The sequence below is a fragment of the Oncorhynchus nerka genome, linkage group LG13 (genome assembly GCF_034236695.1).
Source record: "Oncorhynchus nerka isolate Pitt River linkage group LG13, Oner_Uvic_2.0, whole genome shotgun sequence".
Lineage (NCBI taxonomy): Eukaryota > Metazoa > Chordata > Actinopteri > Salmoniformes > Salmonidae > Oncorhynchus > Oncorhynchus nerka.
The window spans coordinates 74,288,196-74,504,549 of record NC_088408.1 but is presented as its reverse complement, the minus strand read 5'-3'; the positions used below and the strand labels follow the sequence as shown (position 1 = coordinate 74,504,549).

At 44.2% G+C, this 216,354-nt stretch overlaps 3 protein-coding genes across 3 annotated transcripts; 2 read left to right on the top strand and 1 right to left on the bottom strand.

Annotated features, from left to right (window-relative positions):
• Positions 1-3,554: 3,554 nt before the first annotated feature.
• Positions 3,555-7,348, top strand: LOC115121836 (C3a anaphylatoxin chemotactic receptor-like). The gene is made up of 2 exons (XM_029650968.2): positions 3,555-3,639; positions 4,587-7,348. Exon 2 carries the CDS (start codon positions 4,599-4,601, stop codon positions 5,637-5,639), a length of 1,041 nt encoding a protein of 346 aa, XP_029506828.1. The 5' UTR covers positions 3,555-3,639; positions 4,587-4,598; the 3' UTR covers positions 5,640-7,348.
• Positions 7,349-11,901: 4,553 nt separating this feature from the next.
• Positions 11,902-174,049, bottom strand: wscd2 (WSC domain containing 2). Its single transcript, XM_065026674.1, is given in 11 exon segments — positions 11,902-15,309; positions 15,312-15,383; positions 18,954-19,154; positions 19,298-19,462; positions 30,471-30,645; positions 35,567-35,688; positions 50,380-50,564; positions 53,490-53,604; positions 64,022-64,994; positions 173,147-173,265; positions 173,503-174,049. Coding segments are annotated over 9 exon segments (1,716 nt in total). The 5' UTR covers positions 64,419-64,994; positions 173,147-173,265; positions 173,503-174,049; the 3' UTR covers positions 11,902-15,025.
• LOC135574801 (uncharacterized) lies at positions 158,888-159,595 on the top strand. The gene has a single exon (XM_065027001.1). It carries the CDS (start codon positions 158,888-158,890, stop codon positions 159,593-159,595), a length of 708 nt encoding a protein of 235 aa, XP_064883073.1.
• Positions 174,050-216,354: the final 42,305 nt, after the last annotated feature.

Below are 216,354 nucleotides of genomic sequence, written 5' to 3'. Positions count from 1 at the left end.
CACCCTGTTTGCTTACATAGACCACAGAGTATGTGCCGTGGTAAAGAACCCGCCTCTGAAGCTGCTCCATGAGGGTGTACAGTTCAAGTCGGCCATAGGCAGTGGTAAATGCGTCAAGAAACACATTTACATTACCCGGGGGTAGAACCCACTTCTTGTTACGCCTCCATTGCACCAGGGCAATGTCTTGACTCAAGAATGAAAAATGTGAAATTTCGTATTGATCCGAAAAAACAAATTCCTAAAATTCTTCAGGGTCTTTAATGATCGACGTTGTTAGCATATTGCATCTCTGCCGAAAGCTTGCCCCAAAGCGAGTTCAAGTACAATTTCGACACATTTCTTTTGGTTTTGTTGACCTCTATTCTGTCAGGGTCAAGAAGTATGCCTTCTCTGTCGTGATAGTCTTGAATGTACTTGTCTTTGCTCTCTTGATCTGTGACCGAAACAGGATAGCCTGAAGCCATTTGCTTGCATCTCAAGAAGGTCTTGATGTACTCATTAAAAAGAGTGTCTGATTTCCAGGAAAAGTTCCACACTTCAAAGATTTTGGCCACACGATACCCCATCTCTAGAGCCTTAGAGAATTCAATTGTGACCCATACACCTGTCAGGGCTCTTTCTTGATCTGAGTGATCACAAGGGTTTTCCTGGTTGTTGTTTTCACTGCAGGTGCGACAAAGGGGAAAGAAAAGTTTTCATTGAGGTCCCTTGTAAGGCAACACTGGTATAAACAAAACCCTAGGAGGGTAGACAGTTGCTTTGACCAGACCAAAATAGTTTTGGGGTAAGTCAAAGTCGCGGTGAATAATTTCAGGATGCCCCATAGGATAGCATGAGGAACTCATTACATGAGGATAAAGGGATGTAAAATCTACATATCCAATTGTCTCGACGGGTTGCGCTCCATACTGCAATGTCAAAGCATTGGTACGGCCTCCATACAAGGCCTGTCGTGGTTCCAAGGGTTCTGGTGTGTCAAAGCTGGAAAGGAAGGCTCGAACATGAGGATCAGACTTTTTGAGTGTAATCCATTCACGATCCCACAACACATCCACTTTTAACCCGCAAGTAGCCTGTAAAGAATACAATTTGTCTTGAAACTCTTGGTACATTTCCCCAAAAGTATTTTGGGTTAGGACACACATGGCCTGGGGCACAAAGCAAGATTTACAACCGTGGAAGAAACAACCGTTGGTCTCAACCCCAACAACATGGTCTCAACCCCGTCAATCTGTGTGTATCCATCTACACTGTAGGGTCCAATATTATTTTCTCCTTTATTCAAAGCATGTTGAATAAAAACGTCTTTATCCTCGGCCAAGTACTCCAACCATTGAATGGACCCACTAGAGTATGACTTGAATTGGCGTCGGTAGTTGTCAGGCGAGGGGATGGCTATAGATGCTGTAGGTAGAAAGTGTGTACGATAGGTTTTCATGCATGCCGATGCAATAGTTGTACAACTCCAGGGGTCAATGCCTGCATCTTTGATTACCTCTTTTCTGAATCTGAGGCATCCTTCACGAAGTATAACCTCATCATTGTTACAGTATGATTCCATCTCTTCATGGAAATCAAAGTTGCTCTGTCTTACTGTCTCGTACCACGTCATGAATCTCTCACGCTCTTTGGGAGACATTTGATCACTCCCGTACATTTCGGGGCTGGGATAAGATCCAATATAATGTAGATTCTCCTCAGATGTGAAGAAGTGGGGAAACCATCCTTTCACAGAGTTTTCTCATGGGTAAGAAGCTTAAACTGTCAATGTATCGGGGGGAGTTGGCTCAGGTCTGCTTCCTGACTCTGCCACACTCCCCGGGGCTGCCTCTCGGGCTTCCTTGCCAGCAGTGTTCCCACATACCGCTGGTTCCTTTCTCCGGCTGCCTCTGCTCTCCTAGCTGCCTCCACCTGTTCCCATGGAAGGCGATCCCTTCCCGATCTCTTGATGTCACAAAGTTGTCCAGTACTTTAAAAATATCCTCTCATGTTGTCCTGGTTTCCAGTGGATTGCAGAAGAGGATGTCTTCCTTAATTGACCCCCTCATAAATGTAATGGACATATACCAGGAGCTGTGCCAGGCCCGCCACGTCTGTTGACTCATCCAGCTGTAACGCATATAATTCATTGGCTTGTATGCGAAGCAGTAATTTTTTTTAAACATCTCCTGCCATGTCACTGATGCGTCGTGAAACAGTGTTGTTTGATGAAGACATTGTCTGTATAGTTTTGTTGTCCTTTTACCCCAGTATTGTCCCAGCCATATACGCGGCAGCAGGAAGAATGAAGTCCTCCACAATAGTATGGGGCTTGCCTGTCTTAGCCACTCGGTAGCTCACCATATAAGACGCTTCTAGCCCCTTCTTATTAACTGTATCTGTTGCTTTTATACATGTCTTACTACTCAAAAGTCTTCTTTATTCTCGCTCAAACTCCTGTGGCTTATTTTTCAAATTGTCATGTATTGTGCGTACTCCTTGGGAATACCTGCTATAGAGGATCTGAGAATTCAGCCTGGTCTTATAGACTAGACGTAACATATTAATCGTGAATCCGGTACACTCAAATTAGTATGATATATGTTACGTTTGGTATGGTTATATAGGCAAACGTCTAGCAAACCAAATGTTTGCGAGCTCAAATCTCATCATGGACATCTTTAGCAAATTAGCAACTTTTCAACTACTTACTACTTTGCATGTTAGCTAACCTTTGCCCTAATGCAAACGTCTAGCAAACCAAAGGTTGTGAGTTCAAATTTCATCACAGACAACTTTAGCATTTTTAGCAAATTAGCTACTTTGCAACTACTTAGCATGTTAGCTAACTCTTACCCTAATGCAAACTTCTAGCAAACCAAATGTTGCGAGTTCGAATCTCATCACAGACAACTTTAGCATTTTACATAATTAGCATATTTTATACTACTTACTTATTTTTGCTACTTTGCAACTACTTAGAATGTTAGCTAATTTAGCTAACCATAACCCTAATTCTGACCGTAACCATTTAACCTAACTCCTAAACTTAACCCTAACCCCTAGCCAAGCTAACGTTAGCCACCTAGCTAAAATCCATAACATATCATATGTTTTGCAAATTCACAACATATAATAGAATAATATATAATTGTCATTCGTAACATATCATACGAAATGGGTGATGGACATCCACAAATGAATACATACCATACGAAACGTAACATATCATACGAAATGGAGTATCTTAGATTAACATACAGAATTATACAATATGCTCTGAGACCAGGATGGAGAAAATAATTGGAGACTCCTGTGTTGATATTCAGGTTGAACAATACATGGAAAACACATTTCACACAACCGCTGTGAACTCATTGGAAGTTGGAATTGTTCATGTATTTGTAAAAACACAAGCATTGTTCTGTTCAATCTGCCTGTTTAATTTGTTTCTCTGAAGAAGCTGACTAAGCAACGATCTTGTTTTGTATTGCACAATGTTTGTGGTTATTTATGTAAATATTTAGTGTAAACCACAGAAAGAGAAGCTGCTTGTTAAAAGGAAATGAGTACAACAAGCAGAACAAATATTGTCCCCTACTAAACTGCATTTATGATTCTGCAGCAGGCTGTTTCTGTTGTGTGTGTGTGTGTGTGGTGAGTGTCTTTTTCTGATTAAATCCAATGTTTTGAGGGACGGAATGTCAATTGATATACACTTATTAGGCTTTATGTTAACTTGGTTACAATATTGTTTATGTTTCATGCATTTTTTATTTATTTATATAATTAAAAGTCATAAATACCTGTAGTTGTGACAGAAACTAATTGTGTCCAACCATCTTTGTGTTGGACACACCAAAGTAAAAAAAAAAGAAAATCAAATCAAATCCGATAACTAAAAAGTTATTTTCAAAACATGAACAAACATTTGAAAAGTATTATTTCAAGCTGTGTGAATCCAGGGTGAACAGTGTTTTTGAAAAGTGAGTGTAATTACATTAGTTTATCAAGAGTTACAAAACGAGATTCAGAATATATGAAGCTGCAGCCTCTGCAATATCCAAAGGGCCAAAGTCAGTGTTATATTATGGATGCTGTGCCTGACCAGGTTTAGGTGGAAGCTGCAATTCAAGTTGAGGTTTATTTTCGCTTCATTCAAGTTTTGAAATTGCATGTCAATTCCAGTTCCTGAATTTAAATAAATTATAAAGGAACTCCTAAAATAGGTAATTATAAAAGCATAGCTTAAAACAAAGTGCAGATAACTTGTATCTTCAAGTAAATCATGCATTTGTGTCAATGAGAGATTTTCATGACATAGTGTGCTATTTAATGGCACTGTGTTTTTTGATTTGTTTTACCTCACGGACATAAAATGGTATGAATATATTACAATGCAACTAATATTTTATCACTTAGTTAACTTAACAAAATGTTCTGAGTTGACAGCATAAGCTTTTCAATAACATTCTAAATACTGACATTTCAAACTCAAATTTTTAATTAATTAATTAAATTAATGTATTGAATGAAATGATTTTCAATGGTCCTGCTGTTTGTTTTCTCTGATGTAGCTGATTTTTATACTTGTGTTTGGACAGAACGAGAGAGCCATGGCAGCAGTGACATTAGAACCAATTTCAACGATTGATGATTATAATTATGATGATAGCAAAGCCCCTCCAACTCAGTCCTCATTTGGCCAACCACCGGATACATCACCCAGTTCACCATCGGACTACATACTTCTTGTGGTCAATGTGGTCATCTTACTGCTGGGGGTTTGTGGGAATGGGGTGGTCATCTGGATAGCTGGTCTCAAGGTGAAAAAGACGGTCAACACCACCTGGTACCTCAGCCTGGCCATCTCCGACTTCATATTCTGTGCCTGTCTCCCCTTCAACATAATCCACATGGTAACAAAGGAGTGGATCTTTGGGCTCTTCATGTGCAAGTTCACCTCTTTTGTGATGTTCCTCAACATGTTCAGTAGCATCTTCCTCCTGGTCGTCATCAGTGTTGACCGTTATCTACTTGTCGTATTCCCAGTTTGGGCCCAGAACCAGCGAACTGTGAGGAGGGCCTCTGCAGTTGTGGTTTTTGCCTGGGCCGTCTCTGTTGCACTGAGCATTCCCTCCACAGTGTTTCGTCAGGTATCCCCAGATGGCATAAAGTGCTTTAATCAATACCCACACCTTAACAGTCACATAACTGTAGCTGTCAGTCGATTTATCAGTGGCTTTGTGCTCCCGGTCCTCATCATCATCTTCTGCTACTCTGTCCTCATTCTGCGACTGAAGACCAACAGGATGACAAGGTCCTCCAAAGCCTTCAAGGTCCTGACTGCACTGATAGCCATGTTTTTCATCAGCTGGCTTCCATACCATGTCTTCATCCTTCTGGAACTTAAAGCCGGTGATCAAACTTCTCTAACTGTTATTCATGAAGGGCTAAGTATATCTGCAACTCTGGCTAGTGCAAACAGTTGCCTGAACCCATTTCTGTATGCATTCATGGGCAAAGACTTCAAGCAGAAATTCTTTAACTCTTTCCTTTCTAAGATTGAAAATGCTTTTGATGAGGAGGAACGCTCTTCAAGGAGTAGAGGAACCTCTTTCTCCCAGGCTGATTCAAAAGTTTATACAAATGTCTGATTGCCTTTCAACAAATATTGTAAAACAGGGCAAACTTATGCCCCTTTTAAGTATATTTTATATACAATAACCCATTAAGTTCACATATTAAGGTCCATAGTTGTGACAATATAAGATTTGCTCTGTCTTAGCCAACTGTTATGCAAACTATGCAAATGTTTTAACCCTGAGGAAATAACTCATTTAAAGTTATTTCCTGTAACACACACACAATTGCTGTAACGGTATTGTTTAAATGTAGTTGAATGTCATTTTCATCACCACTCAAGTAACATAAGCAACAATATTGTACTGTATTGTTCTGCATTTCCTGCCATGCATCACCAATCTTTTGGTTGACAGGTTTTTGTGTAATCAGATTTGTACCATGAAATGTAATTCAGCCCACCGTGCCAACATTCATCTGTCAGGTCATCTGCTGTGACACTGAAAGGTCAAGTGTAATTACATATCCTATAGAGGAGCTGAGAATCTTATTGAAGAGCCCTGTGTTTATACTTCACAAAACCACTTTTGGAAAAACTAACTAAAACTATTTTGGATGAACATGAAGCCTTTGGAACTTCATACTGTACTAATGTCTCTTACCAATTGTGAAATAGCTTTTTTCACATGTTAAGCTGAAACTTTCTCATGTGAATCTATATGTTCACATGCATTAAATTTAGAGTTAACAAGATAACACCACCTTTCACATGTGAGGAGAATAACGTGTTTTCTCCTCCCATGAGTTGCAAGTTTACATGTAAAAAACATTCACATTTGCAGTTTCCCATGTAAGAATCCTTCACATTGTGTAATTGCAAGGTCACATATGGGTCTGAAATAGCGTTATTCTCCTCCCATGTGAAAAAGTGGTGTTAACATGTTGCAGTAGCAATTTTTCCACATGGGGAATTGCAAATTATGTAATGCCATTCTACTTTAATTAAGTAATAATTCAAGTGCATAAAAATTAATTATGGTGTCATCCACTTCATTTTTTCCCTTCCATAGTGTTGCATTGATACACGTATATTTAGTGCTACCACGAGGAGGAGGCATTCGGAGTGTTTCTGCTGCAGGCGCATGCTCTCTTCATACGTTGGTCCGTGGCTGTTGAAAGTAGCCCGGTGAAAAGAACCGTGAAGCTAGTTAGCTAGCGGTGTCTCCTTATTTTTAATATTCTGTGTTCCGGTTTGTATGCATGGTTACGTTTTCAATATCTAGAGAGACATTTTTTAACTGAACTGTAATGACTTTTTGGGTCATTTTGATGATTTAATTGTTTTGACCAAGTGAAAAACAAATTAGATTTTTTTCCATGAACATGAGCATAGCGAGGCTAAGTAACTAGCTAGCTAATTCACTTTTGAATGAAAGTCAATGGTAACATGTTGGCATCTCAGATGATTTAAAACAAATATTTGATACTTTTCGGGTCTCTTAAATGGTAAAGATTTTTACAAACAAGGGCTCATATTGAGTGTATTTGCATGTGTACATATGAACCACGTTAATATGTATTTTAGAATGTAATTTTTTATTTAATCTATATCTAATAGCTGCATGCTAATTTCTAACTGCTAGCTTGCTAGCTAGCTTAGTGCTAGGTGCTAGCTAGCCTGCCATTTCATCCCAGCTAGCTAGTTTTAGCTTCCATTACTGTTTGATGTCCATTTGGATTTTGTTAATTTTTATGCCGGTGTATTAAATGTATTTGAAAAAGAGCTGTTAGAGAGCTGTTTTATTTCTCTATTTGGTTAGGTCAGGGTGTGATGTGGGGTGGGCATTCTATGTTTTGTTTTCTATGTTTCTTTATTTTTATGTTTTGGCCGGGTATGGTTCTCAATAAGGGACAGCTGCCTATCATTGGGAATCATACTTAGGTAGCCCTTTTTTTTCCCCTCCTTTCAGTGTGGGTAGTTAACTTTGTTAGAGGCATTATAGCCGAAGTTAAGCTTCACGGTCGTTTCCTTGGCTGTATTTCTATAAACAAAAGGGATATGTATGCTCACCACGCTGCACTTTGGTCCACTTGTTACGACGCCTGTGACAGGGGGTTTAATCTTTGTCCTTGTCGATTTTGTACTTTTACTGTCATATTATATATTTTTTCAGATGTTTATTTGGAATCACTGTCCATTACTTCCATTGTATTACCTTATTTTTGGGGGGTGTAATCACATTACATTAATTCCATACAAAATGCATTCAAATGTGACACCCCCTTTCAGATAGTGCCAGCCTATTAATGAAAGTCATAGCCACTTAAAGTTAAAGTCTGTCCAAAAATTGAAGTAATCATCTGTCCCCATAATACTTGTTTGATTTTGTTGCACGTACTATAAAAATATGTGTATATGTATGTATGTATGTGTGTGTGTGTGTATATATGTATATGTGTATATATAATATATATATATATATATAGCAAGTAATCTTGTCTTTCATTGCTCTACAGTATGTCTACAATAGAGACATATGCACATTGATCATCAGTTAACATAAAGTGGTGGGTGTATAAAATTGAACCAGAATGCTTCACTTACAGATTATTTTGATTTATTTTTGTTTTTCTATGCTCTTGATGCACAGTACCTACAGTATGGGTGGGACTATTGTATAGCTTGTTATTCGATACCAAAGCAATCTACAATAGAAAATGGGGTGTGTCACTCAGTATTACTCATAACAATAATCAAGGATCGTATATCAAGTAAAATTAAGTATAGTAGATAACTCTAATCTAAACTAATCTAAGAAAATGCCTTTTCATCCTTTGGAGTAGTAAGCTTTCAGTTATATAATTTACGGTGAAAGGCTTTTTGGGTCATATTCAAATTAAACATGTGAACAAAAATATTTAATCCTTAAGAGTATATTGATGCACCCAATCTAAGAAACATAACCCAAAATATTTCCTGAGCTTTCTTATATCTCCTAGATATAGGCAGTCGTGTGTATTCATGGATGCCAAGGGAAGCCAGGCTTCCCACAAAAAATGTACCAAGAACGTTTAGCAAAAACATATCAAATGTAGCTTTCACCTCTCTGTGTTTCATCATTTTCCTTCAATTCGAAAGAGGCTGAATGCATCTCACCGGAGAAAGCATCAGAGTGAGCAAAACAGCACCCCGCTCTCTCTCTGTGTGTAGGCCATCTATCTAATGCTGTCTGGTCCAAACGAGTATGACATTGATACAGGCTATTGCATTGAATAGAGCATTCGTCATTGACAGAAACAACTTCAATTGTTGCATCTCATTGTGTTGTCCGCTGGTGGCTAGCTAGCTAAAATTGTCACTTTCCTAAATTAGCCATGGATGGAGATAGCGATTTTGACTTGTGATTTTACTTATTTCTCCGTACTGGCCAATGATTATAAGGGTGTTTCTGATCCAACCATTAATTCATACATTTTGTGCCCCTGACCTAAGAGGATGGAAGTTCAATATGTAGCTGTAGATGTAGATATAGATTTATTTTTTATTTTTATTTAAATGAATATTAAACTCCTTGCACACAGAACACCCAGCTGGTGATGGTGATAACTGAGTATACCAATCCTTGAATGGAAGTTCAGCTAGCTAGCAAGCATTTTAGACAGGTAGCCTTGGACAACAAAAAATAAAAGTGTGTACTTTATGACAGAGTGATAAACCGTTTCATCAACATGAAAGAGAGGAGGATGGCATCAGCATATTTCTCTACTTGCACAAACGCGCACACACAGAAATCAGAACCATGGACAGCCACATCATATTTAGTTTACGTAGATTGGACTTAATTGTTTTTGGTATCTTTTAGTTGTCACTGTGTTAGACTAAGCAGAGGTGATTTGATGTTTGATTTGAAGTTGAAATGGTGTTGGAATAGTGGAGACAGTTCTTGTTTCCTTTGTAACTTGCTGTAACTCTGTGGTTCGAAATCAATAGTTGTTTAGTGGTCCGAAAATGGCGGAAACATGAACTTTCTTGACCATGCTGTCAAGAAGACCATGCTGTAGGTCATGTACTGTTTGTTACATGCAATATGCTTTGTTGACTAAACCGGACAGAGGTTGCTATCCGCTTTTGTGATAAAACAAAGGTGTGATTGAATTTATTCTGCCACTGTGTCTTCTTATTGTCTTAGCCTTTAGGCCTTTAGGCACGCCTCCAACTCAATCATCAAGTTTGCGGACGACACAACAGTGGTAGGCTTGATTACCAACAACGACGAGACGGCCTACAGGGAGGAGGTGAGGGCCCTCGGAGTGTGGTGTCAGGAAAATAACCTCACACTCAACGTCAACAAAACTAAGGAGATGATTGTGGACTTCAGGAAACAGCAGAGGGAACACCCCCCTATCCACATCGATGGAACAGTAGTGGAGAGGGTAGCAAGTTTTAAGTTCCTCGGCATACACATCACAGACAAACTGAACTGGTCCACTCACACAGACAGCATCGTGAAGAAGGCGCAGCAGCGCCTCTTCAACCTCAGGAGGCTGAAGAAATTCGGCTTGTCACCAAAAGCATTCACAAACTTCTACAGATGCACAATCGAGAGCATCCTGGCGGGCTGTATCACCGCCTGGTACGGCAACTGCTCCGCCCTCAACCGTAAGGCTCTCCAGAGGGTAGTGAGGTCTGCACAACGCATCACAGGGGGCAAACTACCTGCCCTTCAGGACACCTACACCACCCGATGTTACAGGAAGGCCATAAAGATCATCAAGGACATCAACCACCCGAGCCACTGCCTGTTCACCCCGCTATCATCCAGAAGGCAAGGTCAGTACAGGTGCATCAAAGCTGGGACCGAGAGACTGAAAAACAGCTTCTATCTCAAGGCCATCAGACTGTTAAACAGCCACCACTAACATTGAGTGGCTGCTGCCAACACACTGACACTGACACTGACTCAACTCCAGCCACTTTAATAATGGGAATTGATGGGAAATTATGTAAATATATCACTAGCCACTTTAAACAATGCTACCTTATATAATGTTACTTACCCTACATTATTCATCTCATATGCATACGTATATACTGTACTCTAGATCATCGACTGCATCCTTATGTAATACATGTATCACTAGCCACTTTAACTATGCCACTTTGTTTACATACTCATCTCATATGTATATACTGTACTCGATACCATCTACTGTATCTTGCCTATGCTGCTCTGTACCATCACTCATTCATATATCCTTATGTACATATTCTTCATCCCCTTACACTGTGTATAAGACAGTAGTTTTGGAATTGTTAGTTAGATTACTTGTTGGTTACTACTGCATTGTCAGAACTAGAAGCACAAGCATTTCGCTACACTCGCATTAACATCTGCTAACCATGTGTATGTGACAAATACCATTTGATTTGATTTGATTTGATTTATATACTGTATCACAGTCGCAAGGCAAATTAATGAACAGGTTATAGAGCAAACAATGCAATTATCACATAACATTGGTTGTAATATGACTTTTTCTGGCTTCCACAGTGATTTTACCCACACACCGCTTCTGGATATGGGACAGATACTTCAAAACGTTATTCCTTTTTAAAACCAATAGCTAAATCATCCATGGTATGACCATCTTAAAACAATGCCATATGTTACAGTAGCTTAGTAGAACCCCTCCCCCCAACACCTTAGACTTTCAGTGAAATAATCAACCTACATTATCTCTTCATTATGAAGTCAATCATACAGACACAACATCTAAAAATACAGTTACAGTATACTATGTGGGTATGCTTGAGAACTCAACGGCGTTGAATGACATTCCTCGGCAACAAAGTGAGGTGGCATACTATCATTGATTGTAAACCCCAGCCTGTATTGAAATCTACAGTTCTTTCAAAAAGGGTTAGGGTTAGTATTCAACCCATTTCTAATGGCAAGCCAAAATAAGTTCAGGGGTAAAAATGAGCTTAAGTCACTCTGTGTGCAATAATAGGGTTTAACATGATTTTTGAATGACTACATCATCTCTGTACCCCACACATACAATTGTCTGTAACTTAGTTGAGCAGTGAATTTCAAACAGATTCAACCACAAATACCAGGGAGGTGTTCCAATGCCTCGCTAAGGAAGGCACCTATTGGTAGATGGGTACAAAAAAGCAGACAATAGTTCTAAATTTGAGCATTGTGACATTATTAATTACACTTTGGATGATGCATCAATACACCCAGTCTCTACGAAGATACAGGAGTCCTTCCTAACTCAGTCGCCGGAGAGGAAGGAAACCGCTCAGGGATTTCACCATGAGGCCAATGGTGACTTTAAAACAGTTAGAGTTTAATGGCTGTGATAGGAGAAAACTGAGGATGGATCAAGAACATTGCAGTTGCTCCACAATACTAACCAAATTGACATAGTGAAAATAAGGAAGCCTGTACAGAATACAAATATTCCAAAACATCCATCATGTTTGTAACAAGGCACTAAAGTAATACTGCAAAACAATTGGCAAAGCAATTAACTTTTTGTCCAGAATAGAAAGTGTTATTATTGTGGAAAATCAATACTACACATTACTGAGTACCACTCTCCATATCTTCAAGCATAGTGGTGGCTGCATCATGTTAAGTGTATGCTTGTAATCATTAAGGACTGGGGAGCTTTTCAGGATAAAAATAAATGGAATGGAACTGAGCACATGCAAAATCCTAGAGGAAAACCTGGTTCAGTCTGGTTTCCACCCGACAATGGGAGATTAACTCTCCTTTCACCAGGACAATAACCTAAAACTCAAGGCCAAATCTACAATGGAGTTGCTTTACCAAGAAAATAGTTCATGTTCCTGAGTGGCTGAGTTACAGTTTTGATTTAAATCTACTTAGAATCTATGGCAAGCCCTGAAAATGGTTGTCAAACTATGATCTACAACCAATTTGACAGAGATTGAAGAATTTAAAAAAGAATAATGGGCAAATGTTGCACAATCCAGGTGTGGAAAGCACTTAGAGACTTAACCAGGTGTAATTGCCACCAAAGGTGCAATCTACAAAGTGTGAATACTTATGTAAATGAGATATTTCTGTATTTAATTTTCAATAAATTTGCAAAAATTTCTAAAAGCATATTTTCAGTTTGTCATTATGGTGTATTGTGTGTAGATGGGTGAGAAATTAATGTAATCCATTTTGAATTCAGGCAGTAACACAACAAAATGTGGAACAAGTATTAATACTTTCTGAAGGCACTGTATTAGTCCAATGGAAATCTGTTTGAGTTCTCAAGCATTCTATCATTTCAGACACAGCAGTTGCATTAATTGCATAACTAGAACCTTGGTATTTTGTTTTCAGAAGTTAGAACACTCTCAACACTAGTGCGTCTGGTGATGCATTAAGTGACCAGTTTATTAAGCAATAAGGCCACCATTTTGAGAAAAAACTACTGGTTCTGCAGAGTCATTTAGCAGAAGTGGTAGATACGAAATAGAGCTGTTTACAGAAAATAACGTTCAATGAATCCACAATAAATTCATTGTGCACAGTGTGGTTAGCTGACCACCTCTGACAAGATGGATGAACAAGCAGTCGATGAGTTGATCAGTAGAATCGAGGCTCGTTATTGAAAGGGCTGTCTTGACAAGAGGCAGGAATGTTCCATTGAGCCTGTTGGTCAAAACAAACTATAGAGGGTTTAATATTCAGTGTTCCAGAGCTGTTGTCAGTAACCGGCAGGGTAGCCTAGTGGTTAGAGCGTTGGACTAGTAACTGAAAGGTTGCAAGTTCAAATCCCCGAGCTGACAAGGTACAAATCTGTCGTTCTGCCCCTGAACAGGCAGTTAACCCACTGTTCCTAGGCCGTCATTGAAAATAAGAATTTGTTCTTAACTGACTTGCCTAGTAAAATAAAGGTTAAAAAAAAAAAAAAAAAAAAAAAGCACTTCTGTATAATACATCAGTAGGACTGATACAGCACAGTTTTATGTGAGGCCAATGCTCCAGAAAACTAGAGATGCTGTATCACCTCAGGCTCTCCTCATAGGAATACTTCTGAAGAATGAGGAGAAGAGTGGGTGTGTCCGCAGGGATGGATGGAGAGACGAGTGTTCAGTCCCATTCACTGCCTCTTCTAGGTGGACTTGGCTCTATTCAATCAGATCCGCTTTAGCCAATATCCGATAGCGGTTAGAGCTGTCAAATCCACTCAGCCAACACAGCCACAAGTGGCTCCTGGCATTATACCTAACACAGACATTGCCATTGGACCGCACTGAGTCGCATTATCAGAAACCCTATGCAGCATTGTTCAAAAAATTAGAACACTGGAATGTGAGATGTAATCTACACCTTCATTAGGATGACAGAAACCCTCATTATTTTATTTAAGGATTTTTTACATTTGAACGTAATTATTTCTTATATAGCCTACACTTTCTCATTCTGAACTTCTAACTTGAGTGGGGCGGGTGTTGCTTCATGACAATGATCGCAAGAGCAGCTGCTCACCGATTTGAAGGCTCCAATGCAGTTCCACCTCTGACTTGCCAAATCATCCTCTATTTGGGTGTCTGCTATCACCAGTTAATTCTTTATCTGATTCAATCTAGGCCTTGTTTGCTTTCGCAAACTTGGTTGGTTGCTTTCTCCAACCAAGTCACGGATCGGATCCTGAGTTTTGCAGCCATCTAAGGCACTGGTTTGGACCACATCCTCATTTTAAGTCCAGTAGCTTTCAAATATACAGTATTCAGCAAACGGAAGTATACATATAGTATATTTCAGCTCTAACAAAACAAAACATTTAGTCGGAAAATGACACACCATTAAAAGGTTTTGTGACCATTTTTAAACCATTTCATAAAAGAGTATTTGTTATTCTAATCTGTGATAGCAGCAGATCCTATTCAATAACATACATTATGCATACACATAGACTTCTTACAGTTCTTTTTAATCATCACTTTCAGATTAACAGGAATTTGCTCCTTTTGGTCAGCTAACAGTAATCCAACCATTATGTACTTGGATGTGCTTCCAACACAGCTACTGTACCTTAATGTTAAGTCATAGTGCACAACACATACATGTGCATAGAGGGGGAAGTGCTTCTCATTGGTCCTTATTTGAGTTCCCCAATGAATCCATGTTCATCAGCCAAGTAGCTAAATGTCATTTCTAAAGCAGTATACATCATGATGCTGTTGTCATAATCAGCCAGTTAAACTAATAAAGAAAAAGGGATGTGAGAAATAAGGAGACAAATAAAGAGGTGGAGGGGAATAGGGAAGTACTTTAAATACAAATGTATTTCCTCACATAGATTTTCAGTTCATGTGAATTTTTGGACATTGATGCCATTGATGCCAGAACAATATGTGCAAAGGAAAGAGATATAATAACAGAGTGAGAAAGAGAGAGAGAGAGGGAAAGGAAAGGAGATCATATCATCTCGAAGTTGGTCGGTACTCCTTGGGCACCCCGGCCATGTTCCTCTTCTTAAGGGCAGCGTCTACAGTCATGACCAGTTCGTCAATGCTAGCACGCATCTCGGGTGTGTACGGGTCGTACTCCAGCTTACGCAGGCCAGAGCGCTTGAAGTTGCCATCCTTCTGTCCCTCTACACAGAGCAGGCGGTCCTCGGCCACCTCCAGGCCCAGAAACAGGACCATGTCCTTGAGCTTGGAGAACAGCTCCCTCTTCAGCTCTTCAAAGTGGACCACGTGGACGTTTTCCCATAACGAAGCCAGTCCAGTGTGTGGGATGCCCACCAAGGAGCATAGTTCTTCACAAACTCAGGCCACTCTGCAAAACAACACAGGACACCAATTTATTTTTAAAAATGTAAGGGTACACAATTGAGCCCCGGATACATCAAAGTGTAAATTATTCTAATAAAAAAATTGAACACCCATAAATGGGGAACTATTGGTTGAATGAACAGCAGTAAATAATACAATTTGAGAGAAGCAGGTCATTTCTGCAGCTCTAAACATCCCCAGGGATTCCTGGGTAGTGAATTCAACAGAGGAGGCCTCTCTTCTAGCAGGCGCATCCTTTTTTTCTAGCAGGAAATTAAGCTGTGAAGAAAGGTACACAACCCCTTCCCCATCCCCTTTCCCTGCAGAATAATCTTCAAACACTGATGTTATTTTATTTTGAGATGTCTGGTGCAATTCAACTAGTGTAATCACAGCACATAATGCATTCTCTGAGACACAGGCTTCCTTAAGGGGATTCAATTAATGACATGTAGCAAAGCAAGTTTTAGTCCTTTTAGCAGACAGACAGACCTGCTGCAGTCTGGGAGGCTCAGGATTTACCACCAGGGTCAATGGAGAGCTTCATGGGAGAACATACTGTTGAGCAGGTAACAGCTAGGACAGAGATCTCCTGTTGTGGCACCAGTAGGTCTACCAGCACCCCACAGTCTACACTGTTGTTCAATTGGCTGTTAAGACAGTTCACTTCACCATACAATTTTGGAATACTTTACTGGAGAAACTTTTCAATCATTTATAATCTACAGTTCATATTGGAATTGGCAGGCAAAGCCAGGACTGCATTATCATGTACTGTATCTTTACTAGGAGGAGAGGGATACTTGTTAAAGTGTAATCCCTGCTGCGTTAGCAGTGCAGGCTTGGGGATTCAGATGATATGGGAGTGGAAGCTACACTGTCATAGTGAACTACAGAAGGACATTGCATGTTAAAGTGAAACAGAGTCTGCCACAGTTCTCTTCTCAGATAGCAGCACAAAATCTGGAGGCCCAAAACACCACAGCTATTAAATCCCCCTTGAACAAACCTCATGTTTTGTATGCCAAGCCCAGGAAGGTTTGGTTAATTAACTACAGTAGACTGTCCTAATCAGAGCAGGATATTACAATTCAACCATTTGAATGTAGTATGTGAATGGATAGACGTTTGTTTGCTTGTCAGCTAGTTGGGATTCAGTTAGAAATCAGAATGTGCAGTTAATTTCTGGCCATGGACCAAGGTTGTTGAGCTCCTCTGGAAATCAGGAAGTACAGAATGTTAGCCTCTAAGCACAATATGAAAATGTGAAAGTAGTTGGGGCCCAGGGGGCCAAAAAGCTAATACAGTAAAGTGAAAGGAGCTGAGCGAATAACTGAATTATGTAGCCAAGGGACAATTGTTGGTTTAGAGAATGTCGGATAATCTTTTTGACAATTTCAATCATCCACATAATCATTCAGAGACCACTTCCGAATATGACACATAGCCTACTGATACTTATGCATATGTAGCATTCAAACTCTGGCCAAAATAAGTTATGCCCCCAAGGTAATTGTATAAGGCTACAGTGCGTTGAAAGGCAACAGTAACTCTAACGTTCTTACACAATGTCCTGCTGACTCAGATATTCCATCCCAAACTGCACCCTATTCCCTATTTAGTTCAATACCCCTATGGGCTCTGGTATTGAACTTTATAGGTATTATGGTGTCAATTGGAGCATGACAGGGACTCTTCTTCCCTCCAGATCACAACTGGCAGCTGTCAGAAAGCCTTTTCTCTCTCTAACGCTCCCATCGCTACACCTACAAATAAAAGAGAAACAATCATGGCAGACAGCAGTCTGAATCTGCTGATGGTTTTGAATGCTGGGGTCTGCAAGTCTTCATCTCTCTCCCAGGAAAATCTCACTGGAGATTTCAGATAGGAGCCGGTTGCCATGGTTACTGACACACTCGAGTGTGTCGAGGGAAAAATACATAATGCGACAACACAACATAAAAAAAATCTGCCTGTTGGAGAAGCTGAAATGGAGAACATTTTATAACACGATAATCTGTTAAAAAAATAAAATAAAAAAATATCAGAAGACAATTCAAATTGAAAAAGGGATTGTAGAGTCTAGAAAGTGTGCAGAGAAACTGATTACTCAAATTTGTATTTTGGAGAAAACATGCAAAGAGAAGTCTTCCCTCTGAAAGGCTCTTATCGTAAGCCTATTAACTTATCCCTTACTCTTATCTTACCAGCATATACCAATGTTCATTTCTCAACATGCATACTGAAATAGTATTTAACCTGTCTCCTCCCCTTCATCTACACTGATTGAAATGGATTTAACAAATGACATCAATAAGGGATCATAGCTTTCACCTGGTCAGTCTATGTCATGGAAAGAGCAGGTGTCTTTAATGTTCTGTACACTCACACATGCATTGCACATCTGCTGTACTCGTCTCACAAAACCAAGCACAGTTTCTCAAATTGCCTAGGCTAAGGTTCACACAAGCCAAAACTACATAGTGACAACATACTGGCACTTCCTCAAGATCCTATCTGACTCTCTCTTAGTGTTAATGCAGAAGGCGAAGTCCAAAACGCCATTCTATCATTTAAATATATATATTTTTCATTTTACTAGGCAAGTCAGTTAAGAACAAATTCTTATTTTCAATGACGGCCTAGGAACCTGCTTGTTCTAGGGCAGAAACATCGATTTGTACCTTGTCAGCTTGGGGACTTGAACTTGCAACCTTTCGGTTACTAGTCCAACGCTCTAAGCACTAGGCTACCCTGCCGCCCCATTACCAGTCAAAAGTTTGGACACACCTACTCATTCAAGGGTATTTCTTTATTTTTACTTTTTTCTACATTTTAGAATAATAGTGAAGACATCAAAACTATGAAATAACACATGGAATAATGTAGTAACCAAAAAAGTGTTAAACAAATCAAAATAGATTTGAGATTTTAGGCAAAGGGTGGCTACTTTGAAGAATCTCAAATATAAAATATGTTTTGATTTGTTTAATACTTTTTTGGTTACTACATGATTCCATATGTGTTATTTCATAGTCTTGATGTCTTCACTATTATTCTATGTAGAAAATAGTAAAAATAAAGAAATACCCTTGAATGAGTAGACGTGTCCAAACTTTTTCTGGTACTCTAAATTGAAATCCTCTGTGGTTTATCACATTAGTTGATAAGGAAAGAGCCACTGAACATTGGCACACAGTAGCATAATGGAGGAAGGGCACATCTACATTATACCAACCCTGTTCATATCCGTTGAGTTCACCTAGTCATGACTCATCAATAATGCAGACAATTGGGTAAAACTTTACATTATCCTTATTACTGTAAAACTATACTCACGCAATTACTGTGTAACAGTATTGTAACTACACATTGTACTTACACTGTACTTACAGCAGTAACCCTATTAACCTTAGCCCATACCCTAGCCTCTTGTCCACATCCTGGCTCAACCCCTACCCTAAGTACAGTGTAAATAAAGTGATATAAAGAGCAATGACAATAGTTGTTACACTGTAATTACAGCAATAATTACATAGCAATAAGGGCACTGTATCATTGGCTGAAGTCTCACCTTTCCCTCTCCAGTGGGCCTGTGAGGCAAATCCAATATGGCCGCCGTACTTGCGGTTGAACTCAGCCATGAGGGCTTTATAAGGGTTGCGGATCATGACGATGCTGGCGTCAAAGGCTTCAATCTCCTTCTTGCCGCTCTCATGTGTTTTAATGCAGACGTTCCTACCACTCCGCCAATGGTCTCGCTCACCTTTGAAGCCTTTTAAAAGAAGAAACAACAACAACAAAACGTGAACATGCTTAATAGTGTAATTTTGGCTGTTTAAGTGACTGCATGACTTCCCAATGTATAACTATCCAGTACCCATGTCACCTGTTACCTCCAGGTTAGGCCTACAGTACCTTTGTTGTAGAGGGAGCCATCAAAGTAGTAGCTGCCTGTGTAGAAGCCAGTGGCCAGCTCTATGAGATGGCGGGCCCAGGTGTTGCCAGCCCCGGGGAAGCTGGCAAGGGCCATCAGCTGCTTGGAGCGCGTGGGCAGGAAGTGCCGGTCCATACAACGGTTATCTGAGGAAACACAGGAAAGAACACAGGTCACACATGTGATACACAATAATACATGATACACAATAATACATGATAATACATGAAATACTCAGAATTATTTGCGTTCCTTCCAAAAAATGTATTATGAACCAGACACAAACTTTAAATACAATACTAGCTGGAGAGTGAGTGAGAATGTCAAAGGGCCTATGTACTTTAGCATGACAGGTGAACATAGAAAGCTATTTCAGGGTCATACATCCTACATTTAAATTTTTTTAGAAGGGGGATTATTTAAGATGTTCTTTGAGGAGGAAGGGTTTCAGGTGCTTTTGGAAGATGGACAGGGACTCTGCTGTCTTAGCTTCAGGAGGCTGGTTCTACCATTGGGGTGCCAGGACAGAGAAGAGCTTGGGCTGAGCTGAGTGGGAGTTGCTCTCCCCTCCCGTAAGGGTGGGAGGGCAAATAGACCAGAGGTGGCAGAATGGAGTGCTTGGGTTGGTGTGTAGGGTTTGATCATAGCCTGAAGGTAGGGAGGGTAGTTCCTCTTGCTGCTTCGTAGGCAAGCACCATGGTCTTATAGTGGATGCGAGCTTCGATTGGAAGCCAGTGGAGTGTGCGGAGGAGCAGGTTGACATGGGAGAACTTGTGAAGTTTGAAAACCAGGCGGGCTGCAGCGTTCTGGATAAGTTGCAGGGGTTTAATGGCATAAGCGGGGAGCCCAGCCAACAGCGAGTCGCAGTAGTCCAGGCGGGAGATGACAAGTGCCTAGACCTTGAGCAGACAGGTGCTTCTACTACAGAGAAAGAACTGGGCAAAGGTAATGTATATCGCCATTGAAATCCAGTCATTGCTTCAAATGTCCACAATGACCCTCATGACCTAGAGACTGACTCAGTAGACGTGTAAGCTTTGTGAGTAATGTGGTTGGTGTGAGTGGGGCTCTGTATAGATTATGATGTTGTAATTCTGGAGGCTGTTTAACTTCTTGGTGACAGGGGGGCAGTATTGAGTAGCTTGGATGAATAAGTTGCCCAGAGTAAACTGCCTGCTAATCTGTCCCAGATGCTAATATATGCATATTATTAGTAGTATTGGATAGAAAACACTCTGAAGTTTCTAAAACTGTTTGAATGATGTCTGTGAGTATAACAGAACTCATATGGCAGGCGAAAACCTGAGACAAATCCAACCAGGAAGTGGGAAATCTGAGGTTTGTAGTTTCATTTAAGTGATTGCCTATCCAATATGCTGTGTCTATGGGGCCAGATTGCACTTCCCAAGGCTTCCAGCAGATGTCAACAGTCTTTAGAAAGTTGTTTGAGGCTTCTATTGTGGAAGGGTGTCGAATAAGAGCTGTTTCAACAAGTGGACTAGGCTGAGGCCAATCAGTTGTTTACTGCGCGGTCACGCGGGAGCGCCGTTCCTTCTTTTTCCTCTGTAATGAATACGCTATTGTCCTGTTGGAATATTATTGAAGATTTATTATAAAAAGACCCTAAGGATTGATTGTAAACATCGTTTCAGATGTTTCTACAAACTGTAATGGAACTCTTTTGACTTTTTGGATTTTGTGCTCGCGCATTGTGCCTTTGGAATAGTGAACTAAATAGCCATTGCCTCTCCCTCTCCTACTGATAGACAGTTGCAGTTTATATATTATCGATTATATATTTTAAAAACAACCTGAGGATTGATTATAAAAAACGTTTGACATGTTTCTGTGGACATTGCGGACATTATTTGGAATTTTCGTCTGCGTTGTCGTGACCGCTCTTTCCTGTGGATTTCTGAACATAACGCGCCAAACAAACAGAGGTATTTTGGATATAAAATAATCTTTATGAAACAAAAGGAACATTTATTGTGTAACTGGGAGTCTCGTGAGTGAAAACATCCGAAGATCATCAAACGATTAAACGATTAATTTGATTGCTTTTCTGATTTTCGTGACCAAGCTACTTGATGCTAAGTGTACATAATGTTTTGTCGAGCGATCGATAAACTTACACAAACGCTTGGATTGCTTTCGCTGTAAAGCATATTTTCAAAATCTGAGACGACAGGTGGATTAACAAAAGTTGTTTTGCAATATTGCACTTGTGATTTCATGAATATAAATATTTTTAGTAATATTATTTGAATGTGGCGCTGTGCAATTCAGTGGTTGTTGATGACAATTATCCCGCTAAAGGGATGGGTAGCGTCAAGAAGTTGCGTTTGAGCTAATCAGTTGTGTTGTGACAAGGTTGGGGGGTATACAGAAGATAGCCCTATTTGATAAAAGACCACGTCTATATTATGGTAAGAACAGCTCAAATAAGCAAAGAGAAACGATCCATCACTAGGTCAGTCAATCTGGAAAAGGTCAAGAACTTTGAAAGTTTCTTCAAGTGCAGTCGCAAAAACCATCAAGCGCTTTGATGAAACTGGATCTCATGAGGACTGTCAGAAAAGGAAGACCCAGAGTTATCTCTGCTGCAGAGAATAAGTTCATTAGAGTTGACTGCACCTCAGATTGCATTCCAAATAAATATTTCACAGAGTTCAAGTAACAGACACCTTTCAACATCAACTGTTCAGAGGAGACTGCCTGAATCAGGCCTTCATGGTCAAATTGCTGCAAAGAAACCACTACTAAAGGACACCAATATAAAGAAGAGACTTGCTTGGGCCAAGAACCATGAGCAATGGACATTAGACCAGTGGAAATCTATCCTTTGGTCTGATGAGTCCAAACTTTAGATTTTTGGCTCCAACCGCTGTGTCTTTGTGAGACGCAGAGTAGGTGAACAGATGATCTCCACATGTGTGGTTTCCACCGTGAATCATGGAGGAGGAGGTATGATGGTGTGGAGGTGCATTGCTGGTGACACTGTCCGTCATTTATTTAGAATTCAAGGCACACTTAACCAGCATGGCTACCACAATATTCTGCAGAGATACGTCATCCCATCTGGTTTGCGCTTAGTGGGACTACGTCTACTGAATAGAACTTTCGCATTCCGGTCGCATTCCGCTTCGCTCCACAGGTAGTATCACATTTTCATTTCATTTCATTACAGTCCCAACGGTGTGATTTGTTTGATCGTAGCTAGCTACATAGCTAGCTACATAGCCGTCTTTGTTTCAAAGATAATTGTGTAGTCTAGAGCGATTTTCTAGGTTAGCTAGCCAGCTATTGTCGTTCTCCTAACGCAGGGGTGTCAAAGTCAAATGGACGGAGGGCCAAATAAAAAAATCAGCTACAAGACGAGGGCCGGACTGTTCGAATGTTCATTGAAAAATGTTTAAATGACGCATATAGTCTAGTGAACCTAATTGAACCTACTGAAAACCTAACAAATATATTACAATATGATCAGATAAATAAAGCAATATTTTCTTATGGCTCTGTCAGTAATCTTTAATTTTCAACAGACACAAAAGACAAATTTCCTTTATATAAATATCCCCATAACATGAACATTAAATGAAAGAAACCGGTATTCAAGGCACCATCAGTAGACTATATTTTCTATTTTAGCAAAAGTGGGCTAAATTTACTTCAAAGAAAAAACAATAATAGCAATTTTCTATCATCCACTCAACTGAAATATTTTTAAAATATAATTGGATTGAAATACAAAAAAATAAAGTGCAAAAATCTATTAATCAAAAACAACACTTTGTTTAAGGAGAAGTAACATGCAGTGAAAACAAATATTAAATTTTAACTTTTAAACTTGAACTGAGTAAAAACTCTAAATATGTGATTGCACAGTAATGTTCACTTGTTTGAGGTTGAGGGTGATACTTGGTGGTGTCCCATCTTTTCCACAAGTTCATCAATGTTCGGGGTAAGGCTCTGAGCTGAAGAAATCCTCAGAATTGAGTGGAGGTGTTCAGCAGTAAGTCGACTTCTGTGTGATGTTTTGTTCAGGTTCATCAAAGAAAACAGTTGTTCACACAGGTATGTGCTGCCAAACATAGACAACGTTTGAGCAGCCTGGATGCGCAGCTGGGGCATTGTGCCGGGGAGGAAACGGGCGAACTCCGCAGCACCCACTGCCGCATATTTTGCCCTCAGTGCATCATTGCATTGGAGGTCAATCAACTCCATTTGGAGGTTTGGTGGTGAGCTTTCCACGTCAACAGCAAATGGGTTACCGAGCAGTTCCAACCTGCTTTTTGTGCTTCAAAGTCAGCAAATCGGCGTCGAAAGTCAGCGGCAAGCATACCTATTTTATCAGCCAACTGTGTGCTCGGGAACGCACTGGTAGAGAGCTTCTCTTTCATGGTCTGGCAGCTGGGAAAGTGGCTCAAATTTTCTTTCCGCATCTGCGTCTCCCACAGAGTCAGTTTGGTTTTAAATGCCTTCACTGTACTGTACATATCAGAGATGACACGATCCCGACCCTGCAGCTGCAAGTTTATTGCATTCAGATGACTCGTAATGTCACACAGAAAAGCCATTTCACACAGAAACATTTCGTCTCGGAGTTGTGTTGTGTCTTTCCCTTTGCTGTCCAAGAACAGACAAATCTCCTCACGAAGCTCGAAACATCTTTGAAGCACCTTTCCCTGGCTTAGCCATCGCACCTCTGTGTGATAAGGCAAATCACCATGCTCCGTTTCTAACTCCGTCAGAAATGTCTTGAACTGGCGGTGATTCAAACCTTTGGCTCTGATAAAGTTAACTGTGCGCGTGATGATGCTCATTACATGCTCCATTTTCAAGGCTTTACCGCACAACGCTTCCTGGTGTATGATACAATGATAAGCTGTCAGCTCACCTGTCGCGTTTTCCTCTTGCATCTTTTCCCGTATCTTCGCCACCAGTCCGCTCCTGTGTCCACACATCGCAGGTGCTCCGTTGGTTGTCAAACCCACGAGTTTTTCCCAAGGCAGCTCCATCTCATTTACACATCTTGACACCTCTTCATACAAATCATGCCCCGTAGTTGTGCCATGCATAGGACGTAAAGCCAAAAACTCCTCTGTCACGCTTAGGTTGGAGTCCACTCCGCGGATGAAAATTGACAACTGGGCAATGTCAGAAATGTCGGTGCTCTCATCCACAGCCAAGGAATATGCAATAAAATCTTTTCCCTTTTTCACAAGCTGCTCTTTTAGATTGATGGACAACTGGTCTACTCTCTCGGCAATGGTGTTTCTGCTCAGACTCACATTTAAAAAGAGTTGCCTTTTTCTGGGCAAACTTCGTCACAAACTTTAATCATGCAGTTTTTGATGAAATCCCCTCCGTAAATGGCCGGGCTGATTTAGCGATCTCTTCTGCCAAAATAAAACTGGCCTTGACAGCAGCCTGGCCTTGTGATTTGGCTTTTTTGAACAGAGCCTGTCGAGATTTGAGGCCTCGTTTTAATTCCTCTGCCTTTTGTAGCCTTTGTTCCATGTCCATATTCTTGTTTTTGTCCGCGTGTTTCGTTTCATAATGTCGTCTCAGATTATACTCTTTCAGTACCGCCACACTTTCTCCACACAGAAGACACACAGGTTTTCCAGCTACCTTCGTGAACATATACTCCGACTCCCACCTTGTTTGAAACCCCCGGTTCTCAGTATCCACCTTCCGTTTTGCCATTTTTGATGGGTATCTGAAAGTTAATTTTACTGTGATGCTGACGACTGCTGTGCCAATAAATATTGAAATGAAGCAGCCTACTGCTCGGTGCGTCACCTTTGCATTGTGGGAAATGTAGTATTGGTGCGTGTAAAAGATCTGCGGGCTGCCGGCTTGCTGCGGGCCGGTTCTAATAATAAATCAAGATCATCCCAGGGGCCGTAAAAACCTTCTTGCGGGCCGGATGTGGCCCGCGGGCCTTGACTCTGACATATGTGTCCTAACGCAACGTAACGTAACCAACACTGCTAGCTAGCCAGCTAGCTCCCGAAAAGCAGCATTGTAGAAACTTCACACTCAACGGTACGACTTGATTAGGGTAGTGTCAACAACGCAGCTAGCCTACCCCAGCAGTACTGTATCATTTTAATCATTTTAGTCAATTAGATTCTTGCTACGTAAGCTTAACTTTCTGAACATTTGAGACGTGTAGTCCACTTGTCATTCCAATCTCCTCTGCATTAGCGTAGCCTCTTCTCTAGCCTGTCAACTATGTGTCTGTCTATCCCTGTTCTCTCCTCTCTGCACAGACCATACAAACGCTCCACACCGCATGGCCGCGGCCACCCTAATCTGGTGGTCCCAGCGCGCACGACCCACGTGGAGTTCCAGGTCTCCGGTAGCCTCTGGAACTGCCGATCTGCGGCCAACAAGGCAGAGTTCATCTCAGCCTATGCCCCCCTCCAGTCCCTCGACTTCTTGGCTCTGACGGAAACATGGATCACCACAGACAACACCGCTACTCCTACTGCTCTCTCTTCGTCCGCCCACGTGCTCTCGCACACCCCGAGAGCTTCTGGTCAGCGGGGTGGTGGCACCGGGATCCTCATCTCTCCCAAGTGGTCATTCTCTCTTTCTCCCCTTACCCATCTGTCTATCGCCTCCTTTGAATTCCATGCTGTCACAGTTACCAGCCCTTTCAAGCTTAACATCCTTATCATTTATCGCCCTCCAGGTTCCCTCGGAGAGTTCATCAATGAGCTTGATGCCTTGATAAGCTCCTTTCCTGAGGACGGCTCACCTCTCACAGTTCTGGGCGACTTTAACCTCCCCACGTCTACCTTTGACTCATTCCTCTCTGCCTCCTTCTTTCCTCGACTCTCATCCCCCTAACACTTCCCTGTTCCTCCACAACCTCATTGCCTCCTCCAAGTCTCCGATGGTATCCAACACTTCCCACACTGCCCCTACCCATGGTATCCTTTCGCTCTCTCTCCCCCGCTACTCTCTCCTCTTCCATCCTATCATCTCTTCCCTCTGCTCAAACCTTCTCCAACCTATCTCCTGATTCTGCCTCCTCAACCCTCCTCTCCTCCCTTTCTGCATCCTTTGACTCTCTATGTCCCCTATCCTCCAGGCCGGCTCGGTCCTCCCCTCCCGCTCCGTGGCTCGACGACTCATTGCGAGCTCACAGAACAGGGCTCCGGGCAGCCGAGCGGAAATGGAGGAAAACTCGCCTCCCGGACCTGGCATCCTTTCACTCCCTCCTCTCTACATTTTCCTCCTCTGTCTCTGCTGCTAAAGCCACTTTCTACCACTCTAAATTCCAAGCATCTGCCTCTAACCCTAGGAAGCTCTTTGCCACCTTCTCCTCCCTCTTGCATCCTCCTCCCCCTCCCCCTCCTCCCTCTCTGCAGATGACTTCGTCAACCATTTTGAAAAGAAGGTCGACGACATCCGATCCTCGTTTGCTAAGTCAAACGACACCGCTGGTTCTGCTCACACTGCCCTACCCTGTGCTCTGACCTCTTTCTCCCCTCTCTCTCCAGATGACATCTCGCGTCTTGTGACGGCCGGCCGCCCAAAAACCTGCCCGCTTGACCCTATCCCCTCCTCTCTTCTCCAGACCATCTCCGGTGACCTTCTCCCTTACCTCACCTCGCTCATCAACTCATCCCTGACCGCTGGCTACGTCCCTCCCGTCTTCAAGAGAGCGAGAGTTGCACCCCTTCTGAAAAAACCTATACTCGATCCCTCCGATGTCAACAACTACAGACCAGTATCCCTTCTTTCTTTTCTCTCCAAAACTCTTGAACGTGCCGTCCTTGGCCAGCTCTCCCGCTATCTCTCTCAGAATGACCTTCTTGATCCAAATCAGTCAGGTTTCAAGACTAGTCATTCAACTGAGACTGCTCTTCTCTGTATCACGGAGGCGCTCCGCACTGCTAAAGCTAACTCTCTCTCCTCTGCTCTCATCCTTCTAGACCTATCGGCTGCCTTCGATACTGTGAACCATCAGATCCTCCTCTCCACCCTCTCCAAGTTGGGCATCTCCGGCGCGGCCCACGCTTGGATTGCGTCCTACCTGACAGGTCGCTCCTACCAGGTGGCGTGGCGAGAATCCGTCTCCTCACCACGTGCTCTCACCACTGGTGTCCCCCAGGGCTCTGTTCTAGGCCCTCTCCTATTCTCGCTATACACCAAGTCACTTGGCTCTGTCATAACCTCACATGGTCTCTCTTATCATTGCTATGCAGACGACACACAATTAATCTTCTCCTTTCCCCCTTCTGACGACCAGGTGGCGAATCGCATCTCTGCATGTCTGGCAGACATATCAGTGTGGATGACGGATCATCACCTCAAGCTGAACCTCGGCAAGACGGAGCTGCTCTTCCTCCCGGGAAGGACTGCCCGTTCCATGATCTCGCCATCACGGTTGACAACTCCATTGTGTCCTCCTCCCAGAGCGCTAAGAACCTTGGCGTGATCCTGGACAACACCCTGTCGTTCTCAAATAACATCAAGGCGGTGGCCCGTTCCTGTAGGTTCATGCTCTACAACATCCGCAGAGTACGACCCTGCCTCACACAGGAAGCGGCGCAGGTCCTAATCCAGGTACTTGTCATCTCCCGTCTGGATTACTGCAACTCGCTGTTGGCTGGGCTCCCTGCCTGTGCCATTAAACCCCTACAACTCATCCAGAACGCCGCAGCCCGTCTGGTGCTCAACCTTCCCAAGTTCTCTCACGTCACCCCGCTCCTCCGCTCTCTCCACTGGCTTCCAGTTGAAGCTCGCATCCGCTACAAGACCATGGTGCTTGCCTACGGAGCTGTGAGGGGAACGGCACCTCAGTACCTCCAGGCTTTGATCAGGCCCTACACCCAAACAAGGGCACTGCGTTCATCCACCTCTGGCCTGCTCGCCTCCCTACCACTGAGGAAGTACAGTTCCCGCTCAGCCCAGTCAAAACTGTTCGCTGCTCTGGCCCCCCAATGGTGGAACAAACTCCCTCACGACGCCAGGACAGCGGAGTCAATCACCACCTTCCGGAGACACCTGAAACCCCACCTCTTTAAGGAATACCTAGGATAGGATAAAGTAATCCTTCTCACCCCCCTCTCCCCCTTAAAAGACCTAGATGCACTATTGTAAAGTGGCTGTTCCACTGGATGTCATAAGGTGAAAGCACCAATTTGTAAGTCGCTCTGGATAAGAGCGTCTGCTAAATGACTTAAATGTAAATGTAAATGTACTATCATTTGATTTTCAACAGGACAATGACCCAAAACACCTCCAGGCTGTGTAAGGGCTATTTGACCAAGAAGGAGAGTGATGCGGTGCTGCATCAGATGACCTGGCCTCCACAATCACCCGACCTCAACCCAATTGAGATGGTTTGGGATGAGTTGGACCGCAGAGTGAAGGAAACGCAGCCAACAAGTGCTCAGCATATGTGGGAACTCCTTCAAGACGGTTGGAAAAGCATTCCAGGTGAAGCTGGTTGAGAGAGTGCCAAGAGTGTGCAACGCTGTCATCAAGGCAAAGAGTGGCTACTTTGAAGAATATAAAATATAAAATATAATTCAACTTTTTGGGTTACTACATGTTCCATATGTGCTTTTTCATAGTTTTGATGTCTTCACTATTATTCTACAATCTATAAAATAGTAAAAATAAAGAAAAACCCTTGAATGAGTAGGTGTGTCCAAACTTTTGACTGGTACTGTATATCTGAAATGCAGCCATATACACAACAATTGTCATTTTGCACGCAAGAAATCACGCTACAGTATGTTGAAGAGAAACACCACAATGATTGATAGGCCAAGACGTGCTCATTAAAACAGCACAAACCGTAACCATCGATTTAGGACCCTAGCCAGTCAAGGCCATGAAAGCATAACGCTAGATGCACTGCCAATTCCGACACCACCTGAGTGGACAGCCTGAGAACAGGAGCACTGTGCAAGTGCTCACCTCAGAGCACAACCAACTGGCTACATTGGCCATTGTCCCTATACCCATCAATAACACAAACCTGTATATCTATCAATAGCAATTAGACCTGCAAAAGCAAGGAATAACATTAAAAATCACAGTAAAAAGCAAAGGCCTAAATTGTACATTACATTCAGAAATCAACCGAACAACCAGTAGGGTTACATGAGGGAAAACAAATTAATTAACAATTATGTTGTTGTTTACGCAGTAATAAAAACAGACAGCAAAGTCCCTGCACCCCTTCTCACCATTAGCTTTGACTTTGTACTTACTGTGATATGTGGTTGTCCCACTTAGCTATCTTAACTGTAAATCTGTAACTGTACGTCAGTCTGGATAAAAGCATCTGCTAAATGACTAAAATGTTTTTTTTTAAATAATGTAAAAACCAATATAGCACTGTGAAGCGCAGAGCCTGAGCTCAGACATTATTAATAGCATGTTACTTACAGCCACTAGGCCAAATTTAGGTGCTTAACAGAGCCCAAATCTGCCATGTTCAACCTGTTTAACGGGCACGTGTGTAAAGGGCTATGGAAGCAAGAGATGCTACAAGTCAGTAATGTGTGCTGAGACAGCTGGGGATGCACAGACCTTCCTCATACTGGAGCAGAAAATAAAGGTCACATAAAACATGGCCAGTGAATAATATTAAATATATAATTTTTTAAACAACTACACAGTAGGCTTCCTTTTTTGAGTTGCATTGACTGTTGTTTTTAATGGTATCCTTATAGTATGACTGGTCCAGACCAGTATGTTGTTGTACACAGTTTATTTGAGCCTCTATTTCTGCTTCTGAATGTAATTAGAGTTGCTACAGCACCAAAGGCAGCATCGCTCACAGCCTATCTGAGCAGCCATCTGCAGAAGTGTGATAAAACAGCCACGTGGGGGAAGGGGGGTGATGGTGTGATGGTGTGAAATAAGTGAGCTAGCCATTTCACAAGAACACCCTCCCAACACAAGCTCATGGTCAGAAATACTGCCACTCCTGTACCACTTTCAGCACTCTGCCAATCTGTTCTACTCAAAGAGCATCAATACAAATCTATGGAAATCCATCCTTTAATATGAATGACATTGGTAATAGTAATTGATAATGATTGGTATATCCAGTCATTACAACTAGAGAGGGCTTAGAATGATGAGGTCAGTGGCACATAGTGACTCGTTTACCTTGGACCTGTGTCTGGTACACCACAAAGTACTTGTCATTCCCACAGCTCTCAAACTCTTCACCATGGCAGCGGTGCAGGCACATTTCCTCATCCTCCATCTCATGGAGGGAGAAGTGGGGGGTGGGGAACCCACAGAGACACCTGTCTCCAGCTAGAACCGCTAGAGACAGCTCCTTGAGGGCAGGAAGGAGGGAGGAGTGGGATGTCAGAGGGAGAAAGATATATGCATATGATACACATGCACACAACACTATAGCTGTGCTTAATACTCATACTAACCGCACTAACCATACTATTTTTGACGTAAATTGAGTATATAGTATGCTTATTGATCATAGTATGGATATAGTTAGTATGCCAAAAGTTCCCGGATGACATAATAAATTCGCCAAAATACGAAGTATAGATGCAGTGGACACTATTTCAGTGCTTTTAGGGTCCATAATGCAATTTTTCAGGAAATGGGCATGGCTTCATACATTTTCAGATTTTAAGAAAATTTTGGAAAATATGCAGCCGAAGTCCGATGAGAGCGGATATGTCACGACTTCCACCGAAGTCGGCTCGTCTCCTTGTTCGGGCGGCGTTCGGCGGCCGACATCACCGACCTTCTAGCCATTCCCGCTCCATTTTTTCAATTTGTTTTGTCATTTGTTCCCCGCACACCTGGTTTACATTCCCTAATCACATTGCGTATATATATTCCTCTGTTCCCCCATGTCCTTGTGTGGAATTGTTTTGTGTTACGTGTTTTATGTGATGCACCAGGCTGGTTTTCCATGTTCCGTGTTTATTTGGTAACTATAGCTTTTGTGACTGTTTTCGCGCTTTTGATTTTGACGCAGTTGCGTCCGTCTGCTGTTTGCTCCTGCCTAAATAAAGTGTACGCCTCTTTGCTCTCCTGCACCTGACTTCGCTACCAGTACGCACACCCGTGACAGAATACCACACCACCCATGGAGTCAGCAGGAGCTGGAATCCCGGTTAGAGGAGTCGAGGAACGTGTCCGAGGACACTCGGCGATGCTGCAACATCTTGGCGCCATGATGAATCGCGTTGTCCAGACCATGGACCACTGGGAGAGACAGGGAGTCTCTCCAGGGCCTCGACCAGCACAACCAGGGGTATCTCTACCCTCCCCTCCTGGATCCGATCCCAGTAGGATGCTTCTCTCCCTTCCCAGGGAGTATGATGGGACGGCAGCACGGTGCCAGGGGTTCCTATTACAGCTGGACCTATACCTGGCCACCGTTCACCCAGCTCCATCTGGAAGGGAGAGGGTGTCCCCCCTCGTCTCATGCCTCTCAGGGAGAGCTCTGGAGTGGGCAAATGCCATGTGGGGAGAAGGAGATGCGGCGTTGGACCACTTCGACGAGTTCACCCAGTCTTTGACAATCCGCCCGAGGGTAGAGCGGCGGGGGAGCCGCTCTTCCACCTGAGGCAGGAGACGAGGAGCGCCCAGGAGTTCTCCCTCGAATTCCGGTCTTTGGCCGCCGGAACAGGATGGAACGACAAGGCCCTTAACGACCACTATCGATGCAGCCTGCCCGAGGACGTCCGGCGGGAGCTGGCCTGCAGGGATGCCACCATCACCTTTGACCAACTGGTGGATCTGTCCATCCGGTTGGATAACCTGCTGGTCACCAGCGGACGTCCAGAGAGGGCTCTGTCGGTTCCATCTTCCAGCACCCCCGCTCCGGTGCCCATGGAGCTGGGAGAGGATGCGCTTAGGGAGGCTGGAGGAGGGGCCTTCACGTGCACCATCTGTGGCCGCAGAGGGCACACTGCCGGTCGGTGCTGGGTTGGTCCCTCTGGGAGTCGAGGCAGCAGGCAGGGCTCTCTGGCGTCACCCCAGGTGAGTAGGCACCACTCTCATCCAGAGTCCTCTGTTAACCACCTGTTTTCCCCGCATAAGGGACTCGTCGATTCAGGCGCGGCTGGGAATTTTATCGACAGAGTATTCGCCCTTAGTTTAGGAATTCCCATGGTTCCTGTTAGACCTTTCCCGGTACACGCACTGGATAGTCGACCATTAGGGTCCGGGTTAATTAGGGAAGCCACCATCTCCCTGGCAATGGTGATGCGGGGGAGTCACGAGGAGAGAATCAGTCTCTTCCTCATTGACTCTCCTGCGTTTCTCGTGGTACTAGGCCTTCCCTGGTTGGCTCGTCATGACCCCACCATTTCATGGCAACAGAGGGCTCTAACGGGGTGGTCGCGAGAGTGCTCGGGGAGGTGTGTAGGGGTTTCTGTTGGTGCTACCACGGTGGAAAGTCCAGACCAGGTCTCCACCGTGTGCATCCCCCAGAATATGCAGATTTGGCTCTCGCCTTCTCCAAAAAGAAGGCGACTCAATTACCTCCCCATCGACAGGGGGATTGTGCGTTAAATCTCCTGGTAGACGCTGCACTTCTCAGGAGTCACGTGTATCCCCTGTCGCAAGCAGAGACGGTGGTTATGGAGACATATGTCTCTGAATCACTGCGTCAGGGGTACATTCGGTCCTCCACTTCACCCGCCTCCTTGAGTTTATTTTTCGTGAAGAAGAACGAGGGAGGTCTGCGCCCGTGCATTGACTATTGAGGTCTCAATCAAATCATGGTGAGGTACAGTAACCCGCTACCTTTCATCGCCAAGGTGATTGAGTCAATGCACGGGGCGCGCTTCTTCACAAAACTGGATCTCAGGAGAGCTTACAACCTGGTGCGTATCCGGGAGGGAGACGAGTGGAAGACGGCGTTCAGTACCACCTCAGGGCATTATGAGTACCTCTTCATGCCGTACGGGTTAATGAATGCTCCATCAGTGTTCTAATTCTTTGTAGAAGAGATTTTCAGGGACCTGCACGGGCAGGGTGTGGTGATGTATATCGATGACATTCAGATATACTCCGCTACATGCGCCGAGCATGTGTCCTTGGTGCGCAGGGTACTTGGATGACTGTTGGAGCATGACCTGTACGTCAAGGCTGAGAAATGCCTGTTCTTCCAGCAGGCCGACTCCTTCCTAGGGTATCGCATTTACACATCAGGGGTGGAGATGGAGAGTGACCGCATTTCAGCCGTGCGTAATTGGTCGACTCCCACCACGGTAAAGGAAGTGCAGCGGCTTTTAAGGTTTGCCAATTACTACCAGAGATTTATCTGGGGTTTTGGCCAGGTGGCTGCTCCCATTACCTCACTGCTGAAGGGGAGGTCCTGTTTGTTTGCAGTGGTCGGCTGAGGCAGACAGGGCTTTTGGGTACCTAAGGGCTCTGTTTACTTCGGCTCTCGTGCTGGCCCATCCGGATCCCTCTTTGGCGTTCATAGTGGAGGTGGACGTGTCCGAGGCTGGGATAGGAGCCGTGCTCTCTCAGCGCTCGGGCACGCCACTGAAGCTCCGCACCTGTGCCTTCTTCTCGAAGAAGCTCAGCCTGGAGGAGCGGAACTATGATGTGGGGGACCAGGAGTTGTTGGCTGTGGTTAAAGCATTGAAGGCGTGGAGACATTGGCTTGAGGGGGCTAAACACCCTTTCCTCATCTGGACTGACCACCGCAACCTGGAGTATATCCGGGCAGCGAGGAGCCTGAATCCTCGTCAGGCAAGGTGGACCATGTTTTTTACCCGTTTTGTGTTTACACTGTCCTACAGACCAGGTTCCCAAAATGTGAAGGCAGACGCACTGTCCAGGCCTCCTGCCTAGTAGCGCCGGTCGTGTGGGAGCTGGCGTTACGTACAGAACCCGCTCCCCTCCAGTGTCCACCTGCCCAGAGGTAAGTTACAACCCTTACCTGTTCCACAACGGTCGTGGTCGCACCTGTCGGTAGATTTCCTGACCGATCTTCCTCCCTCCCATTGTAACACCGCGATCCTGGTCGTTGTTTACACACGTCTTCCGGCACTACGGGGTACCTGAGGATATAGTGTCTGATCAGGGTCCCCAGGTCGCGTCGAGGGCCTGGAAGGCGTTCATGGAACGTCTGGGGGTCTAGGTCAGCCTTACCTCAGGTTTTCACCCTGAGAGTAACGGGAAGGTGGAGAGAATAAACCAGGATGTGGGTACATTTCTGAGGTCCTATTGCCAGGACCGGCCGGGGCAGTGGGCAGCGTTCGTGCCCTGGGCAGAAATGGCCTAGAACTCACTCCGCCACTCCTACACTATCCTCACCCCCTTCCAGTGTGTATTGGGGTATCAGCCGGTTCTGGCTCCTTGGCATCAGAGTCAGACCGAGGCTCCTGCGGTGGACGACTGGTTCAGGCGCGCGGAGGAAACATGGGATGCGTCCACCTTCACTTTCTGGTCTGCGAAATACCAGCAACAGTGTGTGAAATGCTTGTGAAGACTTACAGAAAACGTTTGACCTCTGTCATTGCCAACAAAAGGTATATAACAAAGTATTGAGATAAACTTTTTTTTCTGGATTTTTTCCCCTCATTTTGTCGCTCATAGTTGAAGTGTACCTATGATGAAAATTGCAGGCCTCTCTCATTTCTTAAGTGGGAGAACTTGCTCAATTGGTGGCTGACTAAATACTTTTTTGCCCCACTGTATGTTACATGTTTGAGTCGTCATGTGCATTAGTATCACAATTTCTAACTTATTTGCATTCATTTTTACTTACACTTGTGTGTTGACTCCATATTAATGTTGGTTTTAAGTTTTGGCTGACTTTTCTTAGCGGATGTACAATCATCGCGAATTGAATTACGGGGCGTTTCAGGCCCGGAGTGAACATAATTGTACACTCGCAAACTCACTCAAAAACGAGGGCTGAGGGGATTATGTTGCCAACTTCCCTTGCTTGGCTTAACATCTGGACCAACGACAAAGATGGCCATGGGGATTCCCCCAAGGGCAAAAGGCGAGGGTAAGTGGAGGAGGGTGTGTCTTATGAGTTTGAAACGCAGCCCTAGTATCTCATTTGAAAGGATAATGTTCGTTTACAGTATAATAAAATTAAGTAATAGTATATACTATGTAGTATATACTCATTAAGTATGTAGTATACAGTATGTTAGTATGGGTATTCGAACACAGCTAATCTCTTTCTCTTCCTCAGCAAACAAGGAAACACACATCAAAATCTAACATCACAACATGTACATTTTCCTCACCTTCTCTGTGCAAAAGTCCACACACTTCTCCACTGACATGTTCTGGATGACAGCGCTGATGGGCAGGGCGAGGGTGACGTTGTCAGGTCTGTGGAAGCACCCCTTAAAGATGGCACTCCCATCTGAACCAAGGATAAACACAACCAAAACAACATACTAGATTAGTATTGATCACTAACCCATTTCCATGTGTGTTCTGACTGAACAAAGCTTTCAGTTTGACCCCTATAGTATCCATCGACCCCTCCCTTGGCCTTGCTAGGAACCTAACACAGAGCAGCCTGCCCTGACCCAGCAGCAGCCTGCCCTGACACAGCAGCGGCATGCCCTGAGTCGTTGCCATCACACCAGGGACTGCCTGAATCTCCTGCATTGGCTGTCTCAACAACCTTCCTCCCCAGACTGTCCCTATGGGCAACCACAGTGCATACAGGCCGAGCCATACAGTAAAACAGCCAATAACAGGCTCAGCCATACTGTAAAACAGCAAATAACAGGCCCAGCCATACTGTAAAACAGCAAATAAAAGGCCCAGCCCTACAGTAAAACAGCAAATAAAAGACCCAGCCCTACAGTAAAACAGCAAATAACAGGCCTAGCCATACAGTAAAACAGCAAATAACAGGCCCAGCCCTACAGCAAAACAGCAAATAACAGGCCCAGCCCTACAGTAAAACAGCAAATAACAGGCCCAGCCATGATGAAGAACAACAAATAACAGGCCCAAGCATACTGTAGAACAGCAAATAACAGGCCCAGCCATACTGTAGAACAGCAAAAAATAGGCCCAGCCATACAGTAAAACAGCAAAAAAACAGGACCAGCCATACTGTAAAACAGCAAATAACAGGCCCAGCCCTACAGTAAAACAGCAAATAAAAGGCCCAGCCCTACAGTAAAACAGCAAATAACAGGCCCAGCCCTACAGTAAAACAGCAAATAACAGGCCCAGCCCTACAGTAAAACAGCAAATAAAAGGCCCAGCCCTACAGTAAAACAGCAAATAACAGGCAAAGCACTACAGTAAAACAGCAAATAACAGGCCCAGCCCTACAGTAAAACAGCAAATAACAGGCCCAGCCCTACAGTAAAAAAGAAAATCACATGCCCAGCCCTACAGTAAAACAGCCAATAACAGGCCCAGCCATACAGTAAAATGTTTTAAAAAAAGGCCCAGCCAAACTGTAAAACAGCAAATAACAGGCCCAGCCATACAGTAAAACAGCAAATAACAGGCCCAGCTCTACAGTAAAACAGCAAATAAAAGGCCCAGCCATACTGTAGAACAACAAATTACAGGCCCAGCCCTACAGTAAAACAGCAAATAACAGGCCCAGCCATACAGTAAAACAGCAAATAACAGGCCCAGCCCTACTGTAAAACAGCAAATAACAGGCCCAGCCATACTGTAAAACAGCAAATAACAGTCCCAGCCCAGTAAAACAGCAAAAAAACAATAAACTAAAACAGGCAAATAACAGACCCAGCACTACAGTAAAACAGAAAATAACATGCCCAGCCATACTGTAAAACAGCAAATAACAGACCCAGCCCTACAGTAAAACAGCAAATAACATGCCCAGCCATACTGTAAAACAGCAAATAACAGGCCCAGCCCTACAGTAAAACAGAAAATAACAGACCCAGCCATACAGTAAAACAGCAAATAACAGGCCCAGCCCTACAGTAAAACAGCAAATAACATGCCCAGCCATACTGTAAAACAGCAAATAACAGGCCCAGCCCTACTGTAAAACAGCTAAAACAGGCCCAAACTGTAAAACAGCAAATAACAGTCCCAGCATACTGTAAAACAGCCCAGCCAACAGTAAAACAGCCCAGCCAGCTACTGTAAAACAGCAAATAACAGACCCAGCCCTACAGTAAAACAGCAAATAACAGGCCCAGCCCTACAGTAAAACAGCAAATAACAGGCCTAGCCATACAGTAAAACAGCAAATAACAGTCCCAGCCATACTGTAAAACAGTAAATAACAGGCCCAGCCAGACAGTAAAACAGCAAAAAACATGCCCAGCCATACTGTAAAACAGCAAATAACAGACCCAGCCCTACAGTAAAACAGCAAATAAAATGCCCAGACATACTGTAAAACAGCTAATAACAGGCCCAGACATACTGTAAAACAGCTAATAACAGGCCCAGCCATACTGTAAAACAGCAAATAACAGTCCCAGCCATACTGTAAAACAGTAAATAACAGGCCCAGCCAGACAGTAAAACAGCAAAAAACATGCCCAGCTATACTGTAAAACAGCAAATAACAGACCCAGCCCTACAGTAAAACAGCAAATAACAGGCCCAGCCCTACAGTAAAACAGCAAATAACAGGCCTAGCCATACAGTAAAACAGCAAATAACAGTCCCAGCCATACTGTAAAACAGTAAATAACAGGCCCAGCCAGACAGTAAAACAGCAAAAAACATGCCCAGCCATACTGTAAAACAGCAAATAACAGACCCAGCCCTACAGTAAAACAGCAAATAAAATGCCCAGACATACTGTAAAACAGCTAATAACAGGCCCAGACATACTGTAAAACAGCTAATAACAGGCCCAGCCATACTGTAAAACAGCAAATAACAGTCCCAGCCATACTGTAAAACAGTAAAAGGCCCAGCCAGACAGTAAAACAGCAAAAAACATGCCCAGCCATACTGTAAAACAGCAAATAACAGACCCAGCCCTATAAAACAGAAATAACATGCCCAGCCATACTAAAACAGTAAAGACCCAGCCCTACAGTAAAACAGCAAATAACATGCCCAGCCCCTGTAAAACAGCCATACAGGCCTGCCATACAAAAACAGCAAATAACAGACCCAGCCCTACAGTAAAACAGTAAATAACAGGCCCAGCCCTACAGTAAAACAGCAAAAAAATGCCCAGCCATACTGTAAAACAGCAAATAACAGACCCAGCCCTACAGTAAAACAGCAAATAACAGGCCCAGACCTACTGTAAAACAGCTAATAACAGGCCCAGCCATACAGTAAAACAGCAAATAAAAGGCCCAGCCCTACAGTAAAACAGCAAATAACAGCAAATAACACGCCCAGCCATACTGTAAAACAGTAAATAACAGGCCCAGCCATACAGTAAAACAGCAAAAAACAGGCCCAGCCATACTGTAAAACAGCAAATAACAGACCCAGCCCTACAGTAAAACAGCAAATAACAGGCCCAGCCCTACAGTAAAACAGCAAATAACAGGCCTAGCCATACAGTAAAACAGCAAATAACAGTCCCAGCCATACTGTAAAACAGTAAATAACAGGCCCAGCCAGACAGTAAAACAGCAAAAAACATGCCCAGCCATACTGTAAAACAGCAAATAACAGGCCCAGCCCTACAGTAAAACAGCAAATAACAGGCCCAGCCCTACAGTAAAACAGCAAATAACAGGCCCAGCCCTAAGTAAAATGCAAATAAAAGGCCCAGACATACTGTAAAACAGCTAATAACAGGCCCAGCACTACAGTAAAACAGCAAATAACAGGCCCAGCCCTACAGTAAAACAGCAAATAACAGGCCCAGCCCTACAGTAAAAAGAAAATAACATGCCCAGCCCTACAGTAAAACAGCAAATAACAGGCCCAGCCATAAAGTTTAAAAAAGGCCCAGCAAATAACAGGCCCAGCCCTACAGTAAAACAGCAAATAACAGGCCCAGCTCTACAGTAAAACAGCAAATAAAAGGCCCAGCCCTACAGTAAAACAAAACCCAGCCCTACAGTAAAACAGCAAAGAACAGGCCCAGCCATACTGTAAAACAGCAAATAACAGGCCCACCCATACAGTAAAACAGCAAATAACAGTCCCAGCCATACTGTAAAACAGCAAATAACAGACCCAGCCCTACAGTAAAACAGTAAATAAAAGGCCCAGCCAGACAGTAAAACAGCAAATAAAGGCCCAGACATACTGTAAAACAGCTAATAACAGGCCCAGCCATACAGTAAAACAGCAAATAACAGGCCCAGCCCTACAGTAAAACAAATCAAAGCCCTATACTGTAAAACAGTAAATAACAGGCCCAGCCAGACAGTAAAACAAAAAAATGCAGCCAAACTGTAAAACAGCAAATAACAGACCTAGCCATACAGTAAAACAGCAAATAACAGACCCAGCTACAGTAAAACAGCAAATAAAATGCCCAGCCATACTGTAAAACAACAAATTACAGACCCAGCCCTACAGTAAAACAGCAAAAAGCCATACTGTAAAACAGCAAATAACAGACCCAGCCCTACAGTAAAACAGCAAATAACAGGCCCAGCCCTACAGTAAAACAGCAAATAACAGGCCCAGCCATACTGTAAAACAGCAAATAACAGTCCCAGCCATACAGTAAAACAGTAAATAAAGGCCCAGCCAGAAAAAACAGCAAAAAACATGCCCAGACATACTGTAAAACAGCTGTAAAAACAGCAAATAAAAGCCCAGACATACTGTAAAACAGCTAATAACAGGCCCAGCCATACTGTAAAACAGCAAATAACAACCTAGCCATACAGTAAAACAGCAAATAACAGTCCCAGCCATACTGTAAAACAGTAAATAACAGGCCCAGCCAGACAGTAAAACAGCAAAAAACATGCCCAGCCATACTGTAAAACAGCAAATAACAGACCCAGCCCTAAGTAAAACAGCAAATAACATGCCCAGCCCTACAGTAAAACAGCAAATAACAGGCCCAGACATACTGTAAAACAGCTAATAACAGGCCCAGCCATACTGTAAAACAGCAAATAACAAGCCATACTGTAAAACAGCAAATAACAGGCCCAGCCAGACAGTAAAACAGCAAAAAACATGCCCAGCCATACTGTAAAACAGCAAATAACAGGCCCAGCCCTACAGTAAAACAGCAAATAACAGGCCTAGCCATACAGTAAAACAGCAAATAACAGTCCCAGCCATACTGTAAAACAGTAAATAACAGGCCCAGCCAGACAGTAAAACAGCAAAAAACATGCCCAGCCATACTGTAAAACAGCAAATAAAACCCAGCCCTAAGTAAAACAGCAAATAACATGCCCAGCCATACTGTAAAACAGCAAATAACAGACCCAGCCCTACAGTAAAACAGCAAATAACATGCCCAGACATACTGTAAAACAGTAACAGGCCCAGCCCTACAGTAAAACAGCAAATAAAATGCCCAGACATACTGTAAAACAGCAAATAACAGGCCCAGACATACTGTAAAACAGCTAATAACAGGCCCAGCCATACTGTAAAACAGCAAATAACAGTCCCAGCCATACTGTAAAACAGTAAATAACAGGCCCAGCCAGACAGTAAAACAGCAAAAAAACATGCCCAGCCATACTGTAAAACAGCAAATAACAGACCCAGACCTACAAAAACAGAAAATAACAGGCCCAGCCATACTGTAAAACAGCAAATAACAGTCCCAGCCCTACAGTAAAACAGCAAATAACAGCCCAGCCAGACAGTAAAACAGCAAAAACATGCCCAGCCATACTGTAAAACAGCAAATAACAGACCCAGCCCTACAGTAAAACAGCAAATAACAGGCCCAGCCCTACAGTAAAACAGCAAATAACAGGCCTAGCCATACAGTAAAACAGCAAATAACAGTCCCAGCCATACTGTAAAACAGTAAATAACAGGCCCAGCCCTACAGTAAAACAGCAAAAAAATGCCCAGCCATACTGTAAAACAGCAAATAACAGACCCAGCCCTACAGTAAAACAGCAAATAACACGCCCAGCCATACTGTAAAACAGCAAATAACAGGCCCAGCAATACAGTAAAACAGCTAAAACAGGCCCAGCCATACTGTAAAAGCAAATAACAGGCCCAGCCATACTGTAAAACAGCAAATAACAGGCCCAGCCAGACAGTAAAACAGCAAATAACATGCCCAGCTATACTGTAAAACAGCAAATAACAGACTGCCCTAGAAAACAGCAAATAACAGGCCCAGCCCTACAGTAAAACAGCAAATAACAGGCCTAGCCATACAGTAAAACAGCAAATAAAGTCCCAGCCATACTGTAAAACAGTAAATAGCAGGCCCAGCCAGACTGTAAAACAGTAAAAACATGCCCAGCCATACTGTAAAACAGCAAATAACAGACCCAGCCATACTGTAAAACAGCAAATAAAGGCCCAGCCATACTGTAAAACAGCAAATAACAGGCCCAGCCATACTGTAAAACAGCTAATAAAAGGCCCAGCCAACTGTAAAACAGCAAATAACAGTCCCAGCCCTGTAAAACAGTAAATAACAGGCCCAGCCAAAGTAAAACAGGCCCAGCCATACTGTAAAACAGCAAATAACAGACCCAGCCCTACAGTAAAACAGAAAATAACAGGCCCAGCCCTACAGTAAAAATAAAAGCCCAGCCCTAATAAAACAGGCCCAGCCCTACAGTAAAACAGCAAATAACAGGCCCAGCCCTACAGCAAAACAGCGAATAACAGGCCCAGCCCTACCAGCCCTACAGTAAAACAGCAGATAACAGGCCCAGCCCTACAGTAAAACAGCAAATAACACGCCCAGCCATACTGTAAAACAGCAAATAACAGGCCCAGCAATACAGTAAAAAAAAAAAACAGGCCCAGCCATACTGTAAAACAGCAAATAACAGGCCCAGCCCAGCCCTACAGTAAAACAGCAAATAACAGGCCCAGCCCTACAGTAAAACAGCAAATAACAGGCCCAGCCCTACAGTAAAACAGCAAATAAAAGGCCCAGCCCTACAGTAAAACAGCTAATAACAGGCCCAGCCATACAGTAAAACAGCAAATAACAGGCCCAGCCCTACAGTAAAACAGCAAATAACAGGCCCAGCCCTACAGTAAAACAGCAAATAAAAGGCCCAGCCCTACAGTAAAACCCAGCCACTACAGTAAAACAGCAAATAACAGGCCCAGCCCTACAGTAAAACAGCAAATAACAGGCCCAGCCCTACAGTAAAAAATCACATGCCCAGCCCTGTAAAACAGCAAATAACAGGCCCAGCCATACAGTAAAATGTTTAAAAAAAGGCCCAGCCAAACTGTAAAACAGCAAATAACAGGCCCAGCCATACAGTAAAACAGCAAATAACAGGCCCAGCTCTACAGTAAAACAGCAAATAAAATGCCCAGCCATACTGTAGAACATACTGTAAAACAGCAAATAACAGGCCCAGCCATACTGTAAAACAGCATATAAAACAGTAAAACAGCAAATAACAGTCCCAGCCATACTGTAAAACAAATAACAGACAAATAAAGTAAATAACAGCCCAGCCATACAGTAAAACAGCAAATAACAGGCCCAGACATACTGTAAAACAGCAAGACATAAAAACAGCTAATAACAGGCCCAGCCATACTGTAAAACAGCAAATAACAGTCCCAGCCATACTGTAAAACAGTAAATAACAGGCCCAGCCAGACAGTAAAACAGCAAAAAACATGCCCAGCCATACTGTAAAACAGCAAATAACAGACCCAGCCCTACAGTAAAACAGCAAATAACAGACCCAGCCCTACAGTAAAACAGCAAATAACATGCCCAGCCATACTGTAAAACAGCAAATAACAGACCCAGCCCTACAGTAAAACAGCAAATAACATGCCCAGACATACTGTAAAACAGCTAATAACAGGCCCAGCCATACTGTAAAACAGCAAATAACAGACCCAGCCCTACAGTAAAACAGCAAATAACAGGCCCAGCCCTACAGTAAAACAGCAAATAACAGGCCTAGCCATACAGTAAAACAGCAAATAACAGTCCCAGCCATACTGTAAAACAGTAAATAACAGGCCCAGCCAGACAGTAAAACAGCAAAAAACATGCCCAGACATACTGTAAAACAGCAAATAACAGACCCAGCCCTACAGTAAAACAGCAAATAAAATGCCCAGACATACTGTAAAACAGCTAATAACAGGCCCAGACATACTGTAAAACAGCTAATAACAGGCCCAGCCATACTGTAAAACAGCAAATAACAGTCCCAGCCATACTGTAAAACAGTAAATAACAGGCCCAGCCAGACAGTAAAACAGCAAAAAACATGCCCAGCTATACTGTAAAACAGCAAATAACAGACCCAGCCCTACAGTAAAACAGCAAATAACAGGCCCAGCCCTACAGTAAAACAGCAAATAACAGGCCTAGCCATACAGTAAAACAGCAAATAACAGTCCCAGCCATACTGTAAAACAGTAAATAACAGGCCCAGCCAGACAGTAAAACAGCAAAAAACATGCCCAGCCATACTGTAAAACAGCAAATAACAGACCCAGCCCTACAGTAAAACAGCAAATAAAATGCCCAGACATACTGTAAAACAGCTAATAACAGGCCCAGACATACTGTAAAACAGCTAATAACAGGCCCAGCCATACTGTAAAACAGCAAATAACAGTCCCAGCCATACTGTAAAACAGTAAATAACAGGCCCAGCCAGACAGTAAAACAGCAAAAAACATGCCCAGCCATACTGTAAAACAGCAAATAACAGACCCAGCCCTACAGTAAAACAGCAAATAACATGCCCAGACATACTGTAAAACAGCTAATAACAGGCCCAGCCATACTGTAAAACAGCAAATAACAGACCCAGCCCTACAGTAAAACAGCAAATAACAGGCCCAGCCCTACAGTAAAACAGCAAATAACAGGCCTAGCCATACAGTAAAACAGCAAATAACAGTCCCAGCCATACTGTAAAACAGTAAATAACAGGCCCAGCCAGACAGTAAAACAGCAAAAAACATGCCCAGCCATACTGTAAAACAGCAAATAACAGACCCAGCCCTACAGTAAAACAGCAAATAAAATGCCCAGACATACTGTAAAACAGCTAATAACAGGCCCAGACATACTGTAAAACAGCTAATAACAGGCCCAGCCATACTGTAAAACAGCAAATAACAGTCCCAGCCATACTGTAAAACAGTAAATAACAGGCCCAGCCAGACAGTAAAACAGCAAAAAACATGCCCAGCTATACTGTAAAACAGCAAATAACAGACCCAGCCCTACAGTAAAACAGCAAATAACAGGCCCAGCCCTACAGTAAAACAGCAAATAACAGGCCTAGCCATACAGTAAAACAGCAAATAACAGTCCCAGCCATACTGTAAAACAGTAAATAACAGGCCCAGCCAGACAGTAAAACAGCAAAAACATGCCCAGCCATACTGTAAAACAGCAAATAACAGACCCAGCCCTACAGTAAAACAGCAAATAAAATGCCCAGACATACTGTAAAACAGCTAATAACAGGCCCAGACATACTGTAAAACAGCTAATAACAGGCCCAGCCATACTGTAAAACAGCAAATAACAGTCCCAGCCATACTGTAAAACAGTAAATAACAGGCCCAGCCAGACAGTAAAACAGCAAAAAACATGCCCAGCTATACTGTAAAACAGCAAATAACAGACCCAGCCCTACAGTAAAACAGCAAATAACAGGCCCAGCCCTACAGTAAAACAGCAAATAACAGGCCTAGCCATACAGTAAAACAGCAAATAACAGTCCCAGCCATACTGTAAAACAGTAAATAACAGGCCCAGCCAGACAGTAAAACAGCAAAAAACATGCCCAGCCATACTGTAAAACAGCAAATAACAGACCCAGCCCTACAGTAAAACAGCAAATAAAATGCCCAGACATACTGTAAAACAGCTAATAACAGGCCCAGACATACTGTAAAACAGCTAATAACAGGCCCAGCCATACTGTAAAACAGCAAATAACAGTCCCAGCCATACTGTAAAACAGTAAATAACAGGCCCAGCCAGACAGTAAAACAGCAAAAAACATGCCCAGCCATACTGTAAAACAGCAAATAACAGACCCAGCCCTACAGTAAAACAGAAAATAACATGCCCAGCCATACTGTAAAACAGCAAATAACAGACCCAGCCCTACAGTAAAACAGCAAATAACATGCCCAGACATACTGTAAAACAGCTAATTACAGGCCCAGCCATACTGTAAAACAGCAAATAACAGACCCAGCCCTACAGTAAAACAGCAAATAACAGGCCCAGCCCTACAGTAACACAGCAAATAAAAGGCCCAGCCCTACAGTAAAACAGCAAATAACAGGCCTAGCCATACAGTAAAACAGCAAATAACAGGCCCAGCCCTACAGCAAAACAGCGAATAACAGGCCCAGCCCTACAGTAAAACAGCAAATAAAAGGCCCAGCCCTACAGTAAAACAGCAGATAACAGGCCCAGCCCTACAGTAAAACAGCAAATAACACGCCCAGCCATACTGTAAAACAGCAAATAACAGGCCCAGCAATACAGTAAAAAAGCAAAAAACAGGCCCAGCCATACTGTAAAACAGCAAATAACAGGCCCAGCCCTACAGTAAAACAGCAAATAAAAGGCCCAGCCCTACAGTAAAACAGCAAATAACAGGCCCAGCCCTACAGTAAAACAGCAAATAACAGGCCCAGCCCTACAGTAAAACAGCAAATAAAAGGCCCAGCCCTACAGTAAAACAGCTAATAACAGGCCTAGCCATACAGTAAAACAGCAAATAACAGGCCCAGCCCTACAGTAAAACAGCAAATAACAGGCCCAGCCCTACAGTAAAACAGCAAATAAAAGGCCCAGCCCTACAGTAAAACAGCAAATAACAGGCAAAGCACTACAGTAAAACAGCAAATAACAGGCCCAGCCCTACAGTAAAACAGCAAATAACAGGCCCAGCCCTACAGTAAAAAAGAAAATCACATGCCCAGCCCTACAGTAAAACAGCCAATAACAGGCCCAGCCATACAGTAAAATGTTTAAAAAAAAGGCCCAGCCAAACTGTAAAACAGCAAATAACAGGCCCAGCCATACAGTAAAACAGCAAATAACAGGCCCAGCTCTACAGTAAAACAGCAAATAAAAGGCCCAGCCATACTGTAGAACAACAAATTACAGGCCCAGCCCTACAGTAAAACAGCAAAGAACATGCCCAGCCATACTGTAAAACAGCAAATAACAGTCCCAGCCATACTGTAAAACAGTAAATAACAGGCCCAGCCAGACAGTAAAACAGCAAAAAACATGCCCAGCCATACTGTAAAACAGCAAATAACAGACCCAGCCCTACAGTAAAACAGAAAATAACATGCCCAGCCATACTGTAAAACAGCAAATAACAGACCCAGCCCTACAGTAAAACAGCAAATAACATGCCCAGACATACTGTAAAACAGCTAATAACAGGCCCAGCCATACTGTAAAACAGCAAATAACAGACCCAGCCCTACAGTAAAACAGCAAATAACAGGCCCAGCCCTACAGTAAAACAGCAAATAACAGGCCTAGCCATACAGTAAAACAGCAAATAACAGTCCCAGCCATACTGTAAAACAGTAAATAACAGGCCCAGCCAGACAGTAAAACAGCAAAAAACATGCCCAGCCATACTGTAAAACAGCAAATAACAGACCCAGCCCTACAGTAAAACAGCAAATAAAATGCCCAGACATACTGTAAAACAGCTAATAACAGGCCCAGACATACTGTAAAACAGCTAATAACAGGCCCAGCCATACTGTAAAACAGCAAATAACAGTCCCAGCCATACTGTAAAACAGTAAATAACAGGCCCAGCCAGACAGTAAAACAGCAAAAAACATGCCCAGCCATACTGTAAAACAGCAAATAACAGACCCAGCCCTACAGTAAAACAGAAAATAACATGCCCAGCCATACTGTAAAACAGCAAATAACAGACCCAGCCCTACAGTAAAACAGCAAATAACATGCCCAGACATACTGTAAAACAGCTAATTACAGGCCCAGCCATACTGTAAAACAGCAAATAACAGACCCAGCCCTACAGTAAAACAGCAAATAACAGGCCCAGCCCTACAGTAACACAGCAAATAAAAGGCCCAGCCCTACAGTAAAACAGCAAATAACAGGCCTAGCCATACAGTAAAACAGCAAATAACAGGCCCAGCCCTACAGCAAAACAGCGAATAACAGGCCCAGCCCTACAGTAAAACAGCAAATAAAAGGCCCAGCCCTACAGTAAAACAGCAGATAACAGGCCCAGCCCTACAGTAAAACAGCAAATAACACGCCCAGCCATACTGTAAAACAGCAAATAACAGGCCCAGCAATACAGTAAAAAAGCAAAAAACAGGCCCAGCCATACTGTATAACAGCAAATAACAGGCCCAGCCCTACAGTAAAACAGCAAATAACAGGCCCAGCTCTACAGTAAAACAGCAAATAACAGGCCCAGCCATACTGTAGAACAGCAAATAACAGGCCCAGCCCTACAGTAAAACAGCAAATAACAGGCCCAGCCATACTGTAAAACACCTAATAACAGGCCCAGCCATACTGTAAAACAGCAAATAACAGTCCCAGCCATACTGTAAAACAGTAAATAACAGGCCCAGCCATACTGTAAAACAGTAAATAACAGACCCAGCCATACTGTAAAACAGCAAATAACAGGCCCAGCCATACTGTAAAACAGCAAATAACAGGCCCACCCATACTGTAAAACAATAAATAACAGGACCAGTCGTACTGTAAAACAATAAATAACAGGACCAGTCATACTGTACAACAGGAAATAACAGGGAAGTGAGCAGTCTGTGTAGGTTATGCACCAAGAGATGTGAGAACACTCATTGGTATGTACAGACAGCAGGGCATTACAGCCAATATATTTTCCATGGTAGGTGGTCCGTGTGTTGGAGACCTTGAGGAGTTAGTCATAGTGTGTGAGGGACTAAATGTATTTTAGATGTGACTCCTGCCTCCAGATCTCTCACAGCTGCATACAGGGGAGGAGAGACAACCCAGCACCAGCACCCACTCTTTTTCTTACTTTCTCTCTCACTTTTTATCTTTTGTCTTATGCTTTCAATCTCTCTTTCTCCCTCTCTCCACATCTCTCAGTTTCTCACTCCCTCCTCCCACCTTCTTTAGGTCTTCCTCTATCCCCTCTATCCCCTTCACTCACATTAGAAACTATTTCCTTATTTGGTAATGAAATGCTTCATTGGAACTTCCTGTGCTAGTTTGTCACGCAACTACAGTATACAGGAAAAAATACAAACACAACATGTGAGGTGTTGGTCCCATGTTTCCTGAGCTGAAATAAAAGATCTCAGAAATGTTCCATATGCTACACAATGTTTATTTGTCTTACATTTTGTTGAAAAATGTGTTTACATCCCTGTTAGTGAGCATTTCTCCTTTGCCAAGGTAATCCAGCCACCTGACAGGTGTGGCATATCAATAATCTAATTAAACAGCATGATCATTACACAGTTGCAACTTGTGCTAGGGACAATAAAAGGCCACTCTAAAATGTGCAACTTTGTCACACAACACAATGACACAGATGTCTCAAGTGTTGAGAAAATGTGCAATTGGCATGCTGACCACAGAAATGTCCACCAGAGCTGTTGCCGGGGAATTACTTAATTTTAGAGAATTTGTCAGAACCTCCAACCAGCCTCACAACCTCATAGCACGTGTAACCATGGCAAGTAGCCTTGTGGTTAGAGCATTGGGCCAGTAACCAAAAGGTTGCTAGATCAAATCCCTGAGCTGACAATGTAAAGATCTGTCGTTCTGCCCCTGAACACGGCAGTTAACCCATTGTTCCTAGGCCGTCATTGTGAATAAGAATTTTTCTTAACTGACTTGCCTAGTTAAATAAAAAATATCCAGCAACTTTGCACAGTCTGATCAACTATGTGTTGTGCTGCATGAGACAAATGGTGGTCACACCAGATACTGACTGGTTTTCTGATCCACACCTCTACTTTTTTAAAGGTATCTGTGACCAACAGATGCATATCTGTATTCCCAGTCATGTGAAATCCATAGATTAGGGCCTGAGGTAATTGATTTCCTTCTTTGAACTGAAACTCAGTCAAAAGTTTGAAGTTGTTGCATGTTGTGTTTATATTTTTGTTCAGTATATATATTAGCCCAAGGCCATGAGAACCAGAGCACCTTTCTGACATGCACATGGAAATATTTCGCTGCATGAAGTGCAAGTATGTTTGCTTGGGTTTAATGTGTGGGGAGACCTCACATTATGTTTCTGCTTCAGTAACACAGAGGTGTATATTATAGACATGACAATTGTCACGTCTATATTAGGTTTTGAGCTAGCAATGCATGTTAAAGGGAGTTTTTCCCCTTGTCATTTCTCTGGAAATAGAGATTCGGGAAAGGAACATGATAAGTGGAAAAGAAAGGCGGAAAGAGGTGGGAGTTTTTACTCATGTCTCTCCGGTTCTTTAGTATTCTACATCCATTCTGAGGGGAAAATGGGTGGCTGCACTGTTTCCCAGGCAATCTGACGATAACAGTCTGCAGTGCAGAGGGCAAAACATCCTCCTTTTCATTTACTATTTTGAAATATGCTGCAGGTACTGAAATCAGTGTTGGATGTGTCAGGGCATGCATACACACATTGAAAAAGAGAATTGCTCAGCAATCTGCAATCTGCTTTAGCAGACAGGTAAAAAGAGAAATAACAATAACAATGTTGTTATCGTAACTCTGAATATAAACAAGCTTGGAGCCTCTTCCCTGAGCAATAGATATACTGCCAAAGATTGCACACTGGTGGCTATGATCTTGGGAGTCGAAGAAGCGGTGGAGAGGGAGGAGGAGCACCCTCCCCTGTGGCCTCTGAACATCCCTTCACACTCAGCGCCCCGTCCCACCGCAGCTCACGGCATATCCATTTACCCTCAGAGGGTTACATGGATAAACAGACAACAGCGTTCATTGTGGTGATGGGTGGTTGAGACTCACAACGGCGCGCTGACTCCTGGCTCAGCTCCAGTCTGTAGATTGACAGGCGGTTGGCCCCTCCACACAGGTTGCCCTTCTCGCCCTTACACTCCATGTTGCATTCACTCTCAGATGCATTGGGGGCCTGGATCTTGTGGCCACAGTAGCACTCCGCCCCAAACTCTAGGCCTGAATACAGGTATCCCCTAGTGAAAAGGAAATAGAGGGGGTAATGTTAATATCATCATTAATAACAGAGAGGCTCAGGCTTGCACACAAATGTTCAGCATTGGTTGCAACTAATGCAGAGAGACTCTCAGGGCTTCTAGTGGGGGGTGGGGGTGGTGGTTACTGCCCACAGTGCTGGTGGCATAAGCAACAAAAGCTTAAATATAATATATATATATATATAGAGAGATATATTTATTTTGGAACTTACAATTGAGAGTAAGTATATAAGAATACACCAGTTGCAATTTCTAAATTTGGGTGTGCATCAGCTGTTTTCTCTTGTTATGTCAGTCAATGACAGTCACGCAATTAGCCATGTCAGATACCGACTGGGCATGCAAGTCACATGATTTTGTTAGTCATTTTCACTCCGATATCATCTTAACATGGCATAAATTATTACAAAATGTGTAGAATTGCAGGAAACTAGCTTTAATACTGCATAAAATATCTCTCCATCCCATTGCAAAATGGATAGAATTGCATGAAATTTGTTATAAAATAGAAGTTCTCTCTCCGCCCCATGGCAAAATGTGTAGAATTTGCAGGAAATGTATGTTTCTCTCCACTGTCAAAAGGGGGGCACTAAAATATTTTGCAGTGAGGTGTGGGGGCCCCCCAACCAAATCTTGCTTCAAGCCTCCAAAAGTCTATACCTGGCCCTGACCGCCTGACAACCTGCCAACATCTTGTCTCTGCAATGTCTTGTCTTAGCACTCGATTATTCATGCAACTGCAAGACGCCCACGACCCTCTCTCTCAGCAGCTCTCTCCACAGAGTCAGTCCACTAATAGGGTTGAATGACTCATAGACAGTCAGTTGGGTAACCGGCAGTAACCTCCCTCACCCTCTCCAAGATGAAGAGAGCTCTCTGGGTAGACAAGGTCAGTATCAGAGAGAGAGAGAGTGCATGCATTAATACTGCACCAAGACACCAGAGCTTTTTTTTTAGGGTGACGCTGATTATGAGTCCATGCACAATACAGTATACTGGAAGGCTCTATCCATCAAACACACAAGGCCTGTACACTCCCTAGGGAACAGTAACCTGGCAGTGGCACATGAGGGATGCACACTTGACTCCTGAGAGGCCTTTATAGTGCCAATAGATTGCCAGCACAACACATTCTTTACCCTGAAGAAATCACACAGACTGCCAATCAAGGAAAGCCCTAGCTAGCTAGTCACAATGGAGCACTTCTCTGCTTCATTGGTGTCTGTACAGTGCCTTCAGAAACTGTTCATACCCCTTGACTTATTCCACATTTTGTTGTGTTACAGCCTGAATTCAAAATGGATTAAATATATTGGATGAAATATACACACAGTACACCATAATGACAAAGAGAAAACATGTTTTTAGAAATGTTAGCTAATTTATTGAAAATTAAATACAGGACATGACACAGTCAACACCATACTTGAAAATATGAAGAGTGGTACTCAGTGATGTGTTGTGTTGGATTTGCTCCAAACATAATGCTTTGTATTCAGGACATAAAGTTCATTTCTTGGCCACATTTTTTGCAGTTTTACTTTAGTGCATTATTGCAAACAGGATGCATATTTTAAAATATGTTTATTCTGTACAGGCTTCCTTCTTTTCACTCTGTAATTTAGGTTAGTATTGTTGAGTAACTACAATGTTGTTGATCCATCCTCAGTTTTCTCCTATCACAGCCATTAAACTCTGCAACTGTTTTAGAGTCACCATTGGCCTCATGGTGAACTCCCCGAGTGGCTTCCTTCCTCTGAGTTAGGAAGGACGCCTGTATCTTTGTAGTGACTGGGTGTATTGAGACACCATACAAAGTGTAATTAATAACTTCACCATGCTCAAACGGAAATTCAATGTCTGTTTTTTTTACCCATCTACCAATAGGTGCCCTTCTTTGCAAGGCATTGGAAAACGTCCCTGATCTTTTTGGTTGAATATGTGGTTGAAATTCACTGCTTGACTGAGGGACCTTACAGATAATTGTATGTGTGGGGTACAGAGATGAGGTAGATATTAAAAAATAATGCTAAATACTATTATTGCACAAAGAGTGAGTCAATCCAACTTATTATCAATTGGTAGAGCATGGCGCAGGCAACGCCAGGGTTGTGGGTTCGATTCCCAAGGGGGACCAGTACAAAAATGTATGCACTCACTACTGTAATTCGCTCTGGATAAGAGCAAATTCTTACTGCTGAACTTATTTAGGCTTGCCATAGCAAAGGGGTTAAATACTTATTGAGTAAAGACATTTCAGCATTCCATTTTTAATTAAACATTTCTAAAAAGATAATTCCACTTCGACATTATGAGGTATTGTGTGTCGGCCAGTGACACAAAATCTTAATTTAATCCATAAATTATTCAGGCTGTAACACAACAAAATGTGGAAAAAGTCAAGGGGTGTGAATACTTCCTGAAGGCACTGTATATCAGCAGCCTGCTCTGGGAGAGGAGTGGACAGAGAGAGAGAGAGAGCGAGGAGCAGAGGAGAAAATGAAAATGTGCTCTCTACTGTACTTCTCCTCACTCTCGCATATATATATCTTCTCTTTATATACTGTTTATATATATAGAGTATATCGCCTCCTCTCTTTCTCTCCTCTCCTGTGAGTCAGTGGTGAGTGTTGGGCTGGGCCATTTGGCTGAGCCATCCATAGGGTGCGAGAGGGAGAGGAGGAGGCCAGGGGAAACTGGAAAAACAGACGATGTGAAGAAAATATGGTATGAGGAGGAAAGAGGCAGGAAAAGAGAGAAACAGAAATAGAGAAAGAGAGAAAGAGAGAGAGAAAGAGATACAGTGAGAGAGAGAGAGTGAAAGAGTTCATCTCCACTCTGGTACACAACCTTTTTTCCTCACTCCGATCCTGTGTTTGTGACTTTTTATATTCCCAGGCCTACCTTTCAGCACAGTTGTCCTGGCAACGGAAGACCGTCATTTTCTTGTAGTCAAAAAAGGACACTCCCCTGAGTGCTCTTTTCGCCGTGTTGTCTATATAGCAGCCGATGTAATTCGCTTTAAGAGAGAAGAACAAAACATTTCTCATAACACATTTTTAAAAATGCACAATTTAAGCAGAGCAATATTATGGGAGATAAGGGGGAGAGGCAATAATACAGTTTTGGGTAGAACACAAAGAAAATTGCTTATCAATAAAAAGTTATTCCAAGTTATGTGAGTATAACATGCACATTTACAGTAGTACATTTTCAATGGTAATTGCTTATAAATAGTCATGGTAAATTATAGTTTTAACAGAAAAAAATTGTATAAACAATTCTGTTGATACATTCTGTATATTAGTAGAAGAACTTTAAAGTCAAATCCAACATCATCATCCATCTGCTCCATTCAATGCAGACATATTGAGGGCAACGTTGCTGCTCAAGGAATCAACACCAGACGGGCATGTTTATTTATTTATATAGACACACAACCCCTTCTAGTGGCCTATTACTGCAACGGCACTCAATACACTTCCTGACTTATTCAAAGTGAGTAGATAGGGAGGAGGTAAGGCGGGGGGAGGGAGGAAAGGCTGGTAATGTCCTTCTGCAATGGGACTGGCTGATCCTCACCCTTCCTTCCTGCTCAAATAAAATACAATTTTATTGGCCACATACACATATTTAGCATGTTATTGTGAGTGTAGTGAAATGCTTGCATTCCTAGATCCAACAGTGCAGTAGTATCTAACAATTCACAACAATACACGCATATCGAAAGTAAAATAATGGAATTTAAAAAATATATATATTAGATTGAGCAATGTCGGAATGGCAATGACTAAAATACAGTAGAATAGAATACAGTATATACATATGAGATGAGTAAAGCAGTATGTAAACATTATTAAAGTGACTAGCGTTCCATTATTAAAGTGACCAGTGATTCCAAGTCTATGTATATAGAGCAGCAGCCTCTAAGGTGCAAGGTTAAATAACCGGGTGGTAGCCGGCTAGTGATGGTTATTTAACAATCTGATGGGCTTGAGATAGAAGCTGTTTTTCAGTCTCTCGGTCCCAGCTTTGATGCACCTGTATTGACTTCGCCTTCTGGATGATAGCGGGGTGAACAGGCCATGGCTCGGGTGGTTGCTGTCCTTGATGATCTTTATGGCCTTCCTGTGACATCGGATGCTGGAGAGCAGATAGTTTGCCCCCGATGATGCGTTGGACAGAACACACCACCCTCTGGAGAGCTCTGCCTTGGTACAGTTGCCATACCAGGCAGTAATACAATCCAACAGGATGCTCTCAATTGTGCATCTGTAAAAGTTTGTGAGGGTTTTAGGGGACAAGACACATTTCTTCATACTCCTGAGGTTGAAGAAATGTAGAGGTGCTGTTGTGTTTTCTTCACCACACTGTCTGTGGGGGGGGGGGGGGGGGTCCCCTTTCAGGTCGTCAGTGATGTGTACGCCGAGGAACTTAAAGCTTTCCACCTTCTCCTTCACCTTTTCCCGTCGATGTGGAAAGGGGTGTGCTCCCTCTGCTGTTTCCTGAAGTCCACGTTCAGCTCCTTGGTTTTGTTGACGTTGAGTGAGAGGGTATTTTCCTGGCACCACACTTCTAGGCCCCTCCCTGTAGGCTGTCTCGTTGTTGTTGGTAATCAAGCCTACCACTGTGGTGTCGTCTGCAAACTTGATGATTGAGTTGGCGGTGTGCAGGGCCACGCACTCATGGGTGAACAGGGAATACAGGAGGGGCTGAGCACATACCCTTGTGGGGCCCCTGTGTTGAGGATCAGCGAAGTGGAGGTGTTGTTTCCTACCTTCACCACCTGGGTGCGGCCCGTCAGGAAGTCCAGGACCCAGTTTCACAGGGTTCAGACCCGGGCGGTAAGCAAAGTGAAGTGGGTCTAGGGTAAGGTAGAAGTGATAGAAGAAGGCGTTTAGCTTGTCCGGACACATCGGTGTCCGGGGCGTGGTTGGTTTTTGCCTTTGTTGTCCGCGTTTGTCTGTAGACCCTGCCACATACCTGAGCCGTTGAATTGCAACTTTGTCTCTGTACTGACGTTTTGCCTGTTTTATTGCCTTACGCAGGGAATAACTACACCGTTTGTATTCGGCCATATTCCCAGTCACAATGGTTAAAAAACATTTGAATGATGAACTCAGTCACCATATCCGTATATTTGTTGATGTTAATCTCAGAGGCTGCCTGGAACAAATTCCAGTCTGCGTGATCAAAACATGAAGCATGGATTCCGATTGGTCAGACCAGCGTTGAATAGACCTTAGTACCGGTACTTCCTGTTTTAGTTTCTGCCTATAGGAAGGGAGGAGCAAAATAGAGTCGTGATCAGATTTGCCAAAGGGGGGGGGGGCCTTGTAGGCATTTCGAAAAGTTGAGTAGCAGTGGTCCAATGTTTTTCCAAAGTGAGTACTACAGTCAATGTGTTTGTAGAACTTCGGTAATGTTTTCTTCAAATGTGCTTTGTTAAAATCACCAGCTACAATAAATACAGCCTCAGGATATGTGGTTTCCAGTTTGCAGTAATCTTCCTCCCAGACATGGTAATGGAGCGGACTGAGCATGATCACTAATCTGCTTTAGGACAAAGGGAAGCGGTGATTTAGCTCAACTGAACTACGCTTCAATGGGGCTGCCCTTCCGCCTTCCTTTTTTGTGCTTAGTTTATGAAATGAAAGAATCAGATCAGAAGCCAGTCGTTCAGGGAAGCAGAAATACACTCCCCTAGGTATTTATTTGGACAGCAAAGCTAAACATTTACATTTGTCTCTATACTCCAGCATTTTGGATATGAGAACATGTTTCATATGATGCAACAGTACAAAAGGTCACCTTCTATTTGAAAGTATTTTCATACAATACATATCTGTCTTACCATTTAGAAATTAAAGCACGCTATGTATCTAGTCCCTCCATTTGAATGTGTCATAAGTATTTGGACAAATTCACTTACAGTCTATTAAAGTAGTCAAAAGTTTAGTATATTCCTAGCACACAATGACTACATCAAGCTTGTGACTCTACAAACTTGGAGTTTGTTTTGGTTGTGTTTCGGATTATGTTGTGCCCAATAGAAATGAGGGATAAATATTATGTCATTTTGGAGTCCCCTTTATAGTAAATCAAATAGAATATATTTCAGAAAACGTTTACATAAATGTGGATGCTGCCATAATTACGGATAATCATGAATGAATCGTGAATAATGAGTGAGAAAGTTACAAAGGCATAAATATCACACCTCCAAAAAAATGCCAACCTCGCCTGTTATTGTAATGGTGAGAGGTTAGCATGTCTTGGGGGTATAATATGTGTGCCTCTGTAACTTTCTCATCAGCCAGTCCCAATCATTATTTATCATTATCCATAATCATGTTAGCATCCACAGATGACGCAATCTCAATCACAATCCAGACTGCCCTTTCCCACCTGCACAAAAGGAACACCTATGTGAGAATGCTGTTCATTGACTACAGCTCAGCGTTCAACAACATTGTTTTTACACTGCTGCTACTCACTGTTTATTATCTATGGATAGTCACATTACCCCTACCTACACTAACGTTCAAAGCTTTGGGGTCACTTAGAAATGTCCTCGTCTTTGAAAGAAAATAACATTTTTTGTCCATTAAAATAACTTCAAATTGATCAGAAATACAGTGTAGACATTGTTAATGTTGTAAATTACTATTGTAGCTGGAAAAGGCAGATTTTTTTATGGAACATCTACATATGCATTCAGAGGCCCATTATCAGCATCACTCCTGTGTTCCAATGGAACGTTGTGTTAGCTAATTAAAAGGCGAATTGATCATTAGAAAACCATTTTGCAATTATGTTAGCACAGATGAAAACTGTTGTTCTGATTAAAGAAGCAATACAACTGGCCTTCTTTAGACTATTTTTATTTATTAAATTTTTATTTCACCTTTATTTAACCAGGTAGGTCAGTTGAGAACAAGTTCTCATTTACAACTGCGACTTGGCCAAGATAAAGCATAGCAGTGAGACCAAAACAACAACACAGAGTTACACATAACCAAACGTACAGTCAATAACACAAAAGAAAAATAGAAAAATCTATGTACAGTGTGTGCAAATGTAGAAGAGTAGGGAGGTAGGCACTAAATATGCCCTAGAGGCGAAAATAATTACAATTTAGCATTAATACTGGAGTGATAGATGTGCAGATGATGATGTGCAAGTAGAGATAATGGGGTACAAAAGAGCAAGAGGGTAAGTAATAACATGGAGGTAGTCGGGTGTGCTATTTACAGATTGCCTGTGTACAGGTACAATGATCGGTAAGCTGCTCAGACAGCTGATGCTTAAAGTTAGAAAGGGAGATATAAGACTCCAGCTTCAGAGTCCTTTTTTGCAATTCGTTCCAGTCATTGTCAGCAGAGAACTGGAAGGAAAGACGGCCAAAGGAAGTGTTTTGCTTTAGGGATGACCCGTCCAATATACCTGCTGGAGCGTGTGCTAAGTGTGGGTGTTGCTATGGTGACCAGTGAGCTGAGATTAGGTGGGGCTTTACCTAGCAAAGATTTATAGATGACCTGGAGCCAGTGGGTTTGGCGGATAGGTAGTGAAAGCCAGCCAACGAGAGCGTACAGGTCTCGTTGGGGCTTTGGTGATAAAACGGATGGCACTGTGATAGACTACATCTAGTTTGCTGAGTAGAGTGTTGGGGGCTATTTTGTCAATTACAATGGCGGTTATGATATCGTTTAGGACCTTGAGCGTGGCTGAGGTGCACCCATGACCAGCTCAGAAACCAGATTGCATAGTGGAGAAGGTACGGTGGGATTCGAAATGGTCGGTGATCTGTTTGTTAACTTGGCTTTAGAAGATTTTAGAAGGGCAGGGCAGGATGGATATAGGTCTGTAACAGTTTGGGTCTAAAGTGTCTCCCTCTTTGAAGAGGGGGATGATCGCGGCAGCTTTCCAATCTTTGGGGATCTCAGATGATACAAAAGAGAAGTTGAATAGGCTAGTAACAGTTTCAGTGGACAATTTTAGAAAGAGAGGGTCCAGATTGTCTAGCCCAGCTGATTTGTAGGGATCCAGATTTTGCAGTCCTGTCAGAACATCAGCTGTCTGGATTTGGGTGAAGGAGAGGGGGGGGGGGGGGGGTTGGGCAAGCTACTGCAGGGGTGCTGAGATGTTGACTGGGGTAGGGGTAGCCAGATGGAAAGCATGGCGAGCCGTGGAAAAATGCTTATTGAAATTATCGATTATTGTAGATTTATCATTAGTGACAGTGTTTCCTATGCTTTTATTCTCCATGGACTTTACAGTGTCCCAAAACTTTTTGGAATTAGTGCTACAGGAAAAAAACTTCTGTTTGAAAAAGCTAGCCTTAGCTTTCATAACTGACTGAGTATATTGGTTCCTGACTTCCCTGAAAAGTTGCATATCGTGGGGGCTATTCGATGCTAATGCAGAATGCCACAGGATGTTTTTGTGCTGGTCAAGGGCAGCCAAGTCTGGAGTGAACCAAGGGCTATATCTGTTCTTAGTTCTTCTTGAATGGGGCATGCTTATTTAAGATGGAGAGGAAAGCCCTTTTGACGAGCATCCAGGCATCCTCTACTGACGGGATGAGGTCAATATCCTTCCAGGATACCCAGGCCAGGTCGAGTGGAAAGGCCTGCTTGCTGAAGTGTTTTAGGGAGCGTTTGACAGTTTGACAGTGATGAGAGCTGTGATCGCTGAGATCTTGGTTGAAGACAGCAGAGGTGCATTTAGAGGGCAGGTTGATCAGGATGATATCTAAGAGGGTGCCCATGGTTACGGATTTAGGGTTGTACCTGGTAGGTTCCTTGACCATTTGTGTGAGATTGAGGGCATCCAGCTTAGATTGTAGAACGGCCGGGGTGTTAAGCATATCCCAGTTTAGGTCACCTAACAGTACGAGCTCTGAAGATAGATGGGGGGCGATCAATTCACATATGGTGTCCAGGGCACAACCGGGGGCTCTATAACAAGCAGCAACGGTGAGAGACTTGTTTCTAGAAAGGTGGATTTTTTTAAAGTAGAAGCTAGAATTGTTTGGGCACAGACATGGATAGTATGACTGAACTCTGCAGGCTATCGCAGCAGTAGATTGCAACTCCACCCCTTTTGGCAGTTCTACCTTGTCGGAAAAAGTTATAGTTAGGGGTGGAAATTTCCTAAGCCAGGATTCAGAGTGGAGTATACTAAATCAGTGAATAAAACAAACTTAGGGAGGAGGCTTCTAATGTTAACATGCATGAAACCAATGCTTTTATGGTTACAGAAGTCAACAAATGAGAGTGCCTCGAGAATGGGAGTGATGCTGGGGGTTGCAGGGCCTGGGTTAACCTCTACATCACCAGAGGAACTAAGGAGGAATAGGATAAGAGTACGGTTAAAGGCTAAAAGAACTGGTTGTCTAGTGTGTTCGGGGCAGAGAGTAAAAGAAGCAGGTTTCTGGGCGCGGAAGAATAGATTCAAGGCATGATGTACAAACAAGGGTATGTTAGGATGTGAGTACAGTGGAGGTAAGCCTAGGCATTGAGTAATGATGAGAGAGGTTTTGTCTCTAGAGGCACCATTTAAGCCAGGTGCGGTCACCACATGTGTGGTGGGTGGAACATAAGGGCATATTGAGCTTGGCTGGAGGCTCTACAGAGAAAGAAGACAAAAATTACTAAGCATATTGATATTAGGGAGAGGCATGTGTAGCCGAGTGATCATAGGGTCCAGTGAGTAGCTAGGCGAGCTGGAGGCACGGCGATTCAGAGAGCTAGCAGGCCGGGGCTAGCAGCAGGCTAGCAGATGGGCCTCAGGGGGACGTCGCAACTGGAGAGCCTGTTGAAACACCCTGGGACGGTTACGTCGGCAGACCAGTCGTGATGGATCGGTGGGGCTCCATGTCGGCAGCAAAGGGTCCAGGCCAATTTGCAGAAGAGGTATTGAAGCCCAGGAATTATCTGATGGATCTCTTCAGTTGGGAGATGGGAGATGGGCCTAGTTCGAGGCTAGCTCCAGGCTAACTGCTGCTTGCGTCGGGACAGAGACGTTAGACAGGTGTAGCCACCCGGATAGCAGCTAGCTAGCTGTGGTGATCCGGAGTAAAGGTTCAGAGCTTGCAGTAGGAATCCGGAGATGTGGTAGAGAAAAGCAGTCCGATATGCTCTGGGTAGATATCGCGCTGTGCAGGCTGGCAGGAGTTGCCCGGGCTGAGGCTGGCAGTCCAAGATAAAGGTGATGACCGCTAGCAGTGGCTAACTGACTACTAGCTAGTAGCTAGTTAGCTGGCTAGCTGCTGAAGGGGATTCCGGTTCAAAAGTGTAAAAATAGCAGATCCATACGACATTGGATGAGGCGGGTTGCAGGAGAGTATGTTCAGCCGTAGATAAGAAAATGAGATTAAAAATAATAAAAATATATACGAAGAAAAACAATATTTACAAGGGACGGGACAAGACAATCAAGACAGACAATCCACTGCTACGCCATCTTGGACTAGTGGAGTATCTGGAGCATCAGCATTTGTGGGTTCGATTACAGGCTCAAAATGGCCAGAAACAAAGTACTTTCTTCTGAAACTTGTCAGTCTATTCTTGTTCTGAGAAATGAAGGCTATTCCATGCGAAAAATTGCCAAGAAACTGAAAATCTCGTACAACGCTGTGTGAGCCAATCCGTTGTGTTGTGACAAGGTAGGGTGGTATACTGAATGTAGGGGTGGTATACCTATTTGATAAAAGACCAAGTCCATATTATGGCAAGAACATCCGACCTTGATTGGGAGTCCCATAGAGTGGCGCACAATTGTCCCAGCGTCATCCAGGTTTGACCGGGGTAGGCCGTCATTGTAAATAAGAATTTGTACTTAACTGACTTGTCTAGGTCAAATAAAGGTTCAATTTAAAAAAAAATACAAATAAAAAAACAGCTCAAATAAGCAGAGAGAAATGACAGTCCATCGTTACTTTAAGACATGAAGGTCAATCAATTTGGATTTTTATTTTATTTTTAAACCTCAAATTGCAGCCCAAATAAATGCTAAGTAAAGGACACATCTCAACATCAACATCAACTGCTCAGAGGAGACTACGTGAATCAGGCCTTCATTTAATGTAAAAAATAAATAATTGATCCTTTATTTTACCAGGTAAGTTGACTGAGAACACGTTCTCATTTGCAGCAACGACCTGGGGAATAGTTACAGGGGAGATGAGGGGGATGAATGAGCCAATTGTAAACGGGGGATTATTAGGTGACATGGTGGATTTGCTGCAAAGAAACCACTACTAAAGGACACCAATAAGAAGACGAGACTTGCTTGGGTCAAGAAACACAAGCAATGGACAATAGAACAGTTGAAATGTGTCCTTTGGTCTGAAATCTGTGCTTTAGATTATCTGTTTCTCTGAGTTTGACGCCACAGTATGAGCTTTCTGTCTCCACTCTCGTATCATGTTATTATCTGATCATATAATCTTGTTATATGTACAGTAATGCTCTGGCCTCATGAGGGATGTTAACACATAGCATTCATCTGTACTGGATAACAACAATACACTTGCTGGATTATTCCTTAAAACAGGGTAGATGAGGAGGTTGGATACAGGGGACGACAGTATTTGCTTCAAGTTTATTTCAGACAGTGTGTGTGTTTTCTCTGTGTGTGTGCATGTGTGCGCATGCATGCATGTGTCTATAGTGGGGAGCAGGCTGGGTGTGGATGCTCTTGAAGAGAACATGACAAGGGCCTGGCACTGAGGGACAGAACAGTCATGGATGAAAGGGAGCTGCGCTGCCTTGAAACCACTAATCACGACGGCAGGTAGCCTAGCTCTTAGAGGGTTGTGCCAGTAACAGAAAGGCCACTAGTTCTAATCCAATGTGAATAATCTGTCAATGTGCCATTGAGCAAGACATTTAAAGCTAATTGCTCCAGGGTCGCCATTGATAATGGCTGAGCTTGTTTGTGACCCCACTCTCCGAGTGTGTCTCAGGGGGAGTTGCAATATGCTAAAAAGCACATTTCCAATTCACACATGCGTGTAATACACACTTGTACATGAGTGAAATAGGACAAATATAAGCACCCACCAAATGAGTATTATTATTATACATACTACGTAGAGATCTTTTAATCCGTAGCTCTATTACATGTACTACATAAAGCATGTTTGTGCTTCTCTCCATCCGAATGCCACAAAAACAATCCCTGTGCAAATCAATTCCAATCAGGAAGTGCTTGTGCTTGTAATACATATTTCTCTAATGCATATTCTTACTATAAGTAGCTAGTTATCCTCGTACTACGAAGGATAATATTATATTTCTATGACTATACAGTTAACTGCTGTCCTCTGGTATAAATTCTACTATATACTTTATTGTCCAGTATGGGAAGTGTAAAGATCAATGTGGAGGATAACATGATTAGATGTGAGTGAATCAGGGCACTGTGCTGTGCTGTGCACTCCTGACACTGCCAGCTGTTCAAAGCAGCCAGCCATGCGGAGTCCCAGGCTAAATGAATCCTCATCACTTTACTGGAGCTCAAGCCAGTTCTTTTTGGGAAAGGTTAATTGCCATGGACATGCAATATAAGGCCAATGAAAACAAGCTGTGCAGGATTTGACCAAAGATCTATACTTAGAAACCTTCTGTTGGGAGTTGGAACCCTTCAAACATCAGACCGGATTAGCCTAGTGGGCAGGTATGGAGACAATCCTCAAATCATTTTAATTTTTCATTTTAATTTTATTTTTAGATTTTGTGGTTTGGTTCCAAGTCACTTGTCTGTGGCATCTGGGTACCTAGTAAATGTATACAATGTCACACAAGGTGTTGCTAGGGATAGCTCTATGATATGGGTAAACGTATTTGGGGAAAACCTGCTATCACTGTGAGATGAATCTGTACGTTCTGAATATCCCCCCAAATAACCATGTTTATGGCCTGCTGGTGGGTATTGCCTGACTGTGGCTAAGGAGGACCAGGTTGGGAGGGACCACTGAACTAACTAAGCCTCTGGTTCCAGATCTCCCTGGGAGAGAGAGAGGAGTCACTCTGTTCACACAGGCTCTTCTCCTCTCTGGAGAGGCATCACCTGAAGTGCCAATTGCCTCTTAAATATACAATCACAATATCGAAGCACATTAACCTTGAGCAACACTGAGTGTGAATGTGTATGTGCCTATCCACACGTGTCTGTGTGTATAATGGAATATCTTTCATAATGAACAGCGAATACTCAAGGTGAAACTTAGGTATGATAGTCACTAAAATTGACAGTTTATTTCTTCAGGCTGTTTATTTCTTCAGGCTATCTATAAAACAAATTAACTGTAGTCAGTAGTGTTTTTAAGAGATACTGATTGTTATGTGTAAAATCAAGTTAAGAGTCCCAACAGTACAAACCATCTAGGTACTATCCAACTAGTACATCTCGACAAACTCTTAACTCACCCCGTCCGTCGTCCAGATCTTTGGCGTTGCGTCCTTTGAGGGCGCGGTTCCAGCTGCTTGTGTAGTCTCCTCCCCGGGCCCTCCAATCATGGCTGTCCTTCCCAGCAGCTCCTTTCATCCATGGAGGGCCGTACCTCCTCGGGGTGGGTCTGCGGTTCTCCTTGAACACCCTTCCCATCATCCCTACCCGCCGGCCATCTGAGGAGGCCACCCTGTTCCCCATCTCAGACGCTACCAGGGGGTCCCGGCCCCCATTGGCCCCTGTGGAGTTGTCCCCTACGAAGCCAGAGTGCAGGAACACCAGGCTCCCAGCTGTCAAGTAGAGGAGGATGAAGGAGAAGAAGCGCACAGGTTTCCTCCGGAAGTAGCGCTGAATCTTCAGCAAAGGCCTAGCCATGCTGGCTCTACCTGCCACTCAGTCACAACGTCCCAGAGAGACACAACCATAAAGCAGCAGGACAACAACCCTAAAGTTTCTGAGAGGTCCAATCAAACAGCAGAGAGTGTCACAATATAAAATCTTAATCCAATTCTGGGAAGGGACAAATAATGACCTATCAGGCAAAAACATACAACAAAGGTGTGTTGTGCTCCTGAGTGTGTGTGTGTATGAGATCTCTGCATGTGGTCTGTCCACACTCCTCGTGGAGGTGTGTGGGTGTGTGTGGAGCTGGAGAGTGTGTCTCCAGTGTGTGTCTCTCTACGTTCCCACTGAGAGAGCATCAGGAGGACAGAGAGCTGACCGTAGCGCCATGGCAGGAAAGGTGAGTGGCTCAGACCGAAAGACAATCACCGAAGCAGCATTACTTCTCTCTCGCTATCGACCTCTGGCTTGTGCCTTCCCGGCTCCACAGAGGCCCTTTCCCCTGCTGTGCAGATGGAAGAGGCTTTAATTCACTCTCTGAGCTGAGATCCTTGTGCCTTTGTGTGTCCATCCATTCACCTGTCTGTGAAGGAGGTCGAGGCTCGCCATCTGAAAGTATAATAAGACACATTAATCCTCTCTGTGGGCTCCTACAACACACACACCACCTCCCCCCCTCCTCGGCAACACTCAACCATCATGCACCCGAAGGTAAAGAAAAAAACCAAATCTTAACACAATCAAGGCAGAAGCAGTAGCAAACAGCACATTAGGGTGAATGAAAATCCTTGGGCTGTGGTTGTTGTTTTCCTCAGTTCATAAACCCAATGTGGGTGGTCCTCTGTTCCAACCAGCTCTGAGCTCTACAGGCTTCTTTATCTCTGCTAAATGAAGCTGGAATGGGAACATTGGAAGGGGAAGGGAAACAAGAGTTCTACCCTGTAGCATCTCCACTGGTTCTATTTCTGTTAATCAAGGTGTTTCAGTAGGTAATAAAAAACGGCCAACAATAGAGTCTAGCAGTATAGGTAACATCCTCTTCGTTATGGATGGTATGAGTTGCTGAATTGGAGAAAATATTTGATTGTCATTATTCTTTCTGTTTCAGTGGTCTCAGATCAGGATCTGGCTACATTCTTTGTCTTAAATTAAAATAACTTGGCGTTGATTTCCTGGTGTGTTTATTTATTTATTTAATTTATTATTATTTTTCCCAGAAAACTTGGGGGGCCAAATAAAACCATGCGAGGGACAAATTTGGCCCACGGTCCGCCTGTTGGGGAACCCTGCTGTAGCGGCTGAGTGCCCACTCCCCAGGTCCCATATCCCTGTGAAAGGCCTCTCTGTTCTGTTCTGTCCAGGGCCACAGCGGCACTTGACTGGGAGGGGATTCACACCGAGGTGGTAACAGAACACCGTCCAGAGGCCCATGGAATTTTTCAGAACCCCCATGGTGACACTCGCCCCTGTGCCTTGCTGTCTGGTTCAAGACAAATCAACAAAGCACCTGTGTCACCTGAAACCCCCAATCTCCCTGTCTGCATTACCCCCGTGGTGGTCTGGGTACGATCCAGGACCATCCTGGGGGAGTGGAACACATCCAGGTGTGGATAGAAACCACAAGATTAATACCAGCAATGTGTCCTATTACCTTTTTTGTGCATAACCTTCGACCAGGGCCCATTAGGTTCAAAAGTAGTGCAGTATAGGGAATAGGGTGCTATTTGGGATGCACACCAGGCATCCTGGGTTACTATGAGTGGGACTCTTCTGAGCTCTGTCTTTCTGTAAGCTAATGAGGACTGAGAGGAACCAGGAACAGTCCATATGTTAGTTTGTTGACATGGACTTTATTTAGCTTACAGCTATCACTTACTCAGATATTAAGCTCTGGTATCAAGATAGATCATGAATCAGCTCAGGTCAAATTAAGTTTAGACACACACACTCTCTCCACACAGTATGAATGATAGTTCCTCAGTGACAAGGCAGGGCATGGTTGTGTTTGACTGAAACATTTGGGTGATGATGTGAGTACATGGTCGAAGTGAAGTGCAGGCAATTTTTTATTTTTTTATTTTACCTTTATTTAACCAGGCAAGTCAGTTAAGAACACATTCTTATTTTCAATGACGGCCTGGGAACAGTGGGTTAACTGCCTGTTCAGGGGCAGAACGACAGATTTGTACCTTGTCAGCTCGGGGGTTTGAACTCGCAACCTTCCGGTTACTAGTCCAACGCACTAACCACTAGGCTACCCTGTCATGCTATTGTCCTTATAAGGCATGTGTTTACACCCGATGGTTTGGGGAATTAAGGTGTAGAGGTCCGAGCAGGTTTTCGGGGGGGGGGGGGGGGTATCTTAAAACTGGGAGTACGTCTGCTCAGATAACGAAGCCAGAGTGCAGGAACACCAGGCTCCCGGCTGTCAGGTAGAGGAGGATGAAGGAGAAGAAGCGCACAGGTTTCCTCCGGAAGTAGCGCTGAATCTTCAGCAAAGGCCTAGCCATGCTGGCTCTACCTGCCGCTCAGTCACAACGTCCCAGAGAGACACAACCATAAAGCAGCAGGACAACAACCCTAAAGCTTCCATTTGAAAGAGCCGGATCTGGGCTCTATCTACTAGAAGGAGCAGGAGTAAAATAAGGATTGGAGTGGTCTGGGTAGGCTGCCTGATTTTACCCACAATTTAAAGCATGAGAAACTAGTTTTCCCTTTTGTGGAATTGATTTCACCCTAACCCCTTTATATGGGTGGCCTACAGAATTTTTTTAACATTTTCCAAACTACCTACTTTTTTATTAAATCTTGCCTCCTTGTGTTTCATGGTTACTCTGGTTCCCAACTGGTCACTACAACTTTTACATTTGACTTTACTGTGATTGTTTTCTATTAAAATGGTCCAAAAGAAACAAAAATAGATTCTTAGCAAAGAGAAATTTCTCAAGCAATAATTTACTTTAGTTTAGTATATACTTTAGTTTAGTATATTAGGATCCCCATCAGCTACTGCACATGCAGCAGCTACTCTTCCTGGGGTCAACATAAAACATACAATACATGACAAAGTACAGAACATGAATAAAATAAATACACATTTAAATAAAATAAGACAACAAAAATACTATTTACACACTATTCATATATACATATTCATTCTTATATACAGTACAGTTAAAGTAGATATTTAGAAAGAGGAGAGATGCTGTGATATTACGTAATTTATCGCCTTGTGATGTCACCAGGCAGTCCAAAACTCCATCCCACCAAAACAGCCTGAAATTTCAGGGGTTCTTTTCAAACCGCTCTTACACTAAAAGGGCATTATCATAATTTTCACAATTACACAGTATTAATCCAACTTCTTAGTGTGGAAGTACAGTATATATAAAACACATAGCAAATCATGTTTTTGATCGCACTGGGGCTTTAAGGGTACTGGTGCTCCAAACCTCCACCAGGTGCCGTAGTCGCGTACTTTATGGCACACACACAGACACACAGACAATCACCCTATTAATCATTTATAAGCACGTAATGGATTTTTTTTTATTGAACTTCAAACTTCACTTGATAAGAGCATTTCTACATTTGCAAGGTCAAATGATTTTATTAAGGGTGGTCACTGACTTCAAAAGTAGACATTGAAACAGATGTTGGACGGCTTCGACAGTAGGCTCTATTTGAACAAACCTAACACAATGTTAAATCTTAGTGCTGGCAGTAGTGTTATATGTTCGGGGGTGTGTTAGAAATATATTTGCTATTTTCAGAAATGTAATTATTGGCACAGTAGCCGGCGGTGGTGCAAAAGGGAAGGGTTTTTATGAATAAACATGTTATGGTTTGTAGAAGCTTGGCCCTTCACTGGCCAATCAGAACGTGCTCCATAGCTAAATATGTGTTTTGTGTATTTATGGCCTTTTATGTATTGCACTGTCATCAACTTCAATTAGAATGTTAGTCCATTATAGCCTAGTTCGTTAAATAGCCTGCCACATATTTGCTAAATATGTTGAACATTTTTACAGTCCACATTGTTCTAATTGTATTGCTTCAATATGAAAATACATTGTTAAATGTAGGCTATAACATTCGCACTGATGTAGGGGTTAGGCCTGTAAATTGCAGTCTGTCTAATACAGTTACAGGCACCACAATTGCTGGATAAAGATCCAATATAAAGGAAAGGGGGAATGTCCACTCACCATTGTACTGCTCACAGATGTAAACATCATGGAACCATCTTACAGATCATACTTGACCTTCTCCAGAAATAGCAGACGAAAATGCAATGCATTCGAGCAATGTACTTTCTCACCATAAACCCATGGATGTTGAGTCTTTCTAATAAGTTTGATTTTTTTATTAAATTAAATGAAAAACAACCAATCTGCTTTACTAACAACAATATTTCTAAATCGGATTGGGTCAGAAGCATTATATCATAAATCCAGTGGAGGCTGTTGAGGGGAGGACGGCTCATAATAATGTCTGGAATAGAGCAAATGGAATGGCATCAAAACATGTTTGATGTATTTGATACCCTTCCATGAATTCCGCCCCAGCCATTACCACGAGCCGGTCTCCCCAATTACCTTCTGTGCCTAAATCGCTTCTCTTGTTCCATGGTACTGTGTGCACATGTACTGCAGGCCTCAATGTCTTTATGTATACAAAATACTAGACTCCTGTCAATTGTATCGCTGCCGATGTGCGAGGCGAATAAAACAATGAATCTGCTGTTGATGTGGCATTAAACGATGGGATAGTTTGGAGGAACACACTTTTCTATTAATTGGATGAGGGGCGCTCTTTGAAAATGATTGTTTTCTATTAAAATGGTCCAAAAGAAACAAAAATAGATTCTTAGCAAAGAGAAATTGGACAATTGGCCCAGCATCGTCCGGGTTTGGCAGGGGTAGGCCGTCATTGTAAATAAGAATTTGTTCTTAACCGACTTGCCTAGTTAAATAAAATAAAATACATTTTAAAAAGCATGAGGGCAAAAAACCCAAACAAATATTGTTTAGGGCCCGCTAAAGGCTTCTCCTCTCAAAATCCATTCCATTATCAACTACGTTACCTTTTTCTGGGTCTTAAAACTTCCCATTAGCGCTGCATGAAATTGTTACTTTTGGACTTGTTTTTAAGGACACACCAAAAATATTGCAACACCTCCCACCTCAGGGAAAGTGATCTGATGTTAGACAGATATATTGTCGGGCCTGGCATTAGGGCTGGAAAATGCCACTGCAAACTAAGGTGCGTTTGACACTTGCGCCTCCTTAGCGCCAGCCGGAAGTAGAGCCCAGTGAGCCAGAGGAGATAGGAGGGGGTAGAGAGCGACAGGTGTCCTCATTCTGTTTACAATTACAATGGTTATATGAGCTACAAGAGGCCCTTGTTGCTGCACTCTCTGAACCTCCTCCAGTATTATCCAGAAATGATTGAGAAAAATGGAAGCATGACTTTTTGTGGAGAGCAGTTGAGGAGGTTAAGGGAGGAGAGAGGGGAGGGTGGTAGTGGTGAGAGTGGCGAATCAGTCAGCCAAGTCATTGGTGAGCCATCAGTCATACAGGACAGGCGCTAGCCCTCTGATTGGCCATTAATTCACATTCATATTAAATGAGCCAGCAAATATTTAATCAGAGCGGATTCTTGGAGGAGAAATGTCAGAGTTAATCGTTGAGCTCAGCGCGTGCAGTGGACCATGGCGCTGCAGGACACTCCCTAAATATATTTAATATCTGCCCTGGGACTCATTGAGCACTAGGCACAGAGCCATCCTGCAGTGTGGCGGTAGTCCCCTCCCTCTGTGACACCTCACTCAGGGAACAAATCTACTGGGACCACCTGCCCTGAACACTGGCCTGTCTGTCCTACCCAGTCCAACCCAGTCCTACTTTGCCGGCTTTCTGACAGCTCTGTCACAACCTATTATATATCTTCCCCATATGACACTCAGTTATCAATTTCATATAGCTTCCCCACTGTGCAGATACAACATGGATTGGAATGACTGGATGGATACAGTTTTCTTCCACTAGGTTTTAGAGACAGGATTGGGTTTTAGAGACAGGATTGGGTTTTAGAGAAAGTACATTAGCTTTTAGAGACAGTATTGGGTTTTAGATACATTGTATTGGGTTTTAGAGACAGGATTGGGTTTTAGGGACATTGTATTGGGATTTAGAGACATTGTATTGGGTTTTAGAGACAGGATTGGGTTTTAGAGACATTGTATTGGGTTTTAGAGACATGATTGGGTTTTAGAGAAAGTGCATTGGGTTTTAGAGACAGTATTGGGTTTTAGAGACATTGTATTGGGTTTTAGAGACATGATTGGGTTTTAGAGAAAGTGCATTGGGTTTTATAGACAGGATTGGTTTTAGAGACAGGATTGGGTTTTAGAGACATTGTATTGGGTTTAAGAGACAGGATTGGGTTTTAGAGACATTGTATTGGGTTTTAGAGACAGGATTGGGGTTTAGAGACAGGATTGGGTTTTAAAGACATTGTATTGGGTTTTAGAGACATTGTATTGGGTTTTAGAGACAGGATTGGGTTTTAGAGACATTGTATTGGGTTTTAGAGACAGGATTGGGGTTTAGAGACATTGTATTGGGTTTTAGAGACATTGTATTGGGTTTTAGAGACAGGATTGGGTTTTAGAGACAGGATTGGGTTTTAGAGACATTGTATTGGGTTTTAGAGACAGGATTGGGTTTTAGAGACATTGTATTGGGTTTTAGAGACAGGATTGGGTTTTAGAGACATTGTATTGGGTTTTAGAGACAGGATTGGGTTTTAGAGACATTGTATTGGGTTTTAGAGACAGGATTGGGGTTTTAGAGATAGTAGCTCGAGTGGCAGTGTGAGCATTGTTTGTAGAGGAGTGGAGTGGTTAAAGCTGTTAAAGAAGGCGAGGGAGAGAGAAAGGCAGTAGCAGCCTGAAGAGTGTTTGTCTTTTGGAGAGGTGGCTGAGTTAGTCCTGTTTAAATGCCATGTATTTGGCCCCAGATGAGGATAATACAGACCACTTATATATAATTCAATTGGAACTACTTATTAAATCTGTTTTCATTCATTATCCTTACTTGTCTATGTAAGGTTATTGGATTATCTTTCGTTTAAATCACGTACAGAGTGTTAAGGCTGTGTAAGGGAGGCAAAGTCAGGTGCAGGAGAGCAGAGTAAACAGGCACACTTTTATTCCGTTCAACAATAGGCAAAAAAAATGACATAAGTGCCCAAAAACACGGAACATAAACTATAAAAGTATTGAGCGTGAACATACACCGTTAACAATGAACAATTACACACAAAGACATGATGGGGAACAGAGGACTAAATACATGTAGATTGATTGGGGAATGAAAACTAGGTGTGTATGGAACAAGACAACACAAATGGACATATGAAAAATGGTTCGGCGATGGCTAGAAAGCCGGTGGCGTCGATCGCCAAACGCCACACGAACAAGGAAAGGAGCCGACTTTGGCGGAAGTTGTGACAAAGAGATACCTTTCTCTAGATATTATTTTAATGATTTCATGCATCATGAAGGGACAGTCCAGCATTATTCCCATAAATGTCTTTAAAGATTTATCATGTTCCAATGCCAAGAAAAAAAATATGTGGAAATATTCCTAGTAAGGAATGACATTTTGATGAGAGGGAATTGGAGAACTGTGTTGTGCAGTACATCAATAAAATAAAACAAATCAGTCCCAGAAAATAACATTCTCCCATGGTCAAACAACTACGACATGAAACGTGGTTTGGCTTGGACCTTACAGTACATATGTGTCCAATTTCCGATATTTTGTATTTTCTTTGCCAAGAACCCTATTCCACTCCTGAATTCTTGGGAAACATGGAGAGGCTCTTAAACAGTTAGACCAAGGCTTGCATCTCAAATGGCACCCTAAAGGCAACTCACTCCTATGGGCCCTTGTCAAAAGCAGTGAACAATATACTGTAGGGAGGGAATAGGGTGCATTTTTGGAAACAGTTGACAACAGCTGAGTTGTATTTATTTTAATCGATCCTCTCCCTTGTTTGTGTTGGGCTTGGCTGTGACTGCTTTCCTCTCTCATGAGATTGTGGTCTACAGCAGAGATAACAGCATAATAACATGGCTGAGCAGGGGCTGATGAGAGAACTGTGTGGGCTTGACGAGAGGACTGACGAGAGGACTGTGTGGGGCTGACGTGAGGACTGTGTGGGGCTGGCGAGAGGACTGTGTGGGGCTGACGAAAGAACTGTGTGGGACTGACGAGAAGACTGTGTGGGGTTGACAGGAGGACTGTGCGGACCTGACGAGAGGACTATGCGGGCCTGACGAAAGGACTGTGCGGGCCTGACGAGAGGACTGTGCGGGCCTGACAAGAGGACTGTGCGAGCCTGACGAGAGGACTGTGGGGGCCTGACGAGGGGACTGTGTGGGGCTGACGAGAAGACTGTGTGGGGCTGGCGAGAGGACTGTTTGGGGCTGGTGAGAGGACTGTGTGGGGCTGGCGAGAAGCCTGTGTGGGCCTAACGAGAGGACTGTGTGGGCCTAACGAGAGGACTGTGTGGGGCTGACGAGAGGACTGGGTGGGACTGACGAAAGGACTGTGTGGGACTGACGAGAGGACTGTGTGGGGCTGACGGGGGGACTGTGTGGGGCTGACGGGAGGACTGTGTGGGGCTGACAAGAGAACTGTGCGAGCTTGACGAGAGGACTGTGGGGGCCTGACGAGAGGACTGTGCGGGCCTGACGAGAGGATTGTGTGCCTGACAAGAGGACTGTGTCAGGCTGGCGAGAGAACTGTGTGGGGCTGACGAGAGAACTGTGTGGTGCTGACGAGAGGACTGTGTTGGCCAAACGAGTGTACTATGTCGGGCTGACAATGGGCAGTGTGACGAGAGGACTGTGTCGGCCTAATGAGTGTACTATGTCGGGCTGACAATGGGCAGTGTGACGAGAGGACTGTGTCGGCCTAATGAGTGTACTATGTGGGGCTGACAAGGGGCAGTGTGACGAGAGGACTGTGTCGGCCTAATGAGTGTACTATGTCGGGCTGACAATGGGCAGTGTGACGAGAGGACTGTGTCGGCCTAATGAGTGTACTATGTGGGGCTGACAAGGGGCAGTGTGACGAGAGGACTGTGTCGGCCTAATGAGTGTACTATGTCGGGCTGACAAGGGGCAGTGTGACGAGAGGACTGTGTCGGCCTAATGAGTGTACTATGTCGGGCTGACAATGGGCAGTGTGACGAGAGGACTGTGTCGGCCTAATGAGTGTACTATGTCGGGCTGACAAGGGGCAGTGTGACGAGAAAACTGACGAGAGGACTGTGTGGGGCTGACGAGAGGACTGTGTGTGGTTGACAAGAAAACTGTATGGGGCTGGCGAGAGGACTGTGTGGGGCTGGCGAGAGGCCTGTGTGGGCCTAACGAGAGGACTGTGTGGGGCTGACGAGAGGACTGTGTGGGGCTGACCAGAGGACTGTGTGGGGCTGACTAGAGGACTGTGTGGGACTGACGAGAGGACGGTGCGGGGCTGACGGGAGGAGTGTGTGGACCTGACGAGAGGACTGTGCGGGCCTGACGAGAGGACTGTGCGGGCCTGAAGAGAGGACTGTGCGGGCCTGACGAGAGGACTGTGCGAGCCTGACGAGAGGACTGTGGGGGCCTGACGAGAGGACTGTGCGGACCTGACGAGAGGCCTGTGGGGGCCTGACGAGAGGACTGTGTGGGCCTGACGAGAGGACTGTGCGGGCCTGACGAGAGGACTGTGTTGGCCAAACGAGTGTGCTATGTGGGGCTGACAACGGGCAGTGTGAAGAGAGAACTGACGTGAGGACTGTGTGGGGCTGACGAGAGCACTGGGTGGGACTGACGAAAGGACTGTGTGGGACTGACGAGAGGACTGTGTGGGGCTGACGGGGGGACTGTGTGGGGCTGACGGGAGGACTGTGTGGGGCTGACAAGAGAACTGTGCGAGCTTGACGAGAGGACTGTGGGGGCCTGACGAGAGGACTGTGCGGGCCTGACGAGAGGATTGTGTGCCTGACAAGAGGACTGTGTCAGGCTGGCGAGAGAACTGTGTGGGGCTGACGAGAGAACTGTGTGGTGCTGACGAGAGGACTGTGTTGGCCAAACGAGTGTACTATGTCGGGCTGACAATGGGCAGTGTGACGAGAGGACTGTGTCGGCCTAATGAGTGTACTATGTCGGGCTGACAATGGGCAGTGTGACGAGAGGACTGTGTCGGCCTAATGAGTGTACTATGTGGGGCTGACAAGGGGCAGTGTGACGAGAGGACTGTGTCGGCCTAATGAGTGTACTATGTCGGGCTGACAATGGGCAGTGTGACGAGAGGACTGTGTCGGCCTAATGAGTGTACTATGTGGGGCTGACAAGGGGCAGTGTGACGAGAGGACTGTGTCGGCCTAATGAGTGTACTATGTCGGGCTGACAAGGGGCAGTGTGACGAGAGGACTGTGTCGGCCTAATGAGTGTACTATGTCGGGCTGACAATGGGCAGTGTGACGAGAGGACTGTGTCGGCCTAATGAGTGTACTATGTCGGGCTGACAAGGGGCAGTGTGACGAGAAAACTGACGAGAGGACTGTGTGGGGCTGACGAGAGGACTGTGTGTGGTTGACAAGAAAACTGTATGGGGCTGGCGAGAGGACTGTGTGGGGCTGGCGAGAGGCCTGTGTGGGCCTAACGAGAGGACTGTGTGGGGCTGACGAGAGGACTGTGTGGGGCTGACCAGAGGACTGTGTGGGGCTGACTAGAGGACTGTGTGGGACTGACGAGAGGACGGTGCGGGGCTGACGGGAGGAGTGTGTGGACCTGACGAGAGGACTGTGCGGGCCTGACGAGAGGACTGTGCGGGCCTGAAGAGAGGACTGTGCGGGCCTGACGAGAGGACTGTGCGAGCCTGACGAGAGGACTGTGGGGGCCTGACGAGAGGACTGTGCGGACCTGACGAGAGGCCTGTGGGGGCCTGACGAGAGGACTGTGTGGGCCTGACGAGAGGACTGTGCGGGCCTGACGAGAGGACTGTGTTGGCCAAACGAGTGTGCTATGTGGGGCTGACAACGGGCAGTGTGAAGAGAGAACTGACGTGAGGACTGTGTGGGGCTGACGAGAGGACTGTGTGGGGCTGACGAGAGGACTGTGCAAGCCTGATGAGAGGACTGTGGGGTTCTTGACGAGAGGACTGTGTGGGCTTGACGAGAGGACTGTGTGGGGTTGACGAGGGGCCAGTGTGGGGTTGACGAGAGGACTGTATGGAGCTGACGAGAGAACTGTGTGGGGTTGACGAGAGAACTGTGTGGGGTTGACGAGAGAACTGTGTGGGGTTGACGAGGGGCCAGTGTGGGGCTAACGAGAGGACTGTATGGGGCTGACAAGAGGACTGTATGGGGCTGACGAGAGAACTGTGTGGGGTTGACGAGGGGCCAGTGTGGGGTTGACGAGAGGACTGTATGGGGCTGACGCGAGAACTGTGTGGGGTTGACGAGAGAACTATGTGGGGTTGACGAGAGAACTGTGTGGGGTTGACGAGGGGCCAGTGTGGGGCGAACGAGAGGGCTGTATGGGGCTGACGAGAGGACTGTATGGGGCTGACGAGAGAACTGTGTGGGGTTGACGAGGGGCCAGTGTGGGGCTGACGAGAGGACTGTATGGGGCTGACGAGAGAACTGTGTGGGGTTGACGTGGGGCCAGTGTGGGGTTGACGAGAGGACTGTATGGGGCTGACGAGAGAACTGTGTGGGGTTGACGAGAGAACTGTGTGGGGTTGACGAGGGGCCAGTGTGGGGCTAACGAGAGGACTGTATGGGGCTGACGAGAGAACTTTGTGGGGTTGACGAAGGGCCAGTGTGGGGTTGACGAGAGGACTGTATGGAGCTGACGAGAGAACTGTGTGGGGCTGACGAGAGGACTGTGTGGGGTTGACGAGGGGCCAGTGTGGGGTTGACGAGAGGACTGTATGGAGCTGACGAGAGAACTGTGTGGGGTTGACGAGAGAACTGTGTGGGGTTGACGAGGGGCCAGTGTGGGGCTGACGAGAGGACTGTATGGGGCTGACGAGAGAACTGTGTGGGGTTGATGAGAGAACTGTGTGGGGCTGACGGGAGAACTGTGTGGGGTTGACGAGGGGCCAGTGTGGGGCTGACGAGAGGGCTGTATGGGGCTGACGAGAGGACTGTATGGGGCTGACGAGAGAACTGTGTGGGGTTGACGAGGGGCCAGTGTGGGGCTGACGAGAGGACTGTATGGGCCTGACGAGAGAATTGTATGGGGCTGACGAGAGAACTGTGTGGGGTTGACGAGAGAACTCTGTTGGGTTGACGAGGGGCCAGTGTGGGGCTGACGAGAGGACTGTATGCGGCTGACGAGAGGACTGTATGGGCCTGACGAGAGAACTGTATGGGGCTGACGAGAGAACTGTGTGGGGTTGACGAGGGGCCAGTGTGGGGCTGACGAGAGGACTGTATGGGGCTGACGAGAGAACTGTGTGGGGTTGACGAGGGGCCAGTGTGGGGTTGACGAGAGGACTGTATGGGGCTGACGAGAGAACTGTGTGGGGTTGACGAGGGGCCAGTGTGGGGTTGACGAGAGGACTGTATGGGGCTGACGAGAGAACTGTGTGGGGTTGACGAGAGAACTGTGTGGGGTTGACGAGGGGCCAGTGTGGGGCTGACGAGAGGACTGTATGGGGCTGACGAGAGAACTGTGTGGGGTTGACGAGGGGCCAGTGTGGGGCTGACGAGAGGACTGTATGGGGCTGACGAGAGAACTGTGTGGGGTTGACGAGGGGCCAGTGTGGGGTTGACGAGAGGACTGTATGGGGCTGACGAGAGAACTGTGTGGGGTTGACGAGAGAACTATGTGGGGTTGACGAGGGGCCAGTGTGGGGCTGACGAGAGGACTGTATGGGGCTGACGAGAGGACTGTATGGGGCTGACGAGAGAACTGTGTGGGGTTGACGAGAGAACTGTGTGGGGTTGACGAGGGGCCAGTGTGGGGCTGACGAGAGGACTGTGTGGGGTTGACAAGGGGCCAATGTGGGGCTGACGAGAGGACTGTATGGGGCTGACGAGGGGCCAGTGTGGGGCTGGAGAGGGGCTAGTGTGGGGCTGGAGAGGGGCTAGTAGGGGCCATAGAAAGGACTGTCTGGGGCCATAGAGAGAATTTTGAGACCAACCCTCCTTAAGGCCCCTTCTTGTCCAAGGAGACTGCTAGCAGAACTGATAGCTGTCATTGACAATAATAGAGAATAGACACAGACATATTACTACAGGACTCTAGTATTCAGCACTACCATCACCAAAAACAACGGGGTGTCATGTGCACTGGCACCACTATGCAACAGAGGAATTTGTTTGTGAGTGCCTCTGTGTATACGTGTGAGCCTGTGTGTGCCTGTGTGTATACGTGTGAGCCTGTGTGTATACGTGTGAGCCTGTGTGTGCCTGTGTGTTTGTGTGCATGTGAAGAAAATATGCATGTGAACAAAGCCCACCTCCATCTATCCCTACATTGCATAATTGTCCATCAGGCACTAAATTGGTTAAAAGCATTATCTCCTGTTAAACAGGCACAACCAACCCCTTTACTCAGGGGCCCCTCTCTCCTCTCCCGATATATTTACCCTGCTAGCTGCCAGTATGCATCAGTCATGGCTCTCAAACCAAATCACACTAAAGACCTCAACCCTCCCCCAGTGATAACAATGACCATGTTTACTTTAGAACCTAGTGCAGTGATTGCACGTCCCCTGCCTCCCACTCTCATAGTGGATTCAATCACTTTGGGTGCATGGCTGATGGGGGGCCTGCTTCATAGTAATGCTAGCACAGACACCTGTGGAAATCATGTTCTAAAGAGCACTGCACTGATTGAGTGTTAAAACAACACTTTTTTTAAAGCTACCATTTTTTGGTCAATGCATTGGATTTAATTTGGGATTGTTAAAGCATCGTCATTTGGTGAGCAGAAGATCATAAAAGTACCATCGAAGGAGGAGTAAACGCTTATATATATACTCACTCAGCAAAAAAAAACGTCCTCTCACTGCCAACTGCGTTAATCTTCAGCAAACTTAACATGTGTAAATATTTGTATGAACATAACAAGATTCAACAACTGAGACATAAACTGATCAAGTTCCACAGACTTGTGACTAACAGAAATGGAATAATGTGTCCCTGAACAAAGGGGGGTGGGTCAAAATAAAAAGTTACAGTATCTGGTGAGGCCACCAGCTGCATTAAGTACTGCAGTGCATCTCCTCCTCATGGACTGCACCAGATTTTCCAGTTCTTGCTGTGAGATGTTACCCCACTCTTCCACCAAGGCACCTGCAAGTTCACGGACATTTCTGGGGGGAATGGCCCTAGCCCTCAACCTCCGATCCAACAGGTCCCAAACGTGCTCAATGGGATTGAGATCTGGGCTCTTTGCTGGCCATGGCAGAACACTGACATTCCTGTCTTGCAGGATATCATGCACAGAACAAGCAGTATGGCTGGTGGCATTGTCATGCTGGAGGGTCATGTCAGGATGAGCCTGCAGGAAGGGTACCACATGAGGGAGGAGGATGGCTTCCCTGTAACGCACAGCGTTGAGATTGCCTGCAATGACAACAAGCTCAGTCCGATTACGCTGTGACACACCGCCCCCCCAGACCATGATGGACCCTCCACCTCCAAATCGATCCCGCTCCAGAGCACAGGCCTCGGTGTAACGCTCATTCCTTCGACGAAAAACGAGAATCCGACCATCACCCCATGTGAGATAAAACCGCGACTCGTCAGTGAAGAGCACTTTTGCCAGTCCTGTCTGGTCCAGCAACGGTGGGTTTGTGCCCATAGGCAACAATGTTTCCGGTGATGTCTGGTGAGGACCTGCCTTACAACAGGCCTACAAGCCCTCAGTCCAGCCTCTCTCAGCCAATTGCGGACAGTCTGAGCACTGATGGAGGGATTTTGCGTTCCTGGTGTAACTCAGGCAGTTGTTGTTGCCATCCTGTACCTGTCCCGCAGGTGTGATGTCTGGATGTACCGATCCTGTGCAGGGGTTGTTACACGTGGTCTTGGGCATCTCACAATACGAACATTGCATTTTATTGCAATGGCCACATCTACAGTCCTCATGCCTACTTGCGGCATGCCTGCAGATGAGCAGGGACCGTCGGCATCTTTCTTTGGTGTTTTTCAGAGTCAGTAGAGGCCTCTTTAGTGTCCTAAGTTTTCATAACTGTGACCTTAATTGCCTACCGTCGTAAGCTGTTCGTGTCTAAACGACTGTTCCACAGGTGCATGTTCATTCGTTGTTTATGGTTCATTGAACAAGCATGGGAAACAGTGTTTAAACCCTTTACAATGAAGATCTGTGAAGTTATTTTGATTTTTTACGAATTTTCTTTGAAAGACAGGGTCCTGAAAAAGGGACGTTTCTTTTTTTGCTGAGTTTATATATATATATATCAAAAATGAAATAAAACACCTAAACCAAGCACTTCGTGAATCTGTTGATACAGTATCCCAAGACAATGCTTTAACTGAGGTTTGAACATGAAGACCCATTCGAGGCTTAGTTCCTCAGTGACACAGCTCTTTCTACATATTACCACAAATGGTGCCTTTTCAGTGTTACTGGAGCCTTGAAAACTGCTGTGCCCAGGATGTCCCTGCAATATAAGTATTGAGGGGCAGTGTGGCCAGAGCACGGGAGCCGCTCTGTTTGCTCTGTGTCTCTGGCAGTGGTGCAGTGGTATCCAGCCACACAGTTTCACATCTTCGTGCCAACCATTTTAATTAGACCCCATGTTTGATCCTAGAGTGTGCCGCCCGGCCTCAGTGATTGGCTCAATTCCAAATACAATTAATTAATGGTAGCCACTCAAAGGCTGTGGAAGCTCATCAGTGAGGCTGTGTGGGAGAATCCCCAGACATTTCCTGTGTCGTTCGATGGTCCTCTGAAGCTAACAAAAAGAGGTTGACACCACTAGTGCTCCTTTATTATCTATCCGTCTCTCATAAAGTAGCACAAGGAAATATGTTGTCCCTGGCAACTGGTGAAACACTGTTTACTAAGGTTAGTGACATGACAGAAGTTGTACAGATGTGTCGCACACCAGCTATATTTTGGTACAGTGTCTAACACTAGCTGTAGTAGGGTACAGTCTAACACTAGCTGTAGTAGGGTACAGTGTCTAACACTAGCTGTAGTAGGGTACAGTCTAACACTAGCTGTAGTAGGGTACAGTCTAACACTAGCTGTAGTAGGGTACAGTGTCTAACACTAGCTGTAGTAGGGTACAGTCTAACACTAGCTGTAGTAGGGTACAGTGTCTAACACTAGCTGTAGTAGGGTACAGTCTAACACTAGCTGTAGTAGGGTACAGTGTCTAACACTAGCTGTAGTAGGGTACAGTGTCTAACACTAGCTGTAGTAGGGTACAGTGTCTAACACTAGCTGTAGTAGGGTACAGTGTCTAACACTAGCTGTAGTAGGGTACAGTGTCTAACACTAGCTGTAGTAGGGTACAGTGTATAACACTAGCTGTAGTAGGGTACAGTGTCTAACACTAGCTGTAGTAGGGTACAGTGTCTAACACTAGCTGTAGTAGGGTACAGTGTCTAACACTAGCTGTAGTAGGGTACAGTGTCTAACACTAGCTGTAGTAGGGTACAGTGTCTAACACTAGCTGTAGTAGGGTACAGTGTCTAACACTAGCTGTAGTAGGGTACAGTGTCTAACACTAGCTGAAGTAGGGTACAGTGTCTAACACTAGCTGTAGTAGGGTACAGTGTCTAACACTCGCTGTAGTAGGGTACAGTGTCTAACACTAGCTGTAGTAGGGTACAGTGTCTAACACTAGCTGTAGTAGGGTACAGTCTAACAGTAGCTGTATTTGAGTACAGTGTCTAACACTAGCTGTAGTAGGGTACAGTCTAACACTAGCTGTAGTAGGGTACAGTCTAACACTAGCTGTAGTAGGGTACAGTGTCTAACACTAGCTGTAGTAGGGTACAGTGTCTAACACTAGCTGTAGTAGGGTACAGTGTCTAACACTAGCTGTAGTAGGGTACAGTGTCTAACACTAGCTGTAGTAGGGTACAGTGTCTAACACTAGCTGTAGTAGGGTACAGTGTCTAACACTAGCTGAAGTAGGGTACAGTGTCTAACACTAGCTGTAGTAGGGTACAGTGTCTAACACTCGCTGTAGTAGGGTACAGTGTCTAACACTAGCTGTAGTAGGGTACAGTGTCTAACACTAGCTGTAGTAGGGTACAGTGTCTAACACTAGCTGTAGTAGGGTACAGTCTAACAGTAGCTGTATTTGAGTACAGTGTCTAACACTAGCTGTAGTAGGGTACAGTCTAACACTAGCTGTAGTAGGGTACAGTCTAACACTAGCTGTAGTAGGGTACAGTGTCTAACACTAGCTGTAGTAGGGTACAGTGTCTAACACTAGCTGTAGTAGGGTACAGTGTCTAACACTAGCTGTAGTAGGGTACAGTCTAACACTAGCTGTAGTAGGGTACAGTGTCTAACACTAGCTGTAGTAGGGTACAGTCTAACACTATCTGTAGTAGGGTACAGTGTCTAACACTAGCTGTAGTAGGGTACAGTGTCTAACACTAGCTGTAGTAGGGTACAGTGTCTAACACTAGCTGTAGTAGGGTACAGTGTCTAACACTAGCTGTAGTAGGGTACAGTGTCTAACACTAGCTGTAGTAGGGTACAGTCTAACAGTAGCTGTATTTGAGTACAGTGTCTAACACTAGCTGTAGTAGGGTACAGTCTAACACTAGCTGTAGTAGGGTACAGTCTAACACTAGCTGTAGTAGGGTACAGTGTCTAACACTAGCTGTAGTAGGGTACAGTGTCTAACACTAGCTGTAGTAGGGTACAGTGTCTAACACTAGCTGTAGTAGGGTACAGTCTAACACTAGCTGTAGTAGGGTACAGTGTCTAACACTAGCTGTAGTAGGGTACAGTCTAACACTATCTGTAGTAGGGTACAGTGTCTAACACTAGCTGTAGTAGGGTACAGTGTCTAACACTAGCTGTAGTAGGGTACAGTGTCTAACACTAGCTGTAGTAGGGTACAGTGTCTAACACTAGCTGTAGTAGGGTACAGTGTCTAACACTAGCTGTAGTAGGGTACAGTGTCTAACACTAGCTGTAGTAGGGTACAGTGTCTAACACTAGCTGTAGTAGGGTACAGTGTCTAACACTAGCTGTAGTAGGGTACAGTGTCTAACACTAGCTGTAGTAGGGTACAGTGTCTAACACTAGCTGTAGTAGGGTACAGTGTCTAACACTAGCTGTAGTAGGGTACAGTGTCTAACACTAGCTGTAGTAGGGTACAGTGTCTAACACTAGCTGTGGTAGGGTACAGTGTCTAACACTAGCTGTAGTAGGGTACAGTGTCTAACACTAGCTGTAGTAGGGTACAGTGTCTAACACTAGCTGTAGTAGGGTACAGTGTCTAACACTAGCTGTAGTAGGGTACAGTGTCTAACACTAGCTGTAGTAGGGTACAGTGTCTAACACTCGCTGTAGTAGGGTACAGAGTCTAACACTAGCTGTAGTAGGGTACAGTGTCTAACACTAGCTGTAGTAGGGTACAGTGTCTAACACTAGCTGTAGTAGGGTACAGTCTAACAGTAGCTGTATTTGAGTACAGTGTCTAACACTAGCTGTAGTAGGGTACAGTCTAACACTAGCTGTAGTAGGGTACAGTCTAACACTAGCTGTAGTAGGGTACAGTGTCTAACACTAGCTGTAGTAGGGTACAGTGTCTAACACTAGCTGTAGTAGGGTACAGTGTCTAACACTAGCTGTAGTAGGGTACAGTGTCTAACACTAGCTGTAGTAGGGTACAGTGTCTAACACTAGCTGTAGTAGGGTACAGTCTAACACTAGCTGTAGTAGGGTACAGTGTCTAACACTAGCTGTAGTAGGGTACAGTCTAACACTATCTGTAGTAGGGTACAGTGTCTAACACTAGCTGTAGTAGGGTACAGTGTCTAACACTAGCTGTAGTAGGGTACAGTGTCTAACACTAGCTGTAGTAGGGTACAGTGTCTAACACTAGCTGTATTAGGGTACAGTGTCTAACACTAGCTGTAGTAGGGTACAGTCTAACACTAGCTGTAGTAGGGTACAGTGTCTAACACTAGCTGTAGTAGGGTACAGTGTCTAACACTAGCTGTAGTAGGGTACAGTCTAACACTAGCTGTAGTAGGGTACAGTGTCTAACACTAGCTGTAGTAGGGTACAGTCTAACACTAGCTGTAGTAGGGTACAATGTCTAACACTAGCTGTAGTAGGGTACAGTGTCTAACACTAGCTGTAGTAGGGTACAGTGTCTAACACTAGCTGTAGTAGGGTACAGTGTCTAACACTAGCTGTAGTAGGGTACAGTGTCTAACACTAGCTGTAGTAGGGTACAGTGTCTAACACTAGCTGTAGTAGGGTACAGTGTATAACACTAGCTGTAGTAGGGTACAGTGTCTAACACTAGCTGTAGTAGAGTACAGTGTCTAACACTAGCTGTAGTAGGGTACAGTGTCTAACACTAGCTGTAGTAGGGTACAGTGTCTAACACTAGCTGTAGTAGGGTACAGTGTCTAACACTAGCTGTAGTAGGGTACAGTGTCTAACACTAGCTGTAGTAGGGTACAGTGTCTAACACTAGCTGAAGTAGGGTACAGTGTCTAACACTAGCTGTAGTAGGGTACAGTGTCTAACACTCGCTGTAGTAGGGTACAGTGTCTAACACTAGCTGTAGTAGGGTACAGTGTCTAACACTAGCTGTAGTAGGGTACAGTCTAACAGTAGCTGTATTTGAGTACAGTGTCTAACACTAGCTGTAGTAGGGTACAGTCTAACACTAGCTGTAGTAGGGTACAGTCTAACACTAGCTGTAGTAGGGTACAGTGTCTAACACTAGCTGTAGTAGGGTACAGTGTCTAACACTAGCTGTAGTAGGGTACAGTGTCTAACACTAGCTGTAGTAGGGTACAGTCTAACACTAGCTGTAGTAGGGTACAGTGTCTAACACTAGCTGTAGTAGGGTACAGTCTAACACTATCTGTAGTAGGGTACAGTGTCTAACACTAGCTGTAGTAGGGTACAGTGTCTAACACTAGCTGTAGTAGGGTACAGTCTAACACTAGCTGTAGTAGGGTACAGTGTCTAACACTAGCTGTAGTAGGGTACAGTGTCTAACACTAGCTGTAGTAGGGTACAGTGTCTAACACTAGCTGTAGTAGGGTACAGTGTCTAACACTAGCTGTAGTAGGGTACAGTGTCTAACACTAGCTGTAGTAGGGTACAGTGTCTAACACTAGCTGTAGTAGGGTACAGTGTATAACACTAGCTGTAGTAGGGTACAGTGTCTAACACTAGCTGTAGTAGAGTACAGTGTCTAACACTAGCTGTAGTAGGGTACAGTGTCTAACACTAGCTGTAGTAGGGTACAGTGTCTAACACTAGCTGTAGTAGGGTACAGTGTCTAACACTAGCTGTAGTAGGGTACAGTGTCTAACACTAGCTGTAGTAGGGTACAGTGTCTAACACTAGCTGAAGTAGGGTACAGTGTCTAACACTAGCTGTAGTAGGGTACAGTGTCTAACACTCGCTGTAGTAGGGTACAGTGTCTAACACTAGCTGTAGTAGGGTACAGTGTCTAACACTAGCTGTAGTAGGGTACAGTGTCTAACACTAGCTGTAGTAGGGTACAGTCTAACAGTAGCTGTATTTGAGTACAGTGTCTAACACTAGCTGTAGTAGGGTACAGTCTAACACTAGCTGTAGTAGGGTACAGTCTAACACTAGCTGTAGTAGGGTACAGTGTCTAACACTAGCTGTAGTAGGGTACAGTGTCTAACACTAGCTGTAGTAGGGTACAGTGTCTAACACTAGCTGTAGTAGGGTACAGTCTAACACTAGCTGTAGTAGGGTACAGTGTCTAACACTAGCTGTAGTAGGGTACAGTCTAACACTATCTGTAGTAGGGTACAGTGTCTAACACTAGCTGTAGTAGGGTACAGTGTCTAACACTAGCTGTAGTAGGGTACAGTGTCTAACACTAGCTGTAGTACGGTACAGTGTCTAACACTAGCTGTAGTAGGGTACAGTGTCTAACACTAGCTGTAGTAGGGTACAGTGTCTAACACTAGCTGTAGTAGGGTACAGTGTCTAACACTAGCTGTAGTAGGGTACAGTGTCTAACACTAGCTGTAGTAGGGTACAGTGTCTAACACTAGCTGTAGTAGGGTACAGTGTCTAACACTAGCTGTAGTAGGGTACAGTGTCTAACACTAGCTGTAGTAGGGTACAGTGTCTAACACTAGCTGTAGTAGGGTACAGTGTCTAACACTAGCTGTAGTAGGGTACAGTGTCTAACACTAGCTGTAGTAGGGTACAGTGTCTAACACTAGCTGTAGTAGGGTACAGTGTCTAACACTAGCTGTAGTAGGGTACAGTGTCTAACACTCGCTGTAGTAGGGTACAGAGTCTAACACTAGCTGTAGTAGGGTACAGTGTCTAACACTAGCTGTAGTAGGGTACAGTGTCTAACACTAGCTGTAGTAGGGTACAGTCTAACAGTAGCTGTATTTGAGTACAGTGTCTAACACTAGCTGTAGTAGGGTACAGTCTAACACTAGCTGTAGTAGGGTACAGTCTAACACTAGCTGTAGTAGGGTACAGTGTCTAACACTAGCTGTAGTAGGGTACAGTGTCTAACACTAGCTGTAGTAGGGTACAGTGTCTAACACTAGCTGTAGTAGGGTACAGTGTCTAACACTAGCTGTAGTAGGGTACAGTGTCTAACACTATCTGTAGTAGGGTACAGTCTAACACTAGCTGTAGTAGGGTACAGTGTCTAACACTAGCTGTAGTAGGGTACAGTCTAACACTATCTGTAGTAGGGTACAGTGTCTAACACTAGCTGTAGTAGGGTACAGTGTCTAACACTAGCTGTAGTAGGGTACAGTGTCTAACACTAGCTGTAGTAGGGTACAGTGTCTAACACTAGCTGTAGTAGGGTACAGTGTCTAACACTAGCTGTATTAGGGTACAGTGTCTAACACTAGCTGTAGTAGGGTACAGTGTCTAACACTAACTGTAGTAGGGTACAGTGTCTAACACTAGCTGTAGTAGGGTACAGTGTCTAACACTAGCTGTAGTAGGGTACAGTGTCTAACACTAGCTGTAGTAGGGTACAGTGTCTAACACTAGCTGTAGTAGGGTACAGTGTCTAACACTAGCTGTAGTAGGGTACAGTGTCTAACACTAGCTGTAGTAGGGTACAGTGTCTAACACTAGCTGTAGTAGGGTACAGTGTCTAACACTAGCTGTAGTAGGGTACAGTGTCTATCACTGGCTGTAGTAGGGTACAGTGTCTATCACTAGCTGTAGTAGGGTACAGTGTCTAACACTTGCTGTGTCTAACACTAGCTGTAGTAGGGTACAGTGTATAACACTAGCTGTAGTAGGGTACAGTGTCTAACACTAGCTGTAGTAGGGTACAGTCTAACACTAGCTGTAGTAGGGTACAGTGTCTAACACTAGCTGTAGTAGGGTACAGTGTCTAACACTAGCTATAGTAGGGTACAGTGTCTAACACTAGCTGTAGTAGGGTACAGTGTCTAACACTAACTGTAGTAGGGTACAGTGTCTAACACTAGCTGTAGTAGGGTACAGTGTCTATCACTAGCTGTAGTAGGGTACAGTGTCTAACACTTGCTGTGTCTAACACTAGCTGTAGTAGGGTACAGTGTATAACACTAGCTGTAGTAGGGTACAGTGTCTAACACTAGCTGTAGTAGGGTACAGTCTAACACTAGCTGTAGTAGGGTACAGTGTCTAACACTAGCTGTAGTAGGGTACAGTGTCTAACACTAGCTGTAGTAGGGTACAGTGTCTAACACTAGCTGTAGTAGGGTACAGTGTCTAACACTAGCTGTAGTAGGTACAGTCTAACACTAGCTGTAGTAGGGTACAGTGTCTAACACTAGCTGTAGTAGGGTACAGTGTCTAACACTAGCTGTAGTAGGGTACAGTGTCTAACACTAGCTGTAGTAGGGTACAGTGTCTAACACTAGCTGTAGTAGGGTACAGTGTCTAACACTAGCTGTAGTAGGGTACAGTGTCTAACACTAACTGTAGTAGGGTACAGTGTCTAACACTAGCTGTAGTAGGGTACACTGTCTAACACTAGCTGTAGTAGGGTACAGTGTCTAACACTAGCTGTAGTAGGGTACAGTGTCTAACACTAGCTGTAGTAGGGTACAGTGTCTAACACTAGCTGTAGTAGGGTACAGTGTCTATCACTGGCTGTAGTAGGGTACAGTGTCTATCACTAGCTGTAGTAGGGTACAGTGTCTAACACTAGCTGTGTCTAACACTAGCTGTAGTAGGGTACAGTGTATAACACTAGCTGTAGTAGGGTACAGTGTCTAACACTAGCTGTAGTAGGGTACAGTCTAACACTAGCTGTAGTAGGGTACAGTGTCTAACACTAGCTGTAGTAGGGTACAGTGTCTAACACTAGCTGTAGTAGGGTACAGTGTCTAACACTAGCTGTAGTAGGGTACAGTGTCTAACACTAGCTGTAGTAGGGTACAGTGTCTAACACTAGCTGTAGTAGGGTACAGTGTCTAACACTAGCTGTAGTAGGGTACAGTGTCTAACACTAGCTGTAGTAGGGTACAGTGTCTAACACTATCTGTAGTAGGGTACAGTCTAACACTAGCTGTAGTAGGGTACAGTGTCTAACACTAGCTGTAGTAGGGTACAGTCTAACACTATCTGTAGTAGGGTACAGTGTCTAACACTAGCTGTAGTAGGGTACAGTGTCTAACACTAGCTGTAGTAGGGTACAGTGTCTAACACTAGCTGTAGTAGGGTACAGTGTCTAACACTAGCTGTAGTAGGGTACAGTGTCTAACACTAGCTGTATTAGGGTACAGTGTCTAACACTAGCTGTAGTAGGGTACAGTGTCTAACACTAACTGTAGTAGGGTACAGTGTCTAACACTAGCTGTAGTAGGGTACAGTGTCTAACACTAGCTGTAGTAGGGTACAGTGTCTAACACTAGCTGTAGTAGGGTACAGTGTCTAACACTAGCTGTAGTAGGGTACAGTGTCTAACACTAGCTGTAGTAGGGTACAGTGTCTAACACTAGCTGTAGTAGGGTACAGTGTCTAACACTAGCTGTAGTAGGGTACAGTGTCTAACACTAGCTGTAGTAGGGTACAGTGTCTATCACTGGCTGTAGTAGGGTACAGTGTCTATCACTAGCTGTAGTAGGGTACAGTGTCTAACACTTGCTGTGTCTAACACTAGCTGTAGTAGGGTACAGTGTATAACACTAGCTGTAGTAGGGTACAGTGTCTAACACTAGCTGTAGTAGGGTACAGTCTAACACTAGCTGTAGTAGGGTACAGTGTCTAACACTAGCTGTAGTAGGGTACAGTGTCTAACACTAGCTGTAGTAGGGTACAGTGTCTAACACTAGCTGTAGTAGGGTACAGTGTCTAACACTAACTGTAGTAGGGTACAGTGTCTAACACTAGCTGTAGTAGGGTACAGTGTCTATCACTAGCTGTAGTAGGGTACAGTGTCTAACACTTGCTGTGTCTAACACTAGCTGTAGTAGGGTACAGTGTATAACACTAGCTGTAGTAGGGTACAGTGTCTAACACTAGCTGTAGTAGGGTACAGTCTAACACTAGCTGTAGTAGGGTACAGTGTCTAACACTAGCTGTAGTAGGGTACAGTGTCTAACACTAGCTGTAGTAGGGTACAGTGTCTAACACTAGCTGTAGTAGGGTACAGTGTCTAACACTAGCTGTAGTAGGGTACAGTCTAACACTAGCTGTAGTAGGGTACAGTGTCTAACACTAGCTGTAGTAGGGTACAGTGTCTAACACTAGCTGTAGTAGGGTACAGTGTCTAACACTAGCTGTAGTAGGGTACAGTGTCTAACACTAGCTGTAGTAGGGTACAGTGTCTAACACTAGCTGTAGTAGGGTACAGTGTCTAACACTAACTGTAGTAGGGTACAGTGTCTAACACTAGCTGTAGTAGGGTACACTGTCTAACACTAGCTGTAGTAGGGTACAGTGTCTAACACTAGCTGTAGTAGGGTACAGTGTCTAACACTAGCTGTAGTAGGGTACAGTGTCTAACACTAGCTGTAGTAGGGTACAGTGTCTATCACTGGCTGTAGTAGGGTACAGTGTCTATCACTAGCTGTAGTAGGGTACAGTGTCTAACACTAGCTGTGTCTAACACTAGCTGTAGTAGGGTACAGTGTATAACACTAGCTGTAGTAGGGTACAGTGTCTAACACTAGCTGTAGTAGGGTACAGTCTAACACTAGCTGTAGTAGGGTACAGTGTCTAACACTAGCTGTAGTAGGGTACAGTGTCTAACACTAGCTGTAGTAGGGTACAGTGTCTAACACTAGCTGTAGTAGGGTACAGTGTCTAACACTAGCTGTAGTAGGGTACAGTGTCTAACACTAGCTATAGTAGGGTACAGTGTCTATCACTAGCTGTAGTAGGGTACAGTGTCTAACACTTGCTGTGTCTAACACTAGCTGTAGTAGGGTACAGTGTATAACACTAGCTGTAGTAGGGTACAGTGTCTAACACTAGCTGTAGTAGGGTACAGTCTAACAATAGCTGTAGTAGGGTACAGTGTCTAACACTAGCTGTAGTAGGGTACAGTGTCTAACACTAGCTGTAGTAGGGTACAGTGTCTAACACTAGCTGTAGTAGGGTACAGTGTCTAACACTAGCTGTAGTAGGGTACAGTGTCTAACACTAGCTGTAGTAGGGTACAGTGTCTAACACTAACTGTAGTAGGGTACAGTGTCTAACACTAGCTGTAGTAGGGTACAGTGTCTAACACTAGCTGTAGTAGGGTACAGTGTCTAACACTAGCTGTAGTAGGGTACAGTGTCTAACACTAGCTGTAGTAGGGTACAGTGTCTAACACTAGCTGTAGTAGGGTACAGTGTCTAACACTAGCTGTAGTAGGGTACAGTGTCTAACACTAGCTGTAGTAGGGTACAGTGTCTAACACTAGCTGTAGTAGGGTACAGAGTCTAACACTAGCTGTAGTAGGGTACAGTGTCTAACACTAGCTGTAGTAGGGTACAGTCTAACAGTAGCTGTATTTGAGTACAGTGTCTAACACTAGCTGTAGTAGGGTACAGTCTAACACTAGCTGTAGTAGGGTACAGTCTAACACTAGCTGTAGTAGGGTACAGTGTCTAACACTAGCTGTAGTAGGGTACAGTGTCTAACACTAGCTGTAGTAGGGTACAGTGTCTAACACTAGCTGTAGTAGGGTACAGTGTCTAACACTAGCTGTAGTAGGGTACAGTGTCTAACACTAGCTGTAGTAGGGTACAGTGTCTAACACTAGCTGTAGTAGGGTACAGTGTATAACACTAGCTGTAGTAGGGTACAGTGTCTAACACTAGCTGTAGTAGGGTACACTGTCTAACACTAGCTGTAGTAGGGTACAGTGTCTAACACTAGCTGTAGTAGGGTACAGTGTCTAACACTAGCTGTAGTAGGGTACAGTGTCTAACACTAGCTGTAGTAGGGTACAGTGTCTATCACTGGCTGTAGTAGGGTACAGTGTCTATCACTAGCTGTAGTAGGGTACAGTGTCTAACACTAGCTGTGTCTAACACTAGCTGTAGTAGGGTACAGTGTATAACACTAGCTGTAGTAGGGTACAGTGTCTAACACTAGCTGTAGTAGGGTACAGTCTAACACTAGCTGTAGTAGGGTACAGTGTCTAACACTAGCTGTAGTAGGGTACAGTGTCTAACACTAGCTGTAGTAGGGTACAGTGTCTAACACTAGCTGTAGTAGGGTACAGTGTCTAACACTAGCTGTAGTAGGGTACAGTGTCTAACACTAGCTATAGTAGGGTACAGTGTCTATCACTAGCTGTAGTAGGGTACAGTGTCTAACACTTGCTGTGTCTAACACTAGCTGTAGTAGGGTACAGTGTATAACACTAGCTGTAGTAGGGTACAGTGTCTAACACTAGCTGTAGTAGGGTACAGTCTAACACTAGCTGTAGTAGGGTACAGTGTCTAACACTAGCTGTAGTAGGGTACAGTGTCTAACACTAGCTGTAGTAGGGTACAGTGTCTAACACTAGCTGTAGTAGGGTACAGTGTCTAACACTAGCTGTAGTAGGGTACAGTGTCTAACACTAGCTGTAGTAGGGTACAGTGTCTAACACTAACTGTAGTAGGGTACAGTGTCTAACACTAGCTGTAGTAGGGTACAGTGTCTAACACTAGCTGTAGTAGGGTACAGTGTCTAACACTAGCTGTAGTAGGGTACAGTGTCTAACACTAGCTGTAGTAGGGTACAGTGTCTAACACTAGCTGTAGTAGGGTACAGTGTCTAACACTAGCTGTAGTAGGGTACAGTGTCTAACACTAGCTGTAGTAGGGTACAGTGTCTAACACTAGCTGTAGTAGGGTACAGAGTCTAACACTAGCTGTAGTAGGGTACAGTGTCTAACACTAGCTGTAGTAGGGTACAGTCTAACAGTAGCTGTATTTGAGTACAGTGTCTAACACTAGCTGTAGTAGGGTACAGTCTAACACTAGCTGTAGTAGGGTACAGTCTAACACTAGCTGTAGTAGGGTACAGTGTCTAACACTAGCTGTAGTAGGGTACAGTGTCTAACACTAGCTGTAGTAGGGTACAGTGTATAACACTAGCTGTAGTAGGGTACAGTGTCTAACACTAGCTGTAGTAGGGTACAGTCTAACACTAGCTGTAGTAGGGTACAGTGTCTAACACTAGCTGTAGTAGGGTACAGTCTAACACTAGCTGTAGTAGGGTACAGTGTCTAACACTAGCTGTAGTAGGGTACAGTGTCTAACACTAGCTGTAGTAGGGTACAGTGTCTAACACTAACTGTAGTAGGGTACAGTGTCTAACACTAGCTGTAGTAGGGTACAGTGTCTAACACTAGCTGTAGTAGGGTACAGTGTCTAACACTAGCTGTAGTAGGGTACAGTCTAACACTAGCTGTAGTAGGGTACAGTGTCTAACACTAGCTGTAGTAGGGTACAGTGTCTAACACTAGCTGTAGTAGGGTACAGTGTCTAACACTAGCTGTAGTAGGGTACAGTGTCTAACACTAGCTGTAGTAGGGTACAGTGTCTAACACTAGCTGTAGTAGGGTACAGTGTCTAACACTAACTGTAGTAGGGTACAGTGTCTAACACTAGCTGTAGTAGGGTACACTGTCTAACACTAGCTGTAGTAGGGTACAGTGTCTAACACTAGCTGTAGTAGGGTACAGTGTCTAACACTAGCTGTAGTAGGGTACAGTGTCTAACACTAGCTGTAGTAGGGTACAGTGTCTATCACTGGCTGTAGTAGGGTACAGTGTCTATCACTAGCTGTAGTAGGGTACAGTGTCTAACACTAGCTGTGTCTAACACTAGCTGTAGTAGGGTACAGTGTATAACACTAGCTGTAGTAGGGTACAGTGTCTAACACTAGCTGTAGTAGGGTACAGTCTAACACTAGCTGTAGTAGGGTACAGTGTCTAACACTAGCTGTAGTAGGGTACAGTGTCTAACACTAGCTGTAGTAGGGTACAGTGTCTAACACTAGCTGTAGTAGGGTACAGTGTCTAACACTAGCTGTAGTAGGGTACAGTGTCTAACACTAGCTATAGTAGGGTACAGTGTCTATCACTAGCTGTAGTAGGGTACAGTGTCTAACACTTGCTGTGTCTAACACTAGCTGTAGTAGGGTACAGTGTATAACACTAGCTGTAGTAGGGTACAGTGTCTAACACTAGCTGTAGTAGGGTACAGTCTAACAATAGCTGTAGTAGGGTACAGTGTCTAACACTAGCTGTAGTAGGGTACAGTGTCTAACACTAGCTGTAGTAGGGTACAGTGTCTAACACTAGCTGTAGTAGGGTACAGTGTCTAACACTAGCTGTAGTAGGGTACAGTGTCTAACACTAGCTGTAGTAGGGTACAGTGTCTAACACTAACTGTAGTAGGGTACAGTGTCTAACACTAGCTGTAGTAGGGTACAGTGTCTAACACTAGCTGTAGTAGGGTACAGTGTCTAACACTAGCTGTAGTAGGGTACAGTGTCTAACACTAGCTGTAGTAGGGTACAGTGTCTAACACTAGCTGTAGTAGGGTACAGTGTCTAACACTAGCTGTAGTAGGGTACAGTGTCTAACACTAGCTGTAGTAGGGTACAGTGTCTAACACTAGCTGTAGTAGGGTACAGAGTCTAACACTAGCTGTAGTAGGGTACAGTGTCTAACACTAGCTGTAGTAGGGTACAGTCTAACAGTAGCTGTATTTGAGTACAGTGTCTAACACTAGCTGTAGTAGGGTACAGTCTAACACTAGCTGTAGTAGGGTACAGTCTAACACTAGCTGTAGTAGGGTACAGTGTCTAACACTAGCTGTAGTAGGGTACAGTGTCTAACACTAGCTGTAGTAGGGTACAGTGTATAACACTAGCTGTAGTAGGGTACAGTGTCTAACACTAGCTGTAGTAGGGTACAGTCTAACACTAGCTGTAGTAGGGTACAGTGTCTAACACTAGCTGTAGTAGGGTACAGTCTAACACTAGCTGTAGTAGGGTACAGTGTCTAACACTAGCTGTAGTAGGGTACAGTGTCTAACACTAGCTGTAGTAGGGTACAGTGTCTAACACTAGCTGTAGTAGGGTACAGTGTCTAACACTAGCTGTAGTAGGGTACAGTGTCTAACACTAGCTGTAGTAGGGTACAGTCTAACACTAGCTGTAGTAGGGTACAGTGTCTAACACTAGCTGTAGTAGGGTACAGTCTAACACTAGCTGTAGTAGGGTACAGTGTCTAACACTAGCTGTAGTAGGGTACAGTGTCTAACACTAGCTGTAGTAGGGTACAGTGTCTAACACTAGCTGTAGTAGGGTACAGTGTCTAACACTAGCTGTAGTAGGGTACAGTGTCTAACACTAGCTGTAGTAGGGTACAGTGTCTAACACTAACTGTAGTAGGGTACAGTGTCTAACACTAGCTGTAGTAGGGTACAGTGTCTAACACTAGCTGTAGTAGGGTACAGTGTCTAACACTAGCTGTAGTAGGGTACAGTGTCTAACACTAGCTGTAGTAGGGTACAGTGTATAACACTAGCTGTAGTAGGGTACAGTGTCTAACACTAGCTGTAGTAGGGTACACTGTCTAACACTAGCTGTAGTAGGGTACAGTGTCTAACACTAGCTGTAGTAGGGTACAGTGTCTAACACTAGCTGTAGTAGGGTACAGTGTCTAACACTAGCTGTAGTAGGGTACAGTGTCTATCACTGGCTGTAGTAGGGTACAGTGTCTATCACTAGCTGTAGTAGGGTACAGTGTCTAACACTAGCTGTGTCTAACACTAGCTGTAGTAGGGTACAGTGTATAACACTAGCTGTAGTAGGGTACAGTGTCTAACACTAGCTGTAGTAGGGTACAGTCTAACACTAGCTGTAGTAGGGTACAGTGTCTAACACTAGCTGTAGTAGGGTACAGTGTCTAACACTAGCTGTAGTAGGGTACAGTGTCTAACACTAGCTGTAGTAGGGTACAGTGTCTAACACTAGCTATAGTAGGGTACAGTGTCTAACACTAGCTGTAGTAGGGTACAGTGTCTAACACTAGCTGTAGTAGGGTACAGTGTCTAACACTAGCTGTAGTAGGGTACAGTCTAACACTAGCTGTAGTAGGGTACAGTGTCTAACACTAGCTGTAGTAGGGTACAGTCTAACACTAGCTGTAGTAGGGTACAGTGTCTAACACTAGCTGTAGTAGGGTACAGTGTCTAACACTAGCTGTAGTAGGGTACAGTGTCTAACACTAGCTGTAGTAGGGTACAGTGTCTAACACTAGCTGTAGTAGGGTACAGTGTCTAACACTAGCTGTAGTAGGGTACAGTGTCTAACACTAGCTGTAGTAGGGTACAGTGTCTAACACTAACTGTAGTAGGGTACAGTGTCTAACACTAGCTGTAGTAGGGTACAGTGTCTAACACTAGCTGTAGTAGGGTACAGTGTCTAACACTAGCTGTAGTAGGGTACAGTCTAACACTAGCTGTAGTAGGGTACAGTGTCTAACACTAGCTGTAGTAGGGTACAGTGTCTAACACTAGCTGTAGTAGGGTACAGTGTCTAACACTAGCTGTAGTAGGGTACAGTGTCTAACACTAGCTGTAGTAGGGTACAGTGTCTAACACTAGCTGTAGTAGGGTACAGTGTCTAACACTAGCTGTAGTAGGGTACAGTGTCTAACACTAACTGTAGTAGGGTACAGTGTCTAACACTAGCTGTAGTAGGGTACAGTGTCTAACACTAGCTGTAGTAGGGTACAGTGTCTAACACTAGCTGTAGTAGGGTACAGTGTCTAACACTAGCTGTAGTAGGGTACAGTGTATAACACTAGCTGTAGTAGGGTACAGTGTCTAACACTAGCTGTAGTAGGGTACAGTCTAACAATAGCTGTAGTAGGGTACAGTGTCTAACACTAGCTGTAGTAGGGTACAGTGTCTAACACTAGCTGTAGTAGGGTACAGTGTCTAACACTAGCTGTAGTAGGGTACAGTGTCTAACACTAGCTGTAGTAGGGTACAGTGTCTAACACTAGCTGTAGTAGGGTACAGTGTCTAACACTAGCTGTAGTAGGGTACAGTGTCTATCACTAGCTGTAGTAGGGTACAGTGTCTAACACTTGCTGTGTCTAACACTAGCTGTAGTAGGGTACAGTGTATAACACTAGCTGTAGTAGGGTACAGTGTCTAACACTAGCTGTAGTAGGGTACAGTCTAACAATAGCTGTAGTAGGGTACAGTGTCTAACACTAGCTGTAGTAGGGTACAGTGTCTAACACTAGCTGTAGTAGGGTACAGTCTAACAATAGCTGTAGTAGGGTACAGTGTCTAACACTAGCTGTAGTAGGGTACAGTGTCTAACACTAGCTGTAGTAGGGTACAGTCTAACAATAGCTGTAGTAGGGTACAGTGTATAACACTAGCTGTAGTAGGGTACAGTGTCTAACACTAGCTGTAGTAGGGTACAGTCTAACAATAGCTGTAGTAGGGTACAGTGTCTAACACTAGCTGTAGTAGGGTACAGTGTCTAACACTAGCTGTAGTAGGGTACAGTGTCTAACACTAGCTGTAGTAGGGTACAGTGTCTAACACTAGCTGTAGTAGGGTACAGTGTCTAACACTAGCTGTAGTAGGGTACAGTGTCTAACACTAACTGTAGTAGGGTACAGTGTCTAACACTAGCTGTAGTAGGGTACAGTGTCTAACACTAGCTGTAGTAGGGTACAGTGTCTAACACTAGCTGTAGTAGGGTACAGTGTCTAACACTAGCTGTAGTAGGGTACAGTGTCTAACACTAGCTGTAGTAGGGTACAGTGTCTAACACTAGCTGTAGTAGGGTACAGTGTCTAACACTAGCTGTAGTAGGGTACAGTGTCTAACACTAGCTGTAGTAGGGTACAGAGTCTAACACTAGCTGTAGTAGGGTACAGTGTCTAACACTAGCTGTAGTAGGGTACAGTCTAACAGTAGCTGTATTTGAGTACAGTGTCTAACACTAGCTGTAGTAGGGTACAGTCTAACACTAGCTGTAGTAGGGTACAGTCTAACACTAGCTGTAGTAGGGTACAGTGTCTAACACTAGCTGTAGTAGGGTACAGTGTCTAACACTAGCTGTAGTAGGGTACAGTGTATAACACTAGCTGTAGTAGGGTACAGTGTCTAACACTAGCTGTAGTAGGGTACAGTCTAACACTAGCTGTAGTAGGGTACAGTGTCTAACACTAGCTGTAGTAGGGTACAGTCTAACACTAGCTGTAGTAGGGTACAGTGTCTAACACTAGCTGTAGTAGGGTACAGTGTCTAACACTAGCTGTAGTAGGGTACAGTGTCTAACACTAGCTGTAGTAGGGTACAGTGTCTAACACTAGCTGTAGTAGGGTACAGTGTCTAACACTAGCTGTAGTAGGGTACAGTCTAACACTAGCTGTAGTAGGGTACAGTGTCTAACACTAGCTGTAGTAGGGTACAGTCTAACACTAGCTGTAGTAGGGTACAGTGTCTAACACTAGCTGTAGTAGGGTACAGTGTCTAACACTAGCTGTAGTAGGGTACAGTGTCTAACACTAGCTGTAGTAGGGTACAGTGTCTAACACTAGCTGTAGTAGGGTACAGTGTCTAACACTAGCTGTAGTAGGGTACAGTGTCTAACACTAACTGTAGTAGGGTACAGTGTCTAACACTAGCTGTAGTAGGGTACAGTGTCTAACACTAGCTGTAGTAGGGTACAGTGTCTAACACTAGCTGTAGTAGGGTACAGTGTCTAACACTAGCTGTAGTAGGGTACAGTGTATAACACTAGCTGTAGTAGGGTACAGTGTCTAACACTAGCTGTAGTAGGGTACACTGTCTAACACTAGCTGTAGTAGGGTACAGTGTCTAACACTAGCTGTAGTAGGGTACAGTGTCTAACACTAGCTGTAGTAGGGTACAGTGTCTAACACTAGCTGTAGTAGGGTACAGTGTCTATCACTGGCTGTAGTAGGGTACAGTGTCTATCACTAGCTGTAGTAGGGTACAGTGTCTAACACTAGCTGTGTCTAACACTAGCTGTAGTAGGGTACAGTGTATAACACTAGCTGTAGTAGGGTACAGTGTCTAACACTAGCTGTAGTAGGGTACAGTCTAACACTAGCTGTAGTAGGGTACAGTGTCTAACACTAGCTGTAGTAGGGTACAGTGTCTAACACTAGCTGTAGTAGGGTACAGTGTCTAACACTAGCTGTAGTAGGGTACAGTGTCTAACACTAGCTATAGTAGGGTACAGTGTCTAACACTAGCTGTAGTAGGGTACAGTGTCTAACACTAGCTGTAGTAGGGTACAGTGTCTAACACTAGCTGTAGTAGGGTACAGTCTAACACTAGCTGTAGTAGGGTACAGTGTCTAACACTAGCTGTAGTAGGGTACAGTCTAACACTAGCTGTAGTAGGGTACAGTGTCTAACACTAGCTGTAGTAGGGTACAGTGTCTAACACTAGCTGTAGTAGGGTACAGTGTCTAACACTAGCTGTAGTAGGGTACAGTGTCTAACACTAGCTGTAGTAGGGTGTCTAACAGTGTCTGTCTAACACTAGCTGTAGTAGGGTACAGTGTCTAACACTAGCTGTAGTAGGGTACAGTGTCTAACACTAACTGTAGTAGGGTACAGTGTCTAACACTAGCTGTAGTAGGGTACAGTGTCTAACACTAGCTGTAGTAGGGTACAGTGTCTAACACTAGCTGTAGTAGGGTACAGTCTAACACTAGCTGTAGTAGGGTACAGTGTCTAACACTAGCTGTAGTAGGGTACAGTGTCTAACACTAGCTGTAGTAGGGTACAGTGTCTAACACTAGCTGTAGTAGGGTACAGTGTCTAACACTAGCTGTAGTAGGGTACAGTGTCTAACACTAGCTGTAGTAGGGTACAGTGTCTAACACTAGCTGTAGTAGGGTACAGTGTCTAACACTAACTGTAGTAGGGTACAGTGTCTAACACTAGTCTGTAGTAGGGTACAGTGTCTAACACTAGCTGTAGTAGGGTGTCTACAGTGTCTAACACTAGCTGTAGTAGGGTACAGTGTCTAACACTAGCTGTAGTAGGGTACAGTGTCTAACACTAGCTGTAGTAGGGTACAGTGTCTAACACTAGCTGTAGTAGGGTACAGTGTCTAACACTAGCTGTAGTAGGGTACAGTGTCTAACACTAGCTGTAGTAGGGTACAGTGTCTAACACTAGCTGTAGTAGGGTACAGTGTCTAACACTAGCTGTAGTAGGGTACAGTGTCTATCACTGGCTGTAGTAGGGTACAGTGTCTAACACTAGCTGTAGTAGGGTACAGTGTCTAACACTAGCTGTGTCTAAGTGTCACTAGCTGTAGTAGGGTACAGTGTCTAACACTAGCTGTAGTAGGGTACAGTGTCTAACACTAACTGTAGTAGGGTACAGTGTCTAACACTAGCTGTAGTAGGGTACAGTGTCTAACACTAGCTGTAGTAGGGTACAGTGTCTAACACTAGCTGTAGTAGGGTACAGTGTCTAACACTAGCTGTAGTAGGGTACAGTGTCTAACACTAGCTGTAGTAGGGTACAGTGTCTAACACTAGCTGTAGTAGGGTACAGTGTCTAACACTAGCTGTAGTAGGGTACAGTGTCTAACACTAGCTGTAGTAGGGTACAGTGTCTAACACTAGCTGTAGTAGGGTACAGTGTCTAACACTAGCTGTAGTAGGGTACAGTGTCTAACACTAGCTGTAGTAGGGTACAGTGTCTAACACTAGCTGTAGTAGGGTACAGTGTCTAACACTAGCTGTAGTAGGGTACAGTGTCTAACACTAGCTGTAGTAGGGTACAGTGTCTAACACTAGCTGTAGTAGGGTACAGTGTCTAACACTAGCTGTAGTAGGGTACAGTGTCTAACACTAGCTGTAGTAGGGTACAGTGTCTAACACTAGCTGTAGTAGGGTACAGTGTCTAACACTAGCTGTAGTAGGGTACAGTGTCTAACACTAGCTGTAGTAGGGTACAGTGTCTAACACTAGCTGTAGTAGGGTACAGTGTCTAACACTAGCTGTAGTAGGGTACAGTGTCTAACACTAGCTGTAGTAGGGTACAGTGTCTAACACTAGTGTGTCTAACACTAGCTGTAGTAGGGTACAGTGTCTAACACTAGCTGTAGTAGGGTACAGTGTCTAACACTAGCTGTAGTAGGGTACAGTGTCTAACACTAGCTGTAGTAGGGCACAGTGTCTAACACTAGCTGTAGTAGGGTACAGTGTCTAACACTAGCTGTAGTAGGGTACAGTGTCTAACACTAGCTGTAGTAGTAGGTACAGTGTCTAACACTAGCTGTAGTAGGGTACAGTGTCTAACACTAGCTGTAGTAGGGTACAGTGTCTAACACTAGCTGTAGTAGGGTACAGTGTCTAACACTAGCTGTAGTAGGGTACAGTGTCTAACACTAGCTGTAGTAGGGTACAGTGTCTAACACTAGCTGTAGTAGGGTACAGTGTCTAACACTAGCTGTAGTAGGGTACAGTGTCTAACACTAGCTGTAGTAGGGTACAGTGTCTAACACTAGCTGTAGTAGGGTACAGTGTCTAACACTAGCTGTAGTAGGGTACAGTGTCTATCACTGGCTGTAGTAGGGTACAGTGTCTATCACTAGCTGTAGTAGGGTACAGTGTCTAACACTAGCTGTGTCTAACACTAGCTGTAGTAGGGTACAGTGTCTAACACTAGCTGTAGTAGGGTACAGTGTCTAACACTAGCTGTAGTAGGGTACAGTCTAACACTAGCTGTAGTAGGGTACAGTGTCTAACACTAGCTGTAGTAGGGTACAGTGTCTAACACTAGCTGTAGTAGGGTACAGTGTCTAACACTAGCTGTAGTAGGGTACAGTGTCTAACACTAGCTGTAGTAGGGTACAGTCTAACAGTAGCTGTATTTGAGTACAGTGTCTAACACTAGCTGTAGTAGGGTACAGTCTAACACTAGCTGTAGTAGGGTACAGTCTAACACTAGCTGTAGTAGGGTACAGTGTCTAACACTAGCTGTAGTAGGGTACAGTGTCTAACACTAGCTGTAGTAGGGTACAGTGTCTAACACTAGCTGTAGTAGGGTACAGTGTATAACACTAGCTGTAGTAGGGTACAGTGTCTAACACTAGCTGTAGTAGGGTACAGTCTAACACTAGCTGTAGTAGGGTACAGTGTCTAACACTAGCTGTAGTAGGGTACAGTGTCTAACACTAGCTGTAGTAGGGTACAGTGTCTAACACTAGCTGTAGTAGGGTACAGTGTCTAACACTAGCTGTAGTAGGGTACAGTGTCTAACACTAGCTGTAGTAGGGTACAGTCTAACACTAGCTGTAGTAGGGTACAGTGTCTAACACTAGCTGTAGTAGGGTACAGTGTCTAACACTAGCTGTAGTAGGGTACAGTGTCTAACACTAGCTGTAGTAGGGTACAGTGTCTAACACTAGCTGTAGTAGGGTACAGTGTCTAACACTAGCTGTAGTAGGGTACAGTGTCTAACACTAACTGTAGTAGGGTACAGTGTCTAACACTAGCTGTAGTAGGGTACAGTGTCTAACACTAGCTGTAGTAGGGTACAGTGTCTAACACTAGCTGTAGTAGGGTACAGTGTCTAACACTAGCTGTAGTAGGGTACAGTGTCTAACACTAGCTGTAGTAGGGTACAGTGTCTAACACTAGCTGTAGTAGGGTACAGTGTCTAACACTAGCTGTAGTAGGGTACAGTGTATAACACTAGCTGTAGTAGGGTACAGTGTCTAACACTAGCTGTAGTAGGGTACAGTGTCTAACACTAGCTGTAGTAGGGTACAGTGTCTAACACTAGCTGTAGTAGGGTACAGTGTCTAACACTAGCTGTAGTAGGGTACAGTGTCTAACACTAGCTGTAGTAGGGTGCAGTGTCTATCACTAACACTAGCTGTAGTAGGGTACAGTGTCTATCACTAGCTGTAGTAGGGTACAGTGTCTAACACTAGCTGTAGTAGGGTACAACACTAGCTGTAGTAGGGTACAGTGTATAACACTAGCTGTAGTAGGGTACAGTGTCTAACACTAGCTGTAGTAGGGTACAGTGTAACACTAGCTGTAGTAGGGTACAGTGTCTAACACTAGCTGTAGTAGGGTACAGTGTCTAACACTAGCTGTAGTAGGGTACAGTGTCTAACACTAGCTGTAGTAGGGTACAGTGTCTAACACTAGCTGTGTAGGGTACAGTGTCTAACACTAGCTATAGTAGGGTACAGTGTCTAACACTAGCTGTAGTAGGGTACAGTGTCTAACACTAGCTGTAGTAGGGTACAGTGTCTAACACTAGCTGTAGTAGGGTACAGTGTAACACTAGCTGTAGTAGGGTACAGTGTCTAACACTAGCTGTAGTAGGGTACAGTCTAACACTAGCTGTAGTAGGGTACAGTGTCTAACACTAGCTGTAGTAGGGTACAGTGTCTAACACTAGCTGTAGTAGGGTACAGTGTCTAACACTAGCTGTAGTAGGGTACAGTGTCTAACACTAGCTGTAGTAGGGTACAGTGTCTAACACTAGCTGTAGTAGGGTACAGTGTCTAACACTAGCTGTAGTAGGGTACAGTGTCTAACACTAGCTGTAGTAGGGTACAGTGTCTAACACTAGCTGTAGTAGGGTACAGTGTCTAACACTAGCTGTAGTAGGGTACAGTCTAACACTAGCTGTAGTAGGGTACAGTGTCTAACACTAGCTGTAGTAGGGTACAGTGTCTAACACTAGCTGTAGTAGGGTACAGTGTCTAACACTAGCTGTAGTAGGGTACAGTGTCTAACACTAGCTGTAGTAGGGTACAGTGTCTAACACTAGCTGTAGTAGGGTACAGTGTCTAACACTAGCTGTAGTAGGGTACAGTGTCTAACACTAACTGTAGTAGGGTACAGTGTCTAACACTAGCTGTAGTAGGGTACAGTGTCTAACACTAGCTGTAGTAGGGTACAGTGTCTAACACTAGCTGTAGTAGGGTACAGTGTCTAACACTAGCTGTAGTAGGGTACAGTGTCTAACACTAGCTGTAGTAGGGTACAGTGTCTAACACTAGCTGTAGTAGGGTACAGTGTCTAACACTAGCTGTAGTAGGGTACAGTGTCTAACACTAGCTGTAGTAGGGTACAGTGTCTAACACTAGCTGTAGTAGGGTACAGTGTCTAACACTAGCTGTAGTAGGGTACAGTGTCTAACACTAGCTGTAGTAGGGTACAATGTCTATCACTGGCTGTAGTAGGGTACAGTGTCTATCACTAGCTGTAGTAGGGTACAGTGTCTAACACTAGCTGTGTCTAACACTAGATGTAGTAGGGTACAGTGTCTAACACTAGCTGTAGTAGGGTACAGTGTCTAACACTAACTGTAGTAGGGTACAGTGTCTAACACTAGCTGTAGTAGGGTACAGTGTCTAACACTAGCTGTAGTAGGGTACAGTGTCTAACACTAGCTGTAGTAGGGTACAGTGTCTAACACTAGCTGTAGTAGGTTACAGTGTCTAACACTAGCTGTAGTAGGGTACAGTGTCTAACACTAGCTGTAGTAGGGTACAGTGTCTAACACTAGCTGTAGTAGGGTACAGTGTCTAACACTAGCTGTAGTAGGGTACAGTGTCTAACACTAGCTGTAGTAGGGTACAGTGTCTAACACTAGCTGTACAGTGTCTAACACTAGTAGTAGGGTACAGTGTCTAACACTAGCTGTAGTAGGGTACAGTGTCTAACACTAGCTGTAGTAGGGTACAGTGTCTAACACTAGCTGTAGTAGGGTACAGTGTCTAACACTAGCTGTAGTAGGGTACAGTGTCTAACACTAGCTGTAGTAGGGTACAGTGTCTAACACTAGCTGTAGTAGGGTACAGTGTCTAACACTAGCTGTAGTAGGGTACAGTCTAACACTAGCTGTAGTAGGGTACAGTGTCTAACACTAGCTGTAGTAGGGTACAGTGTCTAACACTAGCTGTAGTAGGGTACAGTGTCTAACACTAGCTGTAGTAGGGTACAGTGTCTAACACTAGCTGTAGTAGGGTACAGTGTCTAACACTAACTGTAGTAGGGTACAGTGTCTAACACTAGCTGTAGTAGGGTACAGTGTCTAACACTAGCTGTAGTAGGGTACAGTGTCTAACACTAGCTGTAGTAGGGTACAGTGTCTAACACTAGCTGTAGTAGGGTACAGTGTCTAACACTAGCTGTAGTAGGGTACAGTGTCTAACACTAGCTGTAGTAGGGTACAGTGTCTAACACTAGCTGTAGTAGGGTACAGTGTCTAACACTAGCTGTAGTAGGGTACAGTGTCTAACACTAGCTGTAGTAGGGTACAGTGTCTATCACTGGCTGTAGTAGGGTACAGTGTCTATCACTAGCTGTAGTAGGGTACAGTGTCTAACACTAGCTGTGTCTAACACTAGCTGTAGTAGGGTACAGTGTATAACACTAGCTGTAGTAGGGTACAGTGTCTAACACTAGCTGTAGTAGGGTACAGTGTCTAACACTAACTGTAGTAGGGTACAGTGTCTAACACTAGCTGTAGTAGGGTACAGTGTCTAACACTAGCTGTAGTAGGGTACAGTGTCTAACACTAGCTGTAGTAGGGTACAGTGTCTAACACTAGCTGTAGTAGGGTACAGTGTCTAACACTAGCTGTAGTAGGGTACAGTGTCTAACACTAGCTGTAGTAGGGTACAGTGTCTAACACTAGCTGTAGTAGGGTACAGTGTCTAACACTAGCTGTAGTAGGGTACAGTGTCTAACACTAGCTGTAGTAGGGTACAGTGTCTAACACTAGCTGTAGTAGGGTACAGTGTCTAACACTAGCTGTAGTAGGGTACAGTGTCTAACACTAGCTGTAGTAGGGTACAGTGTCTATCACTGGCTGTAGTAGGGTACAGTGTCTATCACTAGCTGTAGTAGGGTACAGTGTCTAACACTAGCTGTGTCTAACACTAGCTGTAGTAGGGTACAGTGTATAACACTAGCTGTAGTAGGGTACAGTGTCTAACACTAGCTGTAGTAGGGTACAGTCTAACACTAGCTGTAGTAGGGTACAGTGTCTAACACTAGCTGTAGTAGGGTACAGTGTCTAACACTAGCTGTAGTAGGGTACAGTGTCTAACACTAGCTGTAGTAGGGTACAGTGTCTAACACTAGCTGTAGTAGGGTACAGTCTAACAGTAGCTGTATTTGAGTACAGTGTCTAACACTAGCTGTAGTAGGGTACAGTCTAACACTAGCTGTAGTAGGGTACAGTCTAACACTAGCTGTAGTAGGGTACAGTGTCTAACACTAGCTGTAGTAGGGTACAGTGTCTAACACTAGCTGTAGTAGGGTACAGTGTCTAACACTAGCTGTAGTAGGGTACAGTGTATAACACTAGCTGTAGTAGGGTACAGTGTCTAACACTAGCTGTAGTAGGGTACAGTCTAACACTAGCTGTAGTAGGGTACAGTGTCTAACACTAGCTGTAGTAGGGTACAGTGTCTAACACTAGCTGTAGTAGGGTACAGTGTCTAACACTAGCTGTAGTAGGGTACAGTGTCTAACACTAGCTGTAGTAGGGTACAGTGTCTAACACTAGCTGTAGTAGGGTACAGTCTAACACTAGCTGTAGTAGGGTACAGTGTCTAACACTAGCTGTAGTAGGGTACAGTGTCTAACACTAGCTGTAGTAGGGTACAGTGTCTAACACTAGCTGTAGTAGGGTACAGTGTCTAACACTAGCTGTAGTAGGGTACAGTGTCTAACACTAGCTGTAGTAGGGTACAGTGTCTAACACTAACTGTAGTAGGGTACAGTGTCTAACACTAGCTGTAGTAGGGTACAGTGTCTAACACTAGCTGTAGTAGGGTACAGTGTCTAACACTAGCTGTAGTAGGGTACAGTGTCTAACACTAGCTGTAGTAGGGTACAGTGTCTAACACTAGCTGTAGTAGGGTACAGTGTCTAACACTAGCTGTAGTAGGGTACAGTGTCTAACAGTAGCTGTATTTGAGTACAGTGTCTAACACTAGCTGTAGTAGGGTACAGTCTAACACTAGCTGTAGTAGGGTACAGTGTCTAACACTAGCTGTAGTAGGGTACAGTGTCTAACACTAGCTGTAGTAGGGTACAGTGTATAACACTAGCTGTAGTAGGGTACAGTGTCTAACACTAGCTGTAGTAGGGTACAGTGTCTAACACTAGCTGTAGTAGGGTACAGTGTCTAACACTAGCTGTAGTAGGGTACAGTGTCTAACACTAGCTGTAGTAGGGTACAGTGTCTAACACTAGCTGTAGTAGGGTACAGTGTCTAACACTAGCTGTAGTAGGGTACAGTGTCTAACACTAGCTGTAGTAGGGTACAGTGTCTAACACTAGCTGTAGTAGGGTACAGTGTCTAACACTAGCTGTAGTAGGGTACAGTGTCTAACACTAGCTGTAGTAGGGTACAGTGTATAACACTAGCTGTAGTATGGTACAGTGTCTAACACTAGCTGTAGTAGGGTACAGTGTCTAACACTAGCTGTAGTAGGGTACAGTGTCTAACACTAGCTGTAGTAGGGTACAGTGTCTAACACTAGCTGTAGTAGGGTACAGTGTCTAACACTAGCTGTAGTAGGGTACAGTGTCTAACACTAGCTGTAGTAGGGTACAGAGTCTAACACTAGCTGTAGTAGGGTACAGTGTCTAACACTAGCTGTAGTAGGGTACAGTGTCTAACACTAGCTGTAGTAGGGTACAGTGTCTAACACTAGCTGTAGTAGGGTACAGTGTCTAACACTAGCTGTGTCTAACACTAGCTGTAGTAGTGTACAGTCTAACAGTAGCTGTATTTGAGTACAGTGTCTAACACTAGCTATAGTAGGGTACAGTCTAACACTAGCTGTAGTAGGGTACAGTCTAACACTAGCTGTAGTAGGGTACAGTGTCTAACACTAGCTGTAGTAGGGTACAGTGTCTAACACTAGCTGTAGTAGGGTACAGTGTCTAACACTAGCTGTAGTAGGGTACAGTGTATAACACTAGCTGTAGTAGGGTACAGTGTCTAACACTAGCTGTAGTAGGGTACAGTGTCTAACACTAGCTGTAGTAGGGTACAGTGTATAACACTAGCTGTTGTAGGGTACAGTGTCTGACACTAGCTGTAGTAGGGTACAGTGTCTAACACTAGCTGTAGTAGGGTACAGTGTCTAACACTAGCTGTAGTAAGGTACAGTGTCTAACACTAGCTGTAGTAGGGTACAGTGTCTAACACTAGCTGTAGTAGGGTACAGTGTCTAACACTAGCTGTAGTAGGGTACAGTGTCTAACACTAGCTGTAGTAGGGTACAGAGTCTAACACTAGCTGTAGTAGGGTACAGTGTCTAACACTAGCTGTAGTAGGGTACAGTGTCTAACACTAGCTGTAGTAGGGTACAGTGTCTAACACTAGCTGTAGTAGGGTACAGTGTCTAACACTAGCTGTGTCTAACACTAGCTGTAGTAGGGTACAGTCTAACAGTAGCTGTATTTGAGTACAGTGTCTAACACTAGCTGTAGTAGGGTACAGTCTAACACTAGCTGTAGTAGGGTACAGTCTAACACTAGCTGTAGTAGGGTACAGTGTCTAACACTAGCTGTAGTAGGGTACAGTGTCTAACACTAGCTGTAGTAGGGTACAGTGTCTAACACTAGCTGTAGTAGGGTACAGTGTATAACACTAGCTGTAGTAGGGTACAGTGTCTAACACTAGCTGTAGTAGGGTACAGTGTCTAACACTAGCTGTAGTAGGGTACAGTGTCTAACACTAGCTGTAGTAGGGTACAGTCTAACACTAGCTGTAGTAGGGTACAGTGTCTAACACTAGCTGTAGTAGGGTACAGTGTCTAACACTAGCTGTAGTAGGGTACAGTGTCTAACACTAGCTGTAGTAGGGTACAGTGTCTAACACTAGCTGTAGTAGGGTACAGTGTCTAACACTAGCTGTAGTAGGGTACAGTGTCTAACACTAACTGTAGTAGGGTACAGTGTATAACACTAGCTGTAGTAGGGTACAGTGTCTAACACTAGCTGTAGTAGGGTACAGTCTAACACTAGCTGTAGTAGGGTACAGTGTCTAACACTAGCTGTAGTAGGGTACAGTGTCTAACACTAGCTGTAGTAGGGTACAGTGTCTAACACTAGCTGTAGTAGGGTACAGTGTCTAACACTAGCTGTAGTAGGGTACAGTGTCTAACACTAGCTGTAGTAGGGTACAGTGTCTAACACTAACTGTAGTAGGGTACAGTGTCTAACACTAGCTGTAGTAGGGTACAGTGTCTAACACTAGCTGTAGTAGGGTACAGTGTCTAACACTAGCTGTAGTAGGGTACAGTGTCTAACACTAGCTGTAGTAGGGTACAGTGTCTAACACTAGCTGTAGTAGGGTACAGTGTCTAACACTAGCTGTAGTAGGGTACAGTGTCTAACACTAGCTGTAGTAGGGTACAGTGTCTAACACTAGCTGTAGTAGGGTACAGTGTCTAACACTAGCTGTAGTAGGGTACAGTGTCTAACACTAGCTGTAGTAGGGTACAGTGTCTAACACTAGCTGTAGTAGGGTACAGTGTATAACACTAGCTGTAGTAGGGTACAGTGTCTAACACTAGCTGTAGTAGGGTACAGTGTCTAACACTAGCTGTAGTAGGGTACAGTGTCTAACACTAGCTGTAGTAGGGTACAGTGTCTAACACTAGCTGTAGTAGGGTACAGTGTCTAACACTAGCTGTAGTAGGGTACAGTGTCTAACACTAGCTGTAGTAGGGTACAGAGTCTAACACTAGCTGTAGTAGGGTACAGTGTCTAATACTAGCTGTAGTAGGGTACAGTGTCTAACACTAGCTGTAGTAGGGTACAGTGTCTAACACTAGCTGTGTCTAACACTAGCTGTAGTAGGGTACAGTCTAACAGTAGCTGTATTTGAGTACAGTGTCTAACACTAGCTGTAGTAGGGTACAGTCTAACACTAGCTGTAGTAGGGTACAGTCTAACACTAGCTGTAGTAGGGTACAGTGTCTAACACTAGCTGTAGTAGGGTACAGTGTCTAACACTAGCTGTAGTAGGGTACAGTGTATAACACTAGCTGTTGTAGGGTACAGTGTCTAACACTAGCTGTAGTAGGGTACAGTGTCTAACACTAGCTGTAGTAGGGTACAGTGTCTAACACTAGCTGTAGTAGGGTACAGTGTCTAACACTAGCTGTAGTAGGGTACAGTGTCTAACACTAGCTGTAGTAGGGTACAGTGTCTAACACTAGCTGTAGTAGGGTACAGTGTCTAACACTAACTGTAGTAGGGTACAGTGTATAACACTAGCTGTAGTAGGGTACAGTGTCTAACACTAGCTGTAGTAGGGTACAGTCTAACACTAGCTGTAGTAGGGTACAGTGTCTAACACTAGCTGTAGTAGGGTACAGTCTAACACTAGCTGTAGTAGGGTACAGTGTCTAACACTAGCTGTAGTAGGGTACAGTGTCTAACACTAGCTGTAGTAGGGTACAGTGTCTAACACTAGCTGTAGTAGGGTACAGTGTCTAACACTAACTGTAGTAGGGTACAGTGTCTAACACTAGCTGTAGTAGGGTACAGTGTCTAACACTAGCTGTAGTAGGGTACAGTGTCTAACACTAGCTGTAGTAGGGTACAGTGTCTAACACTAGCTGTAGTAGGGTACAGTGTCTAACACTAGCTGTAGTAGGGTACAGTGTCTAACACTAGCTGTAGTAGGGTACAGTGTCTAACACTAGCTGTAGTAGGGTACAGTGTCTAACACTAGCTGTAGTAGGGTACAGTGTCTAACACTAGCTGTAGTAGGGTACAGTGTCTAACACTAGCTGTAGTAGGATACAGTGTCTAACACTAGCTGTAGTAGGGTACAGTGTCTAACACTAGCTGTAGTAGGGTACAGTGTCTAACACTAGCTGTAGTAGGGTACAGTGTCTAACACTAGCTGTAGTAGGGTACAGTGTCTAACACTAGCTGTAGTAGGGTACAGAGTCTAACACTAGCTGTAGTAGGGTACAGTGTCTAACACTAGCTGTAGTAGGGTACAGTCTAACACTAGCTGTAGTAGGGTACAGTGTCTAACACTAGCTGTAGTAGGGTACAGTGTCTAACACTAGCTGTAGTAGGGTACAGTGTCTAACACTAGCTGTAGTAGGGTACAGTGTCTAACACTAACTGTAGTAGGGTACAGTGTCTAACACTAGCTGTAGTAGGGTACAGTGTCTAACACTAGCTGTAGTAGGGTACAGTGTCTAACACTAGCTGTAGTAGGGTACAGTGTCTAACACTAGCTGTAGTAGGGTACAGTGTCTAACACTAGCTGTAGTAGGGTACAGTGTCTAACACTAGCTGTAGTAGGGTACAGTGTCTAACACTAGCTGTAGTAGGGTACAGTGTCTAACACTAGCTGTAGTAGGTACAGTGTCTAACACTAGCTGTAGTAGGATACAGTGTCTAACACTAGCTGTAGTAGGGTACAGTGTCTAACACTAGCTGTAGTAGGGTACAGTGTCTAACACTAGCTGTAGTAGGGTACAGTGTCTAACACTAGCTGTAGTAGGGTACAGTGTCTAACACTAGCTGTAGTAGGGTACAGTGTCTAACACTAGCTGTAGTAGGGTACAGTGTCTAACACTAGCTGTAGTAGGGTACAGAGTCTAACACTAGCTGTAGTAGGGTACAGTGTCTAACACTAGCTGTAGTAGGGTACAGTGTCTAACACTAGCTGTAGTAGGGTACAGTGTCTAACACTAGCTGTAGTAGGGTACAGTGTCTAACACTAGCTGTAGTAGGGTACAGTGTCTAACACTAGCTGTAGGGGTACAGTGTCTAACACTAGCTGTAGTAGGGTACAGTGTCTAACACTAGCTGTAGTAGGGTACAGTGTCTAACACTAGCTGTAGTAGGGTACAGTGTCTAACACTAGCTGTAGTAGGGTACAGTCTAACACTAGCTGTAGTAGGGTACAGTGTCTAACACTAGCTGTAGTAGGGGCACAGTGTATAACACTAGCTGTAGTAGGGTACAGTGTCTAACACTAGCTGTAGTAGGGTACAGTGTCTAACACTAGCTGTAGTAGGGTACAGTGTTTAACACTAGCTGTAGTAGGGTACAGTCTAACACTAGCTGTAGTAGGGTACAGTGTCTAACACTAGCTGTAGTAGGGTACAGTGTCTAACACTAGCTGTAGTAGGGTACAGTGTCTAACACTAGCTGTAGTAGGGTACAGTGTCTAACACTAGCTGTAGTAGGGTACAGTGTCTAACACTAGCTGTAGTAGGGTACAGTGTCTAACACTAACTGTAGTAGGGTACAGTGTATAACACTAGCTGTAGTAGGGTACAGTGTCTAACACTAGCTGTAGTAGGGTACAGTCTAACACTAGCTGTAGTAGGGTACAGTGTCTAACACTAGCTGTAGTAGGGTACAGTGTCTAACACTAGCTGTAGTAGGGTACAGTGTCTAACACTAGCTGTAGTAGGGTACAGTGTCTAACACTAGCTGTAGTAGGGTACAGTGTCTAACACTAGCTGTAGTAGGGTACAGTGTCTAACACTAGCTGTAGTAGGGTACAGTGTCTAACACTAGCTGTAGTAGGGTACAGTGTCTAACACTAGCTGTAGTAGGGTACAGTGTCTAACACTAGCTGTAGTAGGGTACAGTGTCTAACACTAGCTGTAGTAGGGTACAGTGTCTAACACTAGCTGTAGTAGGGTACAGTGTCTAACACTAGCTGTAGTAGGGTACAGTGTCTAACACTAGCTGTAGTAGGGTACAGTGTCTAACACTAGCTGTAGTAGGGTACAGTGTCTAACACTAGCTGTAGTAGGGTACAGTGTCTAACACTAGCTGTAGTAGGGTACAGAGTCTAACACTAGCTGTAGTAGGGTACAGTGTCTAACACTAGCTGTAGTAGGGTACAGTGTCTAACACTAGCTGTAGTAGGGTACAGTGTCTAACACTAGCTGTAGTAACACTAGCTGTGTAGGGTACAGTCTAACACTAGCTGTAGTTGGGTACAGTGTCTAACACTAGCTGTAGTAGGGGTACAGTGTCTAACACTAGCTGTAGTAGGGTACAGTCTAACACTAGCTGTAGTAGGGTACAGTGTCTAACACTAGCTGTAGTAGGGTACAGTGTCTAACACTAGCTGTAGTAGGGTACAGTGTCTAACACTAGCTGTTGTAGGGTACAGTGTCTAACACTAGCTGTAGTAGGGTACAGTGTCTAACACTAGCTGTAGTAGGGTACAGTGTCTAACACTAGCTGTAGTAGGGTACAGTGTCTAACACTAGCTGTAGTAGGGTACAGTGTCTAACACTAGCTGTAGTAGGGTACAGTGTCTAACACTAGCTGTAGTAGGGTACAGTGTATAACACTAGCTGTAGTAGGGTACAGTGTCTAACACTAGCTGTAGTAGGGTACAGTCTAACACTAGCTGTAGTAGGGTACAGTGTCTAACACTAGCTGTAGTAGGGTACAGTCTAACACTAGCTGTAGTAGGGTACAGTGTCTAACACTAGCTGTAGTAGGGTACAGTGTCTAACACTAGCTGTAGTAGGGCACAGTGTCTAACACTAGCTGTAGTAGGGTACAGTGTCTAACACTAGCTGTAGTAGGGCACAGTGTCTAACACTAGCTGTAGTAGGGTACAGTGTCTAACACTAGCTGTAGTAGGGTACAGTGTCTAACACTAGCTGTAGCTGTAGTAGGGTACAGTGTCTAACACTAGCTGTAGTAGGGTACAGTGTCTAACACTAGCTGTAGTAGGGTACAGTGTCTAACACTAGCTGTAGTAGGGTACAGTGTCTAACACTAGCTGTAGTAGGGTACAGTGTCTAACACTAGCTGTAGTAGGGCACAGTGTCTAACACTAGCTGTAGTAGGGTACAGTGTCTAACACTAGCTGTAGTAGGGTACAGTGTCTAACACTAGCTGTAGTAGGGTACAGTGTATAACACTAGCTGTAGTAGGGTACAGTGTCTAACACTAGCTGTAGTAGGGTACAGTGTCTAACACTAGCTGTAGTAGGGCAGTGTCTAACACTAGCTGTAGTAGGGTACAGTGTCTAACACTAGCTGTAGTAGGGTACAGTGTCTAACACTAGCTGTAGTAGGGCACAGTGTCTAACACTAGCTGTAGTAGGGTACAGTGTCTAACACTAGCTGTAGTAGGGTACAGTGTCTAACACTAGCTGTAGTAGGGTACAGTGTCTAACACTAGCTGTAGTAGGGTACAGTGTCTAACACTAGCTGTAGTAGGGTACAGTGTCTAACACTAGCTGTAGTAGGGTACAGTGTCTAACACTAGCTGTAGTAGGGTACAGTGTCTAACACTAGCTGTAGTAGGGTACAGTGTCTAACACTAGCTGTAGTAGGGTACAGTGTCTAACACTAGCTGTAGTAGGGTACAGTGTCTAACACTAGCTGTAGTACAGTGTCTAACACTAGCTGTAGTAGGGGTACAGTGTCTAACACTAGCTGTAGTAGGGTACAGTGTCTAACACTAGCTGTAGTAGGGTACAGTGTCTAACACTAGCTGTAGTAGGGTACAGTTTCTAACACTAGCTGTAGTAGGGTACAGTGTCTAACACTAGCTGTGTCTAACACTAGGGTAGTAGTGTCTAACACTAGCTGTATTAGGGTACAGTGTCTAACACTAGCTGTAGTAGGGTACAGTCTAACACTAGCTGTAGTAGGGTACAGTGTCTAACACTAGCTGTAGTAGGGTACAGTGTCTAACACTAGCTGTAGTAGGGTACAGTGTCTAACACTAGCTGTAGTAGGGTACGCAGTGTCTAACACTAGCTGTAGTAGGGTACAGTGTCTAACACTAGCTGTAGTAGGGTACAGTGTCTAACACTAGCTGTAGTAGGGTACAGTGTCTAACACTAGCTGTAGTAGGGTACAGTGTCTAACACTAGCTGTAGTAGGGGTACAGTCTAACACTAGCTGTAGTAGGGTACAGTGTCTAACACTAGCTGTAGTAGGGTACAGTGTCTAACACTAGCTGTAGTAGGGTACAGTGTCTAACACTAGCTGTAGTAGGGTACAGTGTCTAACACTAGCTGTAGTAGGGTACAGTGTCTAACACTAGCTGTAGTAGGGTACAGTGTCTAACACTAGCTGTAGTAGGGTACAGTGTATAACACTAGCTGTAGTAGGGTACAGTGTCTAACACTAGCTGTAGTAGGGTACAGTGTCTAACACTAGCTGTAGTAGGGTACAGTGTCTAACACTAGCTGTAGTAGGGTACAGTGTCTAACACTAGCTGTAGTAGGGTACAGTGTCTAACACTAGCTGTAGTAGGGTACAGTGTATAACACTAGCTGTAGTAGGGTACAGTGTCTAACACTAGCTGTAGTAGGGTACAGTGTCTAACACTAGCTGTAGTAGGGTACAGTGTCTAACACTAGCTGTAGTAGGGTACAGTGTCTAACACTAGCTGTAGTAGGGTACAGTGTCTAACACTAGCTGTAGTAGGGTACAGTGTCTAACACTAGCTGTAGTAGGGTACAGTGTCTAACACTAGCTGTAGTAGGGTACAGTGTCTAACACTAGCTGTAGTAGGGTACAGTGTCTAACACTAGCTGTAGTAGGGTACAGTGTCTAACACTAGCTGTAGTAGGGTACAATGTCTAACACTAGCTGTAGTAGGGTACAGTGTCTAACACTAGCTGTAGTAGGGTACAGTGTCTAACACTAGCTGTAGTAGGGTACAGTGTCTAACACTAGCTGTAGTAGGGTACAGTGTCTAACACTAGCTGTAGTAGGGTACAGTGTCTAACACTAGCTGTAGTAGGGTACAGTGTCTAACACTAGCTGTAGTAGGGTACAGTGTCTAACACTAGCTGTAGTAGGGTACAGTGTCTAACACTAGCTGTAGTAGGGTACAGTGTCTAACACTAGCTGTAGTAGGGTACAGTGTCTAACATTAGCTGTAGTAGGGTACAGTGTCTAACACTAGCTGTAGTAGGGTACAGTGTCTAACATTAGCTGTAGTAGGGTACAGTGTCTAACACTAGCTGTAGTAGGGTACAGTGTATAACACTAGCTGTAGTAGGGTACAGTGTCTAACACTAGCTGTAGTAGGGTACAGTGTCTAACACTAGCTGTAGTAGGGTACAGTGTCTAACACTAGCTGTAGTAGGGTACAGTCTAACACTAGCTGTAGTAGGGTACAGTGTCTAACACTAGCTGTAGTAGGGTACAGTGTCTAACACTAGCTGTAGTAGGGTACAGTGTCTAACACTAGCTGTAGTAGGGTACAGTGTCTAACACTAGCTGTAGTAGGGTACAGTGTCTAACACTAGCTGTAGTAGGGTACAGTGTCTAACACTAACTGTAGTAGGGTACAGTGTCTAACACTAGCTGTAGTAGGGTACAGTGTCTAACACTAGCTGTAGTAGGGTACAGTGTCTAACACTAGCTGTAGTAGGGTACAGTGTCTAACACTAACTGTAGTAGGGTACAGTGTCTAACACTAGCTGTAGTAGGGTACAGTGTCTAACACTAGCTGTAGTAGGGTACAGTGTCTAACACTAGCTGTAGTAGGGTACAGTGTCTAACACTAACTGTAGTAGGGTACAGTGTCTAACACTAGCTGTAGTAGGGTACAGTGTCTAACACTAGCTGTAGTAGGGTACAGTGTCTAACACTAGCTGTAGTAGGGTACAGTGTCTAACACTAGCTGTAGTAGGGTACAGTGTCTAACACTAGCTGTAGTAGGGTACAGTGTCTAACACTAGCTGTAGTAGGGTACAGTGTCTAACACTAGCTGTAGTAGGGTACAGTGTCTAACACTAGCTGTAGTAGGGTACAGTGTCTAACACTAGCTGTAGTAGGGTACAGTGTCTAACACTAGCTGTAGTAGGGTACAGTGTCTAACACTAGCTGTAGTAGGGTACAGTGTCTAACACTAGCTGTAGTAGGGTACAGTGTCTAACACTAGCTGTAGTAGGGTACAGTGTCTAACACTAGCTGTAGTAGGGTACAGTGTCTAACACTAGCTGTAGTAGGGTACAGAGTCTAACACTAGCTGTAGTAGGGTACAGTGTCTAACACTAGCTGTAGTAGGGTACAGTGTCTAACACTAGCTGTAGTAGGGTACAGTGCTCTAACACTAGCTCTAACACTAGCTGTAGTAGGGTACAGTGTCTAACACTAGCTGTATTTGGGTACAGTGTCTAACACTAGCTGTAGTAGGGTACAGTCTAACACTAGCTGTTGTAGGGTACAGTCTAACACTAGCTGTAGTAGGGTACAGTGTCTAAACACTAGCTGTGTAGGGTACAGTGTCTAACACTAGCTGTAGTAGGGCACAGTGTCAACACTAGCTGTAGTAGGGTACAGTGTCTAACACTAGCTGTAGTAGGGTACAGTGTTTAACACTAGCTGTAGTAGGGTACAGTGTCTAACACTAGCTGTAGTAGGGTACAGTGTCTAACACTAGCTGTAGTAGGGTACAGTGTCTAACACTAGCTGTAGTAGGGTACAGTGTCTAACACTAGCTGTAGTAGGGTACAGTGTCTAACACTAGCTGTAGTAGGGTACAGTGTCTAACACTAACTGTAGTAGGGTACAGTGTCTAACACTAGCTGTAGTAGGGTACAGTGTCTAACACTAGCTGTAGGGGTACAGTGTCAACACTAGCTGTAGTAGGGTACAGTGTCTAACACTAGCTGTAGTAGGGTACAGTGTCTAACACTAGCTGTAGTAGGGTACAGTGTCTAACACTAGCTGTAGTAGGGTACAGTTCAACACTAGCTGTAGTAGGGCACAGTGTCTAACACTAGCTGTAGTAGGGTACAGTGTCTAACACTAGCTGTAGTAGGGTACAGTGTCTAACACTAGCTGTAGTAGGGTACAGTGTCTAACACTAGCTGTAGGGCAGGGTAGGCAGTGTCTAACACTAGCTGTAGTAGGGTACAGTGTCTAACACTAGCTGTAGTAGGGTACAGTGTCTAACACTAGCTGTAGTAGGGTACAGTGTCTAACACTAGCTGTAGTAGGGTACAGTGTCTAACACTAGCTGTAGTAGGGTACAGTGTCTAACACTAGCTGTAGTAGGGCACAGTGTCTAACACTAGCTGTAGTAGGGTACAGTGTCTAACACTAGCTGTAGTAGGGTACAGTGTCTAACACTAGCTGTAGTAGGGTACAGTGTCTAACACTAGCTGTAGTAGGGTACAGTGTCTAACACTAGCTGTAGTAGGGTACAGTGTCTAACACTAGCTGTAGTAGGGCACAGTGTCTAACACTAGCTGTAGTAGGGTACAGTGTCTAACACTAGCTGTAGTAGGGTACAGTGTCTAACACTAGCTGTAACACTAGTAGGGTACAGTGTCTAACACTAGCTGTAGTAGGGTACAGTGTCTAACACTAGCTGTAGTAGGGTACAGTGTCTAACACTAGCTGTAGTAGGGTACAGTGTCTAACACTAGCTGTAGTAGGGTACAGTGTCTAACACTAGCTGTAGTAGGGTACAGTGTCTAACACTAGCTGTAGTAGGGTACAGTGTCTAACACTAGCTGTAGTAGGGTACAGTGTCTAACACTAGCTGTAGTAGGGTACAGTGTCTAACACTAGCTGTAGTAGGGTACAGTGTCTAACACTAGCTGTAGTAGGGTACAGTGTCTAACACTAGCTGTAGTAGGGCACAGTGTCTAACACTAGCTGTAGTAGGGTACAGTGTCTAACACTAGCTGTAGTAGGGTACAGTGTCTAACACTAGCTGTAGTAGGGTACAGTGTCTAACACTAGCTGTAGTAGGGTACAGTGTCTAACACTAGCTGTAGTAGGGTACAGTGTCTAACACTAGCTGTAGTAGGGTACAGTGTCTAACACTAGCTGTAGTAGGGTACAGTGTCTAACACTAGCTGTAGTAGGGTACAGTGTCTAACACTAGCTGTAGTAGGGTACAGTGTCTAACACTAGCTGTAGTAGGGTACAGTGTCTAACACTAGCTGTAGTAGGGTACAGTGTCTAACACTAGCTGTAGTAGGGTACAGTGTCTAACACTAGCTGTAGTAGGGTACAGTGTCTAACACTAGCTGTAGTAGGGTACAGTGTCTAACACTAGCTGTAGTAGGGTACAGTGTCTAACACTAGCTGTAGTAGGGCACAGTGTCTAACACTAGCTGTAGTAGGGTACAGTGTCTAACACTAGCTGTAGTAGGGTACAGTGTCTAACACTAGCTGTAGTAGGGTACAGTGTCAACACTAGCTGTAGTAGGGTACAGTGTCTAACACTAGCTGTAGTAGGGTACAGTGTCTAACACTAGCTGTAGTAGGGCACAGTGTCTAACACTAGCTGTAGTAGGGTACAGTGTCTAACACTAGCTGTAGTAGGGTACAGTGTCCAACACTAGCTGTAGTAGGGTACAGTGTCTAACACTAGCTGTAGTAGGGCACAGTGTCTAACACTAGCTGTAGTAGGGCACAGTGTCTAACACTAGCTGTAGTAGGGTACAGTGTCTAACACTAGCTGTAGTAGGGCACAGTGTCTAACACTAGCTGTAGTAGGGTACAGTGTCTAACACTAGCTGTAGTAGGGTACAGTGTCTAACACTAGCTGTAGTAGGGTACAGTGTCTAACACTAGCTGTAGTAGGGCACAGTGTCCAACACTAGCTGTAGTAGGGCACAGTGTCTAACACTAGCTGTAGTAGGGTACAGTGTCTAACACTAGCTGTAGTAGGGTACAGTGTCTAACACTAGCTGTAGTAGGGCACAGTGTCTAACACTAGCTGTAGTAGGGTACAGTGTCTAACACTAGCTGTAGTAGGGCACAGTGTCTAACACTAGCTGTAGTAGGGTACAGTGTCTAACACTAGCTGTAGTAGGGTACAGTGTCTAACACTAGCTGTAGTAGGGTACAGTGTCTAACACTAGCTGTAGTAGGGTACAGTGTCTAACACTAGCTGTAGTAGGGTACAGTGTCTAACACTAGCTGTAGTAGGGTACAGTGTCCAACACTAGCTGTAGTAGGGTACAGTGTCTAACACTAGCTGTAGTAGGGTACAGTGTCCAACACTAGCTGTAGTAGGGTACAGTGTCTAACACTAGCTGTAGTAGGGTACAGTGTCTAACACTAGCTGTAGTAGGGTACAGTGTCTAACACTAGCTGTAGTAGGGCACAGTGTCTAACACTAGCTGTAGTAGGGTACAGTGTCTAACACTAGCTGTAGTAGGGCACAGTGTCTAACACTAGCTGTAGTAGGGTACAGTGTCTAACACTAGCTGTAGTAGGGCACAGTGTCTAACACTAGCTGTAGTAGGGCACAGTGTCTAACACTAGCTGTAGTAGGGCACAGTGTCCAACACTAGCTGTAGTAGGGTACAGTGTCTAACACTAGCTGTAGTAGGGCACAGTGTCTAACACTAGCTGTAGTAGGGCACAGTGTCTAACACTAGCTGTAGTAGGGTACAGTGTCTAACACTAGCTGTAGTAGGGCACAGTGTCTAACACTAGCTGTAGTAGGGCACAGTGTCTAACACTAGCTGTAGTAGGGTACAGTGTCTAACACTAGCTGTAGTAGGGCACAGTGTCTAACACTAGCTGTAGTAGGGCACAGTGTCTAACACTAGCTGTAGTAGGGCACAGTGTCTAACACTAGCTGTAGTAGGGTACAGTGTCTAACACTAGCTGTAGTAGGGCAGTGTCTAACACTAGCTGTAGTAGGGTACAGTGTCTAACACTAGCTGTAGTAGGGCACAGTGTCTAACACTAGCTGTAGTAGGGTACAGTGTCTAACACTAGCTGTAGTAGGGTACAGTGTCTAACACCAGCTGTAGTAGGGTACAGTGTCTAACACTAGCTGTAGTAGGGTACAGTGTCTAACACTAGCTGTAGTAGGGTACAGTGTCTAACACTAGCTGTAGTAGGGCACAGTGTCTAACACTAGCTGTAGTAGGGTACAGTGTCTAACACTAGCTGTAGTAGGGTACAGTGTCCAACACTAGCTGTAGTAGGGTACAGTGTCTAACACTAGCTGTAGTAGGGCACAGTGTCTAACACTAGCTGTAGTAGGGTACAGTGTCTAACACTAGCTGTAGTAGGGTACAGTGTCTAACACTAGCTGTAGTAGGGTACAGTGTCTAACACTAGCTGTAGTAGGGTACAGTCTAACAGTGTCTAACACTAGCTGTAGTAGGGTACAGTGTCTAACACTAGCTGTAGTAGGGCACAGTGTCTAACACTAGCTGTAGTAGGGTACAGTGTCTAACACTAGCTGTAGTAGGGCACAGTGTCCAACACTAGCTGTAGTAGGGCACAGTGTCTAACACTAGCTGTAGTAGGGCACAGTGTCTAACACTAGCTGTAGTAGGGCACAGTGTCTAACACTAGCTGTAGTAGGGTACAGTGTCTAACACTAGCTGTAGTAGGGTACAGTGTCTAACACTAGCTGTAGTAGGGTACAGTGTCCAACACTAGCTGTAGTAGGGTACAGTGTCTAACACTAGCTGTAGTAGGGCACAGTGTCCAACACTAGCTGTAGTAGGGCACAGTGTCTAACACTAGCTGTAGTAGGGCACAGTGTCTAACACTAGCTGTAGTAGGGTACAGTGTCTAACACTAGCTGTAGTAGGGTACAGTGTCTAACACTAGCTGTAGTAGGGCACAGTGTCTAACACTAGCTGTAGTAGGGTACAGTGTCTAACACTAGCTGTAGTAGGGTACAGTGTCTAACACTAGCTGTAGTAGGGCACAGTGTCTAACACTAGCTGTAGTAGGGCACAGTGTCTAACACTAGCTGTAGTAGGGCACAGTGTCCAACACTAGCTGTAGTAGGGTACAGTGTCAACACTAGCTGTAGTAGGGTACAGTGTCAACACTAGCTGTAGTAGGGCACAGTGTCTAACACTAGCTGTAGTAGGGTACAGTGTCTAACACTAGCTGTAGTAGGGCACAGTGTCTAACACTAGCTGTAGTAGGGTACAGTGTCTAACACTAGCTGTAGTAGGGCACAGTGTCTAACACTAGCTGTAGTAGGGTACAGTGTCTAACACTAGCTGTAGTAGGGTACAGTGTCAACACTAGCTGTAGTAGGGTCCAGTGTCACTAGCTGTAGTAGGGCACAGTGTCTAACACTAGCTGTAGTAGGGCACAGTGTCTAACACTAGCTGTAGTAGGGTACAGTGTCTAACACTAGCTGTAGTAGGGCACAGTGTCTAACACTAGCTGTAGTAGGGTACAGTGTCTAACACTAGCTGTAGTAGGGTACAGTGTCTAACACTAGCTGTAGTAGGGTACAGTGTCTAACACTAGCTGTAGTAGGGTACAGTGTCTAACACTAGCTGTAGTAGGGTACAGTGTCTAACACTAGCTGTAGTAGGGTACAGTGTCTAACACTAGCTGTAGTAGGGTACAGTGTCTAACACTAGCTGTAGTAGGGCACAGTGTCTAACACTAGCTGTAGTAGGGCACAGTGTCTAACACTAGCTGTAGTAGGGCACAGTGTCTAACACTAGCTGTAGTAGGGCACAGTGTCTAACACTAGCTGTAGTAGGGCACAGTGTCTAACACTAGCTGTAGTAGGGTACAGTGTCTAACACTAGCTGTAGTAGGGCACAGTGTCTAACACTAGCTGTAGTAGGGCACAGTGTCTAACACTAGCTGTAGTAGGGTACAGTGTCAACACTAGCTGTAGTAGGGCACAGTGTCCAACACTAGCTGTAGTAGGGCACAGTGTCCAACACTAGCTGTAGTAGGGTGTCCAACACTAGCAGTGTCTAACACTAGCTGTAGTAGGGCACAGTCTAACACTAGCTGTAGTAGGGCACAGTGTCTAACACTAGCTGTAGTAGGGCACAGTGTCTAACACTAGCTGTAGTAGGGCACAGTGTCTAACACTAGCTGTAGTAGGGCACAGTGTCTAACACTAGCTGTAGTAGGGTACAGTGTCTAACACTAGCTGTAGTAGGGCACAGTGTCTAACACTAGCTGTAGTAGGGTACAGTGTCTAACACTAGCTGTAGTAGGGCACAGTGTCTAACACTAGCTGTAGTAGGGTACAGTGTCTAACACTAGCTGTAGTAGGGTACAGTGTCTAACACTAGCTGTAGTAGGGTACAGTGTCTAACACTAGCTGTAGTAGGGTACAGTGTCTAACACTAGCTGTAGTAGGGTACAGTGTCTAACACTAGCTGTAGTAGGGTACAGTGTCTAACACTAGCTGTAGTAGGGTACAGTGTCTAACACTAGCTGTAGTAGGGCACAGTGTCTAACACTAGCTGTAGTAGGGCACAGTGTCTAACACTAGCTGTAGTAGGGCACAGTGTCCAACACTAGCTGTAGTAGGGTACAGTGTCTAACACTAGCTGTAGTAGGGTACAGTGTCTAACACTAGCTGTAGTAGGGTACAGTGTCTAACACTAGCTGTAGTAGGGTACAGTGTCTAACACTAGCTGTAGTAGGGTACAGTGTCTAACACTAGCTGTAGTAGGGTACAGTGTCTAACACTAGCTGTAGTAGGGCACAGTGTCTAACACTAGCTGTAGTAGGGCACAGTGTCTAACACTAGCTGTAGTAGGGTACAGTGTCTAACACTAGCTGTAGTAGGGTACAGTGTCTAACACTAGCTGTAGTAGGGTACAGTGTCTAACACTAGCTGTAGTAGGGCACAGTGTCTAACACTAGCTGTAGTAGGGTACAGTGTCCAACACTAGCTGTAGTAGGGCACAGTGTCTAACACTAGCTGTAGTAGGGCACAGTGTCTAACACTAGCTGTAGTAGGGTACAGTGTCTAACACCAGCTGTAGTAGGGCACAGTGTCTAACACCAGCTGTAGTAGGGTACAGTGTCCAACACTAGCTGTAGTAGGGTACAGTGTCCAACACTAGCTGTAGTAGGGCACAGTGTCTAACACTAGCTGTAGTAGGGCACAGTGTCTAACACTAGCTGTAGTAGGGCACAGTGTCCAACACTAGCTGTAGTAGGGTACAGTGTCTAACACTAGCTGTAGTAGGGCACAGTGTCTAACACTAGCTGTAGTAGGCACAGTGTCCAACACTAGCTGTAGTAGGGCACAGTGTCTAACACTAGCTGTAGTAGGGCACAGTGTCCAACACTAGCTGTAGTAGGGCACAGTGTCCAACACCAGCTGTAGTAGGGCACAGTGTCCAACACTAGCTGTAGTAGGGCACAGTGTCTAACACTAGCTGTAGTAGGGCACAGTGTCTAACACTAGCTGTAGTAGGGCACAGTGTCCAACACTAGCTGTAGTAGGGCACAGTGTCTAACACTAGCTGTAGTAGGGCACAGTGTCTAACACTAGCTGTAGTAGGGTACAGTGTCTAACACTAGCTGTAGTAGGGTACAGTGTCTAACACTAGCTGTAGTAGGGCACAGTGTCTAACACTAGCTGTAGTAGGGTACAGTGTCTAACACTAGCTGTAGTAGGGCACAGTGTCTAACACTAGCTGTAGTAGGGTACAGTGTCTAACACTAGCTGTAGTAGGGTACAGTGTCTAACACTAGCTGTAGTAGGGTACAGTGTCTAACACTAGCTGTAGTAGGGTACAGTGTCTAACACTAGCTGTAGTAGGGCACAGTGTCTAACACTAGCTGTAGTAGGGTACAGTGTCTAACACTAGCTGTAGTAGGGTACAGTGTCTAACACTAGCTGTAGTAGGGCACAGTGTCTAACACTAGCTGTAGTAGGGTACAGTGTCTAACACTAGCTGTAGTAGGGCACAGTGTCTAACACTAGCTGTAGTAGGGTACAGTGTCCAACACTAGCTGTAGTAGGGCACAGTGTCCAACACTAGCTGTAGTAGGGCACAGTGTCCAACACTAGCTGTAGTAGGGCACAGTGTCTAACACTAGCTGTAGTAGGGCACAGTGTCCAACACTAGCTGTAGTAGGGCACAGTGTCCAACACTAGCTGCAGTAGGGTACAGTGTCTAACACTAGCTGTAGTAGGGTACAGTGTCTAACACTAGCTGTAGTAGGGCACAGTGTCTAACACTAGCTGTAGTAGGGCACAGTGTCTAACACTGCTGTAGTAGGGTACAGTGTCTAACACTAGCTGTAGTAGGGTACAGTGTCTAACACTAGCTGTAGTAGGGCACAGTGTCTAACACTAGCTGTAGTAGGGCACAGTGTCTAACACTAGCTGTAGTAGGGCACAGTGTCTAACACTAGCTGTAGTAGGGTACAGTGTCTAACACTAGCTGTAGTAGGGCACAGTGTCTAACACTAGCTGTAGTAGGGTACAGTGTCTAACACTAGCTGTGTCAGTGTCCAACACTAGCTGTAGTAGGGTACAGTCTAACACTAGCTGTAGTAGGGTACAGTGTCTAACACTAGCTGTAGTAGGGTACAGTCTAACACTAGCTGTAGTAGGGCACAGTGTCTAACACTAGCTGCAGTAGGGTACAGTGTCTAACACTAGCTGTAGTAGGGCACAGTGTCTAACACTAGCTGTAGTAGGGTGCAGTGTCTAACACTAGCTGTTGTAGGGTACAGTGTCTAACACTAGCTGTAGTAGGGTACAGTGTCTAACACTAGCTGTAGTAGGGTACAGTGTCTAACACTAGCTGTAGTAGGGTACAGTGTCTAACACTAGCTGTAGTAGGGTACAGTGTCTAACACTAGCTGTAGTAGGGTACAGTGTCTAACACTAGCTGTAGTAGGGTACAGTGTCTAACACTAGCTGTAGTAGGGTACAGTGTCTAACACTAACTGTAGTAGGGTACAGTGTCTAACACTAGCTGTAGTAGGGTACAGTGTCTAACACTAGCTGTAGTAGGGTACAGTGTCTAACACTAGCTGTAGTAGGGTACAGTGTCTAACACTAGCTGTAGTAGGGTACAGTGTCTAACACTAGCTGTAGTAGGGTACAGTGTCTAACACTAGCTGTAGTAGGGTACAGTGTCTAACACTAGCTGTAGTAGGGCACAGTGTCTAACACTAGCTGTAGTAGGGTACAGTGTCTAACACTAGCTGTAGTAGGGTACAGTGTCTAACACTAGCTGTAGTAGGGTACAGTGTCTAACACTAGCTGTAGTAGGGTACAGTGTCTAACACTAGCTGTAGTAGGGTACAGTGTCTAACACTAGCTGTAGTAGGGCACAGTGTCTAACACTAGCTGTAGTAGGGCACAGTGTCTAACACTAGCTGTAGTAGGGTACAGTGTCTAACACTAGCTGTAGTAGGGTACAGTGTCTAACACTAGCTGTAGTAGGGCACAGTGTCTAACACTAGCTGTAGTAGGGTACAGTGTCTAACACTAGCTGTAGTAGGGCACAGTGTCTAACACTAGCTGTAGTAGGGTACAGTGTCTAACACTAGCTGTAGTAGGGTACAGTGTCTAACACTAGCTGTAGTAGGGTACAGTGTCTAACACTAGCTGTAGTAGGGCACAGTGTCTAACACTAGCTGTAGTAGGGTACAGTGTCTAACACTAGCTGTAGTAGGGTACAGTGTCTAACACTAGCTGTAGTAGGGTACAGTGTCTAACACTAGCTGTAGTAGGGCACAGTGTCTAACACTAGCTGTAGTAGGCACAGTGTCTAACACTAGCTGTAGTAGGGTACAGTGTCTAACACTAGCTGTAGTAGGGCACAGTGTCTAACACTAGCTGTAGTAGGGCACAGTGTCTAACACTAGCTGTAGTAGGGCACAGTGTTTAACACTAGCTGTAGTAGGGTACAGTGTCTAACACTAGCTGTAGTAGGGTACAGTGTCTAACACTAGCTGTAGTAGGGTACAGTGTCTAACACTAGCTGTAGTAGGGTACAGTGTCTAACACTAGCTGTAGTAGGGTACAGTGTCTAACACTAGCTGTAGTAGGGTACAGTGTCTAACACTAACTGTAGTAGGGTACAGTGTATAACACTAGCTGTAGTAGGGCACAGTGTCTAACACTAGCTGTAGTAGGGTACAGTCTAACACTAGCTGTAGTAGGGTACAGTGTCTAACACTAGCTGTAGTAGGGTACAGTCTAACACTAGCTGTAGTAGGGTACAGTGTCTAACACTAGCTGTAGTAGGGTACAGTGTCTAACACTAGCTGTAGTAGGGTACAGTCTAACACTAGCTGTAGTAGGGTACAGTGTCTAACACTAGCTGTAGTAGGGTACAGTGTCTAACACTAGCTGTAGTAGGGTACAGTGTCTAACACTAACTGTAGTAGGGTACAGTGTCTAACACTAGCTGTAGTAGGGTACAGTGTCTAACACTAGCTGTAGTAGGGTACAGTGTCTAACACTAGCTGTAGTAGGGTACAGTGTCTAACACTAGCTGTAGTAGGGTACAGTGTCTAACACTAGCTGTAGTAGGGTACAGTGTCTAACACTAGCTGTAGTAGGGTACAGTGTCTAATACTAGCTGTAGTAGGGTACAGTGTCTAACACTAGCTGTAGTAGGGTACAGTGTCTAACACTAGCTGTGTCTAACACTAGCTGTAGTAGGGCACAGTCTAACAGTAGCTGTATTTGAGTACAGTGTCTAACACTAGCTGTAGTAGGGTACAGTCTAACACTAGCTGTAGTAGGGTACAGTCTAACACTAGCTGTAGTAGGGTACAGTGTCTAACACTAGCTGTAGTAGGGTACAGTGTCTAACACTAGCTGTAGTAGGGTACAGTGTATAACACTAGCTGTTGTAGGGTACAGTGTCTAACACTAGCTGTAGTAGGGTACAGTGTCTAACACTAGCTGTAGTAGGGTACAGTGTCTAACACTAGCTGTAGTAGGGTACAGTGTCTAACACTAGCTGTAGTAGGGTACAGTGTCTAACACTAGCTGTAGTAGGGTACAGTGTCTAACACTAGCTGTAGTAGGGTACAGTGTCTAACACTAGCTGTAGTAGGGTACAGTGTCTAACACTAACTGTAGTAGGGTACAGTGTATAACACTAGCTGTAGTAGGGTACAGTGTCTAACACTAGCTGTAGTAGGGTACAGTCTAACACTAGCTGTAGTAGGGTACAGTGTCTAACACTAGCTGTAGTAGGGTACAGTGTCTAACACTAGCTGTAGTAGGGTACAGTGTCTAACACTAGCTGTAGTAGGATACAGTGTCTAACACTAGCTGTAGTAGGGTACAGTGTCTAACACTAGCTGTAGTAGGGTACAGTGTATAACACTAGCTGTAGTAGGGTACAGTGTCTAACACTAGCTGTAGTAGGGTACAGTGTCTAACACTAGCTGTAGTAGGGTACAGTGTCTAACACTAGCTGTAGTAGCGTACAGTGTCTAACACTAGCTGTAGTAGGGTACAGTGTCTAACACTAGCTGTAGTAGGGTACAGTGTCTAACACTAGCTGTAGTAGGGTACAGTGTCTAACACTAGCTGTAGTAGGGTACAGTGTCTAACACTAGCTGTAGTAGGGTACAGTGTCTAACACTAGCTGTAGTAGGGCACAGTGTCTAACACTAGCTGTAGTAGGGTACAGTGTATAACACTAGCTGTAGTAGGGTACAGTGTCTAACACTAGCTGTAGTAGGGTACAGTGTCTAACACTAGCTGTAGTAGGGTACAGTGTCTAACACTAGCTGTAGTAGGGTACAGTGTCTAACACTAGCTGTAGTAGGGTACAGTGTCTAACACTAGCTGTAGTAGGGTACAGTGTCTAACACTAACTGTAGTAGGGTACAGTGTCTAACACTAGCTGTAGTAGGGTACAGTGTCTAACACTAGCTGTAGTAGGGTACAGTGTCTAACACTAGCTGTAGTAGGGTACAGTGTCTAACACTAGCTGTAGTAGGGTACAGTGTCTAACACTAGCTGTAGTAGGGCACAGTGTCTAACACTAGCTGTAGTAGGGTACAGTGTCTAACACTAGCTGTAGTAGGGTACAGTGTCTAACACTAGCTGTAGTAGGGTACAGTGTCTAACACTAGCTGTAGTAGGGCACAGTGTCTAACACTAGCTGTAGTAGGATACAGTGTCTAACACTAGCTGTAGTAGGGTACAGTGTCTAACACTAGCTGTAGTAGGGTACAGTGTATAACACTAGCTGTAGTAGGGTACAGTGTCTAACACTAGCTGTAGTAGGGCACAGTGTCTAACACTAGCTGTAGTAGGGTACAGTGTCTAACACTAGCTGTAGTAGCGTACAGTGTCTAACACTAGCTGTAGTAGGGCACAGTGTCTAACACTAGCTGTAGTAGGGTACAGTGTCTAACACTAGCTGTAGTAGGTTACAGTGTCTAACACTAGCTGTAGTAGGGTACAGTGTCTAACACTAGCTGTAGTAGGGTACAGTGTCTAACACTGGCTGTAGTAGGGTACAGTGTCTAACACTAGCTGTAGTAGGGTACAGTGTATAACACTAGCTGTAGTAGGGTACAGTGTCTAACACTAGCTGTAGTAGGGTACAGTGTCTAACACTAGCTGTAGTAGGGTACAGTGTCTAACACTAGCTGTAGTAGGGTACAGTGTCTAACACTAGCTGTAGTAGGGTACAGTGTCTAACACTAGCTGTAGTAGGGTACAGTCTAACACTAGCTGTAGTAGGGTACAGTGTCTAACACTAGCTGTAGTAGGGTACAGTGTCTAACACTAGCTGTAGTAGGGTACAGTGTCTAACACTAGCTGTAGTAGGGTACAGTGTCTAACACTAGCTGTGTCTAACACTAGCTGTAGTAGGGTACAGTCTAACAGTAGCTGTATTTGAGTACAGTGTCTAACACTAGCTGTAGTAGGGTACAGTCTAACACTAGCTGTAGTAGGGTACAGTCTAACACTAGCTGTAGTAGGGTACAGTGTCTAACACTAGCTGTAGTAGGGTACAGTGTCTAACACTAGCTGTAGTAGGGTACAGTGTCTAACACTAGCTGTAGTAGGGTACAGTGTATAACACTAGCTGTAGTAGGGTACAGTGTCTAACACTAGCTGTAGTAGGGTACAGTGTCTAACACTAGCTGTAGTAGGGTACAGTGTCTAACACTAGCTGTAGTAGGGTACAGTCTAACACTAGCTGTAGTAGGGTACAGTGTCTAACACTAGCTGTAGTAGGGTACAGTGTCTAACACTAGCTGTAGTAGGGTACAGTGTCTAACACTAGCTGTAGTAGGGTACAGTGTCTAACACTAGCTGTAGTAGGGTACAGTGTCTAACACTAGCTGTAGTAGGGTACAGTGTCTAACACTAACTGTAGTAGGGTACAGTGTATAACACTAGCTGTAGTAGGGTACAGTGCCTAACACTAGCTGTAGTAGGGTACAGTGTCTAACACTAGCTGTAGTAGGGTACAGTGTATAACACTAGCTGTAGTAGGGTACAGTGTCTAACACTAGCTGTAGTAGGGTACAGTGTCTAACACTAGCTGTAGTAGGGTACAGTGTATAACACTAGCTGTAGTAGGGTACAGTGTCTAACACTAGCTGTAGTAGGGTACAGTGTCTAACACTAGCTGTAGTAGGGTACAGTGTCTAACACTAGCTGTAGTAGGGTACAGTGTCTAACACTAGCTGTAGTAGGGTACAGTGTCTAACACTAGCTGTAGTAGGGTACAGTGTCTAACACTAGCTGTAGTAGGGTACAGTGTCTAACACTAGCTGTAGTAGGGTACAGTGTCTAACACTAGCTGTAGTAGGGTACAGTCTAACACTAGCTGTAGTAGGGTACAGTGTCTAACACTAGCTGTAGTAGGGTACAGTGTCTAACACTAGCTGTAGTAGGGTACAGTGTCTAACACTAACTGTAGTAGGGTACAGTGTCTAACACTAGCTGTAGTAGGGTACAGTGTCTAACACTAGCTGTAGTAGGGTACAGTGTCTAACACTAGCTGTAGTAGGGTACAGTGTCTAACACTAGCTGTAGTAGGGTACAGTGTCTAACACTAACTGTAGTAGGGTACAGTGTCTAACACTAGCTGTAGTAGGGTACAGTGTCTAACACTAGCTGTAGTAGGGTACAGTGTCTAACACTAGCTGTAGTAGGGCACAGTGTCTAACACTAGCTGTAGTAGGGTACAGTGTCTAACACTAGCTGTAGTAGGGTACAGTGTCTAACATTAGCTGTAGTAGGGTACAGTGTCTAACACTAGCTGTAGTAGGGTACAGTGTCTAACATTAGCTGTAGTAGGGTACAGTGTCTAACACTAGCTGTAGTAGGGTACAGTGTCTAACACTAGCTGTAGTAGGGTACAGTCTAACACTAGCTGTAGTAGGGTACAGTGTCTAACACTAGCTGTAGTAGGGTACAGTGTCTAACACTAGCTGTAGTAGGGTACAGTGTCTAACACTAGCTGTAGTAGGGTACAGTGTCTAACACTAGCTGTAGTAGGGTACAGTGTCTAACACTAGCTGTAGTAGGGTACAGTGTCTAACACTAGCTGTAGTAGGGTACAGAGTCTAACACTAGCTGTAGTAGGGTACAGTGTCTAACACTAGCTGTAGTAGGGTACAGTGTCTAACACTAGCTGTAGTAGGGTACAGTGTCTAACACTAGCTGTAGTAGGGTACAGTGTCTAACACTAGCTGTGTCTAACACTAGCTGTAGTAGGGTACAGTCTAACAGTAGCTGTATTTGAGTACAGTGTCTAACACTAGCTGTAGTAGGGTACAGTCTAACACTAGCTGTAGTAGGGTACAGTCTAACATTAGCTGTAGTAGGGTACAGTGTCTAACACTAGCTGTAGTAGGGTACAGTGTCTAACACTAGCTGTAGTAGGGTACAGTCTAACACTAGCTGTAGTAGGGTACAGTGTCTAACACTAGCTGTAGTAGGGTACAGTGTCTAACACTAGCTGTAGTAGGGTACAGTGTCTAACACTAGCTGTAGTAGGGTACAGTGTCTAACACTAGCTGTAGTAGGGTACAGTGTCTAACACTAACTGTAGTAGGGTACAGTGTATAACACTAGCTGTAGTAGGGTATAGTGTCTAACACTAGCTGTAGTAGGGTACAGTCTAACACTAGCTGTAGTAGGGTACAGTGTCTAACACTAGCTGTAGTAGGGTACAGTCTAACACTAGCTGTAGTAGGGTACAGTGTCTAACACTAGCTGTAGTAGGGTACAGTGTCTAACACTAGCTGTAGTAGGGTACAGTGTCTAACACTAGCTGTAGTAGGGTACAGTGTCTAACACTAGCTGTAGTAGGGTACAGTGTCTAACACTAGCTGTAGTAGGGTACAGTGTCTAACACTAGCTGTAGTAGGGTACAGTGTCTAACACTAGCTGTAGTAGGGTACAGTGTCTAACACTAGCTGTAGTAGGGTACAGTGTCTAACACTAGCTGTAGTAGGGTACAGTCTAACACTAGCTGTAGTAGGGTACAGTGTCTAACACTAGCTGTAGTAGGGTACCGTGTCTAACACTAGCTGTAGTAGGGTACAGTGTCTAACACTAACTGTAGTAGGGTACAGTGTCTAACACTAGCTGTAGTAGGGTACAGTGTCTAACACTAGCTGTAGTAGGGTACAGTGTCTAACACTAGCTGTAGTAGGGTACAGTGTCTAACACTAGCTGTAGTAGGGTACAGTGTCTAACATTAGCTGTAGTAGGGTACAGTGTCTAACACTAGCTGTAGTAGGGTACAGTGTCTAACACTAGCTGTAGTAGGGTACAGTGTCTAACACTAGCTGTAGTAGGGTACAGTGTCTAACACTAGCTGTAGTAGGGCACAGTGTCTAACACTAGCTGTAGTAGGGCACAGTGTCTAACACTAGCTGTAGTAGGGTACAGTGTCTAACACTAGCTGTAGTAGGGTACAGTGTCTAACACTAGCTGTAGTAGGGTACAGTGTCTAACACTAGCTGTAGTAGGGTACAGTGTCTAACACTAGCTGTAGTAGGGTACAGTGTCTAACACTAGCTGTAGTAGGGTACAGAGTCTAACACTAGCTGTAGTAGGGTACAGTGTCTAACACTAGCTGTAGTAGGGTACAGTGTCTAACACTAGCTGTAGTAGGGTACAGTGTCTAACACTAGCTGTAGTAGGGTACAGTGTCTAACACTAGCTGTGTCTAACACTAGCTGTAGTAGGGTACAGTCTAACAGTAGCTGTATTTGAGTACAGTGTCTAACACTAGCTGTAGTAGGGTACAGTCTAACACTAGCTGTAGTAGGGTACAGTCTAACACTAGCTGTAGTAGGGTACAGTGTCTAACACTAGCTGTAGTAGGGTACAGTGTCTAACACTAGCTGTAGTAGGGTACAGTCTAACACTAGCTGTAGTAGGGTACAGTGTCTAACACTAGCTGTAGTAGGGTACAGTGTCTAACACTAGCTGTAGTAGGGTACAGTGTCTAACACTAGCTGTAGTAGGGTACAGTGTCTAACACTAGCTGTAGTAGGGTACAGTGTCTAACACTAGCTGTAGTAGGGTACAGTGTCTAACACTAACTGTAGTAGGGTACAGTGTATAACACTAGCTGTAGTAGGGTACAGTGTCTAACACTAGCTGTAGTAGGGTACAGTCTAACACTAGCTGTAGTAGGGTACAGTGTCTAACACTAGCTGTAGTAGGGTACAGTCTAACACTAGCTGTAGTAGGGTACAGTGTCTAACACTAGCTGTAGTAGGGTACAGTGTCTAACACTAGCTGTAGTAGGGTACAGTGTCTAACACTAGCTGTAGTAGAGTACAGTGTCTAACACTAGCTGTAGTAGGGTACAGTGTCTAACACTAGCTGTAGTAGGGTACAGTGTCTAACACTAGCTGTAGTAGGGTACAGTGTCTAACACTAGCTGTAGTAGGGTACAGTGTCTAACACTAGCTGTAGTAGGGTACAGTGTCTAACACTAACTGTAGTAGGGTACAGTGTCTAACACTAGCTGTAGTAGGGTACAGTGTCTAACACTAGCTGTAGTAGGGTACAGTGTCTAACACTAGCTGTGTCTAACACTAGCTGTAGTAGGGTACAGTCTAACAGTAGCTGTATTTGAGTACAGTGTCTAACACTAGCTGTAGTAGGGTACAGTCTAACACTAGCTGTAGTAGGGTACAGTCTAACACTAGCTGTAGTAGGGTACAGTGTCTAACACTAGCTGTAGTAGGGTACAGTGTCTAACACTAGCTGTAGTAGGGTACAGTCTAACACTAGCTGTAGTAGGGTACAGTGTCTAACACTAGCTGTAGTAGGGTACAGTGTCTAACACTAGCTGTAGTAGGGTACAGTGTCTAACACTAGCTGTAGTAGGGTACAGTGTCTAACACTAGCTGTAGTAGGGTACAGTGTCTAACACTAGCTGTAGTAGGGTACAGTGTCTAACACTAACTGTAGTAGGGTACAGTGTATAACACTAGCTGTAGTAGGGTACAGTGTCTAACACTAGCTGTAGTAGGGTACAGTCTAACACTAGCTGTAGTAGGGTACAGTGTCTAACACTAGCTGTAGTAGGGTACAGTCTAACACTAGCTGTAGTAGGGTACAGTGTCTAACACTAGCTGTAGTAGGGTACAGTGTCTAACACTAGCTGTAGTAGGGTACAGTGTCTAACACTAGCTGTAGTAGAGTACAGTGTCTAACACTAGCTGTAGTAGGGTACAGTGTCTAACACTAGCTGTAGTAGGGTACAGTGTCTAACACTAACTGTAGTAGGGTACAGTGTCTAACACTAGCTGTAGTAGGGTACAGTGTCTAACACTAGCTGTAGTAGGGTACAGTGTCTAACACTAGCTGTAGTAGGGTACAGTGTCTAACACTAGCTGTAGTAGGGTACAGTGTCTAACACTAGCTGTAGTAGGGTACAGTGTCTAACACTAGCTGTAGTAGGGTACAGTGTCTAACACTAGCTGTAGTAGGGTACAGTGTCTAACACTAGCTGTAATAGGGTACAGTGTCTAACACTAGCTGTAGTAGGGTACAGTGTCTAACACTAACTGTAGTAGGGTACAGTGTCTAACACTAGCTGTAGTCGGGTACAGTGTCTAACACTAGCTGTAGTAGGGTACAGTGTCTAACACTAGCTGTAGTTGGGTACAGTGTCTAACACTAGCTGTAGTAGGGTACAGTGTCTAACACTAGCTGTAGTAGGGTACAGTGTCTAACACTAGCTGTAGTAGGGTACAGTGTCTAACACTAGCTGTAGTAGGGTACAGTGTCTAACACTAGCTGTAGTAGGGTACAGTGTCTATCACTGGCTGTAGTAGGGTACAGTGTCTAACACTAGCTGTAGTAGGGTACAGTGTCTAACACTAGCTGTAGTAGGGTACAGTGTCTAACACTAGCTGTATTTGTGTCTCACAAACTATCCAGAGGCAGTGCTGCAATTACCACAAGACAGTGAACAGCAGCCAGACAGTAGATATATTGAACACCAGTCATAGTTTGAATACCTACAACTCTTCAGATGAGCCATAATTGTCAACATCTGTCTATGGGAGAGAGATACAGTATATAGCTTATAGATATTGGGTGGAAGATACAGTGCTGTTCTGACTGGGAAAGTATTCAACACCTCTCTTGGTGAGGTTTGCAAAGAAATGTTATTTACTGCTACCAAGGGAAGGTGGAAAACAAAAATAGACATGTTAGACGGGTGAAAAATGACGGATGTGCATTATGCAAAATCACATTTCGAACGTTTGTAAACAAGTGAATTCTTACACAGTTGCACACATTGAAGTGGCAGATCCCAATAATTCCCCTGTATTTGGCACAAAAAGGATGGGGTTTTAGGTCAGCCATATAAAGCTTAGAAATTAAGCTTATGGGTGGCAGGGAAAAGGCTCATTGTAATCCTTAAAATACTCAATGGACCAATGGTGTCCTTTTTACAGTGAAAGAGAAGAGGTAAATAAAAGACCCCCAAAATAATGTAATTCTATACGGTAGCAACTGGCCCTGTACAGTAGCCTTAGCTGAGTGTGGGGTAATGGAGTCACTACATTGGTGATGAGAACCATTTTCTGAACATATGGTGCCATGGAAACTACAGAGTACAAAGAAATGGACAGAAAGGGATAATAGCTTTCCTTTGATTATGGAAAGTGCCCAAGAGCAGTGAGGTGCAATTAAGCAAATCAAAATTGGACTGTACAGGTTCCACCTAGCATTTCAACAAAAGCTGAATCAGCTTTCTTTTTGTTCCACAGGACAATAGGCTGTGTGAAACATAATCTATCCATGAAGCTTTCCGCTTTAGGGGGAGAGGGAGGGAAGGAAGAAAGGAGTGAGAGAGAGAGAAAAATAGGGAGCGAGTGTGAGTGAGAAAGGGACAGAGAGAATGAATAAAACAGTGCAGCAGCCCCTTCACCTTTACAGGTTGAGAGGAACCAAAACCAGAGAAGGAGCCATTGATGGGCCCAACAGAGGAGGTTCTGTCATCCTGTCCTCCTTACCCATGTGTCACCCATACCTCAGATTCCTCAACTCCTCTGAGCCTCTGGCCCCCCACGCAGTCTCTCCACCCAGCCCACCCAGCACTCTGTCCGGTAGCCATAGACAGACATTTGAAAAACAATTGAGTGAATTGGCCCTCTCTGATGGCTCCCTAAAATAAGTAATTATGTGCAATACTGCTGAATGGGGAAGCTCTGTCAATGGGAGATCAAATGATGTCTTCCACTCACCAGCATGAACAAAGCGATCATTCAGGGCCCACAGAATATCTGTATTTCTCCTCTGGCTGGAAATGCTGCTCCTTGGTTCCAGCATTCCCACTCGCAGGATCCCGTGGCTTTAATTACAAAATAAATCTCATAGCTACGGCGCTGATCCAGTGAATGTGCTTATTTTCTAACCCAACGGCATGGAATTATTACATTGTCTTAACCTGTATATTTTCAACCTAGCCAGAGAGGGGGAGGCAACTCCCACTCTCTCCCAGCTCCTACATTACACCATGTCTCACATCAGTCTTCCTGCCCTTTGACTCAGATCTGAATCTATTCCAGGAAAAGATTAGCATCTCAGCAAAGCGTGCACGCCTGAAACAGGACACCGCAGACTGGCTCCTTTTCACCAGCAAGGCAGGCAGACACAGAGAGCGAGAGAGAGAGAGAGAGAGAGAGAGAGAGGGGAGAGAGAGAGAGACATGTTGTTGTGGAATAAATACTAAATTACCATTTCTTCCTTGATAGCAGATTCACTTAGTGTGAGAGGCTCATTACTCAACATGTTCCATACTATCTGATACAGCTTTGTACATACTATACCCAAAACCATACTATCTGATACAGCTTTGTACATACTATACCCAAAACCATACTATCTGATACAGCTTTGTACATACTATACCCAAACCCATACTATCTGATACAGCTTTGTACATACTATACCCAAAACCATACTATCTGATACAGCTTTGTACATACTATACCCAAACCCATACTATCTGATACAGCTTTGTACATACTATACCCAAACCCATACTATCTGATACATCTTTGTACATACTGTACCCAAAACCATACTATCTGATACAGCTTTGTACATACTGTACCCAAAACCATACTATCTGATACAGCTTTGTAAATACTATACCCAAACCCATACTATCTGATACAGCTTTGTAAATACTATACCCAAACCCATACTATCTGATACAGCTTTGTACATACTATACCCAAACCCATACTATCTGATACATCTTTGTACATACTGTACCAAAAACCATACTATCTGATACCGCTTTGTACATACTGTACCCAAAACCATACTAGCTGATACATCTTTGTACATACTGTACCCAAAACCATACTATCTGATACAGCTTTGTACATACTGTACCCCAAACCATACTATCTGATACAGCTTTGTACATACTATACCCAAACCCATACTATCTGATACAGCTTTGTACATACTATACCCAAAACCATACTATCTGATACAGCTTTGTACATACTATACCCAAAACCATACTATCTGATACAGCTTTGTACATACTATACCCAAAACCATACTATCTGATACAGCTTTGTACATACTATACCCAAACCCATACTATCTGAAACAGCTTTGTACATACTATACCCAAACCCATACTATCTGATACATCTTTGTACATACTGTACCCAAAACCATACTATCTGATACAGCTTTGTACATACTATACCCAAAACCATACTATCTGATACAGCTTGTGCATACTATACCCAAAACCATACTAGCTGATACATCTTTGTACATACTGTACCCAAAACCATAGTATCTGATACAGCTTTGTACATACTGTACCCAAAACCATACTATCTGATACAGCTTGTGCATACTATACCCAAAACCATACTATCTAATACAGCTTTGTACATACTGTACCCAAAACCATACTATATAATACAACTTTGTACATACTGTACCCAAAACCAAATCACTTGTGGCCTGATCATAGATTCCAAATACACTGAGAACAGAACCTGTAACTAATGCTGTAAATTTAGTTACTAATCCAACATCCTGGCCAGTCATTACTCCACACCAACATTCACCCCAGCCTTACCTTCACTCTACTTAGCAAGCTAATCAGACGGCAACAAAAACACATTGATCCAATCAGAGCCTGCTGCTATTGACTGAGTGGGAGAAAGAGAGAGAGCGATGTTGGGGTATTTACAAGTAAACCAATGTGACGGTGCTCAATGCATGTCAAGTAATGGTAAGTTGAAAGAGCTTGTGCTGTACAGTACCTGTAGTTTTACCTGTACCTGTGGTTTTCCCTGTACCTGTGGTTTTACCTGTACCTGTGGTTTTCCCTGTACCTGTGGTTTTACCTGTACCTGTGGTTTTACCTGTACCTGTGGTTTTACCTGTATCTATGATTTGACATGTACCTGTGGTTTTACCTGTACCTGTAGTTTTACCTGTACCTGTGGTTTTACCTGTACCTGTGGTTTCACCTGTATCTATGGTTTTCCCTGTACCCGTGGTTTTACCTGTGTATCTATGGTTTTACCTGTACCTGTAGTTTTACCTGTATCTATGATTTTACCTGTACCTGTGGTTTTACCTGTATCTATGATTTTACCTGTATCTATGATTTTACCTGTACCTGTGGTTTTACCTGTATCTATGATTTTACCTGTACCTGTGGTTTTACCTGTATCTATGATTTTACCTGTACCTGTGGTTTTACCTGTATCTATGATTTTACCTGTACCTGTGGTTTTACCTGTACCTGTGGTTTTACCTGTACCTGTGGTTTTACCTGTATCTATGATTTTACCTGTACCTGTGGTTTTACCTGTATCTATGATTTTACCTGTACCTGTGGTTTTCCCTGTACCTGTGGTTTTACCTGTACCTGTGGTTTTACCTGTACCTGTGGTTTTCCCTGTACCTGTGGTTTTCCCTGTACCTGTGGTTTAACCTGTACCTGTGGTTTTACCTGTACCTGTGGTTTTCCCTGTACCTGTAGTTTTCCCTGTACCTGTAGTTTTCCCTGTACCTGTGGTTTTACCTGTACCTGTGGTTTTCCCTGTACCTGTAGTTTTCCCTGTACCTGTGGTTTTACCTGTATCTATGGTTTTACCTGTACCTGTGGTTTTACCTGTACCTGTGGTTTTACCTGTACCTGTGGTTTTACCTGTAGCTGTGGTTTTCCCTGTACCTGTGGTTTTACCTGTACCTGTGGTTTTACCTGTAGCTGTGGTTTTCCCTGTACCTGTGGTTTTACCTGTATCTATGATTTTACCTGTACCTGTGGTTTTCCCTGTACCTGTGGTTTTACCTGTACCTGTGGTTTTACCTGTATCTATGATTTTACCTGTACCTGTGGTTTTACCTGTATCTATGATTTTACCTGTATCTATGATTTTACCTGTACCTGTGGTTTTACCTGTATCTATGATTTTACCTGTACCTGTGGTTTTACCTGTATCTATGATTTTACCTGTACCTGTGGTTTTACCTGTACCTGTGGTTTTCCCTGTACCTGTGGTTTTCCCTGTACCTGTGGTTTTCCCTGTACCTGTGGTTTTACCTGTACCTGTGGTTTTCCCTGTACCTGTGGTTTTCCCTGTACCTGTGGTTTAACCTGTACCTGTGGTTTTACCTGTAGCTGTGGTTTTCCCTGTACCTGTGGTTTTACCTGTATCTATGATTTTACCTGTACCTGTGGTTTTCCCTGTACCTGTGGTTTTACCTGTACCTGTGGTTTTACCTGTATCTATGATTTTACCTGTACCTGTGGTTTTACCTGTATCTATGATTTTACCTGTACCTGTGGTTTTACCTGTACCTGTGGTTTTACCTGTACCTGTGGTTTTACCTGTATCTATGATTTTACCTGTACCTGTGGTTTTACCTGTATCTATGATTTTACCTGTATCTATGATTTTACCTGTACCTGTGGTTTTACCTGTATCTATGATTTTACCTGTACCTGTGGTTTTACCTGTATCTATGATTTTACCTGTACCTGTGGTTTTACCTGTACCTGTGGTTTTACCTGTATCTATGATTTTACCTGTACCTGTGGTTTTACCTGTACCTGTGGTTTTCCCTGTACCTGTGGTTTTCCCTGTACCTGTGGTTTTACCTGTACCTGTGGTTTTCCCTGTACCTGTGGTTTAACCTGTACCTGTGGTTTTACCTGTACCTGTGGTTTTCCCTGTACCTGTAGTTTTCCCTGTACCTGTGGTTTTACCTGTACCTGTGGTTTTCCCTGTACCTGTAGTTTTCCCTGTACCTGTGGTTTTACCTGTATCTATGGTTTTACCTGTACCTGTGGTTTTACCTGTACCTGTGGTTTTACCTGTAGCTGTGGTTTTCCCTGTACCTGTGGTTTTACCTGTATCTATGATTTTACCTGTACCTGTGGTTTTCCCTGTACCTGTGGTTTTACCTGTACCTGTGGTTTTACCTGTACCTGTGGTTTTACCTGTATCTATGATTTTACCTGTACCTGTGGTTTTACCTGTATCTATGATTTTACCTTTACCTGTGGTTTTACCTGTATCTATGATTTTACCTGTATCTATGATTTTACCTGTACCTGTGGTTTTACCTGTATCTATGATTTTACCTGTACCTGTGGTTTTACCTGTATCTATGATTTTACCTGTACCTGTGGTTTTACCTGTATCTATGATTTTACCTGTACCTGTGGTTTTACCTGTACCTGTGGTTTTACCTGTACCTGTGGTTTTCCCTGTACCTGTGATTTTACCTGTACCTGTGGTTTTACCTGTACCTGTGGTTTTACCTGTACCTGTGGTTTTACCTGTATCTATGGTTTTACCTGTACCTGTGGTTTTACCTGTACCTGTGGTTTTACCTGTACCTGTGGTTTTACCTGTATCTATGATTTTACCTGTTCCTGTGGTTTTACCTGTACCTGTGGTTTTACCTGTACCTGTGGTTTTACCTGTACCTGTGGTTTTACCTGTGCCTGTGGTTTTACCTGTATCTATGATTTTACCTGTACCTGTGGTTTTACCTGTACCTGTGGTTTTACCTGTGCCTGTGGTTTTACCTGTATCTATGATTTTACCTGTACCTGTGGTTTTACCTGTACCTGTGGTTTTACCTGTACCTGTGGTTTTACCTGTACCTGTGGTTTTACCTGTATCTATGGTTTTACCTGTACCTGTGGTTTTACCTGTACCTGTGGTTTTACCTGTACCTGTGGTTTTACCTGTATCTATGATTTTACCTGTACCTGTGGTTTTACCTGTACCTGTGGTTTTACCTGTACCTGTGGTTTTACCTGTACCTGTGGTTTTACCTGTATCTATGATTTTACCTTTACCTGTGGTTTTACCTGTATCTATTATTTTACCTGTATCTATGATTTTACCTGTACCTGTGGTTTTACCTGTACCTGTGGTTTTACCTGTATCTATGATTTTACCTGTACCTGTGGTTTTACCTGTATCTATGATTTTACCTGTACCTGTGGTTTTACCTGTACCTGTGGTTTTACCTGTACCTGTGGTTTTACCTGTAGCTGTGGTTTTCCCTGTACCTGTAGTTTTCCCTGTACCTGTGGTTTTACCTGTATCTATGGTTTTACCTGTACCTGTGGTTTTACCTGTACCTGTGGTTTTACCTGTACCTGTGGTTTTACCTGTAGCTGTGGTTTTCCCTGTACCTGTGGTTTTACCTGTATCTATGATTTTACCTGTACCTGTGGTTTTCCCTGTACCTGTGGTTTTACCTGTACCTGTGGTTTTACCTGTACCTGTGGTTTTACCTGTATCTATGATTTTACCTGTACCTGTGGTTTTACTTGTATCTATGATTTTACCTGTACCTGTGGTTTTACCTGTACCTGTGGTTTTACCTGTACCTGTGGTTTTACCTGTATCTATGATTTTACCTGTACCTGTGGTTTTACCTGTACCTGTGGTTTTACCTGTACCTGTGGTTTTACCTGTACCTGTGGTTTTACCTGTATCTATGATTTTACCTTTACCTGTGGTTTTACCTGTATCTATGATTTTACCTGTATCTATGATTTTACCTGTACCTGTGGTTTTACCTGTATCTATGATTTTACCTGTACCTGTGGTTTTACCTCTATCTATGATTTTACCTGTACCTGTGGTTTTACCTGTATCTATGATTTTACCTGTACCTGTGGTTTTACCTGTATCTATGATTTTACCTGTACCTGTGGTTTTACCTGTATCTATGATTTTACCTGTTCCTGTGGTTTTACCTGTACCTGTGGTTTTACCTGTACCTGTGGTTTTACCTGTACCTGTGGTTTTACCTGTGCCTGTGGTTTTACCTGTATCTATGATTTTACCTGTACCTGTGGTTTTACCTGTACCTGTGGTTTTACCTGTGCCTGTGGTTTTACCTGTATCTATGATTTTACCTGTACCTGTGGTTTTACCTGTACCTGTGGTTTTACCTGTACCTGTGGTTTTACCTGTACCTGTGGTTTTACCTGTACCTGTGGTTTTACCTGTACCTGTGGTTTTACCTGTATCTATGATTTTACCTGTACCTGTGGTTTTACCTGTACCTGTGGTTTTACCTGTACCTGTGGTTTTACCTGTACCTGTGGTTTTACCTGTATCTATGATTTTACCTTTACCTGTGGTTTTACCTGTATCTATTATTTTACCTGTATCTATGATTTTACCTGTACCTGTGGTTTTACCTGTACCTGTGGTTTTACCTGTATCTATGATTTTACCTGTACCTGTGGTTTTACCTGTATCTATGATTTTACCTGTACCTGTGGTTTTACCTGTACCTGTGGTTTTACCTGTACCTGTGGTTTTACCTGTAGCTGTGGTTTTCCCTGTACCTGTAGTTTTCCCTGTACCTGTGGTTTTACCTGTATCTATGGTTTTACCTGTACCTGTGGTTTTACCTGTACCTGTGGTTTTACCTGTACCTGTGGTTTTACCTGTAGCTGTGGTTTTCCCTGTACCTGTGGTTTTACCTGTATCTATGATTTTACCTGTACCTGTGGTTTTCCCTGTACCTGTGGTTTTACCTGTACCTGTGGTTTTACCTGTATCTATGATTTTACCTGTACCTGTGGTTTTACTTGTATCTATGATTTTACCTGTACCTGTGGTTTTACCTGTACCTGTGGTTTTACCTGTACCTGTGGTTTTACCTGTACCTGTGGTTTTACCTGTATCTATGATTTTACCTGTACCTGTGGTTTTACCTGTATCTATGATTTTACCTGTATCTATGATTTTACCTGTACCTGTGGTTTTACCTGTATCTATGATTTTACCTGTACCTGTGGTTTTACCTCTATCTATGATTTTACCTGTACCTGTGGTTTTACCTGTATCTATGATTTTACCTGTACCTGTGGTTTTACCTGTATCTATGATTTTACCTGTACCTGTGGTTTTACCTGTATCTATGATTTTACCTGTTCCTGTGGTTTTACCTGTACCTGTGGTTTTACCTGTACCTGTGGTTTTACCTGTACCTGTGGTTTTACCTGTGCCTGTGGTTTTACCTGTATCTATGATTTTACCTGTACCTGTGGTTTTACCTGTACCTGTGGTTTTACCTGTGCCTGTGGTTTTACCTGTATCTATGATTTTACCTGTACCTGTGGTTTTACCTGTACCTGTGGTTTTACCTGTACCTGTGGTTTTACCTGTACCTGTGGTTTTACCTGTATCTATGATTTTACCTGTACCTGTGGTTTTACCTGTACCTGTGGTTTTACCTGTACCTGTGGTTTTACCTGTACCTGTGGTTTTACCTGTATCTATGATTTTACCTTTACCTGTGGTTTTACCTGTATCTATTATTTTACCTGTATCTATGATTTTACCTGTACCTGTGGTTTTACCTGTACCTGTGGTTTTACCTGTATCTATGATTTTACCTGTACCTGTGGTTTTACCTGTATCTATGATTTTACCTGTACCTGTGGTTTTACCTGTACCTGTGGTTTTACCTGTACCTGTGGTTTTACCTGTAGCTGTGGTTTTCCCTGTACCTGTAGTTTTCCCTGTACCTGTGGTTTTACCTGTATCTATGGTTTTACCTGTACCTGTGGTTTTACCTGTACCTGTGGTTTTACCTGTACCTGTGGTTTTACCTGTAGCTGTGGTTTTCCCTGTACCTGTGGTTTTACCTGTATCTATGATTTTACCTGTATCTATGATTTTACCTGTACCTGTGGTTTTACCTGTACCTGTGGTTTTACCTGTATCTATGATTTTACCTGTACCTGTGGTTTTACTTGTATCTATGATTTTACCTGTACCTGTGGTTTTACCTGTACCTGTGGTTTTACCTGTACCTGTGGTTTTACCTGTATCTATGATTTTACCTGTACCTGTGGTTTTACCTGTACCTGTGGTTTTACCTGTACCTGTGGTTTTACCTGTACCTGTGGTTTTACCTGTATCTATGATTTTACCTTTACCTGTGGTTTTACCTGTATCTATGATTTTACCTGTATCTATGATTTTACCTGTACCTGTGGTTTTACCTGTATCTATGATTTTACCTGTACCTGTGGTTTTACCTGTATCTATGATTTTACCTGTACCTGTGGTTTTACCTGTATCTATGATTTTACCTGTACCTGTGGTTTTACCTGTACCTGTGGTTTTACCTGTACCTGTGGTTTTCCCTGTACCTGTGATTTTACCTGTACCTGTGGTTTTACCTGTACCTGTGGTTTTACCTGTACCTGTGGTTTTACCTGTATCTATGGTTTTACCTGTACCTGTGGTTTTACCTGTACCTGTGGTTTTACCTGTACCTGTGTTTTTACCTGTATCTATGATTTTACCTGTACCTGTGGTTTTACCTGTACCTGTGGTTTTACCTGTACCTGTGGTTTTACCTGTACCTGTGGTTTTACCTGTATCTATGATTTTACCTTTACCTGTGGTTTTACCTGTATCTATTATTTTACCTGTATCTATGATTTTACCTGTACCTGTGGTTTTACCTGTACCTGTGGTTTTACCTGTATCTATGATTTTACCTGTACCTGTGGTTTTACCTGTATCTATGATTTTACCTGTACCTGTGGTTTTACCTGTACCTGTGGTTTTACCTGTACCTGTGGTTTTACCTGTAGCTGTGGTTTTACCTGTACCTGTAGTTTTCCCTGTACCTGTGGTTTTACCTGTATCTATGGTTTTACCTGTACCTGTGGTTTTACCTGTACCTGTGGTTTTACCTGTACCTGTGGTTTTACCTGTAGCTGTGGTTTTCCCTGTACCTGTGGTTTTACCTGTATCTATGATTTTACCTGTACCTGTGGTTTTCCTGTACCTGTGGTTTTACCTGTACCTGTGGTTTTACCTGTACCTGTGGTTTTACCTGTATCTATGATTTTACATGTACCTGTGGTTTTACTTGTATCTATGATTTTACCTGTACCTGTGGTTTTACCTGTACCTGTGGTTTTACCTGTACCTGTGGTTTTACCTGTATCTATGATTTTACCTGTATCTATGATTTTACCTGTACCTGTGGTTTTACCTGTACCTGTGGTTTTACCTGTACCTGTGGTTTTACCTGTATCTATGATTTTACCTTTACCTGTGGTTTTACCTGTATCTATGATTTTACCTGTATCTATGATTTTACCTGTACCTGTGGTTTTACCTGTATCTATGATTTTACCTGTACCTGTGGTTTTACCTGTATCTATGATTTTACCTGTACCTGTGGTTTTACCTGTATCTATGATTTTACCTGTACCTGTGGTTTTACCTGTACCTGTGGTTTTACCTGTACCTGTGGTTTTCCCTGTACCTGTGATTTTACCTGTACCTGTGGTTTTACCTGTACCTGTGGTTTTACCTGTACCTGTGGTTTTACCTGTATCTATGGTTTTACCTGTACCTGTGGTTTTACCTGTACCTGTGGTTTTACCTGTACCTGTGGTTTTACCTGTATCTATGATTTTACCTGTTCCTGTGGTTTTACCTGTACCTGTGGTTTTACCTGTACCTGTGGTTTTACCTGTACCTGTGGTTTTACCTGTGCCTGTGGTTTTACCTGTATCTATGATTTTACCTGTACCTGTGGTTTTACCTGTACCTGTGGTTTTACCTGTGCCTGTGGTTTTACCTGTATCTATGATTTTACCTGTACCTGTGGTTTTACCTGTATCTATTATTTTACCTGTATCTATGATTTTACCTGTACCTGTGGTTTTACCTGTACCTGTGGTTTTACCTGTATCTATGATTTTACCTGTACCTGTGGTTTTACCTGTATCTATGATTTTACCTGTACCTGTGGTTTTACCTGTACCTGTGGTTTTACCTGTACCTGTGGTTTTACCTGTAGCTGTGGTTTTCCCTGTACCTGTAGTTTTCCCTGTACCTGTGGTTTTACCTGTATCTATGGTTTTACCTGTACCTGTGGTTTTACCTGTACCTGTGGTTTTACCTGTAGCTGTGGTTTTCCCTGTACCTGTGGTTTTACCTGTATCTATGATTTTACCTGTACCTGTGGTTTTCCCTGTACCTGTGGTTTTACCTGTACCTGTGGTTTTACCTGTACCTGTGGTTTTACCTGTATCTATGATTTTACCTGTACCTGTGGTTTTACCTGTATCTATGATTTTACCTGTACCTGTGGTTTTACCTGTATCTATGATTTTACCTGTACCTGTGGTTTTACCTGTATCTATGATTTTACCTGTACCTGTGGTTTTACCTGTACCTGTGGTTTTACCTGTACCTGTGGTTTTCCCTGTACCTGTGATTTTACCTGTACCTGTGGTTTTACCTGTACCTGTGGTTTTACCTGTACCTGTGGTTTTACCTGTATCTATGGTTTTACCTGTACCTGTGGTTTTACCTGTACCTGTGGTTTTACCTGTACCTGTGTTTTTACCTGTATCTATGATTTTACCTGTACCTGTGGTTTTACCTGTACCTGTGGTTTTACCTGTACCTGTGGTTTTACCTGTACCTGTGGTTTTACCTGTATCTATGATTTTACCTTTACCTGTGGTTTTACCTGTATCTATTATTTTACCTGTATCTATGATTTTACCTGTACCTGTGGTTTTACCTGTACCTGTGGTTTTACCTGTATCTATGATTTTACCTGTACCTGTGGTTTTACCTGTATCTATGATTTTACCTGTACCTGTGGTTTTACCTGTACCTGTGGTTTTACCTGTACCTGTGGTTTTACCTGTAGCTGTGGTTTTCCCTGTACCTGTAGTTTTCCCTGTACCTGTGGTTTTACCTGTATCTATGGTTTTACCTGTACCTGTGGTTTTACCTGTACCTGTGGTTTTACCTGTACCTGTGGTTTTACCTGTAGCTGTGGTTTTCCCTGTACCTGTGGTTTTACCTGTATCTATGATTTTACCTGTACCTGTGGTTTTCCCTGTACCTGTGGTTTTACCTGTACCTGTGGTTTTACCTGTACCTGTGGTTTTACCTGTATCTATGATTTTACATGTACCTGTGGTTTTACTTGTATCTATGATTTTACCTGTACCTGTGGTTTTACCTGTACCTGTGGTTTTACCTGTACCTGTGGTTTTACCTGTATCTATGATTTTACCTGTATCTATGATTTTACCTGTACCTGTGGTTTTACCTGTACCTGTGGTTTTACCTGTACCTGTGGTTTTACCTGTACCTGTGGTTTTACCTGTATCTATGATTTTACCTTTACCTGTGGTTTTACCTGTATCTATGATTTTACCTGTATCTATGATTTTACCTGTACCTGTGGTTTTACCTGTATCTATGATTTTACCTGTACCTGTGGTTTTACCTGTATCTATGATTTTACCTGTACCTGTGGTTTTACCTGTATCTATGATTTTACCTGTACCTGTGGTTTTACCTGTACCTGTGGTTTTACCTGTACCTGTGGTTTTCCCTGTACCTGTGATTTTACCTGTACCTGTGGTTTTACCTGTACCTGTGGTTTTACCTGTACCTGTGGTTTTACCTGTATCTATGGTTTTACCTGTACCTGTGGTTTTACCTGTACCTGTGGTTTTACCTGTACCTGTGGTTTTACCTGTATCTATGATTTTACCTGTTCCTGTGGTTTTACCTGTACCTGTGGTTTTACCTGTACCTGTGGTTTTACCTGTACCTGTGGTTTTACCTGTGCCTGTGGTTTTACCTGTATCTATGATTTTACCTGTACCTGTGGTTTTACCTGTACCTGTGGTTTTACCTGTGCCTGTGGTTTTACCTGTATCTATGATTTTACCTGTACCTGTGGTTTTACCTGTATCTATTATTTTACCTGTATCTATGATTTTACCTGTACCTGTGGTTTTACCTGTACCTGTGGTTTTACCTGTATCTATGATTTTACCTGTACCTGTGGTTTTACCTGTATCTATGATTTTACCTGTACCTGTGGTTTTACCTGTACCTGTGGTTTTACCTGTACCTGTGGTTTTACCTGTAGCTGTGGTTTTCCCTGTACCTGTAGTTTTCCCTGTACCTGTGGTTTTACCTGTATCTATGGTTTTACCTGTACCTGTGGTTTTACCTGTACCTGTGGTTTTACCTGTAGCTGTGGTTTTCCCTGTACCTGTGGTTTTACCTGTATCTATGATTTTACCTGTACCTGTGGTTTTCCCTGTACCTGTGGTTTTACCTGTACCTGTGGTTTTACCTGTACCTGTGGTTTTACCTGTATCTATGATTTTACCTGTACCTGTGGTTTTACTTGTATCTATGATTTTACCTGTACCTGTGGTTTTACCTGTACCTGTGGTTTTACCTGTACCTGTGGTTTTACCTGTACCTGTGGTTTTACCTGTATCTATGATTTTACCTGTACCTGTGGTTTTACCTGTACCTGTGGTTTTACCTGTACCTGTGGTTTTACCTGTATCTATGATTTTACCTTTACCTGTGGTTTTACCTGTATCTATGATTTTACCTGTATCTATGATTTTACCTGTACCTGTGGTTTTACCTGTATCTATGATTTTACCTGTACCTGTGGTTTTACCTGTATCTATGATTTTACCTGTACCTGTGGTTTTACCTGTATCTATGATTTTACCTGTACCTGTGGTTTTACCTGTACCTGTGGTTTTACCTGTACCTGTGGTTTTCCCTGTACCTGTGATTTTACCTGTACCTGTGGTTTTACCTGTACCTGTGGTTTTACCTGTATCTATGATTTTACCTGTACCTGTGGTTTTACCTTTACCTGTGGTTTTACCTTTATCTATGATATTACCTGTATCTATGATTTTACCTGTACCTGTGGTTTTACCTGTATCTATGATTTTACCTGTACCTGTGGTTTTACCTGTATCTATGATTTTACCTGTACCTGTGGTTTTACCTGTACCTGTGGTTTTACCTGTACCTGTGGTTTTACCTGTACATGTGGTTTTCCCTGTACCTGTGATTTTACCTGTACCTGTGGTTTTACCTGTACCTGTGGTTTTACCTGTACCTGTGGTTTTACCTGTATCTATGATTTTACCTGTACCTGTGGTTTTACCTGTACCTGTGGTTTTACCTGTATCTATGATTTTACCTGTACCTGTGGTTTTACCTGTATCTATGATTTTACCTGTACCTGTGGTTTTACCTGTACCTGTGGTTTTACCTGTACCTGTGGTTTTACCTGTATCTATGATTTTACCTGTACCTGTGGTTTTACCTGTACCTGTGGTTTTACCTGTACCTGTGGTTTTACCTGTATCTATGATTTTACCTGTACCTGTGGTTTTACCTGTACCTGTGGTTTTACCTGTATCTATGATTTTACCTGTACCTGTGGTTTTACCTGTACCTGTGGTTTTACCTGTATCTATGATTTTACCTGTACCTGTGGTTTTACCTGTACCTGTGGTTTTACCTGTACCTGTGGTTTTACCTGTACCTGTGGTTTTACCTGTACCTGTGGTTTTACCTGTATCTATGATTTTACCTTTACCTGTGGTTTTACCTGTATCTATGATTTTACCTGTATCTATGATTTTACCTGTACCTGTGGTTTTACCTGTATCTATGATTTTACCTGTACCTGTGGTTTTACCTGTATCTATGATTTTACCTGTACCTGTGGTTTTACCTGTATCTATGATTTTACCTGTACCTGTGGTTTTACCTGTACCTGTGGTTTTACCTGTACCTGTGGTTTTCCCTGTACCTGTGATTTTACCTGTACCTGTGGTTTTACCTGTACCTGTGGTTTTACCTGTACCTGTGGTTTTACCTGTATCTATGGTTTTACCTGTACCTGTGGTTTTACCTGTACCTGTGGTTTTACCTGTACCTGTGGTTTTACCTGTATCTATGATTTTACCTGTTCCTGTGGTTTTACCTGTACCTGTGGTTTTACCTGTACCTGTGGTTTTACCTGTACCTGTGGTTTTACCTGTGCCTGTGGTTTTACCTGTATCTATGATTTTACCTGTACCTGTGGTTTTACCTGTACCTGTGGTTTTACCTGTGCCTGTGGTTTTACCTGTATCTATGATTTTACCTGTACCTGTGGTTTTACCTGTATCTATTATTTTACCTGTATCTATGATTTTACCTGTACCTGTGGTTTTACCTGTACCTGTGGTTTTACCTGTATCTATGATTTTACCTGTACCTGTGGTTTTACCTGTATCTATGATTTTACCTGTACCTGTGGTTTTACCTGTACCTGTGGTTTTACCTGTACCTGTGGTTTTACCTGTAGCTGTGGTTTTCCCTGTACCTGTAGTTTTCCCTGTACCTGTGGTTTTACCTGTATCTATGGTTTTACCTGTACCTGTGGTTTTACCTGTACCTGTGGTTTTACCTGTAGCTGTGGTTTTCCCTGTACCTGTGGTTTTACCTGTATCTATGATTTTACCTGTACCTGTGGTTTTCCCTGTACCTGTGGTTTTACCTGTACCTGTGGTTTTACCTGTACCTGTGGTTTTACCTGTATCTATGATTTTACCTGTACCTGTGGTTTTACTTGTATCTATGATTTTACCTGTACCTGTGGTTTTACCTGTACCTGTGGTTTTACCTGTACCTGTGGTTTTACCTGTACCTGTGGTTTTACCTGTATCTATGATTTTACCTGTACCTGTGGTTTTACCTGTACCTGTGGTTTTACCTGTACCTGTGGTTTTACCTGTATCTATGATTTTACCTTTACCTGTGGTTTTACCTGTATCTATGATTTTACCTGTATCTATGATTTTACCTGTACCTGTGGTTTTACCTGTATCTATGATTTTACCTGTACCTGTGGTTTTACCTGTATCTATGATTTTACCTGTACCTGTGGTTTTACCTGTATCTATGATTTTACCTGTACCTGTGGTTTTACCTGTACCTGTGGTTTTACCTGTACCTGTGGTTTTCCCTGTACCTGTGATTTTACCTGTACCTGTGGTTTTACCTGTACCTGTGGTTTTACCTGTATCTATGATTTTACCTGTACCTGTGGTTTTACCTTTACCTGTGGTTTTACCTTTATCTATGATATTACCTGTATCTATGATTTTACCTGTACCTGTGGTTTTACCTGTATCTATGATTTTACCTGTACCTGTGGTTTTACCTGTATCTATGATTTTACCTGTACCTGTGGTTTTACCTGTACCTGTGGTTTTACCTGTACCTGTGGTTTTACCTGTACATGTGGTTTTCCCTGTACCTGTGATTTTACCTGTACCTGTGGTTTTACCTGTACCTGTGGTTTTACCTGTACCTGTGGTTTTACCTGTATCTATGATTTTACCTGTACCTGTGGTTTTACCTGTACCTGTGGTTTTACCTGTATCTATGATTTTACCTGTACCTGTGGTTTTACCTGTATCTATGATTTTACCTGTACCTGTGGTTTTACCTGTACCTGTGGTTTTACCTGTACCTGTGGTTTTACCTGTATCTATGATTTTACCTGTACCTGTGGTTTTACCTGTACCTGTGGTTTTACCTGTACCTGTGGTTTTACCTGTATCTATGATTTTACCTGTACCTGTGGTTTTACCTGTACCTGTGGTTTTACCTGTATCTATGATTTTACCTGTACCTGTGGTTTTACCTGTACCTGTGGTTTTACCTGTATCTATGATTTTACCTGTACCTGTGGTTTTACCTGTACCTGTGGTTTTACCTGTACCTGTGGTTTTACCTGTATCTATGATTTTACCTGTACCTGTGGTTTTACCTGTACCTGTGGTTTTACCTGTATCTATGATTTTACCTGTACCTGTGGTTTTACCTGTACCTGTGGTTTTACCTGTACCTGTGGTTTTACCTGTACATGTGGTTTTCCCTGTACCTGTGATTTTACCTGTACCTGTGGTTTTACCTGTACCTGTGGTTTTACCTGTACCTGTGGTTTTACCTGTATCTATGATTTTACCTGTACCTGTGGTTTTACCTGTACCTGTGGTTTTACCTGTATCTATGATTTTACCTGTACCTGTGGTTTTACCTGTATCTATGATTTTACCTGTACCTGTGGTTTTACCTGTACCTGTGGTTTTACCTGTACCTGTGGTTTTACCTGTATCTATGATTTTACCTGTACCTGTGGTTTTACCTGTACCTGTGGTTTTACCTGTACCTGTGGTTTTACCTGTATCTATGATTTTACCTGTACCTGTGGTTTTACCTGTACCTGTGGTTTTACCTGTATCTATGATTTTACCTGTACCTGTGGTTTTACCTGTACCTGTGGTTTTACCTGTATCTATGATTTTACCTGTACCTGTGGTTTTACCTGTACCTGTGGTTTTACCTGTACCTGTGGTTTTACCTGTATCTATGATTTTACCTGTACCTGTGGTTTTACCTGTACCTGTGGTTTTACCTGTATCTATGATTTTACCTGTACCTGTGGTTTTACATGTATCTATGATTTTACCTGTACCTGTGGTTTTACCTGTACCTGTGGTTTTACCTGTATCTATGATTTTACCTGTACCTGTGGTTTTACCTGTACCTGTGGTTTTACCTGTACCTGTGGTTTTACCTGTACATGTGGTTTTCCCTGTACCTGTGATTTTACCTGTACCTGTGGTTTTACCTGTACCTGTGGTTTTACCTGTACCTATGATTTTACCTGTACCTGTGGTTTTACCTTTACCTGTGGTTTTACCTTTATCTATGATATTACCTGTATCTATGATTTTACCTGTACCTGTGGTTTTACCTGTATCTATGATTTTACCTGTACCTGTGGTTTTACCTGTACCTGTGGTTTTACCTGTACCTGTGGTTTTACCTGTATCTATGATTTTACCTGTACCTGTGGTTTTACCTGTACCTGTGGTTTTACCTGTACCTGTGGTTTTACCTGTATCTATGATTTTACCTGTACCTGTGGTTTTACCTGTACCTGTGGTTTTACCTGTATCTATGATTTTACCTGTACCTGTGGTTTTACCTGTACCTGTGGTTTTACCTGTATCTATGATTTTACCTGTACCTGTGGTTTTACCTGTACCTGTGGTTTTACCTGTACCTGTGGTTTTACCTGTATCTATGATTTTACCTGTACCTGTGGTTTTACCTGTACCTGTGGTTTTACCTGTATCTATGATTTTACCTGTACCTGTGGTTTTACCTGTATCTATGATTTTACCTGTACCTGTGGTTTTACCTGTACCTGTGGTTTTACCTGTATCTATGGTTTTACCTGTACCTGTGGTTTTACCTGTACCTGTGGTTTTACCTGTACCTGTGTTTTTACCTGTATCTATGATTTTACCTGTACCTGTGGTTTTACCTGTACCTGTGGTTTTACCTGTACCTGTGGTTTTACCTGTACCTGTGGTTTTACCTGTATCTATGATTTTACCTTTACCTGTGGTTTTACCTGTATCTATTATTTTACCTGTATCTATGATTTTACCTGTACCTGTGGTTTTACCTGTACCTGTGGTTTTACCTGTATCTATGATTTTACCTGTACCTGTGGTTTTACCTGTATCTATGATTTTACCTGTACCTGTGGTTTTACCTGTACCTGTGGTTTTACCTGTACCTGTGGTTTTACCTGTAGCTGTGGTTTTCCCTGTACCTGTAGTTTTCCCTGTACCTGTGGTTTTACCTGTATCTATGGTTTTACCTGTACCTGTGGTTTTACCTGTACCTGTGGTTTTACCTGTACCTGTGGTTTTACCTGTAGCTGTGGTTTTCCCTGTACCTGTGGTTTTACCTGTATCTATGATTTTACCTGTACCTGTGGTTTTCCCTGTACCTGTGGTTTTACCTGTACCTGTGGTTTTACCTGTACCTGTGGTTTTACCTGTATCTATGATTTTACATGTACCTGTGGTTTTACTTGTATCTATGATTTTACCTGTACCTGTGGTTTTACCTGTACCTGTGGTTTTACCTGTACCTGTGGTTTTACCTGTATCTATGATTTTACCTGTATCTATGATTTTACCTGTACCTGTGGTTTTACCTGTACCTGTGGTTTTACCTGTACCTGTGGTTTTACCTGTACCTGTGGTTTTACCTGTATCTATGATTTTACCTTTACCTGTGGTTTTACCTGTATCTATGATTTTACCTGTATCTATGATTTTACCTGTACCTGTGGTTTTACCTGTATCTATGATTTTACCTGTACCTGTGGTTTTACCTGTATCTATGATTTTACCTGTACCTGTGGTTTTACCTGTATCTATGATTTTACCTGTACCTGTGGTTTTACCTGTACCTGTGGTTTTACCTGTACCTGTGGTTTTCCTGTACCTGTGATTTTACCTGTACCTGTGGTTTTACCTGTACCTGTGGTTTTACCTGTACCTGTGGTTTTACCTGTATCTATGGTTTTACCTGTACCTGTGGTTTTACCTGTACCTGTGGTTTTACCTGTACCTGTGGTTTTACCTGTATCTATGATTTTACCTGTTCCTGTGGTTTTACCTGTACCTGTGGTTTTACCTGTACCTGTGGTTTTACCTGTACCTGTGGTTTTACCTGTGCCTGTGGTTTTACCTGTATCTATGATTTTACCTGTACCTGTGGTTTTACCTGTACCTGTGGTTTTACCTGTGCCTGTGGTTTTACCTGTATCTATGATTTTACCTGTACCTGTGGTTTTACCTGTATCTATTATTTTACCTGTATCTATGATTTTACCTGTACCTGTGGTTTTACCTGTACCTGTGGTTTTACCTGTATCTATGATTTTACCTGTACCTGTGGTTTTACCTGTATCTATGATTTTACCTGTACCTGTGGTTTTACCTGTACCTGTGGTTTTACCTGTACCTGTGGTTTTACCTGTAGCTGTGGTTTTCCCTGTACCTGTAGTTTTCCCTGTACCTGTGGTTTTACCTGTATCTATGGTTTTACCTGTACCTGTGGTTTTACCTGTACCTGTGGTTTTACCTGTAGCTGTGGTTTTCCCTGTACCTGTGGTTTTACCTGTATCTATGATTTTACCTGTACCTGTGGTTTTCCCTGTACCTGTGGTTTTACCTGTACCTGTGGTTTTACCTGTACCTGTGGTTTTACCTGTATCTATGATTTTACCTGTACCTGTGGTTTTACTTGTATCTATGATTTTACCTGTACCTGTGGTTTTACCTGTACCTGTGGTTTTACCTGTACCTGTGGTTTTACCTGTATCTATGATTTTACCTGTACCTGTGGTTTTACCTGTATCTATGATTTTACCTGTACCTGTGGTTTTACCTGTACCTGTGGTTTTACCTGTACCTGTGGTTTTCCCTGTACCTGTGATTTTACCTGTACCTGTGGTTTTACCTGTACCTGTGGTTTTACCTGTACCTGTGGTTTTACCTGTACCTGTGGTTTTACCTGTATCTATGATTTTACCTTTACCTGTGGTTTTACCTTTATCTATGATATTACCTGTATCTATGATTTTACCTGTACCTGTGGTTTTACCTGTATCTATGATTTTACCTGTACCTGTGGTTTTACCTGTATCTATGATTTTACCTGTACCTGTGGTTTTACCTGTACCTGTGGTTTTACCTGTACCTGTGGTTTTACCTGTACATGTGGTTTTCCCTGTACCTGTGATTTTACCTGTACCTGTGGTTTTACCTGTACCTGTGGTTTTACCTGTACCTGTGGTTTTACCTGTATCTATGATTTTACCTGTACCTGTGGTTTTACCTGTACCTGTGGTTTTACCTGTATCTATGATTTTACCTGTACCTGTGGTTTTACCTGTATCTATGATTTTACCTGTACCTGTGGTTTTACCTGTACCTGTGGTTTTACCTGTACCTGTGGTTTTACCTGTATCTATGATTTTACCTGTACCTGTGGTTTTACCTGTACCTGTGGTTTTACCTGTACCTGTGGTTTTACCTGTATCTATGATTTTACCTGTACCTGTGGTTTTACCTGTACCTGTGGTTTTACCTGTATCTATGATTTTACCTGTACCTGTGGTTTTACCTGTACCTGTGGTTTTACCTGTATCTATGATTTTACCTGTACCTGTGGTTTTACCTGTACCTGTGGTTTTACCTGTACCTGTGGTTTTACCTGTATCTATGATTTTACCTGTACCTGTGGTTTTACCTGTACCTGTGGTTTTACCTGTATCTATGATTTTACCTGTACCTGTGGTTTTACCTGTACCTGTGGTTTTACCTGTACCTGTGGTTTTACCTGTACATGTGGTTTTCCCTGTACCTGTGATTTTACCTGTACCTGTGGTTTTACCTGTACCTGTGGTTTTACCTGTACCTGTGGTTTTACCTGTATCTATGATTTTACCTGTACCTGTGGTTTTACCTGTACCTGTGGTTTTACCTGTATCTATGATTTTACCTGTACCTGTGGTTTTACCTGTATCTATGATTTTACCTGTACCTGTGGTTTTACCTGTACCTGTGGTTTTACCTGTACCTGTGGTTTTACCTGTATCTATGATTTTACCTGTACCTGTGGTTTTACCTGTACCTGTGGTTTTACCTGTACCTGTGGTTTTACCTGTATCTATGATTTTACCTGTACCTGTGGTTTTACCTGTACCTGTGGTTTTACCTGTATCTATGATTTTACCTGTACCTGTGGTTTTACCTGTACCTGTGGTTTTACCTGTATCTATGATTTTACCTGTACCTGTGGTTTTACCTGTACCTGTGGTTTTACCTGTACCTGTGGTTTTACCTGTATCTATGATTTTACCTGTACCTGTGGTTTTACCTGTACCTGTGGTTTTACCTGTATCTATGATTTTACCTGTACCTGTGGTTTTACCTGTATCTATGATTTTACCTGTACCTGTGGTTTTACCTGTACCTGTGGTTTTACCTGTATCTATGATTTTACCTGTACCTGTGGTTTTACCTGTACCTGTGGTTTTACCTGTACCTGTGGTTTTACCTGTACATGTGGTTTTCCCTGTACCTGTGATTTTACCTGTACCTGTGGTTTTACCTGTACCTGTGGTTTTACCTGTACCTGTGGTTTTACCTGTATCTATGATTTTACCTGTACCTGTGGTTTTACCTGTACCTGTGGTTTTACCTGTATCTATGATTTTACCTGTACCTGTGGTTTTACCTGTATCTATGATTTTACCTGTACCTGTGGTTTTACCTGTACCTGTGGTTTTACCTGTACCTGTGGTTTTACCTGTATCTATGATTTTACCTGTACCTGTGGTTTTACCTGTACCTGTGGTTTTACCTGTACCTGTGGTTTTACCTGTATCTATGATTTTACCTGTACCTGTGGTTTTACCTGTACCTGTGGTTTTACCTGTATCTATGATTTTACCTGTACCTGTGGTTTTACCTGTACCTGTGGTTTTACCTGTATCTATGATTTTACCTGTACCTGTGGTTTTACCTGTACCTGTGGTTTTACCTGTACCTGTGGTTTTACCTGTATCTATGATTTTACCTGTACCTCTGGTTTTACCTGTATCTATGGTTTTACCTGTATCTATGATTTTACCTGTACCTGTGGTTTTACCTGTACCTATGGTTTTACCTGTATCTATGATTTTACCTGTACCTGTGGTTTTACCTGTACCTGTGGTTTTACCTGTACCTGTGGTTTTACCTGTATCTATGATTTTACCTGTACCTGTGGTTTTACCTGTACCTGTGGTTTTACCTGTATCTATGATTTTACCTGTACCTGTGGTTTTACCTGTACCTGTGGTTTTACCTGTACCTGTGGTTTTACCTGTACCTGTGGTTTTACCTGTACCTGTGGTTTTATTATCTCTTCATTTGGCTATATTGTCTCTTCTGGCATGTTCTTTTGAATGCAGATTTCAGATTTTAGAAATGACAGAGTGCACCTTTGGATGAAATTCAAATGTGAAAACCTGAATGACAAACTGAAACCTGACTTCACCAGCAGCCAAGGATACCCTAAAGCCCAGATTCAGATAAAGAGCCAAGCAGCCAGCTCGCGTATGGGCTCACCTAACCTCTGACTCCTGTTTATCTAAATATAGTAGCTGTTTATTTCTGGACAGAATTAGTCACCAAACCCCCATCTTGTCCTGTCCATTGACACACACACACACACACACACACACACACACACACACACACACACACACACACACACACACACACACACACACACACACACACACACACACACTGTAGATAATGTCAAGAAGGTGGCATGAGCAGGTTTCAGATGGACGGCAGTTGAATCTGAATTGTGTAAAGCGTTAACCTGCTTCCCCTTGTGGAAAAAACACATGAATTTCACATGTGAACACATATGATCTTATGTGGAGTTAATGTGATAGCATGTGACAACATGTAAAGCAACATGTGATAACATGCCTCCAGTTATGCTGCAGTAGTTTATGTGTCGGAGGGCTAGGGTCAGTCTGTTATATCTGGAGTATTTCTCCTGTCTTATCCGGTGTCCTGTGTGAATTTAAGTATGCTCTCTCTAATTCTCTCTCTTTTTTTTTTTATCTCTTTCTCTCTTTCTTTCTTTCTCTCTCTCTCTGAGGATCTGAGCCCTAGGACCATGCCTCAGGACTACCTGGCCTGATGACTCCTTGCTATCCCCAGTCCACCTGGCCGTGCTGCTGCTCCAGTTTCAATTGTTCTGCCTGCGGCTATGGAACCCTAAGCTGTTCACCGGACGTGCTACCTGTCCCAGACCTGCTGTTTTCAACTCTCTAGAGACAACAGGAGCGGTAGAGATACTCTGAATGATCGGCTATGAAAAGCCAACTAACATTTACTCCTGAGGTCCCTCACCCCTGTTGCACCTTCGACAACCACTGTGATTATTATTATTTGACCCTGCTGGTCATCTATGAACATTTGAACATCTTGTTCATGTTCTGTTATAATCTCCACCCGGCACAGCCAGAAGATGACTGGCCACCCCTCATAGCCTGGTTCCTCTCTAGGTTTCTTTCTATGCTGGCCTTTCTAAGGAGTTTTTCCTAGCCACCATGCTTCTACACCTGCATTGCTTGCTGTTTGGGGTTTTTGGCTGGATTTCTGTACAGCACTTTGTGACATAAGCTGATGTAAGAAGGGCTTTATAAATAAATGTGATTGATTGATAACATGAAACTAAACATGTGAAGTGTTCCATGTGAAATCATGTGGTTTTTCTGTAAGGGTCCCACTCCCACCCGTCCCTCACCCCCGTCCACCATCCCCCGTCCCTCACCCCCGTCCACCATCCACCGTCCCTCACCCCGTCCACCATCCCCGTCCACCATCCCCCGTCCCTCACCCCGTCCACCATCCCCCGTCCACCATCCACCGTCCCTCACCCCCGTCCACCATCCACCGTCCTCACCCCCGTCCACCATCCCCGTCCACCATCCCCGTCCCTCACCCCCGTCCACCATCCCCATCCCCCGTCCCTCACCCCGTCCCTCACCCCCGTCCACCATCCCCGTCCCTCACCCATGTCCTCACCCCCGTCCCTCACCCCCGTCCACCATCCCCGTCCTCACCCTCGTCCCTCACCCCGTCCACCATCCCCGTCCCTCACCCCCGTCCACCATCCCTCGTCCACCATTCCCCACCCACCATCCCCTGCCCACCATCCCCCATTCCTCACCCCCGTCCCTCACCCCCGTCCACCATTCCCCACCCACCATCCCCGTCCACCATCCCCCGTCCCTCACCCCCGTCCACCATCCCCGTCCACCATCCCCCGTCCCTCACCCCCGTCCCTCACCCCCGTCCACCATCCCCGTCCACCATCCCCCGTCCCTCACCCCTGTCCACCATCCCCATCCTCACCCCCCGTCCCTCACCCCCCGTCCACCATCCGGCAAAGCCGTCTCCTCCTTTTAGCATCAACACCTCAGCTACAGGGAGCATAATGAGATTCCACATGAACAAAACAGCCTCTCTGAGCTGCCGCACCAGCATGATGATGGAATGATAATTCTTTACCTTTGCCTTATCAAGAGTAGGATGTCTAATGGCCTTAACCTTTAGGTGCTTCCTACTGAACATTAAACATCTATGTCTATTAACGTCTATTAATGTCTAATATCTCCCCTTTCAACATTCAATATGCAATACTCCTCCTCTTGGCTGTGTGACAATGTCTCAAGGCCAATTCAGATAGGATGACACATGATTAGGGGGGAACAGAAAGTTGTCTGTCTGCCAGTCTGACTCTAGACCAGGATGTGCTTATACCGTGAGGGGCTCAAGGAACAAACAGTTTCTTGTTTTAACAGCCTGGGAGTCTAATGAAACTAAAAGGCACATTCAAATTGGCACATTTCACTATGCAGCAGAACATGGCTGCATATTATACTGTACTGTACATTAGACGTCGGCCGATACCGATTATTGGAGGACCAAAAAACTCTGATACCGATTAATTGGACGATATATATATATATATATATATATATATATATATATATATATATATATATATATATATATATATATATATATTTGTAATAATGACAGTTACAACAATCCTGAATGAACAATGAACATTTATTTTAACTTAATATAATACATCAATAAAATCAATTTAGTCTCAAATAAATAATGAAACATGTTCAATTTGGTTTAAATAATGCAAAAACAAAGTGTTGGAGAAGAAAGTAATAGTACAATATGTGCTATGTAAGAAAGCTAACGTTTAAGTTCCTTGCTCAGAACATGAGAACATATGAAAGCTGGTGGTTCCTAAACAGCTGCTGGCAAACGCAGTAAAGTGCTGTTTGAATGAATGCTTACGAGCCTGCTGCTGCCTACCACCGCTCAGTCAGACTGCACTATCAAATCATAGACTTAATTATAATATAATAACACACAGAAATACGAGCCTTAGGTCATTAATATGATCAAATCCATATCATTTCGAAAACAAAACGTTTATTCTTTCAGTGAAATACGGAACCGTTCCGTATTTTATCTAACGGGTGGCATCCGTAAGTGTAAATATTGCTGTTACATTGTACAACCTTCAATGTCATGTCATAAATACGTAAAATTCGGTCAAATTAGTTTGCAACGAGCCAGGCGGCCCAAACTGCTGCATATACCCTGACTCTGCGTACAATGAACGCAAGAGAAGTGACACAATTTCCCTAGTTTAATATTGCCTGCTAACCTGAATTTCTTTTAACTAAATATGCAGGTTTAAAAATACATACGTCTGTGTATTGATTTTAAGAAAGGCATTGATGTTTATGGTTAGGTACATTCGTGCAAAGATTGTACTTTTTCGCAAATGCGCTTTTGTTAAATCATCCCCCATTTGGCGAAATTGGCTGTCTTTGTTAGGAAACACAGTTCGCAACGAGCCAGGCAGCCCAAACTGCTGCATATACCCTGACTCTGTTGCACAGAACGCAAGAGAAGTGACACAATTTGCCTAGTTAAAATACATTCATGTTAGCAGGCAATATTAACTAAATATGCAGGTTTAAAAATAGATACTTGTGTATTGATTTTAAGAAATCAATACATACCTTGGCTCCTTGCTGCACTTGCATAACAGGTAGTCAGCCTGCCACGCAGTCTCCTCGTGGAGTGCAATGTAATCGGTCCAAAAATGACGATTACCGATTGTTATGAAAACTTGAAATCGTCCCTAATTAATCGGCCATTCCGATTAATCGGTCGACCTCTACCGTACATGTATCATTAGCAAGAGCAGAGATTTACTGAGCTACATTTCAGATTTCCAAATAGTCCTTCATTGTGGACTGCTTTTAAGGCATTATTTTCTATTCAGAAAGCATTTCTAGGTGCAGAAAGCTCAATGTCCTCACAATGTCCATGGACTCTACACTCTGTTTCTAGTTCTCCTCAGGAAAACCTGAACAGCCTGATGACTATTTTGAGCCATGGAGATTGAGCAGACTCCAGAGGCCTTGTCCTGAACCTTAGCACACCAAGAGAGGGTATGATGAGGATGGGAAGAGAAGCGTGTGAACCTGCTTCTCACCCTGATGAACACTGCTTTACCACTGCAGTGGATCTCCTCCAAAAGCCCGGGGCACTTTGTCTTTTCATCAGAGCTCTGCAACAGTGAGCAGTCATGTCAGGCAGTGGCAAGGACCCACAGGGCTGGATGTACTTGTTTTGGGGAAGAGAGAGGGTGATGGGGTGGTGTGGGGTAAGGTTGGGGTTGAGAGTTCCGTGAGCATGCCTCCTCTTGCGGAACGGACAATGAACCATGGGCCTACTCATCACGCCAATCTGCCTGAAAAGGCTGAGTAGCACCGGCAGCCAGATATCATCACAGCCACATTAATTAAAGAGGGGCCATCGTTAGAGGGAGTCCCAGTTGCTCACTGCTGTTTCTATTTCTGGAAGACTGATGTTGTTGTTATTGTTGATGCTCTTTTTGCCTCTTCACTCAGACAGGAAGGAAGAAGCTAATGAAGGTGTGTAGCCCTAAAGGGTTGATGGATAATGAAGAGGAGCATGGTGAAATCTACTCTAACCTCAATCTCCTATCCAACAGTGGAGGTTAAGATTTTTTTTAAGTGCATTCCTGTTGCACATCAGTAATTAGTGATTCCAGATTCATAGTAAACTGATTAAACAAAAGGAAAAGGTGCAACTCTGTTAAGAATCAGTATCATTGCTTTTCAGGTCTCAGAATGCACTGCCTTTTGTGTCCATGCAATCAGAATATCACATGACATGAGATTGAGGAAAAGGAAATCAAGGAACTGCAGCTTTTGTATTTTATGGGGAGGTATACATGTGTTGTGTGTCCAGTGGAGAGTGGTGTGATATGAGTGTGTGCTGCTGCCGCAGAAGGGAGAATACGTGCAGCTGGGCTGCAGACAGTATGACAGCTGCTGAGACGTGCTCTGGGCTCACAGGACTGAGGAAGCCTCTGTACTGCAGCCTCTCACTCACAGGATGAATAAAATATGAAGTGCACAAAGCACTCAAGTCCCAGCTGGAATGGAGAGAGGGAGAGATTCTCTCTCATTCTCAGGGGAAGTGGCCATGCAGAGTTGTAGTAGAGACTTGGAGGAAAAGATAATATAACTGATGAAGAGGAAGAGAGAAAAGAGGGGGGTAGAGGAAGGCAAGGAGGAAATTGTATGAGCCATGAAGGTTGCTAAGGGAAAATAGTAGTAATAAATCCTATTTCAAACATTGCTTTAAATATGGGTACAATGAGAGGAGAGTAGTGTATTCAGGGGCAAGCACAGAATAATAGTATAACACCCACTTAGGATTTGAAGCATCATTCATCTACAGAAGTCACACAGCCTTTTCCCAGCCTAGGTACAATCATACCAGCAACACTTGAGGTTATGTTCTCCATGAATAAGGCATAGCTACATACTGTAGTAGCAGCAATATAGCATTCCCAACCCTGGCCTCAATCTAACCTTTCAGCAAGACCTTGTTTACGTCCATGTGGCTGCATGTGGAAATGTTTCCACCAGGGAGTCAGTGAGGGACTGAGTGAGCTGAGTCATCCTCAGGCACATCTATAAGAGACCTGGTACTGACACATGCTGTCAACACAGAGTAGACACAGGAGATAATGGGAGCTGACATGGCATGGGCCCTGCCACGTGGATGACCAGGCACTGTGTAATAACGTGACACCACACATCTCACCAGACCTATGTGACTTCACTGACAGATGGAGAATGAATGAGCGTGCTTACTGCTTATCACCAGACTAGAAACAATGCCAGGCTAATACTTAAAAGGTCCAATGCAGATGTTTTTATCTCAATATCAAATCATTTCTGGGTAACAATTAAGTACCTTACTGTGATTGTTTTAAACATTTTTTTTTAAATAGCTTCTTAGCAAAGAGCAATTTATCAAGCAAGAATTTCGCGAAGACTGTCTGAGAGAGGTCCTAGTGGTCGGGGAAAACCTAAAACTAGCTGTTACTGGCAGAGAGGTTTGGCTCTCTTTCTTATTGGTCTATTAACTAATTTACCATCTGGTGATGTCACCAGGCAGACTAAAACTCCATCCCACCAAAACAGACTGACATTTCAGGCAGCCCTTTCAAACAGCTCTTACACTAAAACGGCATTATCATCATTTCACAGTATTATTCCAATCTCCTAGTGTGGAACTATATATTAAAGACAGGAAATCATGTTTTTGACTGTACTGGGTCTTTAAGACATCCTATTTGATGCTTGTAGTGCAGGAGCCAACTCTTTGAATTAAAACATTGTAGAACGGTAACAATTGCAGGTCTTATAGTAAAAAGACAGAGCTTGGCTACTGCTTTACATTACATTACAAAATCCTAGTCATGAAGAGCAGAAAACATATTGTAAGAACATTTAAGGTTCATCCTTCATGTAATTGTTCCCAACGGTGCATAACCAACTGTGGGCCCCTCATTAGTACTCGTTCAACCACTTATTCCATGAGAATAGTTTCTTTCCTTGTGTTATTACTTTTCTACTATTTATCTTTTTTCTCTCTCTACACTGTTGGGAAGGGCCCGTAAGTAAGCATTTCATTGTTAGTCACCTGTTGTTTACGAAATGTGAAACATACAATTGGATTTGATTTGAATTACACAGCAGTAACAGGCCTGTTGTATGTAGCGACTTCTAGCAGGAACAGTGGGATGCACCCTGTGATTTTGCGAGGAACTTCACTTCACAGCATTCTGACAAATCTGCATGGCAGGTGTGACAGCCCAATTAGGGTCCACCAAGAAGAGGGGAGAGGAGAGGAGATCTGATATAGGCTGCTGCCTCTCCCTGTAGACAGACAGACAGACCCACAGGGGATCTCTCTTCTCATATCCTTTATCAGACCAACAACTGGTGCTGCATTGGAGGGAGGAAGGAGCATTAAGATGAAATATCTCTTCCCTTTCCTCTTTTAAGTGAAGCCTGTCTGATTCTTCACAGAGCTTTTCTGAATATGGGTTTGGATCCCCTGTCAGTCTATTTCCTATTTCCCACTGTCCCATGCAGTGCAGATTCACCATACATAACTAGGCCTTAAATTGGTCAACTAGATTATTGTGCAAGAAGATTGTTGTGAAGATTAGGTATGTGTAACTACAGACCATACTATAGTTGCATTTTTCTACCAGCAAGGGGAAAATCTGGGTAATATCTGCAACTTGTTAACCAAACAGAGCCTGAATTCATCAGTCAGAAACTGTAGCTCAAAACAAAAAGATCAATTATGAAATAAATGCTGTGTTTATCTTTCTTCCCACACTCATCAGCCTAAGGAGGCATTAATTACTTTAATATGGGAATTAATTTGCAGAATGGAATATAATAGCGTGGAAATCTCCAGGCTTTGGAAGTTGTGTGTTAAATATCAATGGGGCTTTAGTTTAGGGCTCAGGATTAACCCAAGATAAATGGCTCTCTGAGTTACACACTGGCGCCAGTAACTACATCTCTCTGCTTTAAGACGTGCTGAAAGTGGAACCAGAGAACTAAAAGGCTGTGTTTTAGGAGGATGGGTGTTGGCAGGTAGTGCCCTCTTGGTAAACCAGGAAGAGAAAACATGATCCAGTAGTTTGATGCATACAAAGGGTTGTTTGTGTATCAGCAACCAAGTTCAAGAATGAACAAGAGGGTCTGTTATTGTAGGTCAGCAATTACAGTTGGCTGATACTCTAATCCCTATGACTGGCCGTATCTCAAGGTCAGCCATTGACTACATAATGGACTATTCTTTCTCTCTTTTTCCCCTCACTCTCTAATTCTCTAGTGTCCACACTCTTTCTCTCCGTCACACACATACACACACACCCCCACCCACACACAAGGGGAGAGTAGAGTAGTGTTAGAGTTAGAGTTATTATTGATGAGGGAATCACGTGATTAGGCCTTGGGAAGCTTCTTCTACAGTGGCCAACGATCAGACCTAATCAGCCACTTTGGGTTAATAAGCATGTGTGTGTCAGGGAAGAGCTTAATAGCATATGCGTTATCTACTTCAACTCTGCCAACTGAGAAGACCTGGTATCAACCTTTCAAAACCAGTTGATTGATAGATGATGTGAATGCTGGGTATGATGAGCATACAGGTACTGGCCTGTTCTGATGACTTCCTCTGCAATACAATAAATAAATGACTAACAAAGCCAACTGAATACATTTAAATCATCAAAACACAACATCAATTCAAGTTCAAGGATACAATAAGGACCGAGGGTATGACGGTATGAGCCCGCTGTTGATAACCACATTACAGTATATAAACAAGCCACCTCTAAACACAACCGGCATTATAGAGTGGATTCACACACTGACTAGCAGTGTTACAGTAATGACCTTGGCTAATGACGGGACTGATGACAAGTCATCTCCTTGTTTCTGTGACGCTGCTGATAGTGGCCTGCCCTTTCTATGCAGTCATGCATCGCCATTGGGACGCCTTTAACACAGCTGATCCATCATCCTTCCTCCTCGGTGGGCAGACCCCACAGCTAATGGCCAGGCAAACGCCGTTAGAGATTGTGGTTGCCGAATGTTCCATAACAACATGTTAACAGTGACAGACTCTACAGCGTGCAGGGAAACACACTGGTGATTCACTGAACCCCCCAGCCACCCACACACACCAGTACCAGCCCACCACCACCTTCCTAAAACTGTACCCAGGGTGCCTTGCTCTATGTGCTGTCTGCTGGAGGAGGCCCATCGGAGGAGTATTACTCTAAGTGGACAGGCCTGGGTTCACATCCTTCTGAGAGGAACATCTGTCCACAGGCTGGCTCTTAAAACTCCTCAAGAATAACAACATCAGCATAAACAAAACATGAAAGTGTTCGATGAGGATGAAGTGAATGGAATGCATAACAGCGACATACACACAAACACATGTAACTATATAAGCACGCACACACACCCACACTCGCGCACACACACAATGTCAATGTTATACCTAATTAGGACATCATCTTAACTTCCCATAGTCTGGCCTTTCTCCACACAATGTTAATTTCTAGGGAGTTTTTCCTAGCCACCGTGCTTCTACACCTGCATTGCTTGCTGTTTGGGGTTTTAGGCTGGGTTTCTGTACAGCACTTTGAGATATCAGCTGATGTACGAAGGGCTATATAAATACATTTGATTTGATTTGATTTGATATACCATTTTCAGGCAGTTGTTACTTGAGTATTATTTACTGAAAAATCACACTGTTACAGATTATCCCGGTCTGAGCAAAAAATCTGTCTGAGATATGAATACAGCAAAGCCAACCCTCCTTGGGCCTTCCCAGGAACTGATCAAAGAGTCTTGCAGATAAACCCCACTCCAAAATCATCTTGTCCTTTAAGGAAATATTAGCAGAAAAATAGAGCATTTTCCTCTGTGCCACAAAGGAGAACATGAAACATATAGTCATATTTACTTATACTAGAAACAATCACAGAGCTGTAAGTGTACGTATATGTTTCTGTCATTTCCCTCAGAAAAACATATGACTGAGCCATCACTATATACATATAAGTCCTGTGTCTCACTGTTTATAGAGGTCATAGATGAGACAATGCCTAACTAACCTGTCTGAATTTGGAGGCTTTATACTGTTTGCATTGAGATGATGGGTGTGTATTATTCACTGTTCTTTACTTCAACCCCTGATTCAACTCCTTCTAACTGACAGGTCAGAGATCTGCTGTTCTGTCTGTCTATGATTATTCCTGGTCTGAAACATTCAGCCTTCTTCTGCTCCAAAACAGCATTTGACAATGAGTACAGAAAACCATCAACTCCCTCTGTCTAATGTACAATTTCACTGAGACACTGCACTGATGAAGCCCAGGGAACAGTGAGGAGCCATTGTCCACATGCCAGAGCTTAAGCACTCAACACTGATTCTCAGTTTTTTATAGCCAGGCTATTTCTGTATACACTCTAATGAGAATCTTGGCATCCATTCATGACGATGAAATATCGATAGAGAGAGCACATCATCAAACATACATACAGTAAAGTACAGTGCCTCCCCATAAAGCAGCAGGGTTCAGAGGGTTTCAATGCTATGACAAGCTCAGACATGGATGTTCTCCTTCAAGTCAGCTCCCCTGGTTATCTTCACAGACCAGAGCCACTGGTTCCGATCCATGAGGAGTCGCTGAGAGGTCAACAAGAGGATAAAGAGATAAGGAAGCAACATAAATGCTGAAGAAATTCAAAGCATTCATCACAGTGAGTCTGGACACTGTGCTGCTCTGGTCATGGCTCTGCAGAGGGCTGCATATCTGAGAGGCTTTAAAGTGCTCCATTGGGCTGGGTGCTAAGCCTGCTAGCAATAAACCCCTCTGAAATACTACAGGTAACTGTCGAAATAAAGGAAACACTGACATAAAGTATCTTAATAGGGCGTTGGGACACCACGAGCCACCTGAACAGCTTCAATGCACCTTGGCATAGATTCTACAAGTGTCTGGAACTCTATTGGAGGAATGCGACACTGTTCTTCCATGAGAAAATTCCATAATTTGGTGTTAAGTTGATGGTGGTGGAAAACACTGCCTCAGGCGCCTCTCCAGAATTTCCCAAAAGTGTTCAATTGGGTTGAGATCTGGTGACTGTGACACAGTCCTTTAAGCACACTATGATTCTTTGAGATCCCTCTTTCAAAGTCACTGGGATCTCTTCTTCTAGCCATGATAGCCAAAACCATGGGAAACTGGGAGTTTTTATATATGACCCAAAGCATGATGCGTAATTAACTCAGGGACTACACCTGTGTGGTATTTACTAAAGTATTTCCTTTTTTTGGGCAGTTACCTTTATTTACGTACTCTATTTTGAAAAAGTGTTATTTGAAAGATTCTTGTAAGGTTGAATGAGCACCCACAACGAACGTGTCAGCTGCCCTGGTGTATAATTGGAATGAATGAATTCTCAGTATTCTCCTGAGAATGTTGAGAATTCAATCGTTTTGATAAGAACTAATGGGTATTACTACAAAATACTGTACCATGCATCAGTTTTCCCCATGGTTAGTTAACATTCCAATAACAGTCATTGAGAGCACCTGGCTGCCTCTTGTTCCAAGCTAACTGTGAGGGGGCTAGAGGAACATTATTTAGATATCCTGTTGCTGCTTGGCACAGCCTCACTCAGAATTGAATCCCCCTTGAGCGTTCATGTCACTAGCCTAGTCTGTCAGCTACAGTAAAGATAATGATGTTTTTTTATGTACGTAAAGTGTGAAGTATTTTGTTTGTAATGTATTTATGGTTATATGTTGGACCCCAGTAAGACTAGCTGTTGTCGTTGGCGTCGACTAATGGGGATGCTAATAAATCAAATCAAAATGTAATTTCTCAAAATGTGTGACTTATAATTAATCTGATTTAAAAGTAGAAGGTGTTGACACTTATATAATACACTGCTCAAAAAAATAAAGGGAACACTTAAACAACACAATGTAACTCCAAGTCAATCACACTTCTGTGAAATCAAACTGTCCACTTAGGAAGCAACACTGATTGACAATAAATTTCACATGCTGTTGTGCAAATGGAATAGACAACAGGTGGAAATTATAGGCATTTAGCAAGACACCCCCAATAAAGGAGTGGTTCTGCAGGTGGGGACCACAGACCACTTCTCAGTTCCTATGCTTCCTGGCTGATGTTTTGGTCACTTTTGGTCACAAGTGGCTCAGTTAGTGCAGCTCATCCAGGATGGAACATCAATGCGAGCTGTGGCAAGAAGATTTGCTGTGTCTGTCAGCGTAGTCCCGAGCATGGAGGCGCTACCAGGAGACAGCCCAGTACAGGACCGCTACCTCCGCCTTTGTGCAAGGAGGAGCAGGAGGAGCACTGCCAGAGCCCTGCAAAATGACCTCCAGCAGGCCACAAATGTGCATGTGTCTGCTCAAACAGTCAGAAACAGACTCCATGAGGGTGGTATGAGGGCCCGACGTCCACAGGTGGGGGTTGTGCTTACAGCCCAACACCGTGCAGGACGTTTGGCATTTGCCAGAGAACACCAAGATTGGCAAATTCGCCACTGGCGCCCTGTGCTCTTCACAGATGAAAGCAGGTTCACACTGAGCACATATGACAGACGTGACAGTCTGGAGACGCCGTGGAGAACGTTCTACTGCCTGCAACATCCTCCAGCATGACCGGTTTGGTGGTGGGTCAGTCATGGTGTGGGGTGGCATTTCTTTGGGGGGTCGCACAGCCCTCCATGTGCTCACCAGAGGTAGCCTGACTGCCATTAGGTACCGAGATGAGATCCTCAGACCCATTGTGAGACCATATGCTGGTGCGGTTGGCCCTGGGTTCCTCCTAATGCAAGACAATGCTAGACCTCATGTGGCTGGAGTGTGTCAGCAGATCCTGCAAGAGGTAGGCATTGATGCTATGGACTGGCCCCAGGCCTGAATCCAATTGAGCACATCTGGGACATCATGTCTCGCTCCATCCACCAACGCCACGTTGCACCCCAGACTGTCCAGGAGTTGGCGGATGCTTTAGTCATGGTCTGGGAGGAGATCCCTCAGGACACCATCCGCCACCTCATCAGGAGCATGCCCAGGCATTGTAGGGAGGTCATACAGGCACGTGGAGGCCACACACACTACTGAGCCTCATTTTGACTTGTTTTAAGGACATTACATCAAAGTTGGATCAGCCTGTTGTGTGGTTTTCCACTTTAATTTTGAGTGTGACTCCAAATCCAGACCTCCATGGGATGATAAATTTGATTTCCATTCATCATTTTTGTGTGATTTTGTTGTCAGCACATTCAACTATGTAAAGAAAAAAGTATTTAATAAGAATATTTCATTCATTCAGATCTAGGATGTGTTATTTTAGTGTTCCCTTTATTTTTTTGAGCAGTGTATATACGACCTGCCATTAATAGTGGGTACTGGGTTTTATACCCTTTTATCCCGAGAGCGTGATGACAACGGGTATTTCCATGGAAAAGGACCCATGAGGAACAAATGTCAAATGAAAGCGAAGACTCTATATTTTTGGGAAATGAAGGCATAGATTTGTCTGTTGTCTGGTGCTCTCTCTCTCTCTCTCTCTCTCTCTCTCTCTCACTCACTCACTCACTCACTCACTCACTCACTCACTCACTCACTCACTCACTCACTCACCACTCACTCACTCACTCACTCACTCACTCTCCAGTTAATGTCACCTCTCCCAGCTCTTACTGACACCTACCCATGAGCCCCTCTCTTTCCATTTACTGTAACCAGCATCCTCACCCACTGAGCACCGACCAACACCGGACATCCATAGACGTTGAAAAGTCGTTGAAATTTGGTCAGTCCACTCTGGCCTTCATGTTGACGTACACAGATGGACTGGAATGGACCAAATCTGAACCTATCACAGACATGTGTTTCCCAAGTTTAGATAGTACAGTACAATACAGTACATTGAGTAGAGTACAGTACAATGCAGGACAGTAAAGAAAAGTATAGTATAGTACAGTACAGTTTGTTATACTGTATACTGTACTGAACTATACTCTAGTTTACTGTACTGTACTGCACTGTACTAAATTCTACTCTGCATTGCTGTGCTGTATTCTACTGTGCTGTGCTTTATTCTACTGTACCCTGCAATTCTCAGCTGTGATGTCCAAACTTGTGAAACAGAGAATGACATTCATATCCATAATTATGCATTTCTGTGTTGTACAGATCAGGGACCCATAATGTAATTTCGTTACCGGGTGTAAATTCACCCCACTTACTGTAGTTCAATAAACAAACTCGAGGTGCCATGTCATAGCTGACACCCCTATCTTTCTGCAGAGTTTTTGGAAAACGTGTTTACATAAAACCCTGAGGGGGATTTTACTGTAATTACATTACCCAAGTAATGTATCCTTGTGCATAGAGTATCCTTGTGCATAGAGTATCCTTGTGCATAGAGTATCCTTGTGCATAGAGTATCCTTGTGCATAGAGTTGTATGGTTTGTTAAACTTTCAAATTAGTGGTTTTGGTTTGTCATACATTTCTGTTGCCGTGGATTTGCCCATAGGCTACTGTACAATGGCAACAGTCCTAGCATTAATAACTGGGCATTTCAAGGCCTTGTTTTCATTTTACAGACTTAAGATATTGCTATTCTGTTATTCTGACCCAAGAAAGCTATTAAATGTGGGAATGTTTGCTTACCTCCAGTCCTTCCTGAATAAATATGCTTCTGGAGAGCACCTGCTGACAGATGATGATGCTTCATGATAAATACCACTGAATATCACTTCAGTCAATTGCCCCATTACTGAGCTGCCACAAAGGAGAATACATCTCCTAACATATATCTAAGCATGTCATTAGCTCTAGTAACAGAACAACAGAGGGTGAAGGAAGTGAAAGAAGAAAGTCAGGAAGGCAGAGAGACAGGCAGGTCTCCTCTGCTCTCTGAGGTGGATCTGCAAATCATTATGCTAGTTAAACATTAGCATGAGGGCTCTAAAGAAAGTCCAGCTACTTCACACTTTGGGTCAAGTGAGAGTGGCGATGTGTTGATTCAAGGCCACATGATATTTACATAAAGCCAGCCCTCTGGAACAGGCAGGGGAATAATTACATGCAGCCTAGCTGAGCCACTGACTCGGCATGATGGCACACGCTGGGATGAGTTGGCTACTGGTGGAGACTAGGGCGCTCTCACATTTCCATTAGCACTTAACTAATCCAAATAAACCCTGCATGTATCACAAGGTGTTGTTGTGAGATCCACACTGTGTTCAGTGCTGGCAGTTACAAATTAAACAAATTGATCTTATTTGAGGTTGAGGTGAATCAGATAGATATAGATAGCATCACATACCAGTCCAAAATCAAATAACTTGCTAATGGGACTATTGTTTTACCCTCTTTCTGGGACTATTGTTTTGACCTCTTTTTTTGTAATATATGTAGAACATATGCAAGAAAATGAATTAAATAAAACTATTCTTGCGTTTAGAGTCTGTTAGAATAAATAAAGCAGACATCCTGGTCCGGTAATTGTAGGCCCATCTGTTATGTTTTCCATGTCAGCTCAGTGATAATGACTCTTTCCACCATTAACTACCAGTGATCATTTGGTTTTTTGATTTTGATTTAGTTTCCCATCAGCTGAGGCCAATGGCGACAGCTAGTTATACTGGGGTTCGACACGTAACGGAAAAGACATTGCAGACAAAAGACTTTACAATTGATGTACATTAAGATGTAGTGTGTGTGTGTGTGTGTGTGTGTGTGTGTGTGTGTGTGTGTGTGTGTGTGTGTGTGTGTGTGTGTGTGTGCATGCATCTATCAGTTACACATACATGTAAGTACATATAGTAAACACAACAAGTAGGTCTCTCACCACAACCTTCAGCAGGCAGCAAAAATAATGGTCTACTTTTAATAAGCTATAGGCTGTAGGCTACATTCTGATGTTTGTATTACTTACATTTATGTCAGAGCCCACTGCGGCATACATAAAGATCCAAGGGGAGAGAAGAGGACCAATGATGAGTAGTGAACGAGTTGTATCACTGCATGGGGTTTGCTGAAATTACACTACACTGTCTGAAAGTCAACAATTGTGATGGGGGCACATTTCTCAGATATTATACTGTAGAAACCAGCTGATAGAACCAGATTTGATACATTAGAAATCTGCTGATAGACGTTATAGAGTACAATGTGTTCATCTGCTTATAGAAAACGCCCATAATAGCCTACAATGTCATATCTGGCAAAAAATAATAATTGTTTGACAACTTTCATTTAAATAAATAAAATATGATAAGGTGCATAACCTACCTCAAATAGGAGTCATAAGAGAGTAATCCAAGGGAGAGTCGAATACAATCCGTTACCGCATATACGGAAATATTTGTCTGAACCTAATGGAAAGACGCAACTCTGAAATAAGAATCGGTCTGATACAGCTATCATTCACAATCTTGGCTCCTCACAAAATGAAGAGTATAGATCCAGTGGTAGTCTAAATGTTGCGATAGGGTTTCTAATTTATGTATTCACCATAACGTCCGTGCGTCTGTCCTCTGTCACTGCGATTCTCAATCCCGTTACAAACCAATCTCTGTCTAGTTCAATACAGCATTCTGTGGATGCTGCCACAAGCTTATTTACAAGGACAGAATAAGGCAGAATAGCATATGGTCCTTGAAGCAAACTCAATTATGTTGATGACGGTACGCAGGAGAAGATCATTTCCGTACCCCGTAATCTGCTGTTAGGTCAAAGTCGGTATGATGCAGCCAGCGTGTCACGGTGAGGCGACTTGTCTCTCTGTGTCCAGAGTGCCTGTCAAACAGCCCTGCGGGTCGTGCACACCACAGCCCTAACTGCGCTCTGCGCTCCACACAGGCCGACAGCACTGCCTACTGTATTTAAAGAGACACAGCATAAAATACGCGCAACCAAGGGCGCAGTGACTGTGGATTTCCATATATGAAACATTATAAACCATATAGGCCACCCTGCACGTCAAACGAATCATGGTACATTTATCCTACAGTTTGAGCTATTTATGTACGTTCGTGTCTTGAATTAATTATACGGGGCAGGGGCAGGTCTGAGCATGGTCACCTTGACAAAATTACAGATTAGCTTCGAATATGTAATGTCACAACAATGCACCAAAACATTCTACCTCTAATTCTGTTTTCATGAAAACAGGATTAAGTTCTCCAACATGGAATCTCTACAGTCTACAGCAGTTGGCTTGAGAATCATACTAGCCTAATGAAAGTCTCTCGCTTGCTCTCTCTCACTCTTTCTGTTATGCAGGTGAGTGAGGACCCAAAAGCGATTTAACAGAAACAGAGTCTTTTAATGTCCAAACAGGGAAAACATAAATCCTCAATCTTTACAGGAGATGTCCAAACAGGGAAAACATAAATCCTCTATCTTTACAGGAGAGTCCCCCTTCTAGTAGTAGAGGAGAATAGCAGGGCTAGCGGCAACAGACTGCTGGTCCCTCCGGGTAGGCGCGGGCCGTAGAGGACAGAGACACCTGCTCACACGCAGCATCTGATGAAGAGGCAGATTACGACAGGACGGGACAAGGGCAAAGCAAACAAGAATCCGACAAGGACAGAAGCAGAAACAGAGAGAGAAATAGAGACTTAATCAGAGGGCAAAAGAGGGGACAGGTGTGAGAGAGTAAACAAGGTCGTTAGGAGAATGAGGAACAGCTGGGAGCAGGAACGGAACGATAGAGAGAGAGAGAGATAGAGAGAGAGAAAGTAACCTAATACGACCAGCAGGGGGAAACGAAGAGAAGAGAAAGCACAGGGACAAGACATAAAATGACAATACATGACAGTACCCCCCCACTCACCGAGCGCCTCCTGGCGCACTCGAGGAGGAAACCTGGCGGCAACGGAGGAAATCATCGATCAGCGAACGGTCCAGCACGTCCCGAGATGGAACCCAACTCCTTTCCTCAGGACCGTACCCCTCCCAATCCACTAGGTACTGATGACCACGGCCCCGAGGACGCATGTCCATAATCTTCCGGACCCTGTAGATAGGTGCGCCCTCGACAAGGACGGGGGGAGACGAACGGGGCGCGAAGAAAAGGCTTGACACAGGAGACATGGAAGACCGGGTGGACGCGACGAAGATGTCGCGGAAGAAGAAGTCGCACTGCGACAGGATTAACGACCTGAGAAATACGGAACGGACCAATGAACCGCGGGGTCAATTTGCGAGAAGCTGTCATAAGGGGAAGGTTACGAGTGGAGAGCCATACTCTCTGACCGCGACAATAGCTAGGACTCTTAGTCCTACGCTTATTAGCGGCTCTCACAGTCTGCGCCCTATAACGGCAAAGTGCAGACCTGATCCTCTTCCAGGTGCGCTCACAACGTTGGACAAAAGCCTGAGCGGAGGGGACGCTGGACTCGGCGAGCTGGGACGAGAACAGAGGAGGCTGGTACCCGAGGCTACTCTGAAAAGGAGATAGCCCGGTCGCAGACGAAGGAAGCGAGTTGTGAGCGTATTCTGCCCAGGGGAGCTGTTCTGCCCAAGACGCAGGGTTTCGAAAGGAAAGACTGCGTAAGATGCGACCAATAGTCTGATTGGCCCGTTCTGCTTGACCGTTAGACTGGGGGTGAAAACCGGAAGAGAGACTGACGGAAGCCCCAATCAAACGGCAAAACTCCCTCCAAAATTGAGACGTGAATTGCGGACCCCTGTCCGAAACGGCGTCTGACGGAAGGCCATGAATTCTGAAAACATTCTCAATGATGATTTGTGCCGTCTCTTTAGCAGAAGGAAGCTTAGCGAGGGGAATAAAATGAGCCGCCTTAGAGAACCTATCGACAACCGTTAGAATAACAGTCTTCCCCGCTGACGAAGGCAGACCGGTAATAAAGTCTAAGGCGATGTGAGACCACGGTCGAGAGGGAATGGAAAGCGGTCTGAGACGGTCGGCAGGAGGAGAGTTACCGGACTTAGTCTGCGCGCAGTCCGAACAAGCAGCCACGAAACGACGCGTGTCACGCTCCTGAGTGGGCCACCAAAACGCTGGCGAATAGAAGCAAGCGTACCCCCGAACGCCGGGGTGGCCGGCTAACTTGGCAGAGTGAGCCCACTGAAGAACGGCCAGACGAGTAGGAACGGGAACGAAAAGAAGGTTCCTAGGACAAGCGCGCGGCGACGGAGTGTGAGTGAGTGCTTGCTTTACCTGCCTCTCAATTCCCCAGACAGTCAACCCGACAACACGCCCCTCAGGGAGAATCCCCTCGGGGTCGGTGGAGGCTACTGAAGAACTGAAGAGATGGGATAAAGCATCAGGCTTGGTGTTCTTTGAGCCCGGACGATAAGAAATAACGAATTCGAAACGAGCGAAAAACAGCGCCCAACGAGCCTGACGCGCATTAAGTCGTTTGGCAGAACGGATGTACTCAAGGTTCTTATGGTCAGTCCAAACGACAAAAGGAACGGTCGACCCCTCCAACCACTGTCGCCATTTGCCTAGGGCTAAGCGGATGGCAAGCAGTTCGCGGTTTCCCACATCATAGTTACGTTCTGACGGCGACAGGCGATGAGAAAAATACGCGCAAGGGTGGACCTTATCGTCAGAATGGGAGCGCTGGGACAGAATGGCTCCCACGCCCACCTCTGACGCGTCAACCTCGACAATGAACTGTCTAGAGACGTCAGGTGTAACAAGGATAGGAGCGGATGTAAAACGCTTCTTGAGGAGATCAAAAGCTCCCTGGGCGGAAACGGACCACTTAAAGCACGTCTTGACAGAAGTAAGGGCTGTGAGAGGAGCTGCCACCTGACCGAAATTACAAATGAAACGACGATAGAAATTCGCGAAACCGAGAAAGCGCTGCAGCTCGACACGTGACTTAGGGACGGGCCAATCGCTGACAGCTTGGACCTTAGCGGGATCCATCTGAATGCCTTCAGCGGAAATAACAGAACCGAGAAATGTGACGGAGGAGACATGAAAAGCGCACTTCTCAGCCTTCACATAAAGACAATTCTCTAAAAGGCGCTGGAGGACACGTCGAACGTGCTGAACATGAATCTGGAGTGACGGTGAAAAAATCAGGATATCGTCAAGGTAAACGAAAACAAAGATGTTCAGCATGTCTCTCAGTACATCATTCACTAATGCCTGAAAGACAGCTGGAGCGTTAGCGAGACCGAACGGCAGAACCCGGTATTCAAAGTGCCCTAACGGAGTGTTAAACGCCGTTTTCCACTCGTCCCCCTCCCTGATGCGCACGAGATGGTAAGCGTTACGAAGATCCAACTTAGTGAAAAGCCTGGCTCCCTGCAGGATCTCGAAGGCTGAAGACATAAGGGGAAGCGGATAACGATTCTTAACCGTTATGTCATTCAGCCCTCGATAATCCACGCAGGGGCGCAGGGTCCCGTCCTTTTCTTAACAAAAAAACCCGCTCCGGCGGGAGAGGAGGAAGGGACTACGGTACCGGCGTCGAGAGCTACAGACAAATAATCTTCGAGAGCCTTACGTTCGGGAGCCGACAGAGAGTATAGTCTACCCCGGGGGGAGTGGTACCCGGAAGGAGATCAATACTACAATCATACAACCGGTGAGGAGGAAGGGAGGTGGCCCCTGGACCGACTGAAGACCGTGCGCAGATCATGATATTCCTCCGGCACCCCTGTCAAATCACCAGGCTCCTCCTGTGAAGAGGGGGCAGAAGAAACAGGTGGAATAGCAGACATTAAACACTTCACATGACAAGAGACGTTCCAGGAGAGGATAGAGTTACTAGACCAATTAATAGAAGGATTATGACACACTAGCCAGGGATGGCCCAAAACAACAGGTGTAAAAGGTGAACGAAAAATCAAAAAAGAAATGGTTTCGCTATGATTACCAGAGACAGTGAGGGTTAAAGGTAGCGTTTCACGCTGAATCCTGGGGAGAGGACTACCATCCAAGGCGAACATGGCCGTGGGCTCCCCCTAACTGTCTGAGAGGAATGTCATGTTCCCGAGCCCAGGCTTCGTCCATAAAACAGCCCTCCGCCCCAGAGTCTATCAAGGCACTGCAGGAAGCTGCCGAACCGGTCCAGCGTAGATGGACCGACAAGGTAGTACAGGATCTTGAAGGAGAGACCTGAGTAGTAGCGCTCACCAGTAGCCCTCCGCTTACTGATGAGCTCTGGCTTTTACTGGACATGAAATGACAAAATGACCAGCGGAACCGCAATAGAGACAGAGGCGGTTGGTGATTCTCCGTTCCCTCTCCTTAGTCGAGATGCGAATTCCCCCCAGCTGCATGGGCTCAGCACCTGAGCCAGTGGAGGAAGATGGTAGTGATGCGGAGAGGGGGGAAACGGATAACGCGAGCTCTCTTCCACGAGCTCGGTGACGAAGATCTACCCGTCGTTCTATGCGAATAGCGAGTTCAATCAAAGAATCCACGCTGGAAGGAACCTCCCGGGAGAGAATCTCATCCTTTACCTCCGCGTGGAGACCCTCCAGAAAACGAGCGAGCAAGTTAGTACACTCAGCCCTTGCCTCCCAGATTGCCGTGCCCCACTCACGAGCCCGTCCAGTAAGGAGAGATATGACGTAGGCGATACGAGCTGTACCCCTGGAGTACGTGTTGGGCTGGAGAGAGAACACAATATCACACTGGGTGAGGAACGAGCGGCATTCAGTGGGCTCCCCAGAGTAACACGGTGGGTTATTAATTCTGGGCTCCGGAGACTCGGAAGCCCTGGAAGTAGCCGGTGGATCGAGGCGGAGATTGTGAATATGTTTCGAGAGGTCGGAGACTTGTGCGGCCAGGGTCTCAACGGCATGTCGAGCAGCAGACAATTCCTGCTCGTGTCTGCCTAGCATCGCTCCCTGGATCTCGACGGCAGAGTAGAGAGGATCCGAAGTCGCTGGGTCCATTCTTGGTCGGATTCTTCTGTTATGCAGGTGAGTGAGGACCCAAAAGCGATTTAACAGAAACAGAGTCTTTTAATGTCCAAACAGGGAAAACATAAATCCTCAATCTTTACAGGAGATGTCCAAACAGGGAAAACATAAATCCTCTATCTTTACAGGAGAGTCCCCCTTCTAGTAGTAGAGGAGAATAGCAGGGCTAGCGGCAACAGACTGCTGGTCCCTCCGTGTAGGCGCGGGCCGTAGAGGACAGAGACACCTGCTCACACGCAGCATCTGATGAAGAGGCAGATTACGACAGGACGGGACAAGGGCAAAGCAAACAAGAATCCGACAAGGACAGAAGCAGAAACAGAGAGAGAAATAGAGACTTAATCAGAGGGCAAAAGAGGGGACAGGTGTGAGAGAGTAAACGAGGTCGTTAGGAGAATGAGGAACAGCTGGGAGCAGGAACGGAACGATAGAGAGAGAGAGAGATAGAGAGAGAGAAAGTAACCTAATACGACCAGCAGGGGGAAACGAAGAGAAGAGAAAGCACAGGGACAAGACGTAACATGACAATACATGACACTTTCTCTCTCCCTATTTCTTTCCCTCTCCTTTATTTATTTATCTCTCTCCTTCTTTCTCTCTCTCTTCATCTACTTACACATTGAGGGGTGTTGCTGCCTTGAACCACAATGTTCACATTTTTACTTCTCTTGAATTTAGTATTTTTCACCCACTCTCATCTGTCTCCATAACTACAATTTCAGCCATATGGCCCTGACTATAAATTGGATGTATTGGATAGAGCAGATACCTTCCCTGCTGTTCATCTCATTTGAAGAAGCCTATACAGAGCACCACACAATCCTTGCCTCCGCCTTCTCAAATCCATGTCCAGCTGTTCAGCTGCTGCACGCTTAACCGGCACACACAAGGATCTCTTAACTTAATGGCTAGAGCTATCATATGCTCTGCGCAGAAACAAATCTTCCTCGAGTGTAAAACACTCTCGCTGATCACAGTTTGATCAGTCTCCCACTGCAAATGATGACATTGGAATCAATAGCACAGAAACAGCATTAAGCAGGCTTTTAAAGGCCAGCATGCACCCACTCTCACCCCCTCCCCCCAAACACACACACAAACACATAATGAAAAACAGACACAGACACTCACAGAACCAAAACATAAGTCCAATGAAATACCCCCTGAGCCAATAAGACCAGGTAAGCAGAAATTCAGGCACCCCATGCACATGAGTCATCCACAATACATGAAAATGAAAACAAATAGCTTGTGTAAGCAAACCTGTTTGTTAATCAGAGCTGAGCTGAGTAATGCAAAGTATGAATATTCTATGCTCTAAAAATATCTCAAAACATTTTCACTTGTTTTAGACATCAAAAATCACACTTCTCTAATAGAAATATGACACGTTTTCCATGTAACCGACACATACAGTAAAAATGTCTCGGTAGTTGAATAGTTAAGACCATCGCTGGACAATGAAATTGTTGAAATTGAGCTTAAAGAGCATTTCACTTCACAGCACGTCAACAGTCAACACATTGCACTTGTGTCACGACTTCTGCCGAAGTCGGTTCTTCTCCTTGTTCGGGCAGCGTTCGGCGGTCGACGTCACCGGTCTTCTAGCCATCGCCGATCCACCTTTCATTTAATTTAATTTTTTTGTTGTTGTTGAATTTTACCCCTTTTTCTCCCCAATTTCGTGGTATCCAATTGTTTAGTAGCTACTATGTTGTCTCATCGCTACAACTCCCGTATGGGCTCGGGAGAGACGAAGGTTGAAAGTCATGCGTCCTCCGATACACAACCCAGCCAAGCCGTACTGCTTCTTAACACAGCACCATCCAACCCGGAAGCCAGCCGCACCAATGATTCGGAGGAAACACCGTGTACCTGGCAACCTTGGTTAGCGCACCCGCCACAGGAGTCGCTGGTGCGCGATGAGACAAGGATTTCCCTACCGGCCAAACCCTCCCTAACCCGGACGACGCTAGGCCAATTGTGCGTCACCCCACGGACCTCCCGGTCGCGGCCGGTTACGACAGAGCCTGGGCGCGAACCCAGAGTCTCTGGTGGCACAGCTAGCGCTGCACCCGGGAGGCCCTCACCTTTAATTTTCCATTTGTTTTGTCTTGTTTTCCCACACACCTGGTTTACATTCCCTCATTACGTGACGTGTATATAACCCTCTGTTCCCCCCATGTCTGTGTGTGGAACTGGGGGTGGTGATGGAGTGTGACCGCATTAAGGCCATGCGTAATTGGCCGACTCCGACCACGGTAAAGGAGGTGCAGCGGTTTTTGGGGTTTGCCAAATACTACCGGAGGTTTATCCATTATCCATTTACCCATTACCTCACTGCTGAAGGGGGGCCCGGTGCGTTTGCGGTAGTCAGCAGAGGCAGACAGAGCTTTCAATAGGTTGAAAAAAGAAAGCCGTGCTATCACAGCGCTCGGGTATGCCACAAAAACTCCGCCCCTGCGCTTTCTTCTCGAGGAAGCTCCGTCCAAGGGGGGGGCCTATGATGTGGGGGACCGGAAGTTGTTAGCGTTGGTCAGGGCTCTGAGAGTGTGGAGACACTGGCTTGAGGGGGCTAAGCACCCCTTTCTCATCTGGACCGACCACCAGAATCTGGAGTATATTCGGGCAGCTAGGAGACTGAACCCACGTCAGGCAAGGTGGGCCATGTTCTTCACCCGATTCCGGTTTCATCTGTCATATAGACCAGGCTCCCAGAACGTAAAGGCTGACGCACTGTCCCGCCTTTACGACGCGGAGGATCGGTCCACCGAGCCTACTCCCATCCTTCCTGCCTCGAGGCTGATGGCACCAGTGGTATGGGAGGTGGACTCGGACATCGAGCGGGCGTTACGGGCGGAGCCTGCGCCTCCTCAGTGTCCGGCTGGGCGGAAGTACGTGCCGCTTGGTGTCCCGGACCAACTGATTCGGTGGGCTCACACCCTACCCTCCTCGGGTCACCCTGGGGTGGCGAGGACAGTGGGGGGCCTCCGGGAGAAGTATTGGTGGACCACCTTGGCTAGGGACGTTAGGGTTTATGTCTTTTCCTGTTCGGTGTGCGCCCAGAGTAAGGCTCCTAGGCACCTTCCTAGAGGGAAGTTACAACCCCTCCCCGTTCCACAATGGCCATGGTCTCACCTATCCGTAGATTTCCTGACCGATCTCCCCCCGTCTCAGGGGAACACTACGGTTTTGGTGATTGTGGATCGGTTCTCTAAGTACTGTCACGACTCCTACCGAAGGTGGCTCCCCTTCCCGTTCGGGTGGCGCTCGGCACTCGTCGTCACCGGCCTACTAGCTGCCACTGATCTTTTCCTCCGCCTCCTTGTCTGTTTATTAGTTACACCTGTTGTTAATTAGGTTTATTAGTTGGTCTTTATTAGCCAGCTGGCTAATTGCACACGCCTGTATGTCACGGTTGTTCGTGTATGTGAGTTGTTTTTGGGATTGTTTAGTTCCCCTGTGTTTTGGGGCATTTGTTTTGAGTGGCGTCTGTTTTCACCTGGTTGGTGAATAAAGAAGTAGCGCTACTCTGAACTCTCTGTCTCCTGCTTCTGACTCCTTCCTCCACTACATTTACATTTACATTTAAGTCATTTAGCAGACGCTCTTATCCAGAGCGACTTACAAATTGGTGCGTTCACCTTATGACATCCAGTGGAACAGCCACTTTACAATAGTGCATCTAAATCTTTTAAGGGGGGGGGGGGTGAGAAGGATTGCTTTATCCTATCCTAGGTGTTCCTTAAAGAGGTGGGGTTTCAGGTGTCTCCAGAAGGTGGTGATTGACTCCGCTGTCCTGGCGTCGTGAGGGAGTTTGTTCCACCATTGGGGGGCCAGAGCAGCGAACAGTTTTGACTGGGCTGAGCGGGAACTGTACTTCCTCAGTGGTAGGGAGGCGAGCAGACCAGAGGTGGATGAACGCAGTGCCCTTGTTTGGGTGTAGGGCCTGATCAGAGCCTGGAGGTACTGAGGTGCCGTTCCCCTCACAGCTCCGTAGGCAAGCACCATGGTCTTGTAGCGGATGCGAGCTTCAACTGGAAGCCAGTGGAGGGAGCGGAGGAGCGGGGTGACGTGAGAGAACTTGGGAAGGTTGAACACCAGACGGGCTGCGGCGTTCTGGATGAGTTGTAGGGGTTTAATGGCACAGGCAGGGAGCCCAGCCAACAGCGAGTTGCAGTAGTCCAGACGGGAGATGACAAGTGCCTGGATTAGGACCTGCGCCGCTTCCTGTGTGAGGCAGGGTCGTACTCTGCGGATGTTGTAGAGCATGAACCTACAGGAACCGGCCACCGCCTTGATGTTAGTTGAGAACGACAGGGTGTTGTCCAGGATCACGCCAAGGTTCTTAGCGCTCTGGGAGGAGGACACAATGGAGTTGTCAACCGTGATGGCGAGATCATGGAACGAGCAGTCCTTCCCCGGGAGGAAGAGCAGCTCCGTCTTGCCGAGGTTCAGCTTGAGGTGGTGATCCGTCATCCACACTGATATGTCTGCCAGACATGCAGAGATGCGATTCGCCACCTGGTCATCAGAAGGGGGAAAGGAGAAGATTAATTGTGTGTCGTCTGCATAGCAATGATAGGAGAGACCATGTGAGGTTATGACAGAGCCAAGTGACTTGGTGTATAGCGAGAATAGGAGAGGGCCTAGAACAGAGCCCTGGGGACACCAGTGGTGAGAGCACGTGGTGAGGAGACAGATTCTCGCCACGCCACCTGGTAGGAGCGACCTGTCAGGTAGGACGCAATCCAAGCGTGGGCCGCGCCGGAGATGCCCAACTCGGAGAGGGTGGAGAGGAGGATCTGATGGTTCACAGTATCGAAGGCAGCCGATAGGTCTAGAAGGATGAGAGCAGAGGAGAGAGAGTTAGCTTTAGCAGTGCGGAGCGCCTCCGTGATCAGAGAAGAGCAGTCTCAGTTGAATGACTAGTCTTGAAACCTGACTGATTTGGATCAAGAAGGTCATTCTGAGAGAGATAGCGGGAGAGCTGGCCAAGGACGGCACGTTCAAGAGTTTTGGAGAGAAAAGAAAGAAGGGATACTGGTCTGTAGTTGTTGACATCGGAGGGATCGAGTGTAGGTTTTTTCAGAAGGGGTGCAACTCTCGCTCTCTTGAAGACGGAAGGGACGTAGCCAGCGGTCAGGGATGAGTTGATGAGCGAGGTGAGGTAAGGGAGAAGGTCTCCGGAAATGGTCTGGAGAAGAGAGGAGGGGATAGGGTCAAGCGGGCAGGTTGTAGGGCGGCCGGCCGTCACAAGACGCGAGATTTCATCTGGAGAGAGAGGGGAGAAAGAGGTCAGAGCACAGGGTAGGGCAGTGTGAGCAGAACCAGCGGTGTCGTTTGACTTAGCAAACGAGGATCGGATGTCGTCGACCTTCTTTTCAAAATGGTTGACGAAGTCATCTGCAGAGAGGGAGGAGGGGGGGGGGATTCAGGAGGGAGGAGAAGGTGGCAAAGAGCTTTCTAGGGTTAGAGGCAGATGCTTGGAATTTAGAGTGGTAGAAAGTGGCTTTAGCAGCAGAGACAGAAGAGGAAAATGTAGAGAGGAGGGAGTGAAAGGATAGACGTGGGGAGGTTAAAGTCGCCCAGAACTGTGAGAGGTGAGCCGTCCTCAGGAAAGGAGCTTATCAAGGCATCAAGCTCATTGATGAACTCTCCGAGGGAACCTGGAGGGCGATAAATGATAAGGATGTTAAGCTTGAAAGGGCTGGTAACTGTGACAGCATGGAATTCAAAGGAGGCGATAGACAGATGGGTAAGGGGAGAAAGAGAGAATGACCACTTGGGAGAGATGAGGATCCCGGTGCCACCACCCCGCTGACCAGAAGCTCTCGGGGTGTGCGAGAACACGTGGGCGGACGAAGAGAGAGCAGCAGGAGTAGCAGTGTTATATGTGGTGATCCATGTTTCCGTCAGTGCCAAGAAGTCGAGGGACTGGAGGGAGGCATAGGCTGAGATGAACTCTGCCTTGTTGGCCGCAGATCGGCAGTTCCAGAGGCTACCGGAGACCTGGAACTCCACGTGGGTCGTGCGCGCTGGGACCACCAGATTAGGGTGGCCGCGGCCACGCGGTGTGGAGCGTTTGTATGGTCTGTGCAGAGAGGAGAGAACAGGGATAGACAGACACATAGTTGACAGGCTACAGAAGAGGCTACGCTAATGCAAAGGAGATTGGAATGACAAGTGGACTACACGTCTCGAATGTTCAGAAAGTTAAGCTTACGTAGCAAGAATCTTATTGACTAAAAATGATTAAAATGATACAGTATTGCTGAAGTAGGCTAGCTGGCAGTGGCTGCGTTGTTGACTTTGTAGGCTAGCTGGCAGTGGCTGCGTTGTTGACACTACACTAATCAAGTCGTCCCGTTGAGTGTGATAGTTTCTACAGTGCTGCTATTCGGGGGCTAGCTGGCTAGCTAGCAGTGTTGATTACGTTACGTTGCGTTAAAAGAACGACAATAGCTGGCTAGCTAACCTAGAAAATCGCTCTAGACTACACAATTATCTTTGATACAAAGACGGCTATGTAGCTAGCTACGATCAAACAAATCAAACCGTTGTACTGTAATGAAATGAAATGAAAAAGTGATACTACCTGTGGAGCGAAGCGGAATGCGACCGGGTTGTTGAGTGAGGAAGTTCTATTCGGTGGACGTTGGCTAGCTGTTGGCTAGTTAGCAGTGTCTCCTACGTTAAGGACGACAAATAGCTGGCTAGCTAACCTCGGTAAATTAAGATAATCACTCTAAGACTACACACTCTAAACTACACAATTATCCTGGATACGAAGACAGCAAAGACAACTATGTAGCTAGCTAACACTACACTAATCAAGTCGTTCAGTTGAGTGTAATAGTTTTTACAGTGCTGCTATTCGGTAGCCGGTGGACGTTAGCTAGCTGGCTAGCTGGCTAGCTGCTGGGCAGATAGCAGTGTAGACTACGTTAGGACGACGAAATACGATAATTACGCAATTATCTTTGATACAAGGACGGCTATGTAGCTAGCTAAGAAGAAATTGCCAAGATTAGACAAATTAAACCGTTGTGCTATAGTGAAATGTAATGAAATGTATACTACCTGCGGACCGAAGTGCGAATGCGACCGCTCGCTCCAACCCCGGGCATTACAGAATGTCCCGTGGTCTGACAAACACCGCCATAGTCAGATGTGATAGATTGAGATGCAGCCCATGCAAAAAACCTTAGATCTCTAGTTTAAATTGACAGATTTTTATGGGGATTTTTTTATTACGCTACTAAGACTGATGCACAGATGTGGGCACAGGTGTGTAAAATGACTTAAGGATTATTTCATTTTCAAACAACGTTTAGAATCAAACAGGGATCTTCCTCAGGTCATTTCACCAGAAGTCTATCACATCCATATTTATAGACATAAGACAAGCACATATTAGGGTGGTCTATACATATTCCAGATGAAATAGGCAGCACAAAAACAATTATATATAGATATATACACACACACACACTTCTCAAATATTATGACTGTATAACCATTCATATGAGGTAGACAAAGCATATGCTCCAATACTCAACTGTGGTTGTCATAATAATAAATGAATCAGATGGCGTTCACAGGAAATGGCCAATGGGAAAATCCTCATTCATTTCTTTTGGATACATATTTTCCAATTGGAGTACCCAGTAGGATTCTCTTTGCAATAGAAATCTATCGATGTCCTCCCCTCGCCTCAGGACTTTGACATGCTCGATACCCATGTACTTTAATGAGGCAACATTGTGTCTGGCAGTCAAAGTGCATAGCGACTAGACATTTGGGGTCTTAGTTTCTGATGCTACTTATATGTTCAGATATGCGTGTCTGGAGTGCCCAGCGTGTCTTGCCCACATAGGCCAGCTTACAAGGGCATTTCAGTAGGTAGAATACATTCTTTGTCGCGGATGTTATAATATCTTCAGTTTAAAAGGTTTTCCTGTCATAGGATGGTTGAATGTGTGGCATCTGCTTGTGAAATTACACTGTGTGCAACGTGTGCATGTCACGCTCGCTATCCTCAAACTCTCTGTCATAAAAACGACCAAGGCGCAGCGTGCATGTAGTTCCTTATCTTTTAATGAAAGTGAAACCGAAATAACCAAAAAACAAACAGGTAAACAGCAAAGAACCTGACGCAAACGAGGTGCACACAAACACACACAGAAAAATAATTACCCACAAAACACAGGTGGGAAAAGGCTACCTAAGTATTGACAGCTGCCTCTGATTGGGAACCATACCAGGCCAAACACATAGAAATAGAAAACATAGAAAAAAAACATTGAATGCCCACCCCAACTCACGCCCTGACCAAACCAAAATAGAGACATAAAAAAGGAACTAAGGTCAGGACGTGACAGTGCACCTTTAACTGCCCTCTTGGACATGGTCAAGGAAGGTGTCCGTTTTTTGGGGGGGACAAATCTGACCTGACAACCATCCATCCGTCTGACAGAAACTCACTACTGCATGGAAACAGTTTCCATCCTCTACCCCTAAATGTGCTGCCCCTTTCAACTTAATTATGTATAGACCGCGCTAATCGCTACTTGTCTTATGTTTATAAATGTGGGTGTGGTGAACTTCCGGTAAAATTGGTGAACTTCCGGGAAAATGACCTGAGCAAGATCCTTGTAGGATCGAAATGCTGTTTGTTTATTTATAAAGGTACAGAATCTAGTCTCAGAGCATTCAACATTATTCTGTACTTGATATGATATGTTATGTTTCGTATGTATTCAGTTGTGGATGTCTATCACCCATTTCGTATGATATGTTCATAGCAGCAGGAAGTAGTTTGGAGGTGTGGCGATTTTTTTCGTCACCAAGGGGGGCACTGCAGACGGCTATATCGGTCCGCTAGTACAGGACTATTAAAGGCCAGTGCACTAATTTTGTGAATAAATATTTATTTTCATTTTTATTTATTATTAATATAAAGATTTTTCAGGGGGTACTGCAACACCCTCAGCACCCCTACTTCCAGTGGCTAAGGATATGCTATGAATTATATGTTACAAATTTGCAAAACATACAATTTGTTACAAATTTGCAAACGTACTATGTGTTATGAATTTGCTAAATACATGATACGTTACAAATTCCAGCTAAGTGGCTAGGTGCCTAACGTTAGCTAGCTGGCTAACGTTAGCTAGGCTAGGGGTTAGGGTTAAGGTTAGGGTTAAGGTTAAGTTTAGGAGTTAGGTTAACTTCTTGGTGCACCCATCCCGTTAGAGGGATCATTTTCGTCAACATCCGCTGAATTGCAGAGCGCCAAATTCAAATTAAATTACTAAAAATATTTAATTTTCATGAAATCACAAGTGCAATATAGCAAAACACAGTTTAGCTTGTTGTTAATCCACCTGGCGTGTAAGATTTCCAAAAAGCTTTACCGCGAAAGCAAACCAAGGGTTTATGTAAGGACATCTCTCTCAGCAGACAAAACATTACAAACAGCTAGCAGCAAAGTAGATCGGTTACGAAAGTCAGAAAAGCAATTAAATTCATTGCTTACCTTTGATAATCTTCGGATGTTTGCACTCACGAGACTCCCAGTTACACAATAAATGTTTCTTTTGTTCCATAAAGATTATTTTTATATCCAAAATACCTCCATTTGTTTGGCGCGTTATGTTCAGTAATACACAGGCTCGAGCGGTCACGACGGGGCAGAAGGAAATTCCAAATAGTATCCGTAAAGTTCGTAGAAACATGTCAAATGTTTTTTATAATCAATCCTCATGTTGTTTTTACAATAAACAATCAATAATATTTCAACCGGACCGTAGCTTTTTCAATAGGAGAGAGAGAGAGAAAATGTCTGCTCCAAACTGTTGGCGCATGCAAAACTCTGCTGACACCCAGCCATCCACTGACGCGATGTTATCGCTCTCGCTCATTTTTCAAAATAAAAGGGCTGGTTGATATCCCTTTAAATGGAGGGAAGGCATGCAATGGAACAGGGAGGTTTCAAAATAAGAGGCACTTCCTAGTTGGATTTTCCTCAGGTTTTCGCCTGCAATATAAGTTCTGTTATACTCACAGACAATATTTTGACAGTTTTGGAAACTTTAGAGGGTTTTCTATCCTAATCTGACAATTATATGCATATTCTAGCTTCTGGGCCTGAGAAATAGTTTCATTTGGGTACGTTTTTCATCCAAACATCAAAATACTGCCCCCTACACTCAACAGGTTAAAGGGTTAAGGTTAGGCTTAGGCTTAGGAGAAGGGTTAAGGTTAGGGTTAGCTAACAGGCTAAAAAGTTGCTAATTAGCTAAAATACAAAAGTTATCCATGACGAGATTCAAACTCTCAAACTTTGGGTTGCTAGAAGTTTGTGTTATACACCCACCCATCCACCACGACCAACCACCCTACTTTTGTTTTTTGTTAAGTAAACATTGTTCTCATGTAACCATACCAAATGAAACATATCATACTAATTTGAGTGTCCCGGATTTACTATGTTGCGTTTAGTCTATGAGACCAGGCTGAGGTACGTGGTGGAGCTCATGAGTGTGCGGGCACTATTTCTTTTATACCGACTTGTTCACCCATCTACAAGGAGCAGTCAGTCTGCTGACACGACATAACAGACATGACAGTGCACATTCCAAGCCAAAGCATCATCATCATCTAAGGGTATGCAGGAGGACAATGGTTTCTCCCTGCACTATGGCCCCTGGTACTGTCACCACCCATTAACATCACCTAGCTCTGCGGTGACCGGGAAGACTGTGGTTAACATACAGGAAGACCTTGACCTGTCCACTGAGTCCCAGTCAGATTACTCATGCTGAAGCAGACAGGGTCATGCCTCTGTCTCATCTAATGTATGTCAAAAGCCTCTGGGACTCTGGAGTAAAAGGACCAGACACCGTCTTGCGTTTATGTGCATGCTTGTTTGATATGCCAAAGGTAAAGTTTCATTCTGTAAATGTTTTGTCCATCAACAGCACAGGTCACATACTGCAAACCTGGGTTGATCTGCAAGAGGTTGTGAAATGTCATACTGTTAGTTTAATACCTTTACAGGAGATGACCCAGGGAGCGTCCCAAATTGCACCCTATTCCCTATAGAGCACTACTTTTGATCAGAGCCCTATGGGCCCTAACCAAAGTAGTGCACTATATAGAGCCATTGGGAGAGGGCCCTCTAGCCAGAGATAAGGAGCCAGGTCAGGTCAGAGGTCAGGCCCCAATGGCCCACCCATGGATGGTCAAGTGGTACCTCATAAGTCAGCAGTCAAAGCATTCAGTCAGCTGGTTGTGTGTGACCCACAATGTGTCTGCCCTTCCGATACATAGACAGAGGAAAACGACAAAGAATCCATTGTTTAGAAATCTGTTCACTCTAAAATGGGATTAGTGGAAAGGCAGGGTTGGACAGATTTTTCCTGCTCACTCTTTTGTCTAATGCAATCAATCATATTGTTCAGAGGCCATTACCTCCGCCTTGATTCATTCAGGGTTATGTCTGTTCCTATGTCCAGCCTGAGAATTGGGATACAAATGGTCAGGACATGAGAAATCCTAACATATGCTGTGTATTGGTGTGTTCTATGCTATTCTTTACAGTACTTTGTACTGAAATTGTGGAGATATACACCAAACTTTTTATTATTCAACAGGATTTAAATCAAGATCCACACATGTGGAATAATACATTTGTATTACACACAAGGGGGCACATACCCGGAACACAATGATATAATCAGGGATTTACAAGAAAACTTGTTCAACAGTTCATGGCATTTCCATTGGATCACATGGATTTCCAAAGGTTGAGTCATACAGTGCCTTCGGAAAGTATTCAGACCCCTTCACTTTTTCCACATTTTGTTACGTTACAGCCATATTCTTTCTGTCATCATCAGACCTATATCCATCCTGCCCTGCCTATCTAAGGTCTTCGAAAGCCAAGTCAACAAACAGGTCACTGACCATCTCGAATCCCACCGTACCTTCTCCGCTGTGCAATCTGGTTTCCGAGCCGGTCACGGGTGCACCTCAGCCACACTCAAGGTACTAAACGATATCATAACCGCCATCGATAAAAGACAGTACTGTGCAGCCGTCTTCATCGACCTTGCCAAGGCCTTCGACTCTGTCAATCACCATATTCTTATCGGCAGACTCAGTAGCCTCGGTTTTTCGGATGACTGCCTTGCCTGGTTCACCAATTACTTTGCAGACAGAGTTCAGTGTGTCAAATCGGAGGGCATGCTGTCTGGTCCTCTGGCAGTCTCTATGGGGGTGCCACAGGGTTCAATTCTCGGGCCTACTCTTTTCTCTGTATATATCAATGATGTTGCTCTTGCTGCGGGCGATTCCCTGATCCACCTCTACGCAGACGACACCATTCTATATACTTTCGGCCCGTCATTGGACACTGTGCTATCTAACCTCCAAACGAGCTTCAATGTTATACAACACTCCTTCCGTGGCCTCCAACTGCTCTTAAACGCTAGTAAAACCAAATGCATGCTTTTCAACCGATCGCTGCCTGCACCCGCATGCCCGACTAGCATCACCACCCTGGATGGTTCCGACCTTGAATATGTGGACATCTATAAGTACCTAGGTGTCTTGCTAGACTGCAAACTCTCCTTCCAGACTCATATCAAACATCTCCAATCGAAAATCAAATCAAGAGTCGGCTTTCTATTCCGCAACAAAGCCTCCTTCACTCACGCCGCCAAGCTTACCCTAGTAAAACTGACTATCCTACCGATCCTCGACTTCGGCGATGTCATCTACAAAATGGCTTCCAACACTCTACTCAGCAAACTGGATGCAGTCTATCACAGTGCCATCCGTTTTGTCACTAAAGCACCTTATACCACCCACCACTGCGACTTGTATGCTCTAGTCGGCTGGCCCTCGCTACATATTCGTCGCCAGACCCACTGGCTCCAGGTCATCTACAAGTCCATGCTAGGTAAAGCTCCGCCTTATCTCAGTTCACTGGTCACGATGGCAACACCCATCCGTAGCACGCGCTCCAGCAGGTGTATCTCACTGATCATCCCTAAAGCCAACACCTCATTCGGCCGCCTTTCGTTCCAGTACTCTGCTGCCTGTGACTGGAACAAATTGCAAAAATCGCTGAAGTTGGAGACTTTTATCTCCCTCACCAACTTCAAACATCTGCTATCTGAGCAGCTAACCGATCGCTGCAGCTGTACATAGTCTATTGGTAAATAGCCCACCCATTTTCACCTACCTCATCCCCATACTGTTTTTATTTATTTACTCTTCTGCTCTTTTGCACACCAATATCTCTACCTGTACATGACCATCTGATCATTTATCACTCCAGTGTTAATCTGCAAAATTGTAATTATTCGCCTACCTCATGCCTTTTGCACACATTGTATATAGACCCCCCCCCTTTTTTTCTCTACTGTGTTATTGACTTGTTAATTTGTTTACTCCATGTGTAACTCTGTGTTGTCTGTTCACACTGCTATACTTTATCGTGGCCAGGTCGCAGTTGCAAATGAGAACTTGTTCTCAACTAGCCTACCTGGTTAAATAAAGGTGAAATAAAAAAATAAAATAAAAAATCTATCTACACACAATACCCCATAATGACAAAGCAAAAACTGTTTTTTAGAAATGGTTGCATTTTTTTTTTTTTAATGCACAAAAGTGCTTTGTTGAAGCACCTTTGGCAACAATTTTTTAAATATATTTTTTATTTAACCTTTATTTAACTAGGCAAGTCAGTTATGAACAAATTCTTATTTACAATGACGACCTACCAAAAGGCCTCCTGTAGGGACGGGGGCCTGGGATAAAAATAAGAAAAATACAATATAAATATAAGACAAAACACAGATCACAAAAAGAGAGACAACATTACATGAAGAGAGACCTCAGACAACAACATAGCAAGGCAGCAACACATAACAACATAACATGAAGAGAGACCTCAGACAACAACATAGCAAGGCAGTAACACATAACAACATTACATGAAGAGAGACCTCAGACAACAACATAGCAAGGCAGCAACACATAACAACATAACATGAAGAGAGACCTCAGACAACAACATAGCAAGGCAGCAACACATAACAACATAACATGAAGAGAGACCTCAGACAACAACATAGCAAGGCAGCAACACATAACAACATAACATGAAGAGAGACCTCAGACAACAACATAGCAAGGCAGCAACACATAACAACATAACATGAAGAGAGACCTCAGACAACAACATAGCAAGGCAGCAACACATGACAACACAACATGAAGAGAGACCTCAGACAACAACATAGCAAGGCAGCAACACATAACAACATTACATGAAGAGAGACCTCAGACAACAACATAGCAAGGCAGCAACACATAACAACATAACATGGTAGCAACACAACATAACAACAACATGGTAGCAACACAACATGGTAGCAGTACAAAATATGGTACAAACATTATTGAGCACAGTCAACAGCACAAAGGTCAAGAAGGTAGAGACAACAATACATCACACAAAGCAGCCACAACTGTCAGTAAGAGTGTCCATGATTGAGTCTTTGAATGAAGAGATTGAGATAAAACTGTCCAGTTTGAGCGTTTGTTGCAGCTCGTTCCAGTATCTCACTGCAGCGAACTGAAAAGAGGAGTGACCCAGGGATGTGTGTGCTTTGGGGACCTTTAACAGAATGTGACTGGCAGAACGGGTGTTGTATGTGGAGAATGAGGGCTGCAGTAGATATCTCAGATAGGGGGGAGTGAGGCCTAAGAGGATTTTATAAATAAGCATCAACCAGTGGGTCTTGCGACGGGTATACAGAGATGACAAGTTTACAGAGGAGAATAGAGTGCAGGGATATGTCCTATAAGTAGCATTGGTGGCAAACCTGGTGGCCTAATGGTAAAGAACATCTAGCCGTTCGAGAGCACCCTTACCTGCCGATCTATAAATTATGTCTCTGTAATCTAGCATGGGTAGGATGGTCATCTGAATCAGGGTTAGTTTGGCAGCTGGGGTGAAAGTGGAGCGATTACGATAGAGGAAGCCAAGTCTAGATTTAACTTTAGCCTGCAGCTTTGATATGTGCTGTATTTTGTATAAGCTGACTACCTCAAGCTCTAAACCCTCAGTGGTAGTAATAACACATGTGGGAAGAGGGGCATTCTTCTTAACAAACCAGATTACCTTTGTTTTGGAGCTGTTCAGATCAAGATTAAGGGTAGAGAAAGCTTGTTTTTGTAGAGCATTTAACACAAAATCCGTGGAGGGGCAAATGAGTATAAGACTATCATTTGCGTATACATGGATGAAAGAGCTTCCTACTGCCTGAGCTATGTTGTTGATGTAAATTGAGAAGAGCATGTGGCCTAGGATTGAGCCTTGGGGTACTCCTTTGGTGAGAGCCAGTGGCTGAGACAGCAGCTTTTCTGACTTTATACACTGCACTCTTTGAGAGAGGTAGTTAGCAAGCCAGGCCAAAGACCCCTCGGAGACACCAATACTCCTTAGCCGGCTTACAAGAATGGAATGGCCTAATGTATCAAAAGCTTTGGCCAAGGCAATAAAAATAGCAGCACAATGTTGCTTAGAATCAAGGGCAATGGTGACATCATTAAGGACCTTTAAGGTTGCAGTGACACATCCATAACCTGAGCGGAAACCAGATTGCATACCCGGGAGAATACTATAGACATCAAGAAAGCCAGTTAGTTGATTATTGACAAGTTTTTCCAACACTTTTGATAAACAGGACAAAATATAAATAGGCCTATAACAGTTAGGATCATCTTGATCTCCCCCTTTAAATAAAGGACGAACTGTGGCTGCCTTCCAAGCAATGGGAACCTCCCCAGAAAGGAGAGACAGGTTAAAAAAGTTGGTGATAGGCTTTGTGATGATAGGGGCAGCAACCTTAAAGAAGAAAGGGTCTAAACCATCTGACCTAGATGTTTTTTGGGGGTCAAGTTTAAGGAGCTCCTTTAGCACCTCGGACTCAGTAACTGCCTGCAGGGAGAAACTTTGTAGCGGGGCAAGGGAAAATAATCGAGGATAGTCACATTAGAAAGGGTGGGAAATGAGGAGATGGTGGACGGGCAAGGTGGACGGGCATGGCTGAGTCAAACAGGAATCCTGACTTAATAAAGTGGTGATTAAAGAGCTCAGCCATGTGCTTCTTGTCAGTAAAAACCAAATCAACATTAAGGGACATGGGCAGCTGTGAGAAGGAGTGTTTATTCTCCAGGTCTTTAACCGTTTTCCAGAACTTCTTGGGGTTAGATCCACAGAGAGAGACCTGCTCCGTAAAGTAACTAACTTTGGCCTTCTGGATAGCCTGAGTGCAGTTATTTCTCATTTACCTGAACGATAGCCAGTCAGCCTCAGTATGCATGTGCCGAGCCTTTCGCCAAATGCATTTCTTGAGGTGGAGTAACTCTGCAAGATCACAGTCAAAACAGGGACTCAACCTATGGGGGTGTGTTTGTTAACAATACCACTGAAAATATTTAAAAAATAAGGTCCAAGCTGATTCTATACCATTTTACAGAGGCCAGGTCATGAAGGAAGGCTTGATCATTACATTTTTTTAGCAAGCGTCTATGACAAATCAGGACAGGTCATTTCACTGAGCAGCCATTATGAACACAGGCTGTAAAACAGTGATCACTAAGGTCATTACAGAAAACACCAGACTGATACCTATCAGGACTATTTATGAGGATAACATCAAGAAGAGTAGCCTTTTCTGGGTGTTTGGAGTCATACCTTGTGGGATTGGTAATAATCTGAGAAAGATGTAGGGAGTCCCATTGTTTTAGGACTTGGTCAGGTGGTTTAAACATGTCCCAGTTTAGGTCACCTAGCAGGACAAATTCAGACTTGGTGTAAGGGGCCAGGAGAGAGCTTAGGGCAGGTAGGGTACAGCTGATGGAGGATGATAGCATCCAGCAACAGTCAACAAAGAGCTATTTGAAAGTTTAATGCTTAAAACCTGCAAATCAAATTGTTTGGGGACAGACTTGGTGGTGTTACGGCTGTGTACAGAAGTCAGGTGCAGGAGAGCAGAGTAGATTTAACAGGTGCACTTTTATTCCAGTCAAGAAATAGGCACAAAATGACATCAAAGTGCCCAAAAGAAAACACAGAACATGTACAAAAGTATAGTGCGTGAACATCTCACATAACAATAAACAATTACACACAAAGACATGGAGGGGAACAGAGGGATAAATACAAGCAGTGTGATTAGATAATGAGAACCAGGTGTGTATGGAAACAAGTAAAAAACAAATAGAAATATGAAAATGGAGCAGCGATGGCTAGAAAGCCGGTGACGTTGATCGTCGATCACCCCCCTGAACAAGGAAAAGAGCTGACTTCGGTGGAAGTCGTGACAGGTGGAGACAACCGAGCACTGAAGGTGATCCTTGGTAAAGATTGCCACTCCCCCATCTTTGGAAGATCTGTCTTGCCGAAAAATGTTATAAAAGGTTATAACCATAAAGGTTAACATTAGCATTCAAAACACCCTTTCTTAACCACGTCTCAGTAATGACCAACACATCTGGATTGAAGCTGTGAACCCACACTATGAATTTATCAATTTTAAGTAATAAGCTTCTAGTGTTAAAGTGAAGAACACCCAGGCTTTTACGAGAGCAGAAATCAGTGAAGCCGATATCAGAGCACAGGTTGGAATTGGGGCTAGCAACTGTAGATGGGCCAGGGTGTACATGCACATTTCCAGATATCATCAATCAAGGCACAGCATAGTACAGGGAGAGCTCTGATTTATGACATCTGAATGTGCATCAGATGGCAACAAGATCATATTGTACAGCAATTTCATCAGGTAACATGAATACAAAGCCGGCGAGAGGTGGTTAGAATAGGATGGAAGGCCAAAAGTCTGTGTAACCAATAATGGGATTACAGCCTCGAGTCTTCTTGGGTATGACGCTACAAACTTGGCATACCTGTATTTGGGGAGTTTCTCCCATTCTTTTCTGCAGATCCTCTCAAGCTCTTTCAGGTTGGATGGGGAGTGTTGCTGCACAGCTATATTCAGGTCTCTCCAGAGATGTTCGATCGGGTTCAAGTGGCTGGGTCACTCAAGGACATTCAGAGACTTGTCCCGAAGCCATACCTGCTTTGTCTTGGCTGTGTGCTTAGGAGGGTTGTTGTCCTGTTGGAAGGTGAACTTTGGCCCCAGTCTGAGATCCTGAGAGCTCTGGAACAGGTTCATCTTTCCCTCGATCCTGACTAGTCTCCAAGTCTCTGCCACTGGAAAACATCCCCAAAGCATGATGCTGCCACCACGATTCACCGTAGGGATGATGCCAGGTTTCCTCCAGATGTGACGCTTGGCATTCAGGCCAAATAATTCAATCTTGGTTTCATCAGACCAGAGAATCTTGTTTCTCATGGCCCGAGAGTCCTTTAGGTGCCTTTTGGCAAACTCCAAGCGGGCTGTTATGTGCCTTTTACTGAGGAGTGGCTTCCGTCTGGCCAATCTTCCATAAATGTCTGATTGGTGGAGTGCTGCAGAGATGGTTGTCCTTCTGGAAGCTTCTCCAGAGCTCTGTCAGAGTTACCATCGTGTTCTTGGTCACCTCAATTACCAAGGATCTTCTCCCCCTGATTGCTCAGTTTGGCCAGGAGGCAGGCTCTAGGAAGAGTCTTGGTGGTTCCAAACTTCTTCCATTTAAGAATGATGGAGGCCACTGTGTTCTTGGGGACCTTCAATGCTGCAGACATTTTTTGGTACTCTTCTCTAGATCTGTGCCTTGACACAATCCTCTCTCAGATCTCTATGGACAATTCCTTCGATCTTATGGCTTGTATTTTGCTCTGCCATATGCTGTCAACTGTGGGAACTTATATAGACAGGTGTGTGCCTTTCCAAATCATGCCCAATCAATTGAATCTACCACAGGTGGACTCCAATCAGGTGGTGGAAACATCTCAAGGATGATAAATGGAAACAGGTCAATTTCGAGTCTCATAGCAAAGGGTCTGAATACTTGTTTAAATAATGTATTTCTGTTTGAAAAAAATTATACATTTGCAAACATTTCTAAAAACCTGTTTTCACTTTGTCATTATGGGATATTGAGTGTAGATTGAGGACATTTTTTTTATTTAATCCATTTTAGAATAAGGCTGTAACGCAACAAAATGTGGATAAAGTGAAGGGGTCTGAATACTTTCCAAATGCACTGTAAATACTGCTTTTCTTTTCCTTTCTTCTTTTCGTAGACATGCGATGTGTTGGCAAAATGTTCTGCTGCTTGTGCTGTAAAATGAAAGAGAATATACAAATGTCAGTAAACCAGAATACACATATTATTTTTAAATATAAAAGATGTAATGATTTCATGATCGTATTTTACTTGCAAGACACTTGGAAGGCACATTCACACTCTACTTGTATGGCATAATGTTTTACACATTTTCACTGTGCATATTGTTATGGCAGATCTCCTCTTTGTCTGAAGAGAAGTAAGAATCGGACCAAGATGCAGTGTGGTAAGTGTCCATAACTTTAATCAAAGAAAGCACTGAAATACAAAAATAACAAAAGAAACATGATGAAACGAAAACGAAACAGTACCGTATGGCGACAAACACTGACACGGAAACAAACCCCCACAAACCAACAGTGAAACCCAGGCTACCTAAGTATGATTCTCAATCAGAGACAACTAACAACACCTGCCTCTGATTGAGAACCATACTAGGCCGAAACAGAAACCAAACATAGACTGCCCACCCCAACTCACGCCCCCCCCCCCCCCAAAAGGTGCGGACTCCGGCCTCAAAACCTGAACCTATAGGGGAGGGTCTGGGTGGGCGTCTGTCCGCGGTGGCGGCTCTGGCGAGGGACGTGGACCCCACTTCATCACAGTTTTTGTCCGCCTCCTCAACCGCCCCCGTGGTCTCTTATGGGGACCCTAGCCATGGGTCCCAAATGGACGGGAGATTCCGGCAGCGCCAGACGGATGGGAGACTCCGGCAGCGCCGGCCAGGCGGGAGAAGACTGGCTGACGGCTCTGGCGGCTCCTGGCTGACTGACGGCTCTGGCGGCTCCTGGCTGACTGACGGCTCTGGCGGCTCCTGGCTGACTGGCGGCTCCTGGCTGGCTGGCGGCTCTGGCGGCTCCTGGCTGGCGGCTCTGGCGGCTCCTGGCTGGCTGACGGCTCTGGCGGCTCCTGGCTGGCTGACGGCTCTGGCGGCTCCTGGCTGGCTGACGGCTCTGGCGGCTCCTGGCTGGCAGACGGCTCTGGCGGCTCCTGGCTGGCTGACGGCTCTGGCGGCTCCTGGCTGGCTGATGGCTCTGGCGGCTCCTGGCTGGCTGGCGGCTCTGGCGGCTCAGGACAGACTGGCGGCTCTGGCGGCTCAGGACAGACTGGCGGCTCTGGCGGCTCAGTACAGACCGGCGGCTCTGGCGGCTCAGTACAGATGGGAGACTCTGGCGGCTCAGGACAGACGAGAGACTCTGGCGGCTCAGGACAGACGGGAGACTGTGGCGGCTCAGGACAGACGAGAGACTCTGGCGGCTCAGGACAGACGAGAGACTCTGGCGGCTCAGGACAGACGGGAGACTCTGGCAGCTCAGGACAGACGGGAGATTCTGGCAGCGCTGGAGAGGAGGAAGGATCTAGCAGCGCTGGACAGGCGGGAACACCTGTAGGCAGAAGACGTAGAGACAGCCTGGTGCGGGGGGCTGCCACCGGAGGGCTGGTGCGTGGAGGTGGCACTGGGTAGACCGGACCGTGCAGGCGCACTGGAGCGCTTGAGCACCGAGTCTGCCCAACCTTACCTGGTTGAATACTCCCGTGTGGCGAGGTGGAATAGCCCGCACTGGGCTGTGCTGGCGAACCGGGGACACCATGCATAAGGCTGGTGCCATGTACGCCGGCCCAAGGAGATGCACTGGAGACCAGATACGTAGAGCCGGCTTCATGGCACCTGGCTCGATGCCCACTCTAGCCCGGCCGATACGAGGAGCTGGAATGTACCGCACCGGGCTATGCACACGCACTGGGGAAACTGTGCGCTCCACCGCATAACACAGTGCCTGTCCGGTCCCTCTCTCCGGTAGGTATGGGAAGTTGGCGCAGGTCTCCTACCTGGCTTCGCCACACTCCCCGTGTCCCCCCCCATTACATTTTTAGGGCTGCCTCTCGGGCTTCCAGCCGCGCTGCCGTGCTGCCTCCTCATACCAGCGCCTCTCTGCCTTCGCTGCCTCCAGCTCTGCCTTGGGATGGCGATATTCCCCTGGCTGAGTCCAGGGTCCTTTGCCGTTCAGATTCTTCTCCCATGTCCAGGAGTCCTGTGTACTTTGCCACGCTGCTTGGTCCTTGGTTGGTGGGTGTTTCTGTAACGGCAGATCTCCTCTTCGTCTGAAGAGGAGTAAGGATCGGACCAAGATGCAGTGTTGTAAGTGTCCATAACTTTAATCAAAGAAAGCACTGAACACTGAAATACAAAAAAAACATGGAGAAACTAAACCGAAACAGTACCGTGTGGCGACAAACACTGACACGGAAACAAACACCCACAAACCAACAGTGAAACCCAGGCTACCTAAGTATGATTCTCAATCAGAGACAACTAACGACACCTGCCTCTGATTGAGAACCATACTAGGCCGTAACAGAAACCAATCATAGAAAAACAAACATAGACTGCCCACCCCAACTCACGCCCTGACCATACTAAATAAAGACAAAACAAAGGAAATAAAGGTCAGAACGTTACACATATTTTGCTCAACCACAATACAAATAAGGCCTTGAAAGCCAATACAAACCTTTGTCAAATTCTGAAAAAAATGATATGTATGATTTTATATCCCATTAATATTAGTATTCATAGAGGGGTCCCCATCAACAACCCAGCTCTGCTTTTATCCTGTAAACAAGGGTCTCAGGGGAAATCTAAGGCTACAGCTATGGTGTAGCTCTCTACATACAGCATGCAAATTCCTTTTTGTCTCGCTATGAGAAAGAGAAAGGGCACCTCATCTGTCATTGAATACCTTTAGAACAGTAAACATGTATTCCTTATGACCATTACCCCGGAACACTGGGCTGCTGCTCGTCTTTTCTGATCATGAGTAATAGTCCTCTGTGTTAGATGTCACATCGAATGCCAGGTGCGAGAGACCTGATATTTATGTGAACAGCCATCTTAATGGTAGCTCTCCTCTTAATGGTAGCTCTCATATTATGAAAACAAACCATTTTACCCTACCTTCATAGTGAGCTGTGAAATAGACCAAGAATTCAACCCGATTTGTGACTGCACCTTTCAAAAGCCCCATTGTCAGGGAGCCATTGTTTATGTCTGTTCTTAATCCATTTTTGGAATTGTTAAACCTGGATTGCTAATCATGTAAGATCCAGTTAAGGTAAAGGTCCTGGGTGGGAACCTCCAGAACCATAGTAACAAAACCAGTTCAGTAACTCTACCACCTCATACAGCTGTAGGATCTTAATTTGATCACCCTGACGCAGGAGAACTTTCCTGCAAAGCAAGACATTTAAAAAAAACTTTTAGTGTATTTCAACTTTTACATTTCAGACTTGATTTACCCTTATGAAAAATGTATCAACCCCTACAAAAACTTCTATGAATTATAATCCACATAATAATTGTATGAAAGGTGTACATGATTTGCATAAAAGCATCAAAGCAATCTCTCTCCTTGGAGAAGGTACTGTCAACATCACATCAATATTATTCACAGGAATCCCTACCTAACAAACAGGGCACTGTTAAATAAATTTGGCCTAAATTAATTATTCCACACATAAGATGTCTTCTACTGACAGTTGCTGGAACAGAGAGACAGTGTCATGTGTCATTGTAAAGCTGGCCCAAAACAACATATTCTCTTTGTACTCTGAACACCATATCCTTTGCCCTTTGGCCTCTCTTAGATGTGTTCTGGAATCCATTCGTAACATAATATTCTATAAAACATTTATTCATAGACCACTTTCATCTCTTACTCCATTGTCTATCCTTATAACCAGTACAGTAGTTATGGTATTCTGTCTGAGGGGGAAGGGGTCGGATTGAGAATAACAGTCACTATTGATGCCTCTTTTCCCATAAGCCACTCTGATCCCCTGTGTTAAATGGTAGCAGAGAGAGAGAAAGAGAGAGCGAGAGAGAGAGAGAGAGAGAGAGAGAGAGAGAGAGAGAGAGAGAGAGAGAGAGAGAGAGAGAGAGAAAGATAGATAGTATATTAAGTGGAATGTGGTGGTAGTGAAAATGCTTGAAGGTCTACAGCGATGGTTTAATTTAATATGTGCTGTTTCCCTATTAAAAATAATCAGCAAACACACAATGTGCGTGTGGGACTCCCGACTATCCGTGTCGTCAGACCAACAGGGATTATTTACAATGGGGATCTAAGAGGTGCAATCGTCTAATGGATTCCAGGAGGCCCTTCTCTTCCCACATACACTCATTCAACACAAATAGACATCCACGGACATCAGGAAAATTAAGTTAATTGTCACAATACATTTCATACAACATAATAAACTTAATTCCAGTACAGGAAATACAGTAAGCACATGCAAATCAAGAGATTACAGAGACCATTAAGAACTAATCTTTTCACATGAGAAAAATGACCCATCCATAAGCAAATAATAATTTGTTTGACATTTGGAATACCAGGTTATGGATATCCCACAATGAAATCACATTGAAGCAGTCCAGAATTGTGCAATTTTGGGACAACTCTGATGAGCCACTTATGTAAATTGGTGTCCTGAGTTAATGAACCCTTCCTTTGTCATCCTCCATGATGATGTTGCTGGAACTGATCGTTGCTCTTTTCAGTCCCAGCTGATTATCAATCAAATTCAATCAATAAAACTTTTTTTAAATCAGAAATTGTCACAAAATGCTTTACATAATCATATGTTGTGTTTATTGATTAGCTGTATTGTCATTTGTCTGTTGGCGTGTTTCCCTCTGTGCCAATCAGGCCAATTGGGGCCAATCAGGCCAATCACCTCAAGGCTAATATAGATCCTAATAAATACTAAAATATAAATAAATACTAAGTGTCGCTCACTGGGACTTGCTGTGTAGTAGCTAACTTCCAGTCAGGTCTAACAGGATGTGGATGTATGATGATGTCTTTGGTTTTGTCCCAAATGGCATCCTATTCTCTATATAGAGAACAGGGTGCCATTTTGCATGTACACTATGAGTCTGAATGGGTCAGAGGAATGAAGAGGGTAGTCTCTAGAGGAGGAAACTATATTTCACCATATTTTTCCTTCAGCATCGCTTAGGGAGTATGTTGTAACCTTGTGTAGAATACTGAGATGGGTTGCATTCGTTCATCAGATATCTCATTTCCCCTAGTTCCTTCCTCTCCCAGAATAGCACCCATTGATTCAAAACAAGCAGAATATCGGCTGTGGAAAAAAACTCAATCACCCGGTTGTCAGCTTCGGTGTTATTTGACCTTTGGGAATGGCATTGCACTGACAACACTGTTGTGCAGCCATCAAGAAAATAATAGATTACCTCTATGAAATGCTTTCGATCCTCCTCAATTATTTTGGTGTCAGAATTACTACTTGCCTATACTAATGACTTCAAAACATAAAAAGTACATATTTTCCTAAGCAAACGAGTTTCATGAGAGTGTGTACAGTGTGTTCACATATGAATCATTTTGTTGACATAATGCCACCGCCAGTTTCAACCCTTTCTTCCACCCTCTAGTTCATGAATGTGAGTGGTCAGTTGCTCATGCATAACAATGTCAGACACTTGATGCACCCTATTTTCTTCATAGTGCACTGCTCTGGTCAAAAGCAGTGCACTGTAAAGGGAATATGGTGCCATTAGGAAAGCATCCACTGTTGAATATTAAGCATCATTAGTGAACCCGGCATCTGAATCCTAACAAGGCAAGGGGCTAAAAATAAAAGCCCATTTTCCTCTGGTGGCTCCAGGCTATGAAGAGCTGCCACGGAGCTGTTATAGTTTATCATCACTCTCACCTTGACACTGCTCCCTGCAGGGGTACAGAGAGGGGTCGGACTGAGAGAACACAATGAACCAACACACACATGTATCACACTCACAATGTTGTCTAAGGAGCACAGAGTCAGTCCTTAGATTACTGTCAAACAGAACTATACACCACTGTACACCACTAATGGCAATAAACAGATATCAATAAACTAGAAACAGAGCTAGAAAGAAAGAGAGACACACTGCTGTTAGTCTTGTGACAGGAGTTGAGGTTTAAAGTGAACTGATGTTTTGATGAGGACAATGCCAACTCCTGTGTATCCTGATAAAATTGTCTTTATAGTGCATCAAAGCATGGAGAGTCAAGGGGATAGTTGATTTAGAAATTATCCTCAGGCACTTAAGAACACAACACATAGCTGAGCGGACTACAACTGTGTCCTGATGGATGCCATCCCAGTCATCCACGCTTGTAAGATACATTTTGGGGGTTTCACTTCCCATTTGTGTTCCTCTCTTTCTCCATACATGTAGGTTGATAATAATATGTACTGCTTGCATGAACAAGCAGACTAACTGTGTGATATCCCAGACCCAATTCCTTTCATAGCATGCCATTAAGGAAGGCTGTGGAGGCTGCAGGGTAGAATGCCCTAAGCACAGCTCTCTGCTAAGCTGCTCTTATCTCCTGAAGCACAAACAAAAGATCATGTGCTTAGTTGCATAAAAACTTTTCTCTTAATCGACATCAACTGTTAGAGGGCATCTTCTGTTCTGTGGTTCTGGGAGAAATGGCCAGTCCCTACAAGTTGAAAGTTCTCTCATAAGCATAGTCTACAGTACGTATTTAGCAGTCCTTAATGGCCCAGCAGCATAACAACATGGTTATAATGTTCATGGAATGACAGTCAATCAAGGAACCTGTTAATGCTAAACTGAAATAGAAGCTAAATACAGTACACATAAATATGCCCCCATCACCAGGCTTTAACTAGGCAGTTGAGAGTAAGTCATGACTGAAGCAGGAGGAGAACTGAACTGAAATAATACACATAAATATGCCCCCATCACCAGGCTTTAACTAGGCAGTTGAGAGTGAGTCATGACTGAAGCAGGAGGAGAACTGAACTGAAATAGTACACATAAATATGCCCCCGTCACCAGGCTTTAACTAGGCAGTTGAGAGTAAGTCATGACTGAAGCAGGAGGAGAACTGAACTGAAATAGTACACATAAATATGCCCCCATCACCAGGCTTTAACTAGGCAGTTGAGAGTAAGTCATGACTGAAGCAGGAGGAGAACTGAACTGAAATAGTACACATAAATATGCCCCCATCACCAGGCTTTAACTAGGCAGTTGAGAGTAAGTCATGACTGAAGCAGGAGGAGAACTGAACTGAAATAGTACACATAAATATGCCCCCATCACCAGGCTTTAACTAGGCAGTTGAGAGTAAGTCATGACTGAAGCAGGAGGAGAACTGAACTGAAATAGTACACATAAATATGCCCCCATCACCAGGCTTTAACTAGGCAGTTGAGAGTAAGTCATGACTGAAGCAGGAGGAGAACTGAACTGAAATAGTACACATAAATATGCCCCCATCACCAGGCTTTAACTAGGCAGTTGAGAGTGAGTCATGACTGAAGCAGGAGGAGAACTGAACTGAAATAGTACACATAAATATGCCCCCATCACCAGGCTTTAATTAGGCAGTTGAGAGTGAGTCATGACTGAAGCAGGAGGAGAACTGAACTGAAATAGTACACATAAATATGCCCCCATCACCAGGCTTTAACTAGGCAGTTGAGAGTAAGTCATGACTGAAGCAGGAGGAGAACTGAACTGAAATAGTACACATAAATATGCCCCCATCACCAGGCTTTAACTAGGCAGTTGAGAGTGAGTCATGACTGAAGCAGGAGGAGAACTGAACTGAAATAGTACACATAAATATGCCCTCATCACCAGGCTTTAACTAGGCAGTTGAGAGTAAGTCATGACTGAAGCAGGAGGAGAACTGAACTGAAATAGTACACATAAATATGCCCCCATCACCAGGCTTTAACTAGGCAGTTGAGAGTAAGTCATGGCTGAAGCAGGAGGAGAACTGAACTGAAATAGTACACATAAATATGCCCCCATCACCAGGCTTTAACTAGGCAGTTGAGAGTGAGTAAGTCGTGACTGAAGCAGGAGGAGAACTGAACTGAAATAGCAACCTATATTTATTAGATCTGGTGAATGATGTTATCAATAATTCACCAGGCTCTCTCTGAAAACTATGAAAAATAGACCCTGCATTATTAACAGGACATGCAGATTTAATTAGCAGGGTTCTGAATTAATAAGGAGATTATCCTAAGCGCTCCGCTACAATCCGTGGCTATATTTTTCATTTTATTTTTTTATTTCACCTTTATTTAACCAGGTAGGCAAGTTGAGAACAAGTTCTCATTTACAATTGCGACATGGCCAAGATAAAGCAAAGCAGTTCGACACATACAACGACACAGAGTTACACATGGAGTAAAACAAACATACAGTCAATAATACAGCAGAAACAAGGCTATATACGATGTGAGCAAATGAGGTGAGATAAGGGAGGTAAAGGCAAAAAAGGCCATGGTGGCAAAGTAAATACAATACAGCAAGTAAAACACTGGAATGGTAGATTTGCAGTGGAAGAATGTGCAAAGTAGAAATAAAAATAACGGGGTGCAAAGGAGCAAAATAAATAAATAAATAAATACAGTAGGGAAAGAGATAGTTGTTTGGGCTAAATTATAGATGGGCTATGTACAGGTGCAGTAATCTGTGAGCTACTCTGAGAGCTGGTGCTTAAAGCTAGTGAGGGAGATAAATGTTTCCAGTTTCAGATATTTTTGTAGTTTGTTCCAGTCATTTGCAGCAGAGAACTGGAAGGAGAGGCGGCCAAAGAAAGAATTGGTTTTGGGGGTGACCAGAGAGATATACCTGCTGGAGCGCGTGCTACAGGTGGGTGATGCTATGGTGACCAGCGAGCTGAGATAAGGGGGGACTTTACCTAGCAGGGTCTTGTAGATGACATGGAGCCAGTGGGTTTGGCGACGAGTATGAAGCGAGGGCCAGCCAACGAGAGCGTACAGGTCGCAATGGTGGGTAGTATATGGGGCTTTGGTGACAAAACGGATGGCACTGTGATAGACTGCATCCAATTTGTTGAGTAGGGTATTGGAGGCTATTTTGTAAATGCCTTCGCCAAAGTCGAGGATTGGTAGGATGGTCAGTTTTACAAGGGTATGTTTGGCAGCATGAGTGAAGGATGCTTTGTTGCGAAATAGCAAGCCAATTCTAGATTTAACTTTGGATTGGAGATGTTTGATGTGAGTCTGAAAGGAGAGTTTACAGTCTAACCAGACACCTAGGTATTTGTAGTTGTCCACGTATTCTAAGTCAGAGCCGTCCAGAGTAGTGATGTTGGACAGGCGGGCAGGTGCAGGCAGCGATCGGTTGAAGAGCATGCATTTAGTTTAGCTATAACACTGGGGAAATCAACAGACCAAAGATCAGGCATTTATTTTACTTGGTGGAAAGTGTTGATACAGTATGAAGACTAGTAAAGATGTATGTGAATCCAATCTTCATTCAGGGAGCGTCTCTCGGGAATGCACCCTGAGCTGACATTACTGTACATATTTTTGACAAGGTTGTGTGATGATCCCTAGAAATTATAATGATATATTTCAGTGAGTTTCAGTAGGCACATTTCCTGGGTACTGCGGCCACTGCACTGTAGCCCTTGCTGCTAAATGTACCCTCATTGGGTTAACTCTTAACAGGGAAAGAAAAAAGGGCACAGGCAGTGTACAGTACATGATGTCTAGTTTCATCATCATTGATCCATGAGTGCTCTGAGACCTTGTGTTTGGTGCATGAACCTGAGAAGGACTGGCTGCCTAATGTAGTCCAGATGGGTCTTGTTGCTCAGGATGCTCACGGTGGGAGTGCAGAGAGCTGTTTCAGGTCTGCTTTCTAAATGGCACCATATTCCCAACATAGTGCACGTTGGCTATGGGCCCTGGTCAAAAGTAGTGCACTACAGTATAAATGGAATAGGGGGCCATTTGGAACTCAGCCCAGGTCTCAGAGATTCAGCTCACATGGTGAGCAGAATGAGAATATGCACAATGAACAAAACATTAGGAACACCTTAATATTGAGTTGCTCTGACAAGTAATTTTTTAACTCTGACAAGTAATTTTAGACAATCAATCTTAACTGATGCAATATTCAGTGTCTCTAAAAGCCCAGTGTCAGCTTCTGGAAATGTTATCTGACCAGATAACACTGTGGGAATTCTTTATGGCTCCTGTGTCCTACAGTAGCATCATGACCTACTGGGGAGGCAGGCAGTCTAGCAGTTAAGAGTGTTTGGCCAGTAACCAAAAGGTTGCTGGTTTAAATCCCTGAGCTGGCACAGCCTGGTCTCAGACTTGACATAGAAACGTAAATCCGGAACATTCAAATTAGTATGCTATGTTACGTTTGGTTAAATAAGACAGATGGTTGCTTAAGGCAAAAACAAAAGTAGGGTGTCGTTCGGGGTGGAAAGCTACTTTGCAACTACTTAGCATGTTAGCTAACCCTTTTAGCTAATCTTACTTCTAAACATAACCCTAAACCCAACCCCTAGCCTAACTAAAAGTTAGCCAGCTAGTTCGAATTCGTAAGAAAATAAACATCAACCAACTGAGCCACTGTATAAGGGCACAGGGCGAGACCCAGATGCAGACACAGGAGGCAGATGGTTTGAGTCTGATATTTATTATAATCCAAGGGACAGGCAAAAGATCATAAACGAGGTCAGAGTCCAGGAGGTACAGAGTGGCAGGCAGTATGGTCAGGCAAGCAGTATGGTCAGGCAGGCGGGTTCAGAGGCAAGGCAGGCAAGGGTCAAAACCGGGAGGACTAGCAAAAAGGTAAAAGCAGGAGCACGGAAAACCACGCTGGTTGACTTGACATGACAAACTGGCAACAGACAAACAGGGAACGTGAAGGAAATAAATACCCGGCGACTAATGGGGAAAACAGGTGACACCTGGAGGTGGGTGGAGACAATCATAAAAACAGGTGAAACAGATCAGGGCGTGACACACTGCCTGTTCACCCCGCTATCATCCAGCAGGCAAGGTCAGTACATGTGCATCAAAGCTGGGACCGAGAGACTGAAAAACAGCTTCTATCTCAAGGCTATCAAACTGTTAAATAGCCATCACTAACCGGCTTACTCAACCCTACACCGGTTACTCAACCCTACACCGGTTACTCAACCCTACACCTTCAAGATTTCTGAACTCTTCCTAAGTTATAACATTAGTATTGTGTTGTTTATTAATATCAACTTATTTTCTTTTCATTATTCGAGGTCAGACAGCACTGCATATTTTTTGTTGACCAGTTGTTTTTTGTTTTGTTGACCAATGACCAGTTGTCATTTTCTGCAAATAAATGCTCTAAAGGACAATATTAGTACTTGGAATTTGGGAGAAATGTTGTCAGTAGTTTATAGAATAAAACAAAAATGTAAATTTTACCCAAACACAATAGTAAAACCAGAGAAACTGATAATTTTGCAGTGGTCTCCTAATTTTTTCCAGAGCTGTATAATACATCTGAAGAGTATGTGGATATAATGGTATATATTCAGTAATTGTTGAATAGGATGGAATTGACTAGAATACAGTATTTACATATGAAATGGGTAAAACAGTATGTAAACATTATTAAAGTGACCAGTGTTCATTGTCTATGTACATAGGACAGCAGCCTCTAAAGTGCAGGGATGAGTAACCGGGTGGTAGCCGGCTAGTGATGGATGCACCTGTACCGACCTCGCCTTCTGGATGATAGCGGGGTGAACAGGCCTTGGCTGGGGTGGTTGATGATGATATTCTTGGCCTTCCTTTGGCACCGGATGCTGTAGATGTCCTGAAGGGACAACTGCAATGTGCAGTTGCTGTACCAGGCGGTGATGCAGCCTGATAGGATGCTCTCAATTGTGCATCTGGAAAAGTTTGTGAGGGGGCCAAGCCAAATTTCTTCAGCCTCCTGAGTTTGAAGAGGCGCTGCTGCGCCTGTAGGTGGACCATTTCAGATTGTCAGTGATGTGTACACCTTCTCCACTGCGGCCCGTTGATGTGGATGCCTTCTCTTTTTTTTCTTTACTTTTTTTTTTACCCCGTTTTCTCCCCAATTTCGTGGTATCCAATTGTTTTAGTAGCTACTATCTTGTCTCATTGCTACAACTCCCGTACGGGCTCGGGAGAGACACAACCCAACCAATACACAACCCAACCAAGCCGCACTGCTTGTTAAGCACTGCTTGCTTCCAACCCGGAAGCCAGCTGCACCAATGTGTCAGAGGAAACACCATGCACCTGGCAACCTTGATTAGCGCGCACTGCGCCGGGCCTGCCACAGGAGTCGCTGGTGCGCAATGAGACAAGGACATCCCTACCGGCCAACCCCTCCCTAACCCGGGCGACGCTAGGCCAATTGTGCGTCGCCCCACAGGCCTCCCGGCCGGTTACGACAGAGCCTGGGCGCGAACCCAGAGTCTCTGATGGCACAGCTGGCGCTGCAGTACAGCGCACTTAACCACTGCGCCACCTGGGAGGCCCCCCTCTGCCTTCTCTTGAAGTCCATGATCAACTCCTTCGTTTTGTTGATTTTGAGGGAGAGGTTATTTTCCTGGCTCCACTCCAGCAGGGCCCTCACTTCCTCCCTGTAGGCTGTTTTGTCGTTGTTGGTAATCAACAACGTCTGAAAACTTGATGACTGAGTTGGAGGCATGCATGGCCATGCAGTCATGGGTGAACAGGGAGTACAGAAAGGGGCTGAGCAGGCACCCTTGTGGGGCCCCGTGTTAAGGATCAGTGTAGTGGAAGTGTTGTTGCCTGCCTTCTCCACCTGCGAGCAGACCGCCAGGAAGTCCAGGACCCAGTTGCACAGGGCGGAGTTCAGACCCAGGGCCCCGAGCTTAATGATGAGCTTGGACGGGACTATGGTGTTGGAAGCTGAGCTGTAGTCAATTAACAGCATTCTTAGATAGGTATTTCTCTCGTCCAGATGGGATAGGGCAATGTGCAGTGTGATGGCGATTGCATCATCCGTGGATCTATTGGGGCGGTATGCAAATTGCAGTGGTCGAGGGTGTCGGGTAAGGTGGAGGTGATATGATCCTTAACTAGCCTCTCAAAGCACTTCATGATGACAGAAGTGAGTGCTATGGGGCGATAGCAATTTAGTTCAGTCGCCTTTGCTTTCTTGGGTACAGGAACAAGGGACAGCAGACTGGGTACAAGGACAGCAAACTGGGATAGGGAGAGATTGAATATGTCCGTAAACATTCCAGCCAGCTGGTCTGCACATGCTCTGAGGACACAGCTAGGGATGTCACAACCTTGCAAGGTTTAACACGCTTAAACGTCTCATTCATGTCAGCCACGGAGAACGAGAGGACCCAGTCCTCGGGAGCGGCCCATGTCGGTGGCACTCTGATATCCTCTAAGCAGGTAAAGAAGGTGTTTAGCGTGTACGGGAGGAAAACGTCGGTGTCCACGATGTGGCTGATTTTCCCTATATAATCCGTGATTGTTTGTAGACCCTGCCACATACGTCTCAAGCCGTTGAATTGAGACTCCACTTTGTCTCTGTACTGACGTTTTGCCTGTTTGATTGTCTTACGGAGGGCATAACTGGACTGTTTCTATTCTATTCATATTCCCAGTCACCTTGCTGTGGTTAAATGCGAAGGTTCGCAATTTAAGTTTTGCCATCTATCCACGGTTTTTGGTTTGGATAGGTTTTAATTGTCAGAGGCAACCCGGAACATGTCCCAGTCCACGTGATCAAAACAGTCTTGAAGCATGGATTCTGATTGGTACTACTAGCATTAAATAGACCTTAGCACGGGTACTTCCTGTTTGAGTTTCTGCCTATAGGAAGGGAGGAGCAAAATTAGGTTGTGATCTGATTTACCAAAGGGAGGTCAGGGGAGGGCCTTGTAGCCATCCTGGAAGGAAGAGTAACAATGGTTGAGAGTCTACCCTACCCACACCAACCAAACACATCACAGCTATGTCTACCATACCCTCACCTACCAAACACAGCTACGTCTACCAGGGACGCAACTTTCACTGGGGACGGGGTGAGGACATGACCCCCTCCACATTCTGAAATTGCATGTGTGTCCCTCCCAGTTTTATCATTGCACCATGATACAAAACGTGGCACCGGTGTGCGTTAGGACAATGCAGATGCCTCAGAGCGGTCGGGTAGGCTGTTTTCCGGTTTCAGCTGGCTGGATTTAGGACAACAGGGACACCACAGAGCGTGCTGACAGACTGTGTGAAGGCAAAGCTTCTGAAAAGCTGGTGTATAGGAGCAACACAGGAGGAGATGAACAGAGCCAGTTGATGTCTGTGTTGCACTTTTTCTACGAGTTTTAGAAGCAAGCAGAGCAGAAACCGGCGACACATTATTTGACAAACATTAGCTAGAGCTAGTTAGCTAGCTAGTACCTACCACAGCCAGTTCAGCTCTAGCTAGCCTCTAGCGATCTTTCAGGCAGCAGTCTCTAACAGCTGTTGTGTGTATGGAAATGTCTTGTAGCCTGTGTTGTGTCCCGTTTTAACAGAAGTAATTTGATGATGTACCATTAGCTAGAGCTAGCCAAAATTTGGCTAACATTAGCTAGCTCACCAACTTTAGCTATTATTTTTGCTCAATCACACGAGACCTGAATCAAACGATGAAACCAGCTGCTAAATGATTGAAGACCGATATTGTGAGTTTTTTTCAGCGCAATGTTCGTTTTTATTAGTCAGTGTAGTAATGTAACATTGTTGATCTATCAGTTTCCCTAGCTAATTCCCTACTTTTCGCACTGACACGGTATAAACAGCTCTACAGGCTTTACTGTCATGGTCAATACACAACACTACGCTCATCATGTCTTAGCAGGATCAGATGGTGACAGGTGTCCTTGCAGGGTCAGACAGCCAGGGAAGACCAATCTACGGAGCTCAGGTGAATTTTGCAGTATGTTATTAGTGAATTGATATGAAGTTCCATCTTGAGTTTATGGGTAGGCTACAGTCTGGGATCTGGGAATAATGGTCATTTAATTTATTTAACCACTGATTCTATTCACGGAGTATAAATGTACACCAAGGTAATTCTTTGTCATGCCCTATCTGAGCAAGATCAGTTGGTGACAGGGGTCTCATCAGGGTCAGGCAGCCAGGGAAGACCAGTCTGTGACAGCACAGAGGTGAACGTTTGCCAATACAAAACTTTTTTCTCTCTTTGCAGCAAACACTGGTCAAGCAACAAGCTTCAAAGATTTGAACTATTTTAAGGCCGTCTGAAAAACCTCTAAAGTTGATTTCCAAACTGGGTTCATAGAGGCTTTAACAGCTGACACAAAACATGTCAAACAAAAATGTGAGGAAGACCTGGGAGACACTATTGATGATGATGAATGGACACATGTTAAAAATGCCCCGTCATGTTCACATAATTGCAGAAATAAATTACTGCAGTTTAAGACCATCCGTAGAACGTACTATATGCAAGTGAAACTGAATATCATGCACTCAGAAAATGTATTATTCTGCTGGAGATGTAAAGCACAAAAGGGTACATATTTGCATATGTTTTGGTCTTGTGAAGGCTGCCTGAATTCTGGCAAACAGTATGTTCGTTTGTCTCCGCATGTCTAAAACCAAAGTTGCACCCGATGTCTACCCACACCTACCAAACACATCACAGCTATGCCTACCCACACATACCAAACACATTACAGCTATGCCTACCCACACATACCAAACACATCACAGCTATGCCATCTTCTATCATCCCATCATCCTACAACCTTGCATAATTTTCTCTGTTTTAAACCCATCATGTCTTTTTATATAACCCTTCTTTGAAGGGATGGATGGCTGGTAGATTCACACCCACACTTCACCAAAGTTCTTATTATTTGGAGACCCATCAATCGGGCTCCTCCAGAGTTCATGCATATTCAGCTGCTGCCGCCTGCCTGGCTGGCTCCAGGCTCCAAATAGAACCCCAGCCTCCCGCTCAATCAGCGGGAACAAGAAAAACACATTAATCTGATGGCCCTTAAGAGCACTCATTCACTCTCAGGACTGTTAGCAGCAAACAGCCAATATGCTGTCTCAAGGATGCATGGAGAGGACACCTCCCATCACCATATAGCCAATAGGAAAATGTGGGTACTTGGGGTAAACTAGCTTAAAATGTCAAATGCAGCATTGCTTTTCAGATACGTGGAACCTCAGCCTGTAAAAGCCCATGTAAAGTGTTGATATATGCATGTTGGGCTTAGCCATACATTCAAAAGTGAGCTACCTTTGTTTTTTTCTGTCTCACATACAAACCACTCTTCCTGTTTACTTGGGCATACACACAACAGCATCCTCAGCAGGGACTCATGGGAATTGTCACTACAAAAGAATCTGAAGACAATGCATTTCTTGTAGAAGAAAGGAAGTCCTAGTGAAGCCTTGATCTTTGCCCTCATTATCTGTTGGGAGGTGAGCTCTATTTTGGGCTCGGCTCGTTTGTTACCAAAACGAAAACAACAACCCTTAAACTAAAGGGGAACGAACGAATGCGCCACAGGAGCTCACTGTAGATCTGTAGAATCTGCAATCTGTAGAATCTGGCGGCAGGTAGCCTAGTGGTTAGAGTGTTGGACTAATAACCGAAAGGTTGCAAGGTCAAATCCCCGAGCTGACAAGGTAAAAATCTGTTGTTCTGAACAAGTTATCCTGCTGTCATTGTAAATAAGAATTTGTTCTTAACTGACTTGCCTAGTTAAATAAAGAATGAATAGTTGTTATAGTTACTGTTTTAAAAGGTAGAAAATATAAATAATGAAAAAATGCAAGATTAAAGGTGTGTAGGCCTACATGAGAACAGAAGGGATCCCGGAGGATTATTTTCAAATAAACTGACCATATGCTCCTGGTCTACTGAATTCAGCCACTACCTGGCACTACAAATAGTAGAGCACCAAGTCTCAAACCAGCACCTCCCCTCTCCTCCTCGTCTCTAATTAGCACCAAGCCTTTGTTCTGGATGTTTTCTTAGCTAATTGCACTTCTCATTTCTCCAATGGTAACTGCATCCTCAAATTGCTTTCCAACCAAGGAGTTTACAATTAATTACACATGAAAATTAACAGTGGTTACATTAACCAGCTAAGGTATGCAATGTACTTTGTCATCTACATCAAACCAAAACAATGTTTCCCATAGAATAAAATATGTATAAAAAGAAAAGTGTCACATACACCAGATAGGTGTAGTAAAATGTGTTGTTTCACAGGGTCAGACATTGTAGTACAGCACCCCTGGAGCATATTAGGGTTAAGTGTCTTGCTCAAAGGCACTTCAACAGATTTCTAACCTCGTCGGTTCAGGTATTCGAACCAGCGACCTTTCGCAACCTCAACTGGCGTTGTACATGGAAAGAACAAGTCAGATGATGACATCAATTTACCTCCCCCTCCATGTCCAAACTGTCAGATATATTTGTTTCCAAAGGGTGGAGGGCTGAAATGTGACATCAGAACATGGATTCATCGGTCAGCGCCACATCAGCAGCCTCACTCACTCTGCCAACAGGAAGTCCCTGACATTTACTTTAGCCCAGCAAATGGTTTGCTCTTTTGAAGGACAAGAAAATAAATTGAGATGAATTGCCTTTGCCATCAGAGATTAGGGGAGCATCACAAACAAATAGGAGCGAATAAAAGGCTCTTTCAATCATTTAATGTTCTTATCTGTATAGTTTAGCTACAATTGGACACATCATTGTCAACACAGAACCAAGCCTCAACATTGCAACTAACAGCATATCAATGTAGCCATACTATCACTCAGCAAACCTTATGGGTTATGACTTTGTAGATCTGAAGGCCGTGATGATCCTCAGCCACAACCACCCCCAAATTCACATCTTAACTGACATTTGTAAATGTTTATAAATAATGATTTAGTGAACATTAATCATTCTAAATGTATGTTTTTAATAGTATTTATTTTATCCTTATTTTATTTTGAACATAGTCATTCACTATAATGGCAAACATACAGAATGAGTGAGAGAAT

Excerpts from the sequence above, each read along its gene's own strand:
- LOC115121836 (XM_029650968.2), top strand. The coding sequence starts at position 4,599 with ATGGCAGCAGTGACATTAGAACCAATTTCAACGATTGATGATTATAAT.
- LOC135574801 (XM_065027001.1), top strand. The coding sequence starts at position 158,888 with ATGTGGTTTTTCTGTAAGGGTCCCACTCCCACCCGTCCCTCACCCCCG.